This window comes from Papio anubis, chromosome 14 (assembly GCF_008728515.1).
Source record: "Papio anubis isolate 15944 chromosome 14, Panubis1.0, whole genome shotgun sequence".
Lineage (NCBI taxonomy): Eukaryota > Metazoa > Chordata > Mammalia > Primates > Cercopithecidae > Papio > Papio anubis.
In genome coordinates this window covers 45,629,614-45,879,190 of record NC_044989.1, presented here as the reverse complement: position 1 = coordinate 45,879,190, position 249,577 = coordinate 45,629,614, and the positions used below count along the sequence as shown (strand labels likewise).

Sequence of the window (249,577 nt, the reverse complement as noted above, 5' to 3'; positions counted from 1 at the left end):
TTTTGATTTCACCTGTCAGCTTCTTGAAGGATGCTTGGCCATAGTAAAGTTTTCTTCGTGGTCAACGAAGGAATCATTTTTCTGTGTGCTACGACGTTGACAGTTGCCTGTGATAACATACAACTCTTGAAGCCAGATGTCATATTTGATAAAGGACTGGTATCGACAATATATAAATAACTCTCGTAATTCAATAAACAAAAAGTCCAATTAAAAATTGACAAAAGATTTTAACAGACACTTCACCAAAGAAGATATGTGGAGGGCAAATAAATGCATTGCTAATAAAAATTATTAGTCATAAGGGAAATACAATATGCATATTAGGATGCCAAAAAATTTAAAAACCTGACAGCATCAAGTTCTGGCAAAAATGTGGTACAACTGGAACTCTCACGCATTGCTGGTGGGAATGCAGAATGATACAGCTACTTTGAAAAACAATTTAGTAGTTTGTTATAAAACTAAAGACACACTTATGACTCAGCAATTCTGTTCCTAGGTGTTTATTTACCCAAGAGAAATGAAAACATATGTCCATACAAAAACTTGTACATGGATGTTCATAGCAGCATTATTCATAACAGCCAAAAAGTGGAAACCACTTAAGTCTATCAACTGATGACTGGATAAACAAACTGTGGTATACCCATACAATGGAATGCTAACTGGCAATAAAAATAAACTACCGATGCATGCAATGATGTGGATTAATCTCAAATGTATTATAATAAGTGAAAGAAATGAGATTCAAATGGTTATATGCCATGTGATTCCATTTACATAATATTGATGTGGTTTGGCTGTGTCCCCACCCAAAATCTCATCTTGAAATGTAATCCCCCAAATCTCTATAATCCCCACGTTTCCAGGGTGGGACCAGGTGGAGGTAATTGGATCATGGGCGTGGTTCCCTCCATGCTGTCCTCATGATAGTGGTTCTCTCCATGCTGTCCTCATGATAGTGAATGAGTCTCACAAGATCTGATGGTTTTATAAGTGTCTAGCATTTCCCCTGCTGGCACTTACTCTGTCCTGCCACCCTATAAAGAAGGTGCCTGCTTCTCCTTTGCCTTCTGCCATGATTTTAAGCTTCCTGAGGCCTCCCCAGCAATGGGGAACTGTGAGTCAATTAAACCTCTTTCCTTTGTAAATTACCCAGTCTTGAGTATTTCTTCATAGCAGTGTGAGAATGGACTAATAAAGACATTCTGGAAAAGGTAAAATTATTGGAACAGAAAACAGATCAGTGGTTTGCCAGGGGCTGGGGGAGGGGGAGAAGATTGACTATAAAAGGGCATTTTTTTTGAATGATTAAAGTGTTCTATATCTTGATTGTGGTGATGGTTACATAACTCTATGTGTTTGCAAGAATAAAAAAGCTGACTTTTACTCTACGTAAATTATACTTCAATAAACCTGACTGAAAAAAAGTACACATAAATTTGAACATAGACTGATCTGACACACCATGCTTTTCTGAATTTGAATTGCAGTATGCGAAGGCTCTAGTACTAAAATTCTGACCATATGCATTCCTAGATGAATGTTTCAAGCAAGCACTTTGCAGAATAATTTCAATTTATTAAGGTGGAAGATGGACCAATGGTACTAGATATAACATTTAGTTCTGAATTACAGTATCCAGACATGGCTACCTGTGGTTAGTCTAGATTTGACTAAAATAAATCTGGCCCCATTATGGTGCCATTTATTCCTTTCTTGAAACCCAGCCAGCCATGGCATCATTAGGATCTTAATGAGCCCTCTGGGGTTTCCATACTTGAATCTCAGACTGTTTAATAGATATTTTGGGCCTTTGAGATGGTCCCTGAGCACTACTGATGAGAAAGTTACCAGGAGAAAAAATTTCAACATGTTTACTCATGATTGCAACCAATTGAATGGCTCTTAGCCAGTGACTTTGCAAGGTAAGTGATGAGTGGAAGAGTGATCATGCAATAGATATGGTATTTCATCTAATATTTATGTTTTTTATGTGTCTTAATCCTATTTATAACTGCATTCATTACAAAATACCTTGGGAATTTGTACAAAATAAGTAGGATAAAGCACCGAACATTTTAATTTTCACCTAAAGATATAAATTATATTGTATTTCAATATGCAGTTTCCATAATTTTGCTTTGTGTGAGATAAATTTAAATGTATGTAATCACTTTCCTTTGATTACAATTCCTTGACAAATCTGCACAATTAATTTCCTCAGCTTTAACTGATGCCTCCTCCAGATCCATTTAATATTTAATAAAGACTCAGGTTTTAATCTCTTGAATCTTTACTCTTTCTTAAGAAAGACTGACAAAGTGACTCTGGCTAGAACAATGGCATCAGCACTAGTCTAGCACTTTGGAATCATGCTGCTGTTCCCAGCCAGACTGAAAGAGGTAATAGGACAGGCCAAGATTGAGAACCCACCTACCAGCCCGGTCAGACTCACTAATAAGAAACTCCTTTTTCATTTGGGAAACAGAAGTAGACCTCTCTCTGTTTACTAGTCTCTTAGATTTTGCAGTAAATCTCTAGATTTCTGGCTGAATTAGTCAGAGAAGCTCATTGAAGCCAAAGAGTTTTAGTGTTTAGGAATAAGAACGTCTGACAGTGGGAAAAGAGGGGAGATAGGAGCTAATATGTACTTTTTTTTTTTTTTTTTTTGAGATGGAGTTTCATTCTGTCGCCCAGGCTGGAGCGCAGAGTGCAGTGGCGAAATCTTGGCTCACTGCAACATCCACCTCCTGGGCTCAAGCGATTCTCCTGCCTCAGCCTCTAGAGTAGCTGGGACCACAGGTGCCCACCACCGTGCCTGGCTAATTAAATATGCAAATTTTTGAACTAGGGCTCAGTTTGTTTGTGCATTCTTTAATCTAAAACAGCCATTATTTTTTGCCTTTGCTAGTTGTATTAGAGTTCTCCAGAGAAACAGAACCAGTAGGGTGTGTGTGTGTGTTTGTGTGTGTATAATAAATACAGCATAAAGACATATGAGAAAAGATTTTTTAGGGAAACAGCTCACAAAATTATAGAGACTGAGAAGGCCAATGATTGGCCATCTGCAAGCTGGAGGGCCAGGGAAGCTGGTAGTAGGGCTCAGTCCAAGTCTGAAGGTCTCAGAACCAGAGAAACCAATGATGTAACTCTCACTGCATGGCCAAAAGCCTGAGAACATGGGGCTGAGAGGGTACACTGATTTAAGTCCTGGAGTCCAAAGGAATGTGGAGTTCTAATGCTTAAAGGCAGGAGAAAAAGGGTGTCCCGGCTCCAAAAGAGAGAGAAAGAAAATATTCCTTTCTTCTTTGTTCTATCTGGGCCTCAGCCAATTGGATAGTGTCCACTGAAATTGGGTGAGGGCAGATCTTCCTTACTTAGTCTACTGATTCAAATGTCAAGTCTCTTCTGGAAATACTCTCACAGACACAACACAGAAGTAATGCGTTATCAGCTGTCTGGGCATCCCTTAATCCAGTTGACACCCAAAATTAACCATCACACTGATTGACTCTCACAGATAAAATGTTTGAATTTTCATAAGTACACTTGATTTTTAAAATGGCAACCCACGTTCTGTGTCAAGAGCTTTAACTTGCTTTTCTCATAAGAGAAATTTGTTTATGCTCTAGACAAATTATTGGGCCCAGGAGTTAGTCTACTATTTTATTGAGTGCCTATTATATGTCAAGCATTATTCGGCACTGTGTGGGTGGAGGGAGAAGATGGACAGGGGAGGAAAATTTGTTTTTACTTTAGACATGTTTTTGGGTCCAGGAGTTAGTCTACTATCTTATTGAGTACCTATTATATATTAAGCATTATTAGGCACTGTGTGGGTGGAGGGAGAAGTTGGAGAGGGGAAGATAAAAAATTACCAAGACTTAGTTTCTAGATCCAAATATCTATTAGTAGGTGAAACAGTTGCATCTATTAATATATTAAGAATTTTCATTCTTGTGAAACTTAGTTTGAGGCCACTAGAGAGAATAGTTTTGTTATGTTTTAGGTGATTAGATAGTACTTTACTTACAGTATTTAGAGATTCAACAGTTCCGGAGCACCTTAAACATTACGAGTCTCACTGGCCACCATAGTGGAGCGAGAAATGGTCTTCGCTTTGAGTTTGCGGTACAGCTAGCCATCTGTATCTGCATTCGTGGATATGGAACCTGCAGATATGGTGGGCCTACTTTTTCTGTCACTGATTGGTTGAGTATCTGTAAATTTTGGTATCTGTGGGGGGTCCTCAGACCAATCCCTTGCGGATAGACGGCAAATTGTATGTGGATGCCTTTAAGAGTACTTGCTTTGGAGTAAAACAGATTATTGGATTTGAATCTCAGATCTACAATTTATCAGCTGATGTGACCTTGGATGAATTATTTAATTTCTCTATACCTGGAATTCTCATTTATAAAAATGGTTTAATAGCAACATTACATTGGCGTAATTTGTGAATTATATACATAAATACATCTAAAAGCATTAACTTAGTGCCTGGTACAGGTAAGCAATCAATAAAGGTAAGTTATTACTATTATTATTACATTTGCCCTGGGGAGCTAGACCCATAGGGAAAGGACTTGAAAACAGAAAATAACATACAAATGATAATATACCAGTGAATATCACGGGAAGAGCTATATACTTTGGAGTGATAAAACAACCTCCAATCAAATCCAAAACAAGTTTCCATTACTCCCAAACCCTATTGCATAGTCTCAAGTGGGTGTACAGATTATTCCAGGCTCTCAGTCTAAACCCATAAATTTCTTGGAATTCAGCACTTGAGATCCAAAAGTAAACAATAGATTGAGCAAGGTCCTAGACAGAAAAGGCAGTTTTTGTGGCAGGGCCTGGTTTATACTTAAGTGATTACAAATTTTCCTTGACAGCCTGTAGTGGGAGTGGCTCTCCTGCAGAATTCCAAGGGAAATATTCTCTGGACAGTCCTTATTTGCCTTTAGAGTAGGCCACTACCTACATAGTTTAATTTTTGAGAAAGCTGCTTCAGGCTTTATTTTCCCAGATGTCTGATGTCTAAAATCTTAACAGGCTATTTATTTTAGTGATTTTTTTTTTCTTCCCCAGCTGTAAGGCAAAAATCCCTTGTGGGGAGAGGAAAGTCAAGGTTCAACGCTTTGCTGGCCCACTCTTACTCTCCTCCTCACTGTAGTGAAGCTGCTACCTGCATACCCCAACCTTTGAATCTAGACTGTTTTGTTTGTGTCTCTGCTTCTTGTGGCTGTATCTGGTTCCTACTCTTGGTCGTAAATTCCTCCAGGGCAGGAATTATGTCAAAAGACTTTGCAGTATATTGGTTCACCTTTACCCTCATTACCTCTGCAATGATTTGAATGTCCCCTTCAAAATTCAAGTTGAAATTTGTCATTGTAATAGTATGAAGAGGTGGGACCTTTAGGAAATGATTAGGTCATGAATGAGTTAATTCCATTATCACAGGAGGGTTAGTCATTTCAGGAGTCAATTGGGCTCACATACCCACCCCAGTGTGAGCCCCTCCATCATGTTTTGACACAACAACAATGCCCTCTGTCTTGGACTTCCCAGGCTTCAAAACTACGAGCCAAGCAACTCTTTTTCTTTATAAATCTACCAGTGTGTGGTATTTGGTTATAGCAGCAGAAAATTGACCAAGACAACCCCTTACCATAAACCTGTGTAGCAAATGCAACATCAAAAGTAGGTGAATAGTAAATAGTAAATTATTGTTGTTGATTTCTATGATCTGGTTTCTCTTCCCACAATCCTTACCGGTGTTCTCTAGTACTTTTTCAGGGCCATAAATTGTGAAGGAGACTGTGATTGTAGTAGACAATTCTAGGCCTTCTGGAACCATCACGAAAGGCAACATACGACTGTGCTAATCAAAAAGGAAAAAAAAGAATCCCTAAACAATCTCGGAAATTGATCTTTCGTGGCCAAAAATCTCAGATATAGAAGATTAGATTTACTAAATTTAGAAAGAGTTCTGATTTTGTTTTTTTTCCCCCCCAATCACAAAAATTATCCAGTAAAATCTATGCTCACTTTGGGTAGATTTGCAACAAGGCACGTTCACAGGTTATTTCAATAACTTGCTAGGCTGTTCAGTACTCAGAGTCCCTGGAAATAAGTCATTAGCAGTGGAAAACTGCTTTTTAGAATTTTCTAAAACAAATCCATGGGGTTTTGATCTGCTAAACTCGAATGTAGACAACAGCAGCCTTATTTCCCTACTATTATTTAATTTTTTTTTTGAGACGGAGTCTAGCTCTGTCGCCCAGGTTGGAGTGCAGTGGCGCGATCTCAGCTCACTGCAAGCTCCACCTCCCGTGTTCACGCCATTCTCCTGCCTCAGCCTCCCGAGTAGCTGGGACTACAGGCGCCCGCCACCACGCCCAGCTAATTTTTTGAAGTTTTTAGTAGACACAGGGCTTAACCGTGTTAGCCAGGATGGTCTCGATCTCCTGACCTCGTGATCCGTCCGCCTCGGCCTCCCAAAGTGCTGGGATTACAGGCGTGAGCCACCGCGCCCGGCCTTCCCTACTTTCATAACCTAATTTACTTCGCTGTATCTGTGGGCTTAAGAGTTTAATGTGCTCGGTTAAAAACCACATTTAAAAAAAGTCATTTTTCATTTCTACGAACCAGCCCCACCCCGGCGCTTCTCGGGATCCTCACTCCAGCCCCGCCTCCGTCCAGCCTGGCTCCGCCCCGCCCCAGTAGTGCCGCGCCTTGGCAGCCTGCGGTTAACTTGGTCCGGAAGAAGCGAGGCGGACCTTCCGGCGTTTGAAAAACTTCCGGCGGGAACCGGAAGGTGCGGTGGCACACACGGAATCCCGGGTCTTCTGACGTGCCGGGCGGGAAGGTGAGCTGTGCGTGCGCCTTGGCGGTCGTCTTGCGGGTTCTCAAGAGCCCGGCGCCCGGGCTCCGGTATCTTTGGGACCATTAAAAAAGTTCTGAGCGCTCATTTGGGCAATAACACCCCTTTTTTAAAAGTGAGAAGTTCATTGCATTTTACTGTCGGCGGTCTCTTACAACCTACCACCCGAAAACCCCTCCTAGCTACCTCGTGACACCTCCTTTCAGCCAAATTGCTGCAGCTTTTAGCGCCTAACAGACATGGAAAAGCCTGGGCAAACCTGAATTTTTTTTTTTATTTTTATTTTTTTTTTTTGAGACGGAGTGTCGCTCTCGCCCAGGCTGGAGTGCAGTGGCGCGATCTCGGCTCACTGCAAGCTCCGCCTCCCGGGTTCACGCCGTTCTCCTGCCTCAGCCTCCCGAGTAGCTGGGACTACAGGCGCCCGCCACCACGCCCGGCTAATTTACGTGGATTGTTTTTGTACCTAAAATTATCGGAGGTGGGAGAGGAAGCACCCTTTTCACGGTCATGGTGTCCCTGTCTGAATCAACTACACCTTCTGTCGTGCGCCTGGCGTCTAGGAGGCGCTCAGTAACCGGAGGAAAGGAATGAATTGGCAACTCTGTAGGCAACTTTCCTCGAACCCCTCACGTGACATGTCATTAACATAATGTGTGTGGAATGGGAAACCAGACTAGTCTCGGTATTCCAGGCACAGGGCTATAGTCCTTTGCCACATATCTTTCCCCTTTGAGTAAACTGTTTAACCTCATTGGGTCTCAGGTTTCTGAATATAGCAGGACTATCTGATGTCAGAGGTTCTTTCAGCTCTAGTATTTTGTTTTTGTGACTTGGGAATCTGCTAATATTGAAGCACTCTGTTGATCCTTCAGGGAAACTTGTTTAGGTGCCTCTTAAGAAATCATCCTCTTTTGTTCGCCTTCTTGAATTAAAATTTTTTTTCCCAATTGTGGTTTAGTATTCGTTCGTGTACACGTCCTTTTGCCCCATACTCCTGATTTTCAGTCGTCCTAGTTTAGTGGCTCTTCCCTTAGTAACATCATAGCAACCTCCTTATTGATTTGGAATATGCTCATGTGCCCACAGTGATTAAGATACTTTGAAAGGAGAGAAAAATCCCGTCACTGAAGAATAGGAATGTTCTTACGTGCCATCATTTCTTCAGAAAGAGATGAGTGCAATGTGTGGCATTGCCTAAGAGTGGTGGAAAATAAATGTATATTCCTCTGTAGAGACCGTATTTGTACATATTATGTTCATTTAATAGTTGTAGGGCATCTGTTAAGTGCTGGGCTCTGTGATATGGAAGTGCATAAGTCACATGCATTTCCTTCTTTCATGGTATTTACTCTCTTGACAGCAATGCGGGCAATAAACAAGTAAAATAAAAGAATAATTATAGATTATGTTATAACCTACTACTGTATACAGGAAGTAAATAGGCTCCTTTTAAAATATAACTGAGGAACCTATTTTAGGCCTAAAACGTTAAGATCTAAGGGACGCAAGGAGCCAGCCAATTGACAAGCAGGGGGAAGAATACTCCAGGCAGAGAGAACCTGAGGTGGGAAAGAATGCTGTGACAAGAGCTGAGGAGCTCCAGCAAGTAGTAAAGGTGGTTAGAAAGGTGGGCAAGCTCCGGCCGACAGGGCCTTTTGGAAGGCAGTCATAAAAAATGTGGCTTGATTCTAAGTGAAGGATGGGGTGGGAAGTAATTCGGTGTTTCTAAAGCATTTTCTAAGTGATCTTGAGTTGATAAGTGGAGAATGAGTTGCAAGGGCAAGAGTGGAAGCAGGGAGGGCAGTTAAGAGGCTAGTGTAGTAGTTCAAGTGAGGGAGATTGAGGACTAAAGGCTCACTGAAGATTGTGGAGATTCAATACATATTTTGGAGGAAGATCTTATATGACTTACTAGTAGTCTGGATATGGGAGATGAAAGAAAAAAAGATTTGCAGCATTTTGACTTAGCAAATGGAACTTCGGAGAATGATAATATGTTCATTTTCTTGATTATAGTGATGTGTTTACATATGTTAAAACTTACCAAATTTGTACACTTTAAACATGTGCAGTATATTGCATGTCAGTTATATGTCAATGAAGCTGTTAAAAAATTTTCCGGCCAGGCGCTGTGGCTCACACTTGTAATCCCAGCACTTCGGGAGGCCGAGGCAGGCAGATCACCTGAGGTCAGGAATTTGAGACCAGCCTGGCCAATGTGACGAACCCTGTCTCTACTAAAAATGCAAAAATTAGCTGGGTGTGGTGGTGCATGCCTTTAATCCCGGTTACTCAGGAGGCTAAGGCAGGAGAATTGCTTGAACCCAGAAGGTGGGGATTGCAGTGAGCTGAGATCACTCCAGGCTAGGTGACAGAATGGGACCGTCTCAAAAAAAATATTTTTTTTAAGGTTCTGGCTTAGCAAGTAGGTGGATGCCACTTATTGAGATGGGAAGGACTGCAATAGGAACAGATTTTAGAGCAAGAAATGGTCATCAAGAGTTCCATTGTGGATGTGTTAAATTTAGTTAACTGTGAGACATCCAAATAGTTTCAGAGACAGGCAGTTGTTATGGAAATCTGAATGTTAAAGACAAGGTTTGGGATGGAGGGATTAGGATTGTTAATAAGTAGGTGACATCGGTGTGTAATACCGTGGAGATGGATGAGGTTTTGGTTAATCTAACAGGTTTTATGATACAAAGTAAGAGGACATGGGAATAGTGGAGATGGAGAAACAGGCCTCAAGAATATTGGTGTTTAAACTGGAGAGTACATACTCCTGGGGTTGTACCTGTCATAGGTAGTTTTAAAGACATAATTTCCAGGTCTTCAGCTTTTGTATGTATTCTTTCTAAATCTGATATGCTTGAAATTGGCTTGTGTGTTCATGCAGATTCTGCTTTCCCACCTTTCCTTTTACATTCATATTTTTTCCATTTGTGAAAAGAAATATTACAACTTACTCATCTTTCCATGGTATATTGCTTTCAGGGTGCCTAATAAAGAGGCAGTTGGAAATATTTGATTCAGGGGAGACTTCTTTAAGGATAATGGTTAAGCAAAAGCATAAGCCTGCCAAGAGTTTGCCTGTCCCTATTTTAAACACATTTCTGTTAAGGCTGAAGTGTGGAGATAGAATTGGTATATGGTAGTCTGTGTGGGAATGTTCTGAATTCAGGCATATTGTAGAATGTGGTGGTAAGAGTGATTGTAAGGTGATCTGGGCAGGTGGGTTTGATGGGAAGCTTAGCACTTTCAAGTTTTTACTCTTGGATTGGTTAGATTCTCCAGAGAAAAGCCTTCCCATTCTCCCTAGAGGGCCGTATTTTGGGATCTTAGTGGCAGAAGACTAGTGTTCTCTGCCTTTAGCATTCAGTCTGTATGGTCCCCATGCCCACAGTCTAGAGACTGTTTCATTAGTACCTTCTCCAGAGAATAAAGTTACAGACTTTTTCCTGGGGCAGTTGCCTAATAGAAAGAAGTGAGGTAGGACACCTAGAGCTATTCCTTTGTCAGTTTACACACAGCCCTAACCCCTTTCACCTTTTAGTTCCAAAGGTATCAACTACTGCTTCATGTGAATTTTTTTGTTTTATTTTTTGAGAATACTGCAGGGTAAATTGGCTTGGTTTCTCAAATGCCCCCACTACTGGCTTGGGGTTTTAATGTTTATGTGTTGCAATCTGTTAGTCTTTTTGGTTTTGGAATTTGAGGAGTAATATTTAGGAAAACCTCCATTTCCCCATCCCCACTCAAGAGTATGAAAAGAATCACCTTTGTTTCTTGGTTCTTTTGTAGTTTTATTTTGTACATTTTAAACTATTAGTTATTAGGGAATAAATTTTTGTTAATGGCGTAGAGATAGGAATTAAACTCCTTTTTTTCTTCTAGAGGAATAGCTAGGTGTCTCAATACCATTTATTGAATAATCAATTTTTGCCCTGTCCTGATGTGAAATACCACCCTTGTCATACACTAACTTCCTTCATTCTTATTTTGTTGTGGCAAGATACACATAATATAGAAATCACAATTATCTGTTTTTTCATGATCAATGTCTAAAAAGTGCTAATTTGAGAAAAGATGACCTTTATAACCTAATATGCCAAAAAGAGAGTGAAGGGAAAGATGGAAGATTATCCTGTCTACTTCCTGCAGACTGCTTTCCTGTTGTTCTGTTGGTTCCCTCTGAGCACTGTTTTGCCCAATCATTGTGTACTTACTGGACTGAGTTGAGCTATAGCTGCTGGGAGAACATATTCCCTTTTGTGACAACCCTTTAGTATTTCCATGAGAGATTACTTCCTCTTCTAAGTGGATGTTAGAACCAGAGGCATTATAACGTATGACTGGGTCAGAAACTTGTTTGAAGGGTTCCAAACAGAGTCTAGTGCAGTCCTTATGGTTTGGCATACATTCTTTAGATAATTAATCTTAATAGCTAAAGTAATTTTATTTACTTTCCTGTATTATGTGATGTCTCTGGTTAGTTGTCTTAACTTTTTTTTACAGCTTGGCCTTCGAATTTGGTAAATAGTTTTTAGTCACTTAGTGATTAATCATTTTATTTAAGTTTAATGAGCTTTTATTATAAGGGAATGGTTATCTTGTTTTAAGAATAACCTGGCTGCTTACTCAGTCAATCAGCATCATTTATTTCATTGCTGACTTTGTAGAGAGACCTCTACTTTATGCATTAAGAATATATAGAATAGGCCGGGCACGGTGACTCATGCCTGTAATCCCAGCACTTTGGGAGGCCAAGGTATGCGGATCACCTGAGGTTGGGAGTTCGAGACCAGCCTGACCAACATGGAGAAACCCTGTCTCTACTAAAAATACAAAATTAGCCGGGTGTGGTGGCGCATGCCTGTAATCCCAGCTACTAGGGAGGCTGAGGCAGGAGAATCGCTTGAACCCAGGAGGTGGACTTTGCGGTGAGCCGAGATCGTGCTATCGTACTCCAGCCTGGGCAGCAAGAGCGAAACTCTGTCTCAAAAAAAAAAAAAAAAAAAAAAAATACATAGAATAGGAAAAAAAGTTTCTGTCTTTGAGATATAGTTTAATAAAGGACTTTATAAGTGGCTGCCTGATAGTATTATCATAAAATAACACAGAATACTTAAGCACACAATTCTTAAAAAATGAAGCACACAACATTTTTCAAAAGATGGCCCATACTCTCTTAAGGCTTTTAAATCATTGGAAGACTGTTAGCTCCTCTCTCTCTCTCTCTTTTTTTTTTTTTGAGACCGAGTCTTACTCTGTCGCCCAGGCTTGAGTGCAGTGGTACAACCTCAGCTCACTGCAACCTCCACCTCCCAGGTTCAAACGATTCTCCTGCCTCAGCCTCCCGAGTAGCTGGGATTTCAGGCGCCCACCACCTTGCCTGGCTAATTTTTTATTTTTAATAGAGACTGAGTTTCACCATGTTGGCCAGGCTGGTCTCGAACTCCTGACTTCAGGTGATCCACCCTCCTTGTACTCCCAAAGTGCTAGGATTACAGGCATGAGCCATCATGCCCAACCAGCTACTCTTTTAATTGACAGCTACATAGCAGGGGAAACTGTTGTTTGGGCTTGTGAATAAACATCATTGTTTTTGTTTTTTTCTATGAAGTGTTAGTTTTGAATGACCCATTATTTGTAGCCAGTAATCAGAATATTCAAGTGTTGCTGATTTTATGTTCTGTTTCTTCTAGATGTCATCATTGCCAAGAAGAGCAAAAGTACAGGTCCAGGGTGTGCTACCGAAAGATGAATTTTCTTCATTCTCTGAGTTGTAAGCGTACTGGTTTAATATGTGGGTAGGGGAATGATGAATATTTTAGTAAGGAGTAATGCATTCTGTCACTTTCTAACTCCTTAAGTGATGTGGGTAGAAAAAACTGTTTTTTATTCATTCATGCAACAAATATTTGTTGAACTCGTGCTGTATTCCAGGTTCTGTCTAGTGTTGCTAATAAAGTATTAAAAGGAGAGAGAAAGTAACCAACTAAATATATAACATAATATTTACACTAGAATGTAAGCTCCATGAGCTCACAGAGTTTTATCTATTGCTTTAGAGCAGGATTTTTCGGCCTCTGCACTACTGACATTGTGTGCAAGATAATTCTTTGTTGTAGGGGCTATCTTTTGGATTGTAGGATTTTTAGCAGCATCGTTGGCCTCTACCCATTGGATGCCAATAGCTTCCTGCCCAGTTATAACAATTAAATATGTCTCCAAACATTGCTAGATATCCCCAGTTGAGAATCTCTGCTTTAGAATGTCATATTAGGTGCTCTGAAGATATTTGTTAAGTAAATGACTGACAATATTTATGGTAATAAGTACTATAATGAAAAATAAAACAGGGCAGGGGATAGAGAGCATAATGAGTGGTTGCAGTCGGGGGGCGTTTTGGATAGAGTAGTCAGAAAGTTTGGAAGATGTGGCAAGAGATCTAGATGAGATTTGGGGGTGCAACTTGCAAAGATCTTGGGGATGGGTGTTCCAAATAGAGAAAGCAGCAAGTGCAAAGACCGTGAGTCAAGAGTATGTTTGGTGTGTTGAGGGAACAGCAAGAAGACCAGTGTGGCCAGTCTAGAGACATGAGGCAGAGAGTGGTAAGACATGAGATTGTAATGAGTAGGATCTGGCTCTAATAGGCTTAGATCTTTCTCCTTAGTCCCTTTGACTTCTCTTGTCACCAACCTCTAAATTTTGGAATCCCTCAAGGCTTAATTCTAAGGGCCCCCCCCCATACCCTCTCCCCTCCCTGTTGGTAGCTGATCTTATCTTATGACTTAATATAAAAATCTCAATTTTATACAGTATCTCCAACTTGATCTTCCCTGGTATTAGATTTTTATTTGAAGTGGGTTGGGAGGACACTGGAGGGTTTTGGGTAGGGATGTTACATGCCCTGGTTTATATTTGTAAAATATTCTGGTTTCTTGGTGGAGAATAGACTATAGGGGGCAAAACTGGAAGTAGGGGAAATGAGTTAAGGAGATTATTGTAGAAGTTTAGGGTTCTAGACATGAAAGTGATGAGGAATGGTCTAATTTGGGATATATTTTGAAGGTAGAGTGGACAGGACATGGTGCTGGATTGGATTTGGGTTATGAAAGAATGACAGACATTTTGGAAAGACTGGAAGAGGAACAGGTGCGAGAGTGGTGGAATCAGGAATTCTGTTTTGGACTTGGCGAGTTTGATGTGATTGCTGGACATTCAGGTGAAAGTGGATATACAAGTCTTGAGCTCAAGGAGGGAAGGTGAAGTTGGAGATACTATATAAAATTGAGATTCCCAGCTGGGTGCGGTGGCTCACACCTGTAATCACAGTGCTTTGGGAGGCCAAGTCAGGCTGATCACTTGAGGCCAGGAATTTGAGACTAGCCTGGCCATCATAGTGAAACCCATCTCTACTGAAAATACAAAAATTAGCCAGGCGTGGTAGCGCATGCCTGTAATCCTAGCTACTTGGGAGACTGAGACATGAGAATCACTTGAACCCAGGAGGTGGAGGTTGTAGTGAGCCGAGGTCCCGTTACTGCACTCCAGCCTGGGTGACAGAGGGAGACTCTGTCTCTAAATAAATAAATAAAAATAAAATAGAGATTCCTGTATTGAGAAAATAAAAGATTAGCTGGCAAGAGAGCATAGAGGGAGGAGAGGGCTGAGGGCTAAGCCTCGAGGGATTCCAATGTTTAGAGATTAGGGAGAAGAGGAGTCAAAAGGACTAAAGAGAAACTGCCAAGAAGTAGTATGAAAACCAAGGGGTGGGGTTCCTGTATATAAGGGATGTGCTCTAAGGGGTGAGTGCCAGATGCTCCTGAGAGCTCAGGTGATAGGGAAGGAGAGTTGACTGGCTGCCTTAGAACTGCTTCATGTATCTGTGCTTGTGTTTTCTTCATAATAACTAAAGGGCTTGAATCTTGGTCATATTCCTCTGTGAAATAGGGTTAGTCAGTAATCCTGGTTGATAGGTGATGAGACTAAGGAGGGAAGAAGTCATCCTGCTCAGTTTGATGATAGTATGAGGAATGGAACCCTAGTTTTCTAGTTCATTGGTTTTCTAATTATAGTTTCTTTCAGTTCCATTGCTATTATGTTATTCTGATGATTCCTGTTTTTTGTTTGATTGTTTGTTTGTTTTTGCTTACCAGGCTTAGTGTCACCTCTGAAGAGAACACCAGTAGTTTGACCTATCATGATTATTCTCTTCTAGAGCATAATTCCAATCAGGTTTTTGTCCCTAGGAAGAACTTAACATTAAAAAACCCAGACCTCCCTATTCACTCATCTCAGTAAAGGAAGTCTCACTAATATTGACCTTTTATATCAGAGTAGAAATGAATGGAATTAACTGGGTTGGCAGGAGCATGATGGTCCTTTAACAGAGTTCCCATGGCTGCTTTTTCTCTGCTCTTGCTGTGAGTTTGATTCTTGGTTGTTAGAAAAGTACCATAGTTGCACCTGATCCAATCTAATCAGGAAAGAAATCCATTCTGTGAAAGGAAAAAAGGGTTAATTAAAGCAGTTGGAATGGTCTTGGTGCTGGCTTTTAATGTAATTTAGGGTGTTTCCTAGAACCATTTCTCAATCCTTTCATTGATTTGAATAACTTAATACAATTTAAATGAATCTGATTAGTAGTTGGAAACTTATTTAAGTGCTTTTCACTGTTAAAATTGAAAAGCTCACATTGACTATGGTTTGACATGACCCAGTAAATTACTTAAGGAAATAAATGATTTTTTATGTCTTGAATGAATGTGTGTATGTGTTTGTCAGTTAGGTGAGAAGAGAATGGAGAGACAGAGCTGTGATTTACAGCACACTGGGGTATTTTTACACTGGTCTGTCATCAACTCTGTTGGTTCAATTCTTAGCAATAACTGTTCACAGCCTGTACTCAATCACTCTATTTTATATTAAACACCTCCTACTTTATCATTTTTTCAAGAATCATGCATCTCTTTTTTACCTTTGACATTTGCTTTTATTTTCCTGGAGATTATTCTGTTGATTTACTTCTAGATCATCTGCCTCTGAAGAAGATGACAAGGAAGATAGTGCCTGGGAGCCCCAAAAGAAAGTTCCCAGAAGCCATAAGCAGCCCCCTCCCAAGGAATCCAAACCAAAGAGGATGCCTCGGGTGAAGAAGAATACCCCACAGATCAGTGATGACTCAGAAGTCGTTGTTAAGGAGGAGCTGGTAGGTGCTATAGCTGGATGGAGGGAACTCTGTGGTGTCTTCCTGATTGGTGATGTTACTTTCTTATTCTACAGAGTAGGACAAGGCATGTAAATGACAAAAACTGCCAGCAATGGCATCCGCTACCATGGGTCTTAATTTTTGGGTCTTTACTGTGTTTCTGTGTCTATTCCCTTTTCCCTCTCCTAGGAGTTGGACTGGGTGTGGTAGTGATGTTAATGATGGTGGCATTAGCAAATAGTTGAGTGCTTACCATTAGCCAGGCAATGTGCTCAGCGTTTCATTTAAATGATCTTACTTAATCTTTATAACAACCATTGAGGCAAGTGCTTTTATGCTGATTTTATAGATGAGAAAGCTGAAGAAAGAGATGTTAAGTGACTTGCTCATGGTGTACAGATAGTAAGTGATGGAACTGGGTTTCTAAGTTAGGAACATGATTTTGTCAGCATTTTGGGAACAGATATATCTCTCTTGGGTGTTTTTACATCAGCTGTGTTCACAAGAGAGATAAATACAGCCAGAGTGCAGGTTTAATAATTAATAGTTTAAAATAATAATCTTAAAGACGTGAAATTCTTATGGCCAGCATTTTGCTCTCCTTGGAGGCTAATCTAAATGGGGAATTAAATAGTAATCAGAAATTTACTTGATGAGCATGGACTCAGAATAGGATGATGAATAAATCCATTCATTTGAGTTCATTGAATGTCTACTGTGGTTTAGGCACTGTGCTTGTCACAATGACAGTTGAATGTTTTAATAGCTTGAAGCTGAGACAGTATGAAGTATCCACCTTAGAGCAGGGCTCTCATACTGTTGGGGTGAAAATACTCAAAATTTGTTTGTGAAGCTTTCCTCTCTTTCTTGTGTTATTTAAAAAAACGCTGATCATATTTGCTTTCTGCAGTTCTTTTTCTGTTCCTCTGTGGCTGACAACACCCTTTATGATTGACACCTTCTTTAGATATGTCAATTCATTTGATTAGGTTATCAACTCTTTTAGGCCTGGAAGTTATTTTATCTTTATATCTCTGCTCTGATCCATTCTATTTTGGGCAAAAAATTTAATACTCAGAGGGCTCTGTAATGTTCATTATTTTCAAGTTCAGTTGGTGGTGGTGGTAAGTTGGCATTGGGGTGGAGGTGCTCTTTATTGTAGTTCTCAATATTCTTAATAGTGACTCTGGAAAAAATACTTGATAGAAGAGAAGACAGAATTTTGACTGAAATTTGGTTTGGGAACTGTTCATGTTTGTGCCATCTGCATCACTTAGGTAATGGAAAACAGACCAGCTTAGGGGTAGGGTCTTTGTCTTATTTACACTATCCCCAGTGCCAAGATGGGTGCCAAGTCTCATTTCTTCACACTTGAGCTGTCACTTGGATTGGGGGGCAGTGGCGTTGCAGAGTATAGTCTCTAGACACCTACACCTACACCTCTAGACACCTGTGTGGGCTGCTGTGAGGACTCTTGTTAAGGAAAAGTGCCTGACATTAGCCTGCTGTCATTCTGTGTTCTATCCTCTACTCTTCAGCAGAAATTGGTGGCATGTGTTGCCTGTTGAGTTGTATGAGCGAATGAGTGTTACTTTTCTCCCTGCTAAGTGGTTGACTTTGATAGCAAGAGTTAATCTTGGTTTTCTGGCATGTGTAGACCTATCTTTTACTCATTTTAAAAAATTAAACTGCTTATTTCTAAATAGACATGCAATGGCAAGAAATAATAGAAGAATTCCATGTACTCTTTATCCATTTTTTCCCGAATGGTAGGATCTTGCAAATCTATGGTAAGATATCACAACCAAGATACTGACATTGATAAAATTCACTGATCTTATTTAGATTGCTCTAGTTTTACTTGTATTCATTCATGTGTATGTATATGTATGTACTTGGTTCTATGCGATTTTATCACACATGTAGGTTTGTGTATCTACCATGACAGAACAGTTCCATTACCACAAGGATGCCTGGTGTTGCCCTTTTATAGCCACACCCACCTCCCTGCATCATCCCTGACCCTTGCCAACCTCTAATCTGTTCAGGAATGTTATATAAATATATTCATATAGTATATAACTTTGAGATTTTTTTTCCCCACTCAACATAATTTCCTTGAGATTCTTCCAAGTTATTGTGTGTATCAATAATTTGTTCACTTTTATTTGTGAGTAATATTCCCTGGAAATTGCTTTTTATCTTCTAATTCTCATATGTTCTCTTTGTGGTTTGATAGAATAGCTCTGTGGCTATTGCTGACACTGCTTTGGAAGACAGAAAAAATAAATTGGATACCGTACAGACTCTGAAAACAGCCAAGACAAAACGAAAATGTTCAGCTCAGCCACATGCAGCTCAAAGGACCAAAAAACTGAAAGTTGATGAAGAAACCAGCAAAGCCAGCAACTTAGAGGGTGAGAGTAATAGTTCAGAGACACCATCCACAAGCACTATGTGGGGAGGTACATGCAAGAAGGAAGAGAATGAAGATGACTTTACATTTGGTCAGTCCCCTTTAAAGAAAATGAAGACTGAAACATGTCCTCAGGGGCAGCCTGTCAAGTTTCCAGCAAATGCCAATAATATTAAAGAGGAGGTGGAAATGAATTGGGACATAGTACAGGTATGTGCAGCTTTTTTCTGTCACTTTTGTTTGAGTGCTTTCTTTTTGACTAGCATAGGGGTTGTACTGTCTAAGGGAAGGGCTGGGGGTTTTCACTTCTCTCTACAGTTTTGCCAATGATTTCTGGAGGCTTTCCCACTTGATACTTTCTTGGGGACACTGTTTTGTGTTGTAGCTAATCATCAGTTCTTCAGCTAAGATGTGTGGCCTCACTTGGCCTTTGCCATGGTGTTTTAGTGAACATACATTATATAGACAGGCTGTACCAACTGGTCGGGCCCCCACAGGTTCTTTGTTAAGTTTTTGCTTTGAACTTGGGCTGTATTTTCCTATAAAAGCAGTGTAGGTGATTAGGTCACTGGCTGTTCATACATCTAGTTAACCCTTAGTATGATGATGTAATGTACTACAAGACCTAGCAATTTTTGAAAGGAAATTCTATAAGAATTCCAACTTGAGATGCCAGAATTATATGTCTTACTACAGGGGAAATCAGATTTCTCCCAGTTTTTTTGGTTGGCTTTGGGGACAGTATTGGAGACCTGAAGAGTGGCTCATGAGCTTTTGTCTGTCCGAGCACACTCTGGGACCATTTTTGACTTAATTGTGGTAGTGCCTCTCAGAGTAGATGGGGGTGACTTCCCTCTCTGTTATCTGTCCCATGTGGTTCTGATGTGTACTCTTTCCCTTGCTGTGATTGTGGCTGTAGAGCCAAGGGCCTCTGCTGGATCCTGATTCCACTTCTCAATCTGGGACTGCCTGTGTGTCACCTTTGTTCTTCAGAGGAATGTCTTTGTACCTATACTGCCTTTTCTATTACCTATTAGTAAAATGTCACTGGTAATTTTTAATCATGATTTTTCTTCTCTCTGGTGCACTAAGGGATAGAATGTTGCTTTACAGCTTTTCCTCTTACCCTTGTTCCTGAATGAATAGTCCAAGGTATCTTGGAAAACAGAGTATAATTAGGCTCGTTTCTATGCCTTCTTTTTCTTTGTTCGTTTAGACCTAGAGGACCGCGCTTTTAAAGTGTGGTCCATGGACTTCCTGCATCACATTCACCCCGAAGCCTTTCTTAAAGTTCTTGGTTCCAGACCAGGCCTACAGAGGCAGGTGGACATGTACCACTTCCCTTCTCTTTTCTTTTTCTAACACTTTTTAAGCTTATTTCCATTGTTGACATAGATCCACCTCTGGTAGTTGACAGTGTGCAGGAGGAAGTTAAGAAGTTTTAGACTGTGAAGTCTCTGGTCTTTGAGACTTGGTAATAAGTTATTCATAGTAAAGAGCTACTTATTCTGTGACTCTGCTTCCCACCCTGTGTTACAGGGAAAGAGATATAGAAAGTGGCCCTGCCTTAACTTTTTGTCTCTAGGTTACAAGTAGTAGAAACTTCTTTATAATGAGCCTAAGTAGAAAAGAGTTTTTCACCAAGGACATAGGGACCTTTCAAAGAACAAAAGGGACAGAATGTGGTCAAGTCTCCCAAAGGACTTGAACTAGAAATTGGGAAACTGTGAGGACTCAGAGAAGATGCTGTTAGTTTTCTCTCTATCTGGTGTCTTATAATCACCAATTTCTGCTGCTTCTCTGCTTGAGTTATTATTTTCTGAGCAGATAAGATTTCCTTGCTTCTTTACAGAGGATAGAAAATGACAGCTCCCTAGTTTATTTGCCATTAGTTTTATTAGTTACATAGACTAACCAGTTACTTCTGTATTCCAGTTCCAATTTTTTTTTTTTTTTTTTTTTTTTGGTGAGACGGAGTCTCACTCTGTCGCCCAGGCTGGAGTACAGTGGCACAATCTTGGCTAACTGCAACCTCCGCCTTCCGGGTTCAAGTGATTCTCCTGCCTCAGCCTCCTAAGTAGCTGGAACCACAGGCATGTGCCACCATGCCTGGCTAATTTTTTGTATTTTTAGTAGAGACGGGGTTTTACCATGTTAGCCAGAATGGTCTCCATCTTCTGACCTTGTGATCTGCCCGCCTCGTTCTCCCAATGTGTGGGGATTACAGGCAAGAGCCACCACGCCTGGCCTCCAGTTCCAAATTTTAAGAAGAAAGTCTGATTGGCTGAATTTGGGTCAGGTATCTACCTCTGGTCCAGTGCCTGGGGTGCTGAGGCCTCATCGTATTTTAGAAATACGGCTGCCAGAGCTCCATCTCTGTGTGTGTGTGTGTGTGTGTGTGTGTGTGTGTGTGTGTGTGTGTGTATGTGTTGGGTGGGCGGGGGTGTTCTCTGAGAAAAGGCGGGCATTTCTGGGCCACCTGAAGATGTCTGCTTCAGGGTTCAGCTTTATAATGTAAATTTATAAATCTAGGTGATGATTAGCCACTGTTGGCAAAGATTTACATAGGTTTCTTTTACCATAATACCTTAAGGTGTTGATTTACAGATCTTTAATTGACAAGGGATAATAAACTTACCATTTATTTGTAGATGACTTGTTATGAGCTTGGCTCTGTACTAGGCACTTTATATTAATTTAATACATTATCATGATGGATTAGTAGATACAATGGGTTATCAAAAAATCCTTTACAGGTAGGAGTAGAATAGAAAACAGTTTCATTTGTTCAGAGAAACCATCTTAAAGTTAATAATTACTGAGAAATTACTGAGAATTGACTCAAGGTGTTTGTAGAATTTAGTTTCTAGTTTGCATCACTTCTCTAATAGGTATAACTAAAGTTGATTTCAGAGCTTTGAGAGAAGAAAATTTGTTCTGCAATTCGTTAACCTAGACTTTTAATGTTTTGTTAGGGATGAATACCTGGGTTCCCTAATAAGTTTTGTAATGTCACTAAAATAGCAGCTAAACAAAGCCTTTTGGAAAATACATTCCAAGAGAAAGGCAAGATTACTTGCTGAGTAGAATGAGGAGGGACAAGTGTATGATAAGCGATAGGTGCCCAGCTGCCAGAAGGTGAGTGACAAAGGAAAAGCAAAGAAACAAAAGTTTTATTTGTAAGCCAGTAGCAGTAATGTCCTTTGTTGTGTTGTGGGAATAGTGACTTGGAAGCAAGTTGTCTCATTTAAAGGCACAAGAACTATTTTATGGCCTTTTGCCCTCTTAGAAAATATTTTGAAAATTATAGTCATACTAGATTTTCCTTTTAATTCCAAGCAATTTTTTTTTCCTCTTCTTCCTTTTTTGAAGCGAATTTTGACAGCTGAAAGCCTATTCTCTGAGAATCTGGGCACTCCTTGCCTGTGAGCTGGGAAGTGGTTTTTGGGATGCTGTCACCTTTGCTGAGCAAGCCAATGGCAACTATTAAGCTCAGCATTTTCCTGGTGGGTTTAGGGAAATTGCCTGGGAAACTATTACGTGTGAATTTACATGTTTGGGTTCTTTTTATTTAACCATTTGCAATTATCTTTCCTTAATTTTAACTTGAATTTTACAGACAATTCTTGTGATATATGTGGATTCCCTTTCCTATACTTTTAAAATTTCTCCGTAAACAGGAGAAACTTTGTGGGAGAGAAAGTAATTTTGTCTTAAAACTGTATTCCTGCTTGTAAACATGGTTGAGAACAGGGGTAGATGTTGGAAAAAGAGGGAACTGACACGAATGAGAGTCAAGTAATACCAAGCCAGAAAATCAGAAAAAGTCTTGAACATTTGGATATGGACCAGACTCAATGAAATACCTGTAATATGCATATTATCTGCCACAAAATGTATGTCCAAATTCTTTGGGGAAATCCTGAATAGTGTCTAGTTAGCAAGGAATGGTTAATGAAACTTAATTATATAGAAATTATTACGTATTACTAGTTGAACATGTGGAAATGTCACTTATATTTCCTTCATTTTGTGTACCATGGCCTTGGCCACAATAAAACTTGGTCCTCTGTTTTTTCCTTTCGAGGTGTATTTCTCAACTCTGAAAACTACAGATTTTTTTCAGGAACATCACTGTCTTGTTTGGAGAGGCAGAACTATATATAGTCAACACTTGATTTAGTTTTAGTCTTGTCAAAAGGACAAAATTACAAGTTTAGTTTAAATATCTCAATTGGGTGTGTGATTCTAGAATCAAGCAACACCTCGTTTCATAAAATAGGATAAGTGTTCTAATGAATTGAGCAGGGGAGTTGGTTTTATACATAGGACTAATGAAAGCAGAAACAACAGAAAGCGGATTACTTTCCTTGTAAGGTGGAGAGAGGGAGACAGAAAAATAGAAAAATAACAGCTGAAATGAAGTTACTTCAGTCTTTTTGTATAAGGATTAAAGTAGAGGGAACTTTATTGTCATGCTCATTGAAGACTGAAATTGGCCTGTATGGGAACTTGGCTGTTATTCTTTAGATTTCTTGGAAAGTCAGATAACAACTTTGTTTTGGTTTGGTGACTAAAACTTCAGCCAGTGTGAGTCCATTTTGATTTTTAGTCTATGAACCATAGGATCTATTGGGGCCTACTGCAAGAGCTTCATCCAAAACAATGGCCTCCTATAATGTTTTAACAGACATTAGACATGAATGTATTTTGTTTCTTATTTCCTGATCAGGGGTTGGGGATCACCAGGTCTTTTGACAGAAGCAACCTACTCCTTTTCAGCCCTTTGTCCCAAACTGCAAATGTGTGATTGCGACCAGAAACAAGTTTTTGTTAAATGTATTTTGCAAATATGTTATGGATACCATGAACTGTAAGAATTGGAAGAAGTGACTAGCTACAGACAATTTTTGGGAAGATTAAACTGCTCCAAAGGTGGTGGTTGTCCAGTTTCTTTCGGGAGTGGTGAGTGTAGGGGAGTTGAGCAGCCATGTGTAATATCTTAGTAAAGTTTGCTAAACAGGGAGAAAAGGCAAACAAAACCTTTTTTATTAGCTTTTTTCCCTTTGTTGCAAGAGATTGTGTGGGATTATGTGGGTGAAGAAAGCCGTGGGATGACAAAATTGGGGAAAGAAGTGAGACAAAAAAGTGGTCAGCATTTCTCAGTTGTGTATCTCAGTGCAATTCTGTATATAAATGCGGAACCACTTATTAGGTTTAACCTCTTTGTCCAGGAGAAATTAAATAAGAGAAATTATGTTGGTACTTTTTGTTAATATAATTTAGTTGCTAGTATTTATTATGGGCTTTAAAAAAACAACTTCTTTTTGAAGTATAACATACAGAAAATTGTACATAAATGTACAGCTCAGGGATGTTCAGAAGTGTAACCATGCAACAGGCTTCCAGAACATTACCAACATCTTAAAATCCCCCTTTATACCCTTTTCCAATTCCTCCTTCCCTCTCATACAACCAGTCTTCTGATTTCTGACAGCATAGATTAGTTTTTCCTTTTGCAATCTGTAAGGAAACTTGTGTGTGTAATAGAATAAGTGATACAGTGAAATAACTAGGCAAGGGTAAGGAGAACAGCAGAAATCAACAGCTTTTCAGAGGGGAGGTGGCCAGTTGTTGGTTTGGGAGTGATTTAGAATAGAAAGTTCTCTCAATTCCACTCATTAGAGAGTCATTTAACTTAGATGTTCTTTTAAAATGCAGATGCTGCCTGGATGATTAAGGCTATAGTTTATTTGCTTAATACCAAGATGTTTTCTTTTTAACTGAGGAAATAGGAATTTCCTTTTGGAGGAGTAAATCTCCGGACACTTTGGGAAAAAGCATTTTCTTGGAGGTTTTAGAGAGAGAGCAGTAAGCCATCAGATCTCATGAGACTCATTGTTCCAAGAACAGCATAGATGAAACCGTCCCCCATAATTCAGTTATCTCCACCTGGTCGTATCGTTGACACATGCGGATTATGCCTGAGGAATCATCTTGCTTGGCATATAAATTGAATTTTTGAAGAGGTTTTATAGTTTGTGTGATTTTGGGCAGTTTACCTTTTTGGCCCTCAGTTTTTGCATTTGTAAAATGGGAACAATAAAGTACCTTTCTCATATAGTTTAAATGAGTTTATATTGACTGTGTAAAAGTGTTTGGAACATAATAGACTCTATAGAGGAATTAGCTTAAGACAACAGTCAAAATAAGTCCCTCTCTGTCTTAGAGGTAAAAAAAATTCTTGAGAATGCCTTTTTTCCCCCCTTACTCTCATTCCTATCTGCCAGTTAATTTTTAAAAAATATTAAAGTAGTAAATGTGAATCGCTTATAGGTGAAAACTGTAGTAGTTCTTTGCCCTACCCCTTCTCAACTCTAAGACTTGCTTTCTATTTTTAGCTCTTTTAGTTGTTTCTTTGTTGTTTGCCTAATTTTTCTAAAACACACATTATTAAACCCCCCACCCCAGAGTTTCTGATTGAGTGGCTTTTGGCTGGGACCCAAGAATTTGCATTTTTAGCAAGTTCTCAGATGATGCTTATGCTGCTGGTTTGGGGACCACACATTGTAAACCACTGCTGTAGTTCATAGATCTCATCAACTCTTGAAAAGGGAGTTGACTCAATAGCTGAAACCAAACCACGAGTGGATCCGTTGTTGAATGGCTTTGTTACCAGTGGAAGGTATCCCAGTTACTGATGTCAAATCTGTAAGGGTCTGCAGCAACCTAAGTTTTTGCCTCCTCCGAAGAAAGAATTTGACAGAGGGGCATAAGGCAAGAGAGACCAAGGCAAACTTCAGAGTAGGAGTGGAAGTTTGTTTAAAAGGCTTTAGAACAGGAAAGAAAGGCAAGGAAAGTATGCTTGGAAGAGACCCAGGCAGGCACTGAGGTCAAGTGTGGTGTTTAACTTTGATCCTAGGTCTCTATAGGCTGGCCCCTTTCCCGTGATTCTTCCCTTAGAGTGGGCTGCCCGCATGTGCAGTGCCTTCCTTATGCTTGGAAGGTGAGCACGTGCTGTGTTTAGGAAGTTGTACATAGACCATCTGAGGCTTTATTTGCTTCTCTGGTGGTGTGTCCCTGTGTATTAGTCTGTTTTCATGCTGCTGACGAAGACATACCCAAGACTGGGAAGAAAAAGTGGTTTAATGGACTTACAGTTCCACATGGCTGGGGAGGCCTCAGAATCATGGTGGGAGGCAAAAGGCACTTCTTACATGGCAACAGCAGAAGAAAAGGAAGAAGCAACAGTGGAAACACCTGATAAACCCATCAGATCTGGTGAGACTTATTCACTATCACAAGAATAGCACAGGAGAGACTGGCCCCCATGATTCAATTACCTCCCCCTGGGTCCCTCCCACAACATGTGGGAATTCTCGGAGATACAATTCAAGTTGAGATTTGGGTGGGGACACAGCCAACCCATATCACAGCCAGCCCATATCACACCCATATCCATCATTTTGTTTCTCAATGTGCATGCCCAGGAAGTTACTTCTCCCTAGTGTCTGCGTTCAGTTAACACTTCAGTGTAATAGGTATGGACCATCAGGAAATGGCCTCTTCCTGGGGCTGGCTGCCAATTTATCACTTTTAGAGAGGCAATGTGATGATTGCCGAACCATCACCTCAACATTCCTAGTTGAGGAGGGGGGCTCTTCTGCCATGCTCATGTCTGTCTAACTACCTGTAACAGCTTCATATTGAGTACAGGATATCAATTTCAAACTGTAGAATTCACCATGTAGCCTCATCTACCTTTGCATTTCTCACCTGATCTTCACACCCCTTGTACATGTAACTGTCCAGTGGGTTCACTTTACCCACTGCCTACACAGAGCCTATTTATCAAGACAAGGGAGTTGCAATAGAGAAAGAGTAATTCACACAGACCCAGCTGCATGGAAGACCGGAGTTTTAGTATTACTCAAATCAGTCTCCCTGAAAACTGGGGAATTGGAGTTTTTAAAGAAAACTTGGTGGGTAGGGGGCCATTGAGTCAGGAGTGCTGATTGGTCAGGTCAGAGATGAAATCATAGGGAGTCAAAGCTGTCTTCTTCTGCTGAGTCAGTTCCTGGATAGGGGCCACAAGACCAGATGAACTAGGTTATCAATCTGGGTGTTGCCGACTGATCCATCTAGTGCAGGGGCTGCAAAATATCTCAAACACTGATACTGGGTTTTACAATAGGAATGTTATCCCCAGGAACAATTTGGGGATTTTTAAAATCCTGAAGCCTTCAGCTGCATGACTCCTGAATTTGTATATTTTCACACAGCTATGAAGACATACCTGAGACTGGGTAATTTATAAAGGAAAGAGGGTTTTTTTTGAGGGTTTCACTCCTGTTGCCCAGGCTGGAGTGCAGTGGCGCGATCTCGGTTCACTGCAACCTCTGGCTCCCTGGTTCAAGTGATTCTCCTGTCTCAGCCTCCCGAGTAGCTGGGATTACAGGCATATGCCATCATGCCCAGCTAATTTTTATATTTTTAGTAGAGATGGGGTTTCATCATATTAGTCAGGCTGGTCTCGAACTCCTGACCTCTTGTGATCTGCCCGCCTTGACCTCCCAAAGTGTTGGGATTACAGGCGTGAGCCACCGCACCTGGCCAGGGAAGAGGTTTAATTGACTTACAGTTCAGCATGGCTGGGGAGACCTCAGGAGACTTATAATCGTGGCGGAAGGGGAAGCAAACATCCTTCTTCATGTGGTGGCAGGGAAAAGAAGTGCAAGTAGAGGAAGTGCCAGACACTTAGAAAGCCATTGTATCTTGTAAGTCTCACTCATTATCACGAGAACAGCATGGGGGAAACCACCCCCATGGTTCAATTACCTCCACCTGGTTCTGCCCTTGACACATGGGGATTATGGGGATTACAATTCAAGGTGAGATTTGGGTGGGGACACAGATCCAAACCATATCAACTCCTGAACCATAATTTCTACTCTTGTGGCTAATTTGTTAGTCCTGCAAAGGTAGTCTAGTCCCTAGGCAGGAAGGGGGTTTGTTTTGCAAAAATGCTTTTATTTTCTTTGTTTCAAAGCTAAACTATAAACTAAGTTCCTCCCAAAGTTAGTTCAGCCTACACCTAGGAATGGACAAGAACAGCTTGGAGGTTAGGAACAAGATGGAGTTGGTTAGGTCGGATCTCTTTCACTGTAATAATTTTCTCAGTTATGATTTTTGCAAAGGCAGTTTTATACATTTCAGCATTACTGAACTTTTAGCAATTTAAAAAATGTGCAGTGGTTTCTCATCAGAGGCTTTTGGTGTTATTCTCTGTTCCTGGAATTCCTGCCTCCCCATTTAGCTGCCTGGAAATACCTTCATTCTCTTGTTGCTTTTCCGTTGCTGCAGAGTTCGATGTTTCCACCTTTCCTGTGGTCTTAAAACAATGTATAAACACTTCTGTCAGAGTATGAACCATACAGTATGTCAACTATTTACATGTCTATCTGCTTTTGTTAGCTTGTTAGCTCCTTGAGAAGAGGGACTTGATTTTTTTACATCTTGATTATCATTGGCTTAGTATGGTTATTGGCATATAATATGAGCTAAAATAAATGTTCAACTGAATCAATATAGAAAACATTCGGTGATTTGGAGTCCCCAAAATGAAGACTGCTTGTATGTGGTTTTGTTAGCCTTAATTTCAAGGATCGAATTTGCATAAGCAGCACTGTACACTCCCATAACATACATGATGCCATATGGATTTGTTAGGACCTATTACCATCCAGGGTCTGGAGTCTTAGCTGTCTTAGGTTTGTTTTATTCAACAGTAGATGAGCTGATGGGTAGTGGGAGCCCATGGATTGCTCTAACAATCACACAGTTCCAAAATGATGAGCATTCCTGTCGTTTCCACCTGTCATCTCTGTCTTTCAGAATCTTGCCTATCTTTCAAGGGTCAACCAAAATGCTATTCCTGCAGCAGGCCTCCCTTGATTACCTCAGGGAGATCTTTTCTCTTCTTTAAAAACATGGTACCACTTATTGCCTGGCACATGCTGTTTTATTTTTACTTATTTGCATTAATATTTTATCTTCCCTTCTAGATTGCTAACTTCTTCATGGGCAGCCTCATGAAGGCCTCTCAAGAGGGAAGTGGTTAGACCTTTACCTGTAGGTAGCTAAGAGTCGTTGGAGCTTAAGTTCAAACAAAAGAAAAAAAATAAGGGACTTGATTACATTTGTATTTTAGAAATATAATCTGTAGTAATGCAGATGGGATGGGTGGGAGGCATAGACAACAATAAAAACCTACTATGAGTTCAGATAAAAGATGCTATTAGTGGAAACAGAGCTTGATGGGGGAGGGAACAGACATTTTAGAAGTTCTGTTTGCCTCCTTAGTGACAGAGTAGAGGGATGTGATAGAGAATATACAGTGATGCTTAGGCCATTGATTAGAATGCTTTTGATTACAATAAGAGAAAACTATTTCAAACTAGTTTAAGCAATAAAGGAGATTTATTGATCTACGTAACAGGAAAATTTCGGTCAGTTCACTGAAACAATCTACTATTCTCTTAGCACCACCATCCTCATAACAATAAAATGGCTACAACTTTGAATTTCTACCTCTACAAACTATTTCTTCAGAGGAAGAAATTGTACCTGGGTCCAGAGTTCCAGCCCAAATCTTAAACTTCATGCTGATTGGGCTAATCTCTCTGGCCAGGGCAATGCAGCTCTCAGGCTGTTAATTCTGAAAACAGCTGGTTACTTGAGCCACGTGCTGTGGAGCTGGAGTTAGGGTCAAGTGCTGTCAAGCCACATAGCTGCTATATAATGGAGAGAGGTGGCCACAGTATTATGGGAGATAACCACAGTATCCCCTAAGGTTTCTGTGGTAGATGACATGATGTGGACTGGAATAGGAAACAGGAAAAGGTACAGGTTTGAGGGAGAAAATATAAATGAGTTGATTTTGTGAGGGTCAGGCAAGATAACAAGTAACGGGAGCATTTCTAAAGAGGGAGGAGCCTCATGAAGGCCTCTTAAGAGCAAAGTAACTCGGCTTGTTCTAGGAACTGAGAGAAGGCTATTGGGCTGGCATCTAATGATCTGGGGAAAGACTGGATAAGATGAGGTTGGAGAGAGGCTGATGTATTTTGGGTCATGGTAGGGAGTTTGGATTCCAAATGCAATGGGAAATCAGTGACAGATCTACATCCAGTATACATTTTGAAAATAACATTCTTGTTGCTTTGTGTATACTGGAATAGATGAGACTTAGAATTGGATGCAGGGACAACAGGTAAAAGCTGTTTCATTAGTTCAGGCTAGAACTAGACTGGGGTGTGGGGCAGAAGAAATGAAGAACAGTGATAGAGTAAGGAAATATTTTGCAGTTCAAGTTGACTAGTTCTTAAGATGGATTGGATTTAAGAGTTGAAGGAGTTAGAAGAGTTAGACTCTTAGTTTTCTGGGTTGAATTGCCATTTGAATAGCATAATATGGGCAAAACCAGAGGAGAAATAAGTTTGAGAAGAAGATAATTTTGGAAATGCAAGGTTTGAGATGCCCATTAGATTTCCAAGAGAATATGTCAAAATAGGTAGCTAAATGAGTCTGGAGCTCATGTGGAAGAGAGTCAGGGATAGAAATGTGAAATTGGTGTTCTTATCGAAATTAGCATTAATCCAGGATAATGGGTGATAAGATGTAGACCTTAGGATTTAAGATGCCCCATGAATGAGATATCCTCTATAGTCTCTGGAGTTTAGCCATTTATTTCATATGTAGTCTTGAAATTCAGTCTGTTATGTATCTGGACTTGATTTTGGTAATCAGTTGATTATGATAATTCTTTAATAAATTTTCCCTGTTTTTTACTACAGTTTCTGTCAGATCTTGGGCATTCAGGGTTGAAATAATAATACAACATACTCCTTTTGTTCTTTACTTTGAAAGAGTTGCTTAGGTTTTTGGAAGCTACTAACATTGGATTTTGTTCTTTCTCTTTTCCAGACTGACTTTTGTAAACTTTTCTGCTTAACTGTACATTTTGCTAAAACCCATAGACTTAAAAATAATTAAATATTTAAATAATTAATAAATCATCTTTTAATATTGTAAATAGTTAGTATTTCAATATAATTAACATCAATTTTAATATGTGTTTAAAATAATAATTTTAAGTATTTAATTATTTATAATATTTTAAAATAAATATTTAAAATGCCTATGATTTTAAATAAATAATATTTTAAAACAAATATTTAAAAAAATAATTAATTGCCTGATGTGGTGGTTCATGTCAGTAATCCCAACATTTTGGGAGGCTGAGATGGGAGGATTGCTTGAGCCCAGGTATTGGAGACCAGCTTGGGCAACATCATAAGACCTCATCTCTACTAAAAAAAAAAAAAAAATTAGCCAGGTGTAATGGCGTGGCCTGTAGTCCCAGCTATTTGGAGGCTGAGGCTGGAGGATCACTTGAGCCTGCGAGTTCAAGGTTGCGTTGAATCACGATTGTGCCACTGCACTCCAGCCTGGGCGAAAGAGTGAGATACTGTCGCAAAAAAATAAAAAAAAATTTAAAAAAGTAATTAATTAGTTTGAAGATGTTGTATTTTGTGCATGATACAAAATTCAAAAGATATAGAACGGTCTTCCAACTCTAACCCTCACCCAACCAATTACCTTTCTATTTCCAGATCTTGTGAATCATTTCATATTAGTTCATACAGAGCTGCCTCAGGTTCTTAAATGGTTGCATGGTGTTTAGTATGGGCATAACTTATTTTCCAGTTCTCCCATTGTAAACTTAGGTTTTTGCTTATTTTTACTCTGCTAGGAACAATTCTTCAAAAAAAATTATTATAAATAATATTATTTTCTAGAAGCATGTATATGTTGTGATAAATTCGCAGTAGTAGAATTGCTGCTGGGCCAAAGAGTTTATTTATGCATTGTAAATTTTCATAGATATTGCCTAATTGCTTACTAACAATGACTAAAAATGGCTTTCCTTTGTTCTCATGCTGACAAAGTGAGTTACCAACTCCTTGCTTTGCTACCAATATGAGAGATGAAAAGTGTATCATTGCATCATTAAAAAGTGCCCTTGTTGAACACTGGAATTTGAATGATACAGTGGTCTGGATTAGATTTTATTGAATTTGTGAAATGACTATTTTACCATTATGATTGTCAATGGATACATGTATTTTATATGGCTTTCTTTTTTGAAAAAAACTATAGCAAATAATTTCTAAGTCACTGGAGAACATTATTTGATACTATGTTTTAAATTATACATGATATAGATGTTTAATTTTCAGCATTTTAAATCACTAAGTATCTCTAATTTGCAGGTTTTATCTGAAAGAACTAATATTGAACCTTGGGTCTGTGCCAACACCATTCGTCTATTTAATGATGATAACACAATTCCCTTCATTATACGTTATCGAAAAGAGCTCATTAATAACCTTGATGCTGATTCCTTGAGGGAAGTTCAACAAACCCTAGAAGAGCTACGGTAAGAAACCTAAGAAAGAATGAGCCTAGTGTAAGGGAAAAAGGCCAATGAGGAACAGTGAGAAAGTGAATGATGGTGTATTTGACAATTTCAATATTTTGTTTCCTTGAATTATTGTAATCTGGATATAGTCCTCTTCTGACAGAGGAAGTCAGCTCTATTTTACTTATTTAGGGGGTGTATGGAGTCCCTCTGCTGGTGTGTTTATGCATAGCTTGAGCATGTATTAGCAGAAAGGTCGTTTGCAGTAAAAGTGTGTGCCTCAGAGTTTGGCTGTCATCTTCTTTCATAGAAAAGGTTGGGCATAATGGCAAAATTAGGACTGCCAGCAAGAAACTTGAAGTACATTTTATTCTAAATCTTTTAACCATTCACATAAAACTGTCCTTTTAATTTCATAAAGTTCCTAAGTGGAGAGTTCTTTGACAGTATAGAGTTTGGTAGGAAATATGTATGTTTCCTTTTCCCATACTTTTTTTTTTTTTTTTTTTTTTTTTTTACAGAGTCTCACTCTGTCGCCTGGGCTGAAGTGCAGTGGTGCAATCTCAGCTCAGTACAATCTCTGCATCCCAGGCTCAGGTGACTCTCCTGCCTCAGCCTCCCAAGTAGCTGAGATTACAGGAATGCGCCACCACACCCTGCTAATTTTGTATTTTTAGTAGAGACAGGGTTTTGCCGTGTTGGCCAGGCTGGTTTTGAACTCTTGGCCTTAAGTGATCCACCTGCCTTGGCCTCCCAAAGTGCTGGGATTATAGGCTTGAGCCACCATGCCCAGCCTTTTCCCCATACTTTTAATGGTTATGGTAATTTAACAATAATGGATTGTAAGTTTTATATGGTTCCAGAATGGAAAGTACCTTTTTAAAAAAATTATGCCTCTGGACTCGCTGTTAATAACTCAGAAATATATGTACAAAGACTATAAGACTGACCATATTATTTGATAGGGTTTATTAAAACACTTCAATGCTTATGCATTTATTGCATGTCTCCTATGGGCACTGTGTTAATGCGTACATTCTTCAAGTGTACAAAAAAGATCTGATTAAAATTGGATTATCATTCTACTATGAAGCCATTTTAAAAGTATTAAGGGTAATTTTTATAACAAGCTTGACAGGCTTTCTGTTATTTTGGGGGAACTTGCATCTCAGTAACTTTTCTACCTCTTTTGTTGACATTCTCTTAGTGTCAGGAGAATTAAAATGCTGATATGTGGAAAGTTATACTTCATTGAGAGTCAGAATCAATTAGCCAATGTAAAAGTATAAATGACTAAATCAAATAGTCTCAGATGCAAATCTTCCAGAGCCAGGCTAGGATAATCAAGCATGGGGGATGAGAATTGGAGATTACAAATCCTGTCTAAGTGAGGCAACCCTTGCTCATCTCCAGTAGATGACTGTCATGGAGGGTTGTCTGCCCAGTTTGCTGGTTCTTCCTATTTCTGAAAAGAAGCTGGTAATTTGGGTTTTTACGTCAGAAATTTCTGGGCCAAACAAAACCACTCTCGACCACACCTAGAATGCCAGCAGTTTGCAAATTCTGAAGTAAGCTTTCTGTTTGGTTGAAGGCAAGGTAATTAAGAAAGTCTGAGGGTTTGGATCTGAAACAGGAGAAAGCGTCATAAACAAGCAAGAAAATCTTGCTTAAAAATTAAACGGTAGTCTAACAATATTTGGTTGTATGGGAGACAAATAGGAGCTGTATATCAAGAATATTATTATTTTCTTTTTCTTTAAAAAACACTTCTACTGCAAAAGAATTCCATTCTCTGGGTTTCTATGAACCCAGAATACATTGAATATTAGTAGAGGAATGAATATTCCTTGAAGTAAGTGGGGGCATTGACTGGAACTTAAGAGATCTTTTTCTATAATACAGAGATTTCTTTTTGGTAATGAGATATGATCTTTATTTTTTCTTAAGCTCAGCATTTTCTATAACTAGAGCATTGGTTTTCAATTTGTTAATTGCTACCCCTGCATTGGAAGTAAAACCAATTTAATAAGTCATACCACTTAAAAAATGAAATAGTAAATAGAAAATACAAGAGTACATTTATGTGGTAAAGGCAAATATTGTTTCATGAAATGTTTCAATTATGCAGCATATATATGTGTGTATACTGGGTTGCAAGGTAAAACATTTTTAAATTCACTTTGAAAAGTGAATTACAGAGTATGATTCTGCATAAGAAGAAAAGTTTTCTGTATTTTTCTCTAAAGATAATTCTCTTCTTCCTTATATGCAGGCTAATAGGACAAAAGGAATTGGCTTTTTGTTAAAATGACCTGGTAGGCTTTAGCCCTTGAAAACAGTCTTGGGCTACCATGATTATAGAAGACATACAGGTTGTAATCTAAGTACTGCATATTCTTTTCTGTAATTTACAGTCTTCTGCCTTTGTTTTTTTTTTTTTTTTTTAATTTACAAGTAGATTTAATTTTCTTTTCCACCAATCATTTTGAATAAATCATATTATCATCTGTAACTTTTGCCCATCATTTTAGCAGTACCATTATTGGGCAGATTCTATAAATAGAAGGTAATACAATAGGATGAGAAGCATTAACTATAACAACAGGATTGTATATTCACAGTGAAAACCTGTTGTAAAGTGGGGGAACTACTGTCCCTACCCTTCCTTTTGTCGTTACTTGTTTAGTGATGCCTGTAGATTGATTCTTGGAATCAGCTTTTCTACATGGAATCCTGGTTCTTTTTAGTGGGGAATGGATTGGGAAACCAATTGTGAGTGCTGGGTGTGCCCATCCTGAGCAGTGATACTCCGGTTGCAGTGAGCTTACCTAATACCTATACCTTGGTTTTCAAGTATCGTTCTCCTGATTCCAGGGCTGGGGCAGGGAAACTAGAAGATAAGCCTGAAATATCATATGCCAGAGAATAAGGAAGTGCTCACAGGATGACAGGGATACGTCAAAAGGACACAGAAGCTAGCTTGAAGGGGTTACTTCTGGTCAAATCTGGAACAATTTGAACATTAAGATAAATGATAGCAATGGATTGTAAGCACTAAGTAAAATAAGAAACCATTAAATCTATAGTGATGTAAATAAATCAGTGAATAAATTCAAAGTTTAATGAGGAATGGGGTAATTATATAGTCTCAAAGTACCTCTCCACAAAATACTTATAATTACAAGAGGAATAAAGAGTACCTGTATCGTGGAGAAACCCACAGATACAACCTTAATCAAATGATCAAGGTAATCAGTAATGGGACAAATCAAAATCATGTACCAGCTAATAACGTGTAATAAGAAGAACACAGTATGACTTCTATGATATTTCTGCCAAAGATGCTCCATCTGTATATAATTGTGAGGAAACATCAGAGAAACCCAAGCTGCAGGACATTCTACAAAATAACTGTCCAGTAGCATTCAAAACATCAAGGCCTTATCAAGGAGAAGAAAATCAAGGAGAGACTGAAATACTGTTTTAGCTTGAAGGAGACTGTAGATGCACGCCAACTACATGTAACCCATAATTCTTAACTGAATCCACTATAAAGGATATTATTGGTACAGTTGGTAAAACCTGAATGAGGTCTGCAGATTAGATGGTAGTAATATATCAGTGTTAATTACCTGATAATGATGGTTATTTTGTGGTTATGTAAGAGAAGATTTGTATTTGTAGGAAATCACACTAAAGTGTTGGAGTGCAGGGATGTTAACTTATCCTCAAACAGTTCAGAGAGAATAAAGTTCCTTTTACTTTACCTGCAACTTTTCTGTAAGTTTGAGGTAGCTTTGAAAAGAAAGTTTTGACATACAGTTTTTGTAGATTACAGAAGTTTCTATTTTCAGGGCTGTTGCAAAGAAAGTTCATAGTACAATCCAGAAAATTAAGAAGGAGGGGAAGATGTCTGAGTGCTTGTTAAAAGCCATGCTGAATTGTAAAACTTTTGAAGAACTAGAACACGTGGTAAGGAACCCTTTTTATCTTTTAACATAATACCTGAATATATTGTAATTTGGGTCTTCTTATGATTAAAGAACACCAAGAAATAAAAAGCTAACGTCATTAGCCACCATTATTTAATGCAACAAAATATTCTTTATTCAATAAATATTTATAGAGTGTTTTTTTGTATGCTAGTCACTTGGGTTTACAAAGATGAATAAATACATAGTCTTTGTCTCAAGGAATTTCCAGTCAAGTAGGGAAGGACAGTAGATTATACAAATGTGAAGCTTATCAGAGAGGGCTGAACTAGAGATCCAGATGTGGATGTCTTCAGCCTGTAGTTGTTACATGAAACCATGAGAATGGAAGAACTCACTCAAGAAGGGTTTGTCAGCAGGTCAGGATTGACTACTGGAGGATACCACCTTTTGAAGTGTGGATGGAGCATGGGAGAGCATAAAGAGGTAGGAAAAAAATAGAGAAGCATGAGGAGAATCAGGAGATGATGGTGCCCTGGAACAGCAGGGAAGAGAGTTTTAGATGGAGGTTATGATCAGTGGTTATGTGTAGCAGAGAAGTTTGGCAAAATAAGGACTGAAAAAAATATATGTATTTGGTAATTAGGAGATCATCATGGATTTTTGTGATACCATTTCCAGCAAGGTGTGTGAGAAGAGAAGCCAGATGGTGGTGGGTGTTAGAGTGAGTGGATTAAGAAGTAGAAGAATTGGCTGGATGCAGTGGCTCGTGGCTCATGCCTGTAATCCCAGTACTTTGGGAGGCCGAGGTGGGCTGATCACAATGTCAGGAGTTCAAGACCAGCCTGGCCAAGATGGTGAAACCCCATCGCTACTAAAAATACAAAAACTAGCTGGGCATGGTGGCGGGCGCCTGTAATCCCAGTTACTCAGGAGGCTGAGGCAGAGAATTGCTTGAACCTGGGAGTCGGAGGTTGCGGTGAGCTGAGATCAAGCCACCACACTCCAGCCTGGGCTACAGGGCAAGACTCTGTCTCAAAAAAAAAAAAAAAAGAAGAAGTAGAAGTATTGACCGGCTGGGCGTGGTGCCTCATGCCTGTAATCCTAACACTTTGGGAGGCCGAGGCGGGCAGATCACGAGGTCAAGAGATCGAGATCATCCTGGCCAACATGGTAAAACCCCATCTCTACTAAAAATGCAAAAAAAAAAAAAAAAAAAGATTAGCTGGACATAGTGATGCGCGCCTGTAGGCCCAGCTACTTGGGAGACTGAGGAGGAGAATCGCTTGAACCTAGGAGGCAGAGGTTGCAGTGAGCAGAGATCGTGCCCCAGCACTCCAGCCTGGTGACAGAGCGAGACTTCTTCTCAAAAAAAGAAGAAAAAAAAACAAAACAAAGAAGTAGAAGAATTGTGTGTAGCACACTTTTAAAGGAACTTGCTGGAGTTGAGGACTTTGCAGTCCAAGCAATGAGTTTTTAAGATGAGTGAAACCAAGCAACTAATTTAGCATATAGAAAAATATGAAGAATAAGAGAAGGCACATACCATCTTCTTACAGTAAGCGTTTTCAAATTAGTTTTAATTCATCTCTGAAGGAAGAAGAAAGGATTGAGGAAAGGGTTTCTTTAGCATTCTCAGTATGTCCTCTAATTTTGTATCCTAGTTTTAACTTTTGTTTTTTTAAAACTGAATCATATGTTTTCTGCCTTTATTTTCTAGTCTGCTCCATATAAAACTGGGAGCAAAGGGACTAAAGCCCAGAGAGCAAGACAGTTGGGCTTAGAAGGAGCAGCCAGGGCACTGCTTGAGAAACCAGGGGAGCTCAGTCTGCTATCATACATTAGGCCTGACGTTAAAGGTACTGGCTTTATTTACAGAGATCAACTTTGTTTCTTTTTTTTTTTTTTTTTAATTTAAAAACGTGTGTTAAAAAAATGTTCTGTTAAGTGATGATTATACGAAAGAATTTTACAGCATATGTAGAATAATTGAAATAAAACAAATCCTGACATACCTATTGAGTAGCCATTCAACTTTTCTCTGTTGATGAAGTGCCTATTCTAGTCTTGCCCGTTTTTCTATTGTATTGTTTTTCTTTTTAAAATGATTATTTTAAAATATTTTTTGTCATTGATATGTGTTGCAAATCTTTTTTTCCTAGTTTGTAACTTGTCTTTTCACTTTCTTTATGGCATCTCTTGATAAATAGGTATTAGTGGAGTTTTATTATAGCTAACCATCTTTTAAGATAATAGCTGTGTTTTCTTTTTAAAGAAATTCCTTCATACCCCAAATTTATAAAGATTCTCCTATATTGTCTAGTAAAGCTTTTATTTCTAAAAATTTGTTTACTTGTAAAAGTCATAAATATTCTTTAAAAATGTCAACAGTTTTGACATCCAGGAAGTGTAAAGCGAAGCTCCGTTCTCACACTTCTACTCTAGGAGTAAAGTGTCTTTTTCTGAAATTTCCCTCCAAGTGTATCTTCCTATTTTGTGTGTGTGCATGCACAACAGAGAATAAGAGAGGGAAGAAGTCAGGGAGAGATATTTCTAAGAAAAACTCAAGGAAAATGACAGTTGATAAATGTCAAGGTGCATTTTTTTTTTATTGTAAAAATGAGCCTTAGAGTAAAAACTTCGGTTAAGAGTGCCTTTTTCTCAGGAATTTGCTGTTAAGATTGAGTGGGGAGATTGATGTTCTGGTGGTGTCTACTCTCAAAAAATTATTTTTTTAATATTAAGAAATTATATAATTAACATGTGCAACATGATGTTTTGATATACATGTATTAATACATAGTGAAGTGAGTACTATAAAGTATTCTATACATGATAAGCAAATTAACGTATTCATCTCACATAGTTACCTTATTTTGTGTTAAGAGCACTTAAAATCTATCTTAGCAAATTTACAGTACACATTACGGTGTTATTAACCATAGCCCCCGTGCTGTATGTTAGAACTGTAGTCTTTTTCAGCCTGTGTAGCTACAACTTTGTACCCTTTGACCTACATCTTTCCACCCCACCCCCACCTCCAGTTTCTTTTGTCCTTCTGTGGATCCCATAGACTGGGACGTGTAAATGTCTGTAGGGGGCAGTCTCTGATAACAAAATCCACAGTATGTACTAACCTGTAGAAAAATTACAGCATACCATAGCCTGTTTTTATTTATTTATTTATTTATTTATTTATTTTTTTTTTTTTTTTTTGAGACGGAGTCTCGCGCTGTGTCACCCAGGCTGGAGTGCAGTGGCGCGATCTCGGCTCACTGCAAGCTCCAAAAACCCAGCAAATGTGAATTTGTGATTTAAAAAACCAAGTAGGTGTGTCTGTAAAATCTAGATATCTGTTCATACCCAAACATACTTATCTTAATGTTTGGAGAAGGGCAATAGTGAAAAAGTAAAATAGGATATTGTGAATTTAGAGATGGGTTGAAATGAATAAAATTCAAATTTGTTTAATTTTTAATGTGTATTTATAGTTAGATTTCCAAATGGTTGCAACACTTAATATTTTAATAATAGCTAAGACTATAGCTAAGCATTAAGTTAACCACAGTAGGAAACTGTCTGTGCCCAGTCATCGTATGTTTTATTAAAATGGAATGTTGAAACTTTCAGAATGTTAGATGCACAAAGGCTTATCGACTGTTTTTATTTTTATTTTTCTCCTTGTGGTTGATTTTCTTTCCTTCTACTTCTCACTACCTTTGGTACCAAGTCTCTTGAGTTCTCTCACACACTGAGTTCCTACTGGGTAGGTTTTTGATAACCGTATCTCTTTGGATTGTCATACATGGTGAGGCTGCTGGAATATATGACAACGGACATTTGGTGATACTTCTTATAAGGTGGATAGTTCAGGGTCTAGCACAGTTACAGTAGTCCTGTACTAGCAGACATATCAGGACTTCTGTTTGCTTTACTCCCTCTTTCCTTTACCCCAATCAAAAATGTAGAATTATTATAAGTAAGTCTATATAAGCTAGGTACTGCTTTTTTTTTTAAGTTTGATAGAAATGTTTTCTCCTTCTCTTTGTCTCCTCCTTCTTTATGTTACACACAATCATGATCACCCTTAATTTTGTTTTTCTAAAGAAGTTTCATAATCCTGTCATTCCTGAAAGAAATATTTAAGAAACCAGATAGTTCCGTGGTTTTTTTTCCCCCAATAGAAGACACTTCTTGCTTGCTTGCCACAGACCAGTAAGCATTTGGTCTGAATCATAAAGCTATACTGTGCCACAAATGGACTATGTCCTGGGATATCCAAAATACTACTTTCATGTCCAAGAGGAAGTAACTGATTGTTCTGTCATATATAAGAAGAGGTAGCTTAAGTGCACAGAAAGTGAAAAGAAATGTTGGCCTTTCGGTTTTTGTTTACAGGTGTGGAGGTTTGACGATTCTCTAGCTGGAAAGATTTCATTTTAAGGCAAAGGGTATGATTTTCTGGTTCTGTGGACCATATTTCCTCCTTATTTAACTGAGGTGCTAAACTTTTGGAACATCTGTTATCTTTGACTGTTTTAAACCCACAAGGTCTATTCTCTTTGATTGGGAAAGGAGCTTTTTCAAAACACAGAAGACTTTCTTTTAAAATTATTTTTCTCCCTGGTTGGACTGAGAAGGGGAATGTAATTTGAAAGAGTGTCCCAAATGACTCTGGTAATTTCTGTCTCCCATTGAGAACCACTGCTGTAGAAGTAGCTCAAGGCATTTCCCTAGCGGCAGTTTTTTAAAGTTGAATGGGTATCAGAATTATCTGGGACACTCCATAAAAACACTTCAGTTCCACAGTCTAGGAATTCATAGTTTTAACAAGTACCTGGTATGATTTTATTTTTGGGTCCTTAGACTACACTTTACATTTCTCTAGAGCTCTAGCACAATTTTAATTAGATTCATTAATTACATAAGATTTCAAATTATATTTCCCTCTTATGATGGGGGATTTTCAAAGGCCCTTTCTTATTGCAAGGTCTATAATTTCTTCTGTTCTCTGATTCCATTAATGGTTCTCCCTGTAGATTCCATCTTTACTACTGACTTATCACCCTGGTGTTGTCATTAAACTTCATGTAATGATGCTCTGAGATACTTGGAACTCCAGGAATTAGTTCTTGTGAATGGTTTTCCTAGGTGATGACTGAGAGAGCTAACACAAGAACAAATGTTTATTGAGTGCTCTACGTGCTATAGCTGTTTTAAGTCCATTAGATATATAGTCTTCCATCTCGTAAAGATAATTTGTTAATGAAAATTCCCTCATAGGAAAGTTTTCTTAAAATGTAAATAGAATTCCTATTAGTTTCATTAGCTAAATTTCTTTCTTTAAATTTCTTTAAAATGTAGTTGACGCTTGCCTAATACAGAGATTAGGGGAACAACCCCCAGCCCCAACTCCCTCTTCAAAGTTGAAAATTTAGGTATAACTTTTGACTTCCTAAAAACTTAACTATTAATAGCCCACTGTTGACCTGAAGCCTTACTGATGACATAAAGATGACACATTTTGTGTGTTATATGTGTTATAAACTATATTCTTACAATAAGGTAAACTAGAAAAAAAATGTGAATAAGAAAATTTTAAGGAAGAAAAAATATATTTACTGTTTATTAAATGGAAGTGAATTATCATAAAGGTCTTCATCCTCATCATCACACTGAATAGGCTGACGAGAAGAAGGAGGAGGAGGAGGAGTTCTTTCTGTCTCAGGAATAGCAAAAGCAGAAGAGGTAGAGGAGGTGGAAGGGGTGATGAGAGGCAGGCACCCTTGTTCCAACTTTTATTGTGATTAATCCATGTAGAAGTGGACCTGTGCAGACCGGGTGCAGTGGCTCAAGCTTGTAATCCCAACACTTTGGGAGGCCGAGGTGGGCAGATCTCTTGAGGTCGCGAGTTCGAGACCAGCCTGGCCAACACAGTGAAACTCCATCTCTACTAAAAATACAAAAATTAGCCGGGTGCGCACCTATAATCCCTGTTACTTGGGAGGCTGAGGCAGGAGAATCGCTTGAACCCAGGAGGCAGAGGTTGCAGTGAGCCAAGATTGCCACTGCATTTCAGCCTGGAAGACAGTGAGACTCCATCTCAAAAAAAAAAAAGGGTCCTGTACCCATGTTGTTTAAAGGTCAACTGTAAACATAATTACTTATCCTAACACAACCAAACTGATCTTTTCTATTTATTAATTTTGCCATAATAAATGTCCTCCTGTCCTCTCTTTGGCTTTTGTACCTTATTACTCATTAAAACTTTACTTACAGGAAAACATACATATAATAGGCAGTGCTTGTGTAATTCAAGTTTAATGCAAAAAACTTTCATGCAAATAGAATGATAAAGGCAAAAGAAATGAAACAAAGCAGTGCAAATGATCTCTCTCCGTAAGTCAATATCAGAGAAACCTTGATCTACAAGATTCATTGCTATAAATTAGCAAATAAGAAATGCTTAAAGAGAACTTAATGCCCATCTGTACACAATTTAACTGTGAAGAGGAACAACTGCATGAAAGCTCTTGTTTTGTGCTTTTGAGATTTGTGAAATTCAAATGGGTCATTGAAAATGTGAATAAATGCCCCATAATCCAAAATAGAAATTGCTTCTAAAGGATAATTTTTTTAAACAAATGGAGTACTGTCCCTTTGGTTTTGACTCTACTAATATATATTTCCTGTAACATCTTTAATATTTGTAATCACTTCATAAAGAAGGTACATAATGATTCCATTTTTATAGGAAACTCAGGTACAGAGAAGTCAAGTAGCTTGCCCAGTGTCTCACAACTGGCAAATGGTAGAACCAGGATTAGACAAGGCAGCTGGCTCCAGAGATGCATTTTTACCACTGGGCAATATATTATGTATTATGTCTGTATTATTGCTTTTGGAGACTTGTTTTTGTTACAAAGGGAAGCTAGTATACCGCTACAATATCTTTCTGTCTTAAGGCTGTCAACTTAAGGTTTTATTTTGACTGGAATTAATTTACTGTGATGTAATTATAGAATTTAAAACCAATCTTATACTTTTTGTTTTTGTTTTCCTTTTTACCCTTCTCCTAAAGGGCTTTCAACGCTTCAGGATATTGAAATAGGAGTGCAGCATATTTTAGCAGACATGATTGCTAAAGACAAAGACACGCTTGACTTCATTCGGAACTTGTGAGTAACTCTTTTATGGAGTTTTCTGCTTTATGGACTCGTGCTGTTAAGGGTCACACGGTTAGTGCTAATACCAATGTTCATTAAAAACTTTGTTTTCAGACCTTTTTTTTTTTAAGGAGCAGAACTCTTTGTTCAAATAGCATAACCGAAATATATAAAACAGATAAAAGTAAAGTTGTTTTAATTGAATTCTGGGCAGGGAGCCTGGAACTCTGCCTACTCACCCTCTTTACACTGAGGCGTCTCAGTGGAGGGGCCTGATGAGTTTAAAAACCATTGCCTTACACAATATATATGAAGAGAGATTCATGTCCTTTAGAGTGGCATTGCTTTTTAAACATGTTGATTGTGATGTATGCTTAATTTTATAGTATCTCGTTTCTGGTGTTTACCAGTGATTGGCTTAATTTGAGAATGTGTAATATCAGATGAGGGTAAAAGGGCTGACCTCCAGATGATTTTTAGCTGTTGGGGGAGCAGCTTATCTATGGGATCACAGTCCCAGTTTATCAGACATTAAAGATCTTTGACCTAGAGCCTTCTTGGGCTTATGGGTTTTATGCCTCATTACAAAAACACATTAATTTAAAACCCTATTTTTATATATTTTGTTCTTTTTCTGCTGTGCATCAGAAGAGAAGACACGTTTCTGCCGGAGGTCTGTTCTCCCTCTCTCTCCCTCCACATATCTAGCTGTTTGAGCTGTGCCGAGAAGAGGAAAGGAGATGACCTAGTTGACTACTGTTGCTTGTCAGGGTTTTTTGTTAGTACAAGACAGATAACTTTTCTATTTTCTCAGTGGCCCCAGCAGGAATGAGTTGAAGCAAAATTCTTGCTCAGGTTTTAAAATGTGTTTTTATAAGTAATTATGCTGCTTAAATTTGGTTCAGTATTATAAATTGTTATTGGAAGCTGTCCTGACACGTCCTTTTGTTTCTCTTTTTTTTTAGGTTTTAATTGACTGTGACTGCCTAACTTAGTGATTAGAAAAGTCTGATATTTAGATCAGAGCTGTTGATTTGATTTCTATAGAGAGTTTTGATCTTTTACATAATTGCAGATGGTTTCTGAATTCATTCAGGCATTTTATGGGGAGATTGAGTAGATTTATAAATAGATCTGGAGGACTATGCTAGTATCAATAGGCAAAGAGTCCTCTTTTGATGGGGCAGTAATATTGATTTCATAGCTGGGCATCATTTAAAAAACTCACTTGGACTTTTTTGCTATCCTTATTTCTATATATTCTTTACTAAAGCACAAATTAATAACTGCTTGTTTTTTGAACACTTGGGTATCTGAACAGGTGCCAGAACAGACACGTTTGTATCCAGTCATCTCTGGCAAAAGTGTCCTCAAAAAAGGTAAATGAGAAAGATGTTGATAAGTTTCTGCTCTACCAGCATTTTTCGTGCAACATAAGAAGCATTCACCATCATCAGGTAAATAAAAAACTGCATGTGCATGCTGATACAGTAATAATGATAATATTTTAGATTTGCCTGCTACTTTACTAAGAATTTAAAGAATTTTATGTCAACTGTTTTCTTTTTTCTTTATATAAATTCTTATAATATTGTCATATCCTCGCCACTTCACAAATTGGGAACGAATGACCCAGAGCAGTTAGTTAATAAGTGACATTGAGAATTATAGCAGAGCTGACAATATAACATTTTAGGTATCTTGACTTTTTGGCTGGTGATCTTTTTGTTAGACTCTGTTTCCTAGTATCCTTATATTTGAGTTCAATTCTGGATCTCTTCCATGTGAAATACAAATCTGAGATACCTGATTTAGAATAAAGTGTGAGAAGTCTCATTTAGTTATATAAATCATAGTCATTGTACTTCAGTCTTTTAGTTTCATTTTTCAGTTTACTAAATTTTTTTTTCGTAAATGTAGTCATAGGCTATATCTATGTTGTGGAATGTAGCTTTTAAATTATATAGGGAAAAAAGAGAGGAGATAACCAAAAATACAGTAATACTGGCATTTATATTTACATATGTAGCGACCTTTATCAGTGCTCCTTATTTCTTTTTATGGCTTCAAGTTACTATCTAGTACCCTTTCATTCCAGTCTGAAGCACTTCCTGTACTATTTCATGTAAGGCAGGTCTACTAGTGACAAACTTCCTAGTTTTTGTTTTTTCTGGAAAATCTTAATTTCTCCTTTTTTTAAAGAAATTTATGTTTAATTGTGGTAAAATACATTTAACATAAAATGTACCAATATAACCCTTTTTAAGCATACAGTTCAGTAATGGGAAGCATAGTTATATTGTTGTGCCACCAATCTCCAGAAATTTTTTATCTTGCAAAACTGAAACTCTATGTCCATTAAACATTTCCTTCATTTTTTTACAGAGAGTTTTTTAAAATATAGAATTCTTGGTTGATGGTTTAAAATTTTTCCCTTTTAATACTAAATATACCATCCACTCTTATGGTATGGCCTCCATGGTTTTTTATGAGGAATCAGGTGTTAATCTTACGATGCCTTATTTGTGACAAGTCTCTTCTCTCTTGCTGCATTCAGGATTCTGTGTCTTTATCTTTTGACAGTTTGATTATAATGTGTCTTGTTGTGGGTCTTTCTGAGTTTATCCTACTTGGAGTTTATTGTGATTCTTAGACATGTAGATTAATGTTTTTCATCAAACTTGAGAAATTCTTCATAATAATTTAAAGAAAATATCCTTTCTGCGCCTTTCTCTCCTCTCCTGGGTCTCCCATTATACGTAGAGAGTATGATTGATAGTGTCTCACAGGTCTCGGCCTCTGTTCCTTTCCTTTCTTTAGTTTTTTCTTTTTTCTCTGACTGTATATTCCCGTTTGACCTGTCTTCAGGCTTGTTGATTTGTTCTTTTTATTCAAATTTGCTGTTGAACCCCTAGTACATTTTTTATGTCAGTCATTGTACTTTTCAGCTCCGTAATTTCTATTTGGTTCTTTTTTATAATTTCTAACTCTTATTTTTCTATATGGTTGAAAGATCATTCTCCTGGCTTTCTTTAGGTCTCTATTCATGATTTTCTTGAATTCAGCATATTTAAGAGAGTTAATTTAAAATCTTTGTTTTGTAAGGCCAATGTCTAAGCTTCCTCATGGACAGTTTCTTTGTTTTTTTTTTTTTTTTGGTAAAGTCTGTATATGTTGTATATTATAACTTGGTAACTCTGGAAATCAGATTCTCTCCCCTCCCTCGTGTTTGTTGTTGCTACTTGCTTTGTGGGGTGGTTTGTTCTAGTGACTTTTCTAAACTAGTTTTGTAAATTTTTATTCTTTGTTATGTGTGTCCACTGAGGTCTCCCTTGTTAGCTTAGTAACCATCTAGTTATTTAACAGAGATGCCCCTGAATGCCTGGAGCCAAAAACAAAAACAAAATAAACCCTAAAAGAAAAAACCCCAAACTCTCCCAGACTTTGCAGATTGATTCTTTGTTGGGGCACTCCTTCAACACTTAGTGAGGCCACTAACAGCTCTGCCTTAGCCTTTTCTTCCTGTTTGCATGGAGCCCAAAGTTCTTTTAGAGGTGAAAGCTTAAGGTTCTCTCAGATCTTTTCAGAGCACGCACCCTAGCCCTCAGCATGCCCAGGAATTTTGCAAAGCCCCTTTTCCCTCAAATATCTCATTTCCACGCTTATTTTTCACAGGTTTTTTGGTCTGTGTGTTAGTTGCCCCCGTGTTATCCCTTACCCCTCATGGCTGGTGCTAATATGTTTGCCTTTAAGTACTTTTGACAAAGGCCACCTGGGAGGCTTCTTCTCTCCTGAGTAAGCTTCAAGGCATGTGAAATAAAGGCAAGCCCTTGAGTCAGTTCCTCAGGGACCCACCAGACATCAAAACACACAACCGTAGTTATTTGAGAATAAGGTCCATATTGCTCCTTCTGATAAGAGCAACCTGCCCTAGGAAAGTGGGCTGTCATCTTCAGAGGCCACCGCTGAGCTGGAGACTGGTGTAAGTTAAAAGTGCTCTCTTATAGAAATTCTGCAGCTTTTTTCTGTAAGTGTTTCTTTCGTTGTTATAAAATTTTTATTAGATTCCATAGTTGTGAAAAAGTTAATTCTGATGGTTTTTGCTACCTTACCTTTGTGGAGGGATGATATTTAGAGTTCCCTACTCCACAATTTTCAGTGATATCACTCCTAACAACATCTTTAAAGTACAGGATCTCACGCACCTTGTTCTATTCCAGAGCTGGAGTGTGGCTTTTAACATTATATAAAGTTTTCTTTATTACCTTGTTTAATGCTTTTTATTCTGAAGTCTGCTTGGTATGAGGATTGCCTTGCAACCCGCGCTTTCTTAAAGGAAACTGACCCCACTCTTGTTTTAATCTCGGCCCTAGAATTATATTAATGCTTGCCCTTGGTCCTTTTGCCAGAGCTTTCCAAAGTCTTTAGAGTGAATGAAACTTATTCTGTAGACTAGTATACAGTTGGTAAACTTTTTCTGTAAAGGTCCAGTGAACAAATATTTAAGGTTTTGTGAGCCAGATGGCTTTTGTTGCAACTACACAACTGCTGTGTAACACAAAAGCAGTCATAGATAATACATAATGAATGAGCATGGTTGTGTTTCAATAAAATTTTATTCACAAAAAACAGATGGCAGGCTGGATTTGGCCCATAGGTCATAGTTTGCTAACTTCTGCTCTAGTGAAGGATCTGAAGAAGGGTATATGTGTACAATATTCTCTGAGTTCTTACACATTCAGAATTGTTTTCTATGGCCTTAAAACTTGAAGGATAGCTTGGCATGGTATAATCATTTTTGTTTGCACTTTCTTTCCTTAAGTTTCTTGAATATGTTGCTCTGCTGTTGGCTTCCTTTGTATATTATGTTTGAGAAATCTGATGCCAGTATAATTCTCTGTCTCCTAGAAATGCAAAGAGATGGCTTCTATGTTGTGTTTTATTTATTCTCTTTATTGGTTTTATAGTTTTTTGATAAAGGGAGTAGGAGATTTGAAGTTAGGAAACTGTCAGTGTTTTTCAAACCTGGAATTTCTCAAAAAATAATTTTAAAATTTATTTTTCTTCCTATCTGCATTTTACTGCTATAAAGAGAGAATAATAGAAAAAACTAGTATTCCTAACCTTTCATGTAATACTTAATTTTCATCATTAAGAATGTGATTATTTGGCATGGTGGCGCATACCTGTAGTCCCAACTACTCAGGAGCCTGAGGCGGGAGGATTGCTTGAGTCTAGAATTTCTGGACTGAAGTGTGCCATGCCGATTGGGTATTCACATTAAGTTCAGTATCAATATGGTGACCCCACAGGAATGGGAGACCCCTGGGTTGCCTAAGGAGGGGTGAACTGGCCCAGGTCAGAAAAGGAGCAGGTTAAAACTCCTGTGCTGATCGGTAGTGGGATTGCTCCTGTGAATAGCCATTGCCTTCCAGCCTGGGCAACAGTGTGACCTTGCCTCTTAAAAAAATAAAAAAGTAATTGTTTTTCGTTTAAGATGACACAGATGTGAAAAAATTTTGTTTTGTTGTAACAAGACATGAAGAGTGTTAGATTATCCCACAAGTATTTCCTGAAAGGTTATTTTATGTTGGGTCCTATTTAGGGTATGGAGGTGACACGGCCCTTGCCCGTTTGAATATTTGAAATCTTTCACTATTGTATCTAAAGTTGTCAACTTTACTTTTGTGCACACTATATTTACCGCATCAGGTGAAGTAGTGAAGTACATACTTTCAATAATTGGAAAGAAAGTATGGTGAAATTTTACATACCTAGTTGTTATAGTCTACTGACACAGGTATAACATAATGAAAAATAATTTTTAACAGTACCAGTGACTAAGTATACTAACATTCCTTTTGCAGAAGTAGTTTTTCTGTCTTATTTTGTCCACCTTTTATGTTTATTTAATTTTATTGCAACTTTGGAAAAACATGAATGCTTTTATTCTGTTAAAACCTAGCCTTCTAATATCTGCTTGAAAATATTTTATTGGGCTCTGCATTTTAACTGCTGTGTTTAACACATGTGGCATTCTGAGTTAGTGACTGAATTTAAGATTATGATTGACACAGGCTTCTGGGTGTGACGGTATTCAGGCCTGGGAAAGCAGAGCATTTTGGAAATGTCAGTTTTGAAAAACAGCACTGCCCTTTTACGAACTTTTTAGTTTATCATGCACAGGCCGGAGTGATGATATGCTAGGTTACAAAAACAGCTTCCCAATTCCTGTAGTGCTGAAACCTCATGTCCCAACTCTGAACCTTACTTTTCAGCCTTTATGTAAATACCCTAGCACATAGTATCACAGAATACAGAAATGAATGCAAATGATGAAAGACAGTGTGGTGAAGGAAAATTACTGTGGAACTCTCTCCGAGTACTGTGGGAATAGTCATTAATAGCTGCTTAGTAAATTCTTCCAGCTGCATCTTTTTTTCTTTCTTTTTCAAATTGGTCCTTAGTGTGATCTTTTCTTGATCACATGAATTTGTAGCTCAGTCTTCACATTCTCTCATGGGAGTTTCTGTTCCTTATCTTTATTGATGTGTATTTTCACTGACATGCAATTTCCTGTGTCTTATACTACCTATTTCCTGTTCAGTGTCACCATCTGCAATAATTCTGCTTTAACCCACTACTCGTTTTCAATTCCAGTTTCTGTCCCAAGCTTTATTATTTCTGTTACCTTACTCCCCTCTCCACCATGGGTCTTCCTGTGTGTCAGGATTTTTTGTAAGTTTGACATATTACATTACTAGGTATGGTAAAAAAGAGCAAAAATCCTCCAATAATGTGTTGTGATGTTATGCCATAGTTATATAAATCGGAATTAAATAATTCTCCTCTATATTGTTGTACTCTACTTGAATTAATTTATTAGAGATAATTTCTTGTATGAAGAACTTCTGTTTACTAAGCTGACACAACCTATGGCAAATACGGAAGTCTCCGCTGAGCTCAAACAAGTTTATTTTGTATTCACAGTTTATTTCTTTGTAGATAGTTCTATGCAGTATTATTGAATATATTGTTTTATGTAAGCTTACTTTTTTTTTTCTCTCTTAGACAATATCTTGCTCTTTCACCCAGGCTGGAGTGCAGTGGCAGAATCCCACCTCATTGCAACTTCCACCATGAGGGTTGAAGGCATTCTCCCACTTCAGCCTCCTGAGGAGCTAGGACTATGGGCGTGCACAAGCACACCTGGATGATTTTTGTATTTTTTGTAGAGTTGGGGTTTCACCATGTTGCCCAGGCTCATCTTGAACTCCTGAGATCAACCAGTCCACCTGCCTTGGCCTGTCAAAGTGCTGGGATTACAAGCATGAGCCACCGTACCCAGCCTAAACTTTTATTTCTAAGTGATTGTTTTATTTCTGATGACGTTTACTTTAGAAATTTCTCAAGTATATAAGAAAAAAGTCCTCTATATATTTTTTAAAACTCTGACAATTTATTTAAAATTTTACTCAATATTTTAAAATTTTAAATTAAAGTTAGAAAAATATGCTTTTTATCTTTTGACATTCTTTTCAACATGTAGCACAAATTGAGAAATTTTCGTAGCAGAATTATTTTCTGGTAATATTAAATTGAATTATTTTAAGCTTGTTTCACCACAGATAGGAAGTCTAAGTTTTTGTTAGAGATCCTCATGGAAATGTGCTAAAATTGTTAAAATATCAGTTTGTGTCCTGTAAAGGGAGAACTTAGTTTATTAAAACTCCATTCATTAAGAGTGATTGGAAGAAAGCCATTAAGAATTAGTGAAAAATCTGAATATGTATTGAAGTGATGTTGTTTCTTTAATTTTTAATATATAATACACATAAATATATGTAGACTAGCAAATATTATTTAAGGGAGGCTGTTAACTTGATTAAATTATTTGGTTAATTTGTGTTAAGATTTGTCATCTTAATAATTGGTATTGAAGAGTGCTTTAAGAAAAGAGTGTTTTAATTTTCTAATAGCTTTATTGAAGTAAAATTCATATCGCATATAATGCAACCATTAGAACTTTATAAGTTCAGTAGTTTTTCGTAAATTCACTGAGTTGTGTAACCGTTACCACAAGCAATTTTAGGACATTTTTCTCCCAAATATTTCCTTGCGTCAAGCTCTAGACACCCAACTTTCTATCTCTACAGATTTGTCTGTTCTGGTCATTTCATATAAAGGAATCGTACAATATGCAGGTTTCTTTCACTTAGCATAATGATTTCAGAGTTTGTCAGTTACGGTACGTATTATACACCTTTCCTTTTTATTGCTACATAATATTACATCATATGGATTCTCCACATTTTACTTATCCATTCATCAGTAAGCGAATACTTCGGTTGTTTCTACTTTTTGGGTATTATGAATAATGCTATGAACATTCGTGTCTAAGTTTTTGTGTGGACGTATGTTTTTATTTCTCTTGGATATGTACCTAGGAATGGAATTGCTGGGTTATATGGTAGCTTTACGTTTAACCTAATCTGCCATATTATTTTCCAAAGTGGCTATGCCGTTTTTACATTCTCACCAGTAGTTTGTGAAGGTTCCAATTTCTCTACATCCCCCCCAACATTTATTGTCCATCTTTTTGTGTTTTGATTTGCATTTCTCTAATGATGTTGAGCATCTGTTCATGTACTTATCGTCATTTGTATATAATTTTTGAACAAATACCTCTTCAGATCTTTTGTACATTTTAAATTGGATTGTGTCCAGGCGTGATGGGTCACACCTGTAATCCTAATACTTTGGGAAATTGAGGCAGGTGGATCGCCTGAGGTCAGGAGTTCGAGACCAGCCTGGCCAACATGGTGAAACCCCATTCTCTTAAGAAAGTAAATAAATTGGGTTTTGTCTTCTTATTGTTGAACTGTAAGAGTTTTAAATATATTGTAGATACCCTTATGTGACATATGATTTGCAAAAATTTTTATCCCATATTGTTCATTTTCTTTTCACTTTTTTGATACTATTCTTTGAGGCACAAAAACTAAAATTTGTTGAAGTTCAATCTATTTTTTTGTTATTGATTACGCTTTTGGTTTTATATCTAAGAAGGCTTTATGACTTGGTGTCATAAATATTTTCTTCTTTTTTAATGGAAATTTTATAGTTTTAGTTCCTATATTAAGGTCTAAGATCACTTTTGAGTTAATTTGTATGTATAGCATGAAGTAGGTGTCTGTCCACTTTTGTTCTTTTGCATGTGGTTAATTCTAGTTATCCCAGATTTATTGAAAAGACTGGGTTTTCTTCATTGAATTTTCTTGGTACCCTTGTTGAAAATCAGTTGACTCTATATGTATAGGGTTATTTCTGGTCTCCAGTTCTATTCCATTCTATGTCTATCCTTATGCCAGTCCCCACTGTCTTGATTACTGTGTCTTTATAGTAACTTTTGAAATTGGGAAGTGGGAATCTTCCAAGTTTATTTTTTTTTTTTAAATTGACTTGACTATTCTCAGTCCTTTGAATTACTTTATGTGTTTTAAAATTAGTTCGCCAATTTCCACAAAAGATGCCAGTTGGGATTTGATAGAGATTTCACTGAATTTGTAAATCAGCCTGGGGAGTATTGCCATCTTAGCAATATTAGGCCTTCTGATCCATGAACATGGGATGTCTATTTATTTAGATCTTCTTTAATTTCTTTCAACAGTGTTTTGTAGTTTGCAGAGTACAGTTGTTCCTTGGTATATACAGGAGATTGATTCCAGAATCCCTGCATATACCCAAATCTATGTATATGCAAGTCCCAGAGTTGGCCCTGCAGAACCCGTGTATACGAAAAATCAGCTCTCCTTATACGTGGGTTTCAGATTCTGCAATTACTGTGTTTTCAATCCCTGTTTGGTTGAAAAAATTCTGCATATAAGTCAGCACATGCAATTCAAACCTGTATTGTTCAAAGGTCAACCATTTAAGTTTTGAACTTTTTTTGTTAAATTTATTCCTAAGTATTTTATTCCTTTTGGTGGTATCATAAATGGAATTAAAAAAAATATTTTCAGAGTGTTTATTGCTTGTATGTAGAAATTAATTTTATATGTTGAGCTTGTGTTTTGCAACTTTGCTGAACTCTTTATTAGTTCTAATAGTTTTGTAGTGAATTGCTTAGAATTTTCTATATATAAGATCATGTTAGCTGCAAATAGAGAAAGTTTTACATCTTCCTTTCCAATATAGATGGCCTCCCTTCCTTTTCCCTGGCTAAAACCTTCAGTACAATGTTGTGAGAGTGGACACACTTGTCTTGTTTCTGGTCTTTGATCAGTAAATGTGATGTTAGCTGTGAGATTTCTGTGCACATGCCCTTTCTCACATTGAAGAACTTTCCTTATGTTTCCAAGTTTGTTGAGTTTTTTTTTTTATCATGAAGGGCTACCTGATTCTGTCAGATGTTTTTCCACATCTATTGAGATGATCATAGGATTTTTATTATTTATTCTATGGATATAATGTGTTAGGTTAACTGATTTTTTCAATGTTAAATCAACCGGGCATTCCTGGAATAGATTCTAGTTGATCTTGGTGTATAATCCTTCTTATATGTTTCTGGATGTGGTTTGCTAGTGCTTTATTGAGGATTTTTACATCTATATTCATAAGAGATACTGGTTTGTAGTTTTCTTGTGAAGTCTTGTCTGGTTTTTGTATCAGAGTAATACTGGCCTAATAGAAATATTTGGGAAGCTTTTCCTTCTCTAATATCTTTTGGAATGTTTGTGAAGAATGAATATTGATTCTTTTAAAAATGTTTGGTAGAATTCAATGGTGGTGCCATCTGGGCCTGGACATTTATTTGTGGAAAATTTTCAAATTACTAATTCAGTGTCCTTACTTTTTATAGGTCTGTTCAGATTTTCTGTTTCTTTCTGGTTTGTTTTTGGTAGTTTGTGTCTTTTTAGGAATTTGTCCATTTTATCTTAGTTGTCTAATTTGTTATACAGTTGCTCATGGTATCCCTTATAATCTTTTTTATTTCTATAAGGTCCTTAGTAGTGGCTTCTCTCTTGTTCCTGATTTTGTTATTTGAGTGTTTCCTGTTGTTTTTCTTGATTAGTCTAGTGAAAGATCTGTCAATTTTGTTGATATCTTTAAAGAACCAAGTTATGGTTTTGTTGATATTTATTGCTTTTCTATTCTCTATTTTATTTTTACCCTATTATTTATTATTTTCTTTTGCTTGCTTTGGTTTTGTTTGTACTTCTTTAAGGAGTGTTTTAAATGTGTTTTAAGACAGTCATACTTTTAATATTTTAATTAAGAGCATGGACAGGTCTGAGTTTAAATTCTTTTTTTGCTACTTGCTAGCTTTGTGATTTGGAACAAGTTTCAGAAAAATTATTATGTAAAATGAAGATAATACACACATCACTGGTGACTCTAAGGATTACTTGAGATAATATATTTAAAGTGCTTAGATGGGCTCTACAATTAGTAATGCTCAATGGATGGCAACAATTTGTAGCTACTAAATATTGCACCTAGGGATTTTACATGTTTGTATTTATCTTAGCACAGGTTATCTTTTCAAATTATAAAAAGTGTACCCTTCCAGCTCCAGATGATCAAAAGTTTTTAATTAGTAGAATCTGCAATGAGATTTTTAGATCATCGAAGTTTCTTCTTGTACATGTGATAGATAGGCTTTGTATCTGCATTTTATTTTCTAAGAACATGTTAGTGTTTTCCTTATGAGGGAGGTATGTTACTTGAAAAAAGTGTAAGTAAATGATTATTTTAAAATGTATTCTTGGTAAATAAATGAGTAAAAAATTCATATAGCTGTCAGCTACATAGCTGCCTGATTTGTTTCATATATTTTGTGGATTATTAGTCTTTGCCTTATGTTTGCACTCAGATTCTGGCAATTAACCGTGGAGAAAATTTGAAGGTACTGACGGTTAAGGTCAATATTTCTGATGGAGTGAAGGATGAATTCTGTAGGTGGTGCATCCAAAACAGGTCTGTTTACAGATATTTACAGAATTTTCTTTCTTTCTTTTCTAAAATATGATACTGATATCTATATGTACTGATATGTAAAGATGTCTATTATGTAAAAATTATTAAAAAGCCAGTGACAGGCTAGGCGCGGTGGCTCACGCCTGTAATCCCAGCACTTTGGGAGGCCGAGGGGGGTGGATCATGAGGTCAGGAGTTCAAGATCAGCCTGGCCAAGATGATGAATCCCCGTCTCTACTAAAAATACAAAAACAAAAAATTAGCCAGGTGTGGTGGTGCGTGCTTGTAATCCCAGCTACTCAGGAGGCTGAGGCAGAGAATTGCTTGAACCCGGGAGGCTGAGGTTGCAGGGAGCTGAGGTTGTGCCACTGCACTCCAACCTGGGCAACAGAGCAAGATTCTGTCTCAGGAAAAAAAAAAAAAATGCCAATGACAGACAAGGTAAATAATGTCCCTTTTGCATTAAAAAAAAAAAAAAAAAAAAAAGTGTGTCAGGCATGTTTAAATAGAGAATATCCAGGAAGGTGTATGAGGAATTTTTGATAGTGATTATCTCTGTGGAGAAGAACTTTTTTACTTCATTACTTTTCTGTACTATTTGAAACTTTTGTAAGATCATCTTTTCCCTTGCAAAAACAAACTAACAAAGATATACTGTATGTATCATATCTGAAGTGTTTAGCTCTTTAAGGATGATGGAAACAAAAAATAACTTATTGGATATTACAATATAAATCTCTAAGCATTCTGTATGTGGGAATAAATGTTGCATATTAAGGATGATTGAAAGAAACATTAAATTTTTTAGATATTTTAAGGAAATGTCTAAGCTTATGTAATTTTTTATTACCCTTTTTATTTGTTAAGGAGCCTATAAAATAGCACCATGTTTGTATGATACTTTTTACTTTTAGTTTTAATTTTTCAGAGTGTAATTGATCCTCACAACAATCTATTTAGTTGGTAGAGCAGATTTTGTAGCCACCATTTAGCCATGAGAAAACTGATACAAAGAGGTAAGTACAGTGGCTTCCTAGCAGCTAGGAGATGTAAATTTTGATAGAGTTCATCACCAGCTGGCTCTATGTAACTTTAGAATAGAGAGATTCCTAGGAATGATACTTAAAAAGTTAGATGAATTGTTCTTTGAGAATAAGTATCATGGATTTTGGAAATCAGTTATCTCATTCAACAGAACTGTTTTGTTAATTCATTAAAAGCCATGAAGGGTCAACTTGCTTAACAACCAAATACTATTAACTAAGCAACCATTAAGTAAAACAACAATCTAAATGTTAATCAATAGGTAAATTGCTTAAGCCAGTTATGTTATGTCCATATGGTGGAATTCTGTGCAGCCATTTTGAAAAAGTGGAAATAGAGCTGAAGTTGAAGTATGAACACGTCTTATTAAGTTAAAAAGACAATTTACAATTAGCATTTATTTATAGTATGATTTCATTAGAGGCAAATAAATGTCTTTGTATTACTTGTATATGTTTTCCTATATACTTGTCTTGTCTTTTTTCTTTTTCTTTTTTTGAGAGACAGTGTCTCACTGTGTTGCGTAGGCTGGAGCACACAGGTGCTATCATAGCTCACTGCAGCCTCAGTCTCCCAGACTCCAGTAATTCTCCCACTTTAGTCTCCTGTGTAGCTGGGACCATAGGTGCGCACCACTGGATAAACTGATTTTTTTTTTTCTAAAGAGATGAGGTCTTACCATGTTGCCGTGTTGCCCAGGCTGGTCTTGAACTCCTGGGCTCAAGCGGCCCTTCTACCTGAGCCTCCCAAAATGCTGGCATGACAGACATGACCCACCATGCCTGGCTAGTTGTTATTTTTTATGAATGCTTATTTTCTTTATAAATAAGCAAATAAATTCCAATGAAAGGAAAGAGAAAATGTATGCCTAAAAGAAATCCTAGATTTAAAAAGTTAGGAAATTAGATAAGATATGATAAAACTCTAAGATAGTTTCATAGAGGAAACTCCTAAGAAGTAGATATATTTGAGTTTGAATTCCAGTTGTATGACTTTCTGCCTCTGCACCTATGGGCTTGTTACCTAATTTCTTTCTCAGTTTTGTCTATCCTTAAAATGGTAATATTTTCCTTATAGATTTGAGAGAATTAAGTGATAATCTATGTAACTGTATAGCACAATGCCTGGTGAAGAACAGGCCTTTGATGGTATTTGTTATTACAAAGTAGTGGATTATTGTGCTAATTCTTTTTAGAAATGTTTTAGTAAATTACAGTAAGTTGAAGACAACTTCTGGCTTATTTTTCTGTAAATATTCGTAATACTCAGTATCAGAGTCAGTCCTCAATAGTTAAAGAAAAATATGCTTTTAAGCTATTTATTATCTTTAGACTAAGTAAATGTCAAGGAATTTTTTTACAGTGATTTATTTTTCTATGACTTATTTATATTTTATTTAGTTTTCCAATTGAAAAATTTGTAATATTATTTAGCCTACAATGTAACATGTTACATCATTATGGCATAGTAATATAATTTTCAGTCAAGTTTGGAAGTTTTTCTTTTCCTTTTTCTTTTTTTCTTTTCTTTTTTGAGACAGGGTCTCACTCTGTCGCTCATGCTGGAGTGCAGTGGCATGATCTTGGCTCACTGCAGCCTCGACTTCCCAGGCTCAAGCTGTCCTCTCACCTGAGCCTCCCAAGTAGCTGGGACTACAGGTGCGTACCACCACACCCAGCTAAATTTTTCTTTGTTGTAGAGACAGGGGTTTTGCCATATTTCCCAGGCTGGTCTCAAACTCCTGCGCTCAAGTGATCCACCCACCTCTGCCTCCCAAAGTACTGGGAGTACAGGCATGAGCCACTGTGCCTGGCCTGAAACTTTTTCTTAATTTAGATAATTCCAAGAGCTGAAACACTTTTCTAGGACCTAAAGAATTATTCTCAAAGAATTTTTTTTTTCCCATTAAACATGTGTGAATGACTACCGAAATGCTTACTTGATGAATCTTCCTGTTCCTTTTATTACTCTCTTTTTCCCTATTTCTTCCACCCTCTTCTGTATGTACTCATCTATTCAGGTTATGTGCTAGATTTTGGAGATTCACCTGTAAATTAGACAGATATACTGCTTGTCCATGATGACAACGTAGTTTCATGAGAACAACACCGAGAAAATCATTAAGAGTATGTTGAGGTTATGAAGGAAAAGTGCAGTAAGAAGAAGAAAAGTGCTTGTAACAGAACCCTGAGTAGTGTGGACTTGACATCTAGCCTAGGTCGGAGATAGAAGGAGAAGGAAGAGAAGTGACATGGAATGAAGATTGAGATGTTGACACGGGTTAGATCCTAATACATAGCTTTCAGGTATGCTAAATACTTTTTTCTTTTAAGGATGGTGGGAAGCCAATACAGATTTTAAATACAGGAGTGTGTGATGATCAGATTGCATTTTAAGATCAATCAGGCCGCCACAGTGTAGATAATTATTTGAAAGGAATGAAGAGTAGCTATGGGACAAGAGATTATCGTAGCTTAGACTAGGGTGGTAACAATAGGGAATAAGTAGACAGATCTGGGCAATATTTAGGAGGTAGATGGGGCAGGACAAGGTATCTGATTAAATGGTGGGTGGATTGGTTAGGGAGAGGTGAAGTGAAGCATAAAATTTGTGTAGCGGCTGGGCGTGGTGGCTCACGCCTATAATCCCAGCACTTTGGGTGGCCAAGGTGGAAGGATCACCTGAGATCAGGAGTTCGAGACTTCGAGACCAGTCTGACCAACATGGTGAAACCCTGTATCTACACAAAATACAAAAATTAACCAGGCATGGTGGTGCATGCATGTAACCCCAGCTACTCGGAGGCTGAGGCAGGAGAATTGCTTGAACCCGGGAGGTGGATGTTGCAGTGAGCCGAGATTGTGCTGTTGCACTCCAACCTGGGCGACAAGAGTGGAACTCTGTCTCAAAAAAAAAAAAAAAAAAAAAATTGTGTGGCTTGAACAATAAGGTAGATGATATAGTTACTCTCAAATTATAAATATATTAAGAACTATGTAATAGGGCAAATAATGATTTAAATGGCAATCTTGTTATTACATAAGTTAATTAGCATAACAAGGAAGAATTTAATGCTAATATATTAGTATTGAAACTAATATTTAGGTCCAAATTCAGCAACTGAACAATTCCTCATTTGGAATTGTATGTTACTAGTACAAGGTAAATATGAAGAAGATTTCTAAGCTTTTTAGATGCTGAAATAGTTGCTGTGTTTGTGAGAACCTCAGAAATTTAAGTTTCGGTATTTGCTCTTTAAATAAAAACATATTTAAGGAAAACTTTTTTTAAAAATTAAGAAAACTTCTTTATAGAGACATTATCTCACTATGTTACTCAGGCTGGTCTCAAACTCCTGGGCTTAAACAATCCTTCTGCCTCAGCCTTCACATTAGCTGGGACAACAGGCACACACAACCACACCTGGCTTCAGAACTTGTCTTTTTGAGTTTTCATATTTTTGTGTCTTTGACTTGATAAGTTAATTTTTGTTCTCTAAAATTGTGCTGCTGTTTTTCGTGTAGATTTAAGGGAAACTGTCTGTCTTTCAAATATGGAAAAAAGCACAGTGGAGAGAGCCTATCTTTATCTGACAACTGGAGTGGGGAGAGCATATTTCTTTGCCAAAGTAGAGAATATTTCTTTGGAGGAGTTTGTGATCCCTCACCTCAATTTTGTGCTTCATTGTATGCAACATGCATAGCATGTGTTTTGCAGTGTACGATTTGGTTTAAGTGAATCCTCCTTAGTTTTATTCAGATGTATTTAACTATTGAATTAGAGGAAGAATCAAGTTTTGGGATGACATCCTGTAAGGCAAACCCATCATATTTTCTTTAAGTTTAAAGATTTAAGTAACAGGGTTTGTGAATTTACTATGCTATTTCAGGTCCCTTATTATGCTAAGTGCCTTCAATAAATCCCAGGAAGCCTGTGAAGGGCAGGAATTGTTTTGGTGTAAGGAGCAAAAAGGAGTTTCTATAATGTAGGAAATGAAAAAGCTGTTCTCTTTCAGGGCTGGGTCTGGTGGTCTAAGTTCAACTGAATGGGTATAATCAAGGCATCCTCAAGTATTAAATAGACCCACAGCTCTCTGTTCAGGAAGGGGAGGAGAGCAGTCCAGGCCAACGGAGGATCTTGAGACTTGAAGAAGACTACTGGGGGTTTGCGAGGGTATGGGTAGGTGATATTTAAGATTTCAGGCTTTTTCCTGCAAGCAGTGGCTTAAAGGGAATGACCCTAGGAGACAAATCAGATATATACGTTTTAAAAAATCGCTCCATTAGGTCTTCCTGCCTCTAAGGACTGTCTAGCATATTGTTCCATGATTCAGGACTATGTTCTCTCTCCCACCTGGTCAACCTCTATAGTTTGTGTATAAGACCCCTTATGATCTAGTCACTGCCACATTTTCTACCCTCATCTTCCCTCCTGTTGATCTTGCCACTTTATTTCCTAGAAGCACTAATCTTATAATTACTTCAATTTACCATGCTTTTTCATGCCTCTGAGCTTTTACATATGCTATGATTTCTTCCCAGAATGCTCTTATTCTTTTTTCTTGCTTGGTAAACTACAATTCATTAAAAAACCCATCTCAGATGTTTCTTTTGGGAAGTCTTTCTTGACATTGGATTCCCCAAATTAATAATAGCAGCAGCAGCAAAACTTACATGGAATGTATCAGGCACCATTATAAGTCCCTTGCATATATTAACTCACAACAATTCAATGAAGTAGACTATTATTACTCCCATTTTACTGTTGAAGAAATAGTAGCACAGATATACTTAAGTAAATCCACCATGAAAGTAGAGCAAGGCCAGACATGGGGGCTCACGCCTATAATCCCAGCACTTTGGGAGGCCAAAGCAGGTAAATCACTTGAGGTCAGCAGTTCGAGACTGGCCTGGACAAAAAGGTGAAACCCTGTCTCTACTATTAATATAAAAATTAGCTGGGCGGGGTGGTGCGTGTCTGTAGTCCCAGCTACTCTGGAGGCTGAGGCAGGAGAATGGCTTGAACCTGGAAGGTGGAGGTTGCAATCAGCCGAGATTGTGCTGCTGCACTCCAGCCTGGGTGACAGAGTGAGGTGAGACTGTCTCAACTGTCTCAAAAAAAAAAAAAAAAAAAAGTAATAGAGCAGAACAGATCATACTTTTAACTAGTGTATTATACTGCTGTTTGCTGTCACTTCTGCTTTTGAGCTCTTCATATCTTTAACATTTATTTCTGTTTTTACATTTATTGTGCCATACATTTTTTAAATATTTGTTTCATTGAAAAAAGGTGTATTTGTTGAATTCATGCCTTTTTTCAATGGAGTAGAGAAATCCTACTCCTCTGTATCCCTAATTCCTTCAGGCAAATGTTACAGTAGGGAGCAGCAGGGATTTAGGTGGAAGGAAGGATGTATCCTGCCTAAAAGCACTTTCACTAAAAGTTAAAAATTATATGGCACTTTCTATGGAAGAGATTCAATTAGTTGCTATTATGTAATCTTTGGAATAAAACATTGTAAGTGCTTAAATGTTTGTTCAGTGAAATTTAGTTCATTTCCTAGCCTAAGATAAGTAAAGGGGATGAGAGTACCCTTAAGGTAACTTTAATTAATATTTTGTTAATGATTTTCATTCAAGAGGGCAAGGGCAGAGATGCTATAGATGGATGAAACAGAGTAGATAGTATCATAGGACCAAGAGGTTTATATGCCCACTGTGCAGTAACAGACTAATACACCAAGACAGCAGGGTTCGTAGCAGAGAAAAGAGATTAATGGGCCTGGTGAGGTAGCTCACGCCTGTAATCCCAGCACTTTGAGAGGCTGAGGTCAGTGGATCACGAGGTCAGGAGATTGAGACCATCCTGGCTAACACGGTGAAACCCCATCTCTATTAAAAATACAAAAACAAAAAATTAGCCAGGCATGGTGGCGGGCACCTATAGTCCCAGCTACTCAGGAGGCTGAGGCAGGAGAATGGCATGAACCTGGGAGGTGGAGGTTGCAGTGAGCCAGGATCACACCACTGCATTCCAGCCTGGGTGACAGAGTGGGACTCCATCTCAAAAAAAAAAAAAAAAAAAAAAGGGTTTAATGATTGCAGGGCATTGAGTGAGGAGATGGGAGGAGGACTTGAAATCCATTTCCTCAAAAAGTTCTGGGCTGGGGTTTTTTTTGTTTGTTTTGTTTTTGTTTTTAAGAAAGGGTCTCTGTTGCTCAACTGGAGTGTGGTGGTGCAATCATGGCTTGCTACAGCCTCAACCTCCTGGGCTCAAGCGATCCTCCTGCTTCAGCCTTCCAAGTAGCTGGGACTACAGGCATACACCACCACATCCAGCTAAATTTTTATTTTTTATAGAGACAGGGTCTGGCTATGTTGCCAGACTGGTCTTGAACTCCGAGTGATCCTCCCACCTTGGCCTCTGGGAGGCCATATTCTGGGATTACAGATGTGAGTTACTGTGCCCAGCCTGGGCTAGGATTTTTAAGGGGATCATGGAGGGCAAGGAACCTGAAAATTGTGGTCGTTGATTGGTTGGGGTGAGGGGGATAAAATCATCAGGATATGGAAACTGTACTCTTTGGTGAGTCAGCTTCTTGGTTGTGGGTCTTTCATACTAGCTTATGTCAGTGGTTTCTTTGGTACACAGGACCTGAAAGAGTATTCAAATGGAAAACTTAACATTTCATAATGTTCAGGCTATTACCTATAAAGCAGTTAAGGGAAGCTAAAATCTAGTAACAGGGTCTGTGTAATTCTAGGACAGTAGGCACCAAACAACTATGAGGAAGCAGGTCAGAGAGTGAGCTGACCTCATGATTAATGTTGAATGTGCTACCAGGTTGGTTTCTTTTCATTTCTAGCCCTCCCTTCTTTCCTGATTAATTTTATAAGGTTTATAGGGACAATTTCAGTGAGGCTACATTTGTCCTTTTAGCTTGTGCTTTTTCTCTTCTATTCTTTCTCCAGTGTTCATTAACAATTGATTCTGTGGCATTTATACTCCTCATTACATATGCAGATGCTGCCTGGTAGAGCACTGTGGCCTGAGCAATAGAGTAAGTTCTACTCAAAAATGGCAAGAGGCAAGGGTTAAAATAGAATTTCTGCTTTGCTCAGTGTACTTTAACTCTCAGAAAAAGACAAAGAAAGGGGAAAAAAAAGGATACAGTAGCTGTCTTAACTTGGACTACCATAACAAAATACCGTAGACTATGTGGCTTCAACAAGAGAAATTTGTTTTCTCATACTTCTGGAGGCTGAGAAGTCCAAGATCAAAATGCCAGCTGGTTCATTTTCTGGTGAGGGCTTCCCTCCTGGTTTGTAGACAGCTGTGTTCTTCCTGTGTCCTCACATGGTTGAGAAAGAGAGAGAGAGAGCAAGCTCTCTGTTATCTCTTCTTATCAGGGCACTAATTCCATCATGAGATCCCCAACCTTATGATTTCGTCTAAAACTGATTATCCCCCAAAGGCCCCATCTTCAAGGTATGGATCTGGGGAGGGACAGATCCATTCAGTCTGTAGCAGAGTTGTAGTAATTTTTTGGTGCCTTTCTTGTATCTTAAGATTTTGGCCATTATTAATAATGCTTTGGAGACCCTTTACTGAAGAGGAAATTTTTTCCTTGTTTTATATCTGACCATAGATAGTTACTAGGGTTTTTAAAATAAAAACTCCAGATGTCATAGTAATAATTTCCGGATACCACAGCCTTTCCTTGCAGATTATGTTACTTTGACTTCAATAAGGGTTTTACCCCCTTCTGTATTCCACCTCCCTTCTTTTTGGGAGCCCTTTTATGGCCTTATTTGTTGTTGCATCAATTTTAGTGTGGGCTTTTCTGTTTTGCAGGTGGAGACCACGTGGCTTTGCAAGGCCAGAGTTAATGAAGATCTTACGTGATTCACTGAATGATTCCTTTAAACGCCTTATTTATCCTCTTCTCTGTAGAGAATTCAGGTATATATCTTGTCTTGTTTAATTTTGTGTACTGCTTATTATTATATGGTACTAGTCCCATTACAGTGTGTAGCAAGTATATGTTGATTGATCAACCAATTGAAAAAATTTAGTCTGCATCACAAAGTGTTAAAGTTAAGGCTTGATTTCAATCTGTAGATGCTTTCACATGCATAGATCATAAAAATAGTTCTTAATTATGATATATTTTTCAAATCTTGACCACTTAATGTGCACCCCTTGAAATCCTACGATACTAGTCTTGCAATTTGAAAACCAAGCTAAACAAGTGGTTTTATTGATTAGAAATTTGGCTTGGCAGAAGTGAACTGAGAAGTTAATGGAGAAGTTAGTTGGAGGTGTTTTTAGAGGTAAGAGAGCCAAAGAAAGCATAAGGAAATCAGTAGGGTACGTGATGAGTCAATTACTTTGTTTTTAACTACAAATGGGAGTTATTTGGATGAAAAATTATCATCAATGATAAATATTAGGAGATTATTAAAATGGCAACGTGAATGGACTAATAGAAGGACTAAGTAATAAAGATGAAAACTGCAAAAGAGGTGGGGTTTAGAATTGTTTAGAGGACAGAAGATGGAAAGAAAAGAAATGTAGGGAGGCAAAACTCCTCTTTCTTACTTCTCTGTAACCCTTGTTTTTGTACCCAATCTTTGGAAACTAGACATTCCCTAATACATTCCTTCCAAAGTATTATAGATTGTCTTCATTCTCATTTATTTGTAAGTTTCAGCAAGGGCGACTTGAGAACTGTAGTTTTGTAGCCATCTCTTCAACCTCTCTAGAATTTTTAGCAGCCAATGTAGGGCTTGTTTCTCTTTTGCTGGACTTGACCATTGAGTTAAGATTGGTTCAGAGCAGGGAGTGAGCAGGTACTATTAAAAAAGACACATAGTCCTGTTGTCCAATTTATTTTTACCAAAGTCATTTAATCTCTTGTTACATCCATTTTAGCCTAGATGTAGCCTGAAAATATTGTTCCTTTTAGAATTGTATTTCATTTCAAGCTGTCTAACATCTCTTGCTTTTGAGAGCTAGGGCATACACTTTAAAAATTAGGAATTTGGTTCTTCCTGAAGGAAAATTTGTTATTTAAAATATCAGTTTCTTTTTGTATGTTTTTCTTTTTGTTGTTTTCTCATGTTGCTTATGTCTAGTGGCACTTTTGACATTTTTTGCATATATTTTTGATTTGAGTAGCTTCACTGCATGTGGAATAATTTCATTAAGGTTTAATGCAAACAGTTTGATGTGGGATCATTTAATGTATAAACCTTTTCTGAATTCTGTTAGCAGTACATAAGCAAGAGTACTTTCTTTTTCTTTTTCTAAAATGCCCGTAAAGAAATATAACTTATTTCCCTTTATAAGTTAGTTTGCAGGTATTATCTACAGATACGCCTCCTGATAGGAATACTTACCTGAATAACAGTTAAAGAGGAGGAAACTCCCACTTGGTTTGTCTTTTAGACTATTTTATTTTGCAGTCACTTAATTTGGTTGACTGTATACTATGCATAGCCTACTTCTGCATATCTTATTCCCGTGACTGCCATGATCATTCATCCATGTGTCATTTTTCACATCTACCTCTGTCATCAGTTCTGCATTGTCAGTTATAAAGTGCTGTCTGTTTTGCCATCTTTTATTGTAACTTGAATTTTTCCTCCCCTTTATCTCCATGGTGACTTTTAATTGAGGACATCATTTTTTGTCTGGATTACTGAACAAGCGTCATAGATGATCTTGGTCTTCTGTCTTGTCTTTTCTGGTGCATGTTATAAATCGCCCTTTCAAAATTCTCATCTCATGATTTCATGCTTGTATACTTCTTTCAGCTGATCTTGTTTGTCTCCAGGATAGAATCCAAGCTCTTGAGAAGAACATGCATGACCCTTTGTGATCTGTTTTTTTCTTGCCTCTACTTCTGTCTCGCTGTTTCTTTTTACTTTAGCATACGAAATTACTTGCTGTTTCTATAATGAGCCATGAACTTTTACATATGCTGTTTCCATTGTCTGGGGTATTTTCTCCCTGCCCACTGTCCTTACTTTTGTTTCCATCTCATGTGACATTCAAATGTGTGTACACTCTCTTTCTCACATATACACATATTTATAAGCATGGGTTTTATATACAGTAGAGAGCAGATAGAGAGGTAATGTAGGTATGATAAACTTACAAGACTTGCTTCAGAATTGCTTGTGCTATCTTATATTACTGTGATTAGTGAAAATAGAGTCAATATAATTTTTGTATATTTTTCTCTTAAGTTATATTGTTATAATAAATTATCCTTTGAGAAATAATTGTACAAAATGAATGCTCCTTTTCTGAAAGAAAATTTGGGTGAATGAAAAACCTTTTCTTCTATTTCTAAAGAGCCAAACTAACATCAGATGCAGAGAAGGAATCAGTAATGATGTTTGGACGGAACCTTCGTCAGCTCCTTTTAACAAGCCCTGTTCCAGGGCGCACCTTAATGGGAGTGGATCCTGGTTATAAACATGGTTGCAAATTAGCTATAATTTCTCCTACCAGTAAGTTGTCTTGCAGTTTTCCATATAAAAGTTGTTTAGTTGGTTATAAGTTTCATTTCATACATTTCATGAGGATTTGGAAATAATGTTAATCTTTAAGACTTAGAAAGTAGTTTTCTCACATATGGGGGTATTGGGAACCAGATAATCAAACTTCATTTTTCTCTCATTTGTTCATCAAACCCGTTAATATAGAACTATCATTTATATGCTTCCTATGTCTCAGTAGAGATATTGAGGATTAATTAGGCTCAAACTTGAACTCTATTAATTCCCATCAGATTCTATTATTGTGATGCATTTGTATATGATGCACTTTAATTCTGTATATATTTCGAATACCAAAAGACATTTTTATTGTTTTGCCCAGTCAATATTTTTTTCCTATTTACTTACATTTTCACTGATATTCGTTTCTTTTGCATTTCCATGCTTCCATTTGAGATTATTTTCTTTCTGCCTGAAGAACTCTATGTTATTACTTTTAATGAGACACATTGTCTTAGTTTTAGTTTGTCTGAAAACATCTCTGTTTTGCTTTCATTTTTGAAGAATATATTTTGCTTGGTGTAGAATTCAAGATTGGCAGTACTTTCAGTATTTTAAATATGTCATTTTTTTGTTTTTGACTACTATAATTTTTGTTGAGAAGTCAGCCAAACTGTTATTATTGTTCCTTTGAAGGTAATATGTCTTTTTCCTCTGGCTGCTAAGATTTTCTCTTTGTGTTTTTCAGTTTTCTTATGATATGCTTCAGTGTGTGTGTATGTGTGGGTTTTCTTGTCTTTTCTTTTTTGCATGAATTCCACTTAGGATTTGTGGAGCTGCTAGCATCTCTTTCTGGAACTCCAATTACATACGTATTATACCTTTCAGTTTCTTCTCTCCTTTTTGTTTATTTTCTGTTGATCATCTAAGTTAATTAATCCTGTATTCAGCTATGTCTGATTTGTTACTAAAACCATCTACTGAGTTCAAATGATTGGTTTTTCAGTTTTAGACTTTCCATTTGATACTTTAAAAAATAGTTTATAGCTCCCTATGAACTTCTTTATTTCTAATTTTTTGATCTTTTAACTTCTTGTTTTATTTTCTGTTAGCATTTACTATTTTTATTTTTTTAGTTTAGATTTTCATTTCTGAAATTTTTTTTCTTTCATCTCTAATTAATTCCCAGTTTATCTCATCTAATTTCTGAGATTTTCTAAGTTTGACTTATGTTATTCTTTTATATATTTAATTTTTACTGAGTCAGGGTCTTGCTCTGTTACCCAGGCTGGAGCGCAGTGGCGCGATCTCAGCTCACTGCAGCCTCTGCTTCCTGTGTTCAAGCTATCCTCCCACCTCAGCCTCATGAGTAGCTGGGACCATAGGCACGCACCACCATGCCTGGGTTTTTTTTTTTTTTTTTGTATTTTTAGTAGAGACGAAGTTTCGTCATGTTGCCCAGGCTGGTCTTGAAATCCTGAGCTCAAGCTATCGCCTGCCTTGGCCTTCCAAAGTGCTGGGATTACAGGCATGAGCCAGATTTACGTTACTCTTATTTTCTGTAATGTTTCTTTTTAAGAAGCTTGTTCTCATACATTAGGCACATCTTTCTGTAAGGACATTATATTACTCCTTTAAAATTTTTTTTGTTTTAAAAAAAATCGTTCTATGTAGAATTTGACCATCATGCATTTCTTTTGCTTAGTTTTATACATTAGTTTGCTTGAACTTGCAGTAGAGGCTGGGTCAGGCAAACTGTTCTCACTCTATATCTCTAGAACTTTCTCTTCTGTTTTTTCCAAATCATTAAAAGAAAAAATTTTGTGTGGATTGAGAGACAGTTTATACTTTCTGGAATCTGCTTCTCTGTTGCTTTCCTTTATCTGGGCTTTCTTTTTCCTTTGCTCTTACTATCTTTACTTTGCTCAGTTTGGATGTGATTACCAATTGTTTTTCCTCAGTGTGGAATTTTTTGTCTTGAAAGGTATCTTCTACTAGTTAGTTTCAAGAGTTCATAGGGATCAGTGTTTTCTAATCCTTTCAGAACTACTGGGCACCCTTTGTACTGAACCTCTCTCAGTTTCAGCTGCCGTTCTCAAACTGACTGTTGTGATTTCCAGGGAAGTAGTCTTTGACATTTTTGGGATTCTCCTGTTCTCAGTTCAGACTTCATTTTAAAAAACAAGCCAGTCTTCTTTTGTGTTACAACTTGCTTAATAAAATCATTGATGTGTTTCACTTTGTAATTTCTTGTAAAATGGCTTATTCTTTTCATTTTTTAAAGGTCAGATACTTCACACTGATGTGGTTTACTTGCATTGTGGACAAGGCTTCCGAGAGGCAGAGAAAATAAAGAGGCTTTTGCTGAATTTCAAGTATGAAAATAAGTAATCTTTTGAATATTTCAGTGGTTCAGCCAACCAGAGATACCTTTGAAGCCTCTAATTTGGAGGGAGGGATTAAGGGAGGTGCCTTTGTGAGAGAGAAGGAACCATGTAAAACAGTGCTGGGGCAAAATTGCTGGAGAACTCTGCATGTGGAGACTTGAGAAACGCTGCACCCTTCCTTTGCTACCTTCACAAATGAAGGAGGTAATATGGGCAGATGTGAGCAGTTCATTCTTCTGTTCCAGTTTTCTGCCTCCCTTCCTCCCTCCCTTCTTTCCATCTGAGGAATAGATGTGGTTGTAGTTAGAAGTTTCAGAAATTGACAATGTATTATATAATTTAATCATAGTATTTTACTGTGGCTTAGATTGCTGCAGAGTTGACTTACCCATGTCTAATTTTGGTTCCTTCTTGATGCGAAGAAAGCTGACTTTTTTGAGATAGTGTGGCAGTAAAATACTTCTTTGCTGCCTCCTATACCAAATGCAGGGCAGTGTCTTTTATTCTATATAAGTCTGTGTTTTTCTTGTGCAACAGTGGACAGGTTGCTTGTATATATGAGAGAATAAGAACATCATATAATAGTATTTGTGCATTCTGTACATTTTCTCTGGTTGTTTTCAAAGCATGCCTGGAAATTCAGTTTGTCATTCTGTTTCTGACTTGAAGCTGCAGCACAGTGGTGATTGGAAATGGAACTGCCTGCCGAGAAACAGAAGCTTACTTTGCTGACCTGATAATGAAGAATTATTTTGCACCACTGGATGTTGTTTACTGGTAAGGCTGTTATGTATGTCTCTTTTCTTGGAGAAGCATGGGAACTTTAAAGTTCCTTTTGTGATGAATCCTTCCTTCTCTTTTTAAGATGTACTTCTTCTTTGCCCTCCAGATCACCTCTTGGTGTTCATGAGAAGTTTGCAGGATAATGTAAAGTGTCTGAGTCTTGGAGACATTTGAGATAGGAATGATTAGAGCAGGACAGAGTCCAGAAACTTTTTACAGAAGCAGCACATTAGGGCTCAGTTTCATCGGATTTTCTAGGCTATACATTGTGTGAGGGTTCTAGTTAACTATTGAATAATAAGTAGAATGATGTACCAGGCAGGCTAGCAGCTAGTAGACTGCGAATAACTTAGCCTTCTTCTCCCAAAGCTTTGAAGTCTATGAATCATTACCCTTCAGAACTGAGAGCCAAGGTAAGTATTATGAATTAAAAAGTATTTCCAGTATTCTTTCCTCATTTATCCCTTGGTCACAAACTTTTATTTCATATAGCCATACAGATAACTTGTGAATAGCTTTGGATTAGAGACCCAATTTCTCTAGTCTTGTCCCTGCATCTGTAGTAGTTCTGCTTTCTTTCACCATTGTTTCCCTACTTGCTCTTTGGATCTCAATAGTCATGTCTACCTTTTCCAAACTATAGTAGAATATTAAGTCCTAAAGGATTTAATTCTAGGAGAGAGGGTAGTTATAATGGCTGATATTTAACAGAAAGTTCTCAAGAGCTATCTCCCACTGCTAGTGAGAAAACTAATAACTAAAAGAATAGTTGACTGATGAGTACGTGGCTGATAGGATCCACAAACCAACAGAAAGTAAAACCTAACACAGGAAGAATTCTAGGATTTGTGTAAGTAGGCCAAAAGGGAAGGGCCAGGCAGTTAGTATAGTCGAGAGTGCCAAGAGTGTAGTCAGAGTCAGAAAAACAAACTCATGGTAACAAGGGGAGTAAGAGAAGGTCAGGAACAAACTATAGGTGCCATGGGATCATGATTCAAGAAGGAAACAGATTGAAACATCCACTGCAGGATTTTTCCCTCTTTATCTTGTTGTAATTTATTTTTATTTTTAATTATTTATTTATTTATTTATTTTTTATTTTTATTTTTTGAGACGGAGTCTCGCTCTGTCCCCCAGGCTGGAGTGCAGTGGCCGGATCTCAGCTCACTGCAAGCTCCGCCTCCCAGGTTTACACCATTCTCCTGCCTCAGCCTCCTGAGTAGCTGGGACTACAGGCGCCCGCCACCACGCCCGGCTAGTTTTTTGTATTTTTTAGTAGAGACGGGGTTTCACTGGTTTAGCCAGGATGGTCTCGATCTCCTGACCTTGTGATCCGCCCGTCTCGGCCTCCCAAAGTGCTGGGATTATAGGCTTGAGCCACCGCGCCCAGCCTCTATTGTTGTAATTTAAGTTGGCCTGGGAAATACTGTGGTTCTTCCCTATTCTGGGAACTGCAAATGTGCACCCAGTCCTTTTGAGAAACTAATACAAGCACTGATGTAGCTGGTTCAGTTTATTTCAGGTACCTTCTCTGATTTTTTTTTAACCCGTTCACGTTAATTTCATGTAAATATCTTGCATACATTTGTAGCGGTTGTAAGTACAACTTTCAAATCATAAAAAATATTAAGTCATGAAGATGTCTTCAGTTTTTTCTGCATTTGCTTATAGAATATCCCTTTATTGAACTTTAGGCAGTATGTAGTATTAGAAAGGAAAGGATGAACTGTGGGGTCAGACAAATCTGGGTTCATCTTTTGTTTTAATCATTTACTAGTTAGGCAGGTTTTGAAGAGTTACTTAGCCTTTCTTAGCTTCACTTTCCTTCATTTTTAAAATGGGGAAAAGAATATCTACCTTACAGGTTTTTAAACAGTATTAAAAGTGAGAGAACATAAATTACAACAAAAGACTAAGGCTTTAATAAATAGTATGTTTTTTTATGAGTGTTTGTTTATATATGTACTTTTATTACAAATATAAATTATATGTATTTAAAAGTGCTGTGAAATTAGAGGCAGTATTTTCTTATGCAAATTAATAAACCTACATAAAGTTCATTTTCACCTTGATGCAATAAGGATGATAGTAAAATCTATCACTGGATAGTAATAATGTCTATCGCACTTTTGTAAAATAATCTGTGTATCGTGGTATCATGAGATGTTCAGTCTTATTAATGGATATGAATTAGATGCCGTTTTAGTTGAGCCTCACAATAGGTGCTGTGGTATGATGAGAAGTATGTGGGCTATAGAGACAGACCTAGGTTCAGGCCTGCCACCTACTGCCTCTGATTAGCCATATATTTTTAATCCTCTGTTAGCTTTAGCATGTTTTTCTGTGGAAATGTTACTTACCTGTTAGCACCATAGACCATTGTGAAGATTTAAAATGGAATGTGTTAGGTATCTCCTATTTTTAAGGCTGTTTTTAGTAAATATGTTAAGTGTGGGCTAATCTTTGACATTAGGGAGACCCCATTAATATGTAAAAAAAATTTCTTTTTTTTTTGAGATGGAGTCTCGCTCTGTCACCCAGGCAGGAGTGCAGTGGCACGATCTTGGCTCACTGCAAGCTCTGCCTCCCAGGTTCACGCCATTCTCCTGCCTCAGCCTCCCGAGTAGCTGGGACTACAGGTGCCCACCACCACGCCTGGCTAATTTTTTATAGTTTTTAGTAGAGACGGGTTTTCACCGTGTTAGCCAGGATCTTTCGTCCCTTCTTTGCACTTTTATGAATATAGTCTCCATTAGGCATTTTCTTTCAGAAGAGCCCCATTTTGTTGCAATTTAAGACTTGCTTTGGATGGTAGTCTTTCTCCTATAATCTGTTTTCTCCTTTCTGCTATAATTATATGGGGTTTTAAAATCTACCTGTGTGCTAAATTATAGTAGCTGTTTTCTACAGTTGAACCAATTTTGCAGTTCTGATTTAACTCTACTTATAGTGTATTAGTCTTTTAAAGTACTTTTTGCATTTGTTTGCTAATATTATGTGCTTTTGAAGTTTTTAAATGATGCAAATATCTAATTGGAATTTATAGCAAGTGCTTTAGAAAAATCAGCTGGTTAATTTCATTTTATTATCATTTATTCATTATCATTAATCAGCTGGTTAATTTCATTTATTATTTTGCCGATTCAAGGTGCCTATTTGAGAAAAGTATGTTTTCTCATCTTAACACTTTGAAGTTACATTGAAATTGAAATCTCCAGGCTTTCTCCGGCAGTCATTTTTAATACCTTCTGAACAGATAATCTGATAGGTATTTCTATAATCTTGTCAGCCACTCATCCTGAAAAACCTTTTCCAGCCATATCTACCAGCACATTTCCTCTTATCTGTTCCTTCCAATACTCTTTGCCTCGACATGCTACCATAGGTTAACAAATGCCATGCTATATATCCTAATTCATAAACCCCATGAAACCTGACCCGTTCATCTGTCTTTTCTCTCATTCATTTCTCTCCCTACCCTTAAAATACCTTACGAATCATGATACTTACACATATTATGGGGCAAGCCATCCAAAGCTACAAATTCTAATTACCAAAGGAGCAAAAAGTTAAACTGGGGTTAAATTGCAGAATGTAACCATGCTAAGTCTCAGTTATCACATACTGAGTTGTGATAGTTGAAGTTGAAATGTTCATGAAAAAATGAAAGTTGAAAATGTTCATGAAAAATTATACAGTTTTATGGGTCATTTGTTAAAAGTATATGCTAGAATGGTTTGCAATTTTCAATCTGTTGACATATAGTGGGCACTTATTTTGCTTTTGTAGTTATACATTAGTTTCTGTTTTTTAGATTCATACATGGTGGAATCATACAGTATATAATCTTTTGCTAGCTTCTTTCATGGAGCATGATTATTTTGAGATTTCATCCTCGTTGTTGCAGAAACCAGTGGTTCTTTTTATTACCGAACAGTATTCATTGTTTGGCTGTATCACGATTATTCAATCACCTGTTGATGGATATTAAAGTTGTTGCTGGTTTTTTGCTACTACCAGTAAAGCAGCATGAACATTCGTTTACAAGTCTGTATGGATATATGCTGTCATTTCTCTTAGGTAAATAACTAGGTGTGGAAAGTCTGTGTTGTGTGGTGTATGGTATATGTTTAACTTAAGAAACTGTCAAGCTTTTTCCCAAGATGGTTGTACTATCTTACTTTCCCACCAGCAATGTATTAGAATTCTAGTAGTGGCAGTGGCGGCCCATCTGGAGCAGCTGCTGGGAAGACACCAGCTGCAGCAGGGGGGTTGTGGCTGGGATTGCATGCTCCGTAGGTGATGGGAGCCCCACCTCCTACCAGGTTAGTGGGGCAGAAGCCCCATGCTCCTGGGTGCAGTTGCAGCTGCCCAGCTACAGCTCTGGACCTGAGCATCCCTGTGCTCTCAGAGGCCTGTGTTGCCCCTGCAGGCTTGGAAGTGCCTGCTCCAGTTCCCTGGTCTCTCCCTGCTCCCAGCACCTGCTCCAGTACAGAGCAAAGTTGTGGCTGAGCCTGGGCACTGTTACGACCTGGACAGGTGTGCATGCACTCGGGGCAGTGCTGACACCAGCCCCTCCTGCCTCAGCCTGTTCAGGACTTTGGGCACCAACAAACACAGGAGTGAGGCTGGGGTGGGGTGATGGCTAAGGGCAGCTTGGCACAGGCCTACAGGTGTCTCCTGGCACAAACAGCCCAGGCACCGTGGATGCATGTTGGTGGTGGGAGGCAGACATTCCTGGGTGGCAAGGGGCAGGTCTCAGTGAAACCCCAACCTCCAAGCCAGGGCCTACATGAATCCTGGAGGCCAGGCTACCATTTCTGGGTGGATTCTGTGGCCTGGAGTGAGAACTTACGGTACTTTTTCCAGTGCCCGTGGCCACCCATGGACCAATCAGCATGCATTTCCTCACTTCTGAGCCCATAAAAACCCTGGACTCAGCCAGACTGACACAGATGTTGGGACTACCAGCTGTGGGAAGGAGCTACCCACTTTGGGTCTGCTCTCTGCTGAGAGCTGGACACTTGTCAGGAGACCTGCCTGCAGAGTGGGGCTACCCACTGCTCATCTTCTCTCCACTGAGAACTGGACGCTCATTGGGATAACCTGCCTGCAGAAAGGGGGTACCCACTGTGGGTCTCCTCTCTGCTGAGAGCTAGATACTCATTGGGACAACCTGCCTGTGGAAAGGGTCTATCCACTTTGGGTCTTCTGAGAGCTGTTCTGTCACTCAGTGAAGTTCCTCTCCGCCTTGCTTACCCTCCAGTTGTCCACATACTTCATTCTTCTTGGACATGGGACAAGAACTCTGGTCCCACCAAATGGTGGATCTGAAAGAACTGTAACACAAACAGGGCTGAAACATGCCCTCCTGCCTGCCATGTTGCAGACCTTGAGAAGGAGAAAAGAGCTAGCTGCAACCCTTTGGGGAGCCCAGACCTAGGTGCTCCCTAAGCCAGGGCTATGGCACCCTCTTTGGGACTCTGTGGTTCCTGGCGTCTCCCACCTTCCAAGCACCACTGCGTTCCCCTTGTCCAGATGTGGGTGTCTGCAGTGGTTGTTGTGTGCGATACATCTCGTCCAGCCACAGCCTTGCATGGCACCGCCTGCCCTGCCACAGCTGGCACACCTACCGGTGCACAGTGGCCGGACCCTGTGTTCAGTCACACACTGCTCACCACACTACGCCTGGCTCACCCTTGGCAGGGTGAGATCCGGGCGAGTAGCACCAGCCAAGCACAGCCTGCCAGCTTGAGTGAGTGGAATGAGCCCAGGGAGCTTGAGCAAAACTCGGACAAAGGCGCCACTGGCCACAGAGGTGTCTGGCTGGAAAAGTGACACCCTAAGGATTCCATAACACTAGTTTCTCCATATCCTCAATGGAATTATGAAGTTATGGTCAGTGCTTGGTACGGTCAGCCTTTTAAATTTAGCTGCCCTAGTGGATATGTAGTGATATCTCATTGTGGTTTTAATCTGCATTTTCCTAGTGATTAATGATCATGAGCATCTTCATTTGCTTATTTGCCATCCATGTATCTTCTTTGGTGAGGTATCTGTTCAAATCTTCCCATTTAAACAAATGGATTGTTTTCCTTGTGATTATTGAATAAGCATTTTTTGTTTATTCTGAATTAAGCCCTTTGTCAGGTGTATGTTTTGTAAACATTTTTTCCCAGTCTGTGGCTTTTCACTTTTTTTTAAACAGGATCTTTTGAATAGCAAAAATTTTAGTTTTGAGAAAGTCCAATTTATCAATTTTTTGGTATAGTTTTTGCTTTTTGTTTTCTATTTAAGAAATTTTGGGCTGGGTGCAGTGGCTCAAGCCTGTAATCCCAGCACTTTGGGAGGCCGAGATGGGTGGATCACGAGGTCAGGAGATCGAGACCATCCTGGCGAACACGGTGAAACCCCGTCTCTACTAAAAAAATACAAAAAACTAGCCGGGCGAGGTGGCGGGCGTCTGTAGTCCCAGCTACTCGGGAGGCTGAGGCAGGAGAATGGCGTAAACCCGGGAGGCGGAGCTTGCAGTGAGCTGAGATCCGGCCACTGCACTCCAGCCCGGGCGACAGAGCGAGACTCTGTCTCAAAAAAAAAAAAAAAGAAATTTTGGCAAAATCAAGGCTACTATGATTTTCTCCTAGAAAATCGTAGAAGTTTTGTAGTTTTAACTCATTAAGTCTGTAATTTAATTTTTGGAGAACTGACATCCATTCAATTTTTTTTTTTTTTTTTTAAGATGGAATCTCACTCTGTCGCCCCAGGCTGGAGTGCAGCGGCACAATCTCGGCTCACTGCAGCTTCCGCCTCCTGGGTTCAAGTGATTCTCCTGCCTCAGTCTCCTGAGTAGCTGGGATTACAGGCGCCTGCCACCATGCCCAGCTATTTTTTGTATTTTTAGTACAGACAGGGTTTCACTATGTTGGTCAGGCTGGTCTCAAACTCCTGACCTCATGATCCGCCTGCCATGGCCTCCCAAAGTGCTGGGATTACAGGCGTGAGCTACCACACCTGGCCCATTTAATTTTAGTTTTATTTTTCATCTAGAAGTTCTGTGTTTTTCATATCTGCTTAATGATTCCTACAGTTTTTTCCTGGCTATAATTTTCAAGCCTGTCTTTTTTTTAAACCTTTGATTTTTAAATCTTTGATTTTATAATCTGTGTGATAATTCTAGAATCCTTGGAAGTTTATTTCTGCTATATACTGTAATTGCTGGTTCTGCTTTGTGATGCTTTCTTTCCTTTTTTGTTCAGTTTTTATGGTGAACTTTTTCTTTTGATGGAACTTTGTGGGAATTCATTTAGGCCTGCATTGATGGTAAGTTGCTTCAAAGAGGATTTGCATTTGTTTCTGCTGCACTCCCTTAGGTACTCCCAGGTTGGGATCACTTAAATTAAATTCTCGACTTGAGTTTTTTTCTGACCACCCAGGTAGTGTGAATTTAGGCTACAGACCAGACAGATGGCTTATGGTTCCATATTCTCATCAGCAATTCCCCCCTTCATCAGCCTGTGACTGAGTTTGAGATAGTCCATTTTCGTTGTGATCCCCTGGGGGTAGAGTATAATGAGTTATATTTCTGTTTTATTCTTACATTGAGGGCTTAACCTAACTCTGGAGTCCTAGCTTTACATGTGTGAGAGTAGGTAGGGGATCTTTTGTTAACATCTGTATCTTAGGTGGATCCTGGGTTTGTATTTTGTTCTTCTGGTTCTGTGAAGCTCTGTGAGGCCATGGAACTTGAAAATAAAACACACTTCGTTCAGCAGATGGCCTCAGCTGAAAGTCAGCTTTGGAAATCAAGGTTCTCACATATACTTCATTTTTTTTTTTTTTAGCAAAAAAATTTCTTTCTTGCCAACTCACACATCTCTTTAAGAAGATAGGTCTAGTATTTTAGTTGTTTTCAGTAAAAGGTGAATCCAAGTAGCTAATTTCTCATATTGGTTTTGTATTTTAAATTTTCTTAAAATGTAAAATTTGCTATTTTCAGACACCAAAGACAGACCATAAAGAAAAGTAGATAAAGATCTTTTAAACCATCTAAATTTACACTTTTGAGTTAAGAATTACTTGTTTCTTTTAGTTCTTTCCTCAGGATATCTATGCCTGTGGAAACATGTACACGATACAACCTTCATCCTCTGGCAATTTAATATTCTTTTTTTTAAAAGGATGCTTAAGGGGGAGATCTTGAAAAGTCCAGAAAAATGCCAAGAGGAAAATAAAAATCACTGGTACTCTCACTACTCAGAGAATCATATTAATGTTATTATATATTTTCTTGTAGTTATTTTACCTATGCATGCATTTATTCAGCAAATATTTATCACCTATAAATGTCAGATTGAATGAGATAGACTCAGTAAGGTACAAGAAGAGAACAACTTTTTCTTTACTACCTCCTCTCTTTATTCAACTCATGTTTGGATGAACTCATGTTCATTCCTGGCTGAAATAATGGACAGGTATCATAGCCTTTTCAGTCTCTCTTAGTTATTAGCATAGTCTCATTTCAGCAGTTGAAATATCTTCTCTAGTCAATAATCAGAGCTCCAAACTTGAGATAAGTTCAATTAAATGTCAGGCCTGTTTCACTCTGGGAGATGCTACTTCACTGTCGGGATTTGCAGGTAGTTTATTGGGATTTGTAGTTAGTATCTTCTCTCTTTTCCTCTTTGTTATTCTTATTTTCCCTAACTCACTAGCTGAATTTTTGATCCCTCTAAGTTTAGTCCTCAGAGTTGAGTAGCATGGGGAAAAAGAGCATGGTCTTAGGAAGTAGGACCAGTTGCATTCTAGGTTAAGGCCCTTTAAGGCCCTCTGGGTGGCCCAAATACAATTGCTGATGCTTCCTTTCATGGGGTGTTATGAAGAATTTTTCTGTTTCTGTTTTCTGAGACTTCCCCTGCAAGGAAGCTGTGATGTAGCTGATATCTTCTTTGGTTGACTGGTTCCTGCTTTCCCTCTTTAGCCCTGGGCTTCAGACCAGCCATTTCTCATCTGAGTTACTTCGCTGCTCAGTCCTCTTGGACAGAATCTGTTGAAAGCCTGCCATACACTTCCTCCTGCAGGCCCATTTGGCTCATACCTCCTTGCCTGCTCTCCAATGGCAACTTATCCTTAGCACAGCTGTCTCCCTTTTTAATTTTCTCTCTCTCTCATACCTTGTGCTTGCTATGTATTCTCTTTCTTACCCATCCTTGCCTTCCTCTCATACTTTTCTGTGCCCTCAGAGGTAGCTCTTCCTTTTCATTTTTCTAAGGCATGTTTAGCACTCCATACTCGGAGCATATGTGAAGCTCACGAAGTGTTCCCAGTAAAGCACCTTCCACTTGGCATGTGATGGATAAGATATTCTTCTATGTGAAATGTTGAGAGAGCAGGAAAAATAGCATAGCATCCCAGTCATCTTCCCAAAGAATTTTTTTCTCTCGAACCTAACTCTTGTCCCTCCCCCCAAAACACATCTATTTTATAGGACACAGATGGATGATTGCTGTTGTTGACAAAACAGGCCTTTGATGCTTTAGCTAGAACAAAAACATCCCATTGCTCCTGTTTCCATCATCCAGTCAGCAGAGTATCCCTCAGAACCAAGACTATGTGACAGGCACAGTATTGTGTGCTGGGAACGAGAGCAGTATAGGTGAAGTCCCTACCCCTCTTGAAGTTTGCATTCCAATGGAGAAAACAGAGAAAAAGATAAGTGTGTGTGTATTTTTATATATGTCAGTTGGTGAAAAATTCTATATCGAGAATTAAAAGCAAGGTAAGGCGATAGTGACAAGAAGTACAATTTTTAGATAAGTATAGTTATAACCGATATTCTTGGTATATGAGACACATTTTAAGAAGCCTCCAGTGCTGAAGTACGGTGTGATGAATTTGTGTCCTCCTTTATCCTACTATCCAGATTCATGTTCTCTTTATCCTCATTTTTCTGTGTCGTATAAGCCTGTGTTTTTCAGATTGTAACTTGTAACCCATTGATGAAATGTGAAGTCCATTTAGTGCGTCTCAACCAGCATTTTTAAAAAGTTAAATAGAAAAGAATAGGAAATAAAGGGCATTTTGTGTAGTAAGCTAAGTATTGCCTCATGAATATTTGTTTTCGTTACATATATGTATTGTGTACTGGGTTGTGATGTATTTCTTATGGTTGATCATAAAAGTTTGAGGAACATTGTTCTATGAAATTACAGTTTTCAGCCTTTAAAAATGCAAAGTTAAGAGAGAAGATTGGCCTGCAAGAGTCTTTCATGAAAAGTTAGAAAGCTTTTAGAAATAAAATTCAGACCACCTTGTACGATTGCAAAAGATCCTCTGAAGGAAAGTAAATAGAGGGATGGTTCTCAGAACACATTGGGATATGTAAGCTGGACAGATGTGCTCTTCCAGTAAAATAATGAGCCATGATCCTTACCATATTCCTTGGAAAAAAGTTAAATTAATGAATAGAATTTTCCCAATCTCAATTAAAATTCCTCATGTCAAAGAAAACTTTCCAAATACTTTAGTTATTAACACGTTAAAACTTTATTATAATCTTATTTCAAGGGAAAAGGCTTCTAATAGGCCAATTCAGAGATGCACTCTTTGTAACAAAATTTTATGGAAAACAGAACATAATTCCAGTAGAGAAAAACACAAATAAAAATGTTTGGGTGATTGGTTTGGTAGATCAAGTCTTCTACTTACTAGAGTATGTCAGAAAATTGCTTAAGTATTCTATCAAGTGTGTTTTTTTCCCCAGAAGAAAAAAAAGAAAGGTTCTTTGCCAAACCAAGTGTGGAACAATTTATTTTAGTAACTAGTATCTGATTTAGCTCTTATATATTTAATTGTATTATGTAATATGCAAATATTCTATTGTGTTCTCAGTAGAACACATTGACTTCCAGGGGCTTTGCCACCAGAAAAAGATTGGGAGCTAAAAGTAAATTAATTTGGCTGGGCGCGGTGGCGCACGCCTGTAATCCCAGCACTTTGGGAGGGCAAGGCGGGCGGATCATGAGGTCAGGAGATCGAGACCATCCTGGCAAACACGGTGAAACCCCGTCTCTACTGAAAATACAAAAAATTAGTCGGGCGTGGTGGCAGCGCCTGTAATCCCAGCTACTCAGGAGGCTGAGGCAGGAGAATGGCGTGAACCTGGGAGGCCGAGCTTGCAATGAGCCGAGATCGCGCCACTGCACTCCGCCTGGGCGACAGAGCGGGACTCCGTCTCAAAGAAAAAAAAAAGAAAAGTAAATTAATTTGTATGTATTGACTGCATACTCCCTGCCAGGTGTGGATTTTATAAGGACATATACAAAGCTGAAAGAAGTGTAAGTAACCAAGAATGTATGTAAGAGGGAAGTTACTGATCTGTTAAAAATAGTTCTGGAAGACCAAAACTTAAGAACTAAATTCCTCCTTTACCTGCTTCCCCCCATGTATAGCATAAAAGTTTTTTAATGATTGTCTTTGGGTAAAGAGAGTTAGAAAAGAAATCTCATTGCTTGTAGATAATATCATAATTGTAATCAGTGGATAAAAGAGTAGACTTGTTCAACTTCTCTTTTGATTTGTAAGATAGGATGATTTGGGGGGCTGAAAAGACGAATAAGTATCAATAAAAGAAAACTAAAATATAATTAAAATAAGAAGATATTAAGAGATCTTCTGTTTCTTATTTTATCTTCTGGCCCAGATGAAACATTTTCTGGAGTTCTGGGTGGACTTGTACATAAAATTTTGATACCACTGTTGGTAATTGTTGAGAAATTGTAGAAGCTTGAAGATGAACCAGTGTTATTTTGATGTTCCAGAGGGAAAATAAAATAGGTTATATAGATGACTGAGTGTAACCTTGAACAGGCAAGATTATTATTAAATTGTGAAAGAATGGTTTATGAGCACTTAGGAAGGGACAATAGAACAATAATCATTGGACATCACCATGCGTTTCTTACAAATACAACATTTTGGTCTTAACCTATTTCATTTTCTGTTAGGAAAATTAGACTGGTAGAAACATCTGGACCTCAGCATAGCTATTGATAGTCTCTTAGTACCCTTATGGACAAACTGGAGATTTGGTTATGTGGCTCCCAAAAAGATGTTGATTAGCTAATGTTTTGATGTCTGGTTTGAGGTCTCTAGTGTTGTGCCACAAACATTGTATTAGCTAACATTTTAGTCAATAATTCAGTCAAGGTTTGGAGACACGCTTTTCAAATTTGTGGACATTGAGGTGTGTTAGAATCAGGACCAAAAAAGTTTTTGAAAGACTTGAGTGTTTGGACCTAATCTAACAATATGAATTTTAATAAGGATAAATTAATTTTGTGATGCTAGGGGAAATTTTTGGTAGAGATTTTTGGATGATTTCTAGGGTTTCTTTTTACTCTGTAGGTGACTCTATCAGAATAATGTGCAGCAGATCTCCCCTGTCCTGAACCACCTGGACCTTTTTCTTTTGCTTTGGTGTAAAGAAACTTACTTTCCAAAAAATCACTAAGCTTAGCTATATAACTTAAAATCTATCTAGCTATGTAAAGTTCATAATGTTATGGAGTTAATACTGCTTTATATGGAGGAAAAGATGTGGTTGGTGTTATTAATTTCTCACTAGTGCCGTATTTTCCGTTTCACATGTGGAATTTGAAATCAGGATTTTTGTATTTAAATATCCTGTCTCCTCCATATGCAGTTTTCTAGGAATGATAAAAACCATATATCATCCTTGGAACTTGGGATAGCCTAAATTGTTTTCTGGATATTAAAACTAATATCCAGATTATGATGCCTAATGACAAGTTAAGGTGCTGTGTTATTTAAATTTCTCATTTCTTTCTACAGTAATGGCTTGAGATGATGTACTGTGACATTCTAGAACTTTGTTGCCTTTTTTCTCTTGATACTCATCTCCATTTCTGTGACTATTATAAACACTGAGCTCTTGTTTATAGGGTTTCCTTTCTAGGATGTTTGTGATATAAGGTAAATTGCAAAGTAAAACTGTGTTTTACAATCAATACAATTTATGTTCATTTTGTTGAAAGGCAGAATGTTTTTAAAAATACATATTTAAATAGACCATTTCAGTGAAGTATGTTGGGAAAGGAGACATAAGGAATGAATAGTTTGGGTGTGTGTATATGTACATGTGTGTATGGTTTTAAAATACTATTTGGATTTGAATTCAGTTTGACCGTTTTTGATCAAAATAAAACGTTTTACCAGTTTGTAACCCATGTGTTTTTGTGTTCCAAAGTCCAATTTAAATATCTGCAGGAGTTACCCCACCCCCTCACTGTAGCCCCTCTTGCAGATTTTTGTTTATTGACTTAAATTAGAATTGGCCTAAAGCCCAGTGATGGTCATTTCTTGTCTTAAGGTTTTTGGTTACAAATCTGCTTTTGTTGCCAGATCCAATAAAGATTCTTGATTGTTTTTGTTAGTTTTATTATAAGTTCTTGCCAAAGATACAATGTATTATAACCAAAACAGATGTCCTGTTTAGACAAGTATATTTAGGCTCTAACAGAACCTAAAATGTAAATTAAACATGTTCAGCATTAATGTAACAGTTGATGAACTTTGGGATTTTATCAGTGTTTTTGATAACCTTTAGAACTGGAGGAAACAATGCCTAACTTTGAGCAATTGTTTTACGTATTTTCTCTGTCTAATCTCAGTTTGTGTATGTACAGTTTTACACTCCTAGATACTTCTCCAAACTGACATTTTACTGCCATTTTGAAAATAGAGTGGAATTCACCAATTTCCTGTATACAATTTTGTTCTTAAAGAGCATACATCAGATGAACAGTATTTTCTGTTAGAGACTTCAGTTGAGTAGAAAAGGATAGTTTCTAAGACTTTAATGCTTGTGAATAGGTAGATGAAATAATTATGCATAGACCCTCTTATTAATGCTGTTCTTGGTGAAGTTAGGAACCATATTAGGGTTGTAGTGCCCATCCTTTAAGACTTTCAGTAACCATCTCTGTGGATAGGGTCCAGTGCAGTCTTAATTTCTGCTGAATTCTGTGTTTTGGTGAACAACAGGTATGTAGTGAATTCAAGATGAATGTATTTCTATTAAGCAGTGTTAGCTCTTTTTTTTCTATCATAGTTTCTAGGGTAAATTAGATGTGTGAGGAATAAGACTGTATTATCAATGGTTACCACTGGAACCATTTTTATTTTAAGATTGTTGACTCTTTGGCCTATTCTTATCCATATTTTCTTCTTTTCTTTGGGATTAAACAGCTTACTGTTTTGCCTCACCTTTGGCCAACACGTTTTAAAAAATGTATTCAATTTCTTATTGAGGGAATATCTAGGTTTTTTCTTAAACTGGGTTATGAAGAATTATTATGGTTCTCTCTCTCATTTTAGTTGCATTAGTTGAATTCAAAATTACTGAAATCCTTTGTTAAGATCTTTTTCTTTTGATTGTATAGGACTTGGAGATTCGGGGGCCAGAAATTGATAGTTGAAAATAGTAGTTCTTGAATTCACCGTATTTGTGTTTTATATATTTTTTGACTGGGGTGGGGGGTCGGTATACCTTTTGATTCTAGTGTATTTTATGTGGCTAAATCTTTGTATTATGCTCTCCTAACTTAATGAAATACCTCTTTTAAATTCCCCACATCCGTACATTTCTAAGGTTATGCCCAGTTTAATTCCCATTACTTTTCTGCTTCATAGCACTTGCATTTTGAAGGAACCCTAACATTTGGGTTCACATTATGATAATTAGGTTTCAAGGGCATGGGGGATTAAAGATATCTCAGGTCTAGTTGCAGAATAAAGTTCAGAAGCACTTTTAAAACTTGCCTGATTGGTGGGTAGAGGTGCTTTTATTTATTCTCTACTCATGCAGCATTAATCCCTATTTCATCAGGTACCTACAGTGCTGTAATTCTAGACGTGACCTTGGGTCTTGATTTACTTCAGCTCCGTTTTCTTTATTAATGTACCATGAAAGAGGTACATGAAAGATAGCCAACATCAAAGCACCTTTTAAAGTAAATTGGTTGATAGGAATTCCCTGGTATTTAACACTGTCTGTCAAATGTTTCAGCTGGTTTGCATCCTTTTACAAGCTATTGCTTGCTGCACTAAAAGAAATTTAAAGGAGTTGTTTTAAGTCTTCGGGTTGTGGCGGGGAGGGTGGTTGTGATGGTGGTGATGGTGGTGATGGCAGCGACATGGCAAAAGTTAGCCAGAGAAGAGAGTAAATGAGAGTAAATGTTCTTTTTCAGCTGTGCCCCTCCCAGGATTGTTTTGTGTTTTTCTTTGGGTTAGGGAGTCTTTAATATAGTGCTTATGATTAGGAGGAGGAGGCACTCATCTTGGTTTTCAGAAGACTGAAGAGGGTGGCCAAAGTCATCAAACTTTTGTGAAAGAAAGAATTAAAGGCAGTGTCAGTATCTTATTCAGAGATTGTTCAATCATTTTAACTTCCAGCCTGTTTATTCTTTATTGAGTCATATGAGAAGAAGCTGTAAAGTGGGAAACTGAGTCTGAAGAAAGAAGAAAGGAAACAGGACTCAGAGGAGTCTTGCCATATGTATTATGGAATGTTTATTTTCCTGTAAACATGTTTTAGAGGCTGTTGTCTCTGTTCTAGGCTGAATATATGGGGGTAGAACTTCTTACAGCTAAGTTTTGAAACCCTGGTTACTTCTTTGTTTCACAAATACTAGTTGGCTGTTTCTTCCTACTTAAGAAAAAAATATTTTTTTTTTTTTTTGAGACGGAGTCTCGCTGTGCTCCCAGGCTGGAGTGCAGTGGCGTGATCTCAGTTCACTGCAAGCTCCGCCTCCCAGGTTCACGCCATTCTCCCGCCTCAGCCTCCTGAGTAGCTGAGACTACAGGCGCCCGCCACCACGCCCGGCTAGTTTTTTGTATTTTTAGTAGAGACGGGGTTTCACCATGTTAGCCAGGATAGTCTCGATCTCCTGACCTCGTGATCCACCCGCCTCGGCCTCCCAAAGTGCTGGGATTACAGGCTTGAGCCACCGCGCCCGGCCAAGAAAAAAATATTTAAAAGCATTTTATTTTTTGGATTGTCACCATGATTGTCTTTGGATCTATTCCTATCATCTTTACCATAGAACTTTTTAATCTGAATAGTGAAAAATAGAAATTATGGAGTGTTTTAGATGATATTTACTTGCCTTCAAATATATACTTTATTTTCAATTTACTAATGTAACCTTGACTTGTTGAGATCTTTAAAAATCTATTGTAATAAAAACTTTATTGTAAATTGTATTTTTAGTGTGCATTTTAATGTATTGAAATGCTTTAAAGTCATATATTCTCTTGACATTCTGTAATATTGTTTTCACTTACCTACTTATCTTTTTATTTATATATGGTGAGTATGAAAATAAATTTCAATCCAGACCTGGACTTGGCAGTTAGTTGAATTAAAGACTTTGGGCCGGGCGCGGTGGCTCAAGCCTGTAATCCCAGCACTTTGGGAGGCCGAGGCGGGTGGATCACAAGGTCAGGAGATCGAGACTATCCTGGCTAACATGGTGAAACCCCGTCTCTACTAAAAATACAAAAAAAAAAAAAAAAAAAAAAAAAACCCGGGCGCGGTAGCGGGCGCCTGTAGTCCCAGCTACTTGGGAGGCTGAGGCGGGAGAATGGCGTGAACCCGGGGGGCGGAGCTTGCAGTGAGCCGAGATCGCGCCACTGCACTCCAGCCTGGGAGACACAGTGAGACTCCGTCTCAAAAAAAAAAAAAAAAAAAAAATAAAGACTTTGGCCTGTGAAGGATAAGAAACCAACACAACAACTGACACAGAGGAGTTTGGTAGTGACCTTTTCTTTTCAAGGAAAGCAGATATTTGAGACAGACTGTAACCATCAGTATAGAATAAGCTACCGAGGTTTCTTGGGGTTTTGTGAAGGGAGATAGCCTCGTATGTGTGTGTAGGGAGCAGTATATGCAAATTATTTGACATTTGATTCTGTGATGAAGAAAGTGGGTGGAGAGGTACATTTTGCCCATTTGTCTTTGTTTTGTTTTTGTTTTTGAGACAGGGTCTCACTGTGTTGCCGAGGTTGATCTCGAACTCCTAGGCTCAGCCTTTCGTGAGTATCTGGGATTATAGATGTGCTGCACCATGTCCAGCTTGCCCCTTTGTTGACATAGGCAAAGTAGAACATCTTGCTGTCCTTGCCATATACCATATATGGTTCAGCCCCTGTATTTGGAAGAGTGACCTCTGGGCTTTAGAGACTGATACTAGGAGCTGGGTAGTAGAAAAAAGGTTGAAAGTGCTATACCTTTCTATTTATGCCACATTTCCCTTCAACCTCTGCCCCCGTCCCCTTCACAGTTAATAGCATCTTCTTTCATATATAGGATGTGTGTCTGTAATAATTTGATATGACCCATCATAGTTATAGACGGGAGACAGTGAAGCATGATATTGCTTAGAAAGTTAAGATCTTATTTTGTAAGCACTTTAACTTTCCTGAGGCGGACAGTTGTGGAGTCCTTTGATTGACTTTTGATTCATGCTGCTGTTGCTGCTGCTTTCTTTTTTAAATATTCTGAGGTTTTGTGTATCCTACGTAATTTAGGATCAGCATTGTTATAGCACATGAATTGACCCTAGTGTTGTATGTGTTATCATTCAAATATATTAACTACAGGCTAGTCTAAAGCTTGATTAATAAGAGTTCACCTAGTCAAGGATCGTAAGATATTACTTAGTAATAAGCAACTTGAGCTTGCAAATGAATCATCAGGTTAGCAGTTGGTGGGTATATTTTTGACTGATTCTTGTGTTTACTCAGTTAGTCCATTTACCTAAAATTCCTACTCCCTTTCGAAGCATTTTTCTTTTTCCTTTCAACATAATGGTTTTCCTCAATCTAGGACTATGTAAGAAGTTTGATAGGCCACCCTTCTAATTCCTGGTTTGAATTTAGACAGTTCCATTGTTTAAACCATGCTGCTGCCATCATTGCCATTGTCATATTCTACTTCCTATTTTAAGTTTAAGGGATATGGGTGCAAAGAAGCTTCTGTACTGTCTTTCATAAGGAGAAATGCTTTGAGGAAGTCTTTCTATTCTTGTATGCTGTAATTTCTAGCATTCAATGATTTCCTTGCCTTCAAGGTTCTAGGCTTAGTTTGAGTTAAAATTCACTGATTATACAGGAGGAACCCAGATATCTTTTTTCTTTCCTCCCTCCTATTTGGGGGATCCCTAACTCAACTCATTTGGGAGACTCTATCTGGTTCTGAATAGGAAATACTGCTTTTAAATGGTTTAGACTTTGGTGAGAAAAGTAATAATTAAAATTTCTACCATGAAATGAGTTTTTTTTCCTATTTTAATAAAATTTTTATTGGGTGCAGAAAGACTGGAAGGGTGTTAGGGATCCCTGTTCAAATTTTTGGATTTGGGACTTGACATTTTTCTCATTTAAGGTTTTTATAAGAAGTGGATAAAGAAAGCAGAGCTAAGAATATGTCAGGAACATATTGGGCCTTTGAAATATCTTAGTTATTTCAGGTTTGATTTGTTTCTACTCTTCATTTTTTTACTGCTTTTTCCCCATCTTCCTTCTGACTACATTTCCTTAGTGAGAAGTGACAGGTTTCTGCTTAGTGGGAAAATGTAAAGTGTATCTGTCTTGTTGAATTTAATATCTTGGGGGATATTTGTCTCCAAAATCTAGTGCATACACAGAATCCTTTTTTGTCATTATATAGAAGGGAAATTCTTCTTTTAAATTCCTCTCTGCAGTTAAGCCTGAGATCTTACTATATAGTACTGTTAGTTATTGACATTTTCACTAACATATTCAGGAATGTTTTGGTTATATTGGATAATTCTTTCCCTTTGACTATCAAAATTTTTTTACTCTTTCACTCAACACATTTTTTGAGCACTTTTATCTGTATAGTGCTTAGCATGGTAGAGTCAAAGATTTATAAAACTATATCCACTGACCATTTTGTGTTTAACCCAGCAGCCTCTTCTAAGCTCTAGCTTATCTGGATTCCTTTTCAGTTTCATACACTGCTGTTTTTCCCACCTGCTTTTGGTAATTGTACTTCTAAGCTTGTTAATCATTTTTTCTAGGCATCCTGGTACCTCTTCCTCACTCTTAAACTTAGACAACACCCCAGATATTTTCCTCACCCCCTTTGTCTTCTCTGTATATCTTCTTTTCCTTGATAATCTCTTCATCCACTTCTGGAGCTTCATCTTTTGCATCTTGTGGATTCTAAGTCTACATTGTTTCAAGTTCTCACCAGAGACATGGACTCAGATTCAATGGCTTATACTAGTCTCTAGAGTACCCCTCTGGTACCTCAGTTTTAACCAAATTTAGCTTTTTGCTTTGGCTCCCAAACCTATTTTTTATGTGTTTTTTATTCTTTTATAAGTCCCTCCTTTATTGATGTTAATTATCTTGGGCACAACATTTGCATTCTTTGATTTCTTATTCTGTCATACACCCCATTCAAACTACCATGAAGTCCTGTTGATTCTGTCTCTAAAATGTGTCTCCTATTTCTTCCTTTCAATGCCTCTTGTTTACCATTCTTCTTCCTTTGAGATGTTAAGGCTTTCATGAGCTGGTCTCAACCTACTTTTCATGTATAGTCTCTTTATACTCACTTTTTAACCCAAGACACGGTGTTCATCATTCAAGGATTCATAATCTGGGTCTCCATATTTATTTTTACATTATGCCATTGTGATGCCATTCATTAAGGAATCATACAATTTAAAGAATTATATAATCAACAGTTTATTCATTATAAGAATCAGCCCAGAGTTACAATTACATCCTATATTTTATTAAATATATAAGCTAAGATAAATCCATTTTCAACATTGTTTTATTATTCAAAATTGCCTTGGCTAAATCTCTCCTGATCTGCTCCTATTACTTACAAGGAAATTTTCGCTCCTGTTTTCCATGGCTTCCATTTAAGTGCCCTTTCCTTTCATACCGTGTATTCTCAGATACCTGTATACAAGGTGAGTTGGAATTTAGTTCTTTGAACGTGTTAGATGGAAGTTTTCTACCCTTTTGTAGTTAAGAGCATAGGCTATGGAACCAGGTTCAAATTACAGCTTCATCCTTTACTACCATGGTGACTGTGCTTAAGTCACTTAATCTCCCTGTGTCTCTTCGTCTCTGAAGTGGGGGTAATAATAGTATCTACTTCATAGGGTTTTCTTGAAGATTAAATTGAGTAGTACATTAACAAATACTTAGAATAGTGCTTGGCACATAGTATACAATCAGTAAATATTACCTGTTATTTTTATTATAACTTCGAAATGTATAGTAATTATTATTTTTGCTCATCCTGTTTTCTTCCCTTGGTATACCCTTTCCTCATCCTCTGCCTATCAAAATCTTACCTATCCTTCAGGGCCTGACTCACATACATTCTCCATGAAGTTTTCTAAGTTATCTCAGGTTAGAATTAATCTCACCCTTGTCTGTGCTCTCCTAAAATTTTCTATGTACTTCCATAACACTTAATAGCTGCCTTTGTACTGTACCGATTTATGTAACTTTTTTTTTGGAAATTCACTTATGACTGGGGTGGGAAGAATCATTATTGTTCATCCATTTGGAAGAGTACTTAGTTCACTGGTTTGCCTATGTTGGCACTCAGAAATTTGAATTGATTTAAAACTTACTGGCCCCCCTCCCCCTGCACATAATGTATGTGGAGAGTATGTGTATATATTCATATTTTATGTAAGAACCTTCTGTGAATAAGGCACTCCCGTAAGAATTATGGAAGATACAAAAAATAAAAGGTATGCTTTTCAGATTAAAGCTACATTTTATAAAACATTCTAAAAACTATAGAAACAACTTAAAATGATTAAATGATCTGTATTCCCAGTTCCCACTCAGCTTAAGACATATAACATTATCAGTACTTTTGAAGTCCCTGGCTGTCCCTTCTTTTTCACATCTCTTGACTTCCCCTCCATAGCTGTTCATGCTCTTGAGTTTTGTGTTAATAATTCTGTTGCTATTTTGCACGTTTCCTTTACATGAATCCTACTCTTCTATAACTTGATTTTTCTTCCTTAAGATTATTTTTTATTCATTCATTTTGATGTATTTAACTGTGATTCATTTTGAGTGGTGCATTACATAATTGTACAATATTTTTCTGTTTTTGAGTTGATTAACATTTGGGTTGTTTCTGGTTTTGTTTATAATTTTTGGAAGTCTTGATTCATTTATTTTGTTTAACAGTTTTACTGAGATATTCACACACCACATAATTTACCTATTTGAAGTATATAATTCAGTGATTTTTAGTATATTCACAGATGTGCAGCTATCACTACTAATTTTAAAACTTTTTCATCTCAAAAACCTGTACACTTTAGCTCTCACTCCCTTCTCTCCTGTCACCCGGTTCTCACCTTCCCTACTCCAGCCCTAAGCAGCCACTAATCTACTTTGTCTCTGTAGATAGATTTCCCTGTCCTGAGTATTTCATATGAGTGGAGTCATATTGTGTGGTGTTTTGTAATTCACTTCTTTCAGTTAGCATAATGTTTTCAAGGTTCATTCATGTCATAGCATGTATCAGAACTTCATTCCTTTTTATGGCCAAATAATATTCCATTGTATGGATATACAACATTTTGTTTATCCATTTGTTAGTTGATTGACATTGAGTTATTTCCACTCTTTGGTGGTTATGAATAATGCTGCTATAAACATTCGTGTACAAGTTTTGGTGTGGACATATGTGCTCATTTCTCTTGGGTATACACCTAAAAGTAGAAGTACTACGGTAACCCTATGATTGTTTGAGGAACTGCAGACTGTTTTCCAAAGTGTTGGCACTCTTTTACATTCCCACCAGCGGTGTATGAGGGTTCTGATTTATCTACAACCTGCCATGGTTACCTGACTTTTTGGGTTTAACTATCTTAATGGGTATGAAGTAGTGTATCATCGTGGTTTTTGATTTGGATTTTCCTGATGGCTAATGATATTGAGCACTTCTTCATATGCTTATTGGCAATTTGTATGTATTTCTTGGATCAATGTCTGTTCAGATTCTTTGCTCATTTATTTTTAGAACCTAATAAGACACATGATAGTATGTTTAATTGGTGGTTTTAATTCTTTAAAAAATGTTCATATTTTCTTTAAATTGATAGTAAAAATTGTATGTATTTATCATGTACAACATGATGTTTTGAAGTACATATACATTGTGTAATGACTAAATTGAGCTAATTAACATCTATCTGCGTTACCCCACATAGTTATTTTTGTAGTAAGAACACTTTATATCTACTCTCAGCATTTTTTAAGAATACAATGTATTGTTTTTAACTATAGTCACCATATTGTATAGTAGATGGCTTAAACTTACTCTTCTGTAACTGAAACTGTTGCTATTTTTTATTTAGATATTGTGAGAGTTCTTTATAGTTCTGGATACAAGTCCCTTATCCAAGTGTATGATTTGCAAATATTTTCTCCCATTCTGTGGGTTGTCTTTTTACATTTTTGTTGATTACATTTGAAGCACAAAAGTTTTAAATTTTGAAGTCCAACTTTTCTATTTTTTTCTTTGTCGTTCAGATTTTTGGTGCCCTATGTAAGAACACTTTGCCAAATCCAAGGTCATGAAGATGAACTCCTGTTTTCTTCTAAGAGTTCAATAGTTTTAGTGCCTACATCCATGTATTTGACAGATTTTGAGTTAATTTTTGTACATGGTATAAAGTAAGGGTTCAAATTCATTTTTTTTGCATGTGACTATCCAGTAGTCCTACCAACATTTGTTGAAAAGACTGTTCTTTACCCATTGAATGATCTTAGCACCCTGTCCTAATCAGTTGACCGTAGACAAGTGTGTTTATTTGTAAACTCTCAGTCCTGTTTCATTGATCTGTAAGTCTATCCTTGTGCCATAACCACACCATCTTGATTGTTATTGTTTCATAGTCAGTGTTGAAATTGGAAAATACAAGTCTTCTACTTTGTTTTTCCCCATATTGTTTTGGTTGTTCGGCGTCCCCTGCAATTCCATTTGAATTTTAGAATCAGTTTGTCAGTTTCTCCAAAGAAATAACTGGAAATCTGATGGCGATTGCATTGAATGAGTAGATCAGTTTGGGGATTACTGTCCTTTTTACAATGTTAAGTCTTTCAATCCATAAGCATTTGATGTCCTCCCATTTACTTAGATCTTCCTTAATTTCTTTCAACAATGTTTTATAGCTTTCAGAGTATAAGTTTGATACTTCCTTTGGTAACTTTATTCCTAAATATTTTGTTGTTCTTGATGCTATTGTAAATGGAATTTTCTTTTTTCATTTATTTAATTGATTCTTGCAAGGATGTAGAAATCCAATTGGTTTTTATAATTGATATTTTATCTTGCAAACTTGCTGAACATGTTTATTAGTGCTAACAGTTTTTAGTGGATTTCTTAGGATTTTCTATATGTAAAATAATGTTATCTGTGAATAGAGATCATCTTACTTATTCCTTTCTACTATGGGCATTTGTCTTTTATTTCTTTTTCTTGCCTAATTACCATGGCTAGAACCTTCAATGCAGTGTTGAATAGAAGTGGCAAGAGCAGACATTCTCATCTTGTTCCTGTTTTAGAGGAAACAGCCAGTCTTTCATCATTAATTGTGATGTTGGCTGTGGATTTTTCCTACATGCTTTTTACCTGATCGAGGGATTTCCCTTCTAATTATAGTTTGTTGAGTATTTTTATCATGAAAAGATATTGCCTTTTGTCAGATGCCTTTTTTGTTTCTGTTGATACGGTTTTATATGTACTGTATTAATTGATTTTTGGATGTTGAATCAGTCTTGCATTTTTGGGATAAATCCCACTTGGTGATGGTGTTGTTGGATTTGGTTTGCTAGTATTTTGTTAAGAATTTTTGCATTCATATTCATAAGAGATATTATTTGGTATTTTTCCTGTGGTGTCTTTTTTTGATTTTGATATTAGGGTAATACTGGCTTTTCAGAAAGAGTTGGGAAGTGTTCTACCTTCCTGTTTTTTGGAAGAGTTTGTGAATTGATATTAATCCTTTTTTTAAATGTTTGGTAGAATTCAGTTTTAAAACCACTTGGATCAGGACTTTTCTTTGTGGGTAGTTTTTTTTATTTTTAAATTACAAATTCAGTATCCTTATTTGTTATTGGTCTATTCAGATTGTCTATTCCTTTTTGCATCATTTTTGGTAGTTTGTGTCTTTCCAGGCATTTGTCAGTTTCATCTGTGTTACCTAATATATTGGTATACAGTTGTTCTTATAATTTTCATTTCTGGTATTAGTAATTTAAGTCTTCTTTCTTTCTTTTTCTTGGTCAGTCTAGCTAACGGTGTGTCAATTTTGTTAATATGTTCTGAGAACCAAGTTTTGAGTTCAGCTTTGGAGTTCGTTTCTCTATTTTTTTCTCTTCTTTATTTTATTAATTTCTGCTGTAATCTTTATTATTTCCTTCCTTCTGCCTACTTTAGGTTTAGTTTGCTTTTTTTTTTTTTCTTCCCCCCCCAGCGTTTTGGGTGGAAGGTTGGGTTATGATGTAAGATGTTTCTTCTTTTTTTAATATGGGCATTTATAACTATATTTTTTAGCTATATCCTTTAGTTTTATTTCATAAATTTTGGTATGTTGTGTTTTCATTTTTATTCATCTTAAAGTATATTTTCTAATGTCCTTTTTCATTTCTTTTTTGACTCATTAATTATTCTGTTTTATCCACATGTTGGGTATCCCTTGTATCACATGCTTGGGACCAGAAGTGTTCTTAGGATTTCAGATTTTAAAATACATCTGACCCTTGAACAATGTGGAGGTTGGGTTGTTGACCCCCTCTGTGTAGCCAGAAATTTGTGTATAACTTTTGACTCCCTAAAACTAGTAATAGCTTACTGTTGACTGGAAGCATTATTGATAACATAAACAGTTGATTAACACATGTTCTGTATGTTGTATGTCTTGTATTCGGTATTACTACAATAAAGTAAGCCAGAGAAAAGAAAATGTTATTAAGAAAATTGTAAGAAAGAGAAAGTATTATTGATTGAGTGGAAGTGGATTATCATAAAGGTCTTCATCCTTATCATCTTTATTTGAGTAGGCAGAAGAGAAAAAGGAAGAGGAGGAGTTGGTCTTGGTATCTCAGGGATGGCAGAACTGGAGGAAAATTTGAGTATGATTCACACCCATGTTGTTCAAGGGTCAACTGTATTTGCATTATATACTTAACAGTGAGCATCCCTAATCCAAAATGCTCCAGTGAGCATTCCTTTGAGTCTCATGTTTGTGCTCAGATTATTTTGGGCCAGGCACCATGCATGCTCGTGCCCATAATCCTAACACTTTGGAAGGCTGAGACGGGAGGATCGCTTGAGCCCAGGAGCTCTAGACTATCTCTGGCAATATGGTAAACTCTGTCTCTACAAAAAAATTAAAAAAATAGCTTGGTGTGGTGGTGCATACCTGTAGTCCCAGCTACAGCTACTTGGGAGGCTGAGCTGGGAGGATCACTTGAGCCTGGGAGATCGAGGTTGCAGTGCATGCCACTGTTCTAGCCTGGGCAACAGAATGAGACCCTCTGTCAAAAAAAAAAAGTAGATTTTGGAGCATTTTTTAATTTTAGATATTTGGATTTGGGATGATCAATCTATACTATATTTTGTTTATCCATTTGACTGTTGATGTACACTTGGGTGATTTTCACCTTCTGGCTATTGTGTATAGTGCTGCTGTGAACATTGGTGTACATTATGTGTTTGAATCCCTGCTTTCTCCTCCTTTTTTTTCTTTCTTTCTTTCTTTTTTTTTGGAGATGGGGTGTTGCTCTGTCATCCAGGCTAGAGTGCAGTGGCATGATTATGGCTCACTACAGCCTCAATCTCCCAGGCTCAGGAGATCCTCCCACCTGAGCCTCCCTAGTCGCTGGGACTACAGATTTGTGCCACCATGCCTGGCTAATTTTTAAATTTTTTTGTAGAGACAAGGTTTCACCATGTTGCCCAGGCTGGTGTAGAACTCCTGGGCTCAAGCGATCCTCCTACCTTGGCCACCTAAAGTGCTGGGATTTGAATTCCTGCTTTCAATCCTTTTGGATATATACCTAGGAGTGTAATTGCTGGTGATATATACGTAGGAGTGTAAATATACAATCAAATTCTATATTTTGATTTTTGAAAACTATCAAATCTTGAGTTATAATGGCTGTACCATTTTATATTCCTACCAGCAATGCGTGAGGGTTCCAGTTTCTTGACATCTTTGTCAACACTTATTACTTTATTTTTTTAAAATTGTAGACATCTAGTAGAGGTGCAGTGATACCTCATTTTGGTTTTGACTTGTATTTCCCTAATGACTAAGATGTTGAACATCTTTTCATGTGCTTATTGGCTATTTGTATCTCTTAATTGGAGAAATGTCTGTTCAACTCCTCTGCCTATTTTTGAGTTGGGTTCGGGGTGTGTGTGTGTGTGTGTGTGTGTGTGTGTGTGTGTGTTTTCCTTTTTGTTGTTGAGTTGTAGGAGTTCTTATATATTGTGGAACTGGCACTTTCCCCCTCTGTGTTTCTATCTCCCTGCAGTCATTGGGCGGCATCCAGGTAGTGGATTTGGAATGGGAGACTTCTCTGACTCCCCTCGCAGGGTGTGCAACAGGGGTGTGGCTTGTCTGTTTAGTTGCTGCTGCTGTTCAAACCTCTTATGGGAGGGGGAGCATGCTGACAGACAGGTGCAGGAGCCCAGGTGGACATGTTACAGTGTGCTCTTTTAGCCTTGCCGTCCATGGACGGCTTAAGTGGTAACCAGCTCAGAGGACCCTCTGCCTTTTTGCAAGGGCAGAGGGACATTGTGATAGCTTTCTGTATCCCAAGCTCTTGTCCAGCATCCTGGAAGAGTTGGGTTACACATAGACTTGAAGAGTGTGAATGTGTGGTCTTATTGAGTGGTGGAGGTGGCTTTCATCCGGATGGATGGGAGCCGGACATATAGTGGGAAGATGATCTTCCCCTGGAGTTTGGCTGTACAGTGGCCGATTCTTCTCTCTGACCATCCCCAGCCAAATGCATCTCGGTGTTTAGATGCTCCTTCTCTCCTCTTTCTCTGCTGTGCCGTTCTGCCATTTGCTTGTCTCTTCATCTGCTCCTGGAGCCTGGGATTCGGGGTTTTTAGGGGTTCAGGATAGGAGGGCATGGTGGGCCAAAAGGCAACTTTTTGGGCGCGAAAACAAGAATGCCTGTATCTCACTAGGGCCACGGATATCCAGGTTTGAGGGTGGGGCCTTTGCCAGGGAACTGCCCTCTTCTCCCCAGTGTTTCCCTGTCTCCTGTCTGTAGCAAATTCAGGGATCTTGTAACTGTCACAGAAATGCCTAAAGCAAACAGCCTGTGGCAGTGTCAACAGGTGCTAATCCATGTTCTCACACTGCTGCCTGGACCGGCCATGGGGCTTTGGAGGAGGATCTCTTCTGGATCATCTTGAGTAGAACCAGATTCATTCCTAGCTTTACCATATGTGCTCCTGCAGACATGGGCCTGACTTGACCCAGTCACAGCACAGAAGTACCATTGAGGCCAGGTACCCTGCTGCTGTTTCTGTGCTGCTCATGCTGACAGCTTGTTGGACTCTATTTGGCTGACATTTGGAACATCTGTCTTTTTAAGTAGTATTTTAATTGCCTGGGATGTAATTTTCTATTTTTTTTTTTTTTTTTTTTAACTTTTGTCTTGTTGGTGTCTCCTGTTTTAGATTTTTTTTTTCTGAGCATAAAGAACTTGTACAGGGGAGTGGTTAAGATCATCACTTTTCTGTCTGATCTGCCTGAGTTTGAATCCTAATTCCAATACTTACTACCTTTTTGGTCTTGCTTTGGTTACTTAACCCTTCTGTGCCTTGTTTTCTTCATATGTGAAATGGGAATGATAATAAATAGTAACCGTATAAGGTTGTTGTAAGGATTAAATGAGTTAACATATGCAAGTACTTAGAAGAAGGCTCCATTACTGTATGGCAGAGACACACGCCACCTTCTTTGAAAGTCAGCACATTTAACAGGCATCAAAGATTTCTTGGAACTAAAATTCCAGGAAAAATAAATGAACAAAAATTTTAAAAATCACATAATGTATGTGCCTGAGTCAGAAGAAGGAACAAAATTTTCTTTTGAACCACCAAACACTGCAGTTGTCGGAATTACTGAGTAGAGAGTATAATATAAGAATGTTGAATATATTTAAGGAAATGAAAGAGTCTGAATGGATTAATCACCTTTGGAGGACACAGGAGACACAATGAAAATCATGCTTAATCAAAGATACTCTTGTAAACTACTTCAGTGGCCAGCACCTGGGTCCTTGTAAGCGTTAACAGGCCAGATGAACTTTTTGTTGCTTTACTTTAGTTAAGGCTTTCCTTTCCCTGGACCAATGGCGGCCAAGGTTTAGTCTGAAATGTATGGGTGTGAAGTGAGGTGCTATTGAGGCCAGTGGGGTCCCCATGTTGTATAGTTTAGGACCCCTGAGTATAGGAGTGTGTTGAGGGTTATAAAGTTGTACCCTTTGTCTTTTCTGGGAATAACTGACATTTTTACTTATCTATAAAAACTAAATATTTTGTTTTATTTTTCTGTGCCCTCCTTCAGGAGCTATCTTGTTTAACCTTTTTAGAGCTATAAATATGATTTGATTAAAAAATTATGGCTTATAGTCACTCCTAGAATAACTTTAAGTTTTTGTTACAGCTTTTTGTCTTACCTACCAATTTTCTAGGCTTTCTTAATCTACTTTGCTAGAAATTCTACTAGAGAAAAATGGTGAGATTTCTATCTTTTCTTTTTGGCCTTATTCATTTTTAGGAGCTCACCCTGAGAAAGCTCAAATCTGTCATTTCTCTCTGGGCAAAATGAGATTTAAATATTTTTTTTTACTTGTACAAACCAAAACAGTATATGTTTTGGCAGTTTGTAAATTGTTGCCTCATTAATGTAAACAAAACAAGTCAAATTAGATATTTGTGTTTGAAGAGATTTATTTGCTCCAGTACAGCTGTATCCTTTATATAGAAAATTTATAGGTTGTTATTTTATGATCTGTGCTTTTTCAGACTATCCCTTTATAGTCTGTCCAAAACATAAAAAAGATGTTTCCTTGGTTGATTCTTACAAAAGCCCCAAACATGTTGTATAAATGTAAATTGGAAGTTTATTACCTACTTGTCTTTCGCTGTGGTTTCCATGTAACAAGGCGCTGTAGATTAAGGTAATGAGAGGCATGACATGGAGCCTTGAGACCTCTACCAGCCTCTATATTCTTTTTCTCTCTTCTGCTCCACTCAGCAAACAACTGAATTGACAAGTGCTGCCAGCCTAGTTTGGAAATTATAATACTATTCTGTCATTCATTCTGCTCAAAATAATCTCATATAGCAGTGCTCAAGTAAATTAGAAGATAGGTATAGTGGATAATTACTTAAATATTCAATAGACTTTTTGAAGGGACAGTATCGCACAGCAGAGCCAGATTTCTGGTTTCCACGTAAATTTGGATATTTTGCTAGTTTTATGCTCTTGGGTGAATTATTTACCTTTCAGTTTTTCTTCCTGTAAAAATGATGATGATAATACTTACAGGATTATTGTGGAGGCTAAATATATTATTATATTTCAATTAATCTAGGATGTTATCCATTTTAAGACACACCTTTTTAATGGTAACTTTAAGAAAAAAAAAAAGCCTGCCTACTATGAGATTACACTTTCTCATCAAATAAAGAGAGCTTTTGAATCATCATCATCATCATCATCATCTTTATTTTTTGAGATAGGCTGTCTGTCACCCAGGCTGCAGTACAGTGGCACAATCATGGCTCATCGCAGTCTCAACCTCCGAGGCTCAAGGGATCCTCCAACCTCAACCCCCAGAGTAGCTGGGACTACAGGCACGTGCTGCCAGACCTGGCTAATTAAAGAAAAAAAAAATTGTTTTTGATACAGACAAGATCTTGCTATGTTACCCAGGCTGGTCTGACACCTCTGGGCTCAAACTATCCCCCTGTCTTGGCTTTCCAAAGTGCTGGGATTACAGTTGTGAGCCACCACGCCCAGCCTTGAATTATCTAGACATAAATTATTATCATAAGTTACTCTTGTACGTACAAAAAAATAAAATATATCAGTGACAGAGTGGATTAAGAAAATGTGGCAAATATACACCATGGAATACTATGCAGCCATAAAAAAGGATGAGTTTGTGTCCTTTGTAGGGACATGGATGCAGCTGGAAACCATCATTCTCAGCAAACTATCACAAGAACAGAAAACCAAACACCACATGTTCTCACTCATAGGTGGGAGTTGAACAGTGAGATCACTTGGACACAGGAAGGGGAACATCACACATTGGGGCCTATTGTGGGGAGGGAGAGGGATAGCATTAGGAGATATACCTAATGTAAATGACGAGTTAATGGGTACAGCACACCAACATGACACATGTATACATATGTAACAAACCTGCACGTTGTGCACCTGTACCCTAGAACTTAAAGTATAATAATAAAAAAAAAGTAAAAAAAAAATAAATAAATAAAATAAAATATAAACTGAATAAAATTGACCCAAGTTATTTCTGAAACTCAAATTCAGAGACTGAGCTGAGAGTTAACTTTTACTTAAGGTCAACAGGAAATTTCTGATTAATGCTTGATGACTTAGCTGTATACAGACTTGGTCAAAACTTGTCACATCAGCCTTTCATTGCCATGAAATTGCTTTCACCTAATCCAAAGGATTTCAATGTTTTTTCTGCTTTCAGTTGCTCGGCTGTAACCTACTTGTTTTTTAGGCTTCTTTGTTACCACAACATATTACAATGAACTCACTTATATAAAAGTTGAGTTCTAATTGAAATTAAACATATTACAAAACAATGTGATAGTCGTAAAAATAGGAATAGAGAGCAATAAAAACAATAGAAAATGCCAAAGCAGACCTAACCATTTAAAAGATAAAATACACATAGCAAAACAGTAGGAAGAAAACGTGGCCTAATACCGTTTGAACTGAATTTTAAACTGTTTAAATGATATTTAATTATGAAGATTGTATGGTGCGTTAGATACCCTCATTACTGTGTATGAATTAGTAGAACCCTTCTGAAGAGCTAATTTTTTGGTATATTTTAATTTTTTGCTATAACATTGCTATATATGTTTTTAGCTATTGGGCTGCACACTTTTTAAAATTTAAGGATTAGTAAATATTGGCTAACATGTAAGCCTCATGGGTGCAGGACATGTTTGGGTATTTATTTACTGATGTATCCCCAGACATAAGAGCAGTGCCTAGCATATGGTACTCATACATTGAGTGACTCAATTAATATATTCTGTGTTAACCAGAACCTATGAATTCTAATATATCTTTTATTTATATTAACGAAATGCCTTTCCTACAGAATCACGTTAAAATTCCTGACAGCATATATATGGTGAGGGTACTTAGCTTTTTTAAAAAAGCAATACTTTTTTAATGAAATCAGAATGTATCTTTTTATACCTCTACACTTACAAATTAAGAATATTTTTATTGTTTTTGTGGAAATATCTACTCTTGTAAGCACTTTTAACAGTACAGAATAATCCAAAGAGCAATGTAGAGAATTATCTCTACTTCCATCAAGGGATAACAATCATTATTATATTGGTGAACACTATTCCAGATATATCTCTATGTGTGTGTGTTACATAATTTAACAGTGATACCTGTTTTTTCCTTCACTCATTAATGTGTTACAGAGAAATACCATTTTAAAGGCCTCTCATCATTTTTAAGGATGGCTGAATAGTATCTTATCGCATGTGCATATTTTATGGTACTTTTTCAGAATATGGATTTTTGTGGGGGCAGGGATACTATTAAGCACACAGATCCCATCTTTCAAAACAGCTCCAACTGCTGCTTATCCCTAATATTTATTTTTGAAAAATAATAGTGTACTGTCATGTATTTTTGTTTACATGTTTGGAATGTCTGTTTTGTCCCCTTTTTAACAGGAAAAGATTCTCATTTTAGCCTTTGGTGCAATTCATATATTTAGTGCTATATGTAGAATTTTGTTTTTTAATTAAACACAGTTCCTGGCACTTTGAAATGAGCTTATTAGGTCTATCCTTTTCTTTCCTCTGTGTTTAAAGTCAAGGCTGAATACCTGACTAGGAGTGTTTTGGGAGTGAAAGAAAAACATAGGTAACACAGAGGGCAAGGCAGGGGCTGCTGAAGTTATATCTAGGGATTCCCTTTGGAGTGTGTCTGTGGGACTTGTCATGGAGTGAATCAGCCACCATGCCCAGTGATTATGAGAAGGTGAATTTATGACCTACCTACTGATGATAGAAATTGTTGACAGTGGTCTTTCTGTATAGAGATGACTTAGAAATACTACAACACTGTACTTAAATCATCTTTCAGGTCTTTCTTGGCTGCTGGTTTTCTTTCCTCATATCATCTATTTTTGTTTTCATACCATCTCTATTAAGACAATAATCAGGTGAGACAGAGGAGGAGAAATAAATAGCATAGTGATTGGTTAGGGTTTGTCATGGTGGTAGAGTCACTGCCTCCTTAGGAGGTAATATAGTGCCATAGACTCCAGAGTTAGACAGTCTTGGGTTTGAACCTCAGCTCTGCTTCTTGCTAGCTGGCTGACTTTGGGCAAGTTTTTGAATCTTTCTGAGCTTCAGTTTTCTAAAATACCCACGTCTCAGGAATATGTGAATTACATAAACTATCTACACTGTACTGAATATAGTATATAGCTCACAATATGTGTTAAGAATATGGGTTCTAGAGTCAGACTGTCTGTGCTTAGATCCCAACTCTGCCACCTACTAGTTGTATAACCTTTAACAATTACCCAACCTCTCTACCTTAGTTTCCTCAGCTAATATATGGGATAATAATAGGTTTGCTGTGACAGTTAAAGAAATTAATACACATGTAGGATAACAGTGTCTGACCATAGAAACTATAAATGTTAACACTCAGTAGCTAATAATACATCTCCTTTAATTCTGAAATGGTTCCACATGTGTGTATGTAGGATATGATTTCTACTCTCTCTTGTTCCCCTGTTCTCATGGAATTTGCTGTTCTTGAGCTTGAAACACTGTTAATTTCCAAGTGTCTTAGTCATATTGCTTACTGGTATATTTTCTTATGAAATACAGAAATTCCTTTTAAAATTAAAAAGTGACATCCAGTGATTAAAAGACTGCATAAGAATATTTGATCAAGAATATGATCTGTCATAGCTGTTCATAATCTAAGAGAGACTTGGAGTTTTTGTTTGAAAATGCTTTGAAAATTGTTAGTGCTATTAAATTTGTAAGGTGTAAGGAAGTTGTTAGTAATTTTAAAAGTGGTTTAAGTGAAAATTGGAACACTTTCAGAAGTATTTATTCCAGAGAGACTGGGATGAAAATAGGTGTTTCCTCTGGAAATCCTGACTGAGCCTATTCATTGAGTTCTGTAATGATGGAGCCAGAAGAACTCAGAAAGTTTCAATACCCTCCCCACCTCCCTCATCCCATATGATTCTGGCTGAGAAGGATCCAGAAGTGTGATATACGTTTGTTTTCGTTCTAGCCATATATTATGTAGGCATGTAAGAAAATTATTTTTCTGCCAAATTTTAGTTTAAATGTTAGCTAAATGACTTGTGTTGGAATGCGCTCAGTAGCACTTTAGGAGTTAAACATAGTGGTAAAGCAGTCATTTTCTTCCCTTTTCATAGGTAAGTTGTCACAAATTTTATTTTTCATATTTGATTTTTTTTGAGATTCATACTCATGTACTTGTGAAACTATATTTGCATTATTCAGAACTGGTAGTTATCCTGGATGCTACTTCTTCACAACAAATGGTCCCTGCTTATTTGCTTTGTTACTATTTCACCACTTCGTAGAATGTGATTTCCTGAACTGGAAATGTGTGAAAAATCAGGTTGTAGGAAATAATACTCTTAATTAGTAAGAATTTCAAATGTACTTTTTTTAAGAGATGAATAAAACTAGATTTTAGTAAATTCTTTAATTCAGACTTTTTGTAATCATATCCCATGGGTTTACTGCTACTTATCAAGTATTTTTATACCTATTCTGATTTATTTCTTACTTTAACCCCCTGGTTGTAAGTGTTGTTCACAGTTGATAGGTGAGGAAACTGAACTGAAACTGATAAACTAATATGGATTAAAGAGTTTGGACTTAAGTCCAAGTCATCTGATTCTAAATCTCACAGTCCTAGCACACCATGCTGCCTTTCTACCTGTCCGTTGTTTTAATATGGTAGCTATTACCAGGAAGTTTGAATTGAGAGAATAAACTTGCCTTTAGCACCCTTTAATTTTACCTTTTATCTTTGGTTGAGGAGACAGTAGCAAAAAAAACCAAAAAACAAAAAACAAAATACTTTTGAACCAAGACCGAATTTATATTCAGATTAATGAATTGTCATCTTTTTTTTCAGCATTAAGGAATTTCCGTAAATTATACATGATCGGTATTTAAGTCAGAATACCCTCAAAGATCTGCTCTGACTCCTCATTGTCTTGAAGGTACCTGAGGACTCAGTGATCAAGCCAGCCAGAGTTTGTTCTTTATAGGTCCTAACTCTGCCAAATCGTTTTTATTAAGGTTGTGAAATATAACACCTTTTGAATTTTTCATCTTCTTCAACTTTTATACACTTTAGAATTCAAATTCAGCATGAACAGAATTTGTCTCAGTGCTAGGCTGAAACTAAGTATTTTATTAACTGGTCAGTTTTTTGTTTTGTTTTGTTTCCTTAAGGGAGCATTCTGGAGAAGAGGAACTTTCAGGTTGTAATCTAGTCCTTGTTACATAACTAGACTAGATACCATATATTCTCATTATACGTGGACATTTTTTTTGAGCCTGAAATCTCAGCAGATGGCAAGAAATGGTTAGGGATTACGTTTGGGCTAACACAGTTTCGTATGATAAAGCATGTGGGGAAAGAAGATCTGTCCAGCTGTCTGGCATGCTATCCTATGGATATATTCTTGCCGGAGCCATGGGGTAAAAGTTACAGAAGAATAGTGTTAGGGCCAGGAAGGAAAGAGTTTCAAAGTAGAGTTTGAGGCCATGGGGGTATATAGCTCAGAAGTAGAGCATTCGACAGCAAAGTAGAGCTTGATTTCTTGCTTTTTGATTTTGCTTTCTGTTGCCAGAGGGGCATGTGTTCTGGGGGTAATTTGTGTGTTTACTGTGTGCTTGCTTGGTCCTTCTCAGCATGAGGTTTGTGTCTGTTTCTACTTCCCTTAGTAGGTTAAGGGGGACAGACCTTTCCTTTCTCTAACAGAATTTGGAGGTCCATATTTCCATTACTAACCTAGGAATAATACAGGCATAAAGAAAAATATTCACTTATACAAATTCCAAACATATAATCATAAGTTAAAAGTTCATAAAATAAGGGATAATCAGCACTTTACCAGTGAATCCTTGGCAATGTAAAAATTTCACTGTGTAGTTCCTTTAGCTGGTGAGCTCTTTGTTGCATTTAAAATGGATTTTGACTTATAAAAATTCAGTTTAAGAGCAGATTTTCATGAATCTTCCTACACGTAAAGCATAATCATTGTCTTTGTGTTCAAAGCCCTAGTTGGTTGTCACATGGAAATACTAGAGTTTGGTATTTGCCCTTGGTGTAAATGCCTGAATTTGGTGTGCCAGAAAATTGTTATTTTTTGGAATTTAAAAGTATCTCTTCAACAGATAAGTACAATTTAGTATGTTGATAGGATTATCCTTTATAGATTCAGTTTTTCTTTTCATTGGGTAAGTGATGTGTATTCTCACTAAACTAGGCTGAAAGTTTCTAAGTCCAGAATTGTGGTTAGCAATAGGACTCTGAAGTTACAGATGTAGTATTCAAGTCATGCAAATGTATGTAAACTAAGGAAGTATGGTCTATAGGTAGAACACTTGGAGAAATGATAGTCAATTACATGTAAATTTTCTTTCCTTTTCTTTAAGCAGCCTTCAGGTTTAGAAGCTCATGTTAGAGAAATAGTATTTTAACCTAGAAAATCCCTTTGGCAAGACTCTTATCTTGATAAAAGCATGTTGGTCTGCATACCACTTTGCATAAAAGATGTGTATTGCATTAACTGTGGAGAAGAGAAGATTCCAGTGTATTTCAGCCTCTTTGCAGGATAAAGCAAAGCAAAGCAAATAGCCATGCTGTGTGTCTCAAAGGGCTCTTGTGTGAGTATTTCAACTTGAAAGGAGATTAGCATTGGAAGTCTGTGATCATGTCAAACATTTGTAATTGAAGGTGGCTGTTGAAAATAATTCTTTACGTAACTGGATTTTGGCAGTCTTGATGAGGTAAGTAGAATCAATAGGAAATGATCTGTTTGTCATTGCTTAGCCACAATGCCAAGATGCTTAGTATCTGGGAATGGAGACTTTAAAAAGCGTCAACACTGGAAAGTATAATTCAAGTCTAAGAGGCTCTTTATGAAAAGTGCAGAAGGAATATATGCATGTGAATATATACCATTAAATTTTTGCTGATAACATTGTTTCTCACTACAGTTAAAATTGAAACTTTGATCACTCTAGTAGCCACAGGTCATTTAATGATTTTTGCCAAACCGTAAACTTAGGCAACTTAAGTACATGCCTCATGTAAACGGTCTTGTATGTGAGCATGTTTTTCCTGTTACTTGTATTTTTATTCCTTGACATAAAGTTTTAGAACTTTTTGGGGGAAGTTCATGAACACTCATAGTTCTTTCTGGTAGATGAACATTACTCTTACTTCTGTGGATAAATTATAAATGTACTATAAAAATTCATCTGGAGTGGCAAGTGAAAAAGATACAGTATGATTGGCTGCCAAGAATGTCTTATTATATCTGTATATTTATGCTGCTAATGAATGGATACTTCTAACAAGTCAGTTTCTGAAAGATATGCAGCTTTGGGGAAACAACAAAGTGAACAGAAAATGTTTTTCTTAGAGGATTTTATTTGCTCATCCAAAGCAATAGAAAAATGTTAAATGGTTGGTGGTAGGTTTTATTTTCCTGGAGCACCTTGTACAGCCTGCAATTCAATCGGTTTTTGTGCTAAGGGATGGGTGCGCTGACCTTGTCAAAAGAGTTAGCAGAGATTTCGTTTGACTTTGGTTTGTTAGTTCACAATACTCATGGATATCTGGATCTCTAACTTTGGCTTTTTATAACTATAATCCTAGGCAGTCATTCACTATGAATACACTTGTGTTTCTCTTTTTTCTTTGTATTTGTTCATTTGAAAAGTCTTTCAAAAAGGAATTGCAGCCTGCATGTGATTATAGCTATCAGTAGCACTTAAACTAACTGCTGAGATGAAACTTTTCTTTTTGGAACCTGCTAATTTCACATATCAATAGAAAAAATTTCTTGTACTGTTAAAAGGCCCGACTTTACTAATTGGTAGCTACTCTTTGGATTGAGCTAGAATCCTTAGGGACAGAATTTGATAGAATAATTTTGACATTTTAATTTGACAAGAAACAATTCAGGAAAACGGTTTTAGTCTTGGGCCTGAAGTGGCGTCTTCCCTTGCTGTTTGTGATACTTAGTGCAGGGAATGCCTTTGAAGCAGCACTTTATAAACCCTGTGATCCATTTAATGTGATAGTTCAAGCTGCTTGGCTGGTTTTTTCATAGGAGCCTCACCTAAAATAGTCTAACACAGTGGAAAGACTTTTCTATATTTTAAAGGGTAATGCAATAAATTCTAATCTTTGTGACAAAAGCATAACTTTCCAGAAGGACAATAAATTTAGGTATAAAATGTGTGAATTTTATGCTCCTTTATCCTTTAATTGTATTATAGTCTACATCTGTCTAACTCAAAAAGTACTCTTTGTTTTAAAAATATCCCTTCCCACACTTGAAAATAGTAGAATAAGACTAATTTTAATTACAGGTTCTTTGTGTGTTTGTGTGTATATCTCTATATAATGGAAAACTTACATTTTAAAATAATGAAGTTAAAGCTTTAAACAAGTAGAGTGTGTATACACATAAGCATGCATGCTAATTTATTTCTGAAAAATTATCTTAGAAATCTGTGTTTCTCTAAGTATTTGGGGGAATATTTAAATAACCAAACTAGAAATGAAATAGGTGTTTGAAAAAATATCTAGCTGGGCATGGTGGCTCACATCTGTAATCCCAACATTTTGGAAGGCTGAGGTGAGAAGATCGCTTGAGCTCGGGAGTTTGAGACCAGCCTGGGCAACATAGTGAGACCTTGTCTCTACTGAAAATTTAAAAATTCGATGGACATGGTGGCACATGCCTGTAATCCCAGCTACTTAGGAGGCTGAGATGGGCGGATCACTTGAGCCCAAGAATACAAGGCTGTAGTGAGCTGAGATTGCGCCACTGCACTCCAGCCTGGGCAACACAGTGAGACCCTGTCTTAAAAAAGAAAAAGGAAAATGAAAAATATCTGGAGACAAACCTGGTTTCTAAGCCTGTGGAGTAGATTGGAAGAAAGGGAAAATGTGACCTTTAGTTTCTTCTTTGCGTGTGTGTGTGTGTGTGTGTGTTTTAATTGAGACGGAGTTTTGCTGTGTTGCCCAGGCTGGAGTGCAGTGGCGCGATCTCGGCTCACTGCAAGCTCCGCCTCCCGGGTTCATGCCATTCTCCTGCCTCAGCCTCCTGCATAGCTGGGACTACAGGCACCTGCCACCATGCCCGGCTAATTTTTTGTATTTTTAGTAGAGATGGGGTTTCACTGTGTTAGCCAGGATGGTCTTGATCTCCTGACCTCGTGATCTGCCCACCTCGGCCTCCCAAAGTGCTGGGATTACAGGCGTGAGCCACAGTGCCCGGCCATGTATGTGTGTTTCTAATACGTATAATTTTGTTCTTTACTAGATAAGGTTAGAAGTTGATACTCTCAAATTTGCTGATAATAGTGACTTATTCCAGGTGAGGAAAATGCATTGATTTTATTACCAATATATCAATCGGAGATTAGGGTGGGTAGATGATTTGGAGAAGTAGGTTGCTTGGTATCAACTGGTTACATTCTGTTGCTTCAGAACAAGCCATTATTAGTTGGTATCCTAAGTATTTTAGTGAAAGAAAAATTTTTAATGGATTTGGTGGTCATGTAAGTTTGTGTGCTAGCATGTGTTCTCTCTCTGTGCACCTCCCTGCCCCCACCTCCCCACTCACCGTGCCCTGCAAACATTTTTCTGTCTGCTTTTCTTCTTTCTCTTCCTTTTTTCTTTTCTCTCATTTAAACATAGGGAAAATGGCATTTTTCATGCCATTGTGTAAGAATGCCTGTGACTATAAATAATTCATTTCATGAAGACTTATGACTTTAATCATTTTTACATTTATTTTAGTAAAAATCATTTATTACGTTTAGCAATTCACTGGGTAAAATTGTTCATAAAGAAGAAATATCATTGTTCTATTTTCCTCTAAGGAAAAGAAAGTTCTAAGAATAAAAAAGTCAAAATTAAGTCAACATAGCATGTCACACATTGGGTTTGTATTCTAACATACTTTTGATTTTGTTTTTTTAACTTTTACCTGAAAATAATGTTGGAATATGACTCCATGTATGTGATATACTACAATAATATTAGAGATACTAATTTCACTTGTAGTTGTCCTAATTTTGAGTTAGAAAACTTAACAGGAAAAATTCACTAGAGTCCTGTCATATAAAAGACTCTATTTTTAGGACAACATCACGTCCTTTAAAATTTATTTTGGAATGGAGACTTTATACTTAAAATAAAGTAAGAGGAAATAAAATAATTTTAAAAGTTTCTTCAGCCATTGTGTATAGTTTCTGTGAGAGGTAATTTCCAGCATTGGAAAATCAGGAAGTCTGTAGTTTAAATTCTTCAGGATGAGATTATATTGCCAATTTTCTTTACACATGGTGTTCAGTGTGTATTAAGTGACGGCTATGACTTTTCCTTTCCTCGTTTACCTTTGGGAATTTGAGGAACACAGCTTTAGCTTTCTTCTAATTTGTGTTATTTTTATATTTAAAATCAGTTTTCAAGACTAGATGCATTTATAGTGTGACTGAATAGCTGAACAACCTTCTAAATTTGTTTAGCATATTGTGTTTTAAAAATTATGTGTAAATATCTATTGGTCAAGCTTTAAGAACTTGGGGCAGGGAACAGTAAGAAGGGATGGGAGAAATGTCATTCCTTTTAGGTAAGATTAGACCAGGTTATGTTTGTTTATTTATTTATTTATTTATTTATTTGTCTTGGTTCTTTTTTTCTACCACTTAGGATTTCATCTGAGCATTGAGAATTGTTAAGATAAAATGTATTTGCCAAAAATTAGACCCAACAATTAAGTGTTAAAATTGCCAGGGATATCAAAAGAAATTTTAGATGATTTTCATGGCTTCAGGGAGAATTGACTGAATATGGATTATTATTATTATTTGAGATGGAGTTTTGCTCTTGTTATCCAGGTTGGAGTGAAGTAGCACAATCTCAGCTCGCTGTAACCTCCACCTCTCGGGTTCAAGCAATTCTCCTGCCTCAGCCTCTTGAGAGGCTGGGATTATAGGGGCCTGCCACCACGCCGGGCTAATATTTTGTATTTTTAGTAGAAACGAGGTTTCATCATGTTGGCCAGGCTGGTCTCGAACTCCTGACCTCAGGTGATCCACACCCTCCTTAGCCTCCCACAGTGCAGGGATTACAGGTGTGAGCCACTGCACCTAGCCTAATATGGATTATTTGTAAGTTTCAGAAAATGGTCTGTGATTTTAATAAGCATAGTGTTTTGTGATTTGTAAAAGAGGTTGAAACGTGTGTCGTTAGCCAAGTGACATTTAAGTGCCTTGGTTTGTCTGCTTGCTTTTCTGTGGATTGGAAAAAACTGACCACTGTTAATATGATTGTACAGTGACACTGGAAATTATGAGATATGTGTCTGGTTAGTCCTGCTTGTATTTCAGTCGAGATACATACCAAGTCTGATAATGCAGAGCTTTTCCATTTCATGTGTCAGTTTACCATTTTCATGATCTTAAGCAATAAACATTTCTCGACAACAGCATCAGACCTCTTTTTTACCAACACTCGTTCTTTACTATATGCCAAACATGAACACAAATCGGTTTTTATCCATATTAATGAAAAACAAAACCCTCTATTTCAGTCTATAAAACAGATATGTGAGATGCTAGAAAGTCGGGAATCAATTAAGTCAGCCAAGTGTGTAGGAAAAAAGACAGCAGACATAGAAATCATATCAAAATGACTTGTTTTAGAGAACTGGAAACCTGCAGACTAAATGGTGAATAAGAAATTAATTTAGAAAACACTTTTTATTTAATATGCACTTTATTTAATTTGCATTTGATTTTTAGACTGTAGAACATATATGTGAGAATACTCTTAGTCTTCATATGACTATGGGTCTGTTATTAATAGGTGTTTTTATCCTTTTCATGCTGTATATTTTAATTGGCCTTAGAAGAAGATCTGAAAATATGAAGATGAGAAATTAATTGAGCATAGAATTTAAGAATAGTACTTGCTACCTGATGACAAGGCAAGATAATGTAGGCTCCCCTGGGCTGTTTTAGTGTGAAATAGGCACAAGTGTATGGCAAATAAATAAATGTCAGTGGGGAATAAAAAATTTCATTAGGGAGTAAAAAATATTATAGAGGAAACCTCAACTTCTCTGTGAGAGAATTAGAAGATCATACCTGTTCTGGATACTTCCAAAGGCCTTTCTGTTGGCACTGTTTTACGTTAAAGTATTACTAAGTTAAATACAAGTAAAGTCCTGGCTCCTGCTTGTGCTTTATCTTGTGCCATAAGAGAGGAACTGAAGTGGCTTTGAAGTATGAATCTTTGGCCCAGTGATCCCTGTGTGTGTTCCATTAGAGAATGAAAACCTAGCCAGGCTCAGTGGCTCAAGCCTGTAATCCCAGCACTTTGAGAGGCCCAGACGGGCAGATCACGAGGTGAGGAGATCGAGACCATCCTGGCTAACACAGTGAAATCCCATCTCTACTAAAAAAATACAAAAAACTAGCCGGGCGTGGTGGCGGGCGCCTGTAGTCCCAGCTACTCTGGAGGCTGAGGCAGGAGAATGGCGTAAACCTGGGAGGCGGAGCTTGCAGTGAGCTGAGATCTGGCCACTGCACTGCACCGTGGGCGACAGAGCCAGACTCCGTCTCAAAAAAAAAAAAAAAAAAAAAAAAAAGAAAACCTAAATGAGGACAAATTTGCTTTTTCCATGGATGGATTGTATTATTAATCATGTACTGCTCATCTGAGTGAATCCTAGTTTGTTTGATTTCTGATGTATCTAACCAGATGGCTTGACAGTAAACGATCCTCCCTATGTTTCTCCAGCATCTCCTGCTTTGAGTATTCCTTAAACATTATTATCCTTTCTTAGACTCAGGTCTGAGTAGCAACAAAGTATACTATCATGCTAATTATGTTAACCTCTGGGAACAAAAATGGTAATTGACTGATATTCACAAACAACTTTTAAAAGCCTCCGAAGCTTTCTTATTATTGGTAAAACCAGTGAAAAGATGACTGGAAGGAGAGGATTAGGCAGAAGATATAAGTCTTGGTTTTAGATTATTTTGGTCTGATTATTTAACTCTTCAGGTCTCTCTTACTCCAAATATGAGGAGCTTACTTATGCTCCTGACTTCCTGATAAAGCTGTAAATATTAAAATGGGTTTGAGTTAGTAGATCTTGAAACACTTCAGGAAGCTCTTAAGTATTGTGCAAATGCAGGAGATTCATCTTATTTACCTTAGAATAACTGAAAAGGACCTTGAGAAAATTATACTAATTTGTAGATTAAACAAAGAATTTGGTGGCCATTTTCTTCTCTGCCGTTTGATCCAATTATACGCACGGGATGTGGACAGGTGCCATTGTGCTCAGCTATTTTCCCTTATGTGAGAGCCTTGAGTTGAATGTTTCTCTGGGCAGCTAATCCTTGGCACCACAGCTTTGTTCTGATAGTGGCATCTAGCACTAGATTGATTTAACTGAGTCTGAGGTTTGCTCTTTTCGAAATGTGCTCTCTAGGCGGCTTTTTTGTGGCTCTGACATGACCACATGCTGCTGCTGCTTTTTCTGCCTTCTAGCACCACATGTGAGGCTAAGACATTCTGACACCTGCCATTTGGAACCTTTACTTGCTGAAAAATGTCAAGATTTTCAGACAAGATGAAGATGAAGACAGATATAACTGATTTTTTCCTTTCTCAGGAATAGGCTGAGGGCATTTGTTCATAGATGGATGAATTGCTGAAGTGGTACAGTTCAGTTATTTTTGAGAGTGCACCACAGGTTTTGTGTAGAAGGTTCAGTTGTGTTTATGTGTCCTTATTCTCCTTTGCACCTATTTGGTGTGATACTAACTTGATCTTTGTAGAAGTAAAGGTTTTAGTGATTATTTTCTGGACTTCACTAGATAATAATGAGGGTTGGCGGGGTGTTCCCATCCTTACTCCTCATTTTTATTAAAAACTTCATTAGGAAATTGCAGATTTTTGACGATGAGCTTCTGTTATGATCATATGTCATACACATGTGCACACTGATGACCATCAAATCTAAAACTGCCAGGCATAAGACCTCCTGTTTAAGGTCCTTGCTGCTTCCTCTTCCCTTTTCCCTCTTGAGCCATCTAAATGTTCTGAGTCTAGGTGATTGATTAGTAATGAAAGACAGGAGAAGTGTTTACTTGATAAGTGATAAGTTTTTTCCTTCTAGTAATTAATAGCTGCCTGTTTAAGGAAGGAAATTGAACTCTGGTAAAAAAAGGAAGGCGTAAAAAAGTATTATTTTGCATATTATTACCTTTTAATATTATGGTTAAATTATAATTGGCTGTATGCTATTGAGTAAACTATTTCCTCTATTTCTAATATGTTAATCTTTGTCTTGAATCTCAAGTCTGATTACATCACAGAGATGGTGATAGTCTAATTTGGTGTAATTTGGAAAAGAAATTCCAATGACTCTAATCTTTTTGAATTGCAAAAAAACAAAAAGATTGGATGAAAAAAATGCCCTAAAAGTCATTTTTTGGGAACCAGACCATGTTGAAAGATTGTGGGTCAGATGTGAAGCTACATCCTCTGGCATCACTTTGGAAAGCTTTTTCTCAAGTGGCTTTAAGTGGCACATGGAAAAGGGAGAATGAAGATGGGCCAACAGGCTTGTTCCTTATAGTGTAATTTGTGAAGACTAGTAGATAATTTGTGAAGACTAGTAGATATGTAAAATCCATCTTGAGCAATTAGAAGGCAATAAGGACTAATGACTTTTATGTTATCAATAAGATCCATGAATTAGAACATAAATATTTGAAAATATTTTATAGTAGAAGCTTAGTAGCTCTTCAGTAAAGAAAGCTTCTTGCTTAGGCTAGCTACACTGACTTGAATTATATAAAGAAGGATTCTTCTTGCAAATTTAAACTGTCTTTATCTTTTAACTGGATTCTTCTTATTAGAACAGTTTTTCCATAGAATTACAGAATATATGTCTTAGGTTATAGAAATAGCATTCATATAAGCCTTCTCCTCTTTGGATTTACTTTTTGGAAGTGGATAATCACTAAGGAAAAACTATGCATTATTTTGGGTTTCACCTTGGAAATGAACAACCTTAATAATACTTTGACCTGAAAATGTTTTACATTTGTTGAAGTATGTTTCATACTGTTGCTAATTATGGTATAAGACAAGATTTGAACTTTAGCTGCCATCTTTGGTTCCTCTTAACTTGAAGTACAAAAGATTTTCAACAAAGAAAGGGCTGAATTGGAATGTGAATTATTTTAAATGGCTCTAAAATGAAAATGACTAATAAAATTAGACAAAAATGCCAAGATAAATCAAATGTATTTTTAAGACGATATGCTTGTTCTCTGTAATCTTTACCACAGTGCACCATTTATCTTTCTTATTAATTTGTAAAGTAGACATATTTCTTATATTTTTCATAAGTAGGATGTCAAAAGCCATAGGACTGACCAATGATTCTGAAAACACTGGCACAGCAATCCATATTCTTTAGTATGAATACTCCATCCAGTCTTCCTAGGGGATAGCTCAGGCCCATCTGAAGCTGAAATAAATGAAAATAGATTTATTTATTCCATAATACATTAAAGTCAGTTGCAAGTTTTCTTTTCTTTATAAAAAGGGCTAATATGTTTAGGATGCCAGTTATGATAGGCTTTGCTAAAACAAAACAGAAAAGTTGAAGCTACAAGAGATATTTATGTATTGTACAGATGGAAAACTCTTAAGCTTTCACATTTTTCAAGGGCTTGGTATTTCTTTTGAGTTTTTGAGGCTTTAGAACAGTGATTCTAGTGATTCTCAGAGTGTGGTCCTAGACTTCATCAAAATTAAAAACTTTTGCTGGGTACAGTGGCTTATGCCTATAATCTCAGCACTTTGGGAGGCCAAGGCAAGAATATTGCTTGAGCCCAGGAGTTTGGGGCTGCAGTGAGCCGTGATCATGCCACTGTACTCCAGCATGGGTGACAGAGTGATATCTTGTCTAAAAATATTTTAAATTAAAAATTAAAATTTTTTTTTAAATTAAAAAGTTTTGTGTTTCAAGTGAGATTCATCCCAAGTATGCAAGGATGGTTCAATGTGTGCAAGTCAGTGAATGTGATACATCACATCAACAGAATCAAGGACAAAAACCTATATGATCATTTCAGTAGATGCTAAAAAAGCATTCAGTAAAATCCAATGTACCTTCATGATGAAAACTCTCAACAAATTGGGTAGAGAAGGAACATACCTCAACATGATAAAGTCCATATATGACAAACCCACAGCTAATATACTGAATGGGGAAAAACTGAAAGCCTTTCTACTAAGATCCAGAACAAGATAAGTATGCCCACTTTCCCACTTCTATTCAACATAGACCTAGCCAGAGCAATTAGGCAAGAGAAAGATATAAAGAGCATCCAGATTAGAAAGAAAGAAGTCATATTATCCTTGTTTGCAGACAACATGATCTTTTATTTTAAAAACCTAAAGACTCCACCAAAAAACTTTTAGAAGTGATAAATGAATTCAGTAAAGTTGCGAATACAAAATCAACATATGAAAATCAGTATTGTTGGCCAGCTGTGGTGGCTTACGCCTGTAATCCCAGCACTTTGGGAGGTCAAAGCGGGTGGATTGCTTGAGCTCGTGATTTCAAGACCAGCCTAGGTAACATGGTGAAACCCAGTCTCTACAAAAAAATTAGCTGGGCATGCCGCATGATGGCATGTGCTTATAGTCCCAGCTACTTGGGAGGCTGAGGTGGCAGGATGGCTTGAGCGTGGGAGGTGGAGGTTGTAGTGAGCCGTGGTTGTGCCACTGCACTCCAGCCTGGGCAACAGAGCCAGACCTTGTCTTTAAAAAAAAATAAATAAATAAATCAATATTGTTTATATATACTAGCAGCAATCTGGAAAATAAATCAAGAAAGCAGTCTCATTTATAATAGCTACACACACACACACACACACACCACACACACAGAATAACCAAACACACACACACACACACACACACACACACAGAGAGAGAGAGAGAGAGAGACACACAGAATAAAATTAACCAAAGAAGTGAAAGATTTCTCCGAGGAAAACTATAAAATACTGGTGAAAGAAATTAAAGAGGACAGAAAGTTGGAATAATATTCCATGCTCATAGATTGGGAGGATTAATATTGTTAAAATATCTTTACTACCCAAGGTGACCTACAGATTCAATGCAATACCTATCAAAATACCAGTGACATTCTTCATAGAAGTAGAAAAAAAATACTAAAAATTCAAATGAAACAACAAAAGACCCCAAATAGCTAATGCAACCCTGAGCGAAACAAAGCTGGAGGCATCACACTACCTGATTTCAAAGTATGCTACAAAGCTATTATAACCAAAACAGCATGATACTAGCATAAAAACAGACACATAGACCAATGGAACAGAAGAGAGAACCCAGAAATAGATCTGTACACGTGGAACCAACTCATTTTGACAGTGGTGCCAAGAACACACACTGGGGAAAGAACAGCCTCTTTAATAAATGATGCTGGGAAAACTGGATATCCGTGTGCAGAAGAATGGAACTAGATCCCAATTTTTTACCATATATAAAAATTAACTAAAAATGGATTAAAGACTTAAATGTAAGACCTGAAACTATAAAACTGCTGAAAGAAAACAATGGGGGAAATGCTGCAGAACAGTGGTCTGGGCAAAGATTTTTGGGGTAAGGACTCAAAAGCACAGACAAAGCAAAAATAGACAAATGGGATTCCGTCAAGCTAAAGAGCTTCCGCACAACAAAGGAAACAATCAAGAAAATGAAGAAATAGCCTACTGAATGGGAGAAATTATTTGCAAACTATCACAAAGGGATTAATAACTAGAACATATAAGGAAGTGAAACAACTCAATAGCAAAAGAAAACCCACGAATACTGTGATTAAGAAATAGTTAAAAGACCTGTACAAACATTTCTCAAAAGAAGACATACAAATAACCACTAGATATATTAAAGAAATGCTAAGCATCACTAATCATCAAAGGAATGAAAATCAAAACCACAATGAGATGTCATTTCACCACAGTTAGAATAACTGTTATCAAAAAGGTAAAAAATAAATGCTGGAGAGGATGTGGAGAAATGGGAACACTCATACACTGTTGGTGGGAAGGTAAAGTAGTATAGCCATTGTGGAAAACTCTATACAGGTTCTCTAAAAAAAAACTAAAAATAGAACTGCCATATAAGTCAGCAATCCCACTGCTGAGTATATATCCAAAAGAAAGGAACTCAGTATGTTGAAGAGATACCGTACTCCCGTGTTTATTGCAACACTATTCACATTAGCCAAGATATGGAATCAGTCTAAGTATCTGTCAACTGATGAATGGATAAAGAAAATGTGGTATGTATACACAATGGGATATTATTCAACCATAAAAGAGAATGAAACCCTGTCATTTGCAGCAACATGGATGGAACTGGAGGCCATTATGCTAACTGAAATAAGCCAGACACGGAAAGACAGGTATTGCATGTTCTCGCTCATATGTGGGAGACAAAAAAGTTGACCTCATGGAGATAGAGATTAGAATGGTAGTCACCAGAGTTGGGGGCATGAAGAAGTTATATAGAAGGAATAAGTTCTAGTATTCAGTAGTACAGTGGGGAAATTATAATTAACAGTAATTTATTATATATTTTTAAATAGAATAGAATTGTAATGTTCTCAGCACGAAGAAAAATAGATGTTTGATGTGACAGATATCCCACTTATACCCGATTTGATCATTACACATTATATACAGGTATCTAATTACCACATGTACCCCCAAAAATACCCCAAGGATATGAACAGTTATATATCAAGTAATTTTCAAAAATCAAAATGAGCACACACACAGAAAACCATTAAGAGAATGACAAGATAAACCGAAATTGGGAGAAAATAATTGCAAATATTGTATCTGATAAAAGACTTGTAGTTAGAATACATAAAGAACACTTATGACTCACTAGTAAGGAGACAAACCGATTAAAAATGGGCAGAATAGATATTTCACTAAAGAAGATTAGAAAAGGCCAATAAGCACATTGAGTAAATGATTTGCATCATTAATGATTAAAGAAATATAAGTAAAATTATAAGTAGATACCGCTTCAAAACCACTAAAATAGCTATACTAAAAAGACAGACAAATAACAAGTATTGTCAAGGATATGAACAAACTGGAGCCTTCTTTCATTGTACCTAGGCAGTTTTCTTTGAGACGGAATCTCACTCTGTCACCCAGACTGGAGTGCAGTGGTGCGATCTCAAGTGATTCTCCCGCCTCAGCCTCCTGAGTAGCTGGGATTAAGGTGTGTGTCACCATGCCCGGCTAATTTTTGTATTTTTAGTAGAGATGGGGTTTCACCATGTTGGTCAGGCTGGTCTTGAACTCCTGACCTCGTGATCTGCCCACCTCAGCCTCCCAAAGTGCTGGGATTACAGGCATGAGCTATCACACCTGGCTGGCAGTTTCTTAAAAAAAAGAAAAAAATTAATATGATATTGAATTTTAGTGATGGTTGTACAACATTTATTAAGAGTCATTGAATTATATATACTTAACATGGGTGAATTTTATGTAATGTAAATTATACCTCAACAAACCTTAAAAAGAGTAGTCCCAGGACCAGAAGTATCTAATTCACCAGTGAACTTCTTTTGTTTTTTTTTGAGAGGGAGTCTCACTCTGTCACCCAGGCCGGAGTGCAGTGGCCGGATCTCAGCTCACTGCAAGCTCCGCCTCCCGGGTTTACGCCATTCTCCTGCCTCAGCCTCCCGAGTAGCTGGGACTACAGGCGCCCGCCACCTTGCCCGGCTAGTTTTTTTTGTATTTTTTTTTTTAGTAGAGATGGGGTTTCACCGTGTTAGCCAGGATGGTCTCGATCTCCTGACCTCGTGATCCGCCCGTCTCGGCCTCCCAAAGTGCTGGGATTACAGGCTTGAGCCACCGCGCCCGGCCCAGTGAACTTCTTAGAAATGCAAATTCTCAGCCACAGTGAAGTAGAAACTGGGGGGGTGCAGCCCAGCAGTCTGTATCAAACCCTCCAGCTAATTCTGATGTAGGCTCCAGTTTGAGAATTACTGCTCTAGATTCAAGGAAAGTTAAGTGGAAGTATGGGTTGTTTTTGGTACCATTTATGTACAGTCTACCCTGTTCCTGTAACTGCAGGAAAGGTTTGAATTAAGGACTATTTTAGTAGAGTTAAAGGAAATTATAGGGCAATGAGAGTAAAAATAAACTGGCCTTTCATGTTCTTGATATGTCCCTGTGAGAAGCTTTATGATTGTGATGTTTGTGTACCATATGTTGGTAAATTCCTGTGTTCTTTTAGGCTTGCTGTTAGTTAATGAACATAGCATAAACAGGTTCATTTGCCATAACGACAGTAGAAATTTAGATCCCTGAAAGGAATTATGTCTCCTAAATATTTACACAGTGTAATATAGCAGAGTCAGAAATGTGCAGTGATCCCAAAAAAGTAAAGATCTGACTATAGATAAAGAAGTAAATGGAGCAGCCGGCTGAACTGAGCAACTCATTCTTTCCCTCATCTGTTCAGTGTACTTTAAAAACCATGATTAGAAAAGAGGCTGATCTGTACATAGCATGTGTTTTCAGAATTTTTTTTTTTCAGCATTAGCTGGGTGGCCAACAGAAATTTTAAAAGTTGAGGCTGCTCCAGAATAGAGCTTCAAGATCCAAACTGGAGGTGAGTATGTTAGATGAAGTTTGTAGATAGGGTCTCCTTTGACTGGATAGTGGTGACTCCTGCTGAGGTATAAGTACAGAGGGAAGTAGAGTTCATGGGGAGAGGGATAAACAAATGTAAGAGAAGGGAGAAAGGGAGAAGTGAGGAATGGCGTCATAAATGTATGTCATTTGTTAGCGGAGTCGCTGAGATGTTAACAGTACAGTATAGAAACATATTAGTGAATATAGCAGAAACCATTGTTATTTCCAAAACTATATTCAACTATAGGTAGAAAAGAACTGGGCTGTTTGTTGCTGGCAAAGTATATCTCTGCTTCTGTCTTTCTCTTTTTAATTATTATTTACTTCTTACTGTTCTTTCCTTTTGCTTTTTTTTTCTGTTTGTTTATTTGGGATTTTCTTTTTTGTTGTCATTCTTTTTTAACGCTTTTAATAGTATTATTGGGAAAATATAGCAAAATATTAGAATATTCTCAAAGTTGGCTAATTCTCTCTTATGTTATTAGATAATGATGGAGTAGAATAATTTGCAATATATTTTATTCTAAAAAATCTATTCCATAGCAATCTGAACTTCTCATATTTATTACTGGACAAACTCCCACAGATGCATTTAAGCTAAAAATAAAAAAACAAGACATAGGAGCAGTAGAAGAGTAAATAAAGCAAACTTTTCTCTTCGTTAAGAAAACTTCAGAATTCTCTGTGCAACTTGTATCTGAATGAAGTTGCACTTGAAAAGTATAAACAAATGCAGATAATCTGGTATTATATGAGTAAATACAAATTTGAGTACGTAAGAAATTGATAATTTTGGAGTTAACTGCAAGAATCAGGAGAAGCAACTTTTGGGTGTTTTGGGGGGATGGCAGTTGGGTTGACGTACTATGTTTTTTAAGTCAATACATTTCAAAATGTTGACCAAAGAACATTTTAATTATAAAATTAGAATAGTATTTATTCCCTGCCCCCTTAGGTTTTGTATCTTGTTAGCGGTGAACCTGAAATGTTTATAGTACTGTTGCAAATAATGGTTTCTTCCACAGTTATTGTTCCTTCCTCTCTGTGAGCCTGCTTTTCCTGTCCCAGAGTCAACCAGGCCCTTGCCTCTTGCCTAGTCTAATGCCACTTATGCAGCAGGTCTTGTAGTTGGTCCTGTGGCAGGTTTTTTCTTCAGTTCCCTTAGTGGTGCCATGCAGTACTTATAACAGCTTTATGTTGTTATCAGATACAGGTGGAGAAAAAAGATAAAAGGGATTTTGAAAAAGAACAGCAGAATGCGGGGAAGGAGGGAAGAGAGATAGTGAGATGCTTACTGTGGAAGGTAATGGGAAACGACAATTTCTGCTCATGCCATTCTTTGTCGAAATTTCTTCTGCCTCAGTAGAGGGACTTAATCTACAAATAGGAGACAAACTTTCCATCTTCTTTGTCCTTCAGTTTGTTGATTTGCTTTTCCCCATGATGACATTTGAAGGTACCATTGAGTTTGTCATCTCTGTGAAGTTTGGAATCCCAAAGTCCAAATTAAAGCTCTGCTTTTTAGTTGGTAATTCGGATCTGTCCATTTTAGGTTTCTTTGTGGTTGTAAAGTGTTCTTTTCATCACTGTGGTATGGGGCACCAAAAGAGAAGTAGCCAAGAGAATTCTGTTCTTTTGAAAGATTGCTCTGTAGCTAAGATAGGATAGGATGTCCATCTGGGAGTATACTTAGATCCTCTGGTTGTTAGACTTTTTGTATTCTCCCAGGCTTGGTATGGATCCTTTGTGTGATAACTGTACCACTGCTAGAGTTGGTCTCTGTGGAAAATGATCATCTTTTTTGAAACATAACAAACTTAGCAAAACAAAAACAAAACACTGGTAATTGAAGAATTGCTTCTAACTTGTCCTCCACCAGATGGTGCTAGTGTTACATATCCAAAGGTAAACTCCTTTGGTATTGAAATAAGGAGGTTGTGTGTTTTCTTTCTCTTTTTCTGCCTCACCATATTTTGCCCTTAGTATTTTTTCATACATACTACTTTCCTGGCATACTGCTGTGTCACCTCACATCTTTTATATTGTAGATAGTGAGCTGATTATGCCTTAGTGATCATGAAGGATAACTTGGGAGGCCAAGTAAAATTCAAGAGGGCAAGGACCAAGTGAAATTTTAGGATGTATAATATGTATTTTCTTATAAGATTTTTTTTTTTTTATCATTCATTTGCTTCTTATATGGCCTGTGTGTAAAAGTTGAGAACTTACTCTTGCAGAACTTTTCTGCTTAGCTATCTTTCTTTTATATTATCATAATGATATCATAAAATGTCATTGCTTGAGATCTACAAATGATAGTGTTTACCCAGATTTAAGTTCACAATAACTTTAATAACTTTAAAAGAAAGTTTGGTAGATTAAAAAAAAAAGTTGGCCATTATCTGATATGATTCCTTGTCCAATTAATAATTGTTCTTACATTTTAAACCTTTTCTGATTACATATGAGTATTACATGGTTATTGCAGAAAAACTTAAAGAAACAAGAATACAATTAAAGTAATAATACATGTTTAAATACTATTAACATATTACATAAGCCTTCTGTTTTTTTCTTTTACCCAGTTTTAACTTAATAATTTATCATAAATATTTTACATAAGATAAAAATGTTTTATAATAATAATTTCTAATGGCAGTGTAATTAAATGAACCCTTTAATGATAGGCATTTTTTTCACTTTGTTTCAGTCACAGTTGTGCTATCATAAATAGTGCGGTTTAATTTTTTTGAATTTTTACATTTCATTCACATACATTGTTAAAAATACAATAGCTTGTTCAGAGAGAATGTACATTTTTGTGATTTTTGATCTGATTTTCAAATTACCATCCAAGAGTTCTACAGTTTGAGAGTCTTTGACAGGGCATGATTCTGCTTGTTTCCCTATGTCCTCTTCACTAGATTACCTAAGGTTTTTTTTTTTTTTTTTTGAGATGGAATTTCATTCTTGTTGCCCAGGATGGATTGCAATGGCACAATCTTGGCTCACTGCAACCTTCACCTCCCAGATTCAAACAATTCTCCTTCCTCAGCCTCCCGAGTAGCTGGGAATACAGGCATGCACCACCATGCTCAGCTTGTTTTTATTTTATTTTATTTTATTTTTTTGTATTTAGTAGAGACCGGGATTCACCATGTTAGTCAGGCTGGTCTTGAACTCCTGACCCCAGGTGATCCACCCACCTGGGCCTCCCAAAGTGCTGAGATTACAGGCGTGCGCCACCGTGCCGGCTCTACCTAAGTTTTTAAGGTGACTAGATATTGCTCATTTGAGAATCCCTGAAATGATAATTCATCATTAAATAAAAGAATTTAAAATTGCTTTGATATTTTCTTAGAAGTAAGCTGTACCCTTTAAGCATTAAATCTTAGAACCCTTATTATTTGTGGTAGTTTAGTTTTTGGCCTTGTCTCCTAGCCCTAAAATACAAACAGTTATTCTTTTGATACTTCAGAACAGGTTATCTCATATGCAAATAATTAAGATTTATGTTGGCTCATGTTTTTAGTGCTTTCTATTACTTGTTGAGAAACCTAGTGCAAGTCATTTAATCTCTCATGATACGTTTCTCGGTCTGACAAGTTGGAAGAATGTTTTTTAGATAAATTATTTTTAAAACTTTGAGATGAGCTAGGGATTTGGCATAGTAGCTTTTTAATACATTTGTTTTTGATAGGCAGAAGGAAGGAAAAGAGGAAGATGCTAGATATTTGTAGAACTTGAAGAATTCTAATATACTTTTGCAAAGAATTAAAAACATATCAGTCAGTATTGAGAAATTATATCCCAGTTGATTTTTGGTATCTTACTAAATAACTGCATTTTTATTTAAGCAAATTACCTTTAAATTAAGTTCTTCTGTTAACATAAGAAGGCATGTAATTTTTTTTAAAAATCAGAAAAACCAAGTTATTTACATATTTGAGAAATTGGAAGAAAAGAAATTCATGCAGAGTCTTCATGAAATCTTGTAAATGAATGTGAAAACTGTTAGCCCAATAACAAAAAAAAAAACAAACTAGTTTTTCTTTCTCATGAAAATAATCTCACCTTCCCATCTCAATTTGGCAAAATATAATAATGATAATAACATTCCTTACTGTCAGAATGAATAGTCACTGTAAGAAATGTTTTGGGAAACCTAGTTTTAAAAGGTCCATCAATTTACAATCTGTCATGGTAGAAAAGACTTGTAAACTGTAGCAATATCAATTCTGTTGTTTAAACATACATCTTTTATAAAGAAAACAAATTATATTGATTAATGATTCGCTTTATGTAAGTAACACCATTGAATTTTACCTAAGATAAAACTTAGCCTTTTTTTGCCAGGCATGGTGACTCATGCCTGTGATCCCAGCACTTTGGGAGGCTAAGGCGGGTGGATCACCTGAGGTCAGGGATTCTGATCAGCCTGACCAACATGGTGAAATCCCGTCTCTACCAAAAATACAAAAATTAGCCGGGCATGGTGGTGGGCGCCTATAATCCCAGCTACTTGGGAGGCTGAGGCAGGAGAATCACTTGAACCTGGGAGGTGGAGGTTGTAGTGAACCGAGATCACGCCATAGCACTCCAGTCTGGGCAACAGAGCGAGACTCTGTCTCAAAAAAATAAATTAATTAAATAAAACTTAGCATTTTTAACTCGTAAGGTTTTTGTCAAAAAATACGAAAGTGAATGCATTGATATTGTAGGTACTTTACTTGCTTTTTAGTTTATAAGTGTGTGGTTTGTTTCCTTAAAATAAAAATCCTAAAAATAGTGCTTAAATAAAATCTTTTTAATTATCAATTTAATTATAGAGAATTGTCATATTATAGATCTGGTAAAATGTAAATTCAATGGTAGCTTCTGAAGTGTAATTTCTTATATCTAAAGCTTGAAATACTAATGTATTGGTTTAGGTGAAAGTCTCAACTATAGCAATTTGAAGGGCCTTCTGAGTACTGTAATAATCTGTAAATAATGAGTTGAATTACAACTGTGGCAGTTAAAATCCCCCCAAATAATAAATTCTGCTCAGTCTTATTTGCTTCATGGCAAAATACATAAAATAATCAAATTGCTAGAATTTTGAGCCTAATTTGTTTGTACTGGTGAGAAATTTGTTTCGTGAAATGTAATATTAAATCGTTAGATGTATGAATTTTATATAAAGTTCATTTTTACTTTCTTCAAAATATATTAGAGATAATTGGAATAATTTCCCAATAGTTTATTGGAAAATTTCCCATCAAACAGAAAGTGTTTTTGTAAATCTAGTATATTTTCGGCAAGTGTCTGTTCTTGAACTCTTAAATAGGAATGAAAAAAGGAGGGTATTATAGCTTTTGTTCTTAACAACGTCTGGAAAAAAATCATCACCTCTCCCAGTTTGATTTGTTTCATGAATTCTTGTCACATATACTTCTTTGGTCCTTAAAGGTTTTATATTGAAGTACTCAATGTTGAGGTTTTTCTGTTCATTTAGGTTTTTAAGATTTCTGATCTATGCTGAGCACTGAACTGTTTATCAGACACTTACTATTCAGTAACTAAAGCATATGAAATTTACTACACTTTGTATTGGTTTAATATTAATGTTAATCCAAAATCTTTGGGTGCAATGTGTCACATCTGTTTTATATTCCTCTGTTTAAAAGAAATGGCAGTATGGTATTTGGAGGAATATTTATTATCTGAGTGTTTTTCTTTGCAATAGTTTCTCTCAGTCTATTGAAAATTATAACCTCCAAGAGCCCGGCAAATTCTCAGGTACCCAGTTGCTAAAAACCACAGTTAATTGGAATTTTTATTTACCGTTTAAGTTCCTTTTATTTAAATTGTTGTAACTTGGGAGGCTTCTGGAAGTGATAGAAAATAAATCTGTGGTGATATTTTAAAAAATATTCTTTTCTCTTAATAATAGGTCTAGCCTGTACTTTTATGGATACTCTGTCTTTTTAGAAAAGACTTTCTTAGATTGAATGTTGATTTGTATTTAAAACTGAATTTTCCATAGCTGGTTGCTAAATATTCTTATCCTGGGTTAAGTACCGTTTCTTAACCTTTCAGGGGGTCATGAATTTCTCTAAGTAGTCAATGAATGCTAGAGCCTGTTTTTCTAGGGGGGAAATGTATATAAACACAAACATTTTACGTACAGTTCTGATTAATCCTGCCTCTCCCTGCCCAGTAGTCCAAGGGCCCCCGGTTAGGAAATGCCACTATAATGGAACTGAAAAAATCACTTCTTAAGTTAGTTTTAACATCACATTATTATGTCACACTACATTTTCTTCACTACAAGCTTTATTTAACATTACATTTTCTCCTTGATCATTATATTATTAGAAGATAAGCATAATCTAAATCTTATTTTGGAGAAAAAGCAATATTACCTTTTAATTTTAAAGCTGGTCTCTGAAATTATGGAACACATTTTGACTCCTATATGTCCTTAAGTTCTGCTTTAGATAAGTAAACAATCCACTTTACCTTTTGATCTAAGATAAAGGTAAAAGAAGAAAGAGATGAGTTCTTCTGGATCTTTTGTTTAGGAAAATAGCTCTTCCTTAGAAAATATGTTGCATTTGTTGTTTGGCACAAAAATATGAATTCTCATTTTATTGAGAGTTTGAGAAACTATTTAAGGGTTACCTGGTTGTGCTGGTTAAGGCTCAGACTTGGAAATCAAGCAGGTTAGGGTACAAATCTAACTCAGTTCCTTTCCAGCTATATAATCTTGGGCTTATTACTTATCCCCAAAATGGAACCTACTCTGTTAAATGAGATAATGTCTGTAAAGTGTTTTTTTGCTTTGTGTATAATATGCACTCAGTTAGTTCTTACTGTATCATGATGATGGTGATGATGAAAAATAGGATGAGCAGCTTGCTTTTCAGTTGTAGTGTTTATTTTTTTCTATTTAAATTTAAGATAGTAGATCTTGGTTGCAGAAAGAGAAGTCCTCACATTCCCCAGAATAATCTTTTCAAGTTATGGTGGCTTACATTTGTCATAAAAATTTATTCAAGAATTCTCCAAAGATGGGGATAGCAAACTAACTTTTCCACATTATACTTCTCAATGTTCAGTTGTTACAGTGGGGCAATATGTTAAATGTCATCCATTAAATTTGCCTCATACAATTGAAGTAAATACTGAGGAGCAGAGAAAGAGGGAGGTTGCTAAGAGTGGATTAAAAAGTGAGTCCTAACATGTTTCTGGTTTTGAATATTGACACCTACATGGTCACGTGGTGTAGAACCACATGTATTGTGTGTACTTAGAATAGATGATGTTTCTTTGCATGTCATATCATAAAGGAGAACTCTAATGTAAAAATTTCTGATAAGCTGTACAAATGGCAATCCCCATACAAATGTCAGCTGTAAGGCAGTATTCTCATTGCGGTTTCTATGGTATTTGTAGCCAAAGAAGAAAGGAAGAGAATGAAAGAGAATGATTTGTGTGACTATTTGATTAAATAAATGATGAAATGAATTAACACCTGCTTGAGTTGAAGGCTTTAAGTTCACTGAAAGGATGATGATTTTCAGACCCTCCTGAAAAGTCGATGACGTCCTGTCTGATCCCCTTTTTTTTTCCATGTTGTGGTTGTAAATTATAACCAGGTAATAACAATAACAGTGCTTATGATGGTGGTTTTTTGTATGTCTGCATGTGCACATATGCACACATATGTCCATATGCTCTCCAAGATGCCTTAGAATGATTCATCCAGATAAGAATCATAAATGTCAGTCAATATGGATTATAAACACAGGAGAGGCTAAGTGCATTCTGAAAATTTTGACGTTGGCATCATGGGAGAGTATTCATTGTATTAATCTGTAAACCATCTATTGTTACCAGTGACAGAGAAAGCAACTGATTGAATTCATTATGGATTTAAGTCTGTGTATTTCATATGTGAAAAAAACAAACACTGCATCATCATTTTATATTAATGAAATATCAGATGCTGTCAGTATCATTGAGATATGAAGAGAACACTTTGCCCTGTTTTTTTTTTTTTTTTTTCTTGTAATGCCTGGTTTCATTCCTTTATTTTCTTTGACCAGGCAGGAAGTTTGGAAAATGATATTCCCCTTTTTCTGTCTTCTCAGTATCGTCAGTGAAGCAGGAGCATCAATCTACAGTGTCAGCCCTGAAGCTAACAAAGAGATGCCAGGACTGGACCCTAATTTGAGAAGTGCAGGTAAGAAACTATGAACCATCACAAAAACATGTGATTTTGATATTTTGGACAGCATGTGTGGCATGCTAAATATTCTAAATATCAAAGAAAATTTAAAGTTACACTACATGCATAAGAATTGGCATATTAGAAAGAAAGTGATTATGGAAAAGAAGAGGAAGAATATTGTACTATTTTAAAGAACACTACTATTCTATAGTGGAAAGTTAACCCACAAAGTCTTTAGCAACATTAAATGCCAGAGAGTTCAGTAATAAAAATAATAGACTGGGTGCGGTGGCTGAAGCCTGTAATCCCAGCACTTTCAGAGGCCGAGGCAGGTGGATCACGAGGTCAGGAGTTCAAGACTAGCCTGGCCAAGATGGTGAAACTCCATCTCTACTAAAAATACAAGAATTAGTGGGGCATGGTGGCAGGGGCCTGTAATCCAAGCTACTCAGGAGGCTGAGGCAGGGAATTGCTTGAACCCAGGAGGCAGAGGTTGCAGTGAGTCGAGATCATGCCACTGCACTCCAGCCTGGGTGACAGAGTGAGACTCTGTCTCAATAAGATCTTTTATTATTGTTACAAAATATTATTAAAGCTTTTTGTTGGCAAAAATATTTGTAATACAAATTTATGAATGTACACAGACTTTCAGTTTAGTGCCAAATATTTGTCAAATGGCTAGTTTCTTGTCTTGCTAATAGAGTTGTCATTTGATCATGTTTTACTTAAAACAGCCTGCTTTGGTTTTGGTTGTATTTGATTGCTTTGATTTCTGTAATGTGGAATAGTCAAAATCTTGTGTGTGAAGAAATTAAGATACTTTGATGCATCTCAGGAAAGCAGTTGGTATCATAATATGTTAGATCAGGTCAGTGCATTTTTCTGTATAATAGGTGAATATTTAGACTGCTTGGTTAGTAATGGACCTGTTATTTAATTTTTTCCTTAAATATTATCATCAGATTTCATTGGCTGTTCTTGAAATTTATACCTGGAGAGATATATATGAAATTTTTACATTAATCTAAATATAAAAGTGTTCTTACATCCAAAAGAACTTGTAGTTTCCCTTCAGTTGTTTCATGACATAATTCACTCTCTAAAATGATCATCTTCTTAAATCCTAGCTAAAAATCTTGCTTCTCCTGGGAAGCTGCTTCTTAGCACAGCAGCTCAGCGTGATTTCTATCTCCTCACCATGTACTCTTTTTGTGGTTGCCTTATAATAATAATGGCAGAAGGAATAGAAAAGTAGTCATACTGGGATCTGCCAATAGTAATTTTTTAAGCACTTAGTATATGTGAAACATTGTGGTATGTTACCAAGATTATTTTATCCTCTCTATTGCCCTGTGAGATATTTATTATTATCCCCACTTTTAAAATAGGAAACTAAGGCTTAAAGAGGCCAGATAACCAGTAAATGTGCACATAATATTTGTGTACCTAATTTCTATGATAAAAGGGCACTTTCATTTATAAAAAAATAAAATCCAGAATTTCTCAAGTTGGCACTGAGAAGGTATCTCCCAATAGTGTGTTTGAAAAAATATTTAGACCATATTTTCTGAGAGATAACAATCCCTCAGGCCTCCCACTGCTGAAGAAACTGCTGTTTCTTCTTAACCACTGGCCCATGTGTGTAAATAATTGTCACAGTATTATAGGTGAGACAGAATTACAACGTTCCAACAAGACTCTATGAAAATAGAAGATAATAAAATGGAAAATCATTGTATGGTTCTAATTACTCTAATTTCAAAGTCTGCTATGTCTTCGGTGTGTGATTCAGTTTAAGTATCTGTGTCTTCCTTCTGTGTCTTAGCTCACTTCTATGTGGCAATGACCATGTTTAATATATACCTAGACACTTTTGAGTCTGGTCCTGGAGTCAAATATTCAAAGAGGTTGGAGTCTCTACTCTTGGTTTTCTAGAGTCCACTTTCTTTTCAATTCCTATTTCTCATTGAGAGTCTTTCTTTTTCCTGGTGATTGATGCCAGGGGTGACTTTTTACTTTATGTGAGATCTGAGCTACCTACAGGTGTGGATTTTACCTTTAAGTCCTCTAAATGTTTACTGTATAAGAATATAACAGAACTTCAGCATTCATGTGTGTGTTAAGCATGTGTAAGAAAATGACCCTCATTACTACATCTCATTGACCAGTTTATCAGCTTACTGAAAATAGAAGTTGTCTTCTATATATATGCTTATATTCCCCATGATGCATTGTACGTGGCCTTTAAATTGGATGGATATAGTAGATGGGTAATATTAAACTGTTTATTATGGATTTAAAGTGGAAGATTGAGTGTATGTTTTATTCCTTCTCTCCTTCTGAAATTGATTTAAATGACATGATAGAATGAAAGCATAAACCTAGTAAGATAAAACCTACTAAGATAAAAGGAATGGGAGAACAGATAGCAACAACAAGATTTGAAGCTTAAAGTGGATAGATGAGCAATAAGTCACCTAGTCAACTTGAGAATGTTGAATTCTGAGACAGCATTGTAGAAAATACAGAACTAACCTAGGATGGATCACACAACCCCTATACGTTCAGGAAATGGTGCCAAGTACTTTGGAAGTATGCTGAGAGGGTTGAGGCTGGGTTGAAAATGAAAGTATTGGTTGAAAGTCTGTTTAAAAAGCAACGAGACCAAATTAAACATAGGCCTAGCAATTTCACTCCTACACATGTCGCCAGAAAAATTGAAAACAGGTATTCAACCAAAATGCTTGTATGCAAGTGCTTATAGCAGCATTATTTACAATAGCTAAAAGTTGGAAACAACTCACATGATGAAAGAATAAACAAAATGTGGTACATCCATACAATAGAATATCATTCAGCCATAAAGAGAATGAAGTACTGGTACATGCTACAACACCGTGTGAACCTCAAAAATGTCATGCCAACATAAGTAAAAAAAGCCAATCCCAAAAGACCACATAGTGTATGGTTATATGAAATGTGCAGAATAGACAAATCTGTAGAGATTGAAAACTGACTGGAGGTTGTCAGGGACTGGGGAGAGACAGGAATGGAGAGTGACTGCTTAATGGGTACAGGGTTTTCTTTTGGCATAATGAAAATGTTTTGGAACTTGATAGAGGTGGTGAGGCACAATATTGCAAGTATCCTAAGTACCACTGATTTCTGTACTTTAAAATAGTTAATTATATGTTACAAGAATTTCACCTCAATAAAATAACAACAGCAATTAACATCCCCTTCCACAACAGTTGAGGAACTGTCTTTTCACTACCTTTGCAGAAGACTGGGGATTTGTTCTCTGGAGAGGGTTAAACACAAGGATTCTACAAAGGAGGACACAGCTTACAAATGAGAGTGGGGATGCTACTGAAGTAAAGGGGAGTTGAGGAAATATTTACATACAGTTGTAGAGATCTTAGAGAGGAATAAATCTATGCAGATAAGAGGACTCTGTCAATACAAGAGACAACATTGAAGAAACTTGAGATTAGAGGTACCACAAAGAAATGGCCACAGCACCCAAAGTAAAGCCATAGTTGATAAGCCTTAACCACTGGGCAAAGCACTTAATGTCATTGTTTTAGCATCCTGCCCCTGGTGGACAGTCAAAGGTCACCTAACATGTAATGAAAACTTATACTATTAATATTAAAAATGGATGCCAAAATACACTAGGGAAGAAAAAAAACTACTTGGAGGAAATAGAGATGATGAAGACAGAAGAAAAAGTTTAACATTCTCAAAGAAATAAAAAATATTTTATTTATTTAGAGATATATTTACATAAAATAAAAGTCACCCTTTTTAGGTACATCATCTATGAATTTTGAAAAGTTTACACTAGTTGGGTAACCTTCAGTCTACCTCCATTACAGTGAGGATACAGAAAATTTTTTTCAGTTCAACATATTTCTCAGCTTCTTGTTCAAAAATGTAATTATTACTTAGAGGGTCAAGATTATAATAGATTTGCATCAAGACTGCTAAAACTACATTTTAATAAACATTATAGTGAAAAAATTCTAATTTGGAGTTGTTGGCTGAAAAAGACAACATGGGGGAATTTTGCTTATTTTCCTCTGTTCCTGTCTGACGTCAAGGGGAAGGATAAAATGAGATGAATATTGGACTTTAAAAATACAGATGTCTAATATTGCTAGATAACAGGATGAGACAAATTTTAAAGAGAGTACAGTTCACTATAGTCTTTTAAGCAAATAAATTGATTTGCTCCAGAAGCTTTAGGATTCTAGATATTTCATAGAATTGAAAGGCCAAAACCCATGACATTCTTTTTCTTTGGATATAAGACATATTATGAGTGAAGAGAAATGTTGCTTTCAAGGTTACTGTCTGTGGGCATGCAAGTTATATACTCAACCACTTATCCATAGGAAGTAGCTCTGGTTGCATGTCTTTTAGGATGATAATCTTTACTCAGTCTGGGATCCCTTCCCAACTTTTGGCATATCAAGTGTAATTTTTTTCTCTAATGCTTAACTTTTTGTATTATTGTCCCATATTAATTGTCTTCCTCTATACATTGAGCTATGTTACCATTTAATAAATTAGCATTTATTAAAAAAACCTCTAAAATCCCTATATGTACTTTATGTTCTCATTTCATTGGTCTATGTAGCCTACCACAATGCAACTCTCAATTTCTGTGGCTTATAATATGCCTTGCTTTAATTTTTTTAAATTGCATTTTTCATAGTATTTCTTTTTTTTTGCAAATGAACTTTAAAGCCATTTAATAAATACAGTTGACCCTCTGCATGTGCCCACAGATTCAACCGTGGATTGAAAGTATTTTTAAAAAAAATACAACAATAAAAAATATAGATTTGAAAATATAGTATAACAATTATTAACATAGCATTTACATTGTATTAGGTATTATAAGTAACCTATAGGTGATTTAAAGTATATGGCAGGGTGTGTGTAGGTTCTATGCAAATGGTACTCCATTTTATATAAAGTACTTGAGCATCCACAGATTTTGGTGTCTGCAGTGATCCTGGAACCAATCACCCAAGGATACAGGATGACTGTATTTGTAAAAGTCTGTAGTATATAGAGTGAAATTCTGTAAAATTTCCACTTTCATCCCTGTTCTGCATGTTTTATTTTTATTATTCATGGGTTGTTTATATATATATGTGTGTGTGTGTGTGTGTGTGTGTGTGTGTGTGTATGTTTAACATTGTGAATAGGTTTTTATCCATGAATCGATTGTTTTATTGTTTTTATTACATTTTAATTTCATCATACTATACATAAGATCTCTGTAATTTATTAACGTATAACTACAAGTATGTACCCTTTCACCAGCATCTCCTCATTCTCTCCACTCCCCAACTCCTGTGTTATTGGTTTGATAGTATATGGTAGAAGCATCAGTTTTTGTTTGTGTGTCTTGAAACTACCCAACTAATTGGAATCTTGTTAGTTCTGATATTTTTTCATTTGATTTGCTTAGGTTTTCTAGGTAGATAATCATATGTAAATAATGTCATTTCAATATTTATATCTTCCCTTTTTGTCAAGTTGCATCAACTAGAGTTTTCTGAACAATGGTGAATAGTAGTGAAACAGCAAACTATTGTCATTATATGTGGGCAAAATAGTATTTGGCATACATTTGGACATACTACATTTTAAAAAACAATAGCTTTGTTGAGATATAATTTACATAACATAACATTTACCCTTTTAAAGTGTACAAGTCAGTGTTTTCTAGTATGGTTAGAGCTGTGCAACTATCACCACCGTCTAGTTTTATAACTTCATCCCAAAAAGAAGCCCATACCCATTAGCAATCACTTCCATTACTGTCTTCACTCACCACCCAAACTCCTGGCAAACATGAATGTACTTTCTCTCTGTATGGATTTTCCTGTTCTGGACAGTTCATATAAAAGAAATCATACAATATGTGGTCTTTGTGACTGGCTTCTTTCACTTAAGTGTAATGTTTTCAAGATTCCACATGCTGTAGCATATATCAGCCCTTTATTTCTTTTTATTGCCAAATAACATTCTATTGTATGGGTATACAACATTTTGTGTAGTCATCAGTTGATGGTTTTTTTTTTTTTTTTTTTTTTAACATTTTTGGCTATTACGAATAAGGCTGCTATGAAAATTCATGAATAACATTTTATATGGACATAATGTTTCCATTTCTCTTGAGCGTATACCTGAGAATAAAAAGTGGGACGCGTGTAACTATGTTTAACATTTTCCAGAAATCTTTTTGACTTCTATTACTTTGCTGTCCTCATCACTTATTCTCTGCCTCTTTTTTTACTTCCTCCTTTTCTTCTTTGTCTCAAAATGTGACGTTCCCTAAGTTTTGGGCCATAACTCTTCCTCCCTCTTAATTATCTTTATCAGCAATTCATTAGACTCCCTTTTCCTGAGCTATCTCCCTCTTACTTTCAAGAATCTATTGTCGGCTTGATCATTCTCAACCTAGAGCTCTGCATTATTACTGTCTACTAAACAACTCATTCTTGATTATCTTGCCGGCAGGAAAGTAGCACCATCTCTCTCTAAAGCCTGGATATAGGAGTTATAAAAGTGTTGTATGACATTTTTGTTTTCTCAGTGCATACAAAAGTTATGTTTACACTATAGTGTGTTAAGAATCTAATGGCATTATATCTCAAAAAAATATGTACACACCTTAATTAGAAAATATTGTTAAAAATGCTAATGATCATCTGAGCCTTCAGCAGTTCACAATCTTTTTGCTGGTGGAGGGTCTCGCCTTGATGTTGGTGGTTGCTGACCGGAGTGGTGGTTACTGAAGGCTGAGATGTGGTGGCAGTTTCTTAATATAAGACAATAATGAAGTCTGCTGCATCAGTGGACTCTCCTCTCACAAAAGGTTTCTCTGTAGCATGTGATGCTGTTTGGTAGCATTTTACATTCAGTAGAACTTTATTTAAAATTGAAGTCCATGTTATCCATTCCTGCTGCTGCTGCTTTATCAACAAAGTTTATGTAATATTTGATATCTTTTGTCATTTCCACAATGTTCATATAGCATCTTCACCAGGAATAGATTCCACGTCAAGAAGCCACTTTCTTTGCTTATCCCTAAGAAAGCAGCTCCTCATTATGTCAAGTTTGATTGTGAGATTGCAGCAATTCAGTTACATCTTCAGGGTCCACTTCTAATTCTAGTTTTCTTGCTATTTCCACCACATGTGAAGTGGCTTTCTCCACCAAAGTATTGAATCTCTCAAAGTCATCCATGAGAGTTGAAATCAGCCTCCTCCAAACTCTGGTTAATGTTGACATTTTGCCCTCCTCCCATGAATTATGAATGTTATTAATAGCATCTGGAATGGTAAATCCTTTTCCAAAAATTTTCAACATACTTTGCCCAGATCCTCAGAGAAATCACCATCTGTGGTAGCTATAGCCTTACAAAATGTATTTCTTAAAAAATAAGACTTGAAAGTCAAAATTACTCCATGACCCATGGTATACAGAATGGATGTTGTGTTAGTAGGCATGAAAACAGTATTAATCTTGTACACCTCCATCAGAGCTCTTGAATGACAGGTGCATTGTCAATGAGCACTAATATTTTGTAAGGAATCTTTTTTTCTGAGCAGTAGGTCTCCACGGTGAGCTTAAAATATTCAGTAAGCCATGCTGTAAACATATGTGCCATCATGCAAGCTTTGTCGTTTCATTGATAGAGCACAGGCAGTGGACTCTCCTGTCACAAAAGGTTTATCTGTAGCATGTGATGCTACATAATCTAGCATAATTCTTAAGAACCCAGGGATTTTCAAAATGGCAAATGAGCCTTGACTTCAACTTAAAGTCACCAGCTGCATTCCCCTCTGATAAAATGAGTCAGGCTGTCTTTTGAATCTTTGAAGCCAGGCATTGACTTCTCCTCTCTAGCTATGAAAGTCCTAAATGAAATGGCATCTTCTTCCACGAGAAAGCTATTTTGTTTACATTGACAATCTGCTGTTTATTATAGCCACCTTCATTATGATCTTAACTAGATCTTCTGGATAACTTGCTGTCGCTTCTATATCAGCAATTGCTGTTTCATCTTGTACTTTTATGTTAGGAAGATGGCTTCTTTCCTTAACCCTCACAAACCAGCCTTTGCTGTCTTCAAACTTTTCTTTTGCAGCTTCCTCACCTCTCTCAGCTTTCATGGAATTGAAGAGAGTTAGGACCTTGCTCAGGATTACACTTTGGCTTAAGGGAATGTTGTGGCTGGTTTAATCACTCAAACTTTCTCCATATCAGCAAAAAGTTGTTTTGCTTCCTTATCATTTGTGTGTTCACTGGAGTCACACTTTTAATTTCCTTCAAAAACTCTTCCTTTGCATTCACCACTTTGCTAACTGGCCCAAGATGGCCACCTTTCAGCCTTTCTCCGCTTTCAACATGTCTTTTCAATAAGCTTAATTACTTCTAGCTTTTGATTTAAAGTAAGAGACATGCGACTCTTCTTTTTACTTGAACTCTTAGAGGCCATTGTAGGGTTATTTATTGGCCTAATTTCAATACCATTGTGTCTCAGGGAATAGGGAGGCCCCAGGAGAGGGAGAGAGGGGAATAGCCACTTGGTGGAGCAGTCAGAACACACACATCATTTATTGATTAAGTTTGTTACCTTATAGGTGTGGTTCGTGGTGTTCTAAAACAATTACAATAGTGATATCAAAGATCATTGGTCACAGATTACCATAACAAATATAATTTAATTTTGAAATATTGCTGAGAGTTACCAGAATGTAACACAGTGACCAGAAGTGTGCCCATGCTGTTGGAAAAATGGTGCCAATAGACTTGCCCAACTCAGGGTTGCCACAAATTTTCAATTTGTAAGAAATGCAGTGTCTGAGAAGCACAATAAAATGAAATGCAATACAATGAGGTATCCATATATTCTTAAATTCTTGACTTGGTTTACTGTTGTGGGGGCTTTTCTTGTTGTTTTTACTCAAAAGTATATAGGCAATGTATACGTGTTGAAAATCATTCTTACTTTTAAATGTTACATTTACATCACACATTTAAATGTTAGGCTAAAGAAATAATACTTGCTTTAGAGAAATTCAAGCATATCTCTACTTTAAATCTGTAATAATGAATGTGGTTATTAGAGAAAAGCATTTCTCCTATCACCTTCAGTGCTTGCACTAACTAACCTTTTGTAATTGATTTCTTTAAATAATAAAGATGTATGTGAAGGCCTTGGAATCCCTATCTCTTCTGGGAGAGAAATAGATTGTATAACACCAGCTCAATGTTCTCTAAGCTTGCTTTGCAAGGAGCTATATGTCACTATTATGTTAGATGTAGTAATAAAGGATATGAAAAAAACTTGAATGATCTTGCGTTGAACTTGATGTTCACAGTAGATAAGTAGATCTTATGTCTGATTAGAGAAGTGGTACAAATCAGTGACTGGAGAATCTGAGAGTCACTTGCAAGAGATGACTTTTGTTTCCAGACCTTGAACAGCTTAACATGGAAACAGGCACAGGATTTTCCTTGATGGTCTTAATATTTTCACTTAATGAATTTATATTTCATCCAACCTGTATGAGAAGGTGACACTGATCAGCTTCCATGTGTTTTGAAAATGGAAGCAGTTCATGTAGAAAGACTCAACGTAAATATGCTACTGGAGAGGGAGGTTACCTTTAGAACTATTCGTAAGAGTTGTAATATCTTTTTTTCTAGCTAACTCTATCTTATAAATGAAAGATGTGAATTTTTATTGATATTTGGTAAAAAAATGACAATAAATGACGATCAAGTAAAATCGTGACACAGTTAAAGGAATGTTTGAAATTAACTCTAAAGTTTCTTGAGCATGGATTGTAATGGTCAAGAAAGGGATGTAATTAGAACTATGGTGTGTTAAGAGACAAGCAGTTGGGACAGAAGGAGATCACTTGCCAGGGCAATCTTGCAGTCATATTCAAGGCCACATGAGTATATTCATTAGCCAAGTAGCTTGATCTCTGGTTGCATTAAGATATGATTCTGCTGGGTGCAGTAGCTCATGCCTGTAATCCCAACACTTTGGAAGGGTGAGGCAAGAGGATTGCTTGAGCCCAGGAGTTCAAAGCTGCAGTGAACTGTGATGGCACCACTGTAGTCTATCCAGGGCAACAGAGTGAGACCCTATCTCTAAAAAAAGGGAACTTTAAAAAAGGAGGTAATTATATCATTTGTTCATTATTTGGGGGACCTAGTTCTAATAAGCATATTTGACATATAAAAATATCATATTTGTAATGATGCAGAATTATTTAAAACAAGATTTTGCTTGCTCTGTGAAGCATGAGGTATCCTATTATGCTTTACATAAAGAATGAATAGGTAATCTTGTAAGTATAGGGAATAAACGTTTTATTTGTTTTTCTAAATCTATAATCCTGTCAAACTACTTGTGTTCAAGAATGCTTAGGAATTCTGATGACATAATTCATCATAAAAGTTTGCATTTACTTTTTGTGTACGGGGAAAAGAGAACTTTGAAACTTAGCTAAATTGTTGGCCTTTTTAGAGGGATGATGAGGAGGGACAGGATTAAGTACTTACATTATGAGGAACTAATGTAAGTAATTATTAGGTACTGCTTTTCACATTAAGTCATACTTGTTTTCTGATTCTATTTTTTCAGTTTCCATAGCAAGGCGTGTACAAGATCCATTAGCTGAGCTAGTGAAAATTGAGCCGAAGCACATTGGAGTTGGAATGTATCAGGTAAAGCAATGTGGATCATTTAATTTATGAAATCCATCCATACAAGGAGCAGTACTCAAACCTGGCATAGTAATTAAGTGTCTGTGGGAGTAGATTCCCATTTTCAAGGTTATACAGTTTGTGGGAAGTAGGAGTTTTAAGTCATCAGGGAAGGAGGGAATTATTTTTGTCATCGTTGTTCTGGTGTTAATGATTTTGATTAAGACTTAGAATTGACTGTGGTCAGATTTAAAGACTATGAAAACACTGGATGAAACTAATAACTAATTTGGAGAGAGAGCCTCTTCTTTTAACATTATTATAAAAATGGAGGTGCTACAGGGACATGTTGGCTCTTTGTGTAAACCGGTATGAACTATTGATCTTTATTGACCTTTCAAGGAAATGTTTTTGGTACCTTCTCTGTCTTGTTTTTTTCCTGTATTTCCCATTCCTACTTGATTATTATAGTTCGTTTTTGGTCGTTACCCAAAATAGTCTAAAACCATTCAGTTGATTAAGTTTGTTACTTTACATGGGTGCAGTTCGTGGCATTCTAAAATAATTACAATAGTGATATCGTGCATTGATCTTGATGTTCACAGTAGTAAGTAGATCTTATGTGTGATTAGAGAAGTGGTAGGTAATAGTAGTACTCATTTTTGTTGTTACTGTATTTTTAATTCTTGAGGTTGTATGTGTTCATTGGACAATTCAAGACAGCACTAAACGTTGGCAGAGTGAATTTATGGTGATAGCAAAATAGTACGTGGGGCTTAAGTTGTCTCCAGAAGGTTTGGGTCAAATTGTTTTCCTCTTTGTCAAAAGCTGTTAATTGTGAAATAGAGTATTTCCTTCTGTATAATTTTTATGGGATTTGAATGATAGGTACTATACTACACTTTTTCTAAAGAAATATATCATGTCATGGATTTTGTGACTACTAGATATGGAAGACACCTTAGAATTCGTGTAACCCTACCCTCCTCATTTGATAGAAAAAGAGTCTGTGTCCTGGAGTACTTAAGACATTTACCCAAGATCACATGGTAGCAAAGCTTGGATTAACCTGTCATATATTGAGATTCAACTGGGAATATTTCCATTTTATAGCAAGTTGGACTAAGGCATTCAGACTTTTAACTGGACTTACTCATTTCAGAAAGATAGTTGGTAAAGGGACTGATCTAGCTACAGGTAGATAGAAATGACTGTTATCTAAAGAGTACAACTGGCTACATGCAGTGGCTCATGCCTATAATCCCAGCACTTTGGGAGGCCAAGGCAGGTGGATCACTGGAGGTCAAGAGTTTGAGACCAGCCTGGCCAACATAACGAAACTCCATCTCTACTAAAAATACAAACATTAGCCAGGTATGGTGGCGTTTACCTGTAGTCCCAGCTACATGGAAGGCTGAGGCAGGAGAATCACTTGAACCCAGGACGCAGAGGTTGCAGTGAGCCAAGATTGCGCCACAGGACTCTAGCCTGGTGACAGAGCGAGACTCCATCTCGAAAAAGAAAAAGTACAACTATAACAGTTTTGTGATACAGGCGTTATAATGAAGAGGAATTATATTCATTCAAGATAAAGTTATGGAGCATCTTGGCAAGGTAGTGGAATAAAGAGAAGCTTCCAAATTTATGAAACCTGGGCAGGCTAATAAGCTACTGACTTCAAAGAGATCTTTAAATAAATAGTGGAGACTTAACCTCCAGATTGGGATTCAGAGATAACATTTAATGTGAAAGACTTCGGAATTTATTTTAACAGCAGTGAGAAGTAATAGAAGAGTTTTAAGCAATGGGAGGTGACATAATCTGATTTATATTTTTAAGCATTGGCTCTGGCTGATCTGGGAAGAGTGACTTAGGAAGAAGAGAAGCAATAGGAACAACTAGGAGGTTCTTGTATTGGCCCAGGTGACAAATAATAGTGCTTGGACAAAGTTAATGGCAGTGAAGATGGAAAGAAGTCAAGTCTATTTTGTCAGGTCTATGTGGTAATAACTGAGGGAAAAGGAATTATGAAGAATTTGCTCCAAGGGTTCTGATATGTAGATGATGCTTGAGTAGAGCAGGTTTGGTGGATTAAAATCAGTAATTCAGTTTTAGACATGTTAAGCTTGAGATGCCTATAAGAAATTCAAGGAAAGATGTCAAATAGGAGTTGGATATACGAGTCTGAGATTTAAAAAAATAGCTGTATTAGCATTGGACCACTCACTGTTCAGCAAATAATGAAACTAAGAACGTGATCAAGATGGTAGGCTGAATTAATGCTTTTCTTTAATTACACTACCATCATCAGCTGCATATTCACAACTCCTAATTCCATGCGTTGACAGAAAAGGTGTACATGTGTACCTATATAAATATACATTTATTCGAATAAATTGATAACGACATGGGAAAACAAGAAAGGGTCCCTCCCATTAGTGGATGGAAATCTCAGGAATTCCTTACAGATACTAAGCATGAGGAATCACACCCACGGAGAAATAAAACCTGGTGGAGTCACAGTTCAAAACATATACAGATCGTTGTGTATCAATGTGTTCTTGAGGTAGGTGCAGTTCCAGGTAGAGCCAAACTAGTCAGATTCAAATAGTGGGGAGAAGGTCTGAAATATTAGATAAGGAGATACATATAGAGAAGCTAGGCCTGTAGTAACCTCCTCCGCCAATATACTCTGAATCCAAGCTAAAGCAATGACCTTAACATAGGCCAGAGAGGCTGGGAGATACCTCAAGAGACCTTCGATTGTCAGGAAGCTCAAGGAGCCTCATCCTGAGAAGACAAATTCCTGCCATGTACATGACACCTGGCATGATGTCCCACATTTCCCACATTATCACTGGAGGTGAGGAATAGTAAACAGAAACAGCATACATAGACAGACAGTTAGGGACTCTGAAACGATCTCACTACCAAGAATGATTAAACATTTGAGGAAAACCTATGGTAGACAAATGAGGCACCAAACTTAATAAACAAAAGGCAATACCCAGTGAGACAATGAATAGGTAAGAGAGACTTTGAAATAAGTGAAAGTAAGATTCACAGAGAGAAAAGAGAGATTATTGCATTTATAAAGAACATATGTATTAAAATGAATGCAAACCTATCAAATATCTTAGAATTTAAGAATGTAATTACCAGGATTAAAATGCATAATTGGACTAAATAGAGTGGACACAGTTAAAAGCAAATTAATGAATTGGAAGATTGAGTTCCTTCAGAATACAGTTTTGAACTGAAAACGGTGGAAAGCATGAACAAAAGTCACACAATATAGAAGACATTCTAAACCTTCAGTGTTCATCTGATGTAAAATTGAAATAGTATGGAGTTATAATCACAGAAGTAATAGAAGGAAATTTTCCCAAACTGAAGACAGACAAGTCTTCTGAAAACACCTTATGAGGGCAGAAGTAAAGAATAACAAAAGGCCTACACTAAATGCTTGCTTATGAAATTTCAGAATACGTGATAAAGAGGAACTGACAAAGTATTCAGAGAGCAAACATAGTTTATCTGCAAAGGAAAGAATGAGATTGACATCAGGCCTATTATTGATAAAAAAATAAATGATAGAAGATAGAATGCAGTAATTGTGAAGTTGTGGGAAAAAAACATTTTGAACTTACAATTCTAAATGAGGCAAACCATCAATTCAGTGTGAGTGGAAAATAAAAACAATTTTGAACCTTCTCTGATTGTTTCACACCTTCTTTGAAAGAATTTATAGAAGTACTCCCTTCCCAAAAGCAGGGGAGTGTCCAAAGAAGGGAAAGACATGACATGGGAAACATGTACACACAGTAAAATGTATAGTTGAGCCTGATAGTTTTTAAAATCTATAATGTTAATCTTTAAATATTTAAGTCTGGATCAGCTCAGTTCAACATGAGAGAGTGGAAGAAAAAGAAATGATAAAAAGTATTAAGATTCTTTTTCAGGAAAAAGATTCAGATATAAATTAACTCTAGAATTTGATTAAAAATGTAACCTGAAACATATGAAGAACAACCACAAATAAGATAGTTAATATAAGTCATGAGAGTAAAATGTAAAAAGTTTATAATTTCATCCAAAGGTAGAGAAGAGAAAATAAGAAAGTATAGGAAATAAACAATAAAATATAAGGAGATAGGAATAAGTAATAGGTATTTAAAAGTGAATGGGCTAACTTCTCCTATTAATAGAATTTCAGACTTTACAAAATAAAGCACAGCTTTAAGTTATATATGTGCAAGAGACACTCCTAAAGAAAAAAACAGCCTTGATATTAAAGGTTGGGATTAAAATGTTCCACTTAAATGAAAAAGACAGCCATAGCAGTATTGACATTAGACAAAATAGAACTTAAGGCAAAATCATTAAATAGGAAAAAGAAAGATATTTCATATTAATAATAGTCTTCCAAGAAAATATAAGTGCCCTGAGCAATCTGTTACCTAAGAGCATAGCTTCAAGAAATATGCATATTACTAACTTTTCTAAAAATTAGATGAGACAAATTCACTGGTTTTGCAGGAGTCTTAGTAGACCATACCATATTAATATATACATTTTAAAAACAGCTTGAAGCTAGGCATGGTGACACACACCTGGCCTCAGCTACTTAAGATGCTGAGGCAGGCGATCATTTGAGCCCAGGAGTTTAAGGCGATAGTGAGCAATGATCATGCCTGTGCATAACCACTGCACTCCAGCCTGGATGACATAGTGAGACACTCATCTCTTAAAAAGACAAAGAAACCCAGCTTTATTGATATGTGCATAATTGCACGTATACAATTCATTCATTTAAAATGTACAAGTCAATGATTTTTTTAGTATAGTCATAGAGTTGTGAAAATAGAACATTTTCATCACCCCAAAAAGAAACTCATTCATTAGCAGTCATTCTCCATTGTCCTTTCTTTGCCAGCCCTAGACAACACTAATCTATTTTCCTCTAGATACTTCATATACATGAAATCATACAATATGTGGGTTTTTATGATTGACTTCTTTCATCATAATGTTTTCAGAGGTGGTCTGCATTGCAGTATGTATCAGTACTTCATTCTTTTTTTATGGCTAAGTAGTATTCCATTGTGTGTATATGTGTGTGTGAGATATTTTGTTCATTCATCAGTTGTTAGACTTTTTGATTGTTTTTACCTTTCAACTATTATAAATAATGCTGCTGTGAACATTTTCATTCAAGTTTCTATGTATGTTTTTATTTCTCTTGGATGTATACCTCAGAGTGGATTTGCTGGGTCATTTATTAACACATAATTTTAAAGCCATGTCATGAATTAGGAAAATTATTTGCCACAAATGTATATGTGATAACTACGTATTTTATTATTAAGGTTTTGTTTTATTTTTTATTTATATACATTTGTAGTTGGTTTATATAAAATATTTACATAAAATATGTAAAGAGCCACTGCATACCATTTACTGTGGAAGATATACAAATTTCTCTCTATCAAAGAAACCCAAATTTTAAAAGCTGTTATTATTTCAACCAAACAATTAAGTAAAGTTGTAATAAGATGAAAAAATCTGTGCAAGTCAGAAGGATACAGTGAGGTGAACATTTATATACACTGCTGGTAGAAGTCTAAATTACTGTTTCTAGCAAATAGTTAATATCTATTAAAATGCACTTGTAAAAATTCATTTCTTTTAGTTCTCCCTTTAGCTAGTTCTAAGACAGTAAGAACTGCTGATAAGATTCATACATAAGTTTGCTGTAATAGCAAAATATTAGAAGCAACTATAATAGCAAAATAGTTTTTAAAATTATGGTATGAGTTGAAATATACAACTATTTAAAACAGGCTTTCAAGGAAGATTTAATAACGTGAGAAATTGCTCTTGACATAATATTTTTAAATTTCAACAAAGTGGTTGATGCAGAATAAAAACAATTTGCCGGGTGCGGTGGCTCACGTCTGTAATCCCAGCACTTTGGGAGGCTGAGGCAGGTGGATCATGAGGTCAGGAGATCGAGACCATCCTGGCTAACAAGGTGAAACCCCATCTCTACTAAAAAATACAAAAAAAAATTTAGCCGGGCGTGATGGTGGGGCTTGTAGTCCCAGCTACTCTGGAGGCTGAGGCAGGAGAATGGCGTGAACCCAGGAGGCGGAGCTTGCAGTGAGCTGAGATCGTGCCACTGCACTCCAGCCTGGGCGACAGAGCGAGACTCCGTCTCAAAAAGAAAAATAAATAAATAAAAAAAGAAAACCAATTTGTGTTTTAAAAATGTAGGCATGCGTTTACATTGAAGAAAAAAACTCAGCAGGTGACTGATACTTATTCTTCGGTTGATGTGATTTTTTTTTTCACTTTTTGTTTTCCAGACTTCCTATAGTGAATATGTATTAGGAAAAATTTGTTGTGAAATGTGTAGCCATTACCATAGATTTCCCTTACAACCAGAGTGGGACTGAATTTATTTTTAATCTGTACTTCTAAGTACTTTCAGTGTAAACTTAATACTTATTTTCATTTTGATTTAAGATACGAGTAGATGGACAAACACTGCTGATTTAAAAAATGAAAGCTGTTCAAAGAGAGAATGTTAAATAGATGAAATAATAGAAGCTATAATATTATTTCAATAGAAACTAAAATACTTTTGGTTTAATAACAGCTAAAATGCTAAAGGCAGCATTCCAATCCTTGTCTTAGAAAATGGGGAGAGGTGATTTTAAAAACACATGCCTGTCATTATTTCTGGAGAGAGAGGCAGCCAGTGTGGTCAAATGACAACATATCCCTAACTGACCCCTAAAGACTTTGCTGGAAAGTGGCTTGGTGTTACTCCCAAGAAAACACTCCAGAGTGAGAGCAGGATGATGCAGGGTTGGCTCTGTTGAGTTCTCTGGGACATGGGGAATGGTGGTTTAGCTTGGCCTTGTCATATCCTGAAAGCACAACTTAAATACACTGGATTTACTTGATATTTTTTTCTTCTTTGGACTGTGTTTTAGATATTTTCATGCTCATTAACACCTCCATTTGGTAATGAACACACACAGTAAAGTAGGAAAGACTCAGAACAGTGCTCTTTCCTCCTTTTGTGCCTCTCTGTTAGATCATTTGATGATGATAGAGAATGAAATGGTTGGCCAAAATAAGTTTTTGGAACTCTTATTGGATTCTATATCCAGCCATCTTTATTCTTCATTATTGTGGATAATGAATAGTTACTGTAAAAGGAAAATCATCTTCCCAGCGGAAATTTTTCACAGTAAAACCTCAAAGGTGGGAATTTGCATTTTCTTTCATTCCTGCTCTGTGGGATCAATTCTATGTAAAAACAAATCAAAAAAATAAAAAACAACTTAAACTGTTTTATAGTCAACATGTAGAGATTATTAAATGGAGTTTTAGTTTAGGTCTGAATAAAGTAAGGTTTCTCATCTGTTCTACAGTGTTTGCTCATATCTTTTAAAACATGTTAATTCCTTAATTATCATTGTATAGTGGGATACAGAAAAGAGTCTGTCCCATGCCCAGTCACCTAGGTGACTTTTGTCTGGATTTTTGCCCCATACACAAAAGCAGTATTTTGAAATAGAGAAAACACAAAGGTGAAACAGAGGAAATTGTTCTAAAACTGAGGCATTATTTACACAGCTGAATTCTCTGCCAAAATGGTTTTGCAATCTTGTCCCTTGACTCTAAGGCCCAGGATATGGGCTGTACTGAATCTTTGCTTTACAAGGTATTATAAGTGAAATTCAGAGTTAGCCTTGCAATTCCGATATTGCATTCACTTGTGACAAAGCAGAGACCTAACTGAAGGAAAACAAGTAATTGACCTTGACTAGGTGTATGAACCCATCTCATGTGTTAGAATTTGCTATTTATTCCTTAAATTTCAAGTTTTAAAATTTCTTTTCTGGGTATTTTTCGCTTCAGGATGAATTATGCTTCCTATGTTGAAATATTAGCTTTAGTTTTCTCAAGTTCCTAGAAATCACCAACAATGTAATAAGCCATATATATACACACATAACCTAGTGTAACACCATTACTTATCTTTAAAAGAAATGTGAAATGATAGCGTGATTTGAAGAACCTTTTACCAATAATGCCTTAAATTATTAAAATGACATATCTAATTTCCTTTATCTTTTGTTTGCTTACTCTGTGTATGTCATTGACCTTGGCGGTGAAACTAGATCCATTTCAGTTTCAAGTTCACCTTCTAGTTTTCTAGTTTCATACGTTAGCACAAAAATCACTGTTACAATTTCTAAAACTTTGAGGTACTTTCAGTGTTTAAAACTAATAATTATATGATCATTTAAAAAATTATATGACATTAAAAATACTATCATAAAGGAAAAGATTAGTAAATTCTACTGCGTTAGAATATAAAACATCTCTCAGTCAGAAAACAATATATTGACCATCCATAGACAGGGAGAAGGTATTATATTTACAACACATAAACTGTAAATGATACGGAATATATAAAGATTTCTTGGAAATCAAGACATGAAAAGACAGTTCCAGAGAAAAACAGGCAAAGGCTATGAATAGGCAATTCACAGAAGAGGAGATACAAAAGAATAATAAAGATAGGAAAAAAATTCTTTCTCTCACCATGAATGGAGGAAATGCACGCTAAAGCCATAAACCCTTCAGGCTGTTGTTAATAATTAGTCTGATAATTCAGATGTTAGCAAGCATGTGGAACACTTGGAATCTTTTACATTATTTGTAGCCGTATAAATTGGTACCACCACTTTGGAGAGCAGTGGAAGTTAACAAAGTTGGAGATGAGAATTCTCTTCAACTCGACAATTCTGTTGCAAAATGTATATAGCCTAGAAAAATTCTCTAAAGTGAACATAAGAAGACATACACAATAAATTCATTGAGACTGGGCATGGTTGCTCACACTTGTAATCCCAACACTTTGGGAGCCCAGGAGTTTAAGACCAGCCTGAGTGACATAGTGAGACCTCATCTGTACAAAAAAATAAAACAATTAGCTGAGCACGGTGGTGCACACCTGTAGTCCCAACTACTGGGGTGGCTGAGGTGGAAGGATCACTTGGGCCTGGAAGATCAAGGCTGCCGTGAGCTGTGATTACGCCACTGCACTCCAGCTGGGGCAACAGAGTGAGACCCTGTGTCAAAAAAAAAAATTAATTGAAGCAATATTTATAGTAGTGAAAATTTGGAAATACTGTGCTCATCATCTGGAAACTGGAAAGATATACTAGTAAAGTCAAGACTGTGAAAGAGCAGACAGATAGACAGACAGACAGACAGATAGATAGATAGAGCAGTGAAAATGACCCAGTTAGAGCTGCTAGATTAATACAGAGAAACCTCATAAGATGTAATGTTAAGAGAGAACGTAAGTTGCAGAATATGTACAGTATTATGGGACTGATAAAAAATTTAAAAATATAAAATATATAGTGTTTATGAATACCTATATATAGTAAGATTATAAAAATAAGCACAGAATTTAAGATGATAGTTTGGATGGGGCATTGAATGAGAGAAAAATGGGAACTAGGAGAGGTACGCCAGGAGTTTCAATCATATTTATAATATCTTATTTCTTAAACTGGTTGGTGTATCTTATACTCTGTAACTTTTGTTAAATATTTCATAAGTTTTTAAAAAGATGCAGGAAAGCTTGATCAAATGCTAAAGATGCTTTAACTTGGGAACTTTGGCTTTCAGTTGGTTTTAGTGTCTTCCCTATACATTGATGGATGTGTGTGTACGTGTGTATGTTACAATGAGAATTTACTTATAATCAGAAAAAAGCTATTTTCATTGTTAGTGAAAATTTAAATATACATTTAATATTATAGGTCACCTTTCCCTTCATAATATTCTTAGAAATCTTTGTCAAGCCCCTAATGTTGCACGAAGTCAAATGCTTTGTAAGGCACAGTTTTGACACTATCTTAAAACATACCTTATCTCATAAATAGTAGGTTTTTCTTCTGTGAATTTTAAGAATTAAATAGTTATTTTTCCCCCATAGTCATTTTAGACAGACGTGGCCTACGACAAACCTGTAGACTGCCAAATTTCTAGTGCTCATATACGGGGCAGAGTTGGGTAGAGCAGATGTTTAAGGAATTATGGTATATGTTACAACAATGGTACTGTCATTTAACTAGCATTTATCATATACTATTTTCTTTTCGCCATTACCTCCTTCCCTTACTCTTAAATTATTTAAATGAGAAACCTTAACATTATGCAGGGGACTTTTTAAAAATGCCTAGGCTACATCCCCAGAGATTATAGTTTAATTGGTCTGGGGGTGGGCCCCACATGTCAACAAGCTTCTTAAAATTCACTTGTGATTCATATGTACAACCAGGGCAGAGAATCACTAGTTCTCAAAATACAGTCACTAGAATAGCACCATCAATATCATCTCCAATTTGCTAGAAATGCACATTCTTTCACTTCCCTCCCAGACCTGTAGGATCAGAAATTCTGGGGGATTGGACCTGTAATCTGTGTTTTATTGGCGTAGGTTTGAGAACCACTGGTCTCTAATGCTCCTCAAACTTGACTATGCTTATAAAATCCCTTTGTTAAATATGCAAATTCTGATTCAGTTAACCTGGAGTGAGCAATGAGAGTCTGTGTTTCTTAGTAAGCACTCAGGTGATAACTGTGCTGCTGGTCTGTTGTGATTAACAGGAGACCCTGCTGAAGGTCTCCTGGGCCCTCAGGCCTGTTGAATCAGAATCTGATTTTAACAAGATTTCTAGGTGTTTTGAATGCACATTGCAGTGTATGTAATGTAGGAGGAAAATTAGGACATGCCAGTATCTAAGGGTGAGAGTTTGAAGAAGCAAAAATCCGTATTGTAAAACACTGCCAAGATGAAATAGGAACAGAACTGAAAAATGTGTCTTTTGTGTTTAATTTTAAATGTTTCCTTTAAAGAAATTTTCCTTTTAAGTGAACTTACCCATTTAAAATGTTGATGATGACCATAAAAATAATTTCACTGGAGCGGTGGAGGCGGAAGTCAGAAAGAAGTAAATCCGGGACTGAATGAAGGGTAAGCATTTGAGAGACAAGTGTATGCAAATGTTTAGGGAAGAGAGTTATTTAAGGAGGTCAGGATTTGAAGGTGTTGAATGTCACTGGGAGGAGGTAGAAGTAGAGAATGAGAAAGTGAATATGCTGAAGAGGGAGGCAGCTGGTTGCCTGAGGAGATGGCATCCACAGGATGCCTCCAGGAATAGCCTAAGGAAGAAAATGGAGAGGAACTCCAGAGAGACTCCTGTGGGGTAGTAGGTGCCTGGGAAGAGATGGAAGATAGCAGGACTGTAAGGAGTTGTTCCCCTACATTTCTTATCTTCTCTGTGAAGCAGGAACCTGCTCCCGGCTAACTGCCCCCTCAACACACACAAAAGAACAGCTAGTGTTAAGTGTCTGAAATCACAGTATTTATTTGCTTACTGTGTTTCTCTTCTAATGCAATAAAAGCCCTTATATGAGGGCAGGGTGTTTCCTCCTCTTGTATTTACAGCTCCCAGGACCTGGCACATGGTAGATACTCAGTAAGTATTTCTGAATGAATGCATGGTAAATTATTGGTATAGTTGACCATTTATTGTATTTTTTTAAACTTTATTATAAACACACTATAAAATTTTGTAGCCTCTCCAAATTATTGTTGAAGTGGGATCAGAACTGAAAATGTGTCTATTGTGTTTAATTTTAAAACAATTCTTGTTCATTTAAAATAAAAAAAAGTAACCTGGTCACAAATGTTCTTAGATCCAGGTGTTTTGAATGCACTGTAATGTAATGCACTGTAACGTGCATTCAGAACACCTGGAAATCTTGTAAAAATCAAGGTTACATTAAAAAGTGTAGCCTTTCACTTAAATTTTTAAACCTGAACTGTTAACTGGTATTTTTAAAATGAAACTCCTTTGAAGAAAATATGTTGAAAATCATTGTTTTCCTTTCTAGTTTTCTTCCAGTCTTATACTTTGATCCTTAAAAGTGTTAAGTCCTTTATGTTCAAGGTAAGAATTTGTTCAGTTTTTTGTCCAGACAGGGACCTTGGTGTGTTCTTGCAGTCTGGATCATTTCCCAGCAGAATTTTGATAGTCACATTCGTGTGTGTGTGTGTGTGTGTGTGTGTATATATATACACACACACACATAAATGTATACTTGTGTATATAGTCAGCCCTTCATATCTGGGGCGTCCAAATTCAACTAATTACGGATTGAAAATATTGAGGGGAAAAAAAGGATAGTTGCATCTGTACTGAACATGTACAGACTTTTTTTCCTTGTCATTGTTGCCTAAACCATACAGTATAACAACTATTTAAATAGCCTTTACACTGTATTAGGTATTGTAAGTAATCTAGAGATGATTTCAAGTATACAGGAGGTTGTGCAGCATAGGTTAAATGCAAATACTACACCATTTTGTATCAGGGCCTTGAGTACCTATGGATTCGGATATCTGCAGGGAGTCCTAGAAAAAATCCCCCATGGATACCAAGGGATGACTCTGTGTGTGTGTGTGTGTGTGTGTGTGTGCGCGCACGCGTGCACGTTCACGCACAATTTCAACCATGACAGTTTCTTTTTAACAGAGTATTGGTACTCGATTGAGAATAGTTATGACAAATGTGTAAAGATGTTGGTAAAACTACTTTATTATTTCATAAATAGCCTTTTTTTCTTATTTTATTAGGTTGTATTTGGCATACAACTTACTTTTTATACTTTTGTATACATTTTTAGAGCTTTAGTGTTCAGACTTCAGTTTCCTGAAAATATTCTGTCTCATTTACACATTCTGTGATCTGGAACACTGATCCAGTCTCCAATTTTGTGTCTCAGCGTTTTTCTCTGTGCGAATTTCAAGCCCTTGGATTTAGTTTATAGTGAATGGCTGGCCTTGTGAAGGCCTTGTTAACATATTCAAAATGTAATCTGTCTCAAAGCTGAGGTAGTGACCAGAATAACCAATGCCACATTCTTTCCCTTCTTTATGATAGAATGCTTTGTGTAATTCAGTGTATGGAGGTGACACTTACAGCTCTTTACTACTTGACCCTTTATAAGGACTGTTATTTCTTTATTGTATTTGCCATTTAACCAATGATCTGAGGACATGAAATGTCTTTTCAAAAGGTGCCTTAGAACATCGTTTTTCTGTGAATTGGTAAGCAAAAGGTTCTTGAAACCTAATGGGATAGGAGAGAGCTATCTTGCACACCTCATCTCCCTTCTGTTCTCTTTTGACTTGGATCTTTCTGTGGGAGTTCTGTATGTGAGCACCTGCTTGAAAGGTGTTTGATAATTTAGGGCCAGAGAGCATTAGAACAGCCATGTAGTTGAAGTGAGAATGCCTAAGGAAAGTGGAGAAGGAGTGCTATGGCTGAAGGAACTAGAGTTCTTTAATTTAGCATCCATCTCTTCATTTCTTTACCCCCTCCGCAATGCATGTTCTGTTTTTGGTGGAAGTAATCCTTACCAGGACACATCAGAGGAATGTTCTTTGATTATGGCTAAATCAGCAATTAGGACTTCTAATGTAAAGTATAATATCTTTATCCAAGAAAAATCTGTGTTACCATGGGATTCATCAGAATAGAATTTTTCCTTTAAAGTGAACTTATTCATCAAAATGTAAGTTATGGACATTCTTAGTAATTTTATCTTTGATACAGAGCCCTAAGGAAGTTTTTAGTATACTGGCTATGTGTGGATGCATGTATTGGTGTGTGTGGATGCACAGTTTGTAGACTAAAAATAGTGCAATAAGATTACTCCAAAAATGTTTAATCCTTCATAAAAGTATTACTGCTTTGCTGAATTTTGGGATATAATGTATGGATATAATGTTTGGCACACTAAGAATCTTGGATGTAATGTTTAACTTTACTCAGGGAAAATACCATGTAATATAATAATGTTCACATTAGAAAAAATGTTGAGAACCCAAATATAAGATTGTGCTAGGTGATTATAGCAATTGAGAAGAGAAATAAAATGTATAAGTACTAGGGAGGCTACTTCTGAGAATTTCAAAACTGTATCCTGAATATCTGATACGTGTTATTTTTCAGGTATGTTGATTAACTCATTCCTTTATATGTGTGTGTTGGAGTGTGTGTTGATCATGATCTTTAAGAATAGCACAGGCTAATGTAATTGCCTGTAAGATTATCTTACATTTTGAATTTAAGGGGAAGACATCATCATTATTATAGGGACAGTAGGCATTAAATGCATAATCCTGTAGGAGGGCCTAAGGTATAAGAGTTGAGGTGGGAAATAAACCCTGCCTGCAAATTGATTATAATGTGGTACAGAGACAGGAAGGGTGGCCTTATTGAATTATGGTATGGATTCACTCATGGCAAAGTTCTCCACCCAGTCTATCTTATGCTATAGACAATTGTGTTACAGTGTCTTTCTTTCTGGCGATCATGGAAAGGAATTCTAATGGTAAAAGTCTGTAGTGAGGGAAAATTTTATTGACAAGAGATATTTCCCCCCCCGGGTTATTCTCAATAATTACATATCATTACCAGGTAAGAAAAGTTACTTATCCTAGATTTGTGTAGAATGAAAATTGTTTATCAGTCCACAGAAATACATGTGTTGTCATTTTGAACAACTAACCTTAAAAAATCTATTTTTGGGTGGGACAGTGGGCAAGTTGGCTGCCTTCTTAGTGTACTTTTTTTTTTTTTTTTTTTTTTTTTTGAGACAGAGTCTCGCTCTGTTGCCCAGGCTGGAGTGCAGTGGTGCAATCTCGGCTCACTGCAAGCTCCACCTCCCGGGTTCATGCCATTCTCCTGCCTCAGTCTCCCAAGTAGCTGGGACTACAGGCACCTGCCACCACGCCCAGCTAATCTTTTTTTTTTTGGTATTTTTTTTAGTACAGACAGGATTTCACCATGTTCGCCAGGATGGTGTCAATCTCCTCTTAGTGTACTTTTAACTCTGCTGATATATTGTCTTTAATAATCTAGATAATGGCACCCAAACTGTTTATTGTACTGTATTATTAAAAAGTGTATATTCTTTTCAAATGCATAATTGAAAGGGAGAATTTTCTGACATATACAAGGCTTTTGTTTCATTATTTATTTGGAATACATGGGGCCAGAGGGTATGAATGCAGTTAGGTTTTGTTGGAAGGGGACTTGCAAAGACTGTTTGAGGCATGATGTGCAAGTGAGTGTTTTTAAATCTCAGAGGTGTGATTATGTCATAACAGCCATAACCTCTGGGCTTGCTTTATTACTTTTATTAAAACAAATCTGTATGAGGGCGCTATGTATATTTTGGTGATGAAGGAAATGAGGTGGTTAATTTATTATGTGAACAGCACTTTCAACTAACCACAGCGTGATTCACTGGGAGTGCAGTGAAAAAGCCTAACTCTGTAGAAATGACTGCATTTTGATTTGTGGACCTTAGCTTTCAACACCACAACATGAAGTTTATCTACAAAATGATTCCCTTTTTTTCTATAGTGTTTTTGTACAATTTTAAATCTCTGTTTCTTTTCATTTTATTGTGGGAAAATAAGAATTTAGTAAATGAACTAAACAGCTCTCATCAGCAAACTAAAGAGAAAAAAGGGAGGAGGATCGACACATTAGGGCATTACGAAAGCGAGTAGCATCTTTATAGCTTCCAAATATCTCCCACATCTACCTCAGAAGAGGACTCTACAGAATAAGTCAATATTCTAAGCTCCCGATGAATGACAATAGCTATCTGAAGTCAAATAAGAGTCCGGGAAAATGAGGCACCTATTCTTCCCTTTTGTAGGATGCATTTTTAAGCAGATAGTGGAAAAGAAAATTAATCTCTTGCAAGACAATCTCTGAGATTTAAAAGTTGGGGGAGGGAGGCGGTTAAATCTCTGAGGCGTCAGTTATGGGAGAAGGTGAGGATGTGTACCACACAGAAGCACACACACTGTAGAGTGAGATTGACAGAGGGACTTGTCTAACAAGTTTGCATTGTATTGAAAGCACTTGTATACTCATAAACAGCCATTGAAAGACCAAGAAAAGGTTGTTTTCCTTGGAGTGGAGCCATATCCAGCATCATCTGGTGATGTGAACCTGCGTAGAGAGAGAGTGAAAATAGGTCATCTTCCCAGAAATATTTCTGAAAGACCCCATCATTTTCCAGATGTGCCAAGTACCAACCATTAAGAGACAGGAAGCCTTGGAAATCAGTAAGCCTTTTAACTGCCAGCAATTAAGGTATTTTATATCTGGAACATTACAAGTCTCCATGAAAGGAAGTATAACAATCAGTTTTGTATTTTATCTCTGCTTCCTTGGAGTGGCACACCACATTTCTCTTCAGATCCCTACATTTACTCTAAAAATTATGTCATTCCTTCATAACCCTTCCCCAGGAGAGTTGACAAAGTCCAGGAGAAACGTTATTTGTGTAGTTTAAAGACAGGCTATAGAGGAGAGAGGTCCACGCCCGTGGTTTCTGTAAATGGGGTAGACTGGGAGGGAGCACTGGCACGCCTGGTTAGGTTGTTATTCGGTCATCTTGACCAGTCATTCCTGGTGACTTTGTATCTACTTTGAAACTGCTTCCGTCATGGTGATTAGTAATGATTGTGGACAGCCCCAGATTGAGGTAGAAATTTCATTTTAAAGTTGGATTGTCGGCAAAACTTCGTTTTAATGGCATTAGTTGGGCCTCTCAAACTTTCAGGTATCTTCACTAGTAGAAGTAAACTATGTCCTGGACATTTCAGGGGAGGTTATGTTTGATATTACATAAGATAGCATTTAAATTTTTAAAAGAGGATTTATGTTCATAATGGTTTTGCTACTTTTTATAAGGTTGAGATTTAAGAAGTTATTCTTGGGAGTTGGTTTTGAAAAGTCTGTTACTCTTCCTTTCTCCCTTCTAAATGCCCACCACAAACCAATGCAGAACATAAGTTATTTTTAAAACATAGATAATAGAGAAGCCATAATTTCAAGGTTATCTCTGCTCTTCCCTGCCTTCCTCAGCGTTTCCTTCTGTGCCTGCTTGCTATGTGCCTGTTTCCTCAACTCCCTTCCAACCTCCTATGAGCTGCCTTTTGAAGAGGTGGTTTGTTCCCTAGTTCCTCATTCAGAGCCCTCCTCATATGGTGTGAAATACAACCAGGCTTTTAAAAAAGTGAGCCAAACTTTGTTTACGATTTGAAGCCTACTCAGATATGTGTTGACAAATCTAAGCAACTTTTTTTAGTTTTTCAAAATACAAATTTACGGGCACGCTCCCAGAATTAACATTAACGGAACACTGACCCAGTGATGGCAGCAGAATGCAGAAGATGTCTAACCCAGTCAGCTAGATGGTCAGGGCATGATTGTGAATCAAATGGAACATGGAAGTTGGCAGTGAGCCAGGACGTGTTTTCTTGTGGATAAATCCCGTGTTTATCATTAAGTTTGTAAAAGGAAATTTGGATTCTAGATTAGAATACTTGGTTAGTCACACCTTGCGCACATAACTATGCTCATTGGCCTATGCCCATCCTTGCAGTTGAGTTATTCAGGGTGTGTTTAGTGAAAATTTCCCTGAGAGATAAAGATCCTACATAGACAGGAGCCTGCTTTAAACTAAAATTTCAGAAACATTTTCACTGGCACCATCCTTGTTCGGTGTGGTTTAGTGGAAAGACCACAGAGCCCTGGACACCAAAGTGAGCTATGGACCTTGGTTTAGCTACTCATGTGTCATGTCACCTTGGGAAAGTAATTTTACCTTCTTGGAAAATAAGATAAGGATACCCGTATGTTTTCTGAAGGAATGTTAAAGGGAAAAAAATTAGACATGGAAGTGCCTGAAGGTGCATATGTGGAAGTGATTTCACTTCATGAAATCAAACAAATTTCATTCACTTTAGTACTTTTTTGTTTAAACCTTTGATGTTAAGGTCCTATTTATTCCTATTGTTTATTCATATGCTAACCTTATCAAATATTCACTGAATCATTTAATTTCAGGTTACAAGAGACCCTCAAGGTCATTTAGTTCACACCTGGCAGGTATAAGCATGTTCATTCCCTTCTGCTGAAAGGGAGGACAGAAGCAGCCAATGGGGAAAGCTTCCAAAACAAAGGATCAGAGAGAGTGGCAGCATTGCTGTGGTCATAATCCAGGAATGAGGAAGTGAAGGCCCATTGCCTGCCTCTTATAAATAGTAATGACAGGACGTGTTGCAGAAGGAAAGATAGGCATTTGAAGTTGAATTGGAAAGTACACTTTAAACTTCTGTTAGTTATTACCTACAGAATTTTTTTGTAAGTCTATAGTGTTTTACTTGTTATTCTTGTGTGTCTGATTGTTCTGTTGTGGTTTGCATCTAAATTGACTCAGTATTTTGGAGGTGGGAGTGGAAGAGGGTAGAATGCTTAAAAACAAACACAGCAGCAACAACAGAAACAAACTCTAGTTTGTTGGGATGCACGAGCTAGTGATGGGTTGGCAATTAGAAACAGCTGTTTGTTTGTTGACAGCCTGCCTTTCCTCTCCCCTAATCAAGCTGTTTCTCATCACGTAATTACCAACTCTTTAGTATTTAAGACTTGTGGATTTACGGTTGGTCATATAATATTTGCCAAAACGTCATAGTTTACATAAAAAATTAGTGATTCCCCTGTAGTCATTCTACTGAAATATAAATGTGAGTTGTAATAAAATACCTGAAGAGACTTCTGAAATTCATTTCAGATATAAGGGAATGTAGAGGGTGTTTTGTGTGTGTTCTAAAAAGGAAGTATTGGTGTAACTCTTCCCTCTCTTGTAGACTCCACTGCCAATCTGAAAAGCATTCTGTTTTCAAAAATATAGTAAGGCAGCACTGATGTGGATAACAGGATAGATTTTGTTCTGATGAAGAAGGACATGGTTGCTTGTTTCTGTCTTTGTCTTTTTTCTTAAAACACTGTTCTAATATTGAAGCCAAGCGTGAAAGGAAATAAAGTTGTTGGAGGGTCCAAGATGATGTTTCAGTCTTCTGGGTAGCTTTAGTAGCAGAAAAATAGCTGAATGTACCTCCTACTCTAAAGAGACTTAATTTAGGCCAATTTGTAAACAGACTGCTTTCAATGTGGCTTATGCTGAGTGAATCCCATTTTGAAATAAAGGTAATCCTGTGTTTTAGGAAAACAAGCCAGAAAGATGAGGCTTCTGTGGTTTTATTTTGTTTTACCCTTCAGAATAAAACAAATGTTTTCTAATCATGCTCAGGTCACAGCTTCTCTCGGAATGGAAAGGTTTCTCCAATTAATCTTTTGACATTGCAGAGTAGTTCAGAAAAATCTCCTTAAAAACTACGGTGCCAAAATTTTTTATTTTCATAAACTCTAAAGTAACATCACAAGTTCTCCTTGGTTTGATAGGTTTGAAATTATAATGGATTTTAGAACATATTTGCTTATTTTGTCTTTGATCTCAAAGACATTACATAAATTACATAAATTAATTTTTCTTTTAAAAGAGAATATGCGAATAGTAAGTGCTTTTTGAGATATGAGCTGTGACTAGGAAAGGGAATAATTTAGTTTAAAATTTGTAAAATGTGCAATTTTGAAAAGCATATTTTATATGAGTATAGTTTCTATTCTCATTTGCATTGTGTTCATACTGTTTTTCATCTGAAGTTTACATCTACTTTTTTTCCTAAAAGCATAAGTCATTGAAAATAGTTTAAATGCATGTGTCAAATTTCTTGCTCTCTTGAAGTCAAAAACTCCCAAATGTTAGCTGAATTAGACTATCAATGATTTCACCAGGTGGCTAGTGACAGTTAATATTTAGGTTGTTACCAGAACATGATGTGTTTGTAGGTTTTTTGTTTTTGTTTTTTTTTTTTTAACATAGACACCATGAGAATGACATTTTTTATATTACTTTTACTGCAGTTAGTATCAAGGCAAGATTTATTTCTTTATCTTAAAATATTATCTATACCATGAAGTTGGGATTTGAAATTAAAAGATTACTTCTAGCTTAATTGGAGCAGGTAGGCAGTAATGGCACATAAAAGGTGAATATTTTCATATGCACAGCTGTGCATGTATTCTTAGGGCTCTGTTGGCCAAAATCTGTTGTCCTAGTAGTGCTCAGGTGCATAATTCAGTCAAATGAATCACAGATGATCCATTTTAAAAGCACTTTAGTGGTTGGGTGTCAAGGGAAGAGTATTTAGTTGTAATTTTAAGAACTTCATCCACAAATCATTTAATGGTATATTTAATTTTAGCTGCCCAAATCTGTGTGGACAAAAATTATTCAGTTATAAATAAAAGGTATATAAATCCTTATTCCAGTGGCCTTCTTTGGGGTGACAGGGAAGAGTATTAGGTGATGTTATAGTTTTCTATTTTGTTTTTCTGTGTTAGACTTTTCTATTTCATAATACTTTTTAAAAAATGATGCTATAAACACCCATTATTACAGAGCCATTAAAAATACAGGTCTATTATCCAGTGATTAATATCCATGACCTTTATTTTTGAATCAGCTTCATAAATATATATATTTTCTATGTCAGCCATTGTCTAGAATTTCATTTTTGTTCTGCTTTCCATTACATACCATGAATTAGATGAAATTAATTTAATCGCTACTACAAACAGAAATTAAACGTGCCCTAATCCAGAGTTACGTTGTTTGCTTTTACAACTGTAAGTCATAAGTAATTAATTTTCCTTGGAAAATTAATTCACTTACCATTCCCAGTAGCATCATATGTTGACACAGGGTTATAGATAGTTTAATATTTTTCTTCAGCATGCTGGCCTAAACTTTAGAAGACCTTAAATGAAAACAAATTAAAATTTACTCAACTGTATATAATTTGGGGCTATTTAAAATAAGTGTTGTTGTTATTGATAGCATCCAGGTGATGACTCGAAAATTATATTCAAACTTTACAAAATGCCCATTATATATTAGAAAGTCTGAAACAATGTATTTTAATATTTTCTATCCCTCAATTCTGAATAAACATTTGACATGACAACCATCTAACAGCAGCAGCATGGAAAGTTTTTTTTAACATCACTTAACCGTCAAGAACACAAAAGGGTTAACTTACTTGCTGGACGTTTGACCACCTGGGATAGCAGGCCATCCTGTCTGATTCTTACAGAGCTTATTTTCAGTCTCTCACCTCGGTCAGTAGAAAAATTTCTGTCAAGGTCATCTTAAAACATAAAATATATTGATTGCCGTTTTCTAATTCTTTCTTTCTTTCCTGTTTAATACTTTTTTTCCCCTTACTTTCCAGAAAGGCCAGTGTGGAAAATGAAATAAGCAAAAGTCTTCCAGTTAAATAAGGTTTCCCCCACTGCTTTTTATATTCTGGGGACTCAGAAAATATGAGCAAACCAAATTTAGCTTTTCTTTTGCATTTGCCAGGAGGTTATTTAGTAAGGTGATTTTTTTTTTCTGGTTCATAGAACTCTATAAAACATATAGTGTTTATTACTTTATGTATATTTATTTAACTCACTAAGGTGAAACTCTAGTGATGGTGGCAATGTTACAGTTTTAACAAGTGGGGCTTATTTTATAAATGTGCCTTTGTGGCAATAGCTTTCAAAAATGCACAGAGTTAGCAGTGACATGCTCTTTTGGAAAGAAAATTTGCTGTTTAATTCCAGAGTAAAAGTACTACTAGAATACAAAATCACCACTGTTTTTTTTTTGGTTACTATTTATTGTTAAAGTCAACTTTAAAAAAATCTGCAGTTGCAGGATTTAACTAACTACATACATTGCAAAGTTGTGTCAGGGAGAAAATGTTTACTTGTTATCCCTATCAGAAGGGGGATGACAGGGAAGTCCCCTTCCCTATGCTTCAGAAGATTTCCCTCTGAGTGGCCTTCAGAGTTAGGATAATGGCTTTCCTCTTTATCATCGTCAGACAAAATGAAAAGATTACACGTGTCAAGTTATGCACGTTTGTGTTTATGCTCTGACCTAAATGCAGATTGTTGTACAGTCAGGTTTAAGGGAAAGCAGTCTTTAAAAAATAATTTAGGCAGCTCAGGCAATGATTATTCTAAAAACTTTATTCCTAAATCTACTATATACCTGCAATACGATTACATGTAAATATGTATGATAATACTGCATACATTCTTACACAGTTTTTAAAAAATGCTTCTGCCTTCTTTCTGAAATGAACTGGTTTACTTTATTCTGGTTTTGAAGTGGAGAAGTAAATTCACCCTTATAGAAATTTACTAATATTAATCTTTTAATTTCAGAATATATTCTCTTAAAAATTTAAATGAAAAGAGTTTGTCATGTCCTTCATTAACTTTTGTGTCAAAATGAATATCTTAGGAAAACGTTTTATAGCGAACTAAGAAGTGTAGAGGAATTATGTATGTGGTGGGTGTACACAAGGAGATTGTAAGTGTGGAGAAAAGAGATGCTAAATTTGAGCTACATAATATTTACCCAAAACTGGCAAAGGAAAACTTTGTTAAAATATATAAAAATTATGGATTCAAGAAACAAAGCTTGGAGAAGTAAAATTTTTTACTTTTTACTTTCCGTGATTATTCTGTTGATTCAAATTAGAATAGAAACAAGATTTTGTGGCAGAAATATGAATGTGCTTTTTAAAAATTGTATAATGTTAAGATATAACAAAGTTCATAATTTTCTGAATGATTGTGACACATTTTGAAAAACCGTGCTGTTTGTGAGAAATAGACAAACAAATGTTCATGCATTGTAAGAACTCTGAGGAACTTTGAGCAGACTATCGCTTGAGTTTGGTCAATAAGATTTTATTTTTAACTTGCGAGCAGAGTGTAAGTAATCATAATTATTCCTAAATTGCTCCCTAAAGTATGGTAAAAGTGGAGTTTTCAGACTGCTGATATTTGTTGGGGAATTAGATTGATGGTTTTTTTTTTTTTTTTTTCTATAACATGTTACTATTCAATGGAGTCCTTCGCAATAACGTTGGGTGGAAAAGTAAATTTGTACCTAAAGAAATGTACAACTATTAATTTGTATTATATTCCACACTGTTCTTTCAAAACACTAAATTTAAATAAGTTTACACGGCCGGGCGCGGTGGCTCAAGCCTGTAATCCCAGCACTTTGGGAGGCCGAGACGGGCGGATCACGAGGTCAGGAGATCGAGACCATCCTGGCTAACACAGTGAAACCCCGTCTCTACTAAAAATACAAAAACTTAGCCGGGCGAGGTGGCGGGCGCCTGTAGTCCCAGCTACTCGGGAGGCTGAGGCAGGAGAATGGCGTAAACCCGGGAGGCGGAGCTTGCAGTGAGCTGAGATCCGGCCACTGCACTCCAGCCTGGGTGACAGAGCGAGACTCCGTCTCAAAAAAAAAAAAAAAAATAAGTTTACACTTCTACTCACAAAGGTAGTAATTAAATTAAGGTAATACATAGAAAGATAAAATGGCAATTTACCACCACCTGAGACTGACAAAACTCTCCCAGGTCTTTCAAAGTGAATCATGCTCCCAGTCATTATCCCGTAGTACCACGATCTTACACATTGACAATGGGGTAAATTGGATTATATTTTTGCTTTTGCTAGAAATTCAAATCAAATCATAGGTAAGATAGGGAATACCACATTGTAATATCCTGCTTTTATGCTTCTGTTAGGGCTGTACATTAGTCTTTGGCTAATAGATCTTGCTAGATAATGCTTTTTCCTTTTGTAGCACCATTCATAGTTTGAGGCCGTCTTCAATCTGACATATAAGAACTCTCCTTCAAAAGACTGTATATATAAGAATGTTGGAATAATTTAATATATTTTGATAGGTTTAAAATGAACTGGAGATTTATTTTAATTGCAGTGGACGAATTGCCACATTTGTCATACTAAAGTTGCTTATCAGAAGAGGAAAATGAGCAGAAGAATCTTTAAAAAGAATGTTTTGTCTCCAAATTATTTTATATTTGCATGTTAACCGAGAACATTTTTTCTCTAGTCTCTCTCTCTATATATATTTTAGAGGAGTAATTTCTGAGTTTTGTTTTTCATCTGATTTGCAGTGAAGATTAAAAACAAAAACAGAAAGAACTTCTGCAATAAACATCACTACCACATTTAAGTTTGTAATTTTTAGGAGAAAGGAACACTAGTTAAAAGCTATTTAATTTTTTTCAGTTTTAATATTTGCCAAATTTATAGGAACTCTCAACATGTTTTTACCTTTTTTCTTTCCATGTATGTAAACAGAATGAAGTTAAATTTAGTGATTTCTTCCCTGGAGTGATTAAAAGTAATGTAATTTGTTTGTTAATAACAAACTTAAATTTATTTTGACATTATTGTATATTCTATATACTATAATGTGGAAAAAAGTACTTAAGGAATGGAGAGAAATAGACTGTTGTAGCTAATAAGAGTGCTTAACTCTGGAGGGGCCACCAAGGAGTCTGCCATGATTGACAAGCATTCTAGTGGAGCCTTTCTTTCCTTTTTCTTTTCTTTTCTTTTCTTTTTTTTTTTTTCCTTATAGCAGTGTTGAAGTCAGTCAAAGTATATATACAAAGCTCAGTGAATACCAGTTTCCCCAGTACAGGGGCTATTTTTTCAGGAAGTCTAACTCAAACCAGATGTTTTGCCTAGACCTAGAGTTTGTTGCTGCCAAGCATCTCATCAGAGGTCAGAGTTCTGGGCTCTGGGCCCTGCTAGAATTCTTTCACAAATTGCTGTTCGGTGAGGTTTTAATCCTAATGGAAAGAATAATGTGCTTGTAAAATCTGCAGTTATTACAAACACAGTATACATATTGTGGACTTCAAATGACTACATATTTCATCCCCATAAACAGGGAATGCAGATGAATGCCTTGTGTGATAGCTTTAGACATTCTAACTAAAACCTACTATACAGTTTATACCACATTAACCATTTGCATTTGTAATACCCTAATAAAAGAAACTGTTATTTTTGGGTGACAACTGGTAACCAACTTATGCCCCCCCACCACAACCAATTTTTTTTAACAAGCTCTACAACCCCATACAGCTGTTTGAACACAAGAATTAAAAACATTCAGAACCAAATATTGGATATTCTCATAGGAAGATCTATGAATGCTATAGTACTAGGTGAAAAGTTCTTAAAGCAAAAGACATCATTATGCCAAGACTTAACTATCTTATATTTGGAAACACATATAAATGTCTTAAAACCAAATTAATTTATTCAAATTAGGATGAAGAATTTGTAATGGAGAATGTGGTTGGTATTTAGCTAAACATGAGTCGTAGCTCTTTCGGAAAGGTTAAAAAGGTGTACTGAGATTGATTATATCTCTGCATAATTAATTTTATATACAAATGTTACGGATATTATTACATGCTTACTTGGGGGCACTGCTGCTGCTGATTATAAGCCTGAGAGAAATTCTCAGATAAAGGTAGGTGTGTGAAACTAGAGAATCACAATTTGGCTTAGAAATAAGGATGTTAATTAAACTATCCTGCTGCAATTAAATAAATCTGCAGTTAAGTTAGATGTGGCAAATTTTTATCGAAACAGTGAAAGCCCAAATTTCTGAAAATGAGAAATTGAACTGTAAAATAAAACTTTTAAAGACAGATTCTAATGTCCCTGAATTACTCCTTAACATATGAAAGCAGTTTTTGGTTTGAACAGTTTGTAGCATTTATTTGGGGTAGGAGTCTAATTTCTAAATACCTTTTTGTTTTTATATTTAAGTAACAATATGGGGTATAATAAATATGTAAACAAAACTTAGACTTCAAACAAATAAAAATTGGTTAACTGCGGGATCCCCCAAAATTTTAATGAAACATTATCGTATGGATGGTACATTTTTAACCACAATTTTTATTTTTACCTCTCATTTATATAAAAGAAAATCAAAATTGGTATCTCTGCTGCCCAGACAGACAATTGCATTGGTGTTGAGAGGAGCCATTATTTATATGAACTTAAAGTCTCTTTGTTGCTGCCAGCAAATGAAAAAAAAAAAAAAGACTTGAAGTATGTGATGTTTAAAAAAAAAAAAAAAAGTTTGGAAGATATTTGTGCTTTACCACTTTCTAAGTTGTGGAACAATTTTAAAATTCTATTTTCTGATTAATCTTTTTTGCTGTTGTGTGTCTCTGAAGATATTGCATGCCGGCAGATCTTCTGCAGAGTATTTCCTGAAAGAAAAGTGATGTATCTCAATGAATGCTATCTCTCTTCCACAAAATCTCTCATAGTATGTCATACCTAGTACTCTGTCATTTAATGTCACTTTATTGTATAATTGCCAACAAGGGACTTTTTCCTGGATAAAAGGTGCAATATTGATGCACAGTATTTTTATTATCTTTGGTATTCGGAAAAGCAACATAATGTTTTTCATGTGTTCAATAATTCCCCCCCATAAAGTTAGGGGATACCATCATCAGTGTCTGTAAAGACGGTAAGAATAAATGCCAAAATTTGAGGCTACATTTCATTCTGTATGGCATAATCATTCAAGTGCAATTAAAAAAAAATTAGTCTGAGACTATGATCACTTAATGAGAAACAAACAATTTCATATTAACGAGTTCCCATTTGCCAATAATTCTGTCATTTGTAACTTGAATCAGTCATCACCCTGCAAATAGCCCTTTCAAGACATTATTTGCAATTTTGTCCTTTGTTTTCTGTCCTTGATGTTGTGAAAGTGGCCGTCTACTGTTACAGGAATGAAAAGAGATCCCGTTCAAACATCTTTTGTGTTTCCACTTTCAGTGAAAAATGTTTTTCAAACCTGCAGCTGGTTATTTCTGCAGGAGTTCCCACTTATGCTCAGATTTGATTGACATTTTGAAATGGCAGCTTTTCATGAAAAGCTGTTAACTTGTAGAATTCAGTTATGGTACTAAGACAGACTGACTTTGTTCTGTGGCTGGGACCTGTCCAAACTAAATAGAACCCTGCATCTGAATTTAATAGTGCTACTCAGCCAAGATAGGGCACTTTTGCCTTTTTTCCCTTCAAAACTCTGATGCTTCTTATATGTTCTAAAACTAACTTGATGGATATTCATCCCAACATCTTTCTGTTCTGTAATTGCTTCAATTGACATGTATAGTCATTCTCTTGTTCCCTCCCTTGAACATCTAATGTACTAGGACAGTGCTTTAAGATATAATGCTAATTGAGAAGAACTTCTTAATTTATAACTAATGTTACAGAGCACAGAAAATTTCAGAGTATTGTAACTCTTCCAGTATAGAAGATCTATAATTTTTGGAAACATGTTGTTGCTACTAAAGCTGTAGATTAATTATGTGAAAAATAGTTTGCATTTGGTGCTATACAAATATACAGTTTATTACCATTTTTCATTCATTTACTCAGTAATACCTACAATTTCAAGGGCAATGTGCTATAAACCCCACAAATCACAAAGTACGTGATCCCTGCCCTTAAGGAACTTTGAATTTGATATCTTCTCATTATACTTAACAGAGAATTAATGCTTCCAAATGTGCTGATTTATAAAATTATTTAGTGATAATGATCTTTAATTTTTCAAATGGCCAGCTGTTCTTGTATTTGATTTCCATACAACACTCTCATGAGACGAATGGGAAAATTTAGTATCCTAGGCCTCTTGTGCTTATTTTTGTGGTCTTGTGTCATCTGTTAAGAAAGGTAAAAACCTGGTTTCACTTCCAAGTGTTTGGGCATTATTGGTGTTATATGGAGCCATTAACCCTGAATAGCTGTATGTGATACCTGGTTTCACCTGTCTTAAGAGAGCGGGCTGTGACATGTAATCACTGTAGACCTAGATCACCCTTATACAGCCCTGATTTTTGAGTTCTCAGCTCACACACCTGAAGTTGAATTGAAGTAGTTGACTCAAGATGACTCTAGTTCATGTTAACTGTAGCTCGCTTATTGCTGCGGCTTTACTCTTAGGTAGCTTATTTCCACAGCATATCCATAAGAGCACAAGCTAGTGCTACGTAGTATGCCCTCTGAGAATGTTAGTGTAAAAATACCGTGTTTTAATTTTTATAGCTCTGAAAAAACTTCAGGGTTGAAGTGGTTGAAATATTGGCCAAAATTATAGTCCTAATATTATTCCTGGATTTTAGTATCACACCCTTGTTATCATACAGCTTAGATACTTGAAATAAAACCATACATATCCAGGATTTCAGAGGATTGGTAAAACTTTACAATGCACTGTTAGTAAAAGTAATACTACTTTTAAGTCATATGGCGATTTCAGAATCAAAATTACTTTTAAATAAGAGTTTAAAATCACCTTTCTTATTTTATGGAGCAATTTTAAATCTTAATTTGACATTTGTTAGGAATATCCATGGACCCACAGTCGGTAAACAGGTAGTCAAAAGGGCGTTCCTCTGTCCTGAGGGACTGTAAACTGATTTAACTGTTTGAGTGTGCAGACTGACAGTGTGTATCAAGGTCCTTAAAATGTCCTGCTTTGTTTTGACCAATTCTCTTTTGAGCATTATGTCTTAAGCAAGTTAACTGTTATGCATAAACATGTTCTTATAGTGTTACCTATAATCATTGAAAACTGGAAAAGCAAAGAAAATGTTCAATAAAAAAGACATTAAAATTTGTTCATATAATTGAATAATCTGCAATCATTTAAAATTAAGCTTCCAAACAATTTTTAATAAAATGTGAAAATAAAATGTTCAAATGGCTAAAAGCTGGGTTCACATTTGTATTACAGAAGAAAAATATGCCTAGGAAAACCTGAAGGAAAAATCCCTAAAAGTTAAGATGAGTTGCCCCAGGTGATAAGATTGTGTGTATTATTTTCTACTTCTCTGTATGCATTTGTGTACTGCTCTAATTTGCTGTAATTAAAACATGTACCTTTTTTTCCCCTAAGGAGAAAAAATGGTTTATTAAATGAGAAATCCAGAAAAAAATAGTGACACACTGGAATGTAGGAATTCTGTTTTCTAATTTCTTTCAGGGTAGCTTCAGTTCTTAAATAATGGCCCTAGTTCAAGAGGTGAAAAATAGTTATCTGCAAGTCTATTCCACTAGCAGAGTATTTTTGCTTGTCTAACACTAAAATTTTTAAATAATATAAATTTGAAGGTTGTTAGGGCACAAGCCTTTCCAGTTTACCCTAATTCTCGACATTTTTCTCTTGTGCCTGTGTGATTTAGACATTTGTGTAACCTCCCAGGCCTGTGAGATGCAAACGTTGTATTTTTCCAGCTCTGTGCCTAATGCTGAGTACCTTTGTCGTAATAGTAGTGGTCCACTCCAAGTTTGGGTTTTGGGGATTTTTTCCTCACTCAGTATATGGTAATGGTCGTGGCGATAGTGTTGATCATAACATTTTTTTGTTGAGCCCTTTTGTAGCGCCCAGTTTATAATAAAATATTCTATCTAGTTCTAATAATTCTATATGGCTAGGTGCTGTTATTTTCCCCATTTCGTAGATAAAACAACTTGAAGCACAAAGAGGTTAAGAATCTGTTAATAGTAGAGCCAAGATTTGAAACTAAGTCTACCTGGATTCAAAATCTGTGCTCTTAATATTGATAACTAAGTTATATGTGGAATGATTTTATTTTAGCATCTCTGGAAGTCTTTAACCAGTAATAATCTTACCTTGTTGAAGAGAGAACTCAATACGATTGCTTTTCTTGTTTTTGCATGTCATAAACGACATGGTATTATTTAATACTCATTAAACAACAAATTATTAAAAATGCATCCTTTAATACTCTTACTAAACAATAAACCATGTTATTTTAAATGTATAGTAGTTGTATGTTGTATGTTAAGATATGGAGGGAAAATATTGTTTACTATGGAAACTTGATACAAATATTCTCTGCCCCCAAGGAATAGTACACTCACTTCTTATACAAAATTATATTAGCTTAAAATGTGTAATTCTGATATATTCAGCTTTTGTTATATAACATTCAGGAATATAACCTCTACAATAACTATCTAAGTGTATTAAAAGAAAGCTCTCTGTTAAATAATTTGATATTCAACTTTCATGGTTTTATATGCCTAATGCCTATTCTTCGAATATATGTTTTGGTTTGCCTTTTGGTTCTATTTTGGCAAAAGAAACCAATTTGGGAGATTCTGATTAGAGGGAGAAAATTGGTTTCTATATGGAACAGAAAATATGTGTTCCAAAATTTTTAAAACTCTCATGAGGGTTGCATCACTTAACTCTTTGTATCTGACCCATTTAGAAAATGTGACATGCTTTTTTTTTTTTTTTTTTTTTTTTGAGATGGAATCTCGCTCTGTCGCCAGGCTGGGGTGCAGTGGTGCAATCTCGGCTCACTGCAACCTCCGCCTCCCTGGTTCAAGCAATTCTCCTGCCTCAACCTCCCAAGTAGCTGGGACTAGGCGCATGCCACCACACCCAGAATTTTTGTATTCTTAGTAGAGACAGGGTTTCACCATGTTGGCCAGGATGGTCTTGATCTCTTGACCTCGTGATCCACCTGCCTCGGCCTCCCAAAATGCAGGGATTACAGGCGTGAGCCACTGCACCCAGCCTCGACATGCCATTTTAAAAGTAATTTTTTACAAGTGATGGGAAAAGGAAGAAAGTCACAGAAGTAATTTTTGCTTTAAACTCTTTAAGGAGAAAGTATTCATTATGCAGATACAAAACATTTATTACGCTAGTAGTACATAGAAAATTAGAAAAGAATAAGCATGTAAAACCCTGCCACTGGTGGGTGACTGTTTGGAGGTGTACAGGAAGTAAGTGTTCTAAGTTCATGCATGTCGAAAAAGATATTTTGCCCTCATGCTTGAATAATAGTTTCAGTGGATGTAGAATTTTAGGTTGCAAATATTTTTTCCTTAGTGATTTTTTTTGCATCCATTCTGTTGCCTTCTACTACCCAGTGGTATTGATGGCAGTCTGATGCTCGTTTCTTTGAGGGTGACCTATGTTTTTAATTTCTGGAAGTTTGGGGTGTTTTTGTTGCTTTTTGTTTTTTTGTGGGTGTTCTGTGGATTTTTTTTTCATCTTTATATGCTTAGATGCTCATATCTTTTTATTAATTGGGTTGGACACTTCTTGTACCTTTTGCGATCTAAAGATGTCCTTCACTTCTGGGAAATTATCTTTTGCTATATATTAGATTTCTTCTTCAATATTGGACTGTTAGGTGAAACATCTTTGTCTCTACAATTTTTCTAAATTTTTCAGCTCTTGATTTGTGTTATTGCTGTACTGGGGGAGCTCCTCCACTTTATCTTCTGATCATTTTATTTTGAATATTTCATTTTGATAATCATTTTTTAATTTCTAAAAAATTTGATCTCAAATCCTTTTTGTGGTGTTATATTCTTTTTATTGTTCATTTTCTTAGCTACAATGTTTTCTTTAATTTTTCTAAGAAACAAATCAGCTGGATTTCTCTTCTCTTTCTTTTCTGTTTTTTTGTTTGTTTGTTTTCGTTTTTCTATTTGTTGTCTTGCTATCTCTTAGGATGGGGACTTTTCAGCTTCTTGAAAGGCCTTTGATGGTCTCTTCCTATTTAAAAATATGGTCATGCAAAGTCGAACGGAGCTTTGCTACATGTAAGGTAGGGTTTGTTTCATTAGCAGGCTTTGCTTTGTCAGGATCTCTTGAAGGGAGGTGGCTATTCTTAAAATGGGAAATGTCTACATGGCAGATTTCAGAAGACTTTTTCCCTGGGTTCTCTCCAGTCTCCTTAGGAAAGAACCCTATATACTTTTTTCTTCTTTGATAGGGGAAGTAGAATAAATATTTGGCTGTATAGGTGGAATAAATATTTTGGATGCTGCTTGTGATGAATTTGGGGGGCATACTAGTTAAATAATGACACACCTCCTACCACCACCAAATTCATATCTGCCCAGAACCTCAGAATGTGACCTGATTTGGAAATAGAGTTTCTGCTGATATAGTTAAGATAAGGCCATAATGGATTGGGGTAGGCCCTAATCCAGTGACTGGAATCCTTGTAAGAAGAGAACACCAACACACAGAGAACACTGAGTGAAGATGGAAAGAGAGATTGGAGTGATACAGTTTCAAGCTAGGGATTACCAGCAACACCAGAAGCTAGAAGAGAGGTGTAGAACAGATTGTCTTGGAGCCTCCAGAAGGAATCCACTGCCCATGTCATGATTGTGGACTTCTAGGCTCCACAACTATGAGATAATAAATTTCTGTTGTTTGAAGACTCCCAGTTAGTGGTAATTTGTTATAGCAGCCCTAGGAAACTGAGAGGGGTGTGCAGCAAATAAGACTTGATGGCCTGACTAGCATACTTACCAGACCTTTTGAATATCACCTCTTGCTCTTGTAGTTCTTTGCATTCAGGACTGTACACGAGAAGTTCAAAGGACCAGACTTCACACTTGAAAACTCAGACTTGGGAAAAGGATCCCCAGTCCTTAAGATGTGAGAATTAATGATTTGGGAGGATTCAGTTGTGGTAGGGTATGGCAGAATTTTTGCCTCTTCTCCTGTTCTCCTACCTCAGTATACATGGTTAGGGGACTCCCTGCTCTTCCCCAGGCATGATAATGGGGACTTAGGATCTCAAGACTTGCAGTTCCAGCATTAAAGACATTATGAAGCACGGATCTGATTCAGCACCTCAGCTTTCTATCAGGATTGATTAGCTTATGCTGTCGTTCCCGTGGCATACTGTGCAGAAGGCCAACGTCTGTGTGAAGCCAACCTGCTGGGAATCAGTCTTTGGCAAGTCAGCTTGTTCTTAGGAGGCAACTGTTTTATATTCTGACTTTGAATTAATGCCCTACATCCTATCCAATATTTTATCTGACATATCCCAAGCCAGACCTCTCTAGAGGGTCTGCCTGAAAGGAGCCACTTCTTAACTGTGTCCCCATCATGTATGTGTCAGCCTACAACTTCTTCCTTCTGACTTTTCTTACTCATGACACATAATACTGAGGTTTTGAGGCAAATGTCTGTTCCTAGCCATTGAACTTTCTCTAGTAGCAGGTACATCATAGGGGATCTAGCAAGGGAAAACACCCTGGCCTTTACTTTTTAAACCATGTTTCCATTTTTGTTGAACTTTACCGGGGAAAAAATTGTAGAACTCGAGCCTTTAAATTTAATGTCTATTGAGATGAAAAAGTTTCATAGGTGAGTTATCAGTAGTTGAAAAGTGTGTATGACTCTTAGTAATAGCTATTATTAAAACAGTGATGGACACTGGCATGGTTTAAGTCACTGACAACGTGGTTTTTCTGTGCTGTCTAAACATTGGTTTCTTTAATATGTTTCTAACTTTGTTCCGTGGCTTGACTAACACTAATTCCTTTTCTACTTTTTCTTTACCTCTGAGAAGATATTGCTTCTGTGCATTTCACAATGTAGAGAGAAACTTGCCTCACTGTGACCCCTAACCTGTGTAGTAAATCCTCTAGAATTAATTTTGGTTCCTTCTGATCTGTGCCCCATGTGACTCCCCCCAAGATTTCATTATTAGATTTTGACAGCCTTTTAAATTTGTAAATGCCACAAATTTGTCACTAGAGATGAATGGGTAAAAAGAAAATTCCTTGCAGTGGAGGATATGGGTAAAATATTTCAAGTGACAGATCTGCATCAATAATGTTAATGTTTATGGGGTGATGAAAACCATATAAGTCTTAAGCCAGAATCTTGTTTCAGCTGAGTCCCAGAAATTTTGACCACAGAAGCCAAGGCGCATTCCGTTTATTCCAACAAGTGTTTTTTCACATCCTTTCCAACTGTCTGAAAGACAATTGTCACTCTTAAATGCCTGAAACTTTAGATGCTTTTTCTACTGGATTAGTGAAAAGCAATGGAAACATTGTCTACTGTTCTCAGGATGACTTTTGTCTTGCCTTGAGTTCCTAAAATGGAGAGCAAATTTGACAATGTTATTTTGCCCTCTACTTTTTATGTTCGTCATCTGGCAATGTTTTCAAGAAATTTTGCATCATTCTTTCTGACTTCTGAAGCCTTCCTTTCATGCCAGAAGGTTGCCGTTGCTGAACACTGAGCGGTCACAGGGCCACAGGCTTGTCTCTTACTGATACCAAGGGAGTTCCCCAACTTGAGTGGCTTCCGATGCCAGTGCAGAAGAGCATTAGTATTTGGGCAATTGAAAAGTACATTCACAGGAAATTTAGAGAAAAAGGTTATTGAAATTTTCCCAATTATGATGACAACTAACATATGTATATGATTATTTTTAACTAAAGAAGAAGGATAAAGAACTTTGAACCACTATAGTGTGGTCCTTTGTCTATTTCGTTGCATATTTTGATTTTTAAATAATTAACAAAAAGGATTCATTCAAAACAAAGCTATTTTAAACTTTCCCTGAAAAGTTAAAAGTGGTTCTTTGGGAAAAGAAGGAAAAAAGATTTTTAAAAAATTACCACTGTCCCATCTTCACCCAAGTGTATACTGGAGGTTTCCATGACTTTAGATATTAAGCTTATTTCTTTACTAAAGTTATGTGGATATCTTGGTAAAGAAATTATAAGCTTGTAATTGTTATCTCTAACTTCTAGGCTCAAGCGACTCTCCCACCTCAGCCTCCTGAGTAGCTGGGACTACAGGTGTACCACCACACGCAGCTAATTTTTAAAATTTTTGGGTAAAGTTAAGGTCTCACTATGTTGCCCAGGCTGGTCTCAAGCTCCTGACCTCAAAAGATCCTCATGCCTTGGCCTTCCAAAATGCTGGTTTTATAGGAGTGAGCCACTGCTCCTGGCCAGTATAAATATTAATATGTTCTGGTGTTAGTACTATAAAATGGATTTTCTTATATAGAGCTATTGAAGAACTTTAAAACTTCCTGTAGATTCTCTGTGACATTTTGTATTTTGCCCCTTAGAATAAAAAACAGCTGCACCAGATTATGAATATTTCCCTGGAAATTCAGCCCTGTAATAGACATTTATGGAGTACCTGTCATTAAAGATTAAGCACCTGGTCTGATGAAAATTACTAGATATGTGTAAGAAAGATTCTGGAAGCAACACTCTTTGTAAAACTAGTAGGTAGTTATCACCTCCTCTTTTTTTTTTTTTCAAAAGAATTTCAGAATTATTTGCATATAACAACTGCAAAAGAGTTGTTTTGTTTTTCTTTGTTTACTTAGCTGCTTACAATATACACGTTTCCACTTTATTCCTTGATGTTACTGGTTCTGCTCCCTACCACACCCTGCCTCTCTGCCAGAGTTTTAGATGTTTACAGTGTACTTCCCATCTGCATGCCAGACAGTTTCTACCTTAAATACTTCACCATAGATCTTTTCCCTGAACTCTAAACTCCATATATCCACCTGCCATCTTGACCTTTCAATATGGAAGTCTAACAGGCTTCTCAAACTTAACATGTCTAAAAAAAATGTTGACCTCCCTCCACTAATCCCCCCCATTGAAAATTTTAAAATTAAAACCACCACACAGTCTTATCCTTTCCCATTTCTATTAATGGCATCATCATCTGCCCAGTTAGTAAAACTACAAACCTGCTGTCATTAAAAACTTCTTGTTATTAAAATTCTTTATTTTTCCTTTTGCTTCTCATTCTCTACTATTAACTCCATCTGCTTCTTTCCCTCTTTTTCCTCCAGCCACCTGACTCTAGGCAGCCATCATCTCCCTCTTGATATACTGAGAAAGTCTCTTACCAGGACTTCCTACTTTCACTTTTGTCTTTTTAAAATCCATTTTCTACAGCATAATTTAAAAAAAAATATGTCAGATCCCATCTCTGTTCCCATTGTCATTGGAATAGAATTCAAACTCCTTGCCATGGAGACTTATAAGAGCTTGTCTACTCTCCAGCCTTATTTCTTAGTTCTTTCTCCTGTTTTTGGTTATGTCTCAGCCACATTGCCCTCCTTTCAGTTTCAACACTGTAGCTTGTTCCTACCTCTGGCCATTCAAAACAGTAGATATTTATTACAAACTTACTTTTAGGGACTAGACACTACTGCCTCAAGAGAAGGAAAGAAATTTTGTTAGAATGGTATAAAAGGGTGGCATGTAAAGGTAGCTAAACTGGCTTATCTCCATTTCTTCTCAGTGTCAGAAAACTTTCAAACTAAAATGGAAATAAGTTGCTGATTCACTTTAAAACCCAAACTTATTTAAAATAAACTGTCAGTTCTAAGCTGAGATTTTACTCCAATAGAATATTCCCTTGATGGGTTGAGAATGAATAAGATGAATTATCTGAGTCCTGATCTTGCTCATATAGCTGTTTCTTTCTCTAAGGACCAACATTTGGTTCCTATGCCATAGGATTCTCTCCCTGGTAAAGAGGAGTTAGTAGTATCCATATCTCTTTTCTAAATTCCAGTATTCCTCAATTTGTATTTTCTTTAACTCTGTGACCTAGCCCTTGTCCATGGCCCAGTTAGTCTGTGGGTCAAATGGGTGTGGTTTCACCTAATTTTCCCAGAACCTGAGATATTGCAGGAAAATGAGTTCTACTACATTGGACATTAAAGAAAATATTATGTCTAAAGGCAACATTTTCATATAATTTTTTTCCCAAATTTATTAGTTGCATTAAGGTATGTGTCTGTACCAACGTATGCTGTTGGACCTTTCTGTTAGAGGTGCTTAATTGGTTTCTGACCATGTCAGTTATAAGGTAGAGAATCTGTCTGTGGTAAGTGGCATCCCGTAAATGAGTTTCATAAGGCTTGACCTGGGCGCTGGCATGTCAGGACTTCCTAGTGTGTCTTTGCATACCGGTTCCAAATCTCCCAGCTTCTTTGGTATCTTTTTATTGTATGACGAGATGCCATACTTTAGTTCGCGTTTGAAGCGACAGAAGCTTAAGTTTTGAGTTCCCAGGAAAAGAAAGACTTAAGCATTTCTAATTAAAGCATCAGAGATTAGTCTGACTAGGGTGTGAGTTAACAGGAACTCTTTATTGACCTAAAAACCTACCCAGAAACTATTTGCATGAGAATTTGGCAGCTTGCAGTGGGAGGGCCTGTGGCTATGGTCAGTCTTAACATGTTGTGTTAGGACATCTTAAATTTCACTTTAAAATTTCTGAGTTTGCTGTTGATTGATGCCTGCTAAGAAAGCTTTTCTATAATAGGAATTTAGATTGTGCTGCTGTAATGCCCTCAAGCAATGCCATGTCACCAGTATCTCCTTCTATTTTAGGGCAATTCTTTTTCTTAAACCAAATTCCCAGCTTCAGCAAGAAGAATCCAAAAGCTGAACTGTTAGAAATTTGTCCCTGGTTTTTCCTTCCTTTACCCAATTTATTGAGTAGCTACTATGTACTAAGAAGCATGGTGTTAAGAAGTGGGAATACAAAGAAAAGTCTAAATGGCCAGCAAATGCACAAAGAGATCTTCAACTAAACCAGTACTTAAGGAAATACAAATTAAAGCAGCAGTAAGAGTGAATACCTACTATGTACCAGGATACAACAACAAACAAATCGTATTTATTTACTTACACACATACACACCTGTGTGCATCAGGTGATAATAAATACTATGGATAAAATAGGAAATGGGGATAGGAATAGTATGGGAGGCAGAGTTTTGCAGCCTGGTCTTCACTGCCACCAGTGCCGGAGGCTAGGTGTGGAGGATCGTTGCAGATCACGTGGAGTGCCTGGGCTCTGTCGCCGTGGTTATGTAGAGATGGGACATGCAAACAAAGGGAAACCTTTCCTTTCCATGTTAATTCTCTGACTCCTCATTAATGTGGATCCTGTCCTGGCAGTGTCAGCCTTAGGGCTAATTGGGAAAAGTTTACTGTCTATAATAATAATGGGCTGGAAGCCAGTTAATATCTGACTACATGCGTGGCCACATACATGTATGTGTATTTGGGAAGAGAAAATGTATCTTTATAACTTACTACTGGAAACATTAGTAAGGAGACTTTTTTTTTTAAACACGGCTGTCAAAAGTTCTGAGCACCAGGAGGATGTCTCCCTGCCTTCCTTCCCTCCTTCCCTCTATTTCTGTCTCTCTCTTTCTGTCTCTCTCACACACAACCATAGTTTCAGATCAGATTTTCTACACACTGTTTTAATTTATTAGAAGGGAAAATTCTTTCTTATGGCTAAATGTTTGCACTCTTGATTTTTCTAAAGTCCACTTTTATGAGTAAGCTATAAATCTCTAAAAATAGAGATTTACAGTGGAAATGTCAACTCTTTTGTATTATGTCAGGTCAAAATGTGTAGCTAATTGGTGTGCATTTGTTCATGCATATGTCATGAGCCAGAACTGTGTTTTAGTCCAGTGACCACACATGGGGCAGATAGGTGTGGTCCAGTTCAGATATGCTAATGTTTTCTTTGTTTCTGGTAAATTAGAATAGTACAAGGTACTGGTTTGGAAAAATATGTGGGCAAGGCAGACATTTAGGATTTATGAACCTTTACTTAGCCGGTATTGCCCTATCATTCCTCCACCATATCGACCTATATCCACTAGGGGACATAAGAGCACCTACTGGAGGAAAGAATGAAAGTCTGTCTACATTAAAATTTAAACACAGGACTCTTAGATAACATACAAAAAGACTCATTTTTTTTAGTTTCGTGATTCATAAAGAAGTTATACATTTTGTTTAAATTTTAATCATCACCAGAAACTTTTAAAGGCAGGATCAGTGTCTTAACATCTATTTATGGAATGAGAACCAAACAAGCAGCTAACTAGCAAGCTTGTGTCATTAACTGAGTACCCATGTGATCTACAGAAGCTATACTGAGAATGATTCTGGCTTTAGAAAATACTTTATATAGAAAAGAATTACCTTTTAGAGTCAGGAGGTGAGACATCTGGAGAGGACGTCTGCTGTCAGATTCCAGTGGACAAAAACCAGAAGAAGTGTTCCGTATTTTGCACCCCGGCCACCTTCTCTAGAGCTATGAAACCCTAGAGACAGATGTTAAGGGCACCACTGTTGTCTTCTAAACTGATTATCTGGCCTACCAGGTTAGAAACTTAGAAACTTAGGTTGTATTTTTACTTAGGGTTCTCTTTTTTTGGGGGTGGGGGTATGATCTACCTACAGAAAAAAATGCAAAGATTTTAAGTGATACAGTCTTTATTGACAATTTTTGCCTTGTAATTGGAGTTTTTAACTAGCATTTAATATAAGTATTAATATAATTGAATTAAGGTCTGCAGTTTTGCTGTTTGCTTTCTGTTTGTCCCATCTGCTTTTTGATCCTTTCTTGTTCCTTTTCTGCCTTATTTTGGCTGAAAATCAAATCATTTTTAGTTTTCCATTTTAATTCATTGACTTTTCAGCTATACTTCTTTGCATTTTTTTAAAGTGGTTACTCTAGGGATTATAATACACATTCATATCTTCTCACAGTCAACAGTGGTTAATATTTTACCACCTCACCTCCTTCTTTGTGCTATATATATCCTGTAATACCATGTTTTACTTTTTGCTTTCTGGTTATATGTCTTTTAAGTAAAATTAGAATAAACACACACAATTTTATATTTACCCATGTATTTTCCAGCTGGTGTCAATTTCCTTTAGTCTGCAAAATTCCCTTTAAAATTTTTTTGTAGTATAGGTCTGCTGGCAATGAGATCTCGTTTATCTAAAAATCCCTTTTCCATTATCTTTAAAGATACAGAATTTGAGGTTGACAAGTGGGTGGGTGGGTGGGTGGGTGTGGGGGTGTGTGTGTGTGTGTGTGTGTGTTCAGCACTTTAAAGACACCATTTTGTTGTCTCCTGGCCTCTGTTGTTTCTGATAAAAAGTTAACCATTGACTCTAAAGTTTCTAGGTATAGTTTTCTTTGTTTTTATCCATCTTAGAGTTCACTGAGCTTCTTGGATCTATACGTTATGTTTTTGAAAAAAATGGGGAAAGTTTTGTTACTACTTCAAATATTTATCTGCCCTATTCTCTCATTCCCTCTCAGGACTCCAGTTACATATATTTGTGCATTGTGATCTTGTCCCACAGTTCACTAAGGTTCTTTTATACCCCTCATCCTCACCTCTCCTTTTTTTTTAATTTCCAGTCTTCAAATAGGATAATTTCTGCATATCTCTCTTTGCGTTCACGGATTTATTTATTTTTCTACTCCAATCTGCTGTTAAGCCTATTTAATACTTTTATTTCAGATGCTGTGTTTCTGGATTCTTTGTTTATTAAAGCTTTAATTCCTTTACTGCTATTTACTGTCTATTCATTGATTTGGTACCATATTTTCCTTTACGTCCTGAAGCTACTTTAAAGTTCTTGTCTGCTATTTCCAACCTCTGAGTCATCCTAGTTTGGTTTCTACTGGATAAGTGATGTTGACTCCCATTATTCTGTTATTGGTCACATGTGCCTGCATTTTTGTATGTCTAGCTAGTTTTATTACATGGTAGATATTGTGGATGCTATGTGTTGTTGAGAATACAAATTTTGTTGTCTTCCTTTAAAGAGTATTGCATTTTCTTCTGTTAATCAGATAATTAATTCTCAGATCAGACCATCAGATCAGAATGAATCATACAGGAATTTTTTTCAAGACTTATTTTTAAAGCAGTTTTAGGTTCACAACAGAGCAAAAACTACAGAGAGTTACCATATAAATCTTCCCGCCACATATGCACAGCCCCCTCCACTCTCAACATGCTGCACCAGAATGGCACATTTGTTACAGTTGATGAATGCATATCATTATCAGCCAAAGTTCATAGTTTACATTATGGTGTAATGTTATCCATTATGAGTTTGGACAAACAGATAATAACCTATATTCACTATTTATAGTATCATAAAGACACTGTAATTTTAACAAAGTCCATATCAATTATTTCTATTATGAATTGTGCCTTTATTGTTGTATCTAAAAAAGTCATTGCCATATCCAAGTTTAGTTAGATTTTCTCCTATGTTATTGCCTAGTTTTATGGTTTAATGTTTTACATTTAGATCTATGATTCATTTTGATGTGACTTTGTTTTGTTTTTTTTGATTTTGAGACAGGGTCTTACTCTATCGCCCAGATTGCAGTGCAGTGGCACAATCTTGGCTCACTGCAACCTCCCCTTCCTGGGCTCAGGTGACCTTCCCATCTCAACCTCCTGAGTAGCTGGGACTATCTACATGCACCACCATGTCTGGCTTATGATTCATTTTGATTTACTTTTGTGATGGGTATAAGATCTGTGTCTAGATTCATTATTTTGCATATTGATGTCCAGTTGTTCCAGCACCATCTGTTGCAAAGATATCTTTTCTCCATTGTATTGCCTTTGCTCTTTTGTCAAAGATCAGTTGACTGTATGTATATGGGTCTTTTGGGGCTTTCTATTCCATTGATCTATTTGTCTTTTTTTTTTTTTTTTTCCTTTACCAATACTGCACTGTCTTCATTACTGTGCTTTGTGTATTATGTCTTAAAAGTTAGATAGTGTCAGTTCTTCAACTTCATTCTCCTTTAATACTGTGTTGGCTGTTCAGGGTCTATTAGCTCTCTATATAAACTTTAAAATTTTGATTGGGATTGTGTTGAATCTATAGATGGGAAGAACTGACATCTTGACAATATTGAGTCATCCTATCCACATACATGAAATATCTCTCCCCTTAGTTCTTTGATTTCCATCAATAGAATATTGTAGTTTTTTTCATATAGCTCTTACACATATTTTATTAGATCTATATTTTAAGCTTTTGGAGAGTGCTAATGCAAATGTACTGTGTTTTTAATTTTAAATACCACTTATTTATTGCTGGCATCTAGGAAAACAGTTTACTTTTGTATATTAACCTTGTATCTTACAACCTTGCTGTAATCGTGTTTTAGTTCTAGGAGTTTTTTAATCAGTTCTTTTGAATTTTCTACATAGATGATCATATTATCTGTGAACAAAGACAATTTTCTTTCTTTCCTCATGGTAAGGTTAGGACTTGTGTCCCCACCCAAATCTCATCATGAATTGTAATCAGGTGTTGAGGGAGAGACCTGGTGGGAGGTGATTGGATCATGGGAGTGGTTTCCCCTATGCTGTTCTCATGATAGTGAGTGAATTCTAACAATATCTGATGGTTTTATAAATGGTAGTTTTCCCTACACTCACACACACACTCTCTCTCACCTGCTGCCATGTAAGTCATGCCTGCTTCCCTTTCTACCATGATTGTAAGTTTCCTGAGGCCTCCCCAGCCATGTGGAACTGTGAGTCAATTAAACCTCTTTCCTTTGTAAATTACCCAGTCACAGGAAGTTCTTCAGAGCAGCATGAAAATGGACTAATACACCTCACAATCCTACATAACTTTTCTTTTCTTACTGCATTAGGTGATACTTCCAGTATGATGTTGAGTGGTGGTAAGAAGGGACATCCTTGTCTTGTTTCTGATCTCAGTGGAAAGTATTCTGGCTTCTTACCATTAAATTTTTTGTTAGCTCTAGGGTTTTTGTAGATGTTCTTAATCACCTTGAGGATGTTTCCCATCTATTCTTAGTTTATTGAGAATTGTTATCATGAATGGGTGTTAGTTAGATTTTGTCAAGTGCTTTTTCTGCAGCTAGGACTATGTGATTTTTTTTTTTTCTTTTTTAGCTTGTTGATGTGATAGATTGCATTAATTGATTTTTTGAATGTTGAACCAGACTTGCATACCTGAGATACATTATATTTGGCTATGGCGTATAATTCTTCTTACAGGTTGTTAGACTTAATTTCCTAGTTTTTTTTTGAGAATTTTTGCATCTATGTTCAGGAGAAATATTGGTCTGTCATTTTCTTGTAATATCTTCATCTGGTTTTGGTATTAAGATTATGCTGGTTTCATAGAATGATTTAGGAAGTACTCCCTCTGCTTCTGTTTTCTGGAAGAGATTATAGAGAATTGGAATAATTTCTTCCTTAAATGTTTGATAGAATTCATCAGTGAACCCATCTAGGTAAGGATTATTTTTTAAAATTCTGTTAGGGTGGGTGTAGAGTAATCCTTTCTCTAGGACTAGAATAGCCCACTTCTACCCGTTTCTGGGTATCAGCAGAATATCTGGGGTGTTCATTGAAATCTCTTCACTATGATTGGTAGGACATCCTATGTCTCCCAGCTCTGTGTAATCTCTGGAATCTCTGGGTAGCTGCCATCTCCCAAGGAGCTGTGTTGTTCCCCCGGCCTTGTGTTATCTTGTCTTGGTGTTCTGGGTATGTGCAGCTTAGTATTTAGCTAAATACTTAAGATGTCACTTATATGAGTAACCGGAGTACTGCTCTTCGGAGCTTCATTCTCTCTGATATCATACTCTTAAAATCTTCAGGAATCCTGACCTCCAGTCCATTTCTCCAGCTCAGTAAGATTACTATGTCCTGCTTGGGTTACCTCCTGGTGCCACAGTCTAGAAAGTGTTCTCAGACAGAAAGCTAGGGCAATTGTGAGGCTCATTCTATGTAGTTTCCCTCTCCCTGGGATCATAGTCCTATAACTGTCTGAAATTGGTTGCCAAATATTCACTATTCACAATAGCAAAGACTTGCAACTAACCCAAATGTCCATCAGTGATAGACTGGATAAAGAAAATGTGGCACATATATGGAATACTATGCAGCCATAAAAAAGGATGGATGGGTTCATGTCCTTTGTAGGGACATGGATGAAGCTGGAAACCATCATTCTGAGCAAACTGTCGCAAGGACAGAAAATCAAACACTGCATGTTCTCACTCATAGGTGGGAATTGAACAGTGAGAACGCTTGGACGCAGGGTGGGGAACATCATACACCAGGGCCTGTTGTGGGGTGAGGGGAGTGGGGAGGGATAGCATTAGGAGAAATACCTAATGTAAATGACCAGTGAATGGGTGCAGCAAACCAACATGGCCCATGTGTACATATGTAACAAACCTGCATGTTGTGCACATGTGCCCAAGAACTTAAAGTATAACAATAAAAAAATGCAAATAGGCAAGAAAGGCTTGATTCTGGAATATATCAGATTTCAGATCTTGCTGACACAAACAACTCTGGGCCAAAAGTTTAAGTCAACTGGAGACCCTTGACATTCTAATTGAGAGCCCTGCAAAGGAGGTGATTAAATTGATTCTAACACATAACTGGTTGTATAGGAAATCTGAGAACATTGACCCTTTAAAAATTTATGAAATTATTATCTGTTTTTAGAGGTAGGAGATCCTTGACAGAATAAACTGACTTTATTTCTCTGAAAAAAAAAAATTGGTTGCCAAATATTAAGGTGCACATATGTAAGCCAAGATGCATAAGGGCTGGGATAGAAAAGCTGCTAAAGATTTGTGAGCTGAATGGAGATTCCAGGGGTTACACACTGTCCTGGGAACATAAGAATTGGAGCCATCCAGAGTGGGGAGACCTCACTGAACAACACGGGCACTCATTTGATACCCGAGAAGGTCCATGCCTTGAGTAAGGCTATTCAAGCCCTAGAATATTGGATTTTAAAAACTAGTTTCCATTTGTCTTGTGCAGAACAAGTAAGATGATCATTGTCCCAAGGATCCTTCTGTCAAGTTGGCATGAGTAATTGATAATAGGTTGATGCAAACCTGAAGCTTAAATACTGAGTTAGCAGTAAAGGAGTCTTCAGCATACCTTCCATATGTTTTATCAGAGGAGGAGGATTTGCAAAGAGAATGTCTTCCTGTTTATTTTTTTCCCTCTTATGACCACTGGCCATGCTTCAATCTATATTTCAGGATCTAGAAAACATCCTTTCAGTGCTGATGCCCTTTGCCATCTTAATACCAGAGCCTTATAGGCACAATGAGTTGTTTATTTTACATGTTTATGCATTTACAAAATAAAAATCTGGTGTTTGAAGTATGTATTTTTAAAAGAATGTGCTTATGAAGATACCTTTTTCAAGGTTTTCTTCCAATATTATTTGTTCTATGTGCTTGTCTGTGATCAGTAGAGCTAGAACACATAGGTTTTTACATAGTTAACTAAAGCATTTCTTTGGTGCTGAACATTGTCTTTAAAGGGACTATATAAAGACTTCTTGTTTACTGGATTTGATTAATTGGAGGAGGAGCTTTCTTAAGCACACACTGTTTTCTCAAATGTTTCCCAGCCTCCCGTCAGTTCTGTCTATCATGGGTCATTCAGCACACACTTGTCTGGATGACTCTTTTAAAAACTGTCACATGTCAATCAAAGAAAAAGAGATTCAAAATGAAGACATAAACTTGCTTTATTTGAAATTGAATAGACTGTGCCTGTAAAGCTTTTTTTTCATGGTTTAAGCTTAAATTTATTTTTTTTTAATTTGACAAATAACACTGTATATATTTGTCACATACAGCATGACGTTTTGAGGTGCATATACATTGCAAAATAGTTAACTCTTGCTAATTAACAAATGCATTACCTCACAGTTATTTTTGTGATGTGCGCACTCAGCATCCACTCTCTTTGTATTTTTAAAGAATTCAGTATATCTTCATTTACCCTAGTGACCCTGCACCTGTAAAGCTTTTTTGCATCTTTGGTTTTCTAGCTGCATTTTGTAATTTGGCAGTACTAAGGGGCAGGAAGAGACATGTGAGTGGATGATGATCACTGAGTAAAATAAAGACTCAAGAATATTGCACTAGAAAACCACTTTGGGAAAAACTTCAAGTTTAGTATGGGGAATGTAAAGTGAAATTTTGTTGCTCTAGAAACTGTAGTCCACAGTGTTTCATCTGGAAGGACTTTAAAAAAATAATAGTTGTTAGACAGTTGTAGTCCTTCAGGTCAAAATAAAACACAGCAGTTTGAGCAGGTTTTTCAGAAGTTTGTGGTAGAATAATAAAGTTTTATTTTTTGGGAATTCTGACCTTAGAACAAAAGCTGACTAGCGTAAGTGATCACTTATATTCCTTTGTAAAAATCTCATAAATTTTAATAAAAATATAATGTCCCAGGATTTCCTTGAATTCGAAAGAGAGACTGTTGATACAATTCAAATAACTTGCCCAAAAATTCAGAGTTGGGTAACTTCTATTTATAAATGGAACAGTTCATTTTTCCTGGCATGAAGTCCTTAGGGATTATTGGCACTGTTAGTCCTGGGACCCTCTTGCTTCTTGTACCAGTTACTGTCAGTAGAGTGATGTGTTACAACTCAGCTTTCAGCAAATCTAAATGGAGCTTTTTGAAGACCATGGAATACATATGATTTTTTCTATACTTTGAACACAGCCCAACTTACACAGTGTCTGATACAAAATAGTTGCTTAGAAATGTTTTTAGAATGGCAAACGAATGCCTCTGCTTTAATGTCAAAGACATTATTATGGAAACAATATGGGATTTTGTTCAGTATTCCTTCCACCAAATAGATACGATTTTAGTTTTAGAAAATAGTGTTGGCCGGGCGCGGTGGCTCACACCTGTAATCCCAGCACTTTGGGAGGCTGAGGTGGGCGGATCACCTGAGGTCGGGAGTTCAAGACCAGCCTGACCAACATGGAGAAACCCCATCTCTACTAAAAACACAACATTAGCTGGGCATGGTGGCATATGCATGTAATCCCAGCTACTCAGGAGGCTGAGGCAGGAGAATCGCTTGAACCCGGGAGGTGGAGGTTGTGGTGAGCCAAGATCGTGCCTCTGCACTCCAGCCTGGGCGACAGGGTGAGACTTCATCTCAAAAAAAAAAAAAAAAGAAAAGAAAAGAAATACGGTTAACTCTTTAGTACTTTCCTAAGCAAAAAATTGGGGAAGAATGTAGGCAAAATTTATATTTACAGCTGACCTGATGGCAGTGCTTACAGAAGTTTCTATTACATACATAGCTGCTAAAGGAGTTTTTAAAACTTCTAAATTCAGTGTGTTAACTTGGACCTTTTTTCTTGTGGGATGTTTTGGTGAAGTAACTGGTCTACTGTTTTGTTTTTGTTTTCTATTACACTTTAAGTTCTGGAATACATGTACAGAACATGCAGGTTTGATACATAGGTATACATGTGCCATAGTGGTTTGCTGCACCCATCAACCCATCATCTACATTAGGTATTTCTCCTAATGCTATCCCTCCCCTAACCTTCCACCCCCTGACAGGCCCCAGTGTGTGACATTCCCCTCCCTATGTCCATGTGTTCTCATTGTTCAACTCCCATTTATGAGTGAGAACATGCGGTGTTTGGTTTTCTGTTCCTGTGTTAGTTTGCTGAGAATGATGGCTTCCAGCTTCATGTCCCTGCAAAGGACATGAATTCGTTCTTTTTTTATGGCAGCATAGTATTCCATGGTGTATATGTGCCACATTTTCTTTATCCAGTCTATCATTGATGGGCATTTGGGTTGGTTCCAAGTCTTTGCTATTGTGAATAGTGCTGCAATAAACATACGTGTGCATGTGTCTTTATAGTAGTCCTTGAGTATGTACCCAGTAATGGGATTGCTGGGTCAAATGGTATTTCTGGTTCTAGATCCTTGAGGAATCACCACACTGTCTTCCACAATGGTTGAACTAATTTACACTCCCACCAACAGTGTTGAAGTGTTCCAATTTCTCCACATCCTCTCCAGCATCTGTTGTTTCCTAACTTAATGATCGCCATTCTAACTGGCGTGAGAGTGTATCTCGTGGTTTTGATATGTGTTTCTCTAATGACCAGTGATGATGAGCTTTTTTTCATATGTTTGTTGGCTGCATAAATGTCTTCTTTTGAGAAGTATCTGTTCATATCCTTCACCCACTTTTTGATGGGGTGGTTTTTTTCTTGTAAATTTGTTTAAGTTCCCTGTAGATTCTGGATATTAGCCCTTTGTCAGAAGGATAGATTGCAGAATTTTTCTCCCATTCTGTAGGTTGCCTGTTCACTCTGATGATAGCTTCTTTTCCTGTGCAGGAGCTCTTTAGTTTAGTTAGATCCCATTTGCCAATTTTTGCTTTTGTTGTCATTGCTTTTGGTGTTTTAGTCATGAAGTCTTTGCTCATGCCTGTGTCCTGAATGGTATTGCCTAGGTTTTCTTCTAGGGTTCTTATGGTTTTAGGTCTTACATTTAAGTCTTTAATTCATCTTGAGTTAATTTTTGTATAAGATGTAAGGAAGGGGTCCCATTTCAGTTTTCTGCATATGGCTAGCCAGTTTTCCCAACACCATTTATTAAGTAGGGAATCCTTTCCCCATTGCTTGTTTTTGTCCGGTTTATCAAAGATCAGATGGTTGTAGATGTGTGACATTATAGCTGAGGCCTCTTTTCTGTTCCATTGGTCTATATATTTGTTTTGCTACCAGTACCATGCTGTTTTGGTTACTGTAGTCTTGTAGTATAGTTTGAAGTCAGGTAGCATGATGCCTCCAGCTTTGTTCTTTTTGCTTAGGATTGTCTTTGCTATACGGGTTCCTTTTTGGTTCCATATGAAATTTAAAGTAGTTTTTTCCTAATTTTTTGAAGAAAGTCAGTGGTAGCTTGATGGGGATAGCATAGAATCTATAAATTACTTTGGACAGTTTGGCCATTTTCACAATATTGATTCCTCCTGTCCATGAGCATGGAATGTTTTTTCCATTTGTTTGTGCCCTCTCTTACTTCCTTGAGCAGTGGTTTGTAGTTCTCCTTGAAGAGGTCCTTCACATCCCTTGTAAGTTGTATTCCTAGGTATTTTAATCTCTTTGTAGCAATTGTGAGTGGGAGTTCATTTGATTTGGCTCTCTGTTTGTCTATTATTGGTGTATAGGGATGCTTGTGATTTTTGCACATTGATTTTGTATCATGAGACTTTGCTGAAGTTGCTTATCAGCTCAAGGAGATTTTGGGCTGAGACGATGGGACATTCTAAATATACAATCATATCATCTGCAGACAGACAATATGACTTCCTCTCTTCCATTTGAATACCCTTTATTTCTTTCTCTTGCCTGATTGCCCTGCCAAAACTTCCAATACTATGTTGAATAGGAGTGGTGAGAGAGGGCATACATGTCTTGTGCTGGCTTTCAAAGGGAGTGTTTCCAGCTTTTGCCCATTCAGTATGATATTGGCTGTGTGTTTGTCATAAATAGCTCTTATTATTTTGAGATATGTCCCATCAATACCTAGTTTATTAAGAGTTTTTAGCATGAAGGGGTGTTGAATTTTATCAAAAGCCTTTTCTGCATCTATTGAGATAATCATGTTTTTGTTGTTGGTTCTGTTTATGTGATGGATTACGTTTATTGATTTGTGTTTGTTGAACCAGCCTTACATCCCAGAGATGAAGCCAACTTGATCTTAGTGGATAAGCTTTTTGATGTGCTGCTGGAATCGGTTTGCCAGTATTTTATTCAGGGTTTTCACATCGATGTTCATCAGGGATATTGGCCTGAAATTTTCTTTTTTTGTAGTGTTTCTGCCAGGTTTTGGTATCAGGATGATGCTGGCCTCATTAAATGATTTAGGGAGGAGTCGCTCTTTTTCTGTTGTTTGGAATGGTTTCAGAAGGAATGGTACCAGCTCCTCCTTGTACCTCTAGTAGAATTCGGCTGTGAATCCATCTGGTCGTGGGCTTTTTTTGTTTGGTAGGCTATTAATTACTGCCTCAATTTCAGAACTTGTTATTGGTCTATTTAGGGATTCGACTTTTTCCTGGTACAGTCTCGGGTGGGTGTATGTGTCCAGAAATTTATCCATTTCTTCTGGATTTTCTAGTTTATTTGCATAAAGGTGTTTATAGTATTCTCTGATGGTAGTTTGTGTTTCTGTGGGATCAGTGGTGATATGCCCTTTATCATTTTTTTATTATGTCTATTTGATTCTTTGTTCTTCTTTATTAGTCTGGCTAGTGGTCTGTTTTGTTAATCTTCAAAAAACCAGCTCCTGGATTCCTTTTTTTTTTTTTTTTAAATAGAGTTTTTTTGTGTCTGTATCTCCTTCAGTTCTGATCTGATCTTCAGTTATTTCTTGTCTTCTGCTAGCTTTTAAATTTGTTTGCTGTTGCTTCTCTAGTTCTTTTAATTGTGATGTTAGGGTGTCAATTGTAGATCTTTCCTGCTTTCTTCTGTGGGCATTTAGTGCTATAAATTTCCCTTTAAACACTGCTTTAGCTGTGTCCCAGAGATTCTGGTATGTTGTGTCTTTGTTCTCATTGGTTTCAAAGAACTTATTTATTTCTGCCTTAATTTCGGTATTTATCCAGTAGTCATTCAGGAGCAGGTTGTTCAGTTTCCATGTAGTTGTGTGGTTTTGAGTGAGTTTCTTAATCCTGAGTTCTATATTTGATTGCACTGTAGTCTGAGAGACTGTTTGTTATGATTTCTGTTCTTTAGTATTTGCTGAGGAGTGTTGTGCTTCCAATTATGTGGTCAATTTTAGAATAAGTGCGACGTGGTGCTGAGAAGAATGTATATTCTGTTGATTTGGGGTGGAGAGTTCTGTAGATGTCTATTAGGTCTGCTTGGTCCAGAGCTGAGTTCAAGTCCTGAATATCCTTTTTAATTTTCTGTCTCATTGATCTGTCTGATATTGACAGTGGGGTTTTAAAGTCTTCCACTATTATTGTGTGGGAGTCTAAATTTCTTTGTAGATCTCTAGGAACTTGCTTTGTGAATCTGGGTGCTCCAGTATTGGGCGCATATATATTTAGGATAGTTAGCTCTTGTTGCATTGATCCCTTTACCATTATGTAATTCCCTTCTTTGTCTTTTTTGATCTTTGTTGGTTTAAAATCTGTTTTATTAGAGACTAGAATTGCATCCCCTGCTTATTTTTCCTTTCCATTTCCTTGATAAATATTCCTCCATCCCTTTATTTTGAGCCTATGTATGTCTTTGCACATGATATGGGTCTCCTGAATACAGCACACCCACCGATGGGTCTTGACTCTTTATCCAATTTGCCAGTCTGTGTCTTTTAATTGGGGCATTTAGCGCATTTACATTTAAGGTTAATATCCTTTCTTCCACTTGATCGATTCAGCTATTGATACTGTGTACACTTCATGAAGTTCTTGTGCTATGTTTTTCAACTTCATCAGGTCATTTATGTTCTTCTCTAAACTGGTTAGAGACTAGGATTGCAACCTTTGCTTATTTTTCCTTTAGTTAGCAATTCCCCTAACCTTTTTTCAGGGTTCTTTGCTTCCTTGTATTGGGTTAGAACATGCTCCTTTAGCTCAGAGTAGTTTGTTATTACTCACCTTCTGAAGCCTACTTCTGTCAATTCATCAAATTAATTCTCCATCCAGTTTTGTTCCCTTGCTGGCGAGGGGTTGTGATCCTTTAGAGGAGAAGAGGCATTCTGGTTTTTGGAATTTTCAGCCTTTTTGTGCTGGTTTTTCCTCATCTTTGTGGATTTATCTACTTTTGGTCTTTGATGTTGGTGACCTTTGGATGGGGATTTTGTGTGGACGTCCGTTTTGTTGATGTTGATGCTATTCCTTTGTTTGTTAGTTTTCCTTCTAATAGGCCCCTCTGCTGCAGGTCTTCTGGAGTTTGCTGGAGGTCCACTCCAGACCCTGTTTGCCTGGGTATCACCAGTGGAGGCTGCAGAACAGCAAAGATTGTTGCCTGTTCCTTCCTCTGGAAGCTTCGTCTCAGAGGGGCACCTGCCAGATGCCAGCTGGAGTTCTCCTGTATGAGGTGTCTGTTGACTCCTGCTGAGGGTGTCTCCCAGTCAGGAGGCCTGGGGATCAGGGACCCACTTGAGGAGGCAGTCTGTCCCTTAGCAGAGCTCTAGAGCTGTGCTGGGAGATCCGCAGTTTTCTTCAGAGCCGGCAGGCAGGAACATTTAACTCTGCTGAAGCTGCACCCACAGCTGCGCCTTCCCCCCAGGTGCTCTGTCCCAGGGAGATGGGAGTTTTATTTATAAGCCCCTGACTGGGCCTGCTGCCTTTCTTTCAGAGATGCCCTGCCCAGAGGGGAGGAATCTAGAGAGGTAGTATGGCTACAGTGGCTTTGCAGAGTTGCTGTGGGCTCCACCTAGTTCAGACTTCTTTGCAGCTTTGTTTACACTGTGAAGGGAAAACTGCCTACTCAAGCCTCAGTAATGATGGGTGCCCCTCCCCCCACCAAGCTCTAGCATCCCAGGTTGACTTCAGACTGCTGTGCTGGCAGCGAGAATTTCAATCCAGTGGATCTTAGCTTGCTGAGCTCCATGGGGGTGGGATCCACTGAGCTAGACCACTTGGCTCCCTGACTTCAGCCCCCTTTCCAGGGGAGTGATTGGTTCTGCTCACTGGCATTCCAGACACCACTGAGGTATGAAAAAAAAAAACTCCTGCCGCTAGCTCAGTGTTGCCCAAATGGCTGCCCAGTTTTGTGCTTGAAACGCAGGGCCCTGGTGGGGTAGGCACCCAAGGTAATCTGGTCTGTGGGTTGCAAAGACCATGGGAAAAGCTTAGTATCTGGGCCAGAGTGTACCGTTCCTCACGGCACAGTCCCTCACAGCACAGTTCCTCACAGCTTCCCTTGGCTGGGGGGGGAGGGAGTTCCCTGACTCCTTGCACTTTCCAGGTGAGTTCCCAGACTCCTTGCGCTTTCCACCCTGCTTCTGCTTGCCCTCCACGGGCTGTACCCACCAGCTAACCAGTCCTAGTGAGATGAGCCAGGTACCTCAGTTGGAAATGCAGAATCACCTGCCTTCTGCATTGATCTGGCTGGGAGCTGCAGACTGGAGTTGTTCCTATTCGACCATCTTGCCAGCCACCCCCTACTGTGTGTTTTTTAATGGCATCAGAATTATTCATTGTGGGGCTGTTGCACACTTTATTTGTACGAGTCATCTCTATGTGGATATTTAGATTGTACACACATACACACCCCTTTGTGCAAGTGTCTTGCTATTTCCTTAGAAAAAAATCTTATATATGAAGATGCTGCATAAAGTCATATGTACGTTTTTTAGAATTGTGAGGATTTGGTTACATGCTATTATAAAGCCTTACAACAATGCCTGACAGTAAAATCTCAAGGGGTTTGATAGTATGGTCATTGTTTTCATTGTCACAGTCTTGCCACTTGACTTTGAGCTCCTAAATAAAGTGACTGCTTCAATTAGAAAAACATCAGAGATCCTTACGCAAAGTGGCCTGAACAATAAGGAAATTTCGGATTCTTGATTAAATGATAAAAAAATTTTATTACAAGATGCTCAGGGGGCCTGAGTACAGAACTAGTTAATTCAGAACCTCAAGAATATCAATGAAGAACCAGTCTTTCAACGTATGTTACCTGCCATTCTCGCTAAGTTAGCTTTTCTTCAAGCTTGTCCCATCACATGATACAGTGATTACTGGGAGTCATACTTGAATCAAAAGAAGAAAAGGCTAATTCTTTTTCACTCTATTTTAGGGCAGTGAAGTCTTTTTCTGAAGTACCTGGCAGATTTACCCTCACATTTCATTTGCCATTATTGAATAAATAGAATGGGACCACCATGATTAGTTTAGACCATTGTTTTTCCTACCTTTTGATTTTGACACACTAGGAAATACATTTTACTTCGTCATGACAAGGGCACTTATCACACATCACTTCTGTTTGGGCATATGTATGTCTCTCTTATACAATTAAATGTAATTCAAAATAAGTTTCTCAAAATAATGCTTACCTTTACTACTCATTGTAAGTTAAATGCTATTTTACTTATATTTAAATAGGTTTTTAATACCTAAATACAAAAATTTAGAACAGATGTAAGTTAATATATAGATATGGGCTGTTCATGAATTTTTTTCAGTCTGGAATGCATGAGGATAATGCTGTGAGCATATATAGTACATGGTTGAGCTGTGTTTTTCAAATTTTGAGTCAAGATTAAAAATACCTTTTTACACAAACAGGACATTTTGAGTAGTAAAATAATCTTAATAATTTATTCAGATGAGATTCATCAGTGAATTCTATACTTAGTCTATACTTAGTGGGAGGGAATTCCACAAGTGTATCAATACCAGGATTTGAGGATCATTGGGAACCATCTTGGAAGCTGCCTAGCACAAAGTATGAGGCAACTAAATGCAGTATGTCATCCTGGGTTGAATTATGGATTGGGAAGAAAATGCTGTAAAGAAAAATTGAGAAAATTGATGATTTGAGCATGGGTTGAATGTTAGGTGATATTATTATATCAGTATGTTGTCTAATTTTAATAATTGTATTATGGGTATGTAAGTCAATGTTTTTGTTATTTGGAACTGTACACTGAAGTATTTATGTGAAGGAAGGGTAATAAAGTTTTTGGACTATTCTTGCATGCCTTTTCTAAATTTGAAATTATTTCACAGTTAAAATTTAAAAATGTCAAGAGAGATTGTTTTAAAATCAAAACAATGTGAGTTTGGCTCTTAAGTTCATACATACTGAATACATTATATGTAGGTCTTGTATGTCAATCCTTTTAATAGGCTGTTGGATTTAGTTTATTAGTATTTTGTTGAGGATTTTTGAACTGATATTCATAGGAAATATTAATATTTGTAGGTTTCTTTCTTCTTGAGGTATCTTTGGGTTTGGTATCAGGGTGATGCTGGCCTCATAGAATAGGTAAGAACTATTGGCTCCTCTTCTGTTTTTTGAAAGAGTTTGAGAAGGATTGGTGTTCTTGAAATCTTTGGTAGAATTCACCAATGAAACCGTATGGTTCTGAACTTTTTTTTGTTGGGAGATTTTTGATTATTTATTAACTGTACTTAATAGGTTTGTTCAGATTTTATATTTCTTCTTGAGTCAGTTTTGGCAATTTTGATGTTCTTAGTAATTTGTCCATTTTTTCTCTTACCATGTATCTGGTTTAAAGTATATGGAGCAAGTATGCATTTTTGCATTGTGTAAACATATCTGATTTAATTTTATGTGAAGTTACATTTAAACCATATAAAATAAATCCTCCATTAAACTGCGTTGCCTTGCATATGTAACCTAAAATGCACTTATCGTTTGAGCATTCCAGTTGCTCCACATTCACATCAATATTTGGTATTTTCCATTGTTTTCATTTTAGCCCTGTGGTAGGGGTGTTCCACGTGATTTTGTTTTTTAAGTTTTAAGTTTTATTTTAACACTGTCATCTACAAGAATATCATTACCAACAATACATCTGGGGTCAGTCATTTTTATTGTTTTGCACATTTATAAAACCATGTTTTAAATCAAGCTTATTTTAAAGTCTTATGGTTATTATTTTCTATATAAAACGTGGCTCAAGTCAAGTCAAAGGTTACTGATTGAAGTCAACATTTTCTCTCAATTTTGTCACTGTCAACACTTCCAAATCTGGTAGTTGAGCTTGCCTCTGTAGGTTTTACTTCACTGTCTTTTTTTCTTCTAGATGTAGATTGATTCATTTTAAGGACCACTTGTACTAAATCAGTTAAAATATTACAGTTGCTGAGAATTGAAAAATTTTATACTCAATAACATTCTTTCTGAAAAATGCACTGAAAGTTTGTAACTAAACTTGGTGAAGGAATCAGCACTTTGCCAATAGATAAACTTCTCACGTACTTTGCTTATAACTCTGCAGAGTTACTCTTTAACCTCTTCATTAAATCTGTGTCAGAAGATCAAATGAGGTATCAGTGAACCAAATACCTATTCCCGACCAATTTATGTTGTATTCCTCACACATGGTAGTCTCAATTGGCTGCATTGTTCATCCTATTGTTGATTCGATGTTAAGGATATATGCAATATGCTTTATGTGGTTTATTCTATTCCTTCATTTTTTTATGCCAGTGGCAAGTCACTGATTTAATTTTATGATCCACTAATTGATCATAACCCTCAGTTTGAAAAACATGGATTTTAACCAGTCACCATTGTCTATCGGAGGTGGGACCAGCTTTTCCAAAGCATATGGCCTTACAGAAATGGGATAAATGCTAGACACACGGTTAGGCTTCTGTTTGAAAGGAAGAGAAGGGGTTTGACAACTAGAGGTTAGGATAGGCAACCAAAATAATCTGCTGCAGAGACTGTAGCTTACTCATTTAACTGTCCTAAGCATCTGATGTGCTTGGAAGTACTGTACCAACTTGTTTCCCTTATTCCATTGGCTCTCAACAATTAATCTTCCTTTTTCTGGTTTGTTTGTAGTTTTGTGTTCCTCAGATATTTTTTCTTGTTGCTATCATTGTGCTTGCCTTTATATTGTCATTCTATCTCCTACCCTCTCATTTTAAAAAGTTCCCTTTTCATTTTGCTGCTTTTCATCTGCTTAGACAAAAGACTAGCTTCTTAAAAGCTGTGACTCAAGAGTAACCGAGTAACCAAGTTCTCGGTAAGATCTTAGGTTTTACTTCGTGATCTTTTTCATGGTGATACTTGCTTATTAGATTTTTTAAATGACATCCAAAATTTTTAGCTGAGGCCTGGCTAGTTACCAATAAGTTATCTCTGAAATACAGAAGTACTCCTGTACCCTTCAGTCTTCCAGAACAAAAGCTTCTGCTGTTATTAAATGGTAATAATGTAAGCACAATACTTGGGGACTCTACTAGGTTATATTCCTTGTTTTCCTTGACGTTGGTAAAGAGAAGTCTGCTGTCCCACAGATCATTAATTTTAGAATTATGAGTAACATCAAGTGCATTAATTGTTGTAACCTAGCTTCAATTAGTCAACAAATACTTTAAAATATTGCATTTCACCAATTGTAAGATGCGCATTTTCTGACATTTTAATGCAGCTTACATTTAATAGTGTCCTACAGTTGCTGTTGTCCCTGTGGTAAATCATGGTGTAGTTTCCACATGAACTTGGTTGGTAATCCTAGAGACATGACTGAACTGCACACCTTTCGTTGTTTTAATTAACAAACCATTGAATAATAAACCATTTAAGGACCTTTGAGAAAAGAATAGGAGTTTTGTTACTGTCCAAAATCTCTTCTGTTAATACCCTCTGTTAAGATTAAGATAGTGCTACTATCATCAGAGCTTGTAAGAATGAGCATCTGAAGCTTGAAAGAAAGTCCCAGAGACAACAGAGGATCGCTGTTTTAAGAAATGCTACATTATCAAGGATCTTGATAGTATAAAAACAATACTACATGGAAAACCTTGACACCTATGATTTTGAATATAAAAGTGATCAGAAGAATTGAACACTGAATGTGAAGAAATTTTAGGAATAACTTAGCCAGTTTAGATTGCTTATGTTTTTCTTGTTTGTACATAATATATGGTTCTTACAGTTTCTAAATAAGTCTAAAGAGCTCTTTCAGTATTTAAAATAAATAAATAATTTAAGCAATAAGAAGCATGTGTCATGGTTTGACTATTTTCTTCCTTAGTGGTGTATAAAATAATGGTGCTTCATATAAACAGTACTATCTTGAATTTGATGAAACAAAAGTTTGATTTACTGTCTTACTATTATTATACTGCTTCCTATTATAACTTATGTTTTCTTCTCCATAACACTATAAGGCCATGCATAAATCATAGAGACTATGTCTCATTTTGATCTAGCAGCCACAGTATTATCCGGGAACTTGTTAGAATGCAAATTCTTAGACCCCACCCTAGACCTACTGAATCAGAAATCTGGATGTGGGTGTGTTACCAAGCCATACAGGTGATTTTAATGCAAGCTAAAGTTTGAGAGCCACTGCTCTGGGCAGAATTTTAGGCAAGGGAAAAATACTGGTACTATTATATTCAAATTAGGTATATATGCATAGCTTAAAGAGTAAGAAACCATAGATGGCTTGACTTCAGCTTAATTATATCTGCTAACAGTGTGTTTAAGAGGAATGAAGAAATTTACCATGGTGTGTGTTAGCTAACTACCAGTAATGTAGGCAGAGTAATGGAATAGTCCAAGAACTACATCTCCTTCACTTTTGATATTTGATCTTTGTCTTTTCAGCATGACGTATCCCAGACTTTACTCAAGGCAACACTGGACAGTGTTGTAGAAGAATGTGTCAGCTTTGTGGGAGTGGACATTAACATCTGTTCAGAAGTTTTGTTAAGGTGAGACACATCTGTGGCTGAAGATCACAGAATCGAGTTTAACTGGCTATCCAGTCCAAACTCGGCTAGAGGAAGGGAACACGTGTATAAAGTTGTCAAGTATAGAACATCTATGGGTTTATACATTGCTTTAAGTAATCAGAGGGGAAGACATCATGTAAGAAAAGAATTATAACAATTCACATTATCATTTTTAATATTGCAGGTCTAAAGTGAAGAGCATAGAGCATATGGTAACCATTGAGTGCATTAGTGTTGCTAATAGAATTTAAATAAGGTTAACATGGAAAAGAGCTGTTTCCCACCACATGAGAGTAGAGATTTTTCACTAGTTAAGTCTCTTGCATGCATCTGTCAAACCTGGCAGTAACCAAAAGATAAATTCTGAGGGTTCAAAGTATGGTTACCATATTTTTACCCTGATTCTACAAGAAACCTGTCAAAATTTTTATCATAGTATAATCACATGTTATATAATCTTTTTTTCCCCCGTGGTTTTAGAAGAGCTGCTTTTTTGTTCACAGTTTTGCATTTATTACACAAGTCTGCTAATGCAGCATGAAATTCTGTGATCTGGACCTTTTTCGCAGAAACAGGTATAGGAGAAACTATCCCTTACATTTTAAGTTGTTGATTTTCTAACACAGCTACAAACATTTCATAATTTCATATATGGAATTTCATAATAGAGTTGAAATTCTCTGAAATAATCTTTTAACACCAAGGAAACTACCTAATATAGTTTTTATATATAATTTATACTAACCATGACAATTATAGATAAGGACCTTTCTATAGTTCAGCTCTATATTACTGAGAACAGGCTAACACGCAAAAAAGGTAGTACAACACAGTTGTAGCTATTATAACTTCTTCTAACTCACTTTGTATGTATGCTGAAAAAAATAGGCCAAATTATTACTTTATCCAGAAACATAAGGAATATGATTATATAGAAAAACTGTGAGGAACATTTTTTTCTTGCATCAGTGTTAGCCAGCTTACCAGCATCTTTATGACAGCTATTGGTTTTGTCTTTTTTTTTTTTTTCTTTCCTCTTGCACAACTCTTTTTTTTCCTCTGGTTTTCTTTTTTTGACTCCCCTTTGGATTAACTTAACTTATACATATGAGGATATGTCATTGCAGTTGTTTTTATGATCCAAATGTTTTATATCATTGTCTTTTCAGGTGATATCTTCTTTTCAGTTTGCCTTTTTTTTTTTTTTTCGTTAGGCATATTGCAGGACTCAATGCCAACAGAGCCAAAAATATTATTGAATGGCGCGAGAAAAATGGACCCTTTATCAACCGAGAACAGCTGAAGAAAGTGAAAGGACTGGGTCCAAAATCCTTCCAACAGTGTGCTGGCTTCATCAGAATCAACCAGGAGTATATCCGAACATTTTGCAGGTGATTATAAGTATACACTTTGATTCTATTGTCAACCTCCTCTCTTGTTATTGTTACCTATCCTACTACTGATTAGTGTAAATTCTAAGTGTCCATTGCATGCCTTCATTCAATACGTGTTGAGTGTCCTTTGGTAGGCATTGGGAATACAGCAGTGAGCAAGTCAGCAAATTCTGCATTCTCATGGAGTTGTATTTTAACGTGTAATACAGACAATAAGCAAACTAGTAAAATTAGTAGTTTCAGAAGGCAAGAAGTGCTATAAAAATTGAAGCAGGGATATGTGACACTGTCTTAGAGGAGTAATACAACTACTTTAGATTCGTTATTTTTTGAAAACTTATTTGAGCAGAGTTTTGAATGAAATGCCACCCAAGTATCAGAAAGAAAGCATTCCAGGAAAAGTGAACACTAAGTGTGCACAGTCCTAAGACAGGACCAACTTTGATGTATTCAGGAAATGAGGGAAAGGCGCACACAGTTGGAGCATAGCAAATAGGAAGGACTGGTACAAGATGAGGTGACAATGGTGACTTCAAAGTGACCACTTTATATTGACATAGCTGTTCCCTAAGCATAGATATGTTTCCCCACTCCCTCCTCACTGAAAATGGATCAAAGCGTTGATTATCAGTTGTGTGTATCAAGAGCTAAATTTCTTTACTTTCTAATCCTGAAAGCACAAAAGCTTGTTAGATAAACTTCTTAGCATGGTATAATCATGAAAGAACATTTACGTGTCTACTACTTTGGGACTACCTGGTTAATTCATATGTACTTTTTTCTTTTGACAAAATTATAATAGAGGTCATATGGAAGATAACCTTTATTCTGGAAAAGACTGATTAAGCCTCACTAGAATATATTATAAAGCTGTGGTAATTAAACAGTTTGCTTTTGATGTAGGAATAGCACAGAATAAGGTCTGAAATCCACCAAAACATAGTTAGAATTTAGTTTATAGTAAAGGTGACATTTCAAATGGTAGGGTAAAATTGATTAATTATCTAACAAGTGATATTATGACAACTGTCAGTAATTCAATATGTGTGAAGGAAGCTATAGTCCCACTTCTCACTCCTATGCCCAAATACATTACAGGTTTATCATAGACTTAAATGTAAAAAAAAAGTAAAACTGTAAAAGCACCAGAAGAAAACATGGGGAAATATTGCAGAGCATTAGAGTGATGGAAATTCTTTCTAAATAGATCATGAAACCTAGAAGCCAGCACTGAAAAAAATTGAAGATAAAATGATTCTGTTTTTGTTAGTTTACATGTTCTTTGAACACTTGGTTAGAAAACACAGCATAGGCCAGGAGCGGTTGATCACCTGAGGTCAGGAGTTTGTGACCAGCCTGGCCAACGTGGCGAAACCCTGTCTCTACTAAAAATACAAAAATTAGCTGCGTGTGGTGGTGCTCACCTGTAATCCCAGCTACCCAGGAGGCTGAGACAGGAGAACTACTCGAACCCAGGAGGTGGAGGTTGCAGTGAGCCAAGATCATGCCACTGCACTCCAGCCTGGAGACAGAGCAAGATCCTATCTATCTCAAAAACAGACAAACCCAAAAAGCACCAAAAAAACTCACAGTATAAAAAAAGAACAAAAAGTCAAAGACGCCTCTCAAGTCTCACTTGAAAAAGTTTCTTATATGTTGCTTCCAGAAAGTAAATTTACAGTTATGTCACCTTGTTTGTATATGTTTATTATTTTAAAAATGTATACACAAGGGATCAGGCTCTGCAACTATTTGAAACTTGCTTTATTTGTTTCAGTCTTCTGGATCTCTTTCCAAATTATTACATATAGATTTCTAACTTTTTATTCTTTATATTGTCTGCATAATATTTAATTGTATGGATGAGCTATAATTTAGTCTAATCAGTGTCTTATTGATGAATATTGAGCTTGTTTTAAAGCCTTGTATTTTTCCAGCTGATAATTAGGTGCTTGAAGATTTGTGACTGTTACATCTCCTGAATAGTTCATAGGTTTATTCAGAATGGAATATTGCTACCACATTTAATGTTTTTTGCTTGAAATTTATTTGCTAGCAATGTTACTATATTTGCCTTTTCAAAATATGCCTGGGTTTTTTTTTTCTAATTTTTATACTTTCTATGACATTTTTGATGTGGCTCTTAGAAACATATAGCTAGATTTCATGGTTTTACTCAATCTGATATTAATACATTCACATTTGTTGTATTTATTTATATGTTTGGGCTTATTCTTCCTATGTATTTTGCCTCCATCATGCTTTCTGATTCTTCTTTTCCTTTTAGGCTATTTATTAGATTTATCAGTTAATAAGTTTTCTGTTTCCTTGTTATCTCATCTCATCTTTATCTCTCCTTAGTGATTTCAAAGTTGCACATCTTCTATTCTTCTGATGATCATCCTTAAATTTGTTTTGGACTGACCTCTGGAGTTAATAGGTGTCTCTGCCCTCTTAGAGACGACTAGAAACAGTATCCTTCCCAATCTTTCTCTCTTCAACTCTGTCTACCTCCCATGATAAGACGACCTGGGATTTTAGTTTCAGTCCTCCCCTCCCCTCCCCTCCCCTCCCCCTCCTCTCCTCTCCCCTCCCCTCCCCTCCCCTCCCCTCATACACACACTATATGCATCTTTACATATACACACACAATATGCGTCTGTCTATACATATACACACACTATATGTGTCTGTCTGTACATATACACACCCTATATGCATCTTTACATAGACACACACTATATGCATCTGTCTACATATACACACACTATATGCATGTGTCTGTACATATACACACACTATATGCGTGTGTCTGTACATATACATACACTATATGTGTCTTTGCATATACACACACTATATGCATCTGTCTGTACATATACACTATTCATGTGTCTGTACATATACACACTATGCGTGTGTACATATACATAGATACACCATATGCATGTGTATATGTGTATATAATATACACATACACTATACACACTCCTCTCTATATAAAAATATGTATTTTTATAGATGTATATTTTAACATATATATACACATACTGTATGTGTGTATATACACATAATGTATATATATTTACATCATTCATTAGCATTTACTTAATTTAATCAGTTTTTGTGGTTTCTACACGGTTTCTTGTAATTCATATTATCATTTTTCTTCGATTTATTGGTTTTTGCTAGAATTAATCCTTAAGAAATTCTTTTTAGAGAGGTTGTATGGGTTATACTTAAGTCCTTACATACCTGCAAACGATTTCAATTTGCCCTCTTACTCAAATGCTAATTTGACTAGGTATGTGATTCTAAATTCAAAATCATTTTCTCTCAGAACTTTTAAGATATTGTTCCACTATGTTCTGACATCTGATGTTTGCCAATGAGAAATCTGATGCTAGCCTGATTCCAGATCTTTTTTAAGTAATGTTTTAATTTTCTTTCTTGAAAGCCTTTTAGAATTTTAAAAATTATTTATATTGTAAAGTTTATCCATGATACGTCAAGTATGAGTCTTTTTCTTTTCTTTTTTTGAGACAGTCTGTCCCTCTGTTGCCCAAACTGGAATGCGATGGCAAGATCTCAGCTCACTGCAACCTCTGCTTCCCAGGTTTAAGCGATTCTCCTGCCACAGCCTCCCAAGTAGCTGGGACTACAGGCATGCACCACCACAGCCAGCTAATTTTTAAATTTTTAGTAGAGACAGGGTTTCATCATGTTGGCCAGGCTGGTCTTGAACTCATGACCTCAGGTGATCTGCCCGCCTTGGCCTCCCAAAGTGTTGGGATTACAGGCGTCAGCCACTGCGCTTAGCCAAGTATGAGTCTTTTTTTGTTCATCCTGTTCTACACTCAATAGATTCTTTTGAGAGCTTGTTTTTCTTAGCTCTGAGAAATATTATTTTGTTTCCCTACATTTTCCTCTTTTCTCTCCTAGAATGCCAGTTATACAGACAATCAGTTAAGAATGTTTTTGGCTTTAAGTAACAGAAAGCCCTTTTCCCAGTGATTTAAACAAATAAGTGGTAGTTTCTATGAAGCGAAAGGTCAGAATCTGGTTGCTGTTTTTGCATATTTGTATGACAGAGAAATAAGCACATTTTAATTTGAAGACTTTTCTACCCAACCTTCCCCTTTTTATAAATGTGGTTTTTTCTGGTTTTACATAGTCAGCAAACTGAATCTTCAGGCCAAATTCGAGGAGTTGCTGTTACATCTTCAGCAGACATTGAGGTCACAAATGAGAAGCAGGGCAAAAAGAAGAGCAAAACTGCAGTGAATGTTTTACTGAAGCCAAATCCTTTGGACCAAACTTGTATTCATCCAGAATCATATGACATAGCAATGAGGTAAGTCTGAGGCCCATGTGGAAATTCTCCATATCCAGAGTGAGTTCTTTACAGCAAATGGCCTTTGTTTTGGCATAATGGAAACTGAAAAATATGACCATGTTTAATGTGACAACATTTTTCAGAAGTTCTGCATTGCTGAGTTATGTGGCACATTATTTTATTTCAGTGAGGAATGAAGCCATTACTCCTGGAGCATTGTCAAGCTAATAAACCCTGATACTAATGGTGAAGTGTGTGTAATGGAAATTGCATGGCACTCCCCTCTGTTTGTTTTGGAAATTAACAAGACACAACTGACTAGAACCTGGCATAAAACTTGTGCTTTTCTAAAGATAAAACCCTTTTGAAAGTATACAGCCAACTCAGCTTTCTTAAGTAATATTTTTATTGGTTATTGGTTATTAAAATCTAAGAAATGATGTACTTTTAGTGAGTATACATTAACAGGATGACATGGGGGAAGCTTTTGAGTATAAGGGAAGTTTAAGGCATAAAAAGAAAAAACTTTTTAATAGCATATTTAATTAGTTTTAAATTTTTTTAATTAGTTCAAAAACAGTGACTTGCTACATAATGACATTTTTAAAAGATTCTTACTGAATTATATGACAGTATAAGAAATATAGTGAATATTTTGACTTTTATTGAATCTAAAATGAGATTTTTGTTTTAAAATCACTTGTATTTGATTATTTTAGTAAATGTCATTAGGTCATTAATTTGCTTTCTTTTAAAAATATTTTAAAAGACTATAGTATATTATAGAAAACTTAGAAAAAAGAAGTAAAAAATAATATTCTGTCAACATCCAGCTGGTTCGTGATTTCCCCCAAAAGTTTTATGATGAAAAAATTTAACCATACAGAAAAATTGGAAACAAAAATTTTACAGTGAATTCCTATATAGCCACACCTAGATTTTATCATTAACGTTTTACTATATTTGTTTTTCTACATATCCATCTACTTGTCCATCCATCTTTTTTTGTTTTGTTTTGTTCTGTTTTGTTTTTGAGACAAGGTCTTTCTGTCATCCAGTGCAGTGGTGTGATCTTGGCTCACAGCAACCTCTGCCTCCTGGCTTCAAGTGATTCTCACGCCTCAGCCTCCTGAGTAGCTGGAGTTACAGGTGTACAGCACCATGGTCTGGCTAATTTTTTATATTTTTAGTAGAGACGGAGTTTCGCTATGTTGTCCAGGCTGGTTTCAAACTCCTGGACTGGAGTGATCCGCCCACCTTGGCCTCCCAAAGAGCTGGGATTACAGGCATGCGCCACTGCCCCTGGCCCATCTTATGTTTTTGATGCATTTCGAAGAAGGTTGCAGACATTGGTACACTTTGCACTAAATACGTCAACATTCAAATAATTAACTACAATTTGATAATTCTTTACAATTTTTTTCTTTTGAGGTCACATTTACATACAATTAAATTTTAAGTTTGTATTAGCTGAATTTTGACAAATACCTACATCTGTGTAACCAAACTGCTGTTGAGATCAGGAACATTTCTATTTGAAAACGTTCCATTATACCTTTTCCAATCAGTTACTGCCTCAGCCTCCCAGAGGTAACTACTTGTTTTGATTTTTTTCTACCAAGGATTAGTTTTCTCCCTCTACCATACAGTTGTACTCATCTGTGTAAGGCTTCTTTCAGCATCATATTTAGCGATTTATCTGTGTTGTAACAAGTATCAGTAGCTTATTTTTTATTGCTTAGTTATATTCCATTGTGTGAATATACCACAGCTTATCTATTTTCCTGTTAATCTATTTTCGTATTAATCTAAGAGGTACAGGAAATACCAAACTGTTTTTTTATACTCTCTACATTCGGTACAACGTAGAACACTTCTGTGGCCTCTGGTCACCAAAATATGTAGGGATTTCTCCCCTCCAACCAGTCAGTTCTGCAGCAGATTATCCAGCAGACATCACCTGGGTGTCCTCTAATTCAGTTAATTTCTGACACTGTCTACCTGGAGATAGTGTCAGATCCCACAGGTTGAGGGTTCAGTACTATAAGATTACTCCCGACTTCAGGCGCCTGGTTTGTGACCTATAACTTCAGGATTCCTACGACCCTGGAGTTCAATTGATTTGCCAGTTTACAGAACTCAGGGAAACATCTACTTAATGTTCATCCATTTATTATAAAGGATATTACAAAGGATACAGATGAACAGCCAGATGGAGAAGATATATAGGGAAAGGTAGAGGGGAAAGGCATATGGGAGGAAGGATGTGGAACTTCTGCGTAGGCATACTACCCTCTAGGAACCTCCAGGTGTTGAGCTCTCTAGAAGCTCATTGGAACCCAGGCTTTTGGGTTTTTAGTAGGTTTCATTACATAGGCACGATTGAATCATTGACTGTTAGTGATCAACTCAACTTTCATCCCTTCTCCCCTCCCTGGAAGTTGAGGGTCTGGAGCCGAAAGTGACAACCCCTCTACTCACTTGTTTGGTTTTTCTGGTGACCGTCCCCTATTATGAAGCTATCTAGGGGACCCCAGCTACCAGTCATGTCATACAAAATACACTCTTATCTATCACTCTGGAGATTCCAAAGGTTTTAGGAGCTTTTTGCAGGGAAATGGGAGGAAAGCCAGATATGTATTTCCCAATATCACATGAACCTTGCTTATTTCCAGTCTTTGGCCATTCTGAGTAAAACTGCTGTGAATATTCTTGCACAGTTTTTTTGTTGCCTTTGACCTTTGTTTTCATTTATCTTAGAAAAATACCTAGGAGAGGAATTGATAAGTCATGAAGTCTGATGAAAGTTTAGTTTTCTTAGAATCCCTCTGGTTGTACCATTTCACATTTTACACTTTCACCATGAGAATTCTGGTTGCCTCGCATTTTTGTCATATGATGTTAGGTAGTTGTTAGCCATTCTAATGCGTGTAGAAAGATCTACGTGGTTTTAATTTGCATTTCCCTGGCAACATTGAACACTTTCTAATGTGCTTACTAGTCATTTGTATATCTTCTTTGTGAAATATTTGTTCATATTATTTGGCCATTTTCTAATTGAATTGTTTGCCCTTTTATTATTGAGTTTTGGGGGTTTTTAATATATCCTGCATATATAAAAATGTACTTTGTCAAATATATGATTCATGAATATTTTTTCCCAGTTTGTGGTTTACCTCTTTTTTTTAGAGACCAAAAGAGATGTCTTATTGCTGTCTTAATAATATTTATCAATTCTTTTGGACCATGAACTTATTATATCTTAGCATTTATTTAGGCCTTATTTCTCTAAGCAGTGTCTTTTAGTTTTTCAGTGTACAGGTTTTGCGTGTGTTTTATTAAATGTATTATATGTTTTTCAACACTATTGTAAATGGAGTTTTTAAAATTTGCTTCTACTTGTTTGTTGCTAATATATAAAAATATGAGTTTTGTATAATAACCTTATATCCTGCAGACTTGTTAAATTCACTTACTAGTTCTACTAGGTATTTGTAGATTCCTTAAGTTCTCCTATATAAGCAGTTATATCATCAGTAACTATATTAAAACTTACTTCCTCCATTTTAATCTTCATGCTTCTTATTTTTCTTTACTTTATTCTTTTTTCTTTTTTTCTTTTTGCCTATTGCAATGGCCGGGACCTTCAGTACAGTGTTGAATAGGAATGGTGAGAGCAGATATCCTTGTCTTGTTCTCAACTTTGGGACATGGTTCTGATTTTTTTTTAATGTAAAAAAATTGTGGTTCCATAGTATTTGTCTTTTTAGTGTTTGATGAGAAGGTGCATATGTGCATAGGGTTTCATAGACTTCTTGCAGTAATTCTGAGCTGTACATGGGGACTACATTATTTTGTTCCGTGTAAATCACTATCTTTTTTAGGGGCGGGTGGGGATCGGAGGGAATGTGGACAGGGTCTCACTTTGTCACACAGGCAGGAGTGCAGTGGTGTGATCTTGGCTTATTGCAGCCTCAACCTCCTGAGCTCAAGCAATCCTCCCACCTCAGCCCCAAATAGCTGGGACTACAGGCATGTGCTGTGCCACCATGCCCAGCTAATTTTTGTATTTTTAGTAGAAACGGGGCTTCACCATGTTGCCCAGGCTAGTCTTGAACTCCTGCGCTTAGGCAGTCCTCCTACTCGGCCTCCCAAAGTGCTGGGATTACAGGCGTGAGCCACTGCATCCAGCCAGTATCTTTTATAATGTATGTTTTTGTTTGTTTCCATAATCTGATTATAATATGGTTTAGAAGTTTCTCAATTTTTGTCAATTTGCTTTCTATTGTAAGCACTGTTTTTTGTTTCTACATATTCCTCTCATTAAAAGCTTAATGTTTCATCAAGTGATTGAACTGTAACTTATTTTAGCTATAGTAGCGCTAATAGTGGTTCATTATGATGCATTCCTAGAAGTAGAATTACTCTATTAAAGGGCCTGAAAGTTTCTGTGGCTCTTGAAATACATCACCAAGTAACACACTGATTTATAATGCCATCAGCAGTGTTCAAACCTGAAAAATCTTGAATTTCTCCTGTTAAACAGGACTTTTTTTGGCCAACTTTTATATGGTCCAGTTTCTGCATGTGAAATATAAATGCCCTGCTAGTGACTTCACCCTTTTGTCTGTTTCCTTTGGAACTGTGCTTGTCTCTCAGAAGGAAGGTATTTGTGAACTAGTTAATGGGAAATTTCTTCTGTTGCAGTCCAACCCCTGACCTCTAAAACCTAGAGATTATCGCTTCTCAGCCTTTTGGCTAAGATCAAGTGTTAAACCTAGAGGTGAAATTAGCAATTTATCTTGCCATCCCCATCATCCAGTTTGGAACTGCGAGAGCAATTTCTGGCTATCAAGTACGCTTAGTTTAAACATCACCCATCATAGGTCGTTCATACTCTCTATATATTCTCATACAAGTGTCTTCCCAGGGAAGAAAAAAAGCCCATTTAAGATGTGGTTAGGTCATCATTGGTTTGATTTCAGTTCTATTAAAAGAATTTTTGTTGCAGTACATTTCATGTTTTAGTTGTATCAGAAAACTATTGGAAATTAAATGCCTTTAATGTCACCCTTCCATAATATCACCCACACAAATACATCAAAATGTAACATGATTACATCTTTCCTTTCGTGTTTATGGTAGTCTGTCTCATATGTGTTTTTAGGAAAATTGAGATTATGATATTTTATAGCCTGAGTTATTTAGTGGTTTAAAGAAAGTCAACTTTTTTGTTTATGTTTATTATTTATATAATTTTTAAAAAGCCTTATGTATGAGTTCTTTGTATATTAAAGCCCTTTGTTTTATGGACTGGCATTGTTTTTCTACTTGTTCACCTTTTGTATCTGCTTATAATGTTACGTTTTTGAAATATGAATGTTTAATTGTTATGAAGTAAAACTTTTTTTGGTTTTTATGCAAGTTGTGTCTTAAGAGCCCTCATCTCTAAGATCATCAGTTCAGTGTTCCCCATATTCTTTGTGTTCTTTATTTTAATAATTACTCTGAATTTTGTTGGTGATGACTTTATTCATCACTTAGAATGTATAGAGCACTGTGGTAGGGGCTGCAGTATATAAAAATGAATAGAGGTGACTATACTCTCAAGGAGCCCAATAACTCCTTGGGGAGGATAAAACTTACATTCACAGATATCACAGTAGTGCTGAACAATTAGAAAGTACCCTTCGTGAAGCATAAAGGTTGCTCCCAGGAAAAAGAACTCATTTCCAGATAGGGGAATCTTGTAAAGTTTTATGCAGAAGGTTACATTTAGGCTAGGTTTTTAAGGATTTCATTCTGTAGAAAGAGGCACTTAAAAGATTGGAGACAGAAAAATATAGCTCAGGCCGGCTTTGGAATAGTTAATGGTCCAGTACAAACAACTTTCAATGACTACTTCCTCATTACCAAGCATGTTAGAAGCATCATCATGTTTAAACCTTACACAGCAACCCTATGAGGTTGGTACTATGGTACTATTATTATTCCCACTTCTTCAAGTATACAGTCTCAGATAGGGTAAGTAAATTGTCTAAGCTAACTTAGCTAGTAGAACCAAGATTTGAACTAGATCTGTGTCACTTTAAAGCTTGAGCTCTTAACTAGGCTACAATGAAAAAGCTAGCTTGCAGCCAGATTTTAATGAAATCATAATGGTCTTTTCAGTTAAAGGTATTGTACCCGAAAGACTCTATGTGTTATTCTGTACAGAAAAATAACAGGGCTTGTGTTAAATGTGCTTCTTAAGGGAAAAAAAAAAAGTATCTGGAATATGCTGTCTTTGAGTGTTATTCTCGATCATCACATGGCTGAAATTGGACACTGCCTTTTCTCTCAAGAAAACATTACCCCCTCCAATAAAGGAAACTTTGCTGATTTATTTTATTAAGGGATATGTTGGAAATGGATTCTTCTCTAGAATATGTAGAATTTTATGCTGTTCTGCTGCAGATATGCTGTTTCCTGAAAATATTCCATTAAAAATAATTCCCTTCCATCATGTTTTTTATATGAGGCATGTGTTTGCTATATTCTTATTTTAGGAGAGGAGTATGGTACAGAACAGGAGTAGCGTGTTCATCCTGGAGCCAGAGCAAGGTTTTCAGCAGGAGAATGGAGGTAGAATGTCAATTAAATATGGCAAGAGAACCCATATTATAGAAGATATAAGGGAAACATGGGATTTAGAGTATTGCTCTACACTGTTGCTACAGATAGATTTTCCCTCAATAGTTCTTTGAAGCCATTCTATTCTAAATTCCTTTTACTTGTTTCAGGGTCTTGTAACCCTACACTGCTCCTCCATATCTTGATTCTCTTTCCTTCCCCACCCTGACTTCTTCCAGGTTGTTGCTGAGGACTCCTGACCTTGCCCATTGTATTGATCTCTGTGTCTTAATTGCCTCACCTCTAAATGTTAGGGGTGGGGGGGGTGGCAGCCAAATGTATAAGATTTTTTATAATAGCTTTATAAAGCTTTGTGACTGTCTCTTGTATCTTTAATGTCTTCACTTCTTCTCATCATTTTTGGCCAGAGATGTATTATTGCTGGGGTCTGCCTATTCCTCACTCATGAAAAGCTGGAAGCTGTGGCCACCTTTTATCTTACTTTCCCTTAGACCTTCTAACTCATTGCTCCTTCTTTTCATTGCTGACCCTCTCAGAACTATCTGCCTCTAATTCTTTCTGCCTGCTTTCTCCCAGTCCCTTACAGATTGGCTTCTATCCTTACTCCTCTTCCGAAATTATTTTCTCAACTAATCATCAGTCACCTCCTTTCCATTCTTAACTCTTTTACCCATTCTGCCACATTTGACACTATCAACTTACCGACCTTCTACCATGACTTTTATACTGTCTGTGGTTTTTCTTTCTCCTGTGGCCCTGTAGATGTATATATTCTTCAAGCTTTTGATCTTCATCTTCTTTTCTAGTTGTTCTACTTGCTGCCTTGGATGATTCTACCCATACACATGACCATCTGTATGTCTTAGACTATATAATTCAAATCCTGTGTCTTAACATCCCTAGTCCAGGCCTTTCTAAACTCTAGCCCAACCTTTCCATTTGTCTGTGAGAGATTTTCTCATGAGTATCTTAGCAATGGAAACTCTATGTATCTAAAATTGAAACTTGTACCACCCCCCTTTGTCTCTCCTTTTGCAACTCCATCTTCTCTTATCTTCCATCTCCATCTTCCTCACTAGCCCCACACAAAGACAAGACAAACAAAAAGGCTCAGTAGTGAATGGTTAATGGCAGGAATCTCTTTCCATTAACTTAGGCTAGAACTGACAGAATCATTCATTTGAAAAAGTCTTTTGAGTGATTGCTATATTCCAAGTACTGTTATGCAATCTTGGAACACATTCAAAGGTCCCTGCTCTCAAAGAGACACAGTATACAACCAACATAATAAATAAATTATACAGTGTGATAAAATGTTGTGGGAAACAGGGAAAGAGCAGAGTAATGGGATAGGGATTGCCAGGATTGTGGGTAAGGGTTTGAAAATTTAAGTAGGGTAGTCATCATAGGCCTCATTGACTTGGTGACATTTGAGAAAAGTCTTGATGGAGGAAAGAGCTGTGCAGATATCTTGAGAGAGTTCCAGGAAGAGGAGCCACATTTGAAGGTTCAAATGTGGGAGCAGGCATGACATGTTCAAAGAATAACAAGGCAGCCAGTGTGGCCAGAGCAGAGTGAGCAAGGGAGAGAAAAATAGGAGATTGAGTCAAAAGGGCATTGGGAGGCTATTATAGGGGCTTGACTATAGTTCTGAAAGAGTGATATGATCCGATTTACATGTTAAAAGGACCCCTTGTCTGCTGTTTTAAGTCCACTGTAAGGGGCAGTGGTAGAAGCAGGGAGACCAGTTAAACTAATTGCTGTAATCCAAGAGAAAGATGATGACTGAGACCCAGATGATACAGCAGAAGATATGGTGAGAAGTGTTCAGATTCTGGATATACTTTAAAAGTAGAGTCAATAGGATTTACTGAAAGATTGGATGAAGGATATGAAAATTAGTAACTGGTTACAAATGGCAAAAATAATATGAATGCTAGAGACACTGTGGAGGATGAAGTGGAAACTCACTGTATTGGAGGGGAGTGGAAAAGGGAAAAGTTAAAGAACTAAACAGTGATCATTCCCATAGTGATCTCATCTGGTCTCATGGCTCTAAGGACTACCATAAGCACATGACTCCAAAATTTATATTCTTAGCCCAAACCACTCTTCCAAACTGTATCTGCCTACTTAAGATCTCAAACCTAACATGCCTAAATCTGAACCCATCTCTCCCCAAAATCTTCAACTACAATCTTTTTCATCTCAGATTATTTCAGTTCATCCTTTCAGTTTCTCAGTTCAGAGCCTTGAAATCATCTTTGGTTTGACAAGATATCCTTAGCTGAAAATGAGATCCTTCTCCTTGAACAACCTTTATGCTTCACTAAGGGCATTTACTAATTTCTTACCCCTATTATGGTATCTGTGAGTATAAGTTATATCCTTCCTACTTTGGGAGGCTCTTTGAGGGCATAAATCACCTCTATTCATTTTTATAGTCTTCAGCCCCTGCCACAGTGCTCCTCACATTCTAAATGATGCATAAAATCATCAACAAAATTCAGAGTAAATATTAAAATAAGAATAGAAAGAATATGGGGAACACTGAACTGATCTTAGAGATCAGGAATCTTGAGACACATCTTGCATAAAAGCAAGAAAAATAATGTTAATTTTTTTAATTAAAAAGCTGCTTTTGATGTACCCCTTGGTTACTCCACCATACCCCACTTACTCATAATATGCTCAGATGGTCAAAAAGGAGTATAACATAGTAGAATATCATAGTAAAGCCATGAGCTCCTTCAATTATCCTTGTCTCTGCAAAATAAATAATGCATCTGAAAATTTGGCACCAGATTTGCTAGGCTAGTGACAATTAAATTTCAGGTTAGTTTATAATTATAGGCTATAAGCTCCAATAGGGCATGGATCATAAGAGCCTGTTTTACCTCTCTATCCCTAGCACCTGACAAATACTGATATGGCAATGTTTGTTTAATGAGAAAATAAATGATAGAAATTAATAATGAAAGATGACTACATAAAAGAACACTGAGGAAGGGAACGACTCAGGAACTGATAACTTCAGTAGAACAAAATGAAATGTTTAGCTTTACTTTAATTCATGTATTTTTTTTTTCCTATAATCTAAACTGGCTGTGGTCAATGCAGTTTTATAAACAAAACTGTTGGTAGAACACATAGATCATCCTTTCCTAACATTGCTTGTCCTACATGTTGTGTAAGTACTTCTTCCAGAATCTCTTGTGGATTGAAAAAATTTCATGACCTCCCCGAACTGAATCCCGTTTGCCTTCGCAGAGCATTGTGAAGGGCCAAGGCCCTCCTAGATTTTGCAGACTACAGGACTAGAGACCATGAAAGAGGATTTCTTACCATTTTCTGTCATCATCCAGAAACTCTCATGTCTGTGTGTTTGAGTGAGTTCATTGTGTTGTGTACCATAAACCATAAGTAAAATTGCTGCTATATTAGTAGAATGAGACCCAGAAACAGCCTATTTAGGGGTTACTTCCCCCACTACTACCCCCTCTGTTTTTGTCATACCATTTGGGTTGATCCAGAGAGCTAAGGCAGGTATCTGATTTCCTCTTTTCTTGAATAAGGTGCCAGGAGTAGTGCTTGGTGCTGCAGATGATGCTGATTTGTATGTGTCACAGTGAGACCTGGCACTCTCCCAGAGAATCTGCTGCATTAAGAATTTGATTCACTCCAGATAGTTAAGCTTGAAAGTGGTTGTGCTCTTGATTTAACTTGAAAAATATCAGGAAATTTAATGTCAAGACTGTCACTTGGCACTCATTTTGATAAAGCATTAGCTAGTATTTGTTATTTCAATTTTTCCCATTAGGGAGGAATTCTAATACTAGTTTCTATAAGTGGTTAACAGCCTGTGTAGAAGGAATATCACATGCAGTCGCATTGGAATGGACCAGGTAAATGTATATCAAGGAATGATTTGTATCAGTACTTGTACGTGATATTTGTGCTATAGGATTTCCTTTGTTTCTGCTGATGTGCTTATTTGTGACCCTTACAATCAATGTTGAAAAGTGTCAGAGAGTAGACAGCCGTGAATGTAAAATTCAGGTCTGGGACAGGAATAATCATATAACCTAGCGAAATATTTATTTGGGGAGGGAAGAAACTTCTGTACAAAAGCCAAGCAGTGTTTTTCTTTAATTTACTAAAAACTCATGTCAGGTTTTTAGAACCAAAAGTAGATTAACCCAATAGATACACAAGGATTCCGTCATGAGATAAATGAATATAAAGCATCCTAACTGGTGCCCTGAGCTAAAAAGTAGTTGAGATTGAGGGAGGTCCTTTAAATGTTCTGCCTAGCTCCCTGCCATGGAGCTAAAATAAGTCAAGCCAGATAGTGAAGATTTTCCACTACTAAAGACCCTTAATGAGTGGGCATATCACAGTCTCTGTCTCTTTCCCATTCCTGTTCAAGAATTTAGCATCTCTGAACTGTTCCTTGAGAATTGCCTTCAGAGACTTCATTACCTTCTCGCCAACCTGAGCTTACTGCCCAGCAAAGAAGTCTTCTAACTAATAAGTGATTGTAATGCAAAAAGTTTACATTGTTTTTATTTAAAAAACAGCAACAGTTGACTTTTCACAGATTTGATATTCAGAGTTTTGACTATGAGCCACCAGAAGGCCCATGACTTGTAATTTGCAATTTTTCTGACGGGTGAGTCATTAGCCTACTGAATATGTCTAACACACCTCCCCACATCTAAAATTCACCACAGCTTCGTTCTGCATTGGCATGCCAGCTAACTCCTGCAATGATAAAAACATGTTCCTTTGTGGGAAGCTTGCCTGAAAAGAAATCCAACTGCCAGTGCTGTACAATAAATGATGATTAGGTAAACAGACCTAAGAGATTATTTGCAAATTTGAAAGAGCCCAAAATTTTCTGGACTTGGACTTGCCTTATAAGAATTGGCAGCAAAGCAGAAAGACTCATTCCTGGCTTTTAATAAATGATAACATAAGATGTGTATCAATTAGTTATCCTACATTAATTTCTAATAGAGCTATGCCTAGACAATATTAGATTGCCTTATAAAAAGACATAGCATCATAAAAGAGAGGCCAAACCTAAAATATGAAAATGTTAAGTGGACAGATTACTAAAAGTGAATTTTGTTTTTAAAGATACAGTGGTCTCTCTATGTTGCCCAGGCTGTACTCAAACTCCTGGGCTTAATGATCCTATTCCTCATCCTCCCTAGTGGCTGGGACTACATGTGTATGCCACTGAGCCCAGCTTTGTGTGGTGTTGTTGTTAGTAGTTAAAACCTAAACATCTTATTGTAGTTCCCAGGAACTAACAATCATATTTTCAAAAGTGCCCTTCCAAATGAGAAAAATGATGAAAAAGCTTCACCCACTTGAGAATTAGATGATCAGGCTATGGATTGATTGTCATGTCCAATGTCTTACACACTGTTCCAAAACACAGCACACATGAGGTTTCTGGCAAAGCTGGTAGGGGAAACTAGGAAGATCAAGAACCTGAGACTTTACATTTTCCGCTAGCTCAGTCTGGAGGCAGTGAAATGTCAGACTGCCTGGATTCAAATCATGGCTGTTTGAACTGGAAATGTTATTTAACCTCTCTATACCTCAGTTTTCTTGTTTGTTAAATGTGCATAATAATAGTACCATATCTCATGGGGCTATATTAATTAACATATGTAGAATACTTAGCACCTAGACAGAATAAGCTAGTGTTGATATGATGATTATTGCTGTTATTTTTGTTGTGATTGAGGAGGGGCTAAGCTAAGCAGTAAAAGAAATGGAGGTAGGTGGAGGGAATGGAGGAGAGTTACAATGCTTGGTCCCCAAGGAAAAAAGTTGTTTTATCCTGTTATCTGGATGTAATTTGAGGCATTTAACATTGTTAATGAATATTAATATTGGGTTTTGAGACTGGAGAAAATGCTGATTTCTCTCCTATGTTTATGGAGCAACCTATTAGTACCCAGTGAAGGAGGAGTGTGAGGGAGTTGCCAGCCAGTCATAAAGTTGTGCTTGCTTCAGCCTCTTCCATCTTCAAAGTATTTGTCTGTCCTCCTTTTTTTCTTTTCATCAAGTTTAGACCACTCAGTCTGGAGCCTGAAACTCAGTAGGTTATTGATTTAGTTTCCCATTATCTCCCTCCTGCCCTTCCTGCCCCCAGCCTAGCTAGGGATTTTAATCTTAGCCTGTCTTCTGATTCTCAGTGTCACCATAAGCGAGTTTCTTTGACCTCAGTTTATACTCTTTAAATGGAATAACAATGTTTTTGCCCATTCAGAGGACAACTAGGGATTTATTGAAATGGCAGATGTTGAGCGTTTTCAAATTTTTTGATAGGAGGATTCCTTGACAGGATGGCATTTATAGTAAAAAAGCTATTTCCTAAGGAAGAGTCCTCTACCTCTGATACATAGGCTTTATTCCCTAGTGGTACAAGGTCTGTTTAATTTCAGCTTTTCCACCGTGAGCCTGTATGTTTTTGAATACTGCTTTTTAAATTTGCCCTCTTCTTTCAAACATTCACAGGCACTAATCCACATTATGACTTTACAGGCAGTAAATTAAATTACATTAATTCTAAACACAGTGTTTTTGAGCTGTAGAGAGTCTGTAGCCTTTGAAACCACTAACTTAATTTTGTCCAACTCTTATTCAGAAATTCAAAAAGAGCCAAAGCTTTTTCCTTTTGAATTTGGTTTAAAAAATAGTAAGAAATTGCTCCCAGGCAGTGGTCCTGGGTGCCAAGGTTTATCAGAGATATAAATCTTCTGTCTGCGTGAAAATCTTCCAAAGTAAAAGGGTAGGCATGCTAGTGAAGATGTAATCTGCTATAACTTTTTCCTTCACTGCTACTACCTTATAGTGTCATGTGTGGGCAAGTCTCTTAATCTCTCTGAGATTTTGTTTTCTTATCAGCAAATCTACATTCACAATAAATATTTGAGAGAAATAAATGAATCTGTACTGGGCACTTTCAAAGTATCTGTTTATCTGCACAGAAAGTCCTGCCTCTAAAACAGCAGATAAAAGCAGAAGACTATTTTATACTGTCATTACTTGAAATTAGATTGTAAGCTCATTCAAAGCAAAGGCTCTGTTATCTTTCATAGAGCCTTCCTCCACGGTAAATAAATGTTTATTAAATAAAGCTGAGTATGGTTTTCTAAATTATTTTTAGTTGGTTTCAGCATTTTGTCACATTCCTTTGAAGAGCCTTGATTTTAGCAAATCTTTGTCATTTGGGCGGGGGAATGGCAGGGTGTGTGAAAACAACCAGACTCACAGGAAAGAGGGTGATCAGGCTGCATAATACTGGGTTGTTGATTTTTTTTTTTTTTTTCCTGGTTCTCTTTTGGGAGGGTAATGGTTTGTTATTTTTCAAAATGTGAGAAGACTGGTTTTTTAGTGTCACTTGTAAATTTATTTCTAAGACAAATCCTACAACAGTTTAGATGTCTTTGGAGCAATAATAGCAACATTTCAGTACATGACACCTTTCCTATTTTTATCAACTTATACTTATTTAGATGTATATGTACATTTGTTTAAATTATATGATAATTACACAGTATAAAGTGAGTGGTTCTGAAATAGGAAAAGCTACATAATCACTGTGGTTATGTATGGCGTTGGTTATTATTTCACTGATCTTAGATACTTTTGAGGTAACTATATGAGCACTGTTCAACTATTTCTGAAAAGATGATCATCCTAAATCTTTTAGAAGATTTCTATCTCAGGACTTTTTAAATGGCACTTTAAAAAATTTTTTTACTCTAGTTCAGTAATGCTAAATTGCTAAGTAATAGAAATTCTAAAATAAAACAGCTTTCTAAGGATGTGTTCTACATACAATGAATGCAACATGCAATGAGTATCCAGTTTCTGTACATGTATAACAGATCTTTGAAAAAGCAGGAAACGTTTAGTAAATTCTTCAGAAGTTAGAAGCAGGTAACAGTCTGATGCTTATAAACGGAGTCCTTTGGAAGGCAAACTACATTCCTTCATCTGTGACAGGAAATCTTTCTCTTTTCATTTCTTTTATTTTTTTTTTCTGCTACTCATATATGCAGGAGGTGCTCCAAATGGTTCCAAGCAATAACATTTAAAATGCCCCCACCCCTGCCCAGATAGCTGCATGCATTTTAAAACTATATTCTCTCATCAGAGTCTGGAAGAGCTTTCAGGACAACTTGATGACTCTTTCTGAAGGGGTTACATTTTTAAAATGTTTATCTTAGTATGTTAATTTACTGTTGAAAAAAAAAAAAAAAAGACCAGTCTCAGCTTAAGTTCTACTGGATAATTATTTGCCCTTTTGGTGGTTGATTATTATGCTTAGAAATGCCATTTAAATATTATTTTCACTAGATATCTGTTAGCTTCTGTAGTACAATAGGTAGTTCTGTGGGCCTCTATAAATGAATGATACTTGAATTTATAATTACTTGTATATTTTGCACCAGCATAGATTTTTAAGGATTCTGGCCTATTTCAGTATCTTGGTTTAACAAGGAGGTTATACATTTGAAAATGCCAGGTACAGTGGCTTACACCTGTTATCCCAGCACTTTGGGAGCCCCAGGTGGGTGGATCTCTTGAGCCCAGAAGTTTGAAACCAGCCTGGGCAACATATTGAGACCTCACCTCTACAAAACATTTTTAAAAACTAAAAATTAGCTGGGCTTGTGGTTCCAGCTACTTGGGAGGCCAAGGGAGGAGGATCGCTTGAGCCTGGAAGGCCAAGGCTGCAGTGAGCTGTGATTGCACCACTGCTACAGCCCCTGGGTGAAAGAGCAAGACCCTGTCTTTAAAAAAAGTTTGAAAAGATTCCTCGATGATGATTAAAATGTAATTCACATTGCTGTCCCTTTGATTTGACTGCTAGAACAGCAGCTGTGGTGGAGCCAGCGCTCCTTCTGTAAGCTAAGCTAAATAGGTAGCGTGATATACTCAGCTGTGTCAATTCAGCTCCTCTGTAGAGAGCATAAAGGAGCAGCAGGTTTTCCTCATTTGCCACACTTAAATATATATTCCATTTTTAATATTAAGAGCAGTAAATTTGAAAATAGAGAGTAATAAATGTTAAAGAAATGTATACTTAGAGTAACACATATATGTTATATAGAGAGAAAATATAGAAACAGTAACAGATTTTTAGAGTAACAAATTACTACTAAACTTTATGCCCCACAGTTTACATAGTTTTTTAGAAGGCCAGATTTTCTTAGAGTATAAGCTTTCTTTTTAAATTATTGAATATTTAACCTGTATTACAAATTAGGACCTGTTCTGTCTACCTGTACCTATTCATTTCTAAAATGTGTTCTTGCATTTAATTTTTTGCTTGTTGCGTTACCGCATTAAAGCTGAGTAAAGCTAATGGGTAAAAATAAGCAAGTAGGAAAGTCTCTTGAAAGTGTTGAGAATGGGTAAACTACTAGATGTACTTTGCCGTTATAGCATGGTTCTTGGTGGAGTTGTAAATCATATGTGTTTTGCCCACAAAGCACATGCTAATATTAAGTTGTTTTTAAAGTGATTGTGTTGCATCACCATGGTTCTTCTATGCTCTGTGGGGTATCATGTTGCTTTAATGTAGTGAACCAAGTCCTCAGCTCCTAAATCTCCATGCTGGAAATGATTACATAAAACTGAATGGCCATATCTGAAGTCATGAATCTTGAGAATTTTTTATTCTTTGGAAAAGCCTTACAAGACTTTTCTTATTCTTTGAGGGGAAAAGCCCTGTACTTATAAGAAGTTTCTGTTGAAAATATTAGCCATTTTAGGTTATATAGCATTCTGTTTGAAAAATAAGCATGTACTCTGCTGCAAGTTCTGTATTTTAACTTTGTGCAGATGTGTGCTTAAAGAACATGATGTGCTTATTTGTTGCATTTATGCTACTTTCTTACTTTAACTAAGATGGATGAAATTACATATTAAATAAAAACAGCAGTCCTTACCAACCTGAAAAAGCCTTCCAAAAACAGTGGAGAAAATGAGAATATGACTTTAATAATTCATTGACTTTTGAGAGAATTCTGTTTAAAAGCATGTATATAATTTCTTTGCAGGTTTACTCAGTGTTTATAATGTTAAAAGTAGTCTGCCAGTAAATTATAAAATATTACCAAAAGTATTATTTTCTATCTTAACCAAATATAGCACCTTAAATTTTACATATCTTGTTATACACAGACGTATATATTGTATGTGGCATAAAACTCCAGTTAGAATAACTTCATGGCCTTGGGCAAGTTAAACTCCCTGAACCTCATTTTTTTTTTCTGTATGATGTAATACTTACCTTTTAGAATCATTGTCATGATTAAATGAGAAAAATCTATTTAGAATAATGTCTGACAGATATTTATCACTACATGTTCACTTCTGTATGCCAAGCTTCATAAAGCAGTGTGTTTTTATTTGGTACTTCTGAGCTAGAAAGTACTTTGTATTGAGTATTACTTGCCACACTCAATTCTAAAGTGAAACTTTGTATTGGATATTACTTATCACACTTAATTCTGAAGTGAAATTTAGAATACGTAGAATAAATTTTTCTTAGGATATTTAAGGAGCATGTTTATTGAGTGGCTACTAAGCATAAAACATTGCTTCTATCATATACAGTTGACTATATTTAAAATTAATTAAGGTAGAGGTCAGTCTAAATGCTATTCCCAGTTCGTTTTATAGTTCCTCTCTCTCTCTCGTTGGCTCTTTGTGTGTGTGTGCGTGACCTTGTTAACTTTAAGAAAGTTTTCAAAATAAAGGAGCACTTGACTTTGTAGTCGTTTAAAAATAGGGTTGATCAATATGAAGCGTTAGCTACGAGCACAAGTTGGTGCTTTTTTATTGATTTCAGTTACCAATGCCCTCAGGTTTGTGTGGTGTGAGAATGAAAATGATATATGAAATATGCACCCAGATTCAACAGACCAATGTTCTTGTTACATCTGCAACCGCTTTGGCAGAATTCTTTATTGGGAAGTGACTTTGGTAGCAGTTAGTTCCTGTCTCCCTCTGTCTCTGACACACACACACACACACACACACACACACACACACACGTGCAGGCAACCTTAAGATAGACTCATACAGTGCCTTGGGAAGTTTCTGCCATTTAGTTACTTTTATTATAAAATGCTATTCAAGGTTCTAGACTTAACAGTGCGTGAATATACTTTTTGTCATTTTTAACAGATGGTTAGAAGCCAAAATCTTGATGATTTGAAAGATTCTCCGCTAAGTAGCCAGTTGCAGACCAATAAAGCCAAGAAGGTGAATACCAGGGAAGCCTGCTCAGAGCAGGGCACGCATTATTTAGAAAGTTGTATAAGGAAGTTTGCTTTGGGCAGAGGTTGTCATGTGTCATCTGTCCCATCAGTCAGAGTTCCAGCAGCTGTTCCCAGTCACCAGGACCCTTGTATGCTACTGTTCGTCCATCAGCACTAAGAGATACCGGCTCCCTTTCCACCGTGCTGGGGAAGCCACGGACACACAGACTTACGGTGTTATCTCACTGGCCACCAGTGTGGATGAAAGCTCATTTTCAAAGAGGGAGACCAAACACCAACGTTTTGATCTTTTATTAAACCATTAACCAAAATATATTCTCAAGAGAATTAGTCGGATGCCATAAAGTGTGTCTATTTTTGGCTATATGTATGGCTGTAATAATGTAGGAGTGTTGCACATTTGAATCCAAAGAGATACCCTACTTAAATGAGAGATGGGAGAACTTTCTCCACTAGATGCCAGATCATTACTATCAGAGTATCACTGTGAAGAGACCTTTCTGGTTGAACACAACAATGCAAAAAATACTTAAAATCACAAGCATTCTTTTTTTGATAGTGCAGCAACCTGCCAAATGGGATATATCCCAATTCTGATTATAGACAAACCTGCAACAATTCCCTTTTTCTCTTTTTGTATTCCAGAGGTATCCCTAGAGGAAAGGATTTGTGGGCATTAGTATCACTATCTGCCTGATTGCTGTGTTGACATTTTTAAAGTGCCATTAATCATAGGAAATGGAACTTAATGGTGTAGAAAAATACCCAGCCAGGGAATGTCAAGAAAGTAAGCTACAGCCCAGTATTCACATGAAATTAAAGGGAAATGCATCTTAACCCTTTAATTATTTTTTCTTCTTACTGAATTATAAAGGAAAGCAATTGAGAAGTAGCTTTGCAATCAAAGGTAATGGTAAACATAGCAAAAGAAAATTATAAAAGGCAGCTGATGGTATGCTGCACAGGTAATGCTGCCATTAAGGGTATACAGAAGTAAAAAGCAGTGATATGACACATGAATAGAGTAATTCATTTTTCAAAAACTGGCAATATTTAATGCATATTTTGTTGGAGTTTGGTATCATTTCATTGTTTGCCTATTAGCTAATTTAAATTAAAATGTTCTCCTAACTGAAATTGTAGGGAAGAGATAAATATAGATAGCCTCATTTTAAAAACATATGTGACACTAAACTTATAATGAACTAATTATACTGTAAAATATTTTTGGCTGGACGCAGTGGCTTACACCTGTAATCCCAGCACTTTGGGAGTCCAAGGCGGGCAGATCATGAGGTCAGGAGATTGAGACCACCCTGGCCAACACGGTGAAACCCCATCTCTACTAAAAATATAAAAAATTAGCTGGGCGTGGTGGTGGGCACCTGTAGTCCCAGCTACTCAGGAGGCTGAGGCAGGAGAATGGCGTGAACCTGGGAGGCGGAGCTTGCAGTGAGCTGAGATCGCACCCCTGCACTCCAGTTTAGGTGACAGTGCAAGACTCCATCTCAAAAAAAAAAAAAAAAAAAAAAAAAAAAAAAAAAAAAAGGTTTTTGGTGCTGACTCTGAGCAGGTGCTTCGTTTGATAAATAGCACTTTAATCCACTTTCTCCCTTGGCCTTTTCTTTTTCAAGACAGTTTACAGCATAGGACACATAATAGATTCTCAATAAAGACTGATGGATTGACCTATGGGTCTAAGATGAATGAATTTTAGGGTGATCTGTATAAGGAGACTGCAAAAGAAGTAATATTGTTAAGTGTTGGGCTTTTTATTTTTTCCACTGCAGGTTTTTGTCATCCATTGGAGGGACACTGTATGAGATTGGAAAGCCTGAAATGCAACAAAAAATAAATTCATTCCTTGAAAAGGAAGGAATGGAGAAAATTGCAGAAAGATTGCAAACAACAGTACACACTTTACAGGTCATCATAGATGGTCTCAGCCAGCCTGAAAGCTTTGACTTTCGAACAGGTAAACAATTGAACTTAAATTATATAGCACCTTGCATATGCATAGCTCCCATTATCTCCTTTGATCCTCACAGCAATCCTATGCCGTAAGCAGAATGGATATTATTCTCCCATTTTATACATGAGAAAATTAAAGCATAGTGATCTTCCTTCAGAGTCATTATAGTTAATATCCAGAGCCAAAACTAGAAGCCAGGTGGTCTCCCTGGACTCTTTGTTCACTGTGTATTTCCCATTTACTAAACTAAATGCATCATGCGCGTACCACTGTATGCATGGAGGCACACATTTTTTTATGGTCCTTTTGTAAGCTGTTTTTATCTCCTGGGAGCCAGAAGTGCAAGATAAAGCAGTCCCTTCACAAGCTAAAAGGTGAATCTTCTTACTTAATTATAGCTTTCCAAGTTCTTGGATTCCATGTCAATGAACACACTGAACAAATAAGATAATATCTATCTGTTGATTTTCCTTCTAATTAAAAGTGCTCTCAGCTTTCAGCACAGGTAGATGGTGAGAGACGTATGACAACCATAGTTGTTGAGAGCAGTGACCCAGTAAAAAAGAATTACAGTATCAAATGACCTACTTCCCGAGGAAGTTTGAATAGGAACCCCTGAGATTTAAATGAATCTGCTCATTGGTCTTATAACCAGTTTTGATGATACCATGTTTAGACCATTGTCTTTTTACTCTGGTTTAGGCTGTGTTGAGATGGTTAGACATACTTCTTTGAAAGGGTTTAAAGAAATTTTGAAATATATCCAGCCAGTTCATTGTGCTATTCCTCCTTCTATAGGGTTTTCTTGTCTTTTTTTTTTTTTTAAGTTAAAGAAAAATAAAATAACACCCAGTAAGAACTATGCCAAAAATGTGAGAGTAGAAGCCTCCTAGTGGTCCTCCACCCAATGTGGATGTTTCAGCAGACAAATCCATCTCCATTTGGAGGCCCGGTATCCTTTGATGGGAATTTCTTGGCTGGTTTTTAGCTGGAGTGCTGGGTAGAGCAATGGTTCTCAAAAATACTGGATTTGGAGGTGGTATGGCTACATCCTTTGCATTAGCGGGTTGGCAAAAAATGCTATAACTGCAGGTATCCTGTACTGGATTTTTCACATCCATCTTCATTTTTCTGTCTTAGTGTCGATTGTTCCATTATCCCAGTTGCATTGTAGACTCACAGCAAAGATCAGCACTCAAATTATATGGTCCAATTAAACTACCAAGTTGTTGAACAGAAAGACAGATGCGTCTGGGCTCTGGGCTGAGCTTTCCAGTTACTGCAGTGTTTATCAGTGTGGCAAGTGAAGTTTTAAATAGGTCTCTTTAAGCAAACTTTGGAACTGACATTTGCTCTAATGTAAGTCACAATTTTCAAAATGTCTGAGAACTTTCATCTTACTACTAAACACGTCCCTAAGGTGAGGAAGGCATAGAAACCATACTTTTGTGGGGGCATTTTGGTCATTTCCATGGATGATGTTTTATGTTACATCTCTTTCCTCCATTTTCTCAAAAGTATTTCTTAATGCCTCATTCTTTCCTCATAATAATTCTGTCTTTTGTTTTATCAATGGTGTAATTAATCTCATGTGTATTAACACTATGGTGACTAGGTAATTTCCCTAATTGGGTTCATCAGAAGCTATCCAGACACAGGGGCTGAAAATGCTTGGCTATGAAAGTGTTAAAAGTTTGCGTGGTACATGGAGGGTTTTCTGATTTCTCAGTGTCCCAGACTATCTTCAGGAATATGTTAAGTAGTTCCTGACTCTGATTTTCCATGCAAGATTAAACTAAGCAGCTGATCAGGAACCCTTAGGGAATCCGTAGCAGCTGGACCTCTGCAAGAAAAGAGAGAGACAAAGAATTTCCAAGCATAAAAACAATGCCTATGGGGTCTCGGAGACCATCCTGCCTCTCTGCCCCGATCAGTGACTTAGTTCCACTTTGCTGTGACACAGCCTTAGCCTAGTGTAATATTATATTACAGTAGGTTTCTTGCTTTTGGAATTCACTGCTTTAGCATCAGGTCAAATTCCACAGAATCAATCCCAATTTTAGCCTACTCTTTTTCATGGCAACGGTGAAATTTGGAGTTTAAAGAAGATTTTTATCTTGTTTTATAGGAAAAAGCTTAATTTTTAAAACATCTTGGTATCAGTATGGTTGGACTGGGGGAAGGGAAGAAAGGGGTGGCCAGTTGTTAATACAACTGTAAAGGATAGCTTTAACAAGTCATCAGGATAAAGCCAACAGCTGCGGAGGAAAAGGAAATGGAATGGGTGGAGGGGAAAATGAGGCCTTAGTAAAAGGAGATCCAAGCATAGAATGTGTTCTTTGTTATTAGAGTCAACACTCAGTAATCCTAGGAAAGGGGGCCTTCAAGAGGAGCATGGATAAATGGAATCCACAGATAATCCACAGCCCCGTTTAAACTGTTAGTTCTAACTGTCTCCCTCATAAAAACCATTGTTTTTAACTAGAACCATAATGATTCCTTGGCATACTTTATGCCTATCTTTTGGACAATAATGAACAAAGAAATGTATGCTGGGGTAAGCAAGAAAAAAGGGCTATAAAGAACTTGGAAACAGAAATCTGTATCTTCATCATTGTTTCTGTAGCACCCAGCAGAGTGCCTGGCCAGGAGATAATAGAGTTAATAAATGTTTGATGAATTTAATTGAAAGAGAAAGAATATTAGGTACTACCTGGTCTGGGATTCTGAGTCATAGATAATCAAGAATCCATAAATGTTGATTGGATAAATATATTTGAAATGGGTGGGAATGGATTTTCTGAGTTCCAAATTTGTGGGAAGAAGTGAGGAAGAAAGAACATTTGAATTTCATCCACATTTGACCAAAAGTTGATGTACTTTCTACCACCTTTAAACAATTTAATAATCCAGGCACTGGGAGAAAAACAAAAAAAGCTTCCAGTCTCTTGTTTTCCAAACGTCTTACTTTCTCAGTGTTTGTAGTTTAGCTTTGTATATTTATTAAGCAAATATATATATTCTCACCACCTCTTCACAGAGAGGAAAATAAGACTCTCTTCTCAATCCTCATTATAATGCTAGTGTGTAGCATTGTAGAAGAAAGTAAATTTTCTTGAATTGTTTCTACTGCATGAATGCTATCTCCAACCGATATGCATGTTCTCTGAAGGCAAGCCTCGGTCTTCAGCTCCTTGTATGTCCCCCCTTAATCTTTAATATTGGTCTGGGCACATAATCAATATGTATTAAGTGCTTATTCACAAAGTTATATTGTATTTAGGAAGTACAATACCTTTTCCACTTACTTTTTTTCTCTTTCCTTACAGATTTTGATAAACCTGATTTCAAGAGAAGCATAGTATGCCTGGAAGATCTGCAGGTTGGGACAGTTCTTACAGGCAAAGTGGAGAATGCCACTCTCTTTGGAATTTTTGTGGATATAGGAGTAGGGAAATCTGGACTGATTCCTATACGAAATGTAACAGAAGCAAAACTTTCAAAAACAAAGAAGAGAAGGAGCCTTGGACTGGGCCCTGGAGAAAGGGTGGAAGTCCAAGTACTCAACATTGACGTCCCCCGATCTAGGATTACTCTGGACCTCATTCGGGTGTTATGAGTGTCCAACTGAAGGCCAAACACTGATTTTATTTTCTCATTTCTACAGATTGACAAGAATAAGTCAGTTGCTTGTAAACTTTAGGTAGCAAATGAGAAATAATTCACTTAATATCAGAAATATTTTCCAAACACTTTCCTTTATTTTTTCTTCTGAATTAATAGAAAACCAACAGTTTGGTTTCCTTTCCCCTTAAAGGAAACAACTAAAATACGCATTCTTATATGGCTTTATGTAGTAATAGTTTTCTGGCTAAAATTTTGGTTTTTATTTTTTTGTAATTTACCTTTAACTCCTTTTGCATTTTGTGTAACAGATTGCTTAACTTCTACTTGCCAACATCTGCCTTGCTGGACTGGTATGGGATTGTCTTCTTGATTTGACTTGTACAGTCTTTGTTGACACAGTAGGGCTGGGCAGTGTTTAATCCTTCCATTTTATAGATTCTTTTTTTAATCAGGCCTTTTGGACTTCATTCATCATTTTGCAATAATCTCTTTTCCTTTGTCATGCAAACCAAAACAGATTTTGATGTGTTTGTAACCATCAAATGAATGGTTCAAAACATTTCTCAAAAGGATATAGATACTGACCCCAACAATAAAGGTTTGTGGCTAGTGACTTGTTTTTGCTATGTTGATTCAGTGAATGACTTAGAAGTCAGTCTTGATGAAAGAAGATATGGTTTATGTAACCCTTGGAGAAGAGGGAAGCCTTTGGAAATTTGAAGAATGGTTTTCTTTGACTTAGCATAGAAGAGTGTGTCCTTTCTTAAATCAGAATTAAACTTCAAGTGGGGATAGAAATGGCCGTTTTAAAGATCAAATATAGATCAGGTGTGAAGGGACAAGAAAAACAAGTATATGAAGGAAGTGACTCTTATTCTGTTTTTATTCATTGGAGATTGTAAGGATTAGCATGACCATTCAGGGTCAAAATAAAGCCCACAGTGGACTGGTATCCTGTTCATTCTGACTACTGCTGCTGCTGTTGATTTACCTGATGAAGATATTTGTATGACTGAATGAGTGTTTGGTTTTCTCCATGCATAAGTAGGGGATGGTTACTAAAGACAACCAGTGTTGTTCATTTGCCTAGGAAACACCCATTGTCCTGGCATAATTTTTAATATTGCCTCTCTTTATTCTCGAGTGCCCCATTTTGGATGATAAATCATATGATCAACTATAGTAGTCACTAAGTAGTGACTGTGACTATAGTTCATGATAGTTCTACAATGCAGTAGGTTCCTTAAAAGTTGCATATATCAACTTTTTTGATATATATAACTATTTGCCTAGCAATTTCATTTCTGAAATGCTTTTCCTCTGTTTCTTACTGGTCTTTAACTGATAATGGATCTATCTTAATGTTATAACTTTAAGTCGATCTTCCTACTCACTCCTCCCAATATTCTTCCAGGTTCATAATCTATAGATCAGTGATGAATGATGTGTACCTGAGGAGTCTTACTCTGAAGCCCGAGATATAAGTTCACATGAGTGTTTTAGAGGAAGAGGCCTTCTCCCTGGGCACTTCAGATATAGGAACAAGAACAGTTGACAGTGTAAAGCTGCTCTGTTGACCTGGCAGCTAGGCTTTCATGGACACAACAAGGACTTGACATTGCACTGGATTGTGTAGTTTGTCCCATCCAGCCCAGACATGGTAGAGGCTGGTGTAAGGCCTAAGCTATAAAATGAGGGGCCACATCTCATTTATAACTGCAAAGTGTGCATGGTGATCCATTATATTCTATTCCTAGTCCTTGTTCTACTAGTAATCCAGTGTGCCTTTGAGCTGGTATCTTTACTTCTACAGACCTCCTTTTTCCAAATTTAAAATGGCATATGAGAAAGCGTTTATTCCCATGTACATTTACTGGTGACTTCCTGGTGTGCCAGGCATTGTGCTAGTCACTGACCAGAAATTGTGATAGAAAAATAGGTAGGGGTAGGGAGCACGAAAAGAAAGTAAAAAGAAAAAAATAGTCATTATCCTTGTCCTTATGGAGCTTAGAGTCTATTGAAAAAGCATAATTAATCATATAAAAATGTAAAACTACAATCAGATAAGTGATATAATGGTGACGACGTGTAATAAATGGGTTGACTTAGAAAAGTCAAAGTAGTTCAGTGGGATTTGAGATGTGACCAGAACTAGGACAAATTTTACTGACCTTTAATAATAACTCTTCCCGGAGGCGGAGCTTGCAGTGAGCTGAGATCCGGCCACTGCACTCCAGCCTGGGCCGCAGAGCGAGACTCCGCCTCAAAAAAAAAAAAAAATAATAATAATAATAATAATAATAACTCTTCCCAATAAATAGTGAGAATGAGCTGTATTGGAGTGGGCTTAAGAGAGTAGGAGGAATTAGATTGCAGACAGTGAATATAGACAGTTCTTTTAGGGAGTTTAGCTGTAAAGGAAGAAGAGAAATAGCATAGTGGTTGGAAGGGGGAAATGGAGTCAAAATTTAAGACAAAAGAAATGTATACAAATGGAAATGATCCAGTAAAAATAGGAAAATACGATACAGGAGACAGAGGGGAGAATTACTGGAAAGATATCCTTGACTAAATGAGATCAGATGGAATCTAGTGCACAAGCGGTTGGTCTAAGTTAGGAATACAAAGAGTTTATTCATATCAGTGAGAGAAAGGACTAAGTATATGAGCACAAATGTAGGTAGGTAAATATAGGAGCTCATGGAAAGTCTGAATTTCTTCTAGTTTTCTCATTGAATTACGAAGGAATACCATCATATGAGATGAAACATTGAAGAGAAAGGGAAGTGTGAGGAACGATGAGAATGAGAGTGAAAAGCCTAGGGAAACAGCGTGACTTCTAGGCAGTGTTAAATGTTTCACTTAAGGTTATTGATCATTAATTGAATCTAAGATCAGCTTATTTTTTTCTCCAGCCCATCAGCTTTGTGGGTGTGGGCCCAGATTAGGTGGAGAGGTGATTTAATCAGGGTTGGGGGTTTGCCAAACAAGTACAATGAAGAGGACAAAGAAGTTGAGGGCAGGTAGACAAACTATTGACCATGGAATTTAAGCTTAAGTAGAAAAATGAGAGTATAAGGGGACAGTGAGGAGCAGTGGGAAAGTATGGGATTAAAGGATTGTAGGCCCTGATGAAGTTGGAGGGATGTTGGAGTGGGAATAATAGAGGAAATAATGGGTTTAGGTAAGAATGCTTGTCAAAAGTGGAGTGCATAACCTTGAGATTACAGAGGAGTTGCAGGTTTTGGCACTGACAGCACAGGGAATGAAAGTGGGGTAAGTAGCAGAAGTAAAGGATAAGGTAAGATCAATTAAAAAAAAGAAATTCTGGTCTGTCAAGAACAGAATTGGAGCAGGTGTGCTGGCTCATGCCTGTAATCCCAGGACTTTGGGAGGCCAAGGTAGGAGGATGTTTTGAACCCAGAGGTTCAAGACCAGCCTAGGCAATATAGGGAGACCCCATCTCTATAAAAATTAGATTATCCAGGCATGGTGCCACACACCTGTGTCCCAGCTATGCAGGAGGTTGAGACTGCAGTGAGCTGCACTCCAGCCTGGGTGACAGGGCAAGACCCTGTCTCAAAAAAAAGAACTGAGAATTCAGGAAGGATTATCTATGTGAAGAATGATTTTAGGAGGCTGTCTCAGTAATGCAAGCTAAAATAACGGTGGCTTGGATCAGAATGTTAGTGGTAGAAATGGTGAGAAGTGGTGGGATTCTGGATGTAGTTAGGTGGAGGTAGAGCCAAACAGGATTTCCTGGCATAAGATGTGAGACAATCTAGGATGGCTCCAAGGTTTTTGGCCTAAGCAATCAGGAGTATAGAATTATCTACTGAAATGAGAAGACTGGCAGGGGGAACAGTTTGGCAAAGGAATTCATTTTGGACAGGTTAAATTTGAGATACTCATTAGACATCCAAGTGCTGATGTTCAAGGGAGTGGGCTGGACTGGAAATGTGAATTTGATAGTTACTAGCATAACTACTTAGAGCCGTGAGACTGAATGAGACCACCAGTGGAATAAGTGGAGATAAAGTAGAGAAGGGGTCCAAGGGCCAAGTCGTTGAAATCCAAGACCCTCAGCTATAAAATTTTTAAACTTCATAAGGCAAGAATTTTGTCTCATGGCCCGGTCTGCTAGATGCTTATTCAGATTTCTCCCCTTCTTTCTAAGAAGATCCTGCCTAGAGAGGAGCAATGATGTGGCTAATGGACGTGAACATGATCAATTAAATATAGGCAGAAGTCATAGGATGGAATTCTAGGAAAGTTAGAAAGGGGTGGGGAGTGCAGGCAGCTCACCTATCATGCTTTTCTTAACCTTTGCCCTTGCCCTCCTTCCTGCTTGGAATGCAGATAGAGTGCTGAAGGTGCTGGAGATTCCATCAGAATGACTGAAAATTCCCAAATTTATCTTGGCATTATGGAGTAACCAAAATAGCCCCAAACTACCTGCACTGGACTTCACATTTTGTGAGAAAAAACAAAACCCTCATTCATTTAAGCTGAGGGGAGTGAGGTGGGGGCTTACAGCAAAATGTATTCCTTAATATACATTTATGTTGTGCCCTACTATATCCCCTATATCTAGAAAAATGCCCAGCATGTGACAGTTGCTCAATAAATATTGATTGGGTGAATAAATGAACATCTAAGAATTCCATAAAATGGTTCAATGTAAAATAAACATCTAAAAAATAATGTCAAAACGATATGATGGAGTAAAGATTCCTATTCATTACAACACACTATAAAATATTTAGACTCGGTCGGGCACAGTAGCTTACACCTGTAATCCCAGCACTGTGGGAGGCCGAGGCGGGCGGATCATGAGGTCAAGAGCTCAAGACCATTCTGGCCAACATGGTGAAACCCCTTCTGTACTAAAAATACAAAAATTAGCTGGGCATGGTGGTGTATACCTAGTCCCAGCTACTTGGGAGGTGGAGGCAGGAGAATCGCTTGAACCCAGGAGGCAGAGGTTGCAGTGAATCGAGATTGTGCCACTGCACTCCAGCCTGGTGACAGAGCGAGACTTCCTCTCAAAAAAAATTTAGACTCTAATAAGCAATATAAAAGATGAATATGAAGAAAAATTATAAAGCATTACTAATGAAGATTTAAAAAGCAGAATATATTAAGGTATACCATTTCCCTAACTTATAAGGCTATAATTAGTATTCTAGAAAAACCAGTCCTCCAAAAATGATATATATCTTTTTTGCCACAATTTTAGTCATCATTCCAATTGGCTTTGCTTTTGTCTGTATGTTTATTTAAACTTAAAACTTATTTGGAAAAGTATGTGAGAAAAATCAAATCAATACTTCAAAAGAATAATTGAGGTCAGGTGTGGTGGCTCATACCTGTAATTCCAGTATTTTTGGAGGCCGAGGCAGGCAGATTGCTTGAGCTCAGGAGTTCAAGACCAGCCTGGGCAACAGCAAGACCCTGTCTCTATAAAAATAAAAAAGAAAGAAAAGAAAAAAAGAAAAGAATAATTGAGTTGTATGTATGGTTTGGGAGACTTTGCCCTACTATTCAAGTATACTCTAAAGCTGCCATCATTTAAATAGTATGTTACTAACACAGGAGAAGAGTGGAATAAAACAATTCATAGACCAGCTTATTGAAGTGAGAGGGGAAAAAAAAACAATTCAAAACCAGTAGGAATTTAATGTAAAGAAATGGCACTTCAGATTGGGGCAAAATTATATTGCCACACTACAAACAAAAATACATTCTAGATGGACTATACATAAATTGTTTTTAATTAAGAGCAAACTAGAAGAGCTTTGAGAAGCGATTGAATAGCCACAGTTGTGGAATGTGAGGAAAAATGGAAAACACAGACCTATAGACATAAGAATTTCATTCAGAAGACATTTCCTGAATACCCATGAGATCCTGTGCCAGGTTCTAGGGATAAAAAAGATAACACATCTTTTGAGGATGTTTTCAGCCTGAAGGAGTTGGAATTTAAGCTACAGTAAGGGGTGTTTTAAGTTCAATATCATGAGAATTTTGGAATTCAGCTGGCCGCTGTCTACTTGAGAATATGGTGGCATCCCATCTCATCTGAAACCACAGGACCTTTTGGAAAGCTTAGCTTTGGATTAGTGGAGTGCTCATGTTGGGATGTCTATATATCTAACCCTGACTTCAGAGTTAGCACTTGTATTAAAATTGGAGATGGCAAGAAGGGACAGGATGGAAAAACCAAAAATATATTTAGCCCATCTTTTCATTTTGGCTTCCTGCCTAAAATCAGTCATAATGAGTTGGATTTAAATAATAGATCATGGAGAACTCCTGAATGACTGGGCTCATTGCCAAAGCAGTCTGTTCCACAGGAAGAAAGATTAGTTTTCTTCTCACTCACTTTATATGGTTAGGATGATTCTGTGCATGAAGGTTGCGTTTCTTACTTAGGGAGAGAGTGGGATAAGCAGACTCTGGTCCTTTCAGCACTAAACATTACCTTTTTAGAAATTAATTTAAAAACCACCCCCAGAAAGACTTGTTGTTCTCTTGCCTCATATCAAGAATCTAAGGTTTATATAGCCACCCCTTAAATATTTTGAAGAAGAAACTCTCATCCTGAAGAAAGGAAATAAAGTATTAACATAAATGCTTCAGGGAAGCTTCTGAGATAGAGAGTTTATCCTAACTGTATGACCCATCTAATATGGTGGCCTGAAATGTTATATGGCCCAATCCTACCAGAAAAATCTAAAGTTAAAGATACAATGGTGAAGGGAGACATGGGGTAACGGAGGGAGGAAGGGGGAGAGAGCAATTTAATAGCTTCACATTGGTGGGGTACAAAGTTTTAAGAGTTCAGTTTTATCCAAGCAATTAGGTCAAATATAACTCTCTCTAGATTTATTGCAGTATTTTGCAAAAGCAATCAACTAAGATGGATGAAAGCGTGCTACTGAAAGCTTTTCACTTCTGACAAAACTTTCCACCTTCTTATAGCCAGGCCCACAATAACCAGGGGGAATTTCCCCCAAGGGAGCATGCTTTTGGATGTCTCTCTCCAGTCCCAACGATTGGTTCTTTGATCATTTGACATTTGCCCACCTGCTTCTGAGGTTTAAGGCTCTTAGCAATGAAAGAGAAGGCAACACCAGTGAAAGTCAAAACTAAGATATTCTCATGTTCTTTGTTTCACAGGTTTAAGGTGATTTTATGAAGCTAAAACTCAAAATGCCCAGTTTAGTCAAATTTGATGTAATTTGCTACTTCAATTACCAAAATAATTGAATTTCCAGCGAAGCACACTGTCACTTGACCTGTATTATCACCCACAAGAAACATCAAGTTATTTTGGACCATTTGTTATAACTGTATTTTTATGATTTTTCCTGATTGAAAAAGCAATATGTGTAGTCTAAAAGGCACGAATAATGAAATACGAAAGTTGGAAAATAAAAATCTCCTCTGCTAAGTAGCCACCTTCTATAGTTTACGTACATCCCTGTCCCTTTTTCTATATGTATGTTCCTTCCTAAAGATTTTTAACAAACTGGCGTCATACGTACACTGTTCTCTTTCTCTTTGTAATCGGGCATGTACATGTTCCCATGTCAGTACCTACATATCTACCTTAATACATTTCATTGTGTGTTTGTAAACAACAGCAAACAGTGCTGCAGTGAGCACCATCCTACATTGTCCTGGTGGTACCGCTTTGTCAGAGAATGTGCACATTTAAAGGTCAATAGCTATTGTGAACCCCCTACCACCACCACCAATACAGTAAGGTTAAATATTTTTTCATGACTTTTTGTTTCAATTGTATGAGCACATATATGTGTATTGGTACTGGGTTAAAATGTAAACTATAGTCTTTATTTTGGATTGAGGTTTTAAAAAATGAAAGTCAAAAATGGGAGGCACTTTTCTCTATGGGAAGAACTCTTGCTGTTCCCCTGCTCAGCATGGTACCTCATACTACAGAGCCTTTGTAGATGTCATTCCTTTTGCCTGGAACGGCCTCCCCTTCCTCTTACTTCCACCCATTTATCAGGTCCCAGTATTGGATCTTACCTCAGAGGGCATTTTCTCCCAGACTAAATCAAGTTCACTATTACAGGCTGTCCTTATACCACATGACTTTGCTTCACTTCCTGCACATATACATTTATGTACGTGATAACAGCATGCAACTAATGTCTTCCTCTGAGGACTCTCTGAGGACAGCAACCTTGAGTATCTACCACTATTTGTGATAATCAGAAAACTCACCACCCCCCTTTTATTCATTCCTTCTCTGATTTTGCCCCCATCTTCATCAGACCTGAGTCTTCCATCTTTTTCCTTTGATTCCTCTAGATACAGTGTTTGGCCTTGGGCTCTGTCTTAGCTCTTAGCTCATTTTTTTTGAGAAAACAGAGCATGAAAAAAGCATATGTACTCTTACTTTATTGGGGGTTATAATCCCAGAGCAGGAAGAAGAAGGGAAAAAAGGAAGTGAGCCAGGAAGCAGAGAAAGCAGATACGAAGTGCTCTGTTAACTTAGCTAGTCATAGACTCATAAGAAAACATTGCCAGTTTCTTAGTCACCAGGTTGTCATGGAAGAAGCTCTGTGGTATGATGGTGGCACAGAACACTGGAAGGGTGGAAGGAAAGTAGGGAAGAGAAATTCATTGACTATCTCCCTCCTGACTCCTGTTTCTTTCTTACTAGTTAGTGTTCACCTTACCAGGCATTGATTCCTCCATACTTCAAGGTTTTATTACTTGGCTTCTGTGGACAGCTGCTAAGAAGTGGAACCAGTTGGGTCAGACCCTTGTGCTTGAGCTACTTTGGATCCCACAGCAGCAGGTGAGAAGGAGACCACTCTGAAGTCTGGTCCTTACCACCCCCAGCTAAGGTGAGACAGCATGCACCATGACTGCAGTAGCAAAGAGGCTTCCCGTGGAGCCACTGGCTGAGGACAGGGGTGGGAGGGATATAGGCAAGGCTGAGTGAATCCGAGTGGATTATGTGGCTTTGAGTGAGCTTCATAAACCAGTCCAGTACAGCTTCCAGAGCATTAGAATTGAGGTTCTTTCAAACTAACTTAGCTTACCTGAACTGCCCCCTTCTTCCACCCCAATTGTTTTTTGCTCCTGTTCTCTACTTGTGGAACTCAACTGTAACCCATACAACCCAACCAGCTCCAAGGCAATCCAGTCCCAGAACCTTATGCCTGGCCTCACAGTTTGTTGCAGCACCGGGTGACCAAGGCGCCAAAATATCTCTTATTTCTTCATTGTTTACAAGGTTCCCTTGGATCACTTCCCTCCCACCTAGATATCCAAGAACACTGAGCAACAGCTGCCTATCCATTAAAGAAAGAAAATTAGAAATTCTGGGCAATGGGGAAATCTCTGGGGCTCATGGAGAGTTTGGCTCCTGTGTGATTGATACTGGAAGCTGTTGGAGTTGAAAATGGATGAGTCAGGGGCCAAGAAAACTAAAACTGACAATTGGCCCTTAACCCACCACATCATCCAAACAAGAAAACATACCCTCCATGCCCCTGTCCTCCTAAGATAAAAATATCAAAAACCCTAGGAGAGGATATGCAAAACCAGACTGTGTATGTCTAATTTGACAAAGGGTTACTTAAAAATAAATTGCTCAGGGCAAAGCACAGATCAAGAGAATTCCTTTGGGCTTTGGCCAACTCTTCCCTAATACAGTTTGCTGGCCCGAGTGACTAGGGCCAGAACCAAAGAAAATAGTCTACAATCAAAAAGTTTGTGTCTAGAAACTTTCCCTTGCACACTCTTGCTCTTTTGCTCTCTAACAGTTTTATTGAGATATAATTCACGTATCATACAAGTCACATATTTAAAGGGTGCCAGCCAATGGTTTTGAATATATTCAAGGAGTTCTGCAACCATTACAATACATATTATCATTTTCATCACCCCATCAAAAGATCCTGTACCCCCATTAGCAGACAACTACTTTGTCTCTATGGATTTGCCTATTCTGGACATTTCATATAAATGCAGTCATACAATACATGGTCTTTTGCAACTGGCTTCTCTCACTTAGTGTAATGTTTTCAAGGTTCATTCCTGTTGTAGCATGTAGTAATAGTCTATTTCTTTTTATTGCTGAATAATATTCTCCTGTATGAATGCACAACGTGTTACTTACCCATTCATCCATTGATGGACATTGGATTATTTCCATGTTTTGGTTATTATGAATTATTCTGCCATGAACATTCATATACCAGTTTTTGTGTAAACATATGTTTTTATTTTTCTTGGGTGTACATCTAGTAGTGAAATTAATGAGTCTTTAAATGGTAACTTTATGTTTAATCTTTTGAGGAGTTCTTCAAAAGATTGCTTGCCAAAGTGACTGTACCACTTTACATTCTCACCAGCAGTGTATGAGGGTTACAATTTTCCTATATCCTCATCAACACTTGTTATTTTTTTTATTATTATTATAGCCATCCTAGTGGGTGTGAAGTGGTTTCACACTGTGGTTTTAATTTCCTTTTCCCTCATGAATAATAACATTGAGCATCTTTTCATATGCTTATTGGTCATTTGCATATCTTCTTTGAAGAACTGTCTATTGAGCTCCCAGGTGACTGGGACTACAGGCGTGTGCCACCAGTCCTGGCTAATTTTTGTATTTTTAATAGTGATGGGGTTTCACCATATTGTCCAGGCTGGTCTTGAACTCCTGACCTCGTGATCGACTCCCCTCGGCCTCTCAAAGTGCTGGGATTACAGGTGTAAGCCACTGCACCTGTTTTTTCATTCTCAAGATTGTTTTGGCTATTCTGGGTTCCTTGCATTTTCATATGGATTTTAGGACCAACTTGTCAATTTCTGCAAAGTCGTCAGCTGAGATCTTAATAGGGATTGTGTTGAATCTGTGGGTCAATTTGGGGGGATACAGCCTCTTAATAGAACAGTCAGCCCTCCATATTCATGGTTTCTGCATCTGGATTCAACCAACTGCAGATCAAAAATATTTGGAAAAAAAAAATGGATAGCTGCATCTGTAACTGAATATATACAGAATTTTTTTCATTTTTCCCTAAACCATACAGTATAATAATTTACACAGCATTTACATTGTATTAGGTATTATAAGTAATCTAGAAATGACTTAAAGCACAGTGTATGAGGCAATGTGTATAGATTATATGCAAATACTATACCATTTTATATAAGGGACTTGAGCATCTGTTTATTTTGGTGTTCGAGGGGGATTCTGGAACCAATCCCCTGTAGATATCGAGGCACACCTGTATTGTCTTCCAATCCATGAACATGGGCTGTTTTTCCATTTATTTAGGCATTCCTTAATATCTTTCAACAATGTTTTGTTGGTAGAAGAGTATAAGTTTTACACTTGTTTTGTTGCATCTATTCCTAAGTATTTTAATTTTTTAATGCAGTTATAAGTGAGATTGATTTCTTATATTTTCTGAATGTTCACTACAACTGTATAGAAAGACAATTGATTTTTTATATTGATCTTATATCCTGCAACCTTGCTGAACTCATTTTATTAGTTCTAATAGTTTTTTAGCAGATTTTTCTGGATTTTCTGTATTATAAGGTCATACCATTTGTGAATGGAGTTTCATCTCTGTCTTTCTAATCTGAATTTCTTAAACGTTTAATTTTCCTGCCTAATTTATCTGACTGGAACCTCCAGTACAATGTTGAATAGAAATAGTGAGAGTGGACATTGTTGTGTTGTTCCTGATTTTCAGGGGAAAGCATTCTTTCATCATCAGGTATGATGTTAGCTATGTGGGGGGTTTTGTTTGTACCCTTTTTTCAAGTTGCAAAAGGTCCTTTCTATTCTTTTTTTTTTTTTTTAAGTATTTTTATCATAAAGTGGTATTGGATTGTTTCAAATTCTTTTTCTACATCTATTGAGATGATTTTGCAGGGTTGTCTTTTATTTTGTTAATATGGTATGTTACATTAGCTAATTTTCAAATGTTAAACCAATCTTGCATTCCTGGGATAAATTCTGCTTGGTCAAGGGGTATGTTATGGGTTGAATTGTGACCTCCAAAAATTCATATGTTGAAGTCCTAATCCCCAGTACCTCAGAATGTGACTGTATTTGCAAATAGGGTCATTGTGGATGTCATTAGTTAAAATGAGATCATATGGGATTAAAGTGGGCCCTAGTCCAATATAACTGTTGTCCTTATAAAAAGGGGAAATTTGGATACAGACACATACACAGAGGGAGTGTCATGTGAAGACTGGAGTTACGCTGCCACAAACTAAGAAACTACTAGAAGGTAGAAGAGAGGCCTAGAACAGATCCTTCCCTAGTGCCCTCAAAAGGAACCAACCAACCCTCCCAACACATTGATCTTGGACTTATAGCTTCCAGAACGGTAAGACGGTAAGTTTTTGTTGTTTAAACCACCCAGTTTGTGGAACTTTGTTATGGCAGCCCTAGCAAACTTACATATAATGTATAATCCTTTGTATATATTACTGGATTTGATTTGCTAGTATTTTGCTGAGGGTTTTTATATCTGCATGCATAACAGATATTGGTCTGTACTTCGCTGATATAGTCTGGATATTCGTCCTCACCCAAATCTCATGTTGAAATGTAATCCTCAATGTTGGAGACAGAGCATGGTGGGAGGTGTTTGGACCATGGGGACAGATCCCTCATGAATGGTTTGGGCCATCCTCTTGGTGATAAATGAGCTCTCACTCTGAGTTCACATGAGATCTGGTTATTTAAAAGTATGTGGCACCTCACCTCCCCCCACTCTCTCACACTCTTGCTTTCATTCTCACCATGTGACATGTCTACTCCCCCTTCACCTTCCATCACGATTGTAAGCTTCCTGAGGCCCCCCACCGCCCAGAAGCTGAGCAAGTGTCAGCATCATGCTTCCTATAAAGCCTGCAGAATTAAACCTCTTTTCTTTATAAATTACCCAGTCTCAGGTATTTCTTTATAGCAGTGCAAGGACAGACTAACACACTCTCTCTATTTGTTAAGTCTTTTGAGTTATATTTTTAGTGTTTCTCTAGGCTTGCCATATACACATTAACCTAGCATAACCTACTTCAGATTTATACTAACAATCTCAGTGAGATAAAGAAATACTACTCCTAGCCGGGCACGGTGGCTCAAGCCTGTAATCCCAGCACTTTGGGAGGACGAGACGGGCGGATCACTAGGTCAGGAGATCAAGACCATCCTGGCTAACACGGTGAAACCGCGTCTCTACTAAAAAATACAAAAAACTAGCCGGCCGAGGTGGCGGGTGCCTGTAGTCCCAGCTACTCGGGAGGCTGAGGCAGGAGAATGGCGGAAACCCAGGAGGCGGAGATTGCAGTGAGCCGAGATCCGGCCACTGCACTCCAGCCTGGGTGACAGAGAGAGACTCCGTCTCAAAAAAAAAAAAAAGAAAAAAGAAATATTACTCCTATAACTCTATTCCCTCTCTTACCTTCTTATACTGTTACTGTTATGTTATATATTATGTTGTTGTTACATATATATATGTTACAAACCCAACAATATGTTGGTATAATTATTTATATATCTTTATGTCTGTTAAAGATGCTGAGAAAAGAAAGCAAGTACAGTTTTCCCTCAGTATCCATGGGAGTTTGGTTCCAGAACTCCCGAAGCTACCACAATTCACAGATGCTCAAGTCCTTGATACAAAATGGTGTAGTATTTGCTTATATCCTATGCACCTCCTCCCATATACTTTAAATCACTTCTAGATGTCTTACAATACCTAATACGTTGCAAACACTATTTGTTATACTATATTGTTTAAGGGATAATGACAAGAAAAAAAGTCCATACATGTTCAGTACAGACTCAGGCATTCGCTTTTGGTTGAAGGAATATTTTTCATTGCAGTTGGGTGAATTCATGGATGTGGAAATCACAAATATGGGGATTAACTATATATATTTATATAGTATGTTATATTAACCTTGTTATCTACCATTTCTGGTTCTCTTCATTTGTACCTTATTTTTTAAGCAAAGAGGATCCACTGAAGATAGCTGGTGGGGGAAAGGATTTGATTTGGGGGGCATTTGAATATGTAATATTTGAGGACAATTTCTCTGGCAGATGTGTGGCGTGTGGTGGGAGGGATAGAAGTCAGCGAGATCAGTCAGGAGGTAGTTGCTGCAGTTGGTACAAGTTAATGGGGGCCTGGACTTGGCTTGGTTTTGACTCTGTTGGCTTGTGTTTTGCCTTCTGGAGCTGGTAATGTGTAAGTCAGTGTGAATAGACACTGACTTAGGATCAGACATGGATAGGTATACTGATCAGGAGTTATTAGTGAACTGAAGTCAATCCAAGGATGAATCCAAGGGAGGAATAATGCATTGTCTGTTGATTTGAGGGGCTAAGAAGAAGCAGCTTTCCCATGGCAAGCCTCTATGGAAAACATGAAGTCTGGCAAACACAGTCCATTTCGGGACATGGTGATGAATGTAAATTCGAGCAGTTATGTGTGTATAGCAATGGAGGAGGGGGAATGAGGAGAAGGAGAGATTCTCCCCCATACACATGTCCTTGCAGCTGTTAGGGATGAGGTTACAGACCATGGAAGAGAATGAACAATTCCCCTTCCCTTTCTCAGGGCAGATGACCTTTCAGAAATTAAACAAATCAATACTGTGTCCTCAGAGGAAGCATGTTTGACTGCCCTGATTCAATGAGCTCTGTTGTTTCAGGTGAACCCAGGTGATTCAATTCCTCTCTGATATCCTCTCTAGGAGGTTTTGTCTGGTAATTTTTCTATGGAATAGTTCTGTAAGATCTCAATTAGACATGCCAGTACATACAGTTAAAACAACAGCAGCAACAAAAAACAAAGAACATGAGTGGAGAGACAACATTGGTGCCATAGACAGTGTGCAGTGGTTATTCTAGTATAAGCAAGAGGCATCCAAGGCCTGAATAAAACAGTAGTGATGAAGGTTCACTTGCAGAATGCTCATAAAGGTAATTGAGGGTAGCAAAAAAAAAAAAAAAAAGTCTGGAAGCTTTGAAATAATCCATCAATCGAAGAAGAAATCAAAGTGAAAATTAGAAAATAGCAAATACTTAGAATTTTTTTAAAAGGAAGAAAATACCACCTATCAAAATGAACAAAAACGCTACCTAGTACCGCTGATACTGTACCATCTCAGTGATCCACAAATCCTCAAGCCAAGAATATCATTTAAAATGACCGTGCTCCTTGGCCACTGCTGAAGTGAATGCAAATCTCCTCTGAAGAAGAATTATTTTAGAAAAGTTCCAAGGAATGTGATAGTACAGTCAAGAATCTAAAAACGAACAAATCAATGAAAACAAGCAACAAGCCACTCAAAGGTAAGTGCCAGCAGAAAAGAAACAACTGAAAGAGACTTACAAAGCCTTCACATGTTGAATTATTAGAAAAGATTTATAAAATAGGTGTATTTAATCTGTTTAAATGAAAGAAGGGATTGAATACCCAAATCATTTATATGAAGAGAAAAATAGTATTTTTAAATGACCATAGAAGTCTAATAAAACAGGCTAAATTAATGCTTGGAAATAAAAAATATAATTGGGATTTTTGCCATGAAGAAAATCAAAATTTTTATAAAGTCAAATATACAATTTATTTTACTTTTTTTTTCTTATCTAAATAGTTAATCTAAATTGTTAATCTATCTAAAATTTATTTTGGTGTAAGGGGTGAAAGAAAGAATTTTATATTTTCCAGATCACTACCCTCTTATCCTAATACCATTTATTAAATACACAATTTTACAGATTTGAAATGCCCATTTTGTCAGAAACAAAATCCCAATACACAGTTACATCTGTTTCTGGGAAATCTATTCCTTTCCATAGATATTCCCATTAATCTGCTGGTACCAAACTACTTTAATTACTGTAATTTTTATAATGCTTTTCTGTACCAGGTAGGGCTGATTATCCCTTATTGCTTTTTTTTGCTTTATGCCAAAAATAATGGTGTCAGTGTTTTTATTTAGAAAGTTTTATTTATAGATTTATTTGGAGAGGAGGCCATCATTACCACCATCCGTATCTAAGACTATGATACCCCTTATTATATATTCAAGTCTTTTTTAATGGCCTTAAATAATGTTTTCAAATTTGCTTCAAGTGAATAATGCATGTTTCTTAGGTTTACTCCTAAGGATTCTATTATATTTCTTGTAACATAAGTTGGATACTTACTTCGATTATATTTTCTAGATGATTATTGTTTATATAGAGGGAATTGTTGATTTTTGTGTTTTAATTTTGTTCTCAACCACCTTGCTAAATTTTCTTACTTTTGGAAATAGGGATTTTTTTTTAGTTGATTTTTCTGGGCCTTCTGGCGTAGTATCATTTCATCTGCAAATTATTAATAATGTTTTCTTTGTTTTCCTTTCTGATCTTAATTTTTTTTTTCTTTCTCTTCTCTACTGACATTGGCTAGTATTGCCCAAAGTTAAGTAATAGTGACAATGATATACACCCTTATTTTGTTTCTGATTTTAATGAGACTCACTGTATAGTTTCTGACCTTTGAAATAAAATAGCATATTCTTCATGTTAAGGAACTACTCATCTATTAGTATTGCATTAATACACTTTTTTTTGTAATTCAGCAGAGATATTAAATGTTGTTAGATGACTTTTCAGCATCTATAGAAATGTTTATGCAGTATTTCTCCTTTGATCTATGTGTAAGTTATAATAATAGAGACGGAGTCTCACTTCTTTGCCCAGGCTGGAGTGCAGTGATGCAATCTTGGTTCACTGCAACCTCCGTCTCCCAGGTTCTAGCAATTCTTCTGTCTCAGCTTCCCAAGTAGCTGGCATTACAGGCATGTGCCAGCATGCCCAGCTAATTTTTGTATTTTAGTAGAGACAGGGTTTCACCATGTTGGCCAGGCTGGTCTCGAACTCCTGACCTCAAGTGATTCACCAGCCTTGGCCTCCCAAAGTACTGGGATTATAGGCATAAGCCACCGCGCCCAGCCCACCCTTGCATTTTTTTGTATGAGTCTTTCTTGATCATGATATGTATTTGCTTAATAATAGACTACAGTCTACCAGCTAATATCCTTATTTATAGTGTTTAGGGATTAGACTGTCAATGTTGAGTTGGTAAGATTTTGGAAATTTTCCTTTCTATACTCTGCAACCATTTAGATAATATTAAGGTTTTATGTTCCTTAAATATTTTATATAATTAACTTGTAAAAATTTTTAGAAATTCATTTGTCTTTTCTGAGATCAGTTTTGATAATTTTTCTCGAGCTAATTATCTATTATGTTTATTTGCATAAAGCTGAGCAATGTATTCTCTTAAAACACATTTAATTTCCTCAGTATCTATGCTTATTTCTTCATGCTTATTTTTATTATTTATTCGTGTCTTCCCTTTTTATTTATGTTGTTTGATTAACTTAGGTAAAAGTTTACCCTTCATTTTTCCTTAAGAACATTCTCTAGAAGGTGTTTGTTTGTCCTACAGTTCTTCTCTTTTCTAGTTCTTTAATTGTTGCTCTTATCTTTATTAATATTTCCCTTCTTTTGCTCTTAAGATTACTCTGCTATTCTTTTTGTAACTTACTGTACTGGACATTTAATTATTTTCATTCTCTATTTGTCTGTAATTGACGGAGCAAATTGTTAGTAACTTTTTTCAAGAAAGATCCTAGGAACTGTGTTCTTTGAATATTTGTATATTTGAAATCATCCACATGTTGCCTTTATGCTTGAACTATACGTTGGCTACAAATAAAATCCTTGAGTCATACTTCCATGAGGTGTTTGAAGATAGTGAATTTCTGCAATGTAGACTGTTGCTTTAAGGAAGTCTGAAGCCAACCTGATTTATATCTCTTCCCTTGAAGCAATTTGATTTTTTGTCTGAAAGATCATATCTTTGAAGTCCAGTAACTTTTATAGAGTATGTTCTATGCTGATGAATTTTTGTTACTTCTTCCTGGAAGATGGTATGCCTGTTTATAGATTCAAGTCTTTTATTTCGAAGAATTTTCTTGGATTACACTTTGAAAATTTTTTGTGTGCTTGATTGTTTTGTTGTCTTCTGAAGAATCCGTAATTGAACATGAACTCTCCCTTAGCTGTTTCCCATGTGTATGACTTTTTCTATAATTCTTTAAAACTCTTTTTTCTTGTGCTCAGTTTTCTTAAGCCTGTCCTCCATTTCTTTAGCTTTTCAATAATATCTATCGTTTTCTCTGTGATTTCTATGTCTGTGATGTTATGACTTTTCTCTTCTACATTTTTCCTGGGCTTCATTTTACCTTCTTATGTTGTCTTATCATTACTTCTGTCACTTCTTTTATCTGCGCTTTGAACTCTTCCTTCATGGTGGCCACTTTTTCACCAAGTTCCTTGAATTCATATGAAGTTTTAATATGTGGGATAATTTTCAACTGTCCCACAATAATTTTTTTTTCCTGGCAAATGCCAAATTTGTTTTGTCTCTTTTGCCTTTTTTTCTGTAATGAATTTGTCTCCTGGCTTCTTTTTAAGAAAGATTTATTGAAATATAATTCACATAAAAGATATTTCACTTTCTTAAAGTGTACAGTTCAATTTTCTTAAGCATATTTACAGAGTCATGAAACCACCCCTGGTTCCTTTTCCTGGGTATTCTCATTTTTGGACACAAACTCCTTCTGTGTAGAAGGACTTTCACGGGGAAAGAAAATGTGAGAGAGATATCAAAGGTGTTTGTTTGTTTGTTTGCTTGCTTGAGGCAGGTTTTCACTGTGTTGTCCAAGCTAGAGTACGGTGGCATGATCACGGCTCATCACAGCCTCAACCTCCTAGGCTCAGATGATCCTCTCACCGTAGCTTCCCAAGCAGTTGGGACCACAGGTGCCTGTCACTGCACCCTGCTAATTTTTAAATTTTTTGTAGAGACAGGTTTTTGTCATGTTGCCCAGGCTGGCCTCAAACTCCTGGCCTGAAGCGATCCTCCTGCCAGAGCCTCCTAAAATGCTAGGATTACAGGCGTGAACCACCACACCCAGCGATATCAGAGGTTTTGAACAACGCCTGGACCACAAAGAAGTCCTCCTAACTTACAACAAGGCCTTACATATGTAAGGTTCAGTGGAATGTGTTGTAGTTGTGGATTCAGACTTTACAAAATTTTAATTTACAAGACTTACTAGCTTCCAGGCCACCTATTAACCTTACTCTCTCTACTCTCTCAGAATGTTCTCTTGCAGGAATGTCATGTGTATATTGTTTCAAAAGGGTGTCATAGAGAATTCTATAGCCGGGTTTTAAACCTCAGGCTTTTTCAAACAAGGAACTGTTGCTTTTGCTCCTCCAGATATATCAGTAACTTGAAAAATGTGCTCTGTTGACTCTGCGTGGGATCTGCAGCCATAAGTGTGGCCTCTTGGCTTCCTTTCTCACCCTGGTCTAATCTTCACTGCACTTGGCAGCACTTCTTTATCAATATTAAAGTTCCAGTCGTCAGTGTTTCTTGATTTCCTCTTAGCCAGAGTTTTTTATTCCATTTTTATTTTTATTTTTATTTTTTTCTGATTGGTTTTTAGAAAGCAGATGGGGTCAGAGATTTATTTCTCCATCTTAAAATGAGAGAGAGATAATTTTATTAATAGTCTAGTTCTTGGTTATTTTCAAATTTTACCTAATATATTTAAACCTCTATTTTTGCCAACTATAGAATATATATGTATACATATAAAATATATGTATATATGTATATCACTTTGTAAAATAAGAAAATAAGCATATTTACAGTTCCTTCTTCCTCCTTTCTCTAATTTTATTCTGCAACATCTGCTAGTATTTCATTTTTTTACAACATTGAGATTTAAGGCATTTATATTCTTCTCTGTAACTATAATTAGAAAAAAATAGCATTTGATTAAATTATTATGTACTGAGAAGATACAGTGGGCTGTGAAAATATGGTGAACTGTGAAGTCAAATAGTCTTATTGAAACCTCAGAGAAGGAAACGTAATCCTATGTCACTACCTCTTAAAGGAGAATGTTCTAGGCATCACATTAAATTAATTTATTATCTTTCTTATACACAGAGAAAATTGTACTTTATTTTAGTTGCATCACATTTCTTGTACAGTGTCCACCTAGGCTTTTAATTACCTTTCTTTTTTATTTTCAATATATACATTATATACATTAATTTTAACATATACAATACATACATTCACCATAACATTAAAGCATTCATCTTCTTCACCATACAACCTTTTGATAAATCTCACTGTCTTCTGTAAGATAGCTTTTCTGTGGTCCAGTTGGAACTAGTTGCTTTCCAAGCCTACTGCTTATCTGTCATTCTGGAATTTCTTTTTGTCACACTCTTAGGTAAGTGTCACTGTTTCTTGAATATTCAGTCTTTTTTCTTATACTCCGTTTTCTATTTATAATACATTATTAAGATTTTTTCAAAAAATATGCCCAGGATGTAAATGCTTTGATACGTGCATGTTTGAAAATAGTCCTCACATAATTGCTAATTTAGTTAAGCATAGAATTCTAGAATGAAAGTAGGAGTTTTTGAGAATTTTCAAATTATTGCTCTGTTGTCTTCTAGAAAATGATTTTACAGAAAAGAAATATGATGCCACCATGATTCTTGTTCCATTATAGCAACAATATGTGCCTGAGGAATAATTGGTATACAATAAATTGCACATGTTGAAAGTGTGTCATTTGATTAGTTTTAACATTTGCATATACCAGTGAAACCAGCCTTTTTTAGTCTCTGCTTCACTCTGGATATCTTCTAATGACCTGTCCTTTAGTTAATCTTCTTTTCTTCATTGTCTATGCAGTTTTTAATTTTAGCAAAATTTTAATTTCAACAATTTGTGTTTTTCAGGTGGAAAATTTACATTTTATCTTTATTGTTGATAATTATTCTCTAGTGAAATTCTCCATTTTGCCCAGTATTGTCTTGAACAAATTAATCACAGTCATTTTAAAGTTATACCTGATAACTCTAATATCTGTATCATCTGTGAGTCTGTTCTCAAGTCTCTTTTATTCCTTGGTTTTGTTCAACTGGTCCTGTCTCTTGGCATGTCTGGTAATTCCTTGATTGAATGCCAGATACTATATTTGAAAATCGTAAGTGTAATTTGAGTCTCTGGCCAATTTTCTAGAGAAGATTTACTACTATTTGGCAGGTAGGCAAAGTAGGAATAGATCACTTTAATCCAGTCTGGAATGAGCTCATTTGAAGCCGAGTTTCAGTCCTTTGTGCATGCTGTTCTATTTCCAACTTATACCTGTGCTGTTACTCTTCCAGCATCTTAACAGGAAGCCTGGAAGGTACACCAGGGCCTCTCCTCATTGGTAGGAACTGATCTCTAATTTCTGCCACCCAGCCTGAGAGACTGCTGGAAGATCCACCTGGATTCCCACGTTCTAAGCTGCTGCTCTTTGCTTTGTTTCTTCAACTCTTATACATAAGCTTTTAAGGTCAGCAGATTCTCTGAAAGGAAAACTTATGCAAAATGTACTATCCTTCTATTTGAGATTCTTGACCTCAAGTCCTGTCAGTGATCTTGACTTCCACCTTAAGAAGCTAGAAAAAGAAGAGCAGTCCAGGTGCGGTGGCTCACGCCTATAATCCTAGCACTTTGGGAGGCCGAGGCAGGTGGATCACCTGAGGTCAGGAGTTCGAGACCAACCTGGCCAACATGGTGAAACCCTGTCTCTACTGAAAATACAAAAATTGGCCAGGTGTGGTGGTGCACACCTGTATTCCCAGCTATTTGAGAGGCTGAGGCAGGAGAATCACTTGAACCTGGGAAGTGGAAGTTGCAGTGAGCTGAGATCATGCCATTGCACTCCAGACTAGGCGACAGAGCAAGACTCCATCTCAAAAAAAAGAGCAAATGAAGCCAAAATAAGCAGAAGAAGGAAAATAATACATGAGCAAAAATCAATGAAATAGAAAGAAAAACAATGAAACCAAAAACTGATTCTTTCGGTGGGTGAGAGTTTGTGGGGTTCGGGGAGGAGGTAAACTTCTACCCAGGATGACCAGAAAAAAAAAAAGAAAAAAAACACAAGTTTTCATTGTCAGGAATGAGAGAGTTAACGTAACCACAGAGCCTATTCATATTAGAAAGATAGATAAAGAGTAAAATAACAACTTTATAGCAATCAGTTCAACACTTAAATAAAATGGGAAAATTCCATGAAAGCACAAACTACCAAAACTTAATCAAAAAGAAACAGATAATTTGCATTGTACTGTATCTATTAAAGAGGTTGAATTTATAGTTTAAAATTTTCCAACGAAGAAAACTTCAGGTCCAGATGGCTTCACTGGGAAATTTTACCAAACAGTTAAGAAAAAAATACTAATTCTACACAAACACTTTTAGAATATTGAAGCAGGGAATACTTCTTAACTCATTCTATGAAACCAGCATTACCTTGATACCAAAACCATAAAAGTATGTAGATATATATATATAATGAATATTGACTGTATAAAAACACTTATATTATCTTGAGGTGTTTAAAATATGTAAAAAAAAAAAAAAAAAAAAAAAATCCTGACAATAATAGCACAAAAAGCAGGAAAAGAGTAAAGGGAACTAAAATATTCTATAGTCCTTGCATTGGTAAAAATATAAATTTATATCTGATCCTAGCAAATAATTAAGATGCATGTTGTAATTTCTAGGGGAACCACAAAAAGGGTAGTAAAATAATTGTGTGTGTGTGTGTATAAATATATACACACCCAGGCTGAAGTGCACTGGTGCTATCACCACTCACTGCAGCCTCAACCTCCTAGGCTCAAGCGATCCTCCTACCTCAGCTTCCCGAGTAGCTGGGACTACAGGTGCATGCCACAACCAGCTAATATTTTTATTTTTATTTTTTATAGAGACGGTGTCCCACTGTGCTGCTCAGACTGTTTTTGAACTCCTGTGCTCAAGCGATCCTTGAGCCTCCCAAAGTGCTGGGATTACAGGCATGAGCCACCGCAGCCAGCCAATGATG

General features: G+C 36.8%; 1 protein-coding gene across 1 annotated transcript; it reads left to right on the top strand.

Moving 5' to 3' along the window:
- Positions 1–6,809: 6,809 nt before the first annotated feature.
- On the top strand, positions 6,810–227,129 carry SRBD1 (S1 RNA binding domain 1). Its single transcript, XM_021924804.1, has 21 exons — positions 6,810–6,880; positions 12,601–12,680; positions 15,932–16,109; positions 18,349–18,735; positions 31,857–32,023; positions 35,860–35,977; positions 37,658–37,796; positions 43,019–43,115; positions 44,425–44,560; positions 54,979–55,082; positions 63,981–64,088; positions 66,489–66,646; positions 68,919–69,009; positions 69,691–69,798; positions 128,431–128,522; positions 139,198–139,280; positions 197,106–197,212; positions 198,448–198,624; positions 202,802–202,981; positions 222,708–222,892; positions 226,219–227,129. The coding sequence occupies exons 2-21, from the start codon at positions 12,601–12,603 to the stop codon at positions 226,506–226,508; spliced, it is 2,985 nt and encodes a 994-aa protein (XP_021780496.1). The 5' UTR covers positions 6,810–6,880; the 3' UTR covers positions 226,509–227,129.
- Positions 227,130–249,577: the final 22,448 nt, after the last annotated feature.

Excerpts from the sequence above, each read along its gene's own strand:
- SRBD1 (XM_021924804.1), top strand. The coding sequence starts at position 12,601 with ATGTCATCATTGCCAAGAAGAGCAAAAGTACAGGTCCAGGGTGTGCTA. Across the intron at positions 69,799-128,430 it reads CCACTGGATGTTGTTTACTG|TATCGTCAGTGAAGCAGGAG; the intron begins GTAAGGCTGTTA and ends CTGTCTTCTCAG. Across the intron at positions 198,625-202,801 it reads TATATCCGAACATTTTGCAG|TCAGCAAACTGAATCTTCAG; the intron begins GTGATTATAAGT and ends GGTTTTACATAG.